This window comes from Marmota monax, unplaced genomic scaffold (assembly GCF_021218885.2).
Source record: "Marmota monax isolate L192 unplaced genomic scaffold, Marmota_monax_Labrador192_F-V1.1 WCK01_AAM20220418_F8-fsc00138, whole genome shotgun sequence".
Classification (NCBI taxonomy): Eukaryota; Metazoa; Chordata; class Mammalia; order Rodentia; family Sciuridae; genus Marmota; species Marmota monax.
The window spans coordinates 4,543,230-4,818,065 of record NW_026692763.1 but is presented as its reverse complement, the minus strand read 5'-3'; the positions used below and the strand labels follow the sequence as shown (position 1 = coordinate 4,818,065).

Sequence of the window (274,836 nt, the reverse complement as noted above, 5' to 3'; positions counted from 1 at the left end):
GACTTTCAAAGAAGAATTAACACTAATATTCCTCAAAGTATTCCATGAAATAGAAAAGGAGGGAATCCTTCCAAATTCATTCTACGAGGCTAATATCACCCTGATACCAAAACCAGACAAAGTCACACAAAGGAAAGAAAACTTCAGACCAATATCCTGATGAACATAGATGCAAATATTCTTGATAAAATTCTGGCAAATCACATACAAAAACATATTAAAAATACAGTACACTATGGTCAAGTGGGATTCATCCCAGGGATGCATGGTTGTTTCAACATATGGAAATCAATGAATGTAATTCATCATATTAATAGACTTAAAAACAAGAATCATACGATCATCTCAATAGATGCAGAAAAAGCATTTGACAAAATACAGCATCTCTTCATGTTTGAAACACTAGAAAAACTAAGGATAGTAGGAACATACTTCAACATTATAAAAGCTATATATGGTAAACTCAAGGCCAGCATCATTCTAAATGGAAAAAAATGAAAGCATTCCCACTAAAAACTGGAACAAGACAAGAATGTCCTCTTTCACCACTTCTATTCAACATCATCCTTGAGACTCTAGCCAGAGGAATTAGACAAAAGAAAAAAATTAAAGGAATACAAATTAGGTAAAGAAGAACTCAAACTATCACTCTTTGCTGATGACATGATTCTATATCTAGAAGATCAAAAAATTACACCAGAAAGCTTATAGAACTAATAAATGAATTCAGCAAAGTAGCAGGATATAAAATCAATACCCATAAAGCAAACTCATTCCTATAGATCAGCGATGGATCCATTGAAAGAGAAATTAGGAAATATACTCCATTCACAATAACCTCAAAAACAAACAAACAAACAAATAAACAAATAAAATACCTGGGAATCGATCTAACAAAAGAGGTGAAAGACCTCTACAATAAAAACTACAGAACACTAAAGAAAGAAATTGAAAAACCTCAGAAGATGGAAAGATCTCCCATGTTCCTGGATAGGCAGAATTAATATTGTAAAAATGACAATACTACTGAAAGCATTATACAGATTTAATGCAATTCCTATTTAAAATCCCAATGACATTCTTCATAGAAATAGAAAAGGCAATCATGAAATTTATTTGGAAAAATAAGACACCCAGAATAGCTAAAGCAATTCTTAGCAAGAGGCATCACAATACCAGACCTTAAACTATACTACAGAGCTATAGTAACAAAAATGGCATGGTATTGGCATCAAAGTAGACTTCTAAACCAATGGTACAGAATAGAAGGCACATAGACAAATCCACATAAATACGGTTATCTCATACTAGACCAAGGTGCCAAAAACATTCACTGGAGAAAAGATAGTCTATTCTACAAATTGTGCTGGAAAAACTGGAAATCCATATGTAGCAAAATAAAATTAAACTTCTATCTCTCACCATGCACAAAAATCAGTTCAAAGGGGATCAAGACTTAGTCACTAGAACAGAAACTAATAGAAGAAAAATCAGGCCCAAACTTTAACCATGTCAGCCTAGGATCTGACTTCCTTAACAAAACTCTTAAAGACAAGAAGTAAAATCAAGAATCAATAAATGGGATGGATTCAAATTAAAAATCTTCTTCTCAGCAAAAGAAACATTTAATAATGTGAGGAGAAAGCCTACAGATTGGAAGAAAATCTTTACCACATGTACTCCAATAAAGCATTAATCTCTAGGAAATATAAAGAACTCAAAAAACACCAAAAAAAAAAAAAAACCAAACCCAATCAATAAATGGGATAAGGAACTGAACAAACACTTCACAGAGGAAGAAATACAATTGATCAACAAATATTTGAAAAAGTATTCAACATCTCTAGCAATTAGAGAAATGCAAATCAAAACTACTCTAAGATTCTATCTCACTCCTCTCAGAATGGCAATTATCAAGAACACAGGCAACAATAAATGTTTGTGAGGATGTGGTGAAAAAGGTACGCTCATACATTGTGGTGGGACTGCAAATTGGTGCAACCACTATGGAAAGCAGTATAGAGATTCCTCAGAAAATTGGGAATGGAACCACAATTTGACCCAGCTATTCCCTCTCCTTGATTTATACCCAAAGGACTTAAAATCAGCATACTATAGTGATGCAGCCACATCAATGTTTATAGCAGCTCAATTCACAATAGCTAAACTATGGAACCAACCTAGGTGTCCCTCAATAGATGAATGGTTAAAGAAAATGTGGTATATATACTCCATTAGATTTTTAGTTGAAGGAGTTACCATATTCCTAGAGTTTGTTCTCTCTCTCTCTCTCTCTCTCTCTCTCTCTCTCTCTCGGCAGAGCATGAATTTATGCACCCAACTCCACCAAATAATAGTCATTTCAATCCTCTGGCCCTTGTACCACACTTGACTGTCCTTCCAAGAAAGAACTAGTAGAAACCACGGTGTCTTCCCCACATACTGGGATTCATTTCTTGAGTCCCCGAACTCTTCAGTATATTTTGATATATCAGACAAGAGAAAACTAATTGATAAACTTTGTGAACTTCCCCAGCTCTGCAGGGCCTTAGGAGGCTCTCCTCCAGCAACTATTTCCATTGAGACAGCCAGGGCCAGGATTGGGGACTGAAGTCCTTGTGAGTTCCATGAACAGAATTCTCTAATTAGCTCCCAAATGAGGGTTTAGGATAAAGCAGCCTAGGGGCTGAGGGAAGCCCAGGGATTTGCAGATTGTCTTCTGCTAATAAGACCAGGGGGAAGGGCCACCAAGAAAGAGTTACTTTCCTTTTGGCACTTAGTCTGAAAGGAACTGGGACCTTGGAGAGTGGAGGAGCCAATTAACAATGCGTGGTTTCAGTAGTGTCATTAGCAAGACTCATTAGCCATGTCATGAGGGGAGGGAAAAGGTGTTCATAAAGAGAAGGCCTGGGCCTGGGCCAGCCATTCCTTCCTTTTTTGCCTGGTTATTGGTATTTTCATTCTTGCTCTCTTCAGCATACCCCACTCTCCTGTTCTCCTGCTCTTCTTTCTAGCACAAGCAGTTTTTTTTGGATTCTATATTAATAAATCCATCTGCTTCATAGTTTGCAATGGCTGTCATTTTATAATCATGTCCTGATTTCTCTGATCAAATCCCCTAACTTAATTCTTTGGGTGGTTTCCAGTTTTTCACTACCAAGAGACTCACTTTGATAGGACTTTGCAAATTTTCCTGGAATTTTCAACAGTTTTATAAATTTGACAAACTTCAACTAGGCAGATTGTTTCATTTGACTTTCCTACCTATTTAGTGTAAGAAGGCCACTTCCCTAATCCTAACCAACCCTAGATATTACCATTCAAAAAATCTTTATGATGTGATACATGAATCATTATTTCCCTTGTTGTTTTAGTTTGCACTTCTTTGCAAATAAAGCTGAGATTCCCCTCTTATATTAATGCAAATATTAACATTTTGTCATAAATGCTACAAATATTTTTCCTATTACAGTTTTAGCTCTTTAATGTTAATGGTGTTTTGATAGTTATATAGTCAGATATATAAATATTTACTTCATGACTTGTGTCTTTGCTGTCATGCTTGAAGTTATTTTCCTTGTTTAAAGTTTATAAAAGTTTTATTTTCTATTATTTCTTTTATGATTTTATTTTATATATTTCATATTTTATAATTTTTTATCCAAATTCATTTTAGTACATGATATATTTTATATATATCTTTATATTTTTAGCTCTATAGCTTGTGTCCCAAAATTGTTCCCAATAATAATTTGAAGTGTCACCTTTTAAATATATATATATATATATATATATATATATATATATATACACACACACACACACACACATACATACATATATGTGTTGTGTTGGTCAGATTTTTGTTGCTGTGACAAAAATATATGAACAACTTTAAGGAAGAAAGACTTATAGATTTATTTTGGCTCACAGTTTCATAAGTTTCAGTTCATGTTCAGTTGACTCCATTGTTTTGAGCCTTATGTGAGTTAAAACACGATGGTGGAAGGATGTGACAGAGGAAAACTGCTCATCTCATGGCAGTCAGGAAGCAGGAGGTGGGACATGAACAAGATATAGTCTCCAAGGGCATCCCCCCAGTGACCTATTTCCTCCAGCTAAGGCCTACCTCTCAGCAGTACATTCAGTTATCAATGGATTAATCCACTGGTGAAGTCAGAGCCCCCATGACCCAATCCCATCTCCAAAGCCCCACCTCTGAATAAGTGTTTCATAGGTGAACCAAGCGTTGAACACAAGAGCCTTTGGGGATATTCTAGATCCAAAACACAACATATACATTAGCCTGTGTTTGAGCCTTATAGTCTTCATCATTCTGTGTTGGTCTATAGCATTGAGACAAAGACAAATGACCTCATGTTTGCATGTGTGTAAGAAGCCACAACACTGAATTTGTCACACTTTATCTCTGTCAATTAGTGTTTCAATTAGTACTGTTTTAGTCAGGATGAGGTTGGCTATGCTGAGGTAACAAGTAACTTCAAAATCTCAAGAGATGAACCCAACAAAGTTAATTTCTCAATCATACCATATTTTCATATGGAAAGAGTGCTGTGTTCCACCTATTTAATGACCATAATGACAGAAAATTGACAAAAGCTCTACCACCTTGAACTAGATCCCAACACCCCCAAGGTCACTGCAGTCAGACCATGGACCACTTGAGCTTATGACCCCAATGTAAGTGCAGGAAAGGCTGAGAAATGCAAGTGTCTCTACCAGAGTTTCTTTAATTATAAGCAACAGAAATCAACTAGCTTGCTTTACACACACAGACAAGTATTGTAAAAATGGAGGAGATCACAGCACCAAATAGAAGTCTGAAGAGCCAGCTTTGAATGGAGAGAACTTGGGAAATATCAGAGGTTCTGGAGAACAGGAAGTCCTTGAGTGTCTATCTTGAGCGCACCCCTGGAATAAATGGTCTCTAGTCTTTTGTTAGTCCTGTGTATTTCCATTCAAGAGTCAAAACCCCAAGCACTAAATGTGTACGGAAAAGATCTGATGGAAAGATCCTTCAACAATCCTTTTAATTTAATATTGCACAAAAGCTAGGCACATGGTTGTTTTTTTAAGTTGTTGATAGACCTTTATTTATTTGTATGTGGTGCTGAGAATCCCAACCCGGTTCCTCACACATGCCAGGCAAGTACGCTACCACTGAGCCCCAGCCCCAGCCCCCTAGGCACATGGTCTTATTGTCCTGAACCCAGATGGTGTGCACCAGGTAAAGGAAGTAGTTTCCACAAAGCAAATAACAGAATGATTAGAAATGGGGAATGGGTGTAGGATGGCCAAGAGGTTGATATTCTCATCTTCTTTTTGATTTTTGTGGTTCCAACTTAGCTAAGCCCAAAATATTATGGTAATTGTTGTAGGGACCTATTCCTTCCTTTGAAGTAAGAAAATTAGGGAAATAGGGAATATTTAGTTGGGATTTCAAAATGAGAAATCTCTCACAGTCAGAAAATATTTCAGAAAAATCAGATTATAATTTATCATATTACAGTCCCCTCATGCCATAAGAGCTTGGAAACAGCAAAAAGAAAGATTTAAAAATTGTTAGTTTCTATGAAAATGTTCCTCAGACAATAGTAAAGGAAAACAGGAAGTACTATTAACAACCCCAAGAATATACAGCACTCTATCTTAACTCCATTATGAGGATTTACACATGTCCAACTATTTCTCATTGCCTCCTGTTTTTGCATGCCTGTTCACACACATACAAACTCTACAACACTCTTGGCAGATATTCTTAAGTCTGTGAATGAAGTAATCTGTCACCATTCTGAGCTCTGTGCTTCATAATGTGCAGAGGGAGATCCCAGGTCAAAGGGAACAACCAGTTCAGTTGAATATTGTGGACCATCCCTTCTCCAGCTCATCCCTCTAGAGACATTCAGTCTCATGCTTTGATTGGGAATGGAGGCCTTCCCAGCAAATGTTCTTTGTCATCTCATTAGCCAGGACCAGGTCATATGCCAAGAAGAATGAGACAAATCACATGTCAAGGAATGAGGTTACCCTGAGACTGGTGTGGACAAATCAGCCCCTGTGGTGGGTAAGGGGACCCTCTCTGAGATCAAAGGATTTCCACCTGTAGTCTAATAAACTATGGTTTTATTAGTGAGAGAATAAGAGAGGTAAGGAAGGAAACAGCCACCGGGTGGGCCACCAAGAGTGGCTTGGGATAGTCTTAAGCCATCCCCCAAACTCACCCCGGTTTCCTGTCCTCCCACCTTGCTTCAGTTCCTGGCTGTCTCCTCCTCTCCACCTCCCCACAACTACTAGTCAGTTATGATGTTTTCTCCTCAGCTCCCTCACTTATCTCACCTGGTGGGCACCTAATCACCTGTAAAAGTTAAGCAGCATTTTCTTAGATGCCTCTTCTGATTCACTGGGTCTGGAACAGGCCTAAGAATTTGTATTTCTAGTAAGTTCCCAGGTGACACTGCTGCTGCTGTTCTGGGAACCACAGTCTAAGAACCGCAGCTCTAAGTACGTGTCATTCTCTAATTTGATCCTTTCTCTCCCTAGAAAATACCACACTCTTCAGGTAGGGACATGTCAGACTGAGTTGACATCACAGCACCCAGCATAGAACCTGCCACACAGAGGGATCCCAGCCAATTTTAATAATTTGTATTCCATTCTGTTTGTCTTTGGTCAAATCTCTGGCTCTTTCAAAAGCTCACTGGTTCTTTTTAAACTAGCATAATCCTCAGGAAAGAGATTCTCCTCCAGGCATTTCATCTGGTTCTTTCACAACTCAGTTGTTGAGGGAATGTGAATACCAACCTCACTGCTCCTAGAAGAGAGTCTTTAGAAAATAATGGCCTCTCAGGGCCACACCTATAGACCTGGTGCAAATCCTGGCTCTTGCATCTACAAGTTGTAAAACTTTTGGGAACTCACAACTCAGCCTCAGTTTTACCATCTATAAATGAATATAATAATGTTGTACTTCATGGAACTGTTAGGAATTTTAAATGATGATATATTTATGAGAAACAAATGTAATGCCTAATAGACATTCAATAAAGTGTAGCTGTTAGTATTATCATTGCTATTCATTTAATTAGTTTATTCTCCCTCTGCCTCACTGAGACCATAAGGAACTTTGGGCTCTGAAATTTATCTCAAGAGAATCCTTCATGCCAGGCACAGCGGTGCACATCTATAATATGAGTGGCTCAGGTGGCTGAGGCAGGAGGATTGCGAGTTCAAAGTCACCCTCAGCAAATTAGCAAGGCCCTCAGCAACTTAGTGAAAGCCTGTCTCAAAATAAAAAATAAAAAGGGGCTAGCAATATAGCTCAGTGGTTAAGCACCCCTGGGTTAAATCCCCAGCACCCCTCCCCCCCAAAAAAATCCTTCAGATTTCATACTTTTTTTCCTGGGGCTTTTGGTGAAAGCATTTATCATTGGCATTACCACTGTGAACTGCACAGTGACTGCTGGGCCATAGACCAGGGAGATGAGAGCAAAGTGAGGATCATAGGTGCTTCTCTTGGGAAAAGACAATTCAGGACAGTTGAGACAATGCAGATAGGGAGACAGTTAAAAAGCCAACCCCCAAAGAGTACACTCTTATTTCATTCAGATGGAGTTTATGAACAGGTTGGTGATAACAGACATCACATCAATGGTTGTCTCAGGGTGGGAGATGACTAGAAAATATTATGAGGAACTTTCTAGGATAATAGATATATATGCCCTATACCTTGACTTGGATGATAATACAAGTGTGTATATTTGACAAAAATTATTAAACTAAACTTATTGATCTATGCACTTTACTGTATATTTGTTATATCTAAGAAAATAAAAATAAGAAAAGTGTTAACATGATTACTCCCTCATGAGCAGATGGCCACATAGAGTTTGCAGGCTACTGTGAACAGGAGAAAGATGTCCATGTGCCTGAAGATCTGGAAGAAGTAGCCTGAGCTGGGTGTCCTGCGTTGTAGTGGGTCTGCTCTGCATCTAGATGTCCAGCAAGGCCTTGTGCATGGTGGTAAAGGATGTAAAGGATGTCTACATGGAACTGGTTTGAGAGAAAGTAGTATATCCAGGTGTAGAGACGTGTTGGCACCAATGACCAGGACAGTGAGCAAGTTCCCAGCTACATGTCCATGTCCATCCATGTGATCCTCCTGCCTCACCTGCCCAAGCTGCTGGGATTACAGGCGTGCACCACTGCATCCAGCTCATTTTTTGAGACAGGCCTGGCAAAGTTGTTGAGACTGGCTTTGAACTTACAATCTTCCTACTTCAGGCTCCCAAGTCACTGGGGTTACAGGCATGTATACCTTGCCATGGTATATATCATCTTTGGAAATTACTCCACAAATCATTTTAAACCATGCAACACTTGATATTCATTTATTTACTCATTTGTTGGGGAATTATAACTAGGCTGATATAAAGTGGAATTTATTTAAAATGGTTTACATTAAAGAAAACAAGAAAGGATCAGACCCTGGTTTAGAGTTGACTATACTGTCCAGAAAACAGGCAGGAAAAGACAGGGGATCACAGGTACACCTCATGTTGTTGTAGAGAGATGCACTTAATAATCAAAGGAAATTAAAACAAGATTTTCCATAGGCCCAAAATCAAGAAAAAATAATACTAAATAATGCAAATATTTCACAGTGTTGATATAGTCATTGTTGACAAACTAGTTACAGAAATCGTCATCTATTTAACTCTAAATTTTCTATCTGGAGTTTTAAGAAAATTTCAAAGAAAAAGGGTTCTTGGGGTGCATCCCCAGGACAGGGGGATGACTGCAGGCAGAGAGGTACCAAGGCCAGCCTCAGACATGTCTGTCACCCTCACCATCACTCCCAGGCCCCAGACCACACACCTACACACTGTAAACAGACCCACATCATTAACGTTCTTTATTTGAACTTAAGAGAAGGAGACAGGGAAGGAAGTGCTGGCATGTTCTGTCTTCAGACCGTGTCCAGGGATGCACTGGAAGGCTGGAGTCTGCCTGTGCTCCTCTGCTGTTTCAGTTTCCCCTTCTGGCACTGATCCTTCTCTGAATCACCCAGGGATGGTTAGCTGAGTGCTCTAATGAGCAGACTCCAACTTCAGCACCCGACACATCCATGTTCGCGTCTCTCTCTGGCCTCAAGGGTTGGCGGGTGAAGAGGTGGGACCTTTTGACCCATGCAGACATTCAGGGACCCTGGCTCCCTCTCTTCAGCAGCTGGGCCACTCTGGATCTCTGGAACCCCTGAGCTGTAGGGAATGATGAGAGAGGGAAGAGAGGGAACTATGGAGGACACACCTTCTTTAGTAATTTGTTCAACATTACAATAATGATTAAATAACTTGTGGGCATGTCCACCTTGTGGAATATTGTAATCATTACGTGAATGTCATCTTGTTAATTTCTTTTTTAAATTTAAGGTCTGTGGTTAATAATGAAAAGAAAAATAAATTCTCAATATTAGCTAGAGTTATTGCCCAGCATTGCAACTATTGATGCCTACATTCTCTCTTCCCAAACTGAATATTTACTATCAAGGATGCATCCCCACTTTTACATCATTGTAATGAAGGGATTATCAGATACCATTCACCCTTATTGATGTGCCAATGAGGAAATAGACCCAGAGGGGAGAAGTGACTTGCCCAGGGTCAATCTGCAATCAGGACTTGGATGTCTCACTCACGCACAGACTTCTCTGACTTTCCTGGGAGATCAACAGGGCTGGTCCTACCAAAGAAAGTGGATAAAAGTTGCCAAATGAATAGTTAAGCTGGAGAGGTTTATCCCATAAGAAGGGACCGTCAGCTCCACAAGCATTATAAGGCAGCCAGACAAATGAAGGGCATGGGACAGAGAGAGAATGAGCTTGGGAGACATTGGTCTAGCCTGGGAAATTGAGTGTACTCTCTAGATCCAGGAGGATGCTCTGCTTAGGTCAGAGAGGAAGTCGGGATAGTCAGGGGGCTTTGAAATGAGGAGCAGAAATCATCTTGCCTTGGCACAAGCTGGACAGGACTGAGATACTGGCATTTCCAATCTGGCCATGGAGTGAGGGCAGTACTACACAAGTCCAGAAAGAGCAGCTCTACCTGAGGCTCAGCTGCCCCAATCTCAATCCTGCTGTCCTGGGGTGACTACCAATACCTGTGGCTACCCATTCCCTTTCTTGACTTCTGGGGCCAAGGTGGGTGTGGGGCCCAGGGAAGGGCAGGGCTGCTAGGCCCATACTGGGAGATGGACATCCAGGTCTCAGTTCTGGTACAATGTTCTTCTCACATGGGGATTGGGAGGAGCAGCTCCTTTGTGAGCAAGGAGTCACATGGTGATGTTGCAACCTTAGGGGTGATGGTGGAAGTTCCACATGGAGAAAGCCAGGGAGAAGAGGACTGGGTCTCCTGTCCATGGGTCTTTAAGCAGCCCTCTTGGGTCTTTCCCTAAGAAGGAAGCTGATGAGTGACAGCATTACTCTCTGAGCCTGGTGGGTTAGCACAGTCAGCCACCACACTGAGGACTGTCAATCTCAGTTCCAGAATCCCAGACACCTTCATTCCTACTCTCCCACTCTGTCTCTTTAGCAGGGTAGGTGAGGGGAAGCCAGGCTGGCTGAGGGCTGAGGGGGTCCTCATGGGGCCAGGGATTGCGAAAACTGCTGTAGTTCCCCATGGAGTTTCCTGGTTAATTAATTAGTGGGTGACCCCCCTCTGTTCTGACCTGCCTGTCACCCCTCCCATCATTGACTCTGCAGCCAACTCCCCTTCTGCTGCAAGCAGACCAGCCACCCTGGGTCTGTGCTGTGGTGGCCAGAGCCTGATCATGCCCACAGGTGAGTTGATAGGCAGGAGACTTGTTGGCGGGGAGTAGAATAATCACAGGAGAAAGGCAAGGTAGGTAGGTCAAGTGCCCGAGGGAGGGAGTTAAATAAGTACCTGTGGCAGATAGCACAGGGAAGTGGCTAACCACAGGTGGGATTCAGAACCTAGAACTGGAATCCTGGCTCATCCCCTGGTTAGTGAATGGCTTCAGGCACAGTTCTCCAGGTGCTGCTTTCCCAGCTTGCGACTGGTGTTGAGAGAAATGGTATTTATGAATCATTACCAGTTGTTGCCTGATATCAAGACAGGAAGAGGAACTCCTTGACGATGTCTTGCTCATCTCTGAATGCCCCTCCCTTGCCTTCTGCTCCAGTGCCTGCCTGACACGGAGTAGACACAATAGATTGTTGAAGAGAAGTGAGTGAGATGTTGGCAGAGAGAATTAGAGGAGGGGAGGAGATGATTGAAATCGGAAAAGCTTATTTCAAGCTAACACTGTCATCAAGGAGAAAGTTATTTTGCACCCTATTGAGAGAACAATCTGGACTGTCCAGGAAGAGACTGGATTCATGGAATTGGATAGAAGCCCCCAGGACTGAGAGTGCAGGGGCCAGTGATGGTCTCCCCTGTGCACCATTGCCCACTACCTCTCTAATAAGGCAGACAGACCTGAGCAAGGGAGGGTGGGGGAAGGAGCAGCCAGCAGGCGTTTTTGTGTGAACCTGTGTTGAGTCCCACTATGTCTGGGAGGACCCCCTGAGGTCTCTATGTCTCTGTCATTTATGTGACTGTGGGGATCTGTGTGTACATCTTCATATGTAAGTGGCACATGTGCTGTGTTTCCTGTAGTGCATGGATCATGTCTGTGTCTGTGTGTTAGTGACTATGACTGTCCGTGTGTGCTTGCATGTGTGTGATCCTGTCCTAGTGAGTGTGAGCACATGTCTGGCATGCTCATATATCTGGAGGTATCAAGATATGCCTATGTCTTTGTGCAGGTGTGTGTCCTGTGTACTTCTGTGTCTTGGTGTATCTGAGTGACATTGTCTGCAGTAGGGTTTAGGGTAGCAACTTGTGTGGAAGACAAGGTACTAGTTCTACATCTATCTGATGCATCCCTGCTTCATTTTTATATTTTAAGTGAGTCCTTCTTACCTATTTCAAAGCAGCGTCTGTAATATCTGGGCCTCAGGAAAAGGGCCCTGCATCAACAGAAGCAGGTCGGTACCCAGGAATCCCAGTCCTGTGCCAGACATTTCAGGGGGAGCTGACATAAATCCAGTGAACCTATCTCTCCATCACTGAAAGTAGTTAGGAGGTGGCTGGGGTTGACATTTAATAAGCACCTACTATATGCTGAATTTTGCTTCAAACACTATACCATGAAGAGGGCATAATGATCCATTTTTAGAGAAAAAAAATGTAGTTCAAAGACATTAAGTAACTTCCCTAAATCTTCCCTTGTAATTTCTTTTGTATGTGTTATTTATTCTCTCTAAAATCATCTTCCACCCTTGTCTGTCCAGTGAACACCTTCTAGCTGGCCCTGCTCAAGTGCCACCTCTTCTCTGGAGCCTTCCCTGACTGTCGAGAGTGTTAGGGAAAACCCCTGTGCAAGACCAAGGGTCAGATGGGAAAAGATATTTGTCGTCAGAAGCCTCATCATCTAGTGGGGAAGATGAGCATCACAGCAGAAGAAGTCACTTTAGTGTCAGCAAAGGAGGGCCGAGTTCCAAATGAGAGTTACAAGAGATAGAGGAGAGAGGCAGATGTGGGGGCTGCAGGGTCTAGAAAGGGCACGGGGCTTCTGGGAGGAAGTGGAACCAGAGTTGGATATTGGAATAAGGTAGAAAAAGCATTCCAGGAAGGGTAGAGAGGGCAGGGGAGGCGTGTGAGAAAGCTGTTAGTGGCAGCCCAAAGGCCAGCCTGGCTGGGGTCAGGGGAAGCAGCAGCCTATGGAAGCAGTTGGGGGGAAGACTGGAGAGAATATCGGGAGCCATGTTGGAAAGCCTTGGACACTGGGCTGAGCAGTCTGCACTGAATCCAACAGGCAGCACGGAGACTGGCTGGGCAGTAAGCTGAGCGGGAAGAGCATCGCTCAGGAATTCCCAGGGCCCTTGCAATTATGTCTGTCTGCCTCTGTCTACATAGTACTGTTGTCCCAACCCACAGGAAACACACTGAAGTCTCTGGGAAGAGACAGATGATCACCATCTTCCTCCAAGAATGGGGACACCTCTGGCCAGGAGAGAGACCAGCCTACAGACTCTGAGGAAGGGGTTGAGGTCTGACATGCTGCTTTTCAGGTGACAGAAACCAACATTTCTCTGTTATCTTCTTACCATGTGTTCTATCTTCCTCCCACCCCATCTCCATCCACACTGCATTTAAGTATTAAGGAAGAAGAAGCCACATTTTAGCTCCAACTCTCCCAAACACAAAAAGTATCTTCCTTTGCTTTACATTCTATTACACCAACTTGCTCTGCCTTTCCCATTCCAAAAGTGATCTTGTACTCATTCTTCCAAACTTAATTCGAGCCTCAAAACTTCTTTGGAATCTTCCCCAAATCAGCCAGGCCAGGGGTGCTTACCTGCAGGCCATAGAGGACACTTGTCCATAGTGAGCTAGGGGTGCTCACCCACAAAACCTGAGCACACTGGAAACCTGCGGGTGAGGGGCACTCACCTGCAGGACCCAGACAGGAGACTGCGTCCTGGTGGGAGACAGAAAACAAGCATCACCCCACAAGACCCTGAAGACACTGGGCACTGGTGGGAGTGGGGAACTCACCCACAGGACCCAGACAAGGTGGGGGGGCTGTGGCAGCACACCCACGGGCACCATGCTGGGAAAGGGGCACTCACGCACAGGCCTCAGAGTCCTTGGAACATTGGGGAGAGGATCCCTCAGCCCCATGTCTCATTTACCTGAGTGAGGGTGGTACAGTGCTGCTGTTCCACAGGTGTCACAAACTCCTCCCTGATGGCAGGGAGCTATTTTTTGCCAGGTTTCCCACTATCCTGCCAAGGTGGGTATTGTTCCCGATCCAGAGGTATCAGAATGAGTTTTCATGGAGCCAACAGTGCACCCAGTGGCAAGTAACAGGAGATCCTGACAACAGTTGGAAACTGGCCTTTCACAAACTGATCCCAGGGACTTCTGAAATCCTGGGCATGATTCCATCATGCCCAAAAGAACAGCCTCCTCAGCAAAATGGCCAGGAAATGGTGGCTCAGGCAGAATGGATTCCCATCCTCAGAGCTTTTTGAGGTGAGGTCTCCTAACAATTTTATTGTGGTGAAAGGTTTTGTTGAGAGCCTATATGTAGAGCCTCACCAAAAACCAAGCAGGCCAATGCAAAGACGAACTGCCCAGATTGCTCCAAGTTTACCAGGTGGTATTGACAGGAACCCACGACTCAGAACAAAGAGGTTGCCTACACCTGGGAGAAAAAAACACCGATTCACACAGTCCATTCCAGGCACCAGATGGGATGAAAAATCAGAGAGGACGGGCCCTGGAGGGTGAGAGACCCACACATAAAAGACCCAGAGAAGACTGAGCACTGGCAAGAGACAAGAACATATATAGGAACGAAAAGAGACCATAAGGGCACTGCTGGGAGAGGGGCGCTCACCCACAGGACCCAGAGGGGACTGAGAGCCAGGGGCGCTCAGGATCGGGACATGGAGGACACTGGGGACGCGAGGGCGAGGGGCGCTCACCCGCGGGCCCCAGAGGTCAGCGGTCCATAGCGAGCCTGGGGGGCTCACCCCAGAGGCCCCTGCACACCGCGCTCAGGCGGGCGAGGGGCGCTCACCCGCAGCCGCCACCCCCCACCCAGGACGAGTAGCCTGCTGGGCCGCCACTCCAGAGATGGGAGCTCACACCCACAGGACCCTGAGGACACTGGGCACTGATGGGCAAGGGGTGCTCACCCAAAGGCCACAGTGCAGAAGGAAGGCTCAGGATCCAGGGACCCTCCCAAGCAGGACCCTGGGGAAAGGGAACAGGGCTGGGACCAGGCGATGGGGGTGGAGGCGGCACCCTCAGCTCCCCCCCCCCCAGCGCACTGAGAACTGCCTGGCCAGGGGCGCTCACCAGCAGGGCCCAGAGCACAGGGAGGACTGGAGGCCAACAGGCAGGGAGGGAGGGGCGCTCACCCACAGCCACCAGGACAGGCCCAGCCCTGCCTGAGGGAGGGGCGCTCACCCCCAGGAACTAGGGAAGCCTGAGGCCCCCCCCCTGAGGGTCAGGGCTGCTCCCCTCCACACTCAGGGCAGCCTGAGCACTGCTGGGTGAGGGGCGCTCACCCGCAGCACCCTGAGGAGCCCGAGCGCTGGGGGGCCGAGGTTGCTCCCCCCGCAGGGATCCTGGAGCATGAGCACAGGTGGGAGAGGGGCACTCACCCACAGGGCTCAGAGTCCCAGGCGCCTTCTGCAGAGGATCCCTCAGCCCCATGCCTCAGTTACCTGGGCCAGGGTGGAACAGTGGTGCCCTTTCACCGGTCTCAGCAGGTCCCCCATGATGGTGGGGACATGTCCTTTGCCAAATCTGCCACAGTCCTGCCTGCGGAGGTGGGCGGTGGGCTTTGCTCTGGATCCAGAGGTCCCACAGGGTTCTTCCCTGGGGCCAAGAGAGCGCCTGTTGGCCTGTCCCTGGAGATCCTGACAAGCCTTGGAAATTGGCCCTGCAGGCAAGGGTCCCGGGACCTCCACAATGCTGGGCATGTGGCAGGCATGCACAGGAGCACAGCCCCATGGGCCAAAAGGCCCGAAGATGATGTCGCAGGTGGGATGGGTCCGGGTGCGGTCCTCGGTGCCCTTGGAGTTGAGATCCCCTTATGGCGGTCTTGGGGTCGCAGGTTTTGTGGACAAGCCTGCCTGAAGGGCCTCACCAAAGGAGGAGCAAGCCAGGTGTTGGCCAAGAGGAGGGACAATCCACGTGGCTCCAAGTTCCCCAGGGAGCGTGCACAGGGACCCTTCACCCCTCCGTCCCAAGAGGGTGTCCCATGTCCCAGCCTGGCAGGGAGAGGCACCACCCACACAAGTTCACTCCCCTGGCACCAGGTGGCATTAAGGCTCAGAGGAGACTGGGCCCTGGCGGGCGAGGGGCGCTCACCCACAGGGCCCAGAGGACACTGAGCCCTGGCAGGCGAGGGGCGCTCACCCACAGGGCCCAGGGCAGACTGAGCACTGGCCAGGGAGGGGCGCCCCCCACAGGCCCCAGAGGAGACCCAGGGAGCACTGCTGGGCGAGGGGCGCTCACCCCCAGGACCCAGAGGGGACTGAGAGCCAGGGGCGCTCAGGATCGGGACATGGAGGACACTGGGGACGCGAGGGCGAGGGGCGCTCACCCGCGGGCCCCAGAGGTCAGCGGTCCATAGCGAGCCTGGGGGGCTCACCCCAGAGGCCCCTGCACACCGCGCTCAGGCGAGCGAGGGGCGCTCACCCGCAGCCGCCACCCCCCACCCAGGACAAGAAGCCTGCTGGGCCGCCCCTCCAGAGTCGGGAGCTCTCACCCACAGGACCCTGAAGACACTGGGCACTGATGGGCAAGGGGCGCTCACCCAAAGGCCACAGTGCCCAAGGAATGCTCAGGATCCAGGGACCCTCCCAAGCAGGACCCTGGGGAAAGGGAACAGGGCTGGGACCAGGCGATGGGGGTGGAGGCGGCACCCTCAGCTCCCCCCCCCCTCCCAGCGCACTGAGAACTGCCTGGCCAGGGGCGCTCACCAGCAGGGCCCAGAGCACAGGGAGGACTGGAGGCCAACAGGCAGGGAGGGAGGGGCGCTCACCCACAGCCACCAGGACAGGCCCAGCCCTGCCTGAGGGAGGGGCGCTCACCCCCAGGAACTAGGGAAACCTGAGCCCCCCCCCCCCCCGAGGGCCAGGGCTGCTCCCCTCCACACTCAGGGCAGCCTGAGCACTGCTGGGTGAGGGGCGCTCACCCGCAGCACCCTGAGGAGCCCGAGCGCTGGGGGGCCGAGGTTGCTCCCCCCGCAGGGATCCTGGAGCATGAGCACAGGTGGGAGAGGGGCACTCACCCACAGGGCTCAGAGTCCCAGGCGCCTTCTGCAGAGGATCCCTCAGCCCCATGCCTCAGTTACCTGGGCCAGGGTGGAACAGTGGTGCCCTTTCACCGGTCTCAGCAGGTCCCCCATGATGGTGGGGACATGTCCTTTGCCAAATCTGCCACAGTCCTGCCTGCGGAGGTGGGCGGTGGGCTTTGCTCTGGATCCAGAGGTCCCACAGGGTTCTTCCCTGGGGCCAAGAGAGCGCCTGTTGGCCTGTCCCTGGAGATCCTGACAAGCCTTGGAAATTGGCCCTGCAGGCAAGGGTCCCGGGACCTCCACAATGCTGGGCATGTGGCAGGCATGCACAGGAGCACAGCCCCATGGGCCAAAAGGCCCGAAGATGATGTCGCAGGTGGGATGGGTCCGCGTGCGGTCCTAGGTGCCCTTGGAGTTGAGATCCCCTTATGGCGGTCTTGGGGTCGCAGGTTTTGTGGACAAGCCTGCCTGAAGGGCCTCACCAAAGGAGGAGCAAGCCAGGTGTTGGCCAAGAGGAGGGACAATCCACGTGGCTCCAAGTTCCCCAGGGAGCGTGCACAGGGACCCTTCACCCCTCCGTCCCAAGAGGGTGTCCCATGTCCCAGCCTTTCAGGGAGAGGCACCACCCACACAAGTTCACTCCCCTGGCACCAGGTGGCATTAAGGCTCAGAGGAGACTGGGCCCTGGCGGGCGAGGGGCGCTCACCCACAGGGCCCAGAGGACACTGAGCCCTGGCAGGCGAGGGGCGCTCACCCACAGGGCCCAGGGCAGACTGAGCACTGGCCAGGGAGGGGCGCCCCCCACAGGCCCCAGAGGAGACCCAGGGAGCACTGCTGGGCGAGGGGCGCTCACCCCCAGGACCCAGAGGGGACTGAGAGCCAGGGGCGCTCAGGATCGGGACATGGAGGACACTGGGGACGCGAGGGCGAGGGGCGCTCACCCGCGGGCCCCAGAGGTCAGCGGTCCATAGCAAGCCTGGGGGGCTCACCCCAGAGGCCCCTGCACACCGCGCTCAGGCGGGCGAGGGGCGCTCACCCGCAGCCGCCACCCCCCACCCAGGACAAGAAGCCTGCTGGGCCGCCCCTCCAGAGTCGGGAGCTCTCACCCACAGGACCCTGAAGACACTGGGCACTGATGGGCAAGGGGCGCTCACCCAAAGGCCACAGTGCCCAAGGAATGCTCAGGATCCAGGGACCCTCCCAAGCAGGACCCTGGGGAAAGGGAACAGGGCTGGGACCAGGCGATGGGGGTGGAGGCGGCACCCTCAGCTCCCCCCCCCCTCCCAGCGCACTGAGAACTGCCTGGCCAGGGGCGCTCACCAGCAGGGCCCAGAGCACAGGGAGGACTGGAGGCCAACAGGCAGGGAGGGAGGGGCGCTCACCCACAGCCACCAGGACAGGCCCAGCCCTGCCTGAGGGAGGGGCGCTCACCCCCAGGAACTAGGGAAACCTGAGCCCCCCCCCCCCTGGAGGGCCAGGGCTGCTCCCCTCCACACTCAGGGCAGCCTGAGCACTGCTGGGTGAGGGGCGCTCACCCGCAGCACCCTGAGGAGCCCGAGCGCTGGGGGGCCGAGGTTGCTCCCCCCGCAGGGATCCTGGAGCATGAGCACAGGTGGGAGAGGGGCACTCACCCACAGGGCTCAGAGTCCCAGGCGCCTTCTGCAGAGGATCCCTCAGCCCCATGCCTCAGTTACCTGGGCCAGGGTGGAACAGTGGTGCCCTTTCACCGGTCTCAGCAGGTCCCCCATGATGGTGGGGACATGTCCTTTGCCAAATCTGCCACAGTCCTGCCTGCGGAGGTGGGCGGTGGGCTTTGCTCTGGATCCAGAGGTCCCACAGGGTTCTTCCCTGGGGCCAAGAGAGCGCCTGTTGGCCTGTCCCTGGAGATCCTGACAAGCCTTGGAAATTGGCCCTGCAGGCAAGGGTCCCGGGACCTCCACAATGCTGGGCATGTGGCAGGCATGCACAGGAGCACAGCCCCATGGGCCAAAAGGCCCGAAGATGATGTCGCAGGTGGGATGGGTCCAGGTGCGGTCCTCGGTGCCCTTGGAGTTGAGATCCCCTTATGGCGGTCTTGGGGTCGCAGGTTTTGTGGACAAGCCTGCCTGAAGGGCCTCACCAAAGGAGGAGCAAGCCAGGTGTTGGCCAAGAGGAGGGACAATCCACGTGGCTCCAAGTTCCCCAGGGAGCGTGCACAGGGACCCTTCACCCCTCCGTCCCAAGAGGGTGTCCCATGTCCCAGCCTTTCAGGGAGAGGCACCACCCACACAAGTTCACTCCCCTGGCACCAGGTGGCATTAAGGCTCAGAGGAGACTGGGCCCTGGCGGGCGAGGGGCGCTCACCCACAGGGCCCAGAGGACACTGAGCCCTGGCAGGCGAGGGGCGCTCACCCACAGGGCCCAGGGCAGACTGAGCACTGGCCAGGGAGGGGCGCCCCCCACAGGCCCCAGAGGAGACCCAGGGAGCACTGCTGGGCGAGGGGCGCTCACCCCCAGGACCCAGAGGGGACTGAGAGCCAGGGGCGCTCAGGATCGGGACATGGAGGACACTGGGGACGCGAGGGCGAGGGGCGCTCACCCGCGGGCCCCAGAGGTCAGCGGTCCATAGCAAGCCTGGGGGGCTCACCCCAGAGGCCCCTGCACACCGCGCTCAGGCGGGCGAGGGGCGCTCACCCGCAGCCGCCACCCCCCACCCAGGACAAGAAGCCTGCTGGGCCGCCCCTCCAGAGTCGGGAGCTCTCACCCACAGGACCCTGAAGACACTGGGCACTGATGGGCAAGGGGCGCTCACCCAAAGGCCACAGTGCCCAAGGAATGCTCAGGATCCAGGGACCCTCCCAAGCAGGACCCTGGGGAAAGGGAACAGGGCTGGGACCAGGCGATGGGGGTGGAGGCGGCACCCTCAGCTCCCCCCCCCCTCCCAGCGCACTGAGAACTGCCTGGCCAGGGGCGCTCACCAGCAGGGCCCAGAGCACAGGGAGGACTGGAGGCCAACAGGCAGGGAGGGAGGGGCGCTCACCCACAGCCACCAGGACAGGCCCAGCCCTGCCTGAGGGAGGGGCGCTCACCCCCAGGAACTAGGGAAGCCTGAGCCAACCCCCCCCCCCAGGGCCAGGGCTGCTCCCCTCCCCACTCAGGGCAGCCTGAGCACTGCTGGGTGAGGGGCGCTCACCCGCAGCACCCTGAGGAGCCCGAGCGCTGGGGGGCCGAGGTTGCTCCCCCCGCAGGGATCCTGGAGCATGAGCACAGGTGGGAGAGGGGCACTCACCCACAGGGCTCAGAGTCCCAGGCGCCTTCTGCAGAGGATCCCTCAGCCCCATGCCTCAGTTACCTGGGCCAGGGTGGAACAGTGGTGCCCTTTCACCGGTCTCAGCAGGTCCCCCATGATGGTGGGGACATGTCCTTTGCCAAATCTGCCACAGTCCTGCCTGCGGAGGTGGGCGGTGGGCTTTGCTCTGGATCCAGAGGTCCCACAGGGTTCTTCCCTGGGGCCAAGAGAGCGCCTGTTGGCCTGTCCCTGGAGATCCTGACAAGCCTTGGAAATTGGCCCTGCAGGCAAGGGTCCCGGGACCTCCACAATGCTGGGCATGTGGCAGGCATGCACAGGAGCACAGCCCCATGGGCCAAAAGGCCCGAAGATGATGTCGCAGGTGGGATGGGTCCGCATCCAGTCCTAGGTGCCCTTGGAGTTGAGATCCCCTTATGGCGGTCTTGGGGTCGCAGGTTTTGTGGACAAGCCTGCCTGAAGGGCCTCACCAAAGGAGGAGCAAGCCAGGTGTTGGCCAAGAGGAGGGACAATCCACGTGGCTCCAAGTTCCCCAGGGAGCGTGCACAGGGACCCTTCACCCCTCCGTCCCAAGAGGGTGTCCCATGTCCCAGCCTGGCAGGGAGAGGCACCACCCACACAAGTTCACTCCCCTGGCACCAGGTGGCATTAAGGCTCAGAGGAGACTGGGCCCTGGCGGGCGAGGGGCGCTCACCCACAGGGCCCAGAGGACACTGAGCCCTGGCAGGCGAGGGGCGCTCACCCACAGGGCCCAGGGCAGACTGAGCACTGGCCAGGGAGGGGCGCCCCCCACAGGCCCCAGAGGAGACCCAGGGAGCACTGCTGGGCGAGGGGCGCTCACCCCCAGGACCCAGAGGGGACTGAGAGCCAGGGGCGCTCAGGATCGGGACATGGAGGACACTGGGGACGCGAGGGCGAGGGGCGCTCACCCGCGGGCCCCAGAGGTCAGCGGTCCATAGCAAGCCTGGGGGGCTCACCCCAGAGGCCCCTGCACACCGCGCTCAGGCGGGCGAGGGGCGCTCACCCGCAGCCGCCACCCCCCACCCAGGACAAGAAGCCTGCTGGGCCGCCCCTCCAGAGTCGGGAGCTCTCACCCACAGGACCCTGAAGACACTGGGCACTGATGGGCAAGGGGCGCTCACCCAAAGGCCACAGTGCCCAAGGAATGCTCAGGATCCAGGGACCCTCCCAAGCAGGACCCTGGGGAAAGGGAACAGGGCTGGGACCAGGCGATGGGGGTGGAGGCGGCACCCTCAGCTCCCCCCCCCTCCCAGCGCACTGAGAACTGCCTGGCCAGGGGCGCTCACCAGCAGGGCCCAGAGCACAGGGAGGACTGGAGGCCAACAGGCAGGGAGGGAGGGGCGCTCACCCACAGCCACCAGGACAGGCCCAGCCCTGCCTGAGGGAGGGGCGCTCACCCCCAGGAACTAGGGAAGAATGAGCCCACCCCCCCCCCCCAGGGCCAGGGCTGCTCCCCTCCACACTCAGGGCAGCCTGAGCACTGCTGGGTGAGGGGCGCTCACCCGCAGCACCCTGAGGAGCCCGAGCGCTGGGGGGCCGAGGTTGCTCCCCCCGCAGGGATCCTGGAGCATGAGCACAGGTGGGAGAGGGGCACTCACCCACAGGGCTCAGAGTCCCAGGCGCCTTCTGCAGAGGATCCCTCAGCCCCATGCCTCAGTTACCTGGGCCAGGGTGGAACAGTGGTGCCCTTTCACCGGTCTCAGCAGGTCCCCCATGATGGTGGGGACATGTCCTTTGCCAAATCTGCCACAGTCCTGCCTGCGGAGGTGGGCGGTGGGCTTTGCTCTGGATCCAGAGGTCCCACAGGGTTCTTCCCTGGGGCCAAGAGAGCGCCTGTTGGCCTGTCCCTGGAGATCCTGACAAGCCTTGGAAATTGGCCCTGCAGGCAAGGGTCCCGGGACCTCCACAATGCTGGGCATGTGGCAGGCATGCACAGGAGCACAGCCCCATGGGCCAAAAGGCCCGAAGATGATGTCGCAGGTGGGATGGGTCCGCATCCGGTCCTAGGTGCCCTTGGAGTTGAGATCCCCTTATGGCGGTCTTGGGGTCGCAGGTTTTGTGGACAAGCCTGCCTGAAGGGCCTCACCAAAGGAGGAGCAAGCCAGGTGTTGGCCAAGAGGAGGGACAATCCACGTGGCTCCAAGTTCCCCAGGGAGCGTGCACAGGGACCCTTCACCCCTCCGTCCCAAGAGGGTGTCCCATGTCCCAGCCTTTCAGGGAGAGGCACCACCCACACAAGTTCACTCCCCTGGCACCAGGTGGCATTAAGGCTCAGAGGAGACTGGGCCCTGGCGGGCGAGGGGCGCTCACCCACAGGGCCCAGAGGACACTGAGCCCTGGCAGGCGAGGGGCGCTCACCCACAGGGCCCAGGGCAGACTGAGCACTGGCCAGGGAGGGGCGCCCCCCACAGGCCCCAGAGGAGACCCAGGGAGCACTGCTGGGCGAGGGGCGCTCACCCCCAGGACCCAGAGGGGACTGAGAGCCAGGGGCGCTCAGGATCGGGACATGGAGGACACTGGGGACGCGAGGGCGAGGGGCGCTCACCCGCGGGCCCCAGAGGTCAGCGGTCCATAGCAAGCCTGGGGGGCTCACCCCAGAGGCCCCTGCACACCGCGCTCAGGCGGGCGAGGGGCGCTCACCCGCAGCCGCCACCCCCCACCCAGGACAAGAAGCCTGCTGGGCCGCCCCTCCAGAGTCAGGAGCTCTCACCCACAGGACCCTGAAGACACTGGGCACTGATGGGCAAGGGGCGCTCACCCAAAGGCCACAGTGCCCAAGGAATGCTCAGGATCCAGGGACCCTCCCAAGCAGGACCCTGGGGAAAGGGAACAGGGCTGGGACCAGGCGATGGGGGTGGAGGCGGCACCCTCAGCTCCCCCCCCCCTCCCAGCGCACTGAGAACTGCCTGGCCAGGGGCGCTCACCAGCAGGGCCCAGAGCACAGGGAGGACTGGAGGCCAACAGGCAGGGAGGGAGGGGCGCTCACCCACAGCCACCAGGACAGGCCCAGCCCTGCCTGAGGGAGGGGCGCTCACCCCCAGGAACTAGGGAAACCTGAGCCCCCCCCCCTGGAGGGCCAGGGCTGCTCCCCTCCACACTCAGGGCAGCCTGAGCACTGCTGGGTGAGGGGCGCTCACCCGCAGCACCCTGAGGAGCCCGAGCGCTGGGGGGCCGAGGTTGCTCCCCCCGCAGGGATCCTGGAGCATGAGCACAGGTGGGAGAGGGGCACTCACCCACAGGGCTCAGAGTCCCAGGCGCCTTCTGCAGAGGATCCCTCAGCCCCATGCCTCAGTTACCTGGGCCAGGGTGGAACAGTGGTGCCCTTTCACCGGTCTCAGCAGGTCCCCCATGATGGTGGGGACATGTCCTTTGCCAAATCTGCCACAGTCCTGCCTGCGGAGGTGGGCGGTGGGCTTTGCTCTGGATCCAGAGGTCCCACAGGGTTCTTCCCTGGGGCCAAGAGAGCGCCTGTTGGCCTGTCCCTGGAGATCCTGACAAGCCTTGGAAATTGGCCCTGCAGGCAAGGGTCCCGGGACCTCCACAATGCTGGGCATGTGGCAGGCATGCACAGGAGCACAGCCCCATGGGCCAAAAGGCCCGAAGATGATGTCCCAGGTGGGATGGGTCCGCATCCGGTCCTAGGTGCCCTTGGAGTTGAGATCCCCTTATGGCGGTCTTGGGGTCGCAGGTTTTGTGGACAAGCCTGCCTGAAGGGCCTCACCAAAGGAGGAGCAAGCCAGGTGTTGGCCAAGAGGAGGGACAATCCACGTGGCTCCAAGTTCCCCAGGGAGCGTGCACAGGGACCCTTCACCCCTCCGTCCCAAGAGGGTGTCCCATGTCCCAGCCTGGCAGGGAGAGGCACCACCCACACAAGTTCACTCCCCTGGCACCAGGTGGCATTAAGGCTCAGAGGAGACTGGGCCCTGGCGGGCGAGGGGCGCTCACCCACAGGGCCCAGAGGACACTGAGCCCTGGCAGGCGAGGGGCGCTCACCCACAGGGCCCAGGGCAGACTGAGCACTGGCCAGGGAGGGGCGCCCCCCACAGGCCCCAGAGGAGACCCAGGGAGCACTGCTGGGCGAGGGGCGCTCACCCCCAGGACCCAGAGGGGACTGAGAGCCAGGGGCGCTCAGGAACGGGACATGGAGGACACTGGGGACGCGAGGGCGAGGGGCGCTCACCCGCGGGCCCCAGAGGTCAGCGGTCCATAGCAAGCCTGGGGGGCTCACCCCAGAGGCCCCTGCACACCGCGCTCAGGCGGGCGAGGGGCGCTCACCCGCAGCCGCCACCCCCCACCCAGGACAAGAAGCCTGCTGGGCCGCCCCTCCAGAGTCGGGAGCTCTCACCCACAGGACCCTGAAGACACTGGGCACTGATGGGCAAGGGGCGCTCACCCAAAGGCCACAGTGCCCAAGGAATGCTCAGGATCCAGGGACCCTCCCAAGCAGGACCCTGGGGAAAGGAACAGGGCTGGGACCAGGCGATGGGGGTGGAGGCGGCACCCTCAGCTCCCCCCCCCCTCCCAGTGCACTGAGAACTGCCTGGCCAGGGGCGCTCACCAGCAGGGCCCAGAGCACAGGGAGGACTGGAGGCCAACAGGCAGGGAGGGAGGGGCGCTCACCCACAGCCACCAGGACAGGCCCAGCCCTGCCTGAGGGAGGGGCGCTCACCCCCAGGAACTAGGGAAGCCTGAGCCCACCCCCCCCCAGGGACAGGGCTGCTCCCCTCCCCACTCAGGGCAGCCTGAGCACTGCTGGGTGAGGGGCGCTCACCCGCAGCACCCTGAGGAGCCCGAGCGCTGGGGGGCCGAGGTTGCTCCCCCCGCAGGGATCCTGGAGCATGAGCACAGGTGGGAGAGGGGCACTCACCCACAGGGCTCAGAGTCCCAGGCGCCTTCTGCAGAGGATCCCTCAGCCCCATGCCTCAGTTACCTGGGCCAGGGTGGAACAGTGGTGCCCTTTCACCTGTCTCAGCAGGTCCCCTATGATGGTGGGGACATGTCCTTTGCCAAATCTGCCACAGTCCTGCCTGCGGAGGTGGGCGGTGGGCTTTGCTCAGGATCCAGAGGTCCCACAGGGTTCTTCCCTGGGGCCAAGAGAGCGCCTGTTGGCCTGTCCCTGGAGATCCTGACAAGCCTTGGAAATTGGCCCTGCAGGCAAGGGTCCCGGGACCTCCACAATGCTGGGCATGTGGCAGGCATGCACAGGAGCACAGCCCCATGGGCCAAAAGGCCCGAAGATGATGTCGCAGGTGGGATGGGTCCGGGTGCGGTCCTCGGTGCCCTTGGAGTTGAGATCCCCTTATGGCGGTCTTGGGGTCGCAGGTTTTGTGGACAAGCCTGCCTGAAGGGCCTCACCAAAGGAGGAGCAAGCCAGGTGTTGGCCAAGAGGAGGGACAATCCACGTGGCTCCAAGTTCCCCAGGGAGCGTGCACAGGGACCCTTCACCCCTCCGTCCCAAGAGGGTGTCCCATGTCCCAGCCTGGCAGGGAGAGGCACCACCCACACAAGTTCACTCCCCTGGCACCAGGTGGCATTAAGGCTCAGAGGAGACTGGGCCCTGGCGGGCGAGGGGCGCTCACCCACAGGGCCCAGAGGACACTGAGCCCTGGCAGGCGAGGGGCGCTCACCCACAGGGCCCAGGGCAGACTGAGCACTGGCCAGGGAGGGGCGCCCCCCACAGGCCCCAGAGGAGACCCAGGGAGCACTGCTGGGCGAGGGGCGCTCACCCCCAGGACCCAGAGGGGACTGAGAGCCAGGGGCGCTCAGGATCGGGACACGGAGGACACTGGGGACGCGAGGGCGAGGGGCGCTCACCCGCGGGCCCCAGAGGTCAGCGGTCCATAGCGAGCCTGGGGGGCTCACCCCAGAGGCCCCTGCACACCGCGCTCAGGCGGGCGAGGGGCGCTCACCCGCAGCCGCCACCCCCCACCCAGGACAAGAAGCCTGCTGGGCCGCCCCTCCAGAGTCGGGAGCTCTCACCCACAGGACCCTGAAGACACTGGGCACTGATGGGCAAGGGGCGCTCACCCAAAGGCCACAGTGCCCAAGGAATGCTCAGGATCCAGGGACCCTCCCAAGCAGGACCCTGGGGAAAGGGAACAGGGCTGGGACCAGGCGATGGGGGTGGAGGCGGCACCCTCAGCTCCCCCCCTCATCCCAGTGCACTGAGAACTGCCTGGCCAGGGGCGCTCACCAGCAGGGCCCAGAGCACAGGGAGGACTGGAGGCCGCCAGGGAGGGAGGGAGGGGCGCTCACCCACAGCCACCAGGACAGGCCCAGCCCTGCCTGAGGGAGGGGCGGCACCCCCAGGAACTAGGGAAACCTGAGCCCCCCCCCCCAAGTGCCTGGGCTGCTCCCCTCCACACTCAGGGCAGCCTGAGCACTGCTGGGTGAGGGGCGCTCACCCGCAGCACCCTGAGGAGCCCCAGCGCTGGGGGGCAGAGGTTGCTCCCCCCGCAGGGATCCTGGAGCATGAGCACAGGTGGGAGAGGGGCACTCACCCACAGGGCTCAGAGTCCCAGGCGCCTTCTGCAGAGGATCCCTCAGCCCCATGCCTCAGTTACCTGGGCCAGGGTGGAACAGTGGTGCCCTTTCACTGGTCTCAGCAGGTCCCCCATGATGGTGGGGACATGTCCTTTGCCAAATCTGCCACAGTCCTGCCTGCGGAGGTGGGCGGTGGGCTTTGCTCTGGATCCAGAGGTCCCACAGGGTTCTTCCCTGGGGCCAAGAGAGCGCCTGTTGGCCTGTCCCTGGAGATCCTGACAAGCCTTGGAAATTGGCCCTGCAGGCAAGGGTCCCAGGACCTCCACAATGCTGGGCATGTGGCAGGCGTGCACAGGAGCACAGCCCCATGGGCCATAAGGCCGGAAGATAATGTCGCAGGTGGGATGGGTCCGGGTGCGGTCCTCGGTGCCCTTGGAGTTGAGATCCCCTTATGGCGTTCTTGGGGTCGCAGGTTTTGTGGACAAGCCTGCCTGAAGGGCCTCACCAAAGGAGGAGCAAGCCAGGTGTTGGCCAAGAGGAGGGACAATCCACGTGGCTCCAAGTTCCCCAGGGAGCGAGCACAGGGACCCTTCACCCCTCCGTCCCAAGAGGGTGTCCCATGTCCCAGCCTGGCAGGGAGAGGCACCACCCACACAAGTTCACTCCCCTGGCACCAGGTGGCATTCAGGCTGAGAGGAGACTGGGCCCTGGCGGGCAAGGGGCGCTCACCCACAGGGCCCAGAGGACACTGAGCCCTGGCAGGCGAGGGGCGCTCACCCACAGGGCCCAGGGCAGACTGAGCACTGGCCAGGGAGGGGCGCCCCCCACAGGCCCCAGAGGAGACCCAGGGAGCACTGCTGGGCGAGGGGCGCTCACCCCCAGGAACCAGAGGGGACTGAGAGCCAGGGGCGCTCAGCCTGGGTACATGGAGGACACTGGGGACGCGAGGGCGAGGGGCGCTCACCCGCGGGCCCCAGAGGTCAGCGGTCCATAGCAAGCCTGGGGGGCTCACCCCAGAGGCCCCTGCACACCGCGCTCAGGCGGGCGATGGGCGCTCCCCCGCAGCGGCCACCCTCCACCCAGGACAAGAAGCCTGCTGGGCCGCCCCTCCAGAGTCGGGAGCTCTCACCCACAGGACCCTGAAGACACTGGGCACTGATGGGCAAGGGGCGCTCACCCAAAGGCCACAGTGCCCAAGGAATGCTCAGGATCCAGGGACCCTCCCAAGCAGGACCCTGGGGAAAGGGAACAGGGCTGGGACCAGGCGATGGGGGTGGAGGCGGCACCCTCAGCTCCCCCCCCCTCCCAGTGCACTGAGAACTGCCTGGCCAGGGGTGCTCACCAGCAGGGCCCAGAGCACAGGGAGGACTGGAGGCTGCCAAGGAGGGAGGGAGGGGTGCTCACCCACAGCCACCAGGACAGGCCCAGCCCTGCCTGAGGGAGGGGCGCTCACGCCTAGGAACTAGGGAAGCCTGAGTCCCCTGAGGGCCAGGGCTGCTCCCCTGCACACTCAGGGCAGCCTGAGCACTGCTGGGTGAGGGGCGCTCACCCACAGGGCTCAGAGTCCCAGGCGCCTTCTGCAGAGGATCCCTCAGCCCCATGTCTCAGTTACCTGGGCCAGGGTGGAACAGTGGTGCCCTTTCACCGGTCTCAGCAGGTCCCCCATGATGGTGGGGACATGTCCTTTGCCAAATCTGCCACAGTCCTGCCTGCGGAGGTGGGCGGTGGGCTTTGCTCCGGATCCAGAGGTCCCACAGGGTTCTTCCCTGGGGCCAAGATAGCGCCTGGCGGCCTGTCCCTGGAGATCTTGACATTGCAGAAGGAATGCTCAGGATCTAGGGACCCTTCCCAGCAGGACCCTGGGCAAAGGTAACAGGGCTAGGACCAGGCGATGGGGGTGGTGGCGCACACCCTCTGCTCCCCTTTAGCACACTGAGAACTGCCTGGGGAGCGTGCACATGTTCCCTTCACTCCTCTGTGCAAAGAGGCTGCCCCATCCTGACAGGGAAAGACACCACTCCCACAAGTGTAGTCCCCAGGCATGAGGTTTTTTGGTATGAGTTGGGATTGGGCCCTGGAATGGAGTAGTGCTCTTCCATTGTACTCAGAGGTCTCTGAGCTGTGGCATACAAGGGCTCTTTGGGAGTCTGATGACTGGAGCAAGAGGGCACCACCCACAATGTCCCCAGTACCCACTAAGTTGTGCTAGCGGATCAGAGATCCCCTATAGAACACTGATCAGAGTATTGTAGTGGTGGTCATTCTCAGGACACTGAGGACACTTGGGTCTCATTTTCATGGGCCTCTTCTTGTGCAGTGCAGAGTAGACATGTGCATTAGCGCCTAAAGTGCTTACCTAGACCTCCTCATTTATCTGGGGCTGGTGGATGAGAGGTGCTCCCTCTCAGGCCTTAGAGGAGATTGATTACTGATTGGCAATAAATGACAGGTTTCACTGATTAGACCTTGAGGACACTGAGCACTTTGGGAAGGGCCCTCACCTGCTGAACCTGGGTGCACATATCTGAGAGGCTCTCAGCTTCCAGATTGAGAAGATCCTGGGTTTTCGTGGGCGATGGCCCCTCTCCGCAGGCCTCAGTGTAGACTGGTATATAGTGGGCCAGGGGCGTTTACCCATAGTACTCAGTGGAGACTGGACCTCAGACCTCAGACGCTATCCACGGATCCCTGAGAACACTGAGCACTCCTGGGCAAGTGATGCTCACCTGCAGGCCATAATTCTGATGTGAAATAATAGGCTAGGTGCCCCCCTTAAAGCATGACCTTGAGTAACCTGAGCATGGGGAGGTGGGGTGGTCGTGGGGGGTGCTCATACCTGGAGTCCACTGAGCTCAATGATCACTGCTGGGTGAGGGGCACTGCCCCACAGTGCCTAGAATACACTGGGGACTGGAGTCTCCTTGGAGCTCACCCATAGGAACCAGGGCAGACCTAGCACTGCTGAATTAGTGGCATGAGTCACAGGAACCAGGGGAGACAGAACCACCTTGTGCCAGTTCTGCTCATTCTCCACACTCGGGTCTGTCTGAGCTCTGCTGGTTAAGTTTTGCTCACCCACAGGACCCTGAGGCAATTGAACATGGGTGAGCTTGAGCATGAGGGTTTCTCACTTTCATGACCCAGACAACACTTGGGATTGATACATGAAGGGTGCTTGTTGGCATCACCTGGGGATTAAATAGTGAAAGGTGACAGAACCCACCCATCCACATGACCCTGAGGAGACTGAGCCCTGCTTGGCTTGTGGTGCTCATCCATAGCCTGCAGTGCAGAATGAACAATGGGCAAGGGGACCTCACTAACAGGACCTTGAGGAAAATGAACAGTGGTGGGCGTAAGCCATGTACCTGGAGGACCCTGAGGACACTGATCACTGCTGGGCAAGGACTGCTCACTCACAGGATCCAGAGCACACTGGGGTCCTTGCTGCTAGTAAAGCTCCCCTATAGGAACCAGGGCAGACTCACCACTGTTAAGGGCACTCACTCAAAGGAACTAGGGAAAACTGAGCCCCCATGGGCCAGGCGTGCTCACCCTCAACATTCAGTCTGTCTGAGCATTGCTCACCCATAGGATCCAGAGGACTCTGGTGATTTGAGGAGGAGAGGTGCTCATCCATAGGTATCAGGGCAGACTCAGCTCAGGTGACAGAGTGTCCCTCACTGGCAGGAACTAGGATAGACTGCACTGAGGGGCCAGCGTACTCACCTCCACACTCCGGTGTCTCTGAGCACTGCTGGGTGAGGGGCGCTCAACCATAGGATCCAGACAACACTGAGCCCTGAGGGACTAATTGTGCTCATCCAAGGGAGCCATGCAGACTGAGCTCTTGTGGGAGAGGGGCCCTCAGCCTCAGTACTCAGAGTGACTGAGTCCTGGTGCTGTAGCCACATCTCACAGAAAACTAGAGAAAAATGAGCACTTTTAGGTGTGATCTGCTCTCCCACAAGACCACGAGGAAACAGCACTGGTGATGGAGGTGCACGTCACATGTGCCCCAAGGCACTAAGGTCCCAGAGGGGACTGGGTACTCCTGGGCATGGGGCACTCATCCACAGGACCCTGAGTGGACTGAGTACCACTGGGCAAAGGTCCTGTGTCACCAATTAATGTCTTATTCCTCACTGTTCTCAGATGTCTCCTGTTCTGATGTGACATTGGCGCCGATCTGTAGGTTTCATGGGTTCTTCCTCTTGGAAACAGGGCGCCATGTCCTGTGCCTCACTGTGTCCTCTCCCCTGGTGGTCTGAGAAGTGTCTCCAGGTAGTCTGTTGGGGCTCCGCCCACCCTCTCTCCTTTGTATCCAGGATGTTATTGATGTCATAATGGGTGGGGGAGGGGCAGGCACAGCTGCTTGGAGAGGTGTCAGTGCCCTCAAGACTGACTGTCCTCCAGTCTAACCTTTCATTAGACCTAATGACCTCTGCCCCCACTGGTTCAAGTCAGAGACCTGAAGAGCCTTGGTCAAATTCAGTTTCTGATTCTTGTTCCTTGAATTGAATGATTCCATTGGGGGTGCTGTCCTGGGCATCAGGGATTTGGGGTCACAATGTGACCATGGTGTTTGAGTTTCCCATCTAGCCCCTGCTGGAGCCAAGGGCCTCTTTGTCCCCTGCTTTCTAAATAGGGACCCCACGCCTGGTCTCTAAACCTTGTTTCCTCTGTGCTCAGTCCCGGGAAGCCTAGGTCTCCCCTTTCTCTTCTCCCCTTCTCCAGACCTCCCCAGGCACGTGCAGACTGCCATGCTGCACTGGGTCTTCTGACCCTGACAGGAGTCCCATAGGCTCCTGTGTGGTGCTCATTGAAGGGTGAGAAGAAAGTCCTACCACAGGCCCGGGATCTCTCATAGTTCCCAGGGCTCCTCAGCCAGGTGCACTGTGACCAGGCAGAGCCTGCCCCTCCACCACAGGCTACCCCCAGTGTCCCCAGGGCTACAGAGCTGGGGCATGTTACCAACTTGCTATCCAAGGAGGAAGGCATGTGTCCTCACCTCCCAGGTGTGGAGAAGAAACAGCTACATCTTCCTGGGATCTCCCCAGAGTGTCCACTTGTTGACCTGGGTTTATGAGGAGGTGGGATTTCAGCCTGTCACTCCCACCAAACTCAGGAAAAAGTCCTGAGGCCAAGGAGGAACCAGGACCTGGGAGACCCCAACCACAGGGCAGCCAGGTCTCAGCACCCCAGATCCCTTTCTTCTTCCACCAGTGGATGAGGGTGTAGTTGTGAGGTGGGGTCTTTGGGGAGGATCCAAACTGCTATTAAGGGTCCTAAGGAGTAGACACCCTCTTCTCCTCTGCCATCCACCACAGTGTCAGAGGGTACCTCAGAATCAGAGTTGGACTTGCTGCATGTTGTTCTTGGACTTCAGACTATAGAACCACAAAAGTAAATCTCTGTTCTTTATAAAGCAGCCAGTCTGTGGCATTCTGTCACAGCAGCAGATCAGGGGAAGCCCAAGGTTGGGCAGGGAAGACCACCACACAGTCACCTGGGGTGGGCCCACCCTGCTAGACTGGTCTGTCAGATTTCTCCCTGGCATCCAGCAAGACTGAGAAATGAATGAGTCAATGAATGGCAAGTAGTGACTGAGGACTGACCAAACACAATGGCACGGGACAGGTCCTCATAAACTGTCTGGCTACCTCTTTAGTCCATCTAGCTTCATGCATATGGTGTCTGTTGCCCATGAGCCCTGGGCCCCAGGTGGTGCCCAGTGCAGGCCACACCTGTTCCTCTGCTGTTCCTGCCTATGTCTTCTACCTCCCTGAAGTCTCCACAGCTGCTCCCACTCTCAATGCATGGCCTCGTTCCCAAATCTGCCCCACACAGCATCTGCCATCCCTGAGTGGGCACCAGGCCTCAGTCCACCAGAGTCTGAGCTATTCAGGCAGGGTGCAGCTCAGTGCTCCTTACAGGATCTCCTCCGAATGACTGGTGGACCCCCAGGAGCTACACTCCTCACACACACACAAATACAGACACATGTTCCCGTGTGTACATCCTGCATGCACAACGGAGAACTCACTTAGAAGGGTCTCCAGGGCCCACGGGTGGCAGGCTGCCCTTTTGCTATGGCTCACACCAAGCTCACTTCAATTGATCATTTGATTCTCCAGCTTTATTTTTTATTACACATGTGTCTCTATTCCTTGCAGAAAGTCCTGTTAGTCATCTCATAAATAAACACCACACATTGGAGCTTTTGCATTACTTTCCTAACTGGATTTGGAAAGTACAGTGATTTTTTTATTAGGTTTTTAAAAATTAGAAATAGAACAAAATAAGGTAACAATGAACAGGACAGAAATATAGAACATATCATATACAGGCAGGATTTATAGGTACCAGTCATGATGCAAAATACATTCCTTCCAGTATCTTTAGTAAAGAAAAAAAATTTCAAAAATATACTTGCTAGGGCTCAGCCTACAGCAGGTTAAAGTGAAAAGAATCTGCTTTCCATTGCTACAAATTACCTGAGAAAACAGCTCACAAGGAGGAAAGGCTTCAGAGGTTTCACAGTCTGTGGTTATTTGACCCTGCTGCTCTGGCCTGTGGCAGCAGAGCACATCATAGCTGAAGTATGTGACAGAGGAGCCCTGTGTACCTCGTGGCAGCTAGAATGCAGAGACAAAGCAAGGGCCAGGTCCCCCCAAACCTGGCTTCCTCACACCAGGCCCCACCTCCTGAGGATTCCACTGCCTCCTAATAGTGCCACCAACTGGAACCAACCTTCAAGACATGGGTTTCTGGTGGACACTTATGTAGACCACAGCAGGGTGCAGGTAGCCTCCAGAAGCAGGGTGTACAACTGCAGGGGCTCAGTCGTGCTTCACTGGTGTGCTGGGCAGACACTGGTCTCTGGCCTGGATTATGGGATCAAATATCCCAAGGCCAGGGAGATTTCCTAGCACAAACCCAGCTGATGCCAGCCTGAGGTGGTGTCACCCAAACTGAACCCCTCTCCTGCCCTTTTATAGTCTGAATGTTTGCCTGCCCCCAAATTCACATTGACTCCTCAACCACAATGCAATGTTATCAGAAGGGAGGCCTTTGGGAGGTGCCTAGGTCAGGAGAATGAACCCCTTCATTATATGCCTATCCAGAGAGCTCCCTGCCCCATCCCCCTGATGAGGTATAGTGGGAAGAGCAGACTCCAAATCTGCTGTGCCTTGATCTTAGTCTGCCAGTCTCCAGAACCCTGAATATAAATTTCTGTTGTTTTTGAGCTACTGGGTTTGTTTTTGTTGCCGGAGCCTGAATGAACTAAGACAACTGATACTGGGAGTGGTCAGGCTGTAGCAAATATGTAAAATGTGGAGGTGATTTTGAAGCTGAGTGAAGGGTATGGACCCGAGGAGGTCTGAGGTACCTGCTGGAGAAAGCCCACGTTGCCACCCACAGAACTGTGCTAAGAAAAAGTCAGGTGCAACTGGTACTCTGGAGGCTGAGGCAGGAGGATCCAAGTTCAAGTCCAACCTCTGCAAATCAGCAAGGATCTCTTTCAAAATTAAAAATAAATGAGGCTGTGGATGGGGCTTATTGGTTAAGCACCCCTGGATTCAGAGTCCGGTACCAAGAGAAAGAGAGGGAAGGGAGGGAAAAGTAAAGACTCAACGATACTTATTAAAGTGTTCCAAGGCAGACTATTCAGGGCATGAAAGGTATTGGGACCACTGCCAACCCTCAATACTGCATGGACAAAGGAGACTTATAGCCAAGGGGCAGGTGGAGTCAGTGGATAGAAAATGGCCACCGTGGGTCCACTGAGGCTCACATGTGAGATGGAGCAGGGACCTTCAGAGGTGAAATTATTAGATCACAAGAGCTGTGAGCTAATCAGTGGATTAATCTATTTGATGGATTAATAATGTGAATGGTTACTAGGTGGTAACTGTAGGCAGGGATGTGACTGGAGGAAGTCGATCACTGAAACAGTGTGCCCTTGGGGACTCCATCTTGTCCCTTGGCTTGCCCTCCTCTCCTGCCTCCCTCCTTCCGGACTGCCATGATCTGCGCAGCTTTCCTCTGCCTGTGCTTCTGCTCCAGTGTTCTCACCTTGGGCCCAGAGTAATGGAGTCAGCCAACTATGGAGTGAACCTCTGAAAGGGTGAGAAAGAATAAAACTTTTCCTCTTCCAAATTGTTCTTGTCAGAAATTTTGGTCACAGCAACAAGAAGCTGAGTATCACAATGACCAGGAAACACCAGGAATGAGGGGGACTCTGGCTAAATTGATTCAACAGGAGTCTTACTGAGGGCAGGCTGGGATGAACAGATGTCACCTCAGGGTCCTAGGGAAGAAGGGACTCCACCCAACAACTAGGGTGATCAGATATTGAGGGTGGGGTTCTTCTAAACTGACTTAGCAGAGCCGTTGCTAAAACCAGACTCTAAAGGAAGCACACAGCTGGGCACAGGAGAAGTTTCTGGAGCCTGACTGAAGTGGGGTCAATCAAAACAGCTTTGTCAGCTTCAAGGGTGATTCTGGTTCACGCCCAGGAGGAAAAGACTTAGAGACAGCCTCAGCCTGCTGCAGGTTACCTATGTAGCCATGAATTAGGGTAGTGAGGCCACTCTGGTAGGTCTCAGATGGGAGTGAGGAACATGACTGGACACGGAAAGAAAGGCCACCCTTGCTATAGGACAGCCAAGAGCTTATCTAACTGCTCTGCCCAGTGTTTCCTGACAGGCAGGACCTGGGAGCAAAGAGATACTTATTGGCTGAAGACATTTCTCAGGATGGTGCTGAGGGTGGGTCTTGTTACTGTTGAATGCTTCCCATAAAATGGGAGAAGAGTGATTAAAGGTGATAGAATTTTAATCGAAACAGAGGCATAACTTAAAAATTCAAAAAATTCTCAGTGTATTCATCAAAGGGATAAGAGTGAATTCTGGAAAGGAGGAGAGTGTGCTTTACTTAAGGATATTAGCACAGATCCACCCTGAGACAATACAAGAATGGCCTCAAGAGCACTGGAGAGCTATAACACCAGCCCTTTTTGTTTTTATTTTGAGACAGGGTCTCACTAAGTTGACAACACTGGCCTTCCACTTGCGATCCTCCTGCCTCAGCCTCCCAACTCACCAAAATTGCAGGTAAATGCCACCATAAAGATTATTCTTGAGCCTTAGGCCTCAATGTACTTTTGGGCTGTGGGCTTGCTTGGGACATTACACCTTGCTTGGGACATTACACCTGTTTCTTCCTCTGGAAAGGCAATTACTGCCTATGCCTGCCCCCCCACTGGTTTTGGAAGCATATATCTTGTGGGACCTTCCAGCAGCTCAGTAAGAGCACTTTGACTCAAGACGAATTGTGCCTGAGCCTCAGCCTGCTCTGATGGATATGTTCACAGGAGACTTTAGTCTTAAACATACCAAATTGGACTTTGGGGCTACTGGAAGGGAATGAATGTATTCTACATGTTCAAGAAGAATGTGTATTTTGGGAGAAACTGTGTGGTCTTAATTCTTGGTGAAAGGATTAGGCCAGGAGGGCACAGGCCCTATGGGTGGCATTAGTGATCTCCTAAAAGAGGCCCAAGGAGCACAGGTTGTGCCATGTGAAAGCACAGTGAGACGTGATGTGTGCAAACCAGAAAGTGGCCCTTTACAGATTCCAAGTCTGCCAGTACCATGACCTTAGATTATGAACCTGCAGATCTGAGGTTCTGCATGAATGTCGGCTGCACATTAATCTTGCATCACTGCAACAAAATGCCTGAGGCAACTAACTTTCTAAAGAGAAGAGGCTGATTTAGCTCAGTTTTGGAGTTGCAAAACCATGGCACCTGTCTCAGCCCAGTTCTGGTGAGGGCCTCATGATGATGGTGACAGAGACCTCAACAGCAGGGGTGAGTTGGAGCAAACAACACATCTTGAAGTGGGGCAGGCAGGCTTTTGCCTCTATAACAACACTCCCTGAGAACCACCCCAGAGTCCCCAGAGAGCTACCTTCCTGGGGCTCAATGCACTGACCCCGGGACTGCCCTAGGATCACCTGGGAACCTGTTTAGGGCAGCTTGCTTTCAGCTTATTCTTTTATGTCTCCAGATTCCTAAGGCTCTACATGTCATCCCTCTCCAGGGCTCTAACTCTAGTCCTGTGGGCCAGCTCTGCTATTCTGTGCCTGTCACATCTGGCTCCCTGGGGATTGCTTCCTGACAAGTAGCTATGAAAGAGCCTTCTGTCACCCCAGGGATTCCTCACCCCCAATCCCTTTCTCACCTTCTTCCTCCTGGCACCCCAGGAGCACCCCTAGCACAAGACCCCACTTTGGTGTAACTGGTCTGGCACTTCTGCCAGCAGGCAGGGACTGGACACAGCCCCCGAGTGTGCATCCCAGGGGCTGCTGCTTTCAGCCCAGAACCTGAAACACAGGTTCAGGCAGCCTCTGGCCTCCAGCCCTGGGTAACCCCTTTGCATTTCCAGGTTCTGGTGAGGCTTCTGAAGCTGGGCCTGCCCAGAGGCCTGGGCTTCCTGCCTCTAGTGTCCTGGGCCCACAGGGGTCCTGCAGCCACTTGTGGGCCTCAATACCCTCTTTGTTCTGGCAGCACTGCCATTGACTCAGCTCCAGAAGATTTCCCCTTTATTTAACTTAATTTATTTAATTAATTAATTTATTAGTACTGAGGATTGAACCCAAGGGCACTGACTACTGGGTTACAGACCTATTTTTATTTTATTTTGAGACAGGGTCTTCAAGTTGCCCAGGCTACTCTTAAACCTGTGATCCTCCTGCCTCTGCCTCCCTAGGTGCAGGGATTACAGGCCTATGCCACCGGCCTGTAGATGGCTTTTAAAGAATCCTCAGCATCTTCTGATCCTAGCGCAAAGTTTTGTCAAAAACGAAAGTCTATTAAAATTCTCTTACTTTCCATTTCAAATTAAATAACCCACTACTTGCCTTGGTGTCGCAGACCCGGACCTGAGGTTTCCCTCTTGACCCAACGGCTGGACTGCGAGGTTTCCTTCTTAAACCGTTGGCGGTGCGCGAGAGGTTTCCTTCTTGAACCTTTGGGTGCGCGCGCAGGCAGCGGGATGCGCGGGCGACCCCCCCTCCCCGCTACCTCCGGGTGGCAGAGGCTGCAGTTCACCCCAATGTGCAACACATCCTCGCATGCAGCCAGAACATGCTGAAGAACAAGCAGCATCTGCCAGCAGAGACTCCGCTCGGTTTCTTCTTATTGACTTAATTCATTTACTTAATATATTTGACATTTAAAATGTTTTATTTTTATCAACATGAAGTAACTGTACATGTTATGGGACTCGTGATATTTCAACCATGTATATGCTGTGCATTCATCAAATAAGGGTGGTTGGCATGTCCATCTCATTATTTCTTCATATTTGTGGTCTCTCTTTAAGCTGTTCATGAGAAATAGAATAGTATTGTGAACTACCGTCGCCCCACAGCGCTGAGGATGCCATAACTTGCTTTCTTATTGAATTTCAAAGATTCTTTTGAAGTTTGAAGTAATTATTGTGGGAGATTATCCATCCTTCCATGGCTCATGCATCCTATATCATGATCTGCCAATCTGTAGAGTGAGAAAAATCCACTGTTCCTATGTGAGCTGCTGGGGATCATGACTAATACCATGCACAGACACTTCCACCTGGGGGCAGCACCACCAGCTGGGATGAGCACTCTTTTTGGATCCTCCCCTTTGGACTTGTTATGGCTCTTAAACCCTCCCTAACCTCACTGCTCTTCATGTGAAATTCCCCCAAGCAGGAACCTTCTGTACCTTCCCCTTCCGTCTTTCCTTTGACTGTGTGTTAACCAATGAGTGGACAGTTGGTTCCTCCCCATCCCTCAGCAGGGATGGGCTGAACCTGTATTTTGCCCTTTGGCTCCATCATTGCTAACCCCTGCCTCCATTTGCACCCTAGGAAGCAAGGATGTGGTGAGGGACCTCCAAAATTTCTGGATGAACATCTAGTCTCTAAAAAGAATAAATAAACATCAATATGAAAAAAACAACTGTATGGAGGGCCAATAGGCAAAGACTCCAGGAGCAAGCACACCTCATCTCCTATCGCCAGGACTTTGCTCCATCCTTGTGGGAAAAGTCTAGGTTCAATAATTCAATCTCTAATGTTAATACATCAAGAAGTTTAGGGACTTTTTAGTAATTAGTTTGTGATCAATTGTTTCAAGCTGTCTAACAACTGAGGTTCTCCTTTTTTTTCATTAAAGCAGAAAGAACTTTTCAATAATATTCAATTACAAAAGTCATTTAAACAATCTATTGGAAAAGTGTTTAAACATGCCAAACAATCCCTTTGAACACAAAATTATAGCATTTTATAATACAATGTCTAGAATAAATCAGTTTCACAGTAACTTCATCTATTCAAACAGCAGCAAAGGAAGAATAAGAGGCCTTACAGACAAAATTTATGTCATGAAGCTCAAGCACCAGTGAACATTCATGTCAATATTTGATGTGCTCCTTAACTCTTCACATAACTATTCTAACAAGCTTGGAAGACTGGTCTTGAGTATGCAACAGATCAGGAAGGAGCAGGGAAGGAGATACAGGGAGATATTTGGATGTCAGAAGTTACATCTGACAGCAATAAAAAGAAGAAAATCATTATTAGAAGTTTCAGGAACATAAGAAGGCATAATCCAGGATCATACAGTATAGAAACAGCTTTACGAGTCCTGACAAATTGTACAGCATATCTACAACACTGAGGTTCTGTTTTAAACCAGTTTATAATCATAGACAAAGTTCCAGTTTTCTGTCATCATGCCTGCTTTGGACACTTCTCAGTTCCTTTGAAGTTTACCAATTTTATTGGTGGTTCAGGTATACTAATTGTCACTGCTGGGAATCCCAGCCTCCTAGGGAAGACAATATATCTTGTTGGGGGCAATGATGATACAATAATTTTCCCCTCTTGATTGCTCTGGCTGTCCAATCAGCTGGCTCTGTTCTTCCTTCATCTTGGATAGAAACTTTTCTAGTAATTCTTAACACTCAGCTCATGTGTGGTGCAGGAAGACTATAACAAGCATACCTAGTCTTGAGTGATAGCAGATCTACATCAGACTTGGGTGGTGGGTGCACTGGGTTCTCTCTTGACTTAGCCCCATCCTCTTGGCCCTAGCTTCCTCTTCCTGCAGCAAGTGAAAGTGGAACTGCAGGCAGAGTGGAAGCTGGAAAGGCCTTGTTGGCTTGCTGCCTGTCTAAAGGAGCTTCCCCCTGGCCACAGCAATTTTTTACAGCCTCTGTGGGGCCATTGCTTTATTGAGAGCTAAGTCTGTCTTTTCACGGGCTACTTTAAGTTCTTAAGACCCTGTGATTTGTGTATATAAAGATACTAAAAAGTCCTCAGAATACAGAGATAGAAGAGACTGGTGTCCTGGATTTGGCAGTCAAGGTAAAGCAAGCGTAAGTTTCAACATAGAAGGAAGCAGTTTGTAGAAAAATGAATGAAGGTCTACATGACAAAGGGAATGAGTAAATCTCTCAGTTGGCATTTGAGTGTGGGGGAGGGGTTGAATTGGGGTCCTTAGGAGGAGAGCCAAGACTGCATGCGAAAACAGTGCAGACTCAGATTTCTTCTTAAGAACAGCAGGAGGTTTCTTTCATTGCCCAAAGCACAGAGCACAGGCAGGGAGTCCACCCCTCCTGCTGCCTAGAGCAATGGCTGTGAGGAGCAACAAGGCCAGCTTGCTGCTCTGACTTGGTGACAGTTCTGCTGTCCTCAAAAGAAGAGGCATAAATCTTGGAGTGATGAGTTCCAATATTATGTCACTAATCAAGATTCTCTCAATGGAAAATACTTTCTTCAATTTTCTTTAACAAAAACCATGGTTGAGGGACGTTAGTTCACATGAATCATTATAAAAAGTTTACAATTAACATATGATATTGTTGTTGATAGTAAGCAGTTGTGCCCACAGAGTGTGAACATGCATCCAGTGTATATGAAATGCCCATCAGGCCATCAAGGACTTAAAAGCACTTGAGACTCTTTTGGTGCACAGGAAGTGTACAAAACAGCACTCTTGTGCCTGGCTGGTAGAAATGTGCAGTGTTGTGACTTCTTTGGAATGACATCTATAAAAATTAAAAACTCTCTGCCCTCTCAGGAATTCTACTTCTGTGAACCTTCCCATAGAAATAGAAATGCCAATGCACAAGAATGTATATGCCAGGATGTTTTTAGAATCATTTATTCAAAGAGTAGCAGTAAGTGGGGTAATAACGGATACAATGTGGTATATCCAAATAATGTTATTTATGCAGTCATTATAAAGTATTAATGCAAACTATACCAGATACTCAGAAAGAGCACTGAGCTCACAAAGAGTGAGCACGAAATTAAGTTCAGTGGAAATGTAGCAATAAACGCCCATTTAAAAAACAAACAAACAGTGACACTATATCTATTGTATATTTATATACTTGCATGTAAATATACACCTGCTGAAGATTTGATTATGGAAGGTCACCAGGTTGCCTCCATAGTCTGTTGGGAATTTGAGGCCTTATCTAGGGAAGAGAAGAAAAAGGGGAAAAAAGCATGTCTGTGATTGCAAAAACTATTAGGGCACATTGTTGTTCCACCTGTTTTGTAAATTGTGTGTGTGTTCATGAATCAGATGCATGAAAAGATGTGAGGGGTGTTATCCTGCAACTATCACTGGTTGGCAAGATTCCAGGTATTCTCTTTCTGTGTATTTTTACGTCATGTACCATGATTTGAAAAGAACCTCCTTTATTTTTAAGTCTGAGAAAATATATTTTATGTTTTTAAAGTGTTCATCTTATAAAAATAAAATGAAAACACATAAAAAAGAAGAGGTAGTGTTATTTTAACTACTCAAGATGTAGGTTTTTGTTTTGTTTTGCTTTGTTTTGTTTTCTTCAGTGCTGGGGTCCACCCCTTGCACAGGCTAAGCATGTACTTTATCACTGAGCTACTTCTCCAGGCCAAGTTGGCTTTTTTTTTTTTTTTCAAGGCAACATGTTGTCAGGGCCAAAGTCTTCTACAACACCACAGTTTTCCACAGAAGTATGCAGATGTGATTTCAAGCATGAGACCTAGGATGATGTGGTTGTTAGATACGGAAGGTGTCATGTTATTGCCTCTCATTCTGACAGTCCCCATGATAGCCTCTGAGGGTCCCGGATCTCCAGATGATGGTGTAACTATCTTTCCTGGAGTACTGGTTGGACTGAGCAAAGGATTTCACTTCTGAGAACAGTGATTGAAAGGCTGTGTAGCATCAAAGGTCTGTCTCTGTGTGGGCACTTGTGTGCACCTCACTGTCAGCCAGGGGCAGCACTGTGGGGTGAGGTGTGAGTGCCTGGAGGATCCCCCCCCCCCCGGCTTAGTGAGAGCAGCTCCTACTGACAGCTGGGCCACAGCCCCTCACCAGAGCCACCCAGCAGAACCTCTCCCAGATTTATGGCCACAGCAGCCTTGGAGGTGGTCAAAGCCTGCTAGCAGTTTTCAGGTGTCTGTGAAGGACTGGGGGCAAGGGAATGCATTTCATGGTAAAGGGGACAAGAATTTGCAGTGTTTCAGAAGAAAGGCCACCTGCCTCGTCACACCAGTGGTAAGGGTTTGCCAAGTTGATTTTGACTACTTCTATATTTAAGATTAAAACACATGTCATTTTAAAATTGTTAAAATTCTTCTTAGAGCACTATAACTGAGATTATCTATGATGATGTCGACAATAATAAGTTGAAAGGCAATCTTCAGAGCTGAGTTGTGACTTTATAATGTCAGATTTTATTATTTTCCTTACAGACATATCATCATATCAAAGTTTACCTTGAGCCTCAGAAGTCTCACTGAAGATGATTACAAAATTATAAAGTTAAGCTCTCTAATTAAAGAAACAAAAATTAATATACTAATGAGAAATAAAGGTAAAATCTAATAACAAAAAGTAAAAATATAAGTTCTGATTTCTTAAAGAATTTCTTGAATTCACTCAGATTTCTATTTACATATGGCTGCTTATTTATTTTTTAGTTCAGAAGAAAAAAGAATACAATTGCATATGTAATTCATAACCAACTCTAAATAAAAATAACATATGGGGACACACAAGAGTTGGAGAATGGAGGGATTCTATCAGAAGGTGTCATGGATCAAGAGACCTTTGGGTTTTAGGCAGGGGGATTGAGGCAGGAGCTCGGGGAGTGACAGGTGATAGTGGACATGGATAGGACAGTTTAAATTAGAAGCACCATCGAGGTACTGGATCTAGGCTAGCACGCCAGTTCTTCCTTGGTGACCCAATACATTAAAGCTCAAGAGGAGCCGAGAGCATTTGCTCCTGTGCAGACGTCACCACCAGAATCCATGTAATTTCCCCAGAGCTGGTTGGTAGCTGTCATCAAGGTTGTGCTGAACTAAAGCCACCATATGGAACTGAGAGCAACAGACAAATGTCCACATGAATCCTGGAAAGGACTTTCCTCAGGATGTGAGTTGACTGTGGCTCCTCTGAAAGTTGAGGATAGAACATTACTAGAGCAGCACTGGAGAGGCAGGGAGCTTTGGCAGCCTCAGCACCCTCTCCAGGCACTTCCTCAGGGCCCCCACCACCTCTTTTTCCTCAGGTTGTAGATGAGGATGTTGAGCGTGGGGGTCACTATGGTGCCCAGCACAACTCCTATTTGGGCTTGCTCTGGTGTGTGGGCAGAGCTGGGCGTCATGTAGATGGAGATGGCCTGGCCAAAGTAGAGACTCACCACCATTAGGTGGGAGGAGCTGGTGGCTAGGCTTTGTTCTTGCCTTTTCAAGAGTTTATCCTGAGGACAGTAAGGAAGATGACACTGTAGGAGGCCAGGATGAGAGGAAATGTGACCAGCAGAAACACAATGGTTGACCCAAATTTCACCATCTTGTAGACTGATGTGTCCACACAAGACTTCTCAGAATGGCAAGCATCTCACAAAAGTAATGGTCGGTTTCCCTGGAGCAACATCAGGAAAGTACAAGGGGTAGATGGTATGCACAAGTGCTGCAAGAGCTCCTCCAACTGAAGACAAAACAGCCATCTGCAGACAGACCTTGGGGCCCCTGAGGACTGTGTACCTCAGGGGGTTAAAGACACCATGTAGTGGTCCTAGGCCATGAGGGTCAGCAGGATGCACTCAGCAAGGCCCAGAGTGAGGAAGGCAAATATCTGGGGAGTGTAGGCCAGGAAAGACATGCTCCTTTTCCCCATGAAGCAGCACTGACTGGAGATATAAGCCAGACCCATGATAGATAGCTGGCTGAGCAGGAAGTACATGGCGGCTGTAGGGGCGGAGGCAGGGGTCTAGCCAGATGAGGAGGAGAGGGGTGGAGTTTCCAGCAAAGGTGGTGTAGAAAGGAGAATGATGAGGACCAGGAGGTTGGAACCTGGGGAAGAGCCCCGGCAGGATGAAATCTGTTGAGGTTTCATTCTTCTCCATGTTTTCATTCAAATGTTCACATTTGGATTGAAAATCTACAGGGGCAAAATAATACCACAGAGCTTGTGGTGCTTTGTTAACATAAGTTTTGTCTCTTGGTCAGCACCTCTTCTTCATTCAGTTTTTTAAGTCAGGACTTAAAAAACTCTGCATCCCCATAAAAGAGACATTTAAAATTTTCCATTAAACAACAATTCCCTTAATTAGAAATTAGCCAAGTCATATCCTACAGATAACAATCTCCCAGCCCATCATTCTTTCCTGTATTTTGAATTCTTGATGTTTGCTAGCTCTTGGCCTTCTCTAGTGTCCTATTTACTCAACCCGACCCAGAAGGCTGCCCACACTTCCCTTGTGGCCCTATATCTCAGTTATATTCAGGAAATTTCAGTTGTCAACCAAATGAACTATGCTGTTTATTCTGCTTTACCTGAGATGATCCAAAATTTGTATTACATTCAGGTTTTCAATTTTATTCTAAGTAAGAATAATTTATCTTTGTATTAAATACAATAATCTCCTATTTAACTACCTAAGACAGTGGGCATGTCCCTGGGTCTATATTTTTTCAATTACTATTCATTGGCCATAGAATAACATAAAATTTCTCAAAATATTTTAAGATGCCATATAAAGTCCCCAAAGAATTTTTAAGATATCATATTTGCAAGGGTGCTCTCTAAAGGCCAGAAGATAATAACTAACTCTTTCCCCTTAGGACAATGAAGACTTAAACCCTCATCTCATAACCAGCCTTTTTTATTTTATTTTGAGGCAGGGTATCACTGAGTTGCTGAGGTTGATCTTGAACTTGTCATCCTCCTACCTTAGTCTCACTAAAACCTGGAATTATAGGTGTGTGCCACCATGCCTGTCTCTTTAACTTTTTATGGCTTCCTTTATTTGAGATAACCAGTGTAAACAGAGCAGAGTTCTCAATGTGGCACTTATAGGGTAGAGTCATGATAAAGCCTTTGGTAGCACTTTATACCTGGAGAATTTTGTTTCCTTGAGGTATAAGGATCCTGGATGCCTTGGGGTCCTGGGCTGCTTTTTCTGGTGGCCTCTCCCTAATAATGCTTTGTCTTCCCAAATTTTTGGTTGTAAATGCTTCCCTCAGCATAGGGCTGTTTTTACTCTTTGGGGAATGAAATGAGCCTTGAGACTAACAGTCCTTGGTACTCAACTTCACATGTAAAATGTAACATCAACTCTATGATTGATGAAATGAATGCAAGGATTATAAGCTATGGGAGACAGACTGAGAGTGGGAAGGAGACCAGCACTTTGACAGTTCAAATTAGCACCAACTAGATGCCCAAGCATCGAGGACATATTTAGAGTGTAGATTGATAACCAGTTGCTGATAGTTCCCTGCTCATGAGCAGGCCCTTGTTCAATTGTCAAATTATCATTTTAGATAGAAATTAGAAGTGAATATAATAACACGTCATGTTTTATATAACAAAAATATTGTGAGATTTTATAGGAATGTGTGTAAAAGTGCTTTTATTAAAAATGTCTTGGTTCCTCAATATCTTTTTAAGATGAAAAGTCAATGTATAGCTCAGTGATTCAGTTTTTCCTGTTCTATTTGATCTATAAGGCTGCTCTCTCCTCTTCAAAATTAAAATAAATCAGTAGTCATTGATAAAGCTCTCCCATACCTATTTTAGAACACAAAGTTAAATGCATTACTGAACTACACAGCTAGCTGGAGACACACAAGGAGAACCACTGCAAGGTTCTGTAGAACTGTGAACACTCCTGTCCTCAGCCTGGAGGATGCTGAGCAGACTGGGAGGTGGCAGTGAGCTCTGCAACTGGCCCCCGCCAGGCACTGGCTGATGCACTACTGGGATGTGGAGTCTCTCTCCATCAGGACCCTGTTCTACCCCGTCACTTATATATTCACATACTAACCCTCACCACCGGACATTGGGTTTCTGCTTTCTTGCTCTTCCACTGCTGGAGAAAATACATTTCATAAATCATGACTTAGTGAGAGAGATCCTTCCATTTCATGTGGTCCAAACACATCTGCTCTTGCTTTTCAAAATCTTTCTGCCCCAACTCTGTGGTTCCAGACAATCAGAGTTAACCTCCTGCACAGAAAGCAATTGTTCTGTTAACAAGTAAGTTATAACATGCTCCCTCGGGTTACTGCTGCCCGATGAGCTTCAGGTAACTAGTCCTATCTTGTATCTCATGGCTTTTTGACATTAACTTAGTCTTGTCTTGAGAAACTTGACATCTGATATCTCATCTCAAAGAACTAACTACATTTCTGTTGCACACCTGGCTCAGGTCTGAGAATAGCATGTGGTGGCTCAGTAGCATCTTCTGCACCCTATTCAGTCCATTCACAGCTTCTGGTTGCTGCAAAACCTGGGAACCCTCAAGGACTGTCTCATGAGAGTCTGACTCCAGTCTTGAATTAATCACAGCCCAGAAATAAGTGCTGGGCTCTTGGAAACTTCTGATTAAGAATAGTGCTGTCCAGTGTTCTGTACTAATTGTTTGCAACATAACGCAGTTGAATTTTTTTATTGCCCCTATGGAAATGGAAACATGAAAGAAATTCCAGTCAGGCATGGAGGAGCCTGCCTATAATCCCATCTGCTCAGGAGACTAAGACAGGAAGGTAGAGAGTTAAAAAGCCAGTCTCAGCAATGGCAAGGTGCTAAGCAACTCAGTGAGACCTTATCTCTAAATAAAATTAAAAATAGGGCTGGGGATGTGGCTCAGTGGTTGAGTACCAAAAATAAAGAAAAAGAAAGAAAAGAAAAAAGAAACAAAATTCCATATTGAAAATGTGATAACTAACTACTTGGGTAATTTTTAAAGAGTGGAGAGGAAAAATAATTTTTTAAAAAGTTTATCCGTACAAACACAATCCTTTCCTTGAAGCAGAATTCAGAGTGAGAAATCCTGCAAATGTCACCAGGCAATCTGCTGCAGCCATTCCAATGTCACCTGTGCTTGAGCATTAGTTCATTTCACACTCACTTCACCCCAGAGAGGGTGAGGAAAACTGAGCTGGTGGTGTCAAGTTTGACTGTTGCTCAAAAATCTTATCTAAAGAAAAGCATTCGACAAGTCAAATCATTTTATCTCCTAGAAATGATTCTCAGGCATAGAGGTCCAAACCAAAGGAATGAACAATCTATTCAATGAAATAATATCAGAAAAGTTTCCAAACATGAAGACTGAATTGGAAATCCAAATTCAAGAAGCCTACAGGATGCCAAATGTACAAAAATCACAATAGATCAACATCAAGGTACATTACAATAAAAATGCCCAATATACAGAATAAGGAGAGAATTTTAAAAGCCACAAGAGAAAGGAATCAGATTACATTTAGGGGAAAACCAATTAGGATAATGGCAGATTTTTCAACACAGACTCTGAAAGTGAGAAGATCCTGGAACAACACATATCAAGTTCTGAAAGAAAATGGGTGCCAACCAAGAATCTTATATCCAGCAAAATTAAGCTTTAGTTTTGAAGATGAAACAAAAACCTTCCACCATAAACAAAAGTTAAAAGAATTTATAGCTAGAAAACCAGCACTACAAAACATCCTTGGCACAATTATCCATGAAGAGGAATCGAAAAACAACAATGAAAATCAGCAGAGGGAGGTAGTATACCCTAAAGGAAAAATCAAAGAAGAAAATCAAGTCAAGTTAATTAACAAAAATAAACAAATACAGCTGGAAATACAAGCCATGTCTCAATAATAACCTTGAATGTTAATGGCTTAAACTCACTATTCAAAAGACATAGGCTAGCAGACTGGATTAAAAAAAAAGATCCAACAATATGCTGCCTCCAGGAGACTCATCTGATAGGAAAAGAAATACACAGACTGAAGGTGAAACGGTGGGAAAAATCATACCACTCACATGGACTGTGGAAGCAAGCAGTGGTTTCTATCCTCATATAAAGTAGACTTCAAGCCAAAATTAATCAAAAGGGATAAAGATGGACATTATACACTGCTTAAAGGAGGCATACACCATCAAGACACAACAATCATAAATATATATGCCCCAAACAATGGTGCAGCTATGTTCATTCAAACAAATTCTTCTCAAGTTCAAGAGCCAAATTGAACACAATAATCTTGGGTGACTTTAACACACCTTGCTCACCACTGGATAGATCTTCAAAACAAAAGTTGAATAAAGAAACTATAGAACTCAATAATATAATCAATAACTTAAGATTTAACTGACATATATAGAATATTTCAACCTGCATCAAGCGGATACACTTTCTTCTCAGCAGCACATGGATCCTTCTCTAAAATAGATCATATAATATGCCACAAAGCAAAAATTAGAAAATACAAAAAAGTAGAGATTCTACCATGTATTTTCTCAGATCATGATGGAATGAAATTGGAAATCAATGACAAAATAAAAAATAAAAATTTCTGCATCACCTGTAGACTAAACAACATGCTAATGAATGAACAATGGGTCACAGAAGACATCAAGGAGGACATTAAAAAATTCTTAGAGATAAATGAGAACACAGACACATCATATCGAAATCTCTGGGATACTATGAAAGCAGTACTAAGAGGAAAATTCATTGCATCGAGTTCATTCCCTAAAAGAAGAAAAAGTCAACAAATAAATGACCTCACACTACATATCAAAGCCCTACAAAAAGAAGAACACATCAGCATCAAAAGCAGTAGAAGGCAAGAAATAATTAAAATTAGAGTTGAAATCAATGAAATAGAAACAAAAGAAACAACTGAAAAAATTGACAAAACAAAAACTTGGTTCTTTGAAAAAATAAATAAAATTGACAGACTCTTAGCTACGCTAATGAAGAGAAGGATGAAAAAGGTAATATCACAACAGACACTATAGAAATACAAAGGATAGCTAGAAATTATTTTGAAAACTTATACCCCAATAAAATAGAAGACATTGAAGGCATCAACAAGTTTTTAAGCCATACAACTTGCCCAGATGAGTCAGGAAGATATACACAATTTAAACAGACCAATATCAAGCAGTTTGTTTTTATTAGTTTTTTTTTTCAAATGGGCGGTTTGGTGTTATTATTCCACTGGAGGGAGCCAATTTTTCAACTTGGTCTTTAGTCTTTCTACTGGAGTTACTAGTTGATTCTGCCTTTAACATCATTAGTGATAAGGAACACTTCACCCATGGGTGTGAGCATCAGCTCCTTCCAACAGCTTTTTTTTTCCCTAGGTTGGTGGTAGATTTCTGCAGTCTCATATAATTTGCTTTGGTTTGAAGAAATATGCTCTAGCTGTATTTTAATTTTAATTTAATTTTTGATTCTTTCAGTGTCTGGTTTTCCTTCTCACCAGATTCCGTTTCCTGAGAGATGCTCATCTTTTCTCTGGATGTCATCCTTATTATAGGATGCCCCTGTTATTCATGCCCATATCATCCATTTTCATCTCAAACTATTCCTTTCAAGCTTCATGTTTTATGTATACTTCTCTATTCTCTCCCCTCTACTGATTCCCTTTCATTTTCCTATAAGATCCTGTGTCTTTCTGGGACAGATATTTTCCCATGGTTGTGATAATGGTGATCCCCTTTGGTGAGGGGATGGGCATCTCTCTACCTCTAGCACCCTCACTGAGCCCCACCCCTCTCTCACTGGACCTGATGCTATGGTCATAGAAGATACTTATATAGAGACTTCGACCTGGGTTTCAGTGAAAGACTGCAGCAGAATCCCCCATGTGGGCTTGTTTAAAATACAGATTCTTGAGCCCCATCCAGATCAGTTGAATTGTAAACTCTAGAGCAGTCCCTGAAATCTGCATTTTTAACAAAATTTCTGGGTGATTTTTATGTACCATGAAGCTGAACTTCTAGAGAAGAAGGCTTCCCTACATGATGTTCATGCAAAGTACAGTATCAGTTCTGAGAATGACTCAGCCATGGGTCTGGTCTAAAATTAAAGACAACTTCTACAAATTTCTCCAGACCCTGACTCCCAGGAGGCATCATCTCTACCTGGAGAAATGGAGACTGAAAGTCCCCTTCTCTGATCATTGCTCTTAGGTTCTATCACTGTCTTGGATTTTCTCTCTGGAACTTAACTGTGGTTCCCATAAACAGGGCATGTCAAGGTGAACCATTAAATTATTGAGGTGAGATGTAGAACCATAACAATGACCCATCAAATTCACAATCCAAATTCAGAGAACCATCAGAGTCTCTGGAACCAGCCACAGAGCCCCAGCAGATGTGCAGAGAGGCACCACTGGATCAGGACCAGCAATGAAACCAACACTCCCCCCTCATTCCCCAGGCAACACAAAGGGAGGACTGGCTCTATGAAGAGGAGCTGCGTCTGACTTGTATGATGGTTAAGGAGTGTCCAAAGAGCTGGGAAAGCATTATTTCTGAGTGTGTCTATGAGGGTGCTCCAGGAGAGGCGGCATTTGAATCAGTAAACTGAGTAATAATCACCTTCACCAATACAAGTGGGAATCAGCAATCTGTTGAGGGTCTGAAAAGAACATAAAGTGGCTTGAGGAGGGCAGTTTGCTGTCTCTGCTCAAGCTGCAGAGACACCCATCTTCTCTTGCCCTCAAACAGCACTCCTGGTTCTCAGGGCTTCAGACTCAGCCAGGACTTATAGCATCAGCCTGCCAGTTCTGGGGTCTTGGGTTTGGACTGGAACTCCACCAAAGCCAGGCTTCCTGCTGCTCCCACCCAATGGCTGAGCGTGGCAGGGGAAGTAATTTTAGTCTCCTCCTAGAATCATTCAGGAATCCTCAGGTGAAGAACTCTGGCTAGAGGACTCCCCAGTGACCTTGCTGAATTCATCTTAGAACTCAGACACTTCAGTCCAACCTTCCATTCCTTTATTTCTCCTTCACTCAAGGTCAGACCTGCCTCCCAGGAGACAGCTTTCCACCTTCTCCAGCTCCTTCCTCACTTTCTCAAGGGTCTTGAGAAATGTGTCACTCCGGTCTTGGTGTCTGCTTCTCAGAGTACCGCAGACTACCCTGTGTCTTTCCAGGGACAGTCCCAAAACGAGAGGTCTCTTTTGCCCTCCTCCTCTCTAGTGTGGAAGTGTGGAAGAGTCAGGGGATGTTGATGGGAGGGCAGACCAACCACTTAACAAAGAAAAATTGCACCAGAGTTAAACAGGCAAGGAAGACTTTATTCCAAACCTTTGAGATAGAGGTGAGAGATTGAACCCAACCCTGAACATAACAGGGACAAGTGAGGATTTATAACCAATTTTCAGGGTGACTTTCTAAAGTATAAAATTACCAAGAGGAACTTGGTTAGGTATCAAGAGTGAAGGGTGAGTTACCTGGTTTGGATATCTAGGCTAGGGAATTCTCAAACTGGTTTAGCAGGACTCTTAGCTAAAACTGGGCTTAAGGGTAAGACTGAGCCAAAAAGAGACTCAGGAGCCTGAGTAAACTTCAGTCAACAAGGGAGTCCCAAAGCAAAAGACTGGTCCTACCAGGCCAGCCTACCCCAAAGATTGGTGGGGACAGCTCTGAATTGAATGTGATGTTTAAAACAAACAAGACTGGGCATGAATGAAATGGGATTGTTTTAATAACTGATAGTGCAACATTACAGAAATAGACTATGATGTCATTATTGGACTCAGAAGCCCAGAGGGCAGAGAAAGGCTGATCAGCTCACAGCTGGTCAGTAGCATCTTAGGACACAATAGGCACTCAAAAAATAAGACTCGGGGGAAATCTGAGCACAGCCTGACCATACTCCTCAGCAAAGCCTTCCCCTGTGCAGGAGACAGAATAATCCAACACACACCAATGACTGCTGTACGCTGTTGGACCCTGAGGTCAATGAACAGATTTTTTAGAGTCCTAAGACTGAGTCCTCAACCTGGAGGAGTGCCCACCTGGTGAGAGAACATCTAAAGACAGATACCTGGACTAACAGGTGAGCTTTCAGAGCACTAGCAGGGTCTGAAAGTTTGGAGGGACAGTCGTTGGCCCAGCTGAATGGCATCCATGCCCCTACAGCACTTTCTCACACAGACAAGAAGTGTTCAGTCTCTACAAGCCTTCAGCCATAAGTGACATCTCAGCTTCTGGAAAGAAAGGCTGAACCCAGGAAGCAGCCAAACCATGAGGTACAGACAGACCTGGGGTGTGTGTGTGAAAGATGAGGCTTCACTTGCAGCCATGGTGACATGCTGAGAAATAAGAAGCCTTACACCACAGGCTCAGAGGATGTGCTGCTTAACATGAGTGGGATGGCCCCAGCCCAGAAGGGTACAGACATGGGTCCCAGGACAGGGACTGCCAACTGGGCAGGGAAACCAGAGAAAACTGGTATGCACTCTACCTGGAGCATTTGTATGCATTCAGAACCCCCAACAGTCTAGAACTTACCTTCATGTTGACATCAGCCTACTAGATTTGGGTTCCAAACTGAATTGCTTCTGAGCCCTTACGTTAAATGGAAATAATAACACATGTTCATGGGTTGTTTGGATAAGTAAATGAGAATAGAGTCAGTTCTGTTATTACACTTGTTTTAAGAAGGGGTTTCCCTGAGTGTGATGATGCACACCTGTAATCCCAACTATTCAGGAGGCTGAGGCAGAAGGATCTCAAATTCAAGGCCAGCCTGGTCAACTTAGTATGTCCCTGACTCAAAATACAAAGGGCTGGAGACATGGTTCAGTGGTAAAGTGCCCTTGGGTTTAATCTCCAGTACCACAATAAATAAATAAATACACCAACACAATTGATATAATAGGGAATGACTTGAGTGTAATGCAAATTGTACTTTTGATTTCACAATTCATCCATGAGAAATATGTGAAAGTAGAAAACTGGACCCAGCTAAACTGAACTTTACAGGCACACACAAAACATACATGCACCTCAAATATCTATCACCTACCTCTATATACCGTGTGTGCTACAGCCACACCCATCCATATCTGGTGTTATCATCACCCATCCAATTTCAGAAAAAAATCCCCTCTACGTCTTCATAATAATTCATAAGTGACAACCCTTCTAACACCCACCTCCACAAGCAAACTTCAGGCCTTTTTCAAGCTCAAATGCCTTATGTATTATAATATTTATGTACTTCCTAACCATCAACATGTACAAAATTATTACCATTTTTATTAAGTATGGTATAAACATAACCTTTTATGTTTATGTGTCACTGATAAAGTTTTTGAGTATTATGCACCTACCCCCACTTTTCCCATTAGTCCTGTGGTTGCATGATTTCACGCAGTGTTATTTTTAGGAACTAGAATGTCATAACAAAACTGACTACATATGTAAAACAATTACCACATGGTCAGCTAGCAATAAATGTCATCTGGTACCATGGTTATCATCATTATTATTGAACTTCTGGTGATTAAATAATACTTGCCATTTTTTTCAAAGCTCTTCTCCAATTATGAACTCATTTTTATCTTTATGCTTTACACATGGGTTAGATTTCTGAATATACATAAAAGAAAATGCAAATCATGGGAAGTAATTTGCCCAGGATCACAAAATGAATTCCTGTCAGTTATTCAAAGATTTGTTCCTTGTCTTCAATCTTCTTAAGAAAAAAATTATTTACAGGTATTACTTCTATATCTAGACCCAAACAGTGTAAAGCAGAGTGTATAAAAGAGTGTGGCCAGGGCTGGGGCTGTGACTCAGTGATAGAGTGCTCGCCTGGCATGTGTGAGGCACTGGGTTTGATCCTCAGCACACATAAAAGTAAAATAAACGTACTGTGTTCACTCACAACTAAAAATATTTTTTTAAAAAGAGGGGTGTGACCATTTGAGGGTCAAAGAAGAACAGGAACAGAGGTTTTTTAGTTATGAAAGAATCCTTAAATAAGTGAATCAGTAATTTGAGAAAGTGGGGAAAAGGAAGAAAATTGCAGGATAGAGATAAATCAGTGAATATCAGGGTCTAAACTCATACCTATAGATGCAAACAAATAATGGGAAAGAGTAAAATGGTCCAGAGGTGGACAATAAAGAATGGTGAAAACTGTGGTGTAATCAGGTCCCACCCAAAAAAAGACAGATTCCAGTGAGCTCTGATGAATTCACACCTGAGAAGCAGATTCAGCATCTGATTTTTTAAGAGAAACAGAAAATTGAGATTTTTATGTGAAATTTCTAGGTATATTTTTGAAAGTTGTGATTAGTTTTGAAACATTGATGACTCATCTTTAAAAAAATTTCAATGCTTTTCAAGCCAAAGTTAACAGATCCATAGGCCAGCTAATATGCAACCTCCAGTGAACTGAAAGGTGATACCCAGGCCTGGGGCCACCCGCAAAAGAAGCTGGAACACTGATGGACACAAAATATGTTATTTATTGTCAATTTCTGCAAAGACACATTTAAGCAACAAAATATACATTTGTCAACCTTTTAGAATTTGTTTTATACATTAACAAATACAATATGCTACCATAGCAATAAATTAAATGTACACTATTTACATTACATAGGCAGTCAGGATCTACAAATCACCTCCTCACTAAGAGGAAAGAAAGAAACGTCATCGTCACAGGGGTCACTTCCAAGCTACATTTCTTAGGTTCTATCACACAGGAATCTCTTCACATGAGGACATCAGCACTCCCTGAGCTGGAGTGTCGAAGGGTAACACCCATGACAGGGGAGAGTTGGCACACATGCTAAAGAGTGGGAAGGGGGGTTTCACCCCTCCAAGCAGAAATATCACAAAATCAAAGACAATGGCAATTAAATTCCAGTCTTCCAGCCAAACATCCTCTCCCCAGGGCTGATAAGGCACAGGACAGAGCCTCTGTCCCAACAGCCTCTCAGTAGGCAGGACTCCGCTGCCTGTGGCCCTAAGTGGGGGTATCTTCTTCCTCACAAAGGGGTACATGGCCCAGCTGAAAGGAGAGGGGTGGGAATAGGGGTGGATGCGGGGCTGATGGTAAAACAGATACTGGAACTGGGTAGAGGAATGCCCCCACAGGCCCCCACCAAGCTGCAGGGGCAGCCTTGGCAAACTTCATTGTCCTACCCTTGACTTTGATAAGGAATAGCTGGAGTGGGGGAGGAGCCAGAGGGTCCTGAACATGGATGACTGGCCTGGTCCCTTCCAGCCCCTGGAGCTGTAAGATCTACTTGAATCCCCCACCATTCCCCACAACACAGCTGAATCTATAGACTAAGAAACAAATGAAAAAGGTAGTGTTTGAGTTGGCACCTTCTAGGGTCAAGGTAAGGAAAGTGAAATAGGCCATGTCCCGGCTGATCAATTGAACCTAGGTTCCTATTAATCACTTTCCTTTAAGAATCAGAGAAAAATGAGAGAGTTTTCTTTTACCACCTTCTGTCTTAATTTGCAGCAAGGAAGCTGGGGGTGGTGAACTGCATCTGTGCCCTGGCCTCCGCCACCTTATAGACTGGAGCTGAAGACCAGAGGTCACTGAGGAGCAGTTCCCTGGAATCCCTTTTCCTCTCCATTCTCTTTGCTCAAATCAAATCCCGGGGTCCTCACTGACCAATCCAAGAGAAGAGCCCTCCTGACAGAAAATAGCAGAGACCAAGGACCCACCAGGTGCTGCACCTCCCAACATGGCTTCCCCCAAACCTGGAAGGTCCAGTCACTTTCTCTATCAGTCACACAGCTGGTGCAGAGGACAGAACCCTGGGCTGTGAGTTCTAGTCTCAGCTTTGCCACTAGCTGGCTATGGGTTCACTGGGGCTAAGGTTTCACATGTGGGTCATGACATGGTTGAATGAGATGGTAAAAGAAGGCAGAAGGCTTGGGCTTCAAGACTATGCCCCCAAAAACTGAACCACATATTTTCTAAGAAACATCATTTGACATTCATTAGCATAGGCAGAAACTCCACCTAAGACCTTCTATCTCAAGTTTTTCTGCAGCTGTTTTCAAGCATCAGTGGAGCTAGAGACATCTGGGTGCCCAACAGCACCTGCAAAGGGTAGTTTCTTCTGTGAGTCAGGTGGTCCCCAGAGACAGAGATGTGACCGGAAGAACCTCTCATGAAGGTCATAGTGGAAATGCCCCAAATACCAACATAAGCACCATCTACACAAATTCAGTCATAAGGGCTTAGGGGGCTTCAGCAAGTCTCTGAGCCCCAAGACTGAGTGTAGCAATAAAAGGACAGTCATTCTGGATCAGAATGTGGGGTAAGGTGGGGGACAGCCCTCCAAGAACCTGAGCTGCTGCCCATGGTCCAGGAGAGTGAGGGGAGACTGGGCCACATTCCCATCCACTTCTTCCTTGTCTCCACTAGGACCTCAGGTAGGTAGATAATGCATACTCTGGAAGCCAATAAATGGACTTTCTAAAGATGGAGAGGCATGATCTAGAGGAAGGTGGCAGCTCAGATCCTACCCAGAGTACCCCAACAGCAAGCCGAGGGTGAAGACCACCTCCCATGTCTGTACTTCTTCAGGAGCAAACCTGTGTCTGTTTTTCTGAACACACCCAGCCATCCTGCCCACCGGCCCAGAGCCAGGGGCAAAGCCCAACAGGCACATAGTAGCTGCAGAAGGAGCAGTTAGAGCAGTAGAGACAGGGAGGTATGACATTCCCATACAGGACAGCATGGGGACAATCTGGAAACCTCAAAGGACCCCAGAATGCAATATAACATGGCACAACCAACTGTAAATACTAGCTACCCAGAGAGGCGAGCCCGAAGCCTGTAATCATTTTCAAAGAAATGCAGTTCGACCTTTCAAGCTCCTTCAGAAACCCAGCCAACAGAAAGCCGCCAGACCTGCAGGCCTCGTTCCAGCAGTGGGTGCCACTACACTGACTTTCAGCTAAAAAGATCTTTTGTTGACCTCCTAACTAGAATAAATCTTACCAGACTAGTACTTTATGTAAGCACATGTCCCACACAGGGTAAGGGGTGCAGTCACTCCCAGTCTGCAGACAGGATCCAACACGAGAGTGGGAAATGAAAGATCAAAATTTTGTGCTAATGGCAAAAGTAAGGAGGAAATATCAGTCCAAAAAAATGTGTTGCATTTCTATGCTTTGACTTGGGATTGGGTCCAGATCCTTGTATAGATAAAGCACTTGATTAGAAATCTTGTCATCTGCTCATTAAAATGGGGAGCCCAGCCAGCAACACCCCAGCAGCGCAGCACTGTACCACCTATGCCAGAGGCCCTGTGCGCTTCAAGCTGCAGCACCACCCAGGGTCTGCTGTTCAGACTGTATTTGACTTGGAGGGTGCCTCACCCTAAACCCAGCAGCAAAAACACCCTGCAGACTAAGATAGGTGAGAGGCCAGGGGGCTTTCCCTCAGGACAGCTGGCTCATCCCAGAGAAAGTGGCTCTGATTGGAAAGGGTAAGAGGCTTGGGGGATGGAGCCCCAGACATGCCCAGAGGGCACAGTAAATGGAAGCAGCTCCCAAGGCTGCACTAGACACTCCACAGATGCCAAGGACATGCAGGGTCTGAGGGACACTGCATTCCTTTCCCACACTTAAGTTCAACCCCCACACATTGGCCTGACCAGAATCTGCCACGTCATACCCCCCAGCTCACCTCTTCCCCTCTCACTCATAGGGGGATTGAAATAACTATGTCTTCCACAACCAGTGGAGACTGGGACCCAGTGGAGGCTGGCTGAGCCCTCAGGCCCTGTAGTTTTCCTCAAATGCCCAGCATTGGCCTGTTCCCTCTCTCAGAACTCCTTCTCATTCCTGGCTTCCCAGCTGTTCCTAGGGAAACAAAATGTCTGCTCAAAGGGGCAAGATTTTCTGGTGCTTCTCCCACATCAAGGATAGTCAGGAATCTGCATAAAATTAGTGGGGAAAAAGTTTCAGCTACAATCAAGGAAGTGTGCAGCCCAGGTCTCAGACATACCCAGCTCAGTCTCTGTGCTTCCACAAGCCCAAGCCCCTAGCAACACGGATGACAGCATCCCTGGACCTTTCCCTGGGACTAGATCAGAAATGTTTTGCACAAAAGCAGGTATATGTTTGGAGTTCCAGAGATCAGGGACCAATGGAGGGTTTTTTTGGTGGGATAGGTGGGGGTGGGGGTGGGGATTGAACCCAAAGTTGCTTTATCACTGAGCTACATCCCCATGCTTTTAATTTTTTAATTTGAGAAAAAGTCCCTCTAAGTGCCAAGGCTGGTCCTGAACTTGCAATCTTCCTGCCTCCAGAGTTGCTGGAATTACAGGTATGCACCCAGCTTGGAGCCTATTTTTATCAGGACAACCTCCAAGATGTTGCTAGTCTTGGCTCCTGGGAAAGCAGCCCCTCTACCTCCACTACATCACTAAATGCACTGGTGGTGGTGAAGCTCCTGTCTCCAAGTCCAGGAAGGCACTGCACGGTGACCAAGGACAGACAGGGCCCACCTTATGTTCTGCTATCACCTCTGCTCTCCACCTCATCACCTTCTGCCTCTGAAGCAAATGAGCTCCCCAGTCTCTGACTGAGCTCCCATACCTAGATCCCTTCTTGCCCAACTCTCTGTCCTTCAGACAAAGCAAGATGATGACAAATGACCCAGACAGACATCACAGCTGGAGGTCAAGAGCAGAGGAGCCTCCAGGAATGAAGCCTTGTCCAGAAATGGGAAGATTCTTGCAGGGTATGTTGATAAAGGAGCCAGCAGGGCCGTGGTCAGGTTGGGACATGGCACAGGAAGCCGGTCTGATGGGCAGGTGGCCAGTAGGGCAACAGGCCTGTGATGGTCAGAGTAGCAGATGGCACCCCCAAACTGCTGGAACAGGAGCCTTCTACAGGACAGAACTGGGCTTCCCTGCAGAAGACAAGGGGAAGTGAGAAGATGAGCGAGCATTCCATAAAAGCAGGAAAGATAAATACACCGTTACATAACCACAGCCCACCAGCTGCACTCAGGACAAGGAGGGTGTCCAACATAAGGGTCCCTGACTTCATTTACACAGCCCTGGCAGTTGGGTATGAACATTACTTTGGTAAAGAGAAGCATCTGAAGCCCATGATAGATGTTAGAGGTGAATGTTGACATTCCCATTTTCTCTTCTGTTTTCTCATAAACAGGCTTAAAGTGCCCTTTTCCATGGTCCCTAATGTGACTCATCCACCTGAGATTCCAGGTGGGGGAGGGTCAGGAGTTCAGATGGGTTCTGGTGTCTTCACTAGTAGGAGCAGAAACTTAATCATGGAGGACTCCTGCCCTGCTCTGCTGGAACCACATGAACCCCTGGGCAGAGGCTGAGAGCAGAGGTCTCCCTGGGGCTGTCCCTTATACTTTTTCCTGAGCAAGAGCATCTCTTGGCATGAAGGAAGGACACATTCTAGCCTAGAGCCTTGGCCAAAGACACAAGGAGGGAAAGGCTACCTAAGATCAGGGAAGCAACAGGTGAGCTGAGAAACTCCTCCCTCCAGGAAAGGAAATGGACTCTGGCCTTGATCCCTTCCACCTGCTGCAATCAGACTCACCAGTTTGGGGGAGATCTTTGTAGTGAACTGCACCAATCCCACTGGGTAACCCCTCCCTTCCACACCCAAGGCATCCTCCCTTTCTTCCCTTCATAGACTTAGGGAAGCCCATCATGGATGTTTGGAGATAAGGCCACTGTGTGGACCTCCCCAGCTGGTAGCAGCTCTCTGACCATTCTCAGGTCATAAGGTCACCAGCACCCTGATCTTTTTTTCTGGTGGGGGTTGTTCCTGGGGATTAAACCCAGGGGTACTCAATCATTGAGCAACTTTCCCAGCCCTTATTATTTTTCATTCTGAGACAGGGTCTTGCTGAGTTGCTGAGGGTCTCACTAAGTTGCTGAGCCTGGCCTTGAATTTGTGATCTTCCTGCCTCAGCCTCCCAGGTCGCTGACATTACAGGCGTGTGCCATTACACCTAGCTGGTACCCTGATCTGAAAGGAATACACAACTCTCCTTGTGGCCACTGCAAAACAAATACTTACCTTGGACAGGCAAAGGACTCCACTTTCCATTAGTGACCCTGTTTCAAGAAATATCCATACAAGAGTTTTAAATAACAAGATAGCAATCTGCTCCACCTGCAACCTCTGCACACTCTCCTCTCAACAATCTGGTGACCTTAGGAAGGGACAGGGGCCCCAGGGGACAGTGGTTCACATTGCAGATCTGGACACAGCTGTGTGTGTCCAATGGTGGCTCAAATGTGAAAGGTATGGCAAAAGTAGCTGATGAACACCTGGCTGATGCCTACACCATGGGGGGACAGGTGGTATCACCCCCAGATCTGACAAGAACCTCCCTTCCCCTCTCAGGGAACCACCATGTGATATCTGAGACATGCTCCCCTTCCAGCCCACAGGAAAGAAAGCTGGCTTTTGGAGGAGCCTGGGATGGGGGGTGGTCCTCACACCCAGATCCTTACCGCACTGGAGCTGGCATGGCTGAGCTTATCAAAGCGGAATTTCAGGTTTGATCTTGGGGAGTTTCTGCTTTTGCCATCTAAGAAAAGGAGAATGTCCATGAAAAGGAGATGGAACGGCAGAGGTCACGAGAACTGAATGGAGAGAGAGACTGTCTGTGGAAGCCAAGAGAAAGGGGCCTCCCTGCCTTGCCTCAAGGCATAGTAGCCCATGTGAACATGCATCAGAGCCAACTCTTAAACTTCTAGAAATGGTATGAGCTGGTTGTTAAACACAAGAAAGTTTTAAAAATTAAATGATAAAAGCTTTTGAGTAAATAAATTATATTCAAAAAGTAATAAATACTCAAAATTCATCATGTCCTCACTATTTTACTAGATTTTACTATTGTCTATACTTTTGCGTCCATTGTATCTGTGACAGAAACACCCCACAGGGGTGAACAGTACTTTTTCCCAGCCCATGTTCAAGGACATCATGGAAATAGCTTGAGATCAACCGGCAAATGCTACAAATCAGGCATGATTTATTGTTTTGTTGTCTAGACTTAAGAAACTAATGGAGAAAGTAATCATGTGGATTATATTTGAAAATGTGCTGTGCCTACAGCCATTTCATTGTGAATAGTGCCAAAAAACTGGGTAAATACTCTTCTGATATTTGAAAATTATTATCTGACTCAGTAAAAACGTTGCTCATGACCTTAACAAATGGCTGAAGTTCTCTTAATATAAAGTACTGGTTAACATAAATGATAATATCAGTCAATATTCATGTTAAAACCACATTTTTTCATCACTGGGAGGTGCAATAAGCACTAGACAAGAGTTACCAGACGTGATCCAGGTTCCCTTTTGCCCTGAGTGACCTTCAATATATCGTAGACTCTCTATAAGCTTCTCTTACTCTACATATTATTCATTTTGATATTTGTTTAGTGCCACATAGGTACTAGGTTTGGTTATAGATTCTTTCATTCATTCTATCAACATTTAACTAACTAACCCTTAAAAATCCAGGAATGTGTAAAACTATCCCATTTTACAGAGGAGGAAATGGAGGTTCAGAAAAGTAGGCCTGTCTGATTAGAACCCAGCTTCAAATGGGAGGTGAATGAGAGGAAGGCATGAACTGCTCCATTAACTGGGAAACACTAAGATAAAAGATCACTTGCTCTTGACCATGATCTTCCCTATATCTTCCCTTTGACATTTCTGACCCTTTTCACCAACACACCTCGCCATGAGAACCCCAGATGTATTTTGGCTGAAACCATTGTAACAGCCCAATGACCCTTCCTGTGTCCTTAACGTTTGGATAGAATTTCTAAAATTATTCCATTTTGAGCTAGATAATCCTTTGTTGGAGGTTGGGTACATTGTTGAGCAGTATCGCTAACTACCTGGTTATCACAGGGTCCCTCCCCCCTTCCACAATCATGAAAACCAAAAATGTTTCCAGACATTGCCAAAGATTCCCTGAGAAGCATATCTGCCCCCACCTAAAACCACTGATCATACTACTGTTCTATCCCAATCATTTAATTCACACTTGGGTTAATAGTTCTATGTCCCTTATAAGCATAAACCTAGTAACTTGCCCAATGTCACATCACTAGTGAGTGGCAGATCCAGGCTTTGCATGCAAGCTTCAGAGTCCTACGCGTGCCCCATGCTGTGCTGCCTGCCTCAAGGACTTTGATTTCTGGGCACCTACAATACCCACCTGGATAGAGAGTGCCTATCACACAGGGCCACTTAGATAGCTCTCAGGGCCTGCTCTTTCCCCTCTTCCAGAGCTGGGGCCTCTTACTCTGCCCAACTGCAGGGATCCCAAAACCTCAAAAGGCCTGTTCTCCCAGAATTCCCACTACCATTTACCTCCTTGACATCCTCTCCCATCCTCTCTGGGGCCTCATCTCCTTCCACCGCCCTACTGTGCTCCTTCTGTTCCCCCTCCCGGCTCGAGCTCCCTGTCAACCTTTCCATACTCAGCATGCAGCAGCCAAAATGCTCTTTCTCAATTCCAGATGGCACTTTTCTACTTAAGACCTTCAAGGCTTGAGACCCCTCTAGGAGTGACAGCATTACAATTCCCACCAGAATCTCCTGGCAGCCCACCTGTGACTACTGCAGCCTGTCTCTCCTCTCTCACGCCTCCCCATGAATTCCAGCTGCATTGAATCACATAAGGTTCCACAATGCCAAGTCTCTCATTTCCTCCAGCCTTCTCACATGCTGCTCCTCCCTCTTAGCCTTGTATCATCAGGATCAAAGCCATGACAGAGGGGCCCAGGATGGCTGATGGGGTAGCATCAAAGGTAGGGAGCACACTCAGCTTTCTAACCTCATGATTCTAGCTCCTCAATTATGGCATCTCCCGCAGATCACTGAACTCTTGGAGCCTCAGTTTCCATACATAAAAAGAAAATAAGAACACAGGCTACTTAAGGTTGATGGGCAGATTAAAAGAGCTGGTAGGCTGAAGGGCCGACATCTCAGAGGTGGACAGGAACTGGCCAGACCAGCGTGCCTGGGGCGCATACCACATGAACAGTGATCAAGGCACATCCTGCCCTCCCAGCCACATTACACACACAACCCCTCCAGCCACATTGCACACACAACCCCTCCAGCCACGCTGCAAACACCACCAAAAGCCACTGACCTGTTGGACTCCGGCTCATGATGATGGGGGTGGCAGCTGCCCCCAGGCTGGGGTTCTCACTGCTCGCGGACGGGCTGTAGACAAACACCTCCTGCTTGAAAGGTGAGGTTGTGGACGGCTGACTGCTCTGGGGAGAGAGAGACTGGGTGAGAGAGGTCAGTGCACCCTCGGAAGCCCCACAGGGTCCCGTGCCCAGAGAGGCCTGAGATAGGACCCCCACAAGCCCAGAGCCTCCTACCCCAGTGGACCTGCTCTTTCCTTTCTGCTGTCTCAGTCCCAGGATACCCTCCACAGGTTGGAATGGGCACACTTACCCCACTGTCACACTCCTCCATGGCTTCGCCCTCTCCTGCAGTGCTGCTGAAGCTGCTGGTGCTGGAGGAGGAGCGGGAGATGTTGGCCCGGCCGTTCTCCTTCAACTTTATGAAGGGCCTGCAGGGAACAGGAAGCGAGGCCAGCCCCAGTCACAGGAAACCAAGACCCCTTTCAGCCCTCAGGCCCTTCCCAGATGGAGAATGGAACAGGCCCAGCTGAGACCTGAACTTGCCCACAATAATTCCTGTGCCCCCCTCCCCCGCCAATCTTTGTGTTCCAGAAAGTTCCAGAGGAAACAGACTCTCAGCTTGCCTAGAGGCAGAAGCCCATGTTCCAGGACTCCAAATGAGGAAAGCCAGCCTTTCCTTCACCCTCACTTTCTTACTTCTCTTTATTGGGGCATATTTCCGGAGAGCTGGGATTGGATGAGGTCTCAGACTTTATCTCCTGAGAAGAGTGTCCGCCATCTGGGGTCTTGGGGGTGCTGGATGCACTGTCACTGAGGGAATGAGAATGAAGAGAGTGATACCATGGAGCCAGCTCCCAATATGCCAGTCCACCCCCAGGTCCAAGACAGAGTTCTGACTGTGGGGTTCAGCAGACCCCTACCTTTAAAGCATGGCTACAGGACTTCCTTTCTCACCTGAGCCCCTGAGACTACAACAGCCAACAGGGTTTTGTGTTCCCTTACAGAAAAGCCCACTCTAGGTTCGTGGGTAAGAGTTCAGGCCCATCAAACAGGAACCCTGGATCCAGCCCAAGTCTACCCCTCACCCAAGCTGGCTGTCCCACCAGGCAAAGCTATGAATTGAGAAAGGGCCCCACAGGAAACAGAGTAGAGTCTATACAGGAAACAGTCCAATATGTATGGATTCCTGGAAGGTTCCAGGGGGACCATCTGTTGTGTGACTCTGGGGGGACACCCTGTATACACACTGTAATATGAGGCCCCTGGATCTATGTGAGATAGTAGGTCTGGGTATTAGAGAGCAAAGGGCTACTCTTGACCCAAGGGTCCAGAAGTTCCCTTACCTTAAAGTTTAGTAGAGACCATTTACCCTGTGCCAGCTGTTAAGTACACAATACACAATAGCTTTGTTCTCAATGAACGTTTTTTTTTTTTTTAAGGGGAAGGGGGAAGAGGGACTGGGGATTGAACCCAGGGGGACTTTACCACTGAGCTACATCCTCATCCCTTTTTATTTTTTATTTTGAGAAAGGGTCTCATTAAGTTGCTAAAGCTGACCTCGAACTTGCAATTCTCCTGCCTCAGCCTCCTAATCACTGAGCATATAGGCATGCACCACCATGACCAGCAATGCACTTTTTTTTTAATAACAGTATCATTGAGGGCTGGGGTTGTGGCTCAGTGGCAGAGCGCCCACCTTACACATGTAAGGCACTGGGTTCGATCCTCAGAACCACATAAAAAAATAAAAATAAACAAAATAAAGATATTGTGTCCATCTATAACTAAAAAAATACATTTAAAAAAACAGCATCATTGAGACACAATACACATACCACACAACTCATTCATTTAAAGTAGACAATTAAACGGTTTTTAGTATATTCACAGAATTGTGTAATCATTACCACAGTCTAATTCTTAGACCTCCCAAAAGAAACCTTGGCTCCATTTGCAGTCACTGTCTATCCATCTCTTGCCCCCACTCTCCTCCAACCACTAACTTACTTTCTGTCTATGGATTTGCTAATCTGGACATTTCATATAAATGAAATCATATAATGTGGTATGGTCTTTATGTCTAGCTTCTTTCACTAGCATAATGTTTTCAAAAGTTCACTATGTGATAGCCTGCATCAGAATTTTAGTTGTTTTCATTGGAAAATAATATCCCCATTTTATGTATCTAGTTATCAAGTGATGGACATTTGGACTGTTTCCACCTTGGGCTATTGCGAATAAGGCTACAATGAACATTTGTGTACTGAGTGGTGCTGGTGTATTCGTTTTTTTATGGGCAATTGTTTTCAATTCTCTTGAGTAGATACCTAGGGGTGGCATTACTGGGTAACTCTAGTTCAGCCTTCCGAGGAACTGCAGGCTGTTTCCCAAAGCTGTCATCACACTGTTTCATATTCCAACAGCAATGAATAAGGGCTTGATTTCTTTACATCCTAACACTTATTATTATCTGCCTTTTCTATTTTTATTTTTTTAGTTGTAAATGGACACAATAACTGTATTTTATTTATTTATTTTTATGTGGTGCTGAGGATCAAACCCAGTGCCTCGCACATGCTAGGCGAGCCCTCTACCACCAAGCTACAACCCAGGCCCTATTATCTGTCTTTTTGATCACAGCCATGCGAGTGGTGGTAAATGCCTCAATGTACTTCTGATGGCCTCGCTGCCCCACTCAGGGGTCTGGGCCACTGTGCTAAACTTGCCTGCACATCCAACACTAATGAAATTTCCCCCCTCCTGGCTTCACTGATCCCAACCTCCACAGCCTCTCCTCTCTTTTCCTCTTGTCATGTTCACTAGCTCTCTGTCCTCCATGTGCCCTTAAACACTGGTGCTCCACATACCCTCTGGGGACACTCATATTGACTCATTAACATGTCTTTAACCAGCCTGTCTATTCCAGAGTCACCCAACTCCTTCCTCTCCAGTCAGGTGTTCTCTCCAAAACTCAAGAATTGGACATCTCTCCTGAGTGGCCCATGACACTCACATGTGCAGGTTCCAAACAGAGCCTTTTGTCCTCCTCCATAAACCTGTCCCTTGTCCAGCATGACCTAGTTTGGGGGATGGTACCATCACCCGGGGCTATAGGCCAACAACCAGAAATCTGGAAATGAATCTAAATGTCTTCCTCCCAGTACTGTGTGCTGCAGAGGGCAGACCTGGGTGTCCAGCTGCGCCTGTCTAAGCACTCAGCACCAGGCCCAGCATACGGCAGGCACTCAATAAATGCTGCTTGCTGAATTAAAGAACAAATGGGTTCATCAATTAAAGGATCAGAAAGATGATTAATAAGAACAGGTTAAATATGCTGCAATATGAGAGTTACTTTAAAAAAATAGAACATTCTATGGAGCCACCATTTGACCCAGCTATTCCCCTTCTCGGTCTATTCCCTAAAGACCTAAAAAGAGCATGCTACAGGGACACTGCTACATCGATGTTCATAGCAGCACAATTCACAATAGCAAGACTGTGGAACCAACCTAGATGCCCTTCAATAGATGAATGGATAAAAAAAAAATGTGGCATTTATACACAATGGAGTATTACTCTGCATTAAAAAATGACAAAATCATAGAATTTACAGGGAAATGGATGGCATTAGAGCAGATTATGCTAAGTGAAGCTAGCCAATCCCTAAAAAACAAATGCCAAATGTCTTCTTTGATATAAGGAGAGTAACTAAGAACAGAGTAGGGTGGAAGAGCATGAGAAGAAGATTAACATTAAACAGGGATGAGAGGTGGGAGGGAAAGGGAGGGAGAAGGGAAATTGCATGGAAATGGAAGGAGACCCTCAGAGTTATACAAAAGTACATACAAGAGGAAGTGAGGGGAAAGGGAAAAATAATACAAGGGGGACAAATGAATGCCAGTAGAGGGGGCAGAGAGAGAAGAGGGGAGGGGAGGGGAGGGGAGGGGGGATAGTAGAGGATAGGAAAGGCAGCAGAACACAACAGACACTAGTATGGCAATATGTAAATCAATGGATGTGTAACTGATGTAATTCTGCAATCTGTATATGGGGTAAAAATGGGAGCTCATAACCCACTTGAATCAAAGTGTGAAATATGATATATCAAGAACTATGTAATGTTTTGAACAGCCAACAATAAAAAATTAAAAAAAAAATAGAACATTCTAGAAGTACAAAAGAAGGTTCAATGAACTCTGCCTGGCACAATCAGGGAAAGTTTCCATAGGAGGGGACATTTGGAGCTGGGGGTGCCCTCAGTGGTAGAGTGCTTGTCTAGCATGTACAAAGCCCTGAGTTCAATCCCCAGTGACGTAAAAAGGTACAGGGGTGGGGGTGTACATTGGACCGAGCATTGTAAGACGAGAACGCAGGAAACGTTTCTAGCCTGGATCAAAATGCTACAAAAACAACTTTGGAGATCCATGGAGAGAGTGGCCAAATGGCTCAGTAGATAAAAAGCTGAGTGAGTAAATGACCAGGCAGGAGCCTGAGCAGAGCCAGGGTTAAAGAGAAGCCACCTCCCCAATCTGAGCTAAGCTCTTCCCAAGGTTGGGTATCAGACAGCTATCAAGGTGGAGAAGGCTGACAGATCCCACAGCTGGGCTGGAGCTGGGGGCCCCTGACAGTTACCATCGTGTCCGGCCATCCCCCTGGCCTTCAGAGCCTGTGTGCAGACGGGGAAAGAGCCCTGACCGCCGCTTGATGGGGCTCCTTGACTGGTTCTTCACTGTCGCAGCTGCTGCTGGAGGCTGCGGAGAAAACTGCCAGAGTGAGTGCACCCACCCCAGACTCGAGTCTCCTTCCCTTCCCTCTCTCTGGTCTACAAATTTTGCCTGGTCTGGAGGGGACCCCAGAAGATAGCGATGCAGCTAGGAAAGATGGGATCTATATAACAAGAGCTGAAACCCCACGGCTCAGGCCTCTCACAGTCTTTTTCTGTGTTCTTAAGACAAGTCACTGGCCCCAAGCAATGGCCCAAGGAAGACCAGAATTCCTGCTGGGGTCACGGCCACCACAGCAAAGCTCCACATATTGAGAAAGTCAGGATGACTCATGGGATCACAGACTGAGAACCTCAAAGCTCAAGAACCCTGGTTCAACCCTCGATTTCACCAGGGAGGAAGCCAAGGACCAGAAGGTGAAGCGATTTCATCGAGGTCAGCCAGCACATCACTAGAAGGATGAGGACAAGAACCCAAGGGCTCCTGACCCTCCATCCACTGCTCAGGAGTACACGGAGCCTGGGAGGAGTCACGATAACCAGATGGAAGGGGAGCTGTGGAGCCAGCAGAGGTTTCTGATTCAGGACAGTCGCTGAGCCTCACAGGGTGAAAATGAAATGGCAGGACATTGAGGAAGGAGAGATGGGAACCTGGAGCCAACCTTTAGAGCTTCTAAGCCAGGCCCCAACTTCTGCCAATCATGTGTGTGCAACCCTGGGCAAACTGCAAAACTCTCTGAGCCTCAGTCTCAACCACAGAATGCTCACTTCATAGACCTTCTCAAAGGAACATGACAATAGGTAGATTAAACTAACTGTGCAAAGCCATTTATAATTAGAATCATGAATATTATGGTAAGTTTGTTCTACTATCAGAAAAAGAACAAGAAAAGAAAATCCTAGAAAATACAATTCCAAAACCACTTTGCCTGACACAAATGGATTGGCAGTAGGGTTCCCTCGCCTGCCCAGCCCTGGTATAAGTCAACTGGGCCTGAGCTCACAGACCAAAGCCAAAGGGCCCTCTCTCCTTTGTCACTGTATACGCAGTGATGAAGAAGATAAACTTTGAATCAGGAAGATTTGCATTCAAATCCCAGATCCTCAGCTTAGCTGAGTGACTTGCAGCAATTGCTTAACCTCTCTGAGCCTCCATTTCCTCAAATGTGGAACAGAGATGGCTTCAGGACCTGCCTCAGGCAGCTGTAACAGGAATCAGGAAAGACCTTGTCTATGGATTACTTAGCCTGGTATCTAGCACACAGCAAGCTGGGGTGGCGACTGCTATCATTAACAATAACGAAGCAAGGACACCCCTCTCCAAGTCATGGGCCCCAAGCCCCTGGGCAGGGAAACACACCCTAGGACCATTTTGTAGGATTGGCCCAAAGGAGGAGATCCAGCTGTCAAAGAAACTCAGAGAACAAGACAAGGGAACTTCTAGTCCAGGCCAATTCCAGGTACCACCTGGGACTGAGGCTCCAAGCAACCATTATCAGAGGGCAAAGAGTGAGTCACCCCCAAGTGGACTCAGTTTCCCTCCATCATCCAGCTTGCCCTGCTCAAGTTGTCTAGCCCAAGCCTGGGCAGGGGCACCCTTCCTGCATAGGTTTAGTGAGGAGCCTCCCCTGGTCCACATGCTGGCCTAGGGCCAGCCACACTTACCGAGAAGGTAGTCTTGGTGACCTCCATGCTGTTGTGGACAATGCCCCCACTGAGACTTCCAGGAATGCCTCCACTGTGCAGCTTCCTCTGACTGCCCACCATGGTCTCCATGGAGTGGCTGCGTACACGGATGGCCCTCTGCAAGGAGAAGGATGACAGAGGTTTGCAGGTCAGCACCTGGCCCTTCTGTATGACCCTGCCCTTGGCATAGTCGCATGTGTGCCCACAGACACAGAGGCCCATGCCACAGTCACCAGAGGTGACACAGTGCTTTCCCATATTCTGTCCCATGCTCTGGCAAAGCACCAGACAGCAGGCTATGGGAGTCAGTGCCCCAGCTCCCTGCAAGGTGGGCCAAGGTTGCTATCCTCATCTTCTAGGTAAAGGAAATGAGGCTCGGGGCTCGGGAAGCCTGTGTGACACCAGACCAGTTACCAACCTCTCTAAACTACGTACAGCTTCCTCACTTGGAAAACTGGAATTACACATTCCACACAGGATCGAGGCGGGGATTAAATACATTAAATCAGATGCTGGCTGCAGGTTGATTCTTTGTTCAGAAAACTAACCTTCCATTCACATGTCTACACTGGACTTTCTGCTGTCATCCCCAAGGGTGCTTTGTGCAACTGGGACTCCACCCATCCTTGGTAGAACTGTGAGGAAGTCCTGCTCATCTGCTCAAACCTCACATCGAGCCCTCCTCCTGCCTGCGGGGCTGAAGGCACACCTGCTTTCCAAGCCCACGGTTGATGGCTGCTGGAAGAGGAGATGTGTGCTTACACCCAGCACATGATGAAGGGCAAGGAGCTACTCAGGTCACTGGAGCCTTGTGCCCACCTAGGGCCACCAAAGAGCCAGGGACACACGGGAAAACAGTGCAGTACTCAGGAAAGGATAAGCGGGATGGTCAGGTTTGTCAGAGTGTGTGTGAGGATGAGGAGAACAGCTAAATCAGCAAGATCAGAGGGGGGATGGACCTGGGGTGACAGCCACCCCTCAGGCTGCCCCACGGGGCAGTGTTGCTCTGTATGAGACCAGAGAGGAGAAATGATGGGTCATTTCCCAACAAGTGAAGTCCTGGTGGATTCTGCTACCCCATAGATGATGTTCTCATTAGTCCAGCAGCCTTCAAAGATGATATGAGAATTCTAGGAAGAGGAAGTTCTCTCCAGTGACTCCGAAGCTCTGAGTCACCTCCCTTTGATCACTCACCCAGTCGCTGAATAATACAGCCAGTCCGCAATGCAACTTAGCATGAAAAAAAGCATGAAAGCCTCAGGGTTGCACCACCAGGATTTCTACTTGGACTCTCTACTCCACCACTCATGAACTGGGTACCCTACTCAAGTAACTTGGCTTGTACGTAAGGCTTATCAGTGAAAAGGGATGGAGGCTACCTACCCCATGGAGTTACTGGGAGAAAACACATAAGGCTCCTAGAACAGCCTGGGGCATCACAATTACCTCATAAGTGTGGCTATTCTAATTGTTAAGAAGAAAAATTTGTCCCATGCTTCCTGTGTGTCCAGTACCATTCCAGGAACTAAGAGAACTGTAGTCCAGAGGCTAAAGGAGTATAAGACACGGACCCTGCCACCAAGAAGTACCTAAGACATATTCCTAAAATTGGGGCCATGTTACAAGACTCAGCGTTTATGGGGTACTACAATTAGCTGCCCAGGGACCCCAAGGACAAGGATTTCTGTGTGTGGATATTATTAATGACTCAAGTACAGTCCCCCAATTCCCCTTGCTGACAGAACCACAGCCTGGCCGATATCTCCTCCTCCTCTGTGGGGCACAGGAATAAGTCATGATCCATCTGAAGCAGTCGCTTTACCCCTTAACCCATTCCCTTGTCAGTGGAGCATGAGGGACCTTTGCTGGAAGCATTGGAGAAAGGCTTACTCAGTGATTCCCAAATGAGATGTGACATGTCTGCACCTGAGACATATGGCAGCCACCTTGGGGCCAAGCCTGAGGGACAAAGCTGATGAGCCAGACATGCAAAAGAGAAAAAGAGGAAGAACCTGGACACCTCTGACCAACTGAGGCCCGAGTCACCTGAGTCTTCTTTGTACTCTTATTGTGCGTAAATGGACTTAGCATGTGAGCCTTCCTACTTAGGTAGGAAGTTCCCAACCCCAGCTCCAGAAAACCAATGCAGAAGGGCGAAGCTCCCTTCCTCTATGGGCTTCAGACCTGTGTATGCACCTCCAGTGCCAACTTAGAGGTCTTAAGTAAAAGAACAAACCCCTTCTCTCCTTTGAGGTACCCAGGGAAGAGCTCAGTCTATGGCAAGAAGAATGCCCCCAACCCAAATAGCAGGTCTCCTGGGAACCTCTCAGTCCAGGAATTCTCCAAGCTTGGCAACTGCAAAGAACCCCAGCCTGCCTGCCTTTCTATCCTGACAAGGGAAGCAGACTCAGGAAAGCTAATGGTAAAGATGACAGCCCCCCAGATGAGCTACTGAGAACAAGGCACGGAACCCACAGTCTCATACTCCTGATGTCATATGGCTTCTCAAGTCTGAGTCAAAGATGCCCCTTAAGAGACATCATCTCTCTCCCTCTCTAGACTACAGAACAGAGTCGCCTAGCAACAGTGTCTCTGAGACACGGCTGAAACAGTCAGCGTGTTCTATTCACTCCATCACCCAAGCATTGTAAAGTCCCGTACCCCTGGGGAAACTGAGGGCAGGAAAGGTGAGGCATATCCAGGAATGAACAGTGGGTTTCCTTCAATGAGGTGACTGCTCCATAAATCTCAGCATCTTTATGTTCCTTGTGCCCTCTTGTGTTGTTACCACCACCACTACCAGCATTATTAAAGTCACTTCAAACTGATATATTCCTCACTGTCTCTTTCCCAGAAAGGATTTGATGTGTGGAATAAGCCCTGTGTGATGGGATCCGGTCTAACCAGCTTCACGTATGTGATCGTATTGAACTCTTATAGTGCTAAGGTGCAGGGAGGGCAGACATTGGCTAGAAAAGGTTTGGAAAAGTGAATATGTCCAAGGCCACAGAGTGGGTAAGAGATGGAGCCAGGAGCCAAGGCTTCCAGATTGAAAAATAATTCAACTGGCTGATGAACTAAGGATGACTAGAAATCAGGAGGTTTCAGGGTGCCACCTCCCCACCTCTGAAAAAACAAACCTCAGAAGCTGCTGTCAGGAGGATACTGTCTCCTCAAGTGTCCCTGATGCTGCTGTCAGTCAGAGAGGTAAGTCTGAGGAAAGGATTGGCTGATGGTGGTCTGCTGCTTGCAGCCATGGGAAGGGGCTAGGACCTGATCCTCCCTTTGCTCTGCATGTGTACCTCCCTGAGATGCTTTCTGAATACAACAAGGCTCCTCCTGTGACAGGAGGGCAGGAAAGGTGTGTGCCCAATCCTGGCATGAGTCCTGACACTCAGAATCAGCTTTCCTGTCCCAATCTTAGTGAGAGAGAGGTGACAGTTTACCTCAAAGCCCTAAAATAAAGCTTGCTTTGAATGAAACTTCTCGGGGACATGATCTTAAGAACTTCACATTTCAATCTAATGGACAACTGATCAACACACTGGCCTTCCAAACTGGCCAGAGAGTCTGAGAAACAGGAAAAAGAGAAAGGAGGGTGGCAGCTATGGAAAGAGGAAGGCAGGTGAGAGGAAAGGCACATGAAGCCTTTGCACATCTTTAGGAGGGCTCCAGGGACCAGGAGGACTGTCTCCCACTCAGCCCCTCATCCCACTCTGGCAAAGCTCCTGTACCCTCCACTTGCATCTTCCAGGGACAGCTGCTCACTGCCTTCAAAGCTGCCTGTATTAGTGGGGGATGGCCTGACCTTTGGAAGTGCCAAGCTGAAATCTTACATAAGTTCCTAGATGTTAGAGTCTTGGACCTGCCTATTGGTTATTTCACACGATTGCCCGTTACTGTCCTCAAACTGCTGTCCTCCCAGCTAATCATCTTCAATTTCATCAACATCCCGAGGTCACTGTGATATCCCTGCCCTCACTCACCTCCCTTCTCACCTTTGGGCAAGTTATCCTTTGGGGAGTAAGATTAGGGAGATGGCATTGCTTTCTTATCGCCCATTATATCACTTTATCTCAACCCCGAGATTGAGCGCCAATTGGCTTCAGAGGGATCAGTTTCCTTCCCTGCCAACCACACTCCTCACCTCCTTGCAAGTGGGTTTTATGAATTATTTCCATTTAACAAACTTAAGGGGCAAAAATCAAGGAAATGAACACTAAGAGGGACACACCTATCAGAACCAGACAAGTACAGAGACAGAGCCCTGGAGACAAACTTCCTGCCTGCTGAGATGGCTCAAATGGGGAGTATTCTTAGGTCTGACACAAGGTCTTCTGCAGGGCGGGAACAGGACAGAAGCTGACAGCTCTACTCACACAGACATGGTTCCAAGCCATGAGCTGAACAGGGCCATGTGCAAGGCCTGAGCTCTCTGTTACTGGACCCCCACAAAGGCAGTGGGACCATCCTGACTCCACAGCTTCCTGTCTCATGAGGGAAAGGATGGGGGTAGAGATGCCAAAGGCTGGGGATTCTGACTGGGCTCTTCTGGGCTCCATCTACTATCACTGGTACTGCCTGGACCCCATAGAGACATGGCCAGGAATATGTGTGGCCTCTCCTGCCACTAGGGGTCAGGTCAGACCCATGCATTAACAATCCCAGTCCCTCAAAGGCTGGGAGAAATTAACCTGACAACTTCCAGCTTGCCGTGGTCCCAGTTCTGTCCTCTCTTGTCCTCTGGTTCTATATGATGAGGTCAATGGAAGGCTGGGCCAGTTTGGTGTTTCTCCAAATATGGCACACACGTGATTTATGCCCATGTCACATGAATACATCAAGCATCGTCCCTTTTTCTTTTCATTTCATTACAGACCACAAAACCTTGTTGTCAACAGCTGGCATGGGCTGAGAATGGCATTTGAGAACAATACTCTGGAGATCAATATCTTTCAAAGATGAATGATGTACAGCTTCTTTATAGAGAAAAAATGTTCTTGCAAGATTCCCAGGAATCTGTCCCCAGACTACCTCGGGCTACAATGTGCCATTCTATGTTCCCTGTCTTATTCCATAGAAACATCTTTTCATTGTGAGTCATTGCTGCAAAAGTTTAGTCTTTATCACTGGAAATTTTTGTATTTTTAAGTTATCATCTAAGTTAAATAAAGAATTTAAAAGGGTTGGTAGAACTGGCAGGGTCCTGAGAAGACCTCCAAGCAGCTCAATTTGAAAGGTCCATAAACCAACAAGTCTGAGTACTGTGGAGGAAAAGCCTCAATCACAGCCAGGGGAACTGAAGCAAGACTTAAAAAAACCACTCCCCCTGCCACAAGGTGCCAGGCAGCACAACCCAGGGTCACTGTGGGTCTGCTTCTTGGAGCACAGACCAGGCCAAGGCCCTCTAAGGTGAGGAAGAGCAGCCTCGGGACAGGTGAAGAGATAAATGATCGAGGCAGCTTTCAGCCCTGAAAATTCTCAATTATGTTCCTGTTTCTCTATTAAGTTACATCAGCCAATAAGACGAAGACTTTGACAGGAAGGAGATTTAACATCCAAGTTTTCTTCTTAGAATCATTTTCAGGTACCATTTCATTCAAGAGGGATCCTATGGAGGTTGAAGGGAACTTGATGAGGAATGCCAACAATTCTAACACCATAACCCTGCCTAATGCACCCATGAAAGGAAAAAAAAGCAAAACTAGAAACAGTTTCTAGAGTCAGAGGCTGAGGACTGGATGAAATGGCCTCCTCAGGCCACTGTCCTATACACCTGTCACTTATATTTAGCTACTGGGCCATCTCATTCATTGGATGCCATGGGCAATGACCACAACCTACAAGCTTCTCCGGATTACAAAAATACTTAAATCATGAATAAACAATCGTTAACTATAATACAGAAAAAGAATCTTGCAAAAATTAAAGCAACAAATGTTTCATTGAATGTGTACAAAATACAACATTATGTTCGCAAATCAGCCTCAGCTCGACTCTGTTAGTCCTACATAAATTACATTTACTGTGTGTTTTGATCTGGAATGTCTCCCAAAAGGCTCATGTGTTGAGGGCTTGGTCCCCAAAGTGGCTATGATCCAAGGTGGGGCTTTGAGGGAAGTGACCATATCATGAGGGTTCTGCTCTCATCAATGAATTAATCCACAGATGGGTTCATACTTGAATGTATTACTGGGAGTTGGTGGAAACTGTAGGAGATGGGGCTCAGTTCAAGGAAGTAGATCACTAGGGGTGTGCATGCCCTGGAAGGGTATATCCTGTCCCCTACCTCTCTTTCCTCTCCCTCCCCCTGCCTGTCTCCTTTTTCTCCCTCTCCATCTTCACATCCTCCCACCAGGCTTCCTGGTAGCCATGAGGTGAGCAGTTTTGTTCCTCCACACCCTCTCCTCCATGCCCACCTCAACACTGGCCCTGAATCAACAGAGCCAGGTGACTGTGGGCTGAAATCTCTGAAACCAAGAACCAAAATAAATCTTTTCTCCTTTAAGTTGATTTTCTCAGGTATTTTATCACAGTGATACAAAGCTGACTAACACCCTATGTGATATAGACCATTTCGACATGCTTAATATGAAGGAGGGCAGAGCTTCCAGAAGAGTCCAGAGCCTTAAAAACATCTCTAAATGGCCCTGCTTATCTGCCTTTCCAGATCCAAGCTCGTTTTCCTATTACCTGGTCGCACATTCACCCCTCCCTCAGCTGGGCTATCCAACCCAGCTCCCTCTTTCCTCCCCTGTTCCTTTTCTCCCTCACCCTTCTTGCATCCCGATCCCCCCAATTTCTCCTACTTTGCCCTGGCTGCCACTGTCCATCAGGACTAAAACAGATGCCCCAGGAATCTCCCACCAGCCTAGGCAAGCAGCTTGGCTCCTTCCCCCACCCTTATAAGGAATCTCAGCATCTGGTTCCAGTGAGGGCCAGCAGAGCCATGCCCTGCCCTCAGCGTTCAAGCCAGGCAATGAGGGATTGACCCCAGGCCTGCCTGGGCCCAGGCAGCGTGGGTGGAATCTTAACAGTCGGAAACTAGGAGGGAGTATCTCATAGCTGTTAAGAGCACCAGACTTTGGAATCTAGGAGACCTGAATTCAACTGTCTCCAGATGACTTGGGACAAATCATTTAGCCTCTTTGAGTCTTAGTTTCCTTATATATAAAACTGTACCTGTAATTATTAAAATTGAGTCTGAATTATTATACCAAAATTATTACACCCATAATAATAGCCTTCCCTACAGGGAACAGAGGGCAGTTGGAGGTTTAAGATAGGATAATGTATATTAAGCTTTCACTTCATGTAATAATAACAGCTTACACTTGTGAACACTTACAGTGTTGTAGTCAATGTTTCTGTGAATTCTCATACAACTCAGACAGTGACCCAATTTATCATCCCTCTATCATTGACAAGAAAACTATAGCTCAGAGACTTTAAAGATCTCGCCCAGAACCACGCAGAGCTAAGATCTGAAAGCAGGCAGGTCTAACCTTAACCTAGACAAAATTCCCCCAAAATGGTAGCTTTATGAACCACTCTCTGATGGGCAATCCAGCAGGACCTGGACCTAAGAATCTGAAAACTTGGTTTGAAACAAGGCTCTACCCTATGGCCTCTCTCAGCCTGTCCCCATGTGTGTTAGTGGAAATAATGAGAAATAACCATCCAGCTGACCACACAGGATTACAGCCAGGCTCAAATCACATGTTGGTTGTGTGTGTGTGCTGTGTGGACCAAGAAGGGCTCATCCAGTACATGACGAGCCTTGTCTGCCCTGTGTGCCAGTTCTGTGGCTGCACAGGCTCCACTTGAATAAGCTCAGCGACACAGAGCTTACTGCTTCCTTTAGCAGCTTGTTCTGATTAAAGAGTTATTCCCTTTGTAGGGTCCAAAGGGACTTGCCTGTATCTCCATCCCACGAGCCCAGCTAGGTCCCCAGGGCCTTGCCAGATGGAAAGAATCACTGCAACACCCCACATCAGCTGCAGGAGACCACTAAGGTTTGTGTTTATATCCTTGCTTCTGCCATCCTGCCCTGGGCACCCTGACCCCAGAAGGAGACCGATGAAAGTGGGAATGTTCTCGATTTCTGCTGGCTTTGGATCTTCTCTGACTGCTCTCTACCTGTCCCTGCTTATCAGACTCCTGGGCCAGGAGATGATCCAAGCCAATGAAGGGTGGAGAAGATGTTGGCTACCCTGACCCCTCACACTCCTATTATCCCTTCTCTATGTAAATATCTAGGATACCCCCCTGGTCCTGTCTCTTCTAGCTGGCCCTAGGGCTTTGGGGCTAAAATCTCCATAGGTTTAGATCACTTCCTTTCTTTGCCTCACCTCTCCCTGTCATAGCAACCCCCAGATACCCCCGTTTCCATACCTTAAAAGACTCCAGGAATCCTCCATGGCCTCCATTCTCAAACTTGTCCTCCTCTGGACCCAGTCCTAGCATGGCCTGTGTGTGAGCATGGAGTTCATCATGAAGGTTGTCCAGGAGGGCGGCCCTTGTCCGGTCCTAGGAGGGAAGAAGGTGAGGGTGGAGGAGCTGGGGCTGACAACAGAGGTGTGCCCTCTCCTTGTGGGTTACAGACACCCAACCTGAGGGCTGTTACTGTGCCACTGCATCCTGGCCAGTGTGGACCTACTGCCAAGCTAGGCTCCATGCTCACAATCACTGCTGTGACAGCAAATGCTCTGGGCGCGCCCCCCTCCCATCTCATTGCTTTGCTCCCTTCTCCCAGGGTCATCCCACTGCTTCCCCGGTTCTACCCAGGTGACTCCCAGCCCAGACATCTGCCCAAGCTCCACATTCATGAACCCACCTGCCCGTGGCTCTTCTCCAGTCAGATGTTCACACCAGGACTGTGCGTGCAGCCTCCAGGGGGCGCATTAGCACAGATGGTGACAAGCTCTTTCAGCAACTCGGCCTTGACAGGCACCCCAGAGCAACAGGTCCTAACAGAACAGTCTCCCAGTCTTCCCCATGTCACCACAGAGCCCAAGCTAAAGGCCTTTGAGACCCTACCATTCCATTTCCCTCCACCTGCACTTCCGGCAAGCCTTCATGTCTTCCTGACTCTAACTCGGAACCACTTCCTCTTATGGTCTCCTTCATCTCAGACTCCTGTTAATTGCTTCTAACTGACCACCCTTCCTGTTCCTTGCCCCCTTCAGCCTGTTCTTCTCACCACTGGCAAAAAAAAAAATCACTCTAATAAGCAAATCAAATGTTCCATAAGAACTTTCTAGTACCCATTGCCTCTAGCTCTCAGCCCTTCTGAATCTGACCCAACCACATCTGCAGCCGAGCCCGCACCACTCCAACCCCCGGGGAAGCCTCTTTCAGTGCATGGCGGACCCCCCAGGGGCTGCCTCCCGGAGTCATGCTCTTTCTCTGAGTGGCCTTCACTCAGAAGTTCCCCATACCTGGAATAACAACCTTTCCTACTCTTGCCTCCTGGCAAAGGATTCATCAGATATTGAGATCCAGAGGCTTCAGAGCCACCCGCTCCAGGAAGCCTTCCCTGAACACACACTCCCAGTGCCCCCCAAGGCGGAAGTAGTTACTGTCCTCTAAGCAGTGCTGGCTCCTCATGGCCTAGGGCTGACACGTTATATTAAAACTGTCTCCCACCAACTTGTGAGCTCTGTAAGGCAAAAACTGTCTTGCTTATCCCTGTATTCCAAGGAACAGAACAAGGCCTGGCATATAGTAAGTACTCAATAAAAGACGGGTGAATGATTGACAGAGCTGGAGTATCCACCAGAAGAAAGTATTCCCATGATGAACCCAGGACCGAGGGCTTAGAAGGGCAAAGATGCTCCCCAACTTGAACAGGCCCAAGAGGAGAGCTCCAAGGGAAGCTGGTTAAGAGCAGGCCAGGAAGACGACCTTTGGAAACTGTGCTCTCACCTCCAACTTGGCAAATTTGTCCGACTTGCAGCAAGCATTCTCGGCATTCGTGAGCTTGGTGAGCAGGAACTCTCTGAACTCTGGGCCCTGGAACAGACAAGATGGTCCAGAACTCTCCTACCCTCAGCCACTGCCAGAGGGCTTCAGTTATAGTCTTAAGCAGGCAGTAAAGGGGATCTGGAAAAGTCCAAGAAGGGGCCCTTCTGACATCTGATCGTTTCTAGCCCATGCCAAGCCACCTGCTAATATGCCATTCTGGAAACCAGCTGGTCCTGAGAAAGCAGCCCTCCATGGGACACTTCCACAAGGAAAGGCAATTCTCACCCAAGGCTCCCTGGACAGAAGCATGGCATAAAAACCCCTCCCTAGACTCCTAGTAGAGTGAAGAATGGGAATCAAGGAGAGGTACTGGGTCATAATATCAACCAAAATATGTTATATGCATGTACAAATATATCACAATGAATCCCGCTTTTTTGTATAATTATAATGTACCAATCAAAAATTAAAATTAAATCCCTCCTCTGGCAGGCAACTCCAGTGTCACACACCCTGATAAATGGCCACCCTAATGTTCCCAGCCCAAATTCTGCCCATTCCAACATTGCTAGGTAGGTCTGGAAACCTGGACTCTTAAATGTGAGAGAAGTAGAAGAGCTTCCTACCTTCTGGAAAACAGGGGGGCTGGGCAAAGGTGGGCCAAAGGCAGGCACATCTTCCCGTGCAGTGACGGAGACCTGAATGAAAGAGTCACATGTGAGCCAGGAGGGAAGAGATCAGAGCTGCCTTTCAGGGAGCCACACTTTTGGGGGGGGGGGGTGGGGAGGGTTACCAAGGATTGAACCCAGGGGCACTCAACCACTGAGCCACATCCCCAGCCCTTTTTTTTTATTATTTATTTAGAGACAGGGTCTTGCCAAGTTGCCTAGGGCCTTGCTAAGTTGCTGAGGCTAGCTTTGAATTCACAATCCTACTGCCTCAGCCTCCTGAGCTGCTAGGATTAACAGGTGTGTCACCACGCCCAGCTAAGCCAATCCACTTACCCTCTCCCCTTCCCAGAATACAAATGAAGTACAGGCCGAGTCATTGCTCCTAGAAGTGGGGCTGGACAGTGAGGAGCCATCCGCATCCTCTCCCCTGCCTTCCTAGGGGGCAGATGCAAGTGTGGCAGAATGACTGGACAGGGCTGATGAGCAGCAGGGACCCCAATTACAACACAATGCGAGTGTCTGGGAGGTGTCATGACTTCATTCAGTTGTGATGTTCTTCCCGTGGAGAAGATGCAGGGAGAGTTATTACCCCCGTTTTCATGATGAGGAAACAGAAAGCCAGAGACATGAAGTGAGCCCCACAAAGTCACACAGGTGATTAGTCACAGAGAGAAACAAAGGTTCCAGATCTCTCCTGATCAGGTCTCTAGTTCTTCCCCACCATACTGTCTCCCAAACCCAGCCATACATCAGACTCACTTCCAGTGTTTACAAAGTAAATGCAGATTATATGAGAAGCTCAGGATTCCTGGGAGGCTTTGTATAGCCAATGGACCTGTGTCTGGGAGCCCTGGCCCCATACACAGGGTCAGCCATTCTGGCTGAGGCTTGTCCTAACAGATCTCCATGGCCCAGGCTGAGAATTAAAAGTGGGGGATGTCCAGGCTTGGGCCAGCCTCGGTGATATCTAACTGCAGAGCAAGAGTATTCAGGTGCTCTGCATGGAGGGTGCCCATGATCGGGGCAGGTCCCCTCCCTCACCCCCTCTGAGTGTAGGTGCCCTGGTTTCACCTGCTCTCAGCCCCAGAGGCTGCAGGGCTCTCGGGACACTGCCTGCTCCTTTGCCTCAGCAGCCACTGACGTGAGCAGACCCTGGCCTGCCGCCAGCCCCCCTGGCCTGTGAACTAGGGCAGATGCAAAGAGCCTGCCAGACCGGGCGAGCAGGCAGCCCGGAGCAGAGCCAAGGAAAGGCCCTGCCAGGGTCCAGAGGGGAGGAAGCAGAGAGGGTAGGTCAATAGTGGCTTTCTCTCCCCAAACTCAAGTCTGTCTGCACAGCCCAAATTTCTGCGTCAGGAAATGGTATGTGTTCACCGACATGATTTCTGGCTGAGCTCCAGCTACCAAATACAGTTCCCTACTACTACCCACCATGCACTGGTGGCCCAAGTCAAGAATTCTACCCACAGAGCCAGAATTTGGACTGGGCTACACACATCCGGGATACCTGGGACAAAGGAAAGAAGCAGGCCCAGTGGCCCCCACCCTACCTGGTCCCCCTTCCTTCTAGGGCCTGCATTAGAGTGGTCTGTGCTGACAGGGTGTTTTCAGATATGCCTTAAATCCAGATACCCTTAAAACTTCTCCTAACAGAGAAGCCCACTGCAACAGTGGTCAGAAACACAGGGGACAGGGGCAGGAGCCTCCCTGGTGACATCCATTCATCTTTCATTCTCAGCCTGTCCCCCTCTTGACCCCATTCCAATGAGACAGCCTGGTCTCTGTGGTTCCCTCCTCTTGGGGATGTTGCTTCTGAAAGCAGAAGTTGCCTGAACATAGCCCCTCCTCCCCTTCCTGTTTCTAAATCCAGAGGTCACAGAGGCTGCAGGTGCCCTGGGGAAGAGCATCTTCAAGGCTGGAAAGCGGAAGAAGCTCAGGCGTAGAGGTCAAGAGGATGCACCAGGGAGGTGCGGATCTGAGCACTGGAAACCTGACAAAGTCCCCATGCCCAGGTGTGGCCTGCCGCCTTAGAGGGCTGTTTAAGCAACAAGAGTTGGGATGGGAAGGGGAGGGCTTCCCCAGTGATCTGCTCCACAGAAGATTCCTGAAACCCTCGCTGGACTTCAGAAAGGGGGAGGTGACCCTAAAGAGGAGGAAGGAGTCCTACTGATGGCTGAGCTAGAGTTTCCTTCTAATCTGGTGAGATGGGAACTAAATTCCTACCTAAAAATATTCCCATGTGACTTTTGCACACCTGAATTTGTGGAATCAATTTCCCACCGGCTCTGATGGCTTCAGACAGACTGAGCAGAAATTTCAGCTCCATGGCACCCTGGCTCTGTGGCCTCAGCCTTAAATGGCCTAAGCTCTGAGCCTCAATCTTCTCTCTATAACATCAGACTAATAAGAGAAAGTGCTGGAAGGAGCTCACAGGGCACCTAGTCCAACTTCCTCATTTCACACGGATAGAAACTGAGGCCCAGAGAGGGAAGGAACTGACCCAAAGTCACACAGTAATCAGAGTCAGGGCCAGAACAAGAACCCCAGTCTACTTTGATTGGGGACCTTCCTTGCACATTTCCACTTCCATCCTTCCCACCTCTTCTTTCCTGTAGCTCAGGCCTTCTGGACTCCTTGCTCAGTCCCTAAGGAATTCCCCCCTCCTTTGCAAAGCCCCTAAGCCTTCAGGGGTCAGCTAGGGTCCCATTTCACCTGGACACCCTGAGGGGTCCAACCAGGTTTTCCTCACAGCCCACATATCACCCAGGCTGCTGCTGGGGTGCAGGTAGGCAGCATACTGGGGAGGGCCTTGGAAGGCTGGTCTCTCTCCTGCCCTCTGCCTCTCTGGCTCCATTCCCACCAGCAAATCCAGCAGGCAGATGAAATACAAGGTGAAGATTCCTTGTCCCAAGGGCTTGGCCCTGCTCCTCTGCAACTCTGCACTTTTCTGAAGACAGTGCTTTGCCCTGGATCCCAAACTGTGACTTGAAAAACTGGGTAAAGACTCCCAGCACCGAAGCTAGAGGAGAGTGGTGGCTTCTGGATCTCTGGTTTTTCTCTGTATGGATGCACCCCTACACTAAGCTCTTGGGAAAGTGAAGCAATCCAGGGACTGGGGGTGTAGCTCAGTGGCAGAGCACTTGCCTAGCATGTGTGAGGCACTGGGTTCAATCCTCAGCACTGCATAAAAATAAAAGTATTGTGTCCATCTATAACTTTTAAAAAAATTTTTTTAAGAAAGTAGAGAAGCCAGTTATCTGAGCTCCATCTTCTATAAGGAATAAAAAGCAAATATTAAACGTCCACAAGAAGCCATCAGACAAGCCACATCCAGATGACTTTCTTTCCAGACTTTCTTTCTCCACAGCTCTTCCACCTTGGTGGGCTGTTAAAAGAACCAGTTGGTTATCTGAGCTGCCCAGTGGCTGAACTACACTCACTGGCTCCTCCATCCCTTGTCTAGGGTCAGCCAGGACCTGCAGGGCAATTCTGCATGTCACTTCCTTGTTCCCCACCCCAGCATGATGCCAATGGCACATGATGGCACCCGGTGGGGCACTGAATGAGTAAATTCACTTTCCCCGACAAATTCATCAAGCAGCTGTGACAAGAATGCCCATTTCAGTCAAAGCAGGTGACCCCACAGCTTTCTAGGAAATGGCCACACCACGGCTGCTCCAACTTTGCAGCTAAGATTACTCAACGCCAGAGAAACATAAACATGCCCATGTAAGGAAATCAGCTCATCACAACAGGAGGGATTTGTTTTTTGTTAGCTTTTTCTTTTCTTTGTTTCTTTTTTTTTTTTTTAAGTCTCACATTTGGTTTTAAATTTCAGTGGGAATTTTGCACTCAATACATCTATGTTTGCACTGATGTAAGAGTAACATAACCGTACCTACCAAAATTAATATTTATAAAGATGGCCATGACATGCTATGGCAGAGAACCCAAGGAATCAGCACTGACCTAAGTTATTATCTAGGAAATATTTCCAGGCCTCATTATCTCCCGTTAGCAATGACAGGCTCATTTCTTCTCCTCTTCCAGAGAATGATGGTTCCCAACATTTTTTGGAGCAGGGAGCCCTATGAGAATTTGATCTGGGGCCTCTCTTCCCAGAAAATGCAGAAAAGTGCACCAATAGCAGTTAGTGCCAAGGCACTGAGAAGGGAAGGCGGGTGGCTGGGAGTAGGGAGGGCATGTCATGCCAAGACTACCTGATACCTTAAAAACCCTGCCTCAGCCTCTCTCCCTCAGGTCCCATACCCCTGGAACCACCATGACATGGTGAAAATGCTGTCCGGGAGGTCAGGATTGTTACTCATGGACAGGAGGAAGGCAGCCATCAGGAGTGGGTAGAGGAGGGCTGTCAGAACAATGGGTTGCTCTGTGTCTGCCCCATTCCCACTAGTGAAGACCATGAGTCCATCTTCCCTGCCACTCACTGGCCAGGACACTTAACAGGGGTCTTGCATCCCTGCCTCCCTAAAGTCTTCAAGTTGAGATCACCCATGGGTCTAGAATGGCCAGACCAGAGGGCCAGGGTCTACCACGCCCATGCCCCCTTTCTCTTTCTTCCCTCTGTTTGCTACACCTTTCCCTTTTCCTGACGTCCTCTCCACTCTCACCTTCTCCCCTCGCGTTCTGCCATATTCTAGCCCAGGACATCACTGCATTCTAAATATGACATTTCGGGCTTCTGGACCCTCAAGTTGGAAGCTGTAGAGCCTGCAGGCAGCAAAATGGGTGGAACAACCTGGAAGGTGCTTTCCACCAAGAGTCTAGCTTCAGACCCCAGCAACCTGGCAACTCACGGAACTCCAATACTGTTGACAACTTGTGACTTTTGATGTTGTGAGTCCACAAAATGCGGGGAGGCATCTGGGCAGTGACTGTCTCCAGCCAGGCCTACCCTTACCTTGTAAGATGGGGTCTCTGTGCCTGGGCTCTCGACCTGCACAACAATGTAGGCATGTAAGAAATTGGAGGCAATCATATCTGGGACGAATGGTGTATTTTCTTCTTGGAAGATGATGGCCACAATGTCGTTCCCAATGTGTCTCTTTCTCTGGAGCTAAACAAAAAGTATTCCATCATTACAAGCCAGTAAGGAACATCCTGAAAACAGAAAAATCTGTATAAGAAATTCCCCATAAGTTTTTCCTTGGTATGTAAACCCTACAGCTCTGAGACCTAGCTCTCCAGGGAGCTTCTTTCAATCCTTAAAAGCCACCAGTAAGAAAAGAACGGGAAAGATGCCCAAGTTGTTAGGTAGCAGCCAGTAAGCATGTTTCTGAGCTTGATGGTGTGCCAAGCCCTAACTCAGGACCCAGGAGAAAATATTTAAAAGGTAAGGCGGGAGCCCGGTGCAGTGGTACATGCCTACAATCCAGTTATTCAGGAGGCCAAGGCAGTAGGATCACAAATTTGAGGCCATCTTTGGAGACCTACCCCCACCCCGCAAAAAAAGGAGGGGGTCGGAGGGTGAAGGCTGGTGATGTAGCTCAGAGGTAGAGCAACCCTGGGTTCAGTACCACACACAAAAGAAGAAAAATGGTGAGGCTGGGTCTGGCCCCAGGAGAGCTGTAATTGATCTAGGCAGAACCACCTGAGAACCCTAACAAAGCTGCCAGTCAGCAAGTGCTAAGTTGGCTGCTGCACATGAAGTGCCTCACAGCTCTGGGGATAGAGAGGCAGGATAATCTAAGGGCCTGCTAGCAACCTGAGAAGGCTCCCTGGAAGAGGAGATGATGTGGGGAGTCTGGATAGAAATGTGGATGGGAGGTGGGGCCGGATGAGTGGGTGGTGCATTACACCAGAAGAGAGCTAGCCATGCTTAAAGGGGCTCTGGTCACCTGGCTGTAAGAGGGGAATAGAGGACAGAAACCCAAACCTGTCTTGGTTTCCTTAATGGTGACAGGTGCTTTTGGTCACTAAGCACCTACTGCGTGTGATTTTGGTCACTAAGCACCTACTGTGGGTCAAGAACTGTGTTGGGCTATTCACGTGCATGATTTCAAATGCTAAAGTCCTCCTGTACACCTACACATTTGTTCCTTCATTAGGCACCTACTATATGCAGGCCCTATGCTCATCCCTTTTATATGGAGTTTCTCATTTACTGAGCATCTGCCATATCCCGGGCACTGTGCTGGGCACTTTTATGCAAATTATCTCATTCCACACATACCCTCCCATTTCTTAGGGAGAGAAAAACTAATATTTATTCAGTCCCTGCCAAGAGCCAAGCTCCATGCCAAGGTACACTTCCCAATTAACATATGTCAGACTGAAGTGGCCTGCGAGAAAAAGCCCCAGGCTGGGGCAGCAGGTGAGGGGAACCAGGAGGGAGCAGAGACTGAAGGTGACACCGAGAGAAAGCCCACTCTGGATACAAAAGGAATCCTGCTCCCATTTGTTTCTGGAACATTCAGTCGTTATTTGAGAGCCAAATCATAATTTCATTTGCCAATTTCCTTTTTCTCCTAAGAAGCCAGCACTATGTTTACAATTTTACCTCTCTGCTCCCTCTCAGTTCCCTGCTCAGAAACAAATAGGTCAGAGTTTGGGCAAAGACCCATCTGCCCTTCTTGTTTTCCCAGAGACAGAAAAGGGACCAAAAAGGGCTGAAGCATTGCGACCTCCAAGATCAGCTGCTTTTCAGAGGGAAGGCTCTCCCCAGAGACGTGTGGCTGTCAAAACAGCAAACATGAATGAGCATGAGCGAATGCTAGTAACACACGTCCATGGGTACTGGCTGAATTACTGCCCACAGGCAGGTGGGCAGAGCGAGGAGGGATGTGGGGGGGTCCTCATGCAGTAAGAGCTCCAGGGCAGCAGGGAGGCAAAAAGACTAGTGGCCCGGGTAAGGAACAGCTGTTATAAGGAGAGCGGCCACATGCCAGGCATCCACTGCAGCAGCCTTATATTCAGAAACTGTTATGTGACCCCCATAACAGCTCTCTGACATAGAGCTGCTGTCCCCATTCTACAGAGAAGAAAAATTAGGCAAAGGTAACCAGTTGCCCAGAGTCACACACCTCTAAGTGGCTCAGCTGGTTTCAAGACTCCACCTGCAGATGGGGTCATGCACCCTTTATCTCCACCCTAGATGATCAGGATCACAGGCTCTGCCTCCAGCTCAGCCCCTCCCTGACTGTGAAACCTTAAGGAGGTGTTTTTTTGTTTGTTTGTTTGTTTGTTTGTTTGTGCTGGGAACGGAACCCTGGACCTCCTCATAAGTCCCCACTCTAGAACTGAGCTACACCCTCAGCCCTCAAGAAAGTCTCTTAAGGGCCTGCCCTTGGACTGCAGTTTCCCCAGCTGTCAAAGAGGGAATCCCAGGAGCACTGGCCTGCCTCCTGCACTGGATTGCTGAGGTGCCACCCTGGTGAGACAACACAAGAGAACAGGCTGTGACCCGGGATGCTGAACAGATTGTCCTCTTAGTTACACAAATGAAAGCCCCCTGACCATCCCCCAGGCAGGTCAGCCCAGGAGCTGGGCCTTCAAGGGGCATACCCAAGCGCCCAGAATCCTCCAAAACCAGGCTACCTGTTGGGCATCACCCTCGGTGAATGGCAGCTTTGTGGAGACGTGAAACATGATCTCCCGGTCCCGGAAGGTTGTGTACACTGACTCCACCCCTGTCTGTCCGTGGGTCACATCCAGGCCTCCTCGGAAACTGTCAGTAAAACAGGGCAGGAGCAGGAGAGAAAGAGTGAGGGGAAGCAGGCAAAGTGGTGCAAACTCCCCTAAGGTTATGAGGCAGCTGGAGGGTAGATGGAAGAGTTGAGGGAGGAGGTGAGGGCAAAGGAGAGAACAAGGTGGGGAGAGCAGGGAAGGGTGTTCTTCTGAGAAGACTAGCCTGGAGTTCTAACCAGACATCTGTTGTCTAAATAAAAAGGTAAAACCTCCAACCCAAGCCTTGTTGTGTCCCCCATGCACCACTGGTCATGTGGGGAAGGGAGGCCTTTTGTCCAAGATCCCAGACAAATGTCCATCCCAGCTGCCAGTGGCCCCCAAGGCTGGGCACAGCCTTTTGCTCTCTGCAAGGCTATATCCAAATCATCTTCCCAGAGCCAGGGCAACCAGCCACCCTGCTGGATGATGGTGAGCCCCACAATGGCATCTGGAGTCAGCCAGGAGAGATGACAGATGCTTGGCTTGTACCTAGCTAGTCCCTGATGTAGAGGCCCAGCTGCAGCAGCACCCAACTTAGGATATCCAGGAAGGTCCCTTCTCAAGCTGCATATTCTTAGGCAGGAAAAAAAAAAGCATGGAGGAACTAGGTGGGCTTCCAAGATCTGTCCCTTCTGCCTTTACAGAATAATAGCTGCTAGCCCTGGACCACATTCTTCAGCAAGGGGAAGAAAATGCAGATGCAAGTTCCCTAAAGAAAATGAAATAAGATGGTCCCTGGACGTCAATATCCCAGTACTTACTACCAGGCAGAAAATGTGCTCAGCCCAGTGTGGCAAAAAGGATGCTGGATGGGCTGGTGGACATTTCAGGTTCTAAATCTGCTTCTGGCGCTAAGTCAGCTTATGACCTTGGGCATATCACTTAATCTTTCCAGGTCTCAGTTTCCTTTTTCTATAACATGAAGGGATCTTTCTGGGATTAGTATAATGTATTTCATCCATTCTATGACCCATGATTTTAGCATTTTAATATCACCAAAATCAGGATACCTCTTATAGTGATGCTATCTCAAAGTCCACAAAAGTCGGCAAAATCAGAACAGTAACAATAATGATGACCAGTGTGTGGCACTAGCCTAACTGTTCCAAATGCATTCACTATTTTAATCCCCCAACATCCTTGTGGGGTCAGTATTTTATTTCCCTTCTTACAGATGAGGTAACTGGAGCTTGCCAAGGTAAAGTCACTTGCCCAAAGTCTTAGAGCTAGTGGGCGACAGAGCTGGGATTTTAACACAGGTGACTTCGAAGAAGAAAAAATATTAAGAAAAGGGAGAAAGGGAAAAGAGGAAGAAAGCAATTGTTGAACACCTACTGCATGCCAGGCAATTGGGCTAGGTGTTTTTACATATGATGTTTGTAGCGCCCGCTATTTTCACTCCTGAGGTGGGAGAGGGGTGTGAATTCTAGGACCCACAGCCACACACCAAGTTCGTGGCTGGCCAGGTCTGAAATATTCCCAAATGTTGCTTTTGCCAAGGAAAACCAAGAGCCAGAACCTTCCAAGCAATAGCACCAATATTTAATCTTTCTGTCCACTTAAAGACCCATACACTGATGCATAGACTCCTCCTGGGATGGGGAGATTATATTTACATGGATTCTTAATTACCCACTCTTTATGTATTATCTGAAAGGGGTCATTTCCTTCCAAATTGCACAGGGAACTCTTGCCTGGCGGGTGAGAGGTAGGAAAGGTGGATTCATTTCATTCACAGTCTGAGTCAAATGCAATTAGGAAGGAAAATCTCAGAGGAAGCATTCCCAGCACACATCCTAAAGCCAAATGCCAATGCCTTTCAGATAACCTGCCATGCTAATTATCCCTTGGACCACTGATTCTTTAGGAATGCAGATAAGTGAGGGTTGATCAGATGCTGAAAACAGTCTCATCTTCCTTGGGTGTGGTTTTAACTCTCACATGTGCTCCTTGAGGACTGAGCTGTCTGCCCCTGGCTCTTCTGCTAGGGCCTCACCAATGGGACTACAGCAATCCCTTGGCTAAAACTCACCCTTTAAAGTCCTGCAGCGTGATTGTGTCCCCTAGCAGATCCAAGAACTCCTTGAAAGCAGGACTCTCTTCATTGTTCCCAAATAGTTCCTCCTCCAGGGTCTTAAAGAGAAACAGGAACAGAAGTTTAAAAAACACCATCTTGGTGCCAAAAGAAGGGCTGCCACATACCTGGTCCCTTTATTTCTTCTTCCCTGACTCCCAATACATTTCACCACAGCCATCCTCAACTGAAGGATGAGCTAATGGAGAACCACTCCACAGAGCTGGATCCTAGCAGCTGGTTAATGAGACCTTTCTATTTGAGCAAAAGTTAGTACAAAAGGCAAAACTAACGCAAAGAGTTCTTAGACCTGATACCAAAAACATGATCCATTAATGAAAATTTGGTAATTGGACTCCCAACAAAGAGCTAGTATCAAAAACATAGAAAGAACAATCATAACACAACAGTACTCAAAAACCACAATGAGATACCACTTCACACCCACTACGATGGCTATGATTAAAAAGGAAAGACAACAAGTGTTGGTAAGGATGTAGAGAAATCAGAACCCACATAAATAGCCAATGGGAAGAGAAAATGGTGCATCTACTTTGGAAAACAGTCTGGCAGTTTCTCAGAAAGGCTAAACATAGAGGTACTATATGACCACAATTCCACTCCTAGGTGAGTAACCAAGAGAAATGAAAACATATGACCACACAAAAATTTGTGCGTGAATGTTAATAGTAGTGGCATGTAACATGTCCCCAAAGTGAAATAACCCAAATATCTATCAATAAACGGATTTAAAAATGTGATATATTCATACCATGGAATATCCAGCCATAAATAAGGAACTCTTGCAAAAGGTACAGACTCTTACAAAAGGTACTTTCTATTCACAGGGATAGAAAGTAGATTAGTGGCTGCCAGGAACTAAAGGTAACAAGGTGGGAGAGTCACTTTGGAAAGTGATGAAAATATCCCAGAATTAGACTGCCGTACCACTGTGTGATTACACTATAAATCACTTGATGAAAATACAACTCACACGCTTCTGTGAATTACACGGCATGAGAATTATACCTTAATAAAGCTATTATAAAGAAAACTTAAAACTCAACAGTATGAGAAAATGGTCAAAAGAACAGACATTTCACCTAAGAGGATGCACAGATGGCAAACAAGCACATGAAAAGATGTTCAACATAGTTAGCCTCTAGAGAAATGCAAATTAAAACTATAATGAGATATCATAACACACCTATCAGAATGGCTCAAATTAAAAAAAAAATAGTGACAACACCAAATCTGGCAAAGATATAGAGAAATTGGATCACTCATACATTTTTTTGGTGGGAACAGCCACTCAAGAAGAGCTTGGCAGTTTCCTACAAACTAAACATATAATTACCATATACAACCAGCAATTGTGCTCCTAGGCATTTATTCCAGAGAAATGAAAACTTGCATTCAAATGAAACTAAAAGCTGTATACAAATGTTCATAGTAGCTTTATTCCTCATAGCCAACACCTGGCAACAACCCAGATGTCCTTCAATGAATGAATGGTTAAACAAACCCTAATGCAGCCAGACATGGAAAACTACTCAGCAATAAGAAGGGACAAACTAGTGACACACTCAAGAACTTGGACAAATGCTACTGAGCAGAGAAAAGCAACCCCAAAAGGCTACGTACTGTATGACTCCATTTGTGTAATTTTTTGGAATACAGTTTTTGAAGCTGGAGAACAGATCAACGCTCTGCAAATGGCTAGGGGCTAGGGACCAGAGTGAGGGAGGAGAGGAGAGGTGAGAGGGAGGTGAGCATGGTGATAAAGGAAAATAGGAGAGAGCCCTGTGGTGACAAAATTCTTGTTTCTTGACTATGGAACCTACAGGTGGATAAAATGACACAGAACAAAACAGATCAAATACACATGCACACGTGCATGCACACACACAAATGAGTACCTGTAAACTGGGGATATCTGAATACTATCTGTGGATATCTGAATAATATCTGAGGATTGTGTCAATGGTTGTGATCTTGTGCTGTAGTTGTGTAAGACCTTGACCTTGGGGAAAACTGGGTAAAAGAGACATGAGCTCTTTCTTCCAACTACATGTGAATCCACAAATATCTAAAATTAAGAAGTGTAACAATTGCTGGATACAGTGGTGCACACCTGTAATCCCAGTGGCTCGGGAGGCTGAGACGGGAGGATCTAGAGTTCAAAGCCAGTCTCAGCAATGGCGAGGCACTAAGCAACTCAGTGAGACCCTGTCTCTAATAAAATACAAAATTGAGCTGGGGATGTGGTTCAGTGGTTGAGTGCCCCTGAGTTCAATCCCTGCTACCCCCCACCCCAAGAAAAGAAGTTTAACAATTAAAAAATACATTATAAAAAAGGCAAAGCTGAAAACAGTAGCAAGCTCTGCAAATGGTGTTAGGCTTTAACAACTGACTAACCCTATCTGATGAGCAACTTGTTACTACTGTTTTCTGCCCACAGCAGCAGGACCTGCAAACAGCTGAAGGCTCTGCAAACAGCCATGGACTGCAATGAATGGCTTCATATAAAAAAAAAAAAAAATCAGTGTGTCCAATCACTTCAAGGACAGTCTCCCATAGGCAATTCTTTAATAACTCCTTAATGTCCCCTATTTTGGGGGGCAGTGCTTGAGATTGAACCCAAGTCTTTGATCATGCTAAACACGTGCTGTACCACTGAGCTACACCCCCAGCCCCACTTAGGCCTGCTTTGTAACTAATAAAAGCAGACCTCAGATTCCAAGTCTTCAACAGGCAACAGAATCTAGTAGGTTTCAGTAACTCTACTTGTTCGTTAATAGTATTTCCTCTTAGAATTACTTTGATTTCATGGCAAGTGATACTGGTTTTCCAATTAGAGGAGTGTGATCTAGAATTTCCTTTAAAAAAAATAAATGCACTAAGGGCTGGGGTTACAGCTCAGTGGTAGAGCATTTGCCTAGTTTGAGCAATGTCCAGAGTTCAATCCTTGGTACCACCAAAAACAAATAAATAAAAACACTTTAGTTTAAAAAAAAAAACTTTATAAGAAAAAAAATTTAGTGGTTAATAGTAGGGGTGTGTTAAAAATTTTAACAGTGGCCTCTGGTGAAATAAGTGCCATAAATGTAGATCCTAAATGTGGTCTGTGAATATCAGAAGTTTTGGAAACACAGCTTTCTAGCAGGTGTCAGCAAACTATGGCCCATGGGCCAAGCCTGGCCCACTTCTTTTTTTTAATCAATAAAATTTTATTGGAACATGGCCAGGCCAACTCATTTACATATTGTCTTTGGCTGATTTTGCACAATAAAAGCAGTAGGGTGGTAGTAACAGAGACTCCAAGGCCCATAAAGTTTTAAAAATCTATTATCTGGATCTTTAATGAAAAGTTTGTTGTTCACCAGTCTTTAGCATGGCATGAAGACATTGCAACTCCAGCCAAGCATCCTGTTTGTCCTGGGTCATGGGGTCTGAGTGTGAGAGCTGCTGCTTCAGGGAAATCTACATCTCCTACCAAGAAAACAACTCATTGTAGGTTCCGGGGCATGCACCTCTTGTCCAGGATTCACACCTTGTCTGGTATTATTAGCATTGTCATTATTTTTATACTGGCCTTGAGCTTGACCATGTACTCAAGGAGGGGATCTTAGTCATCGCCATGTCTCCCACAGTGCTTAGCACAGTACATGACACACAGCAGAGTTGGGTGAAGCATATTTATATCCAAAGACCAGCACAGGGTTTTTATGCAACAAATGTTCATATTAAATGTCCCCCAGCTGTAGGTTTGCAAAACAACAATCTGACTAGATTTAAAAAAAAAAAAAAAAAAAACAGAATTTTATCTTCCTGGCTTTTTCCCCCGCAGCAGCAGCAGCAGGTACACAAACAACACAGAGGCTCCTTCTCAGAGGTGGATGGCTAATGTTCAGTAATTATAACTTTGCTGGAACATTGGGTTGTAATCACCTTAAGATCTGTTTTGGTAAATTTCACAAGCAAAGAACTTTAATTAGGGGGGTTACATTAGCCAAGTTGTAAGAAATAAAAATGTAATATGTGAAAATAATGAGAGTGGCTACCTGAATAATCTCCCTTAAATTATAAGATTCATCAGTGTTGGTCTTTCAGATCCTAACTCTTCACATAATTATAGTGTTTTGAAGCAAACACATGTCTCTTGTGGTCTAATATCTTTAGATGAGGAAATCAGCCATCATCCGGCCAAGAAAGATTGATATGCAAAAAAAAAGATAAAATTGGAGGACATTATAAAGCTGCCCTTAGCAGCACCAAAATTTTCATTTGTTCATTAATTCATATAACAACTGAGTGTATTTATATAAAGTCACCATGCCAGTCTCTTGGATGACACAAAGATAAGATGCAGAAACTTCTTCTCATAGAACCTAGGTGAGGAGACCAGCATGTCCATCTGACTGTCTTGCCAGGATGTTAGTAAATGTTCATGGTAAAAAACAGGAAATATGGGAAGTTTGTGGTCAAATAAGCATGGGAAGTAATGGGCTCAAGAAAATTAAAAAAGAATTTTTTTACCTTGGGGGTTCTGAGAGCCTTTAAAATGTTCCTACATCCAGATACCCCTTGCTCCAAGTCATTTGCTCACAGAATACTTCACCAATGTCTCATGGAATCACACTCTGAGAAACATTATTTGGGCCAATTAACTCCAAAGCTATAAGTGAGTGCTACAAAAGACAGAGGAGGGTAACAGTGGTGGGCCAGCTTTCCAAAGGAAGAAATTAAAATTCTGGGGCTTGCTAATTTCCATGGTGTAAATACTTCCATGGCTGATTTCAAGCTACCAACATGATATCACTGAACACAGAGTTGGGAAGAGATGCCCATAACTGATTCCAGCACAAAGCTGAAGTTTAGAGAGAAAAAGCTAATTCCCAGCTGGGAGAATAGTGAGCAAGAAGAGATAAGATTATGCTAATCTGTTCACTCTACCTAGTTTGGTTTTTCTGGTGACTAGCAACCCATAGATAAACACAAATTGAGATCAACACAAATTCAGCCAAGAAGAATCAGACTTCACTGTGTGAAAACCTACACCATGTTTTACAAGACTTACAGGCCTTTTTGTAAGAAGTAGCACTACTTGAAGATTCTGATACCTCCAGTCCAATTCACACTTTAAATATGATAGTTGTATTCAGAATGCTTTAAGAACTTAGTTCAGGGATCCTGCATTAAGATTAGGAGAAAAAAAGAGAAACCATAGGAGATGGTGACCAGTATGGATTCATGGTGCTTACCTGTCTGGCTTTTTGATAAATGACTCCAAATTTGAATGTATTGTTGACATCATGTTCATCATAAGACACAATCATTTGGGAGGCCTGAAAAAGGTAGGAAGGAAAAAAATCAACTTTATTCATGTGGAAGTAAGTGAAGATGCAAATGGAAGGGGAAGCACTCATTTTGGTAGAGAATATGCCCCCTGCTAAAAAAGCAGATGATAAGGATGCAACTCCAAAGGTCTCAGCTAGTTCCCAACACCTGAGTTTCCCCAGTAGTAACCAATCCTCTGTAACATCCATTCCATTCTCATCCAGGTGTGCCAGCCATGGCTTGGGCAATTAAGTAGCCAGTGGGACTCAGGATAAAATACCCCAGTATTTTATCTGTGGTGTAAAAAGTGAAGCCAGAACCCCAAAACTCTTCAGGAAGGATGGCTCTAGCTCTAATTCCACCTGCTCCTGTCCAGGCTTCAATCCTTTTCTTCATAAAATGAGCAGTATAGAGGAACATGCTCCAATAAAAAGCAAACAGAAGAGAAAAAGGAAAACCTGACCATAAGTTCTATTAGATTTTCTATTTTTCCTCCTAGAGTTGATGTCTGGGTCAGAAATACTCAACTCTAGTTCTGAATCTGCTGCTTTTATCCATGTAGCTTTGAGAGTGTCACTTCACTTCTCTGGACTTCAGTTTCTCTTCCGTTAAAGGGAGATGTGTAGTTATGAAGATTCAAAGAGACTAGGCACGTAAAGTGCTGAGCTCAGAGCAGCTACAACATCATCACCATCAACATCATCATCATCATCATCATCATCATCAGAATCACCATCATCTGTGCAACCCTCCTGAAAGAGTTGAATCAGCTTGTCAGGAAAGAGAAGTATATTTGGGCGCTACTGGGATACCTTCTGCAAAAAAAAAAGGATTCATCCATGTGTTGTGCTAACGGAAGAACAAAGCAGGTATAACTTGTTGGCTGGAACATATAGCCAGTGTCAGGTTGCCACTCACTGTATATCTCTGTGAGGTTCTCAGCTGCCTGAGGAAACAGACACTTCTCAGCTCCCCCAGTGAGAGCCCTGTTGGCCTGACCCTTGTGGGAGTCCACCATTCTCGCCTGGGATGAGTCAAAGGGGAAGAACAGCTGCCCTCTCAGGGAGAGGCACTAGGCCATGGAGACCTTCCAATAAACATTCTAAACTGCAAATTTTAAACACAAACATCTCAGCCAGACTAACATCCCAGTTGAACTTCAGCAATCCCTCCAATACAAAAAAAAAAGAAAATACAGCTGCTTTTCAATCATTACCAGGGCTGGAGGCTTTCCAAGTTATAAAGAGAACTGTGTAAATGTACATCACTGGGCTCTCACAGCGGATATGATCTGACAACAAAAATTACCCAACCAGTAGTTCAGTTAGGCCTTTATGATGGGGTTTTAATGTGTGGTTAAACCTCACTAATTCAGCTTTAATCATAAAGGGAGGTCAGTCTGAATGACAGAAAATGTTCAGTGGAGCACAGCATATTACTGGTAAGTTTCTACAGATTGTAAAAAGAGGCATCCAGAAGAAGGGCTTGGTGAGATAGAGGACTCTGCCACTAGCTCAGCCACTGCAGATGAATAAATAAATAGATGCTTCTAAGAGTGTCCAGTTGTGAACATTTAGGGCATTTATTCCAGGAGGCTGAAAAATTTAAAAATGCCTTAAATTCTCTGGTCCTACCAGGATGGGGTCCTCTCTTCTCCACACACACACTCCCCACTATCCCCAGACATTTCATTTCATGGCTCCTGGTTTTCAGAGTTGGGACTCAGGGACTAGACAGAGCCAGCCCCAGCAAGCCTCAGCTGTCACCACGTTGGCCACAGCGGAAGCTCAGATCACAGCTCCACTTCCACTCTCTCCCTCAAGGCCCTACTGGCTCATGAAGAAGGCAGTTGGTGCCCGAGGTCTTTTCCTGTGGCCAATTTTAAGCAATTCTCTGTTCGTGGCTGATTTAAGTCCTGTCATGCCATAATCGTTCTTGAGTGAGTTTGTTGTTCGTTTTGTTATTATTGCTCCTCTCTCTACTCACACCACCATATCAAAACTGGGGTCAAGATCAGGCCAATCCTAAGAAACTGATAACAGAGAACCAGCTGGCTTATTAACTAAGGCCAAGAGGGGCTTGTAAGACCTCAGAGCTCACAGAGTAATGTGGGCGATGGGGAGCCAAGGTCTGGCCTTTTATTTCTTAGTGAGATTCTGCCCTTTGTATCCCCCCACCCCTCCATGATAGCAATTTGGATCTGTACCAGCCCCGGAGTCTCACCCCAGCACTGACCTCATGAAGGTACAACTGGAGTGCCGTGGAAAACCTATAAAACTGCTACCTCTGCCACCTTCTTCGCTAGAGACCTATTCAGCTGGGCTGGAGACCCAGGCATACCTAAGGATGTGTTCCCAGGGGACCAGTGTGTGAAGGAGTAAGCAGGGAGAGAGGGAGTCGTGGAGGTTTCTCATGGAGACCCCACCATGATGCAGAGTCATAGGTGTGCAAATCCATGCCAAGCTACACAGCCCTGGATAACGAGCAAGGGGGAATAGAGAGTTCCTCACCTTGGGGTACAGGACAGGGTTGAATTTCAGTCCCACTGCATCATCACAGAAAGCCTGAGCAGGGAAAGAAACACACTGGTCAGAAACCAAGCTCACAAAGCTCACCCAGCTCCTGCGCCCACCGAGAGAAGGCAGCGTGGCAAGAAAGGACCACAGGGTTGGGAACATGTGTGCCCAGGCCAGTCCACTGACCTTTCCAGGGCTTCCTGACAAAATGATGAGAGGAACCAGGTAAAGCCTGAGACTTATCCCCACTCTGACCTAAAGATAAGACAAAAAAACCACCTGCCCCCCCAACTCCCACCAAAGGTATTTGGCCTCATTCTGCCATATTCCTGCTCCCAGATTGAGGGCCCAATACAACCCCACCCTCTCACCCCTCTTTGCTGACTCAGTTCCCAAATTCCCTGTATCCCAAAGTGACAAGGCACCTCTGCCAGCTGGCTCCTTACTCAACATGGTCCCGGGCCTGAACCACCCTTCAGCGGGCCTAGGCCTTTCCTCTGTGTGAAGGCTCCCCGACCTCCCCTCCACACCCCTCTTCTGAAGTCCCATCGCTCTTGCCATAGCCAGCCCTGCCTTCCCATATATTTTGTCTCCTGAACTGGGTATGAACTGTCTAGAGCAGAGACGAAGGATTACACTCTCCCCTGAGCAGCCTCAGCATTGATGAACGCAGCTACCATCCATGCAATCAAGGACCAGAGAAAAGAGGCCTCCCCCTTCCCAAGGGCAGACCCTCGATTCCCCAGAGGCCAGCTCTGATGGAAAGAAGTCACCTTCTCTCAAGGGTTGGTTTTTACCTTTGCAATCTGAGGAACACTGGGCAATTTGCTCAGTCCAGCCAAGGGGATCCGCTCATGCACTGTCTTCAGTTTGGACCTGCACATGAGGACAGGGTGAGGCAAGGGCACCCACAAGGAATCGAGTCAACGAGGAAGGTGGCTGAGGTCACACCAGACAGGGCACTTGTTTCAGGTCTCCCTGGGGGCAGGTGTGCCTCTTTCCCCCGACCCATGTGTGGGACAGCACACTCAAATGGTGGGAAAATGGAACCTACCAAGGTACCCCAGGGGAAGTGGACACTTCAAAGAACATGCCTGATAAAGCTGTCTGCCATGAAAATATGGGAAATAACTATATTTCTACCCTCTAGGTCATCATTATTATTTTTTGTTTGTTTCTTTCTTTGTGAGTTTTTTGTGTTCTTCCAAAGAACTGGACCCAGCTTCTGTGTATATTTGGATTTTGACATGCAAATGAACCTGTAGTTAAAGATAATTTAATTTTTGAAAATCTGGATTTACTCAAAATATAAATGGAATGGAATCTGCTTTATAAGGGATTCACCATAAGACTCTAAATTTAGCCTGTTCCCCTGATTCATTTAGCACATTATGAAAGTGTTGGGATTTTTCTGAATGCTGTTCTGCATCTGCTGAGATAATCATATGGCTTTGTATCTGTTAACCTGGTAGATTACATTTCTATGAAGCCATCTTTTCATCCCATGCGTAAAACTCCAGTTGCTTATGATGTATTATTTTTAATATCCTACTGAATTTCATTGGTTAATAGTTTATTTAGTTGTTCACATCGATGTTCAAAAGCACTGGCCTTTTATTTCTTATATTTTCCTTGCCAGGTTTTAATATCAAGGTGTTATTTCCAGCCACATAAAGTTGTGAGATAGCTTCTTGCCCTCTGAAATATCTTGAATAATATAGGGATTTTACATTCCGTAAAGCCTTGCTAAATTTCATCTGTGCCATGGCTGAGCCTGCTGTTTTTATAATCAGATACTTCATAGTTCTTTAGTGGTGAGTGTTTAGATTTTCTACTCCTTCTTGAGTCAACTTGGGTAACTTAAGTTTTTCTATAAAAGTATCCAACAAACACATTGATATACTTGTATCAGATACTGTTAGTAGCTGCTCCATTGCTGTAATATTACTTGTTTGTGTCTTTTCTCTGTTTTCTTTGATCAGTCTTAGCTAGAGGTTTACCTATTTCATTTGTCTTTTCAAAGAGACAGCTCTTGGCTTTCATGATCATCTCTGTTCTTTTTCATTTCTTTCTACTTCACCAGCTTGTTCTTTCCTTTCTTCTATTTCCTTCAGGGTTTTTCCTACTATTCTTGTTCTAACTTCCTGGCCTGCACGCTTACCCATGTAATCTTCCTTCTTGTTTATTACAAGTGCACTTAGAACTATACATCTCTCTGTAAGTACCACTTGAACTACATCCCACACATTTTGATAGGTAGTATTTTTACTGTCATTTAGTTCTAAATATTTTGTCAGTTCTTTTGTGATTTTCTCTTTAACCAAGGAGTCATTTTAAAAGGGTTTTTTTATATATTTTTTTTCCTTTTCTTTCTTATTTATTTGTTTTCAGTGATGGGGATTGAACACAGAGTCTCACACATGCTAGGTAAGTGCTCTACCACTGAGCCACATCCCCAGCTAAAAGAATTTAAAAAAAAAAAACTTTCCAAATAAGGAAGGTTTATCCTCCAGTATCTTAATTGTTGGTTAATAAATTCTCTTATTTTCAGGGAACATAATGTATATGATATTCATTATTTAAAATTTGCTGACTTAGTACATGAAATATTTTATTTCTTTTTTTACCATACTGAAAAGGATGTTATTTTTTTTCTTTTGTTGAGAAAAGGAATAGACATTACCAGATCAAGTTTGTTCATTGAATTGTTTAGATCTTCTTTATCTTCACAATTTTTTTATCTACTTGATCCATTGTCTTCTGAGAGATGTTATCAAAATTTCCCACTATGAAGATTTGTCTACCCCTCCCTATATTTCTGTCAGTTTTTACTTTTTAAATTCAAGCCTCTGTTACCAAGTACAGAGGCTTGCGAGACCTGTCCTCTCCATCCTCATGTAGATGGAGGCCTCAGAGGGGACCCTGCAGAGGCTATCTTTCCTTGCCCAGGTTCTGAACAAATTCAGAAACAAAATAATACCAAAGAGTAAGGCAGTCAAGAGTCAAATAGCTCTTTGTTACTGATAAAGACCAAGTGAGAACACAGCTTAGTATAAAGGAAGATGAAATGAGGCTTTCTAACTAAAACCCAGAATTAGCCAAACATATCCATCCAGTCACAGGTAGTGCTGGACAGAGGTTAAGACCCCCGCCCCCCCCACCCCCCGGGGGACTGCTCAGGAGAGAACTCCAAGAGGAAAGGGTAGAAAAAAAAGTTCTTGCTCCTAAATGAACCTGCCAGAGGGCAGAGAGAACCAGGGGTGTTATACAAAAGTGGTCCCTCCACAAAGTAGGAAACACGAGGAGTCGGAAAGAAGTATTCCCAGGTTACAAAGGAGTACTTCCTTTATCCTTAATGCTTTTTACCTGTAATTCTATTTTGTCTGATTTTTAAAAAATATTTTTTAGATGTTGATGGACTTTTATTTTATTCATTTATTTATATGTGGTGCTAAGAATCGAACCCAGGGCCTCACACATGCAAGACAAGCGCTTTACCACTGTGCCTCAACTCCAACCCCTTTTTGTCTGACTTTAATATTGTTATGCCAACTTTCTTGGTTAGTATTTTCCCAGTGTGTCTTTTTCCATTTCTTTCTTTTAAATCTTTCCATGTCACTCTTCCTTAAGTCTCTTATAATCATAATATACTTCCATTTTTAAATTCAATTTAATAGTCTGATATCTTAGTAGGTTAATCTAATCTATTTTTACTTACTGTAACTACTAATATATTAGAAATCATTTCTACTCTGTCATTTTATATCTACTATTCCCTGTGGGGTTTTTTCCTTTCCTGCCTTCAATTGAATAAAGTTATGAGTATTTTTTGTTTTGTTTTGCATTCTCTTTTTATATGTCTGCTAGTTTTGGAGATACAGATTGTATTTCTATGTATTCCAACATATATACTTATATTTTTTCCAACAAACCCTAAAATTGTTATGTTTTTCCTATAGAGGAAAGCAAATAAAAAAAATAAAGTATGCTTTAAACACTGAACTATTCCTCTCCCATTGTCCTTGCTACTTTTGTTTATAAATTTAGTTCAAGTCTCCTTTTAAAGATGCCAAAAAATCACTTCTTTTTCCAGTCAGTAATTAAATTTATCAATACGGTTTACCTATATCTTGTGACTTTTTAACTGCCTCTTTTCTTCTGAGTTCTCTTTCTTCTAGCTGAAGTACATCCTTTAGTAATTCTTTCAGGGAGACTCTGTGAGTGGTACACTCCCATTTGTTTATGTTTGAAAACAGTTTTATCTTGTCTTTGCTGTTTTCTGGGCATAGAACATTGGGTTAAGAGTGTTTCTTCTTTAATTTCTTTCCTTTTTTCTCACTTGCTTGCTCTCTATACTTTAAAGATACTGTCCCCATCGTCTTTTGACAACTATTATGGCTTAGGAAAAATCTATTCTCGGCCTAGTTGTCACTACCTCAAAGACGGTCTGGCTTTATCCTCAGGTAGTCTTAAAATTTCTTTAATCTTTGATTTCCGATGTTTCACATCAACATGTCTAAAAGTACTGTTTTGTTTTAAAATTGCTCTCAGCTGTAGGTTATGTACTTTCTTCAATTCTGAAATATTCTCAGATATTCCCTCTGGGTATTTGTTCACTAATCTCTCTAGTATTTCCTTCTGGAACTCCTTTGAAACAAATTCTGAGGCCTCTAAGTCTATTTTCCACATCTTATCTTCCTTTTTGTATACTTTATTTCTTTATCTGTGCTGTGTTCTGGATGAATTCCTTGGGACTCTCTTCTGATTCACAAATTCACTCTTTGAACAAACTAGATTTTATCCTATATGTTAAGCTTATTTCAACAACTATTTTTTTTATTCCTCAAAATTCTAATCATTTTCCTTACATGCCCACGTGTTCTTAATTCATTTCCTTGTTTTATAATTTATCCATTTTATAGATGCTATTCATTATTTGTCTTTTTAAGATGTTAAATATATTTATTTTAAGTCATTTTGAAAGACTACCATTATTTGCATTTCATCAGCAGTAAATCCATCTCCCATTTGTTGACATTTCGGCTGTCTTTCTTAATGTCAGTTTTCCCCAGGTGCTTGGAATTTTCCACCCACTTTTCTCTATTCTCAGTTCAGTCCCCATCCTGGCTGTTAGTCTGTACCACTCTGGGGGCACCATTCATGTTATACAATCTGGTGGCCTGGATCATCACCTAGCTCACATCACCTGGTTCACTGCAGCTGCCTCCTGATTCACCTTCCTTCTCTTGGCCTTGACATTCCTCCAAGTCATTGCCCTTACTCTAGCCAGAATGACCTTTCTACAGATCTTTTTGTAACATTCTCCCTTCTGTAGCTCTCCTCTTGCTCCTACAATAAAAATCTAAGCTCCTAAAGATGATCTGTACATGAACTAGCTCTCCCACATCTCTCCAACACAGTCTTTCAACCCCACACACACGACACACTTTCCACAATCAAACCATCCTGAACTCCTTTCAGTTCTCCGTCAACATCTATCTTTTGCACCATCCCCACTAGCCTACAACGATTCAGGTCCATAAGAAGAAGATGAGTAAAGCTAAGGGTATAGCTCAGTGATAGAGCCCTTACCTACCATGCACAAGGCCCTGGGTTCAATACTTGGCATTTTGGGAAGGAAGGAAGGAAGGAAGGAAGGAAGGAAGGAAGGAAGGAAGGGAGGGAGGGAGGGAGGGAGGAAGAAGAGCAAGGAAAAAAAGAATATATAAAATGTACTGAATGCTTTCTATGGCCAAATACACAAGTTAAGAGCTTATTCCTCATAGAATTCCCTACCACTAAACAAAGTCTGGCACATAGTAAGCCTTGGTTAAACAAACACTGAATAAATCATGTAGTCCCTCATATTAACCATCCTTGCATTGCTAAAATAATTCTTTCTTGACTATAGTAAACTTTTATTAATAGACTGCTTGAATTTGAGTTTCTCAGACTAAACATTCTTCTATTATTAATAAGGAATACTGGGACCTGTTTTTTTCTTTTTTAACTTACATTTCATTTGCCTGTCTTATTTTCCACGAGGATCCTCTAAACATTATCAAATTAATTGGGAAGCTTTCCATATTTTTCTATTCTTTTGAACAGTTTAAATAACACAAATCTGTTCCTTTAAAGTTTAAAATACTTACCCACAAAACCGTTCAGACCTAGGAGCATTTGGAGGGATAATTCTTTTGAGAATTTTTCTAATTTATTGGTGCATTTGGGTTTTTTTACCTCATCTTGAGTTACATTTGGTGATGTATACTTCCTTGAAAGGCATCTGTTTCAACTAACATTTCCAATTTAATAGTGTAAACTGCACACAGCACCCATTAATAATTATTTAACCTTCACTTCTGTGCTTATGTGTCTTTTTATGCCTAATTTTGTGTGTTTTTATTTTCTCTTTTTATCTACATTTAACTAGCTAGTTGCCTCTCTTGTTTTGTTTCCCCTAAAAGAAGCCCAGATTTATCAAGTCTTGTACTCTTTTTATTTCTAACTTTATTTATTTCTGCTTTAATCTTTTTTGTTTCTCTCACTTTCCTTAGATAATCATATCAATGATGAAAAGAATAGTAGCTACCATTATTACATTATTGAGTAGCTACAATATGATGAGCTCTGACTCACCAGGGCAGATAAACACTCAAGAATTTTAACATAGATACTATCGCTGCCATTTCACAGATGAGGAAACTGAGGCCGAAAGAGGTCACTAACAATAACAACACATGTAAACATCACTCTTTCTTATTTAATAGGAGATTGTTTAAGGCAATAAACTTTCTTCTAAGCGTAGTTCTGAAGACAACCCAATTTCTTTATGTGGAATATCGTAAATGTCATTACTCTATAAATATTCTTTAACTATATCCTTGACTTTTTCTTTGTCCTATAGGTTACTTAGGAAAGTATTGAGACTGTTTACTTCTAAGTGGCAAAAAAAAGTGGATTTTCCAAAACATTCTTTTGTTACTAATTTCTAGTTTTATTGTCAATGTAAAAGTGAATAGATCCAGAAGAGAATTTGCTTTTTGAAATGTATTTAGTTCCTAAATTCATCTGCAAGAACCATCTACAAGATTTTTAAAAAGCAGAAATTTCAGATCACAATCCAGTTTTTAAAAAGGACAAAGCTTATGAACAGACAGTTCACAGGAAATAAGCACAAGTGATGCTTAAGTGTATGAAAAGATATCTCCAAACGACAGGTAGATCCCACTTGGCTACTCTCGTGCATACACAGAGGTTGTCAGAAGGCTATTCTCAGATTTTAGGCTGGAGTGCTGGTTGTGATAAATTTGGGACATCGGTTAAATAATCTAGAACTCCATGGGGAATGAGGAAGAAGTGGGGACAGTAGTTACTGCCAGCAAGGGCATTTCATCTCTGGATAAGTACTTCTTTGTGTCTGGTAAAGCTGCTAAGCCATCGAGCCAATTTTTCAGGCCTGGTTTTCAATTTGGCCTGGCAATCACTCCAAGTACATGATGTGATTGTCCAACTTCCTAGCTGATACATGGCTTCTCTCTGTCACCCTGCCCACTGGCTTTCTTTTGGGGAGAGCCACATTTGAGCTTATCCTTGGGCTCTCCCTGGTATTGATTTCAAATACTGCTGGCCCAAAGTAACAAAAGTGGTTCTATGCAGAAAGACCCCTCACCATTCAGGGCTCCCTCTCACTCCTAAAGAGAACAGGTTTCTTCCAGAATCTTCAGTTGCATATAGTCCTACACTACATTGCTTTCTTAGGAAGGGGATCTAGGGTTCAACTCCATATCACCTACATTTGGGTCCTAACTATCCTATAAATGGCAATTTTTAAAATATCAAAGTGTGCTGTTGTGCTTGGCACCTTCTCCAACTTTCAGTCCTGATACAATGTTTCAGATAGGATGTAGCATTAAGGAAAGAGGGCTGAGATCCTACTGTCATCTGACTTAGAAGTCCCAGATAATCTTGGTCTAATTTTTATTAAGAAATAAAATACTTTTCTTCAGAGAGGTTCCTCTAGCTAGAAATCCTATTTACAGGGATCCAGGTATTACCCGCTCTGAGATTTTTCTGTCGTTATTTAATTGACTTTCCATGTTCTGCAAATACGATGTCCACTCAGGTGAACTTTTGTATATGTAACTGCTTCCTTTCTACATCAGAAGCAAATCAGGTTGGATGGGGGCTAACCATTTATTCAAACCATACGGTCTCCTACCTCTCCCAAAGCAGGGTTAAATGTCTTTCTTCCTTCCCATGTTTATCTCAAAATTTAGACAGAATAAAAAAAAACTGTTATTGCTCCCTTCCAAACACCTTTAAGAACTTATGATTAGATTCAATAAACATGATTTGAGAACTTGACATGTTCATAGAAGTCTACTAAGCTCCAGCCCCTTGGCCTTCCTGGCTTCTGTACCCCCCAGCCAGGGACAGATAAATAAGGCACACACTCCTCTGGGCTCTCATAACATTCTGTGCATATGACTAAAATAATACTTGTGACACATCTTAAAATTCTATTTTTCTCACTTGCTAGACCATAAATCCTTAGGGAACAGGGACCAAATCTCAGTTATCTTTGTACCCCCCAGAACTTCCCCTATCTCCTGGTACAAGAAAGGTTTTACAAAACACGTTATTTGAACCAAACAGAAGCCAGTTCCAGTTCCTGCCCTTCAGGAAGTCACAATCCAGGGAGAGGTGCCCTGGCTTCACCTATAAATCAGTGCTCCTGTTGTAAAGATCACTCCAGTTCCATGAACCCAGCACACACAACAGAGGCTTTGGGATCCACCTTCCCTGACTCAGTGGTCACCATAGGCAGCATTTTGGACAACCCTTTCCCAGGACATAAAGCTGTGTCTCAGCATGATAAAACACACCAAGCCACCCCTACTCTCTGTTTCCATCCTTCTCAGGGCTAGGTCCCTTATATGAAAGAGAGGCATGTTGGGGTCTGGTCTTGTTGACCTTGAGAATCAGTCAGCTGGGGCCACCTGGTTCTAATGCCTGGCAACTTCAAATACAGCCCCAAGATGCCAGCAGTTCTTTTCTTCCAGCACACCCAGACCAGACCTGGTCAGACTGGTATTTCTGCCCCACCACACACACACACACACACACACACACACACACTCGGCAGACCCACCCAGAAGAGGTGTAGCAACCAATACAACAGCCCCACCCACCTGAGAATAATCCGGAGGTACTCAATCCCTTCCACTTCCTCACACTTGATGGACAGAATCAAGTTCCCGAGGCTGCTGCCGGTACAGTAGAAGTTCAGATGATCCTAGAAACAGAAATCAGGTGTGAGTGGAGGGGAGGCAAGCCTCCAGACATGTCACCCCAAACCACCTTCTTCACCAGGAAGGAGAAGCCCCACAGAAATGAGGAAGCTAAGGATGTCACTGCTACGGGACATGCCAAGCACCGTGCTATGGGTTTAATACCTACTATCTTCTTTAATCCTGACCACAGTTTTAGGCAAGAGATCATCCCCATTCCACAGACACGGACACCAACATTCAAACTCAGATCTGTCTCAACTTGCTGAAGCTCTTCGCCACCAGATGTTCCCAGGGGAGCAGCCCTCACCACCCTAGACTCTCTGTGGGAGAAAGCTAAGAGGCACTCAACACCTCCACCCAAAGGGAGGTGAGAGGTTCTCTGAACCCGGGAGCCTGGGCTACAAACATCGCTTCCTGGAGCCCATGCCAGGTCCACCAAGTCAGGGTTGGTTGTGGAATCTACATTTTAACGTCCTGGGGTTTGGAGGTCTGGGTACAGCTTCCTCCAAGTGAGTCTCTGCAAAGCTGTCTCCGACTTGAGATATCCAGAATCTGCCCTGGGGACTTAGGGAATCTAGCAAATTTGAAGGGCAGAATATATTTAAAGATATATAACTTTGTCACTTTTAAGTAATCAGAGGGTCACAGCAAGCACACTGTGCTCAGAGGAACGGCATACAGGACGTGAGACATGTGCACTAAGAAAATGGTAATGTAGACTTACAAGATGTGAGGATGTGTTTTTTTCTGGAGAAGTCAAAACTCTGCCCACTCTCCTGCACCCCCAAAAAGTACCCATCCCATCAACTCCTGGAACCCTTGCTGGGGGTGACCCCTAAAGGACCCATCATGGGACTTCTGCATTGCTCCCCTGCCCCTGCCCCAGAATACTGCCAGTCAAACTTCTCCTATTTATACAAATGCAGACAGGCAGAAAGGGGACAGATCTGGGAAGAAGAAATGGCAGGGAGAACAGAGGGGGCACTGGAGAGGGGACCCCCTACCCACCCAGGGCACTTCATCCTCTGGCAGCTCTTTTATCCCAGGGTCCCGGACCTCACCTTCCCTAGGAAATGCCTGCGGTAGGCCCTGGCTTCGCCCTTGCACTCGAGCTTGTAGCCGAATGTGTTGGGGCTGAGGTTGTCCTCTTCCTCCTCTTCACAGATGCTGCTGCCCAGTGACGTTGGTGTGCCCACATTCTCCGGGTCCTCAATCCAATAGCCCCCAAACTGGGGCAGGATGATCAGAGGGTATGGGCCGCCCTTCTCCACAACCTGGAGGCAGAGGGAGGATCTTGTCTTGCAAGCCTACCCTGGAGACTGCAGGAGGAGGTGCCTGTGGTGTCCCCACCCACCTCTGAACTGCTCCAGGGAAGGGAGTCTGGTATTTTTAAGGCCAAAGTCAGTAACATGAATCCCTCCTCTGTGACCCACTGGCATCTCCAGCTTTACCAGCTGACCCTGTGCCTGTGGGTTGCAAGGCCTGGATGGGAACCCCCAATTAAAACATGGAAAAGCCAAAGTCACAGAGGCAAACATGGAAAGAGGCCTCAAGCCCTCAAATCCCAGGCCTGAGGTTCTTTCCCATGTGGGCCTGGGAAGGGCCATGATCTCCTCAGGGGCAGGGCCAAATCGGGCTGCAGTACAGACAGGGGGGCTCTTACCTCATCAATGCTGGGATATGGGATATAGTCATCCTGCAAGACAAACCAGAGAACAGAACTGTTAGTCCTCGCAGTGGTGATAAAGTCAGATCATTGTTTCCATGTCCCTCTCCTGGATCATGGGAGGGGATGCACTGGGAGGCTTAGCAGGTTGCACCAGGGCTTTGGGAGAAACACATGAGGTGGAAGAACAGCCTAGAGGCAGCTGCGGGATCTGATATCTTACAGAAGTTGTGCTCATCTTCAAATTGACCACACCTGAACGCAAACTCAGTTGAGCCAAAGACTCAGCATACAAAGGTGCTGACCCTGTCACCCCTAGTGAGACCAGCTTCTCAGCCTAGGGTGCCAACATAGGGCGATGGCCCCTAGTCTCACCCAGCAGCCTTCTCCAGGTAACAGGGCTGAACTCCAAGGTACCCTCAGGCATTGAAAAAAACCAAAGCTAAGAGCTGCTAGTCCTCTGAAACTGAGTCTGACAGTCCCAAACACTGTGCAGGTGCAGAGACAGGTGCCAAATAGGCGGGGGGAGCAGCCAGGCCCAGCCACCAATCCTGGGTCTCCTTCAAGGCTCCCATCCCCACCCCAGCCCGCTCTGAAGTTCCTTTAAAGGCATGGAGCCAGGTCCCCCTTTGCTGCCTACCAGGCACAAGTGTAACCAGGCTTCAGTCACTTCAGTGGCTCTCGGTGGAAACCAGAGGGAGACAGGAGGGAGACAGAAGAACCCTGTCTCCTTGCCCTCGTCCCACTCAGGACTCCTCACTGGGCCCACCCAACGAGCACCTCAGCCACCCAGCCCACCTTGTTCTTCTGGGGTCCTGGCTTCTGCTCTTCAAGCTTGATCCCCTGTGGAAAAAAGGAAAAGAGGACCCGTGGAAGCAAAGGTCACGAAAGAGTGACCAAAGAGAGGAGTCTCTGGGCAACTGGCCTTGCTGGGGGTTAATGATGGTGACAGCAGCAACAGCTGGCAGCGCTCACTGCCTTGTCACTGTCAGTCCTCACAGCAGCCCCAGACGAGACAGCTAGTAGCTCAGTTAACAGTCTAGATTGGAGCCAGATGCCCTGGGTTCAAATCCCTGCACTGCTAGTTACTAGCCTAATGACCATGACCATGTCACAGAAACTGCCCTGTGACTGAAATGCGAATGATGACAGCACCTACCATTGTGTTGAAGATCAAAGGTTAACAATGGGTGAAGTCCTTGGAATACTGACTAGTAACTAGTTAGTGCTCTGGGTTATCAGTACCATAGGCTGGCAATACCACTGTTATCATCCTAGAGCTGAAATGTATTCCCTAGGGCCACAAGGTCAGCAGGTGAGGGGCTAAAATGGGAACCCATGTCCGTTGCACCACCATCAGCAGCCTCCCCCTGATGGGAGAGCCTCCACAGGTCCTCCTTCTGCTGCAAGCCTCCTCTATGTGACCCTTAAGCTGCATCTATAAAATGAGAATGAGACACATTCCCCATCACCCCCATGCCAAAAAAAAAAAAAAAACTTCATAGATACACGGAGTATCTATTTGAGGATCAGATTTGAGGACTGGGATTAGACTGAGGGAATTAACCTGCAGGTGTCTGGAAAATTCACTTCCGAGAGCAGTGCCTTTTCCAGCAGTCCTATAATTGGGTTCTGACTTAACTGGGTTGTGTGGGAGGGAAACACATGGTGTCCCAAGACTGAATAAATCAGGTGAGGGTCTGAGCTGGTGGGACAAGCTAGGAGAAAGTTCCCCTCCGAAGACAGCCCAGAAGCAGTCCCTATCTAGCCAGAGCACTGACACACCTTCCAAGGTGAGTTTCCCCAGGCCTCCTTTGAGAAGCTCACAGCACCTTTTCACCAGCAAGGAAACAAAGACCCCACTGGGGGGCCATGTGCCTAAGGACACACAGCTAGTGACTGACAAGGCTTGGATTTGAAGCCAGGTCACCTATCCATATGACCACACCCCCCACTTCCTGGACACCAGGGCTCCTGCTAACTGAGTAGATGTAGATGCGGCTTCCCTTTCCCTGGACTTCTCTGGGCTGAGTCACCCTGCAGCATTGTTCAGGAGGGTGTGGGAGGGCCCCTCCCACAAGACAGGTGCTCCTCCTGCACACAGGCAGAAAACCACCTGGGTGGCCCTGCAGACCCTGTCGGGGTTGGCCAACTGGGTAAGTGGGGGTGAGGGAGTGATGTCAGGAGTTCACTTTGTTTGTCCTGCATTAGTCATCCCTGTCTGGGAACAGTCCCTGAGGCAGGAGAGAAAACCTCCTCCCAGCCCCTCAGCCACCCCACTCCCTGCCCCACAAAAAGAGCCACTGCCCAAGCAGGGCCGCCTCTTCCCTGAGTACAACAGGTACTATCACTAGCTGCCTCACCACCCACCCCACCCCCGCCATGAAGAAATGGAGGCTCAGAGGGAAAAGATACTCAATTAGAAGGCATGGAGGTTAAACCTGAGCCCAGGACTGAAGCTTCCAAAGCACGTGCACTAAACTCCCTTTGCTTCACGGGGGTTGTGCCCTTCTTCAAATCCCTAGACTCCTGGGCTGGAATCAGGGATCCTTGAGCCTAGTTCCAGCTCCTCATAACTAGCAGAGTGACCCCGGCACTTAATTGCTCTGAGGCTCTGTTTTCACAACTGCAAGATGAACAGGGAAGAAGCCCATGCCCAAGGACAGAATCCACCCACACTATGCACTGCCTGACCACCATCAGTTCCCCACATGCAAGTTTCCTATCAGCAGAGTAGCTGGGGACTGAACCCTCCACCGCTGGCACCCACTGACACGTGGTAGAGTCTTACACGCTGGGAAGTTTGGCTCCCGTGTCTCAACTGAGACAGAAATGGCAAACCACCATGGGTGCTGGGTGTCGGTTGTCATAGAAATATAGAGGGAGGGGAAAAACAAGCCCCTGCCCTGGAGAAGCTCCCAGTCTAGCTGAGAAGCAAACCCAACCGACAGCCTCTAAAAACAGAACAATATGAGGCCAGTTAAGTGGGGCCAAATTGTATGCCCTGTGGGGGAGGGAGGGGACTCCAGCTGGGGGGGTGAGGACAGGTGGAAGGCAGAGGCCACCAGGGAGTAGGAAGGTGGAGCCTCTGATTCCCCACCAGCTTGCCAGAATAAAGGGATCCCATCGGCTTGAAGGGAAAATCCCAGTTCTGCTCCAAGCAGTTGAGCACTTAATTATACCCTGTCCCCACAGCTCACGCAGAGCACATGCCAGCCCTGTTTCCACAACTTGATTAGAAGTTCCCTAAATGAATGTAAAATGAGTTTTCAGTCCACACACTGTCGAGTATGGAGTAGAATCTTAATAATTGACTCGTGGTGGGGACAAATACTATCTTTCCCTCCAACCCGTCCCTCTCCTCACCTCCCCTCAGGAGACTTGCATCTCAGGACTGCCCTGAGCCCCATATTGCCCCTCCTCCTGGAGCTTCCAGAACCTTATTACAGGATCTGTCTCTTCTACTTAGGGTAAAAAGTATCATGGTACAATGGCTAAGCTCTCTGGCTCTCAAGCTACTTACTTGATTGCCATGTGTCCTAGAGTACTTAATTTAATAGCTCAATGCCTCACTTTCCTCACCTGTGATATGGGGCTTTGTCAGGACAAAATAACACCTGTCAATCCCTGAGCCCAGGAGAAGTGCTTGAAACGTGTGCCATTATCAACTTCTTCCCATTCTCTTCACCCACATCAATTCCACCTGGACCTCTGCTCATATTCCCTAGGGCAACCTTCTTACCTGAGAGCCTGACCTCGGAAGCATTAGTTCCAGGACCCGTAGGGATACAAAAACCCACAAATGCTCAGATCCCTTATTTAAAATGGCATGGTGTTTGGAACCTACACAGCCTCCCATATACTTTAAATCATCTCTAGCTTACTTATATTACCTAATACAACATAAATGTCATGTAAATAGATGTTATCTACATTGTTTAGAGAAGAATGACAAGAAAAAAAGTATGTGCATGTTCAATGCAGATGTAAATTTTTCTAAAATGTTCTCCATCCACATAAAACCAAATTTTCCACGGTTGGTTTAATCCATAGATTTGGAATCTGCAGATAAGGACTGTGCTTATAAAAGTCCCTCAAATCCACATTGAACATTGACTTTCACAGAGTGCCTACCAATTATTTACATATATTCTCTTATTTCAGCTCAGTGAGCATTTTTATGATTGTTTACTTAGAGGCGTGGAAATGGTAAGGAACTCGTACAACCAAGTGTCCAATGCAAGATTTGAACTTGGATCTGCCTCCCATGCTGCAGCTCTCGCTTCCCCGACCCAAGATGACACCCCTCAGATGGGGCTTGCTTTTTCAAGCTTTCTTTCCAACCCATTCCAGGAACAATGGCCCCTTTCCAGCCCTCCCCACTTCCGTGGAATTTATGGATCCCCAGCTGGTCCTTCCCGTCCTCAGGCTGGAGTCTTCCCAAGTGCTTCGCTGCCCAATAGCAAAATGGCCTCAGGTTGTCAGGGCTGTGGGGACCTGTCCCTCCAAGGTATCTCCTGCTACTGAGACCCCCAAGGTCCCAGCAGCAACTGCACCCATGGCTTGGCTGCTTCCCCACTTTGGGGGTGCTCACCTGCATTTTCTCCAGCATCTCGAAGAACTCTGCCGACTGAAAGACACAAAGTGGGGAGGGAGAGAAAGACGGGAGTCAGAGCCTCCTCCTCACCAACTGCCTGGAAGCTAAGCCCAGGGCTTCCCCAGGGAGGACATTCATTTGAGTCAAGAGAGAAGATAATTTGATTTTGCCTTGCAGAACTGGAGGGCCAGAACACCCCATTCAACAAAAGAGAAAATTAAACAGGCCTGGGCTGGCCACTGGCCCCGGGGAGAGAGCAGACACTCCGTCTCTTGTGGGGGAAGGGGCAGTGGGACCCCTGGGAAAAGCCACATTCCCCAAACACCAATGGAGACTTGGCCTCCAGCAGGATTCATGTTTGGGATGTTTTCAACCCAACAGTGAAGCCAAAATGTCCAACACACGTAGTTTTCTGACATCTGTGGCAACAAAGACTCTCTGTCTCCTACAAAATCTCACTCAGTACCCCAACAGAGAGCCAGTATATACAGCCACTCCAGTCAGGGCAGCCAAAGAGGCTGGAGCCTCTTTGTGCCCCCTGGGCCACCCTGGCCCCTGCCACACGGCACTGTTTTGGGACCCTAGAGCTTGTGAAACGCAGCCTGAAACCCATTCATCTGAGCCTCCAGCTCATGGATGGATTATTTTAAAAATATCAAACTGCAGCTGTTCAAACCTTTAACCTCCTCCACTGACCCCTTTGTAAACTCCAGGTAAAGGCATAAAGGAGAACAAGAAGGTAGAATGCACAGCTGAGTGCTGGAAGCTTCACCTGATGAAAAACATGTTCCTGTCCCTCCGAAGTCCCCCACTTCCCACCCCAGAAAAACAACCCTAATTTCTTTCTTTTTTTTTAAGTTGTTAATGGACCTTTATTTTATTTATTTGTATGTGGTGCTGAGAATCGAACCCAGTGCCCTGCCCATGCTAGGCAAGTACGCTACCACTGAGCCACAACCCCCAACCCCCTAATTTCTTATACTAACATCATTACACAAATCTGAGCACTGGCAAGCCATGAGTTGAGGTGCCTGGACAGACAGTGCCCAAAGAATGCAGTGACAAGGAAGAAGGCACTGTCCTCAACTCTTTTTCATGCAGAATCAGTACCTCCCCAAATCTCCCTTCCTCTGTAGGCACCAAAGAGCCAGAACTGCCTGGGTATGGGTGACCCAAGCCTACTCCTATACATTCACATGTCGGGTCTACAGATCTAGATCCTGAACTGCTGTCAGTTCAGGTCAGAGGCTTTCTGCCTCTAACAGGCCAAGCTAGGCCTGACTGAGATGATTTGGATTTTATGGCAGGAATGGGCCCCTCCAGGTGACTGCTCTCAGAATTCCTCAGAAGGGAAAGACCTCCAAGCAGTCAGGATCTAGGTCTATAGACTCCACATGTGAATGTACAGGAGTAGGCTTGGTGCACCCACACCCAATATCCTTGACTAGAACAGCTGACAAACACCCAAACCTACCCTTCCCACTTCTCTAGGTATAAAAGCACCAACTAATACTGTGCATTCTTACCAACTCCATCTCCAGAAGACCAGGATTGCCAGATATAAAGAGCTCACACCAATCAATAAAGATGAGCAGAAAGAGGACAGGGGACAGAAACAACCAACATTTTAAATACACAGACACCCGACCCACCAATTGCACTTCTAGTGATCTATATTCTAACATTCACACGTACACAGAGATACATACTCTCAAAATGTTCATTGCTGCATTGTTTGTAACATTTAAATATTTTTTTTGGAACAACTTAAATGCCAATCTATTCGGAAACTGGTTAGAGTAAGCTACATTCATAGAATAAAAATAAATACTACAAACAGCTTCATGTCAACAAATTAGATAACTTGGATGAAATGGACAAATTCCTAGAAAACCACAAACTATCAAAACTGACTCAGAAAGAAATACAAAATTGAAAAAGACATATAAGAAATAAGGAGATTGAATTAATGATGCAAAAATTTACCCACAAAGAAAAGTCCAGGCCCAGATGGCTTCATTTGTAAATTCTATCTAATATTTTTTTGTGTGTGTTCATTTGTTTCTTTTTTTTTTTTTTACTGTTTTTTATTGAACTATTATAGCTATACATAATAGTTGGGTTCATTTTGACAGAATCACACATGCATGGAATTTGATTTACACCATTTCAGTCGTTGGTGTCCATCCCCTTTCCCTCCCTGTCTTCCTCTCCTTCTTCTTCCTCTGTTTTGCTTAACTTTCTTTCACTAATTTATTTATTTATTCATTTATTTATTTATTTTGGTGTACCGGGGATTAAACTCAGGGGCACTCAACCACTGAGCCACATCCCCAGCCCTATTTTGCATTTTATTTAGAGACAGGGTCTCACTGAGTTGCTTGCACTTCACGAAACTGCTGAGGCTGGCTTTGCACTCTTCATCCTCCAACCTCAGCCTCCCCAGCCACTGGGATTACAGGCATGCACCACCGCACCCAACCTGCTTATTTATTTTTTATTGGTATTTTATACATATACATAAAGGTAGAATTCACTGTGGTATATTTATACATGCATATAGCATGATTTTGTTAAATCCACACTGCATTCACCCCCCTTTCCTGTTCTTCCTCCCTTCCTCTCTCTCTCCTTCTTCAATGCCATCTGCCAAATATTTAAAGAAGAATTAACACTAAATCCTCATATTCAGTCTGGAGAAAGTAAAAAGACAACCCACAGAATAGGAGAAAATGTTTGCAAACCATATATCTGATAAGAGAATTATAGCTAGAATACATAAAAAACTCTGACAACTCAATAATAAAAACAAACTCCTTTTAAAAATGGGAAAAGGATCCAAATAGATATTTTCCCTTGAGAAGATATACAAATTGATAATAAGCACGTAAAAAGATACTCAATCGACATCATTAGCCATCAGGAAATACACATCCAAACCACAATGATATTCCACTAAGATAACTATTATCAAAAAGCAGAAAATAAGTGCAGGCAAGAATGTAAAGAAATTGGAACCTTCATATATTACTGATAGGAATGTAAAATGGCACAGTTGCTGTGAAAAATAATTTTGCACAAGAACACAAATATAAGGGTGTGTGTCACCTCAAAAAGCTAAACATAGAGTTGCCAGGTGACCCAGAAATTCCACTCCAATGTATATACCCAAAAGAACTGAAAACAGGGACTCAAACAAATACCTATAGCTAGAATACATAAAAAACTCCAACAACTCAATATTCATACAGAATATTGAGAATTCTGTTCATACAGAATGCTCCAGCAGCACTTTTCGTGTGTGCCAAAAGACGGAAACGACTCAGTTGTCCATCACGTGGTGAGTAGGTTACAAATGCGGTATACCTACACAATGGAATAGTATTCAGCCACAAAAGGAATAAAGTACTATACATGCTACAATAAGGATGAACTTCGAAAATAGTATACTAAGTGAAAGAAGGCAGACATAAAAGATTACATGTTATATGATCCACTTATATAGTAAATCCATATAGACAGAAAGTAGATTAGTGTTTGCTTAGGGCTGAGGGGTCAGGAGGTTGGATGGCGAGAGCTAAAAGATCCTGGGTTTCTTTCTGAAGTGGTGAAACTGTTCTAAAATTGATTGTGGTGAGGTGATGGTTGCAAAACTCCATGCATATGCCAAAACCACTAAATTGTACACTTTAAATGGGTGACTTTACGGTCTGTGAATTATATCAATAGAGCTGTTCAAGAAAGCTATGCAACCATTCAAAAACAAAGCAATCAATTTCTATTGCTTAAATAAGCCACTCTCCAAGGAACACTGAGGGAAAGTTGGGGAGAAGGAGAAAATCAGAGCACACCTCATTGAATATGATCCCACTTACATAAATACAACCTTAAAAACAAAATCTAAAGCATGGTGTAGGAAACTATTTGGAAAAAATATAACTCAAACTACCAAAAGTTATTTTATTATTATTTTATTTTATTATCAAAGATGAAAGCAGTAAAAGAAGTTAAGCTTTGTATTTGGCCTATCACACAAACACACGCACCCACCCATGTGACTTGCATAATTAAACTTTAAATAAATAAATAAGCTTTGTAAGGGATACAAAAATGTGCAAACGACATGAAAAAAACTGCTAAAGGAGAAATTATAAAATAACTAATAAGCACAAAGAAATATGCCCAACCTCCCTTGTTATTAAAGAAATTGATTGTAAATAATAAGATAACATGTTTTGTCTATCAGACTGGCCAATTTTGTCTCTAAATGAAATATTAAAATGGGCTGGGGAAAAAAATGGGGATGTTGCTCAGTGGTTTTTGGTACTGGGTTCATTCCCTGGTACCAAAAAAAAAAAAAAAAAAAAAAGAACAGGAACTGTAGATAAGTTTGTACCTGGTACAATCTTTCTTTCTTTTCTTGTTTTTGGGTTCTGGGGATAGACCCAGGGGTGCTTAACTACTGATTTACATCCCAGCCTTTTTTTATTTTTTTATTTTGAGACAAGGTCTCACTAAATTACTTAGGGCCTCGCTAAATTGCTTAAGTGGCTTTGAACTTGCAATCTCTCCTACCACAGCCTCCCAAGCCACTGAACTAGCACAATCTTTCTAAGGAGCAATTTGGTGCTCTGTGTTCTAAGTTTTAAAAATGTTCAAATCCTTTGGTCCAAAAAAAATTAACTTTGGGGAATTTGCCCTAGAGCAATATTTGAGCAACTGCACAAGAACTCAAATATAAGGGTGTGTGTCACCGCATTGTTTATAGGCAAAAAAGCAGAAATACAGTAGCCACCAGTGAAGAGAGAAACAAATAATGCATGAGAGTATGCCCAGACAAGAAAATACCAAGAGAGGAAACTTGTGTTAAATTATACTAGCACATAGATTCACAATGCATTTCTAAGTGACAAAAATACTGTTGACAACAAGATGATCCTATTTTTTCAATTAAACCCCAAAAGACGTTTGTGTATATACTGTACACGTCTGATTATAGGTATATATATCATCCCTGCAAAGAAAAATATCTTGCAGGACAGATGGCAATATGAGATGTTGGTTAAGGATGTTTCACTTTTCTGTGTGTGTGTGTGTGTGTGTGTATGCGCACGTGCATGTGATCCACGTTTTGAAGACTCGGACACCTAAGTGGAGACTCTTGACAGCCCTTTCATTGCTTCCCCACAACTTCATGATAGGGAGTATCCAGGGACCCAGTACTCAGCCTTCAGTGCCTGCAAAAACACCCTGAATTCAGGCCAATTCATTCTCATACTGATCCTTGGCTCTGTGTATTATAGACTAAAATGCCCAAATCACCCCCAAATCCAGCTCTCTCTGTTATTCACATAAGCTGGCAATCAAAAAGGTTTTCAGCTATGTTCTTCAACAATTGCCCTTCTATTGATCAGTCAGTTAACCCCAACTGATTAAGTACCTCCAAGGCATGGACAGGATACTGGAAGTACCTGTCCATGGCAAGGGCCCAACTTCCAAGATACTTGATCTTAAATTATGAGGCAACACTTTCCAGGGTAATGTATCTGATGAGCAGCCCCGTGGTTCATGGGCAGCACAAAGCACTTCTTATTGGGATGTCAAATGTAGTTCTCTGCTGCTTTATAACAATTACTTCAAACTTTAGTCGTTCAAAACAGTTTCTGAGGAAGGAATTCAAAAGCAGCTTAGTTGTACAGTTCCAGCTCTAGGCTTCTCATGTGGCTGCAGTCAAAACGACCGCAGGGGTTGTGGTCATCTGAAGGCCTAACTGCAGCTGGAGCCTCTTGTTCTCACATGGCACACTCGCGTGGATACTGGCAGGAGGTCTCAGTTCCCCATCACGTGAGTCTCTCTATCAGCTGCTTGAGCATCCTTGAAACATGGCAGCTAACTTCCCCCAGAATGAGTGTTCCAGCAGAGAGGGCCCAGAGAAAGTTAACCTGAAATCACACACCCTCACTTCCACTTATCCTATGCATTAAAAGCAAGTGTCCAGCCCAGACTCAGCAGGAGGAGAATTAGGTTCCACATCTTGAGAACTATCAATAAATGTGTGGACATATTTTAAACCAACACATCAAAGAAGGCTTCTTGTAAGACATGAGAGCCTAGGCCCCCTTAAAGAATAAAGAGAAATCACTTGATAGAGAGGGACAAAGAGAACATGGTACCCAAGCAGCAGGAATTATGTTGAAAAAGGTGAACAAATGAAGAATTGTGTGTATGTGATGAACAGCGAGCAGATCAGCCCAGCCGGACTGGCCTCTGGGTAAAATATCCTGAAGTTCAGATAAGAAAGGAGAGCTGGGGTCTGGACCTGAGAGTCTCTGACTGCAGAAGTCAGGTTAAATCTGCAAGGCAGAGCAGAGCTGCTTAGATTTAGGTGCAGTAGGAAGACAGGAGGGAGCTGAACCCTGCTGTCAAAGCCTGGGTCTGGGAAGTGGCCAGTCTGATGCTGCCCAGCTGTGTGGCATAATGCAGGTTAATCTCTCTCAATTCTCTTAATTTCCTTACTTGAAAACTGAACCAAATAATCCTTGACTTTTAGAGGCTCTTACATGGATGAAGTGATAATGCATATAGGAAGTGCCCAGCCAGTACCTGGTCCATAGAGAATGCTCAGTAAATAGCAGCTACTAAAAGTAACTATGAGAATGCTCACTATGGAAACAGCTTGGACCTGTTGGAAAGAGGGTCCGGCAGCTTCAGGATATTTTTCTTGACTTTGTGGATCTACCCAGAGCTGGTATGTTTGGATTCCTATTAAAAATGAGCATGCGTTTCCTGAATGAAGATACACCGTGGCTTTGGGGCTGGCGCAGATGGTGAGAAGGGCCGTGATTCATCCACAGATGTGAGAATGCTCTGGGGGATGATTCCTACATGGACAGTGCCCAGGAGCAGAAATCAGCCAGTGGAAGTTGGCCTTAGCTGAGTTGGCCTCACTTCTTGGTGACTCGTTGAACTTTCCAATGCGACAGTTCCAGTCTTGGCAAAGAGCGGGTCTCCTTTTCCACTCAGAAGCAGGGTGACTCAGGGCAGGCTGGAAGAGTAGTTGTAGCCTTTCAGATCCACCCTTATCCACACACCCTGAGAATACGTCACGCAGCCAAGCCACCCTGAAGGCACTCAATAAATACTCATGGAGCCGCTGTCCCAGTGGGATAGGCTGAAGTCCTGCCCAGGGCATCCTTAGGAAGGGGATCTCCCTCCTTCAGGAAGCCAGCCCCTGGATTTTTCATAGAGGAATGTAATTCGGCCTCTTCATCAATAGCAGCGTGAGCTCAGCTGTCTAATTTATTATTAGCAACCACCGTTGCCACCCAAATGAGAGCGGCGGCCAGCATTTCCCCTGGGCTCTGCTTTAATAGCCAGTCAAGTAGGCCGTGAAATAATCACAGAGCCAGCTCAGCCAAGGAAGTCACAGGCTGGGCCCTGGGGTTCGGTCAGATTCAGTCCCTGTCCTCTCCACCTCCCAATATAGAAACCGCCTGGTCCTCCCTCCTGAGGGCAAAGCCAGTCTTTGGGGAAGAGACTGTTGGAGGAGGAACTGCAGGGAGCCATTTAGGTTTGAAAAATCTCAAGAAATCTTCCCCAGTGTGCCCCCTTTCTGGCTCTGGTGCCAGTGCACTGCTTGGGTAATGAAGAAGATAAGCAATGGAAAGAATACGGATTTGTGTGAGACGATTTTCTTCTTTTTTAAAATATTTTTTTCTTGTAGATGGATATAATAACTTTATCTTATTTATTTATATTATTATGTGGAGCTGAGGATCAAATCCAGTGCCTCACACATGCTAGGCAAGTGCTCTAACACTGAGCTACAACCCCAGCCCAACAATTTTCCTTTGATATCTACTAGGGATTGGTTCCAGGAACCTCAACAGACATCAAAACCTCAAGTCCCTTAATATAAAATGCCATAGTGTTTGCACATAATCTACACACATCCTCCTATGTGCTTTATATCATCCAGACTAATACCTAATACAATGTAAATGCTATGTCAATAGTTGTTATACTACATTGTTTAGGGACTAGTGACAAGGGAGAAAAAAAGCCTATACATGTTCAGTGTAGACACAACTTTGTGTTCGAATATTTTCAGTCTGAGGTTAGTAGAATCTGTAGATGCAGAACCCACAGATATGGAGGTCCAACTGTTCAGGACAGCTATACCAGCCTGTCTACTCCTTGTGCTCTTCCTGCAAGCAGAAGCAGCCCCACCTACCCGCCTCTGCTTCAGTGGCAGCTCTACACATTGACGTGGCTTCTCCCTGCAACATACTCCCCTTTCACTCCTCCTCCTCCTCTGTGACCCTCCTTGTTGAAGAGACACCCACTGCCACCCACCTGCAGCTCACCGTGTCCCTGCAGTGAGTAACTAAATACTCTGCCCCAGCTCTAGGCTCTACTCCTCCACTACTGGAGGGTGTGTTTATGTGTGAGCAGCCTTGTTATGCCCCACTCTCAAGAGGTAGGACACACCCACAGATCACAGCAGGATGAGAGCTATCTGGGCACCCTGCATGTTGGAATGAGCCAGCATGTGCACAGCCTGGCACAGCACCCAACACACAACACACTCCATGCTCATCAGCAATCACCTCACTCATTATCCCTACCCATCCCAATCCAGAGCATACACTGAGGGACCAAAGGCACATTAACAGCAGAAACAAATTCATAGCTAGACAAGAACGAAGGAAAAGGTGTTTTCCACTCACATGGATCCCTGGAAAATAAGGTGAAGATGCAGAAAAAGAAGAAAACCAGGGTCATAGCAAGTCTCTGGTCCTCAAGGAGACGGAGGATGTATACACGTGTGTGTGTGTGTGTGTGTGTGTGTGAGTGTGAGAGAGAGAGAGAGAGAGAGAGAGAGAGAGAGAGAGAAATGTGTGTATATGCAAGACCCGGAGCATACACTCTATTAGGAACCAAATCAGACGTGCCCCCCAGCTACCTGACCATGGAGCACACCAAGTTGCTGGCTGCTGCCTCGGAGGTCCTGCTGCCCACCCTCCAGAGAAACACCAGAACAGAAGGTCCTTAAGGACACCAGGTTCTTGGTCTATAGTGTTCACTGCTGTCTCCCTCTGCCTAGAAGTGTCCAGCACATAGCAAAGGCTCAAGAAACATTTGCCAGTGAGTAACTCATTTGCCAGTGAGTAATTCTGCTGAGAAGGATGAGAATGAAGCAAGCAGTGGAAACTGAGTCTTAGGCTTGCAAATGACCAGAGCTGGCTCCTTGGGATGGCTAGAGGCAGGACTGGACAGGCCAATATGCCTACTAATAAGAGTTATCTAAGTTCTAGCCACGGACTGCACCCTCACCCAATCCTACCTAGCCCAATCCTATCTCTAGTGGGTGTCCTCAATGATTAGTTGTCTTATCAAGTCCTGTTCCAACCAAGTCCAGTTCCAACAAACTTTCCCTCCTCCACCACCACGAAATCACCTGCATGCTTCTATTTCCTTTCTTTGGCCTCCCTTCCCAGCTACTTGTGCTGCACAGAACTCCTCTACTGCTGGAGTATTTCACAGATGCCCCCTCACTATATCAGGAACCTGCAATGCCTCTCTATTACCTATCGCAGTGCTAATGCAATAGAATCACCTGGAAGGCTTGCGAAAACACAGCTTCCTGGGCCCAACCCTAGTGTTTTTGATTCCTAGCCAGAGAATTTGCATTTCTAACCAGTTCCCAGGTGACCACCCTTTGAGAAGCACTGACCTACGGACTTGTGTTTAATGCAGGTGGTGTATATGAAAGGGACTCTTAGAGCAGAAATGGAGTCAGGAGGGGAAGGGTGGAAAGATGACAGGTCTAATAGGACATCTTAAAAATCAGGCAGACATATTTATATCTCTAAGATAGGACTGGAGGGTGCAAATAACTAGATAGGCAGACAATGAAAGAGAAAAGGGATTTAAAAAGAGAGAGAGATTGCATCAGTAATTAAAAGCTTCCCAATCAAGGAAGATTTAGGACCAATCATATGGCTTCATAGTGAAGTCTACCAAACATTTAAAGAATTAATACAAATCCTCTGAAACTCTTCCAAAAAGTTGAAGAGTTGAGGAAACACTTCCTGACCCACCCTATGAGGTCAATATTACCAAAGTCATACAAAGGAACCCCAAGAAAACTACAGATTGATATCTCTTTAATGGACACAGAGGCAAAAATTCTCAACAAATCATAGGCATATTATACACCATGACCAAGTAGGATTTTACCCCAGGAATGCAAACTTGGTTCAAGATAAGAAAATCAATGTAACATTATCACATTGATAGAACAAGAAAAGGAAAGACATATGATAATCTCAATTGATGCAGAAGAAACACTTGACAAAAATCAATAACCCTTCTTGATAAAAAAAAAACTCTGAAAACTAGAAATAAAAGAGAACTTCCTCAACATGAAAAAAAAAACATTTTAAAAAATAAATAAAACCAGTCTGATGTGTTAAGGAAGTTGTCTATAGGTGGTAGGAATAGGGACATTCTCACATTTTCTCTAATTTGTCATTCTCTATCATAAGCAGCTATTACATTGGCAACAAAGAGTTAATTTTTAAAACAAAACAAAAAAAAACATAGCTAACAGCATATTCAATGGTGAAATTTCTTCCCTCGAAATTAGGAACAAGATAAAGATGCCTGCTTTCACCAACACTATTCAGTGTACTCTCATAGCCAAAGTAAAGAAATAAAAAGCAACCACGACAAAGAAAGGAGTATAATTTTTTCTGTTTTCAGATGACATGATCCTATATAGGCAGCCTTAAAACTTTTACCCAAAAAAAAATGACTTAAGCTAATAATCAGGAAAACCACCGAATACAAAAATCAATTATGTTTCTGAACACCAGCTACAAACACCAAAAAAGGAAAACAAGAAAACAATTCCATTTACAAATAGCATAAAAATGAAATAAATAAGAACAAATTTAACCAAAAGACTTATACACTGAAAATATAAAACATTATTGGAAGAAATTAAAGACAACCTAAATAAATGGAATGACATCCCATGTTCATGGATTGGAAGATTTAATATTATTAAGAGGCCAACACCAAACAAAGCAATCTACATATTTAATAAAATCCCTAAGAGAATCCTAGATGTCCTAGATGAGTTTTTGTTTTGTTTTTGTAGAAATTGAAAAGCTGACACTAAATTTGATATAGGAACTCAAGGAATCCAGAATAGCCAAAAAATTATCGAAAAGAAGGAACAAAGTTGAGGGACTCACATTTCCCAATTTCAAAACATACTACAAAGCTACAGTATCAAAATAGTGTGCTGGCGGCCTAAGAATAGACATATAAAACAAAGGCATAGAATTAAAAGTCCAGAGATAAACCCAAACACCTATGACTAACTGATTTTTTTTTTTATACTAGGTACTGAACCCAGGGACATTAAACCATTGAGAAACATCCCCAGACCTTTTTTATATATTTTATTTTGAGACAGGTTCTCCTTAAGTTGCTTAGGGACCTCACTAAGTTGCTAAGGGTGGCTTTGAACTCACGATCCTCCTGCCTCAACCACAAGCTGTTGGGATTACTGGGGTATGCCACCACACCCAGATGGTTATTGATTCTTGACAAGGATACCAAGACGCATCAATAGGAAAAGAAAAGATTTTTCAACAAATAATTAGAAAAAAAATATCCACATGCAAAAAAATGAAGCTGGCTATTTTCTCTGCTTAATTTTTAAAGTAGACTCTGTGTAGTTTTCATGTAGCAGCTGCACCATTCTGCTTTCCCACTAACAGAGTTACACAAAGTCCAGTTTCTCCACATCCTCACCAACACTTGTCATACTTTGGGTTTTTTTTTTTTTAATACTAACCATACTAACAGTACTACCTCATTGTAATTTTGATTTACTTTCCCTAATGATTAATAGTATTGAGCATTTTTTTCACGTTCTTATTCACCATTTGTATGTCTTCTTAGAGAAATGTCTATCCATGTCTTGAGCCCATTTTTAAATCACATTATTAGTTTTTCTGCTATTGAGTTCTGGGAGTTCCTTATATATTTTGGAAATTAGCCCCCATAGGATATATGATTTGCAAATATTTTCTCCCACTCCATTGAATACTTTTTTCACTCAGCAAATTGTTGTTTCTGCTGCACAGAAGCATAAGAATCCCATTTCTTTAGAATATCCCATTTCTCTAGAAAGACAGAAAACAAACTAATGTTTGCCAGGGGCTGGGGGTGGAGAGAGGAAAGGATGGAGAGTAACTGTTAATGGGGTTTTATTTGAGGATGATGAAAACAAAATATTTTGGAACTAGATAGAGGTGGTGGTTGCACAACATTTTGAATGTACTAAATGCCACTGAACTGTTTACTTTAAAGTGATTAATTTTATGTTACATAAATTTCACCTCAATTTAAAAAAAATAAATAAATCAAAAGAGTGGAGGAGTAAGACAACGTTAAATGCCCAAAAGGGACAGTCACTATTTATCTGTAACCAAGCTGCCAAGTTAGAAACGCAAGCTCAATGCAGCTGGAGTTTTCAAGATAAGCTAGAAATCCAAATTTTTATGTGAACTCTTATCAATTTTTATACATTGATAATCAATTCATTGTTAATCAACTCAATGTTAAAAATCTCTATGCAGATCAAACATAATAAGTCTATGAACCAAATCAGCCCATAAGACACAAGAATGAAGTTCTGCTCTGGTCAACAGGAAACCACTGGATATTCCTCAGTTGTAAAAATGATAGAAACAAAAATTTTAGGAAGTCCCAGATGTCCTCAGTTGGGAGGACTCCGTGTTGTGCCAGGAATTGGGCACTGAATCAGGCACTTTACAAATGCTACCCCATAAGCCTCACAAGCATCCAGAGAGGGTTAGAGTTAGAAGCCTGGAGGCTTAGAGTGGTCAAGCAACTTGCCCTCAGTGAACACACTCAGGAAATGCAGAACCAGGTTCAAGTCCAGCTTCACCTAGGTTTGCCAACTCCACATCTCACACACGTCTGATGGGCATCTCAAATTCAACAAGGCCAAAACAGAACTCCTATTAAATTAAAAACTTACTCTGCACCAACCAGCTTTCCACTTCAATGCATAGTATCTCCTCCCATCCTAAGCTCAGGACAAAGCCCTAAGAGTCCTCATGGATTGTTCCAATCCCACTCCCCATCCCCCTCCAAGTCGGCCATCAAGGTGGGTCCCAGGTCTGTTTGTGTCTCATGACCTCCAAACCTCTGTCATGTCACTGTCCCTCAATGGTCCATTCAACAATCTCCTATCAGACTTCCTGCCTCTCACCACCACCCCCACCAGTCCTCTATACAACAGCCACAGGGTCCTTTGGAAGATTAATATGATGCATCGGTCTCCAGCTTAAAGCCCTCCAATTAACCACAAGCCACCCCCTGCCATGACTCAGAGGGGTCAGGCCAGTACTGTTTGATAACAGGGTCATAAGCCCCACAAAACCCTTCCTGAGATTAGGGAACTCCTTGGCTCAACTCCCCAAATATAGTGTCCTGCCACTCCTCACACTGTCACTCATCCCTAGACTGTGACTCTCAGCTTCCTGAAGAAAAGGGATGGAACAGTCAAGGAGGGGGAAGAAAGGCAAGAAAACATCCAGTCCCCAGCCAGCAGCAGGAAAGCGTTCGGATAAGGGAGCCCAGCAGCCCCAGCGGGACAGCGTCATCCTGGGCCCCATGTCCACCAGGAGTACAAAGAGGCTGGCAGAGCCAAAACAGGGTCTGGAAACGTCCAGGGACCATCTGGCTGAGCAGGACTAGATGTGCTCACTCCCCACCCCAAGTCTCACACCAACCACATCCTAAGGCTCAGTGACAGAGTGTCATTGCCAGGTGACAGTAGGAGGGACTACGTCCCTCAACACCTCCAAGCAGCAGGACCTCTTGCAGCCTGGAGACACCCTCCTACGATGGCTACCCAAAGACCACAGAACAAAGAAGCGAGGGGCTAGGCTCCCAGGGCTGAGCTGGCCAGCTCCACAGCAGACGCCCTGTGGAAGAGTCCCTCTCTCCCTCTCATCCTGTAAACTCCCACCTGTGGCACGACCTGTAGCTGGCAATGGGTCCCCTTGTGCCCTGGCACTGGGCCAAGAAGATATCTCAGAGAAGCACACAAGTGAGCTCTGTCCAACCCCACACCAAGACCCCACCTCAAATAACAGGCCAGGGAGGAAAGACCTAGCCCCTGACTCTGTCCCTGTCCACTCCCCCACCCCCACCACACGTGCACGCACACACACACACACACACACACACACAGAGTCCCCATTGTCCGTGATCTCTGCTCCTCCTTCCCCTGAGTGACAGGAGGCTTCCATGCCCCATGGTGAGCAAACAGCCACTTGGGGCTTCCTGCCAGGTAACAGGAGGAGGGACTGTGCCCCTCAATCCCTCCAGGCAGAAAGACCTGGATGGGCATTCCTCTTGCAGCCCAGAGACACTCACCAAAATGTTCTTGAAGAAATCCATCATCTTCCTCCCCTGCCCGTCCCCTGTGAGTCAGGGGCCCTGTCTGCCTTAGCACCACTGCTGTGGCTGCTGCTCTGCTGCTGCTGCTACCACCACGGTGGCAGCAAGGGTGGCTGCTGACGTTGGACAACTTCCTTAAGATCAAACAAGGAACTGCAGGATTTGGGTGTCTGCCCAGAGCTGTTAGTCCACATTGACTCGCTTTGACCTTCAACCCCTCTTCTGCCTGGGCTGTTTTTCTGGGGAGTCCAGGACCGGTGGAGCGGCCACCCATCATACGTCATAAGAGCAAGGGGTCCCTCCCAAGGGAGGGGTGCCATGCTGGAAAGTTAGAAGAGGACACCCATCTGGGCCTGAGAAAGTCAAAGGTTAAGAAGCACTTGTCCCCTTCCATCCCTGCGAGAGGAGTTCCCAATGCCGCTGGCCTGCGCCAGGCCACAGGGAGGAATGGGGCACAGGAGGCCAGTGACGGTGCCAGTATGAAAGAATAGTGTTGGGTGTCTTGTGGGGCTCAGGGCGGACCCCGCTTGCCGGGCCTCAGAGTTCCTGTCTGTGAGCTGGGAAGTTCTATGCACAAGGAAAATAAAAACAAAGTAAAAGATCAGCAGCTGTGTCTCTGAGTTTGTGTTTTCGTTTTTAGAGTACTGGGGACTGAAGTGCCTGAATCTTTGAAGGCTTCTCCTGTGGACCATACAGAGCCTGGAACACTACTCATCAGAGATGTGAAGATACAGTTTGGAGAGGTTGCTTTAGGAGTTCTGGAGAGGGGGCAAGAGGGCTTCTGAGAAGGGGTGCAGAGGCATAGGGAACTGTTTTCTTTCAGGAATAGGCTGGATTTTTTTTAAAACTCTACTGCATGTACTACTCTGTTTTTAAAATATTTTTAATTGCACTTTAAAAAAGAAAGAGAGCAGTCCTCATGTCCTGTGGCTATCCCTTGAGAAAAATTAAAAATAAATAAGATGAATGGCCTGGGGAGACTCAGGCTGTATCCATGGCTTGGGGCCAGAGGTGTCCACGAGCTGTGCTTTTAGGAGCTAAGTGTGGGGAGCAGAGAGCCAGGCCCTCTTCTGGGTCTCGGAGTCTCTTTCCAACACTAATAAACACATCATACTTCATACCCATTGGGGGGCCCTCAGTCCTGTTCCAGCTTTAGGAGAAAAGCAATGTCCCCAGCTCAAAAGGAAGGGCATGAATTTTTAAATCCCTCTAAAAAGCAGTGTGGTAGAAATAGCTCTGGATTTAGTGTGCGGCACACAAGCTTTCCACTCATGATTCTGCTGATGGTACGCCGTGTGGACAGGCTACTTGGCCTCTGAGCCTTGGTTTTCCTATCTGTAAAATGAAGGTGTTTGGCCCACCAGGATGTGGAGCATGTACTGGGTCCACTGCAAGATGAGGCACGAATCACCCTCCACAAATGCAACCATGATGATCCCAGACCTTCCCTCCCAGCTCCACTTCCTGAGTATGAAAAGAAGCCCACCCAGAAGACCAGTCTTTCTCTGCTTTCCCTCACTCATGCCCAGCTGGCATCCGGACACCCAGCCCACTTCACCTCTCCAGCCCTGCACGACCTGTGCCTGCTCCAGAAACCCCGCCAGCATCCCGTGTGAGGAGAGAGGCCAGGAAATGTCCCCAGGGACTGGGGGAGGGCATAGCTCACTTGAGGCCAGGCCAGGTCTTTGCATGGGTCCATCCCTGGGGGCTTGGAACTGCACTGGAGGCCAGAGGAGGTGGGAAGGAAAGGGCAGAGTTCTAGACATAAACTGGGCACCTTATTCATTCAGAGGAACCACCTGTGAGAGGGAGTCCTGGCTGCAGAGAAAGTTGGCAATGTCCCTTCCAATTCCTCAAATGCTGATGCAAAAACCATCTTGGGAGAAGCAACGAGGTCAAATTTCATGGGCCTCCCTGTCCCTACTGAGCCCAGGAATCCACTACAGTGTTCCTGCATCCTCAACATCCACCCAGGCCTGCCTCTGGCTCATCTCCATTCCTGCTCAGTGCCAGGGAGCCCCACCCCAGCCTGCCAAGCCCATTCCCGCAGCCCTGGCCCCAGGAACGGTCATGCCCTAGGCTGGCAGGACATGCCATAGTTGGAACCCTTTCACAACCTCTTCACCACAGCACCCTTATGGTCCAAGCCCCTGCCTCTGGGCAGAAACGTATTAAGAGGCAGGGAGGGAGGTGGGAGACCTTTTCTTATTTATCTCCTCCGGGCCAAGCACTGGCTGGGGCTGGGGGACCCAGGGAAGACCAGCCTCCCTCCTACCCACTCCACTTTATTGAGTGGACTCCTCCCTTAGAACTTAGCTTGGAGATCACCTCCTCCGGGAAGACTTCCTGCTCTCCCTCCCCCAAGTGGCTCCCCTCCTACACATGCCCTATGGAATCCGTGCCTCTCTGTAATTTCTTGTTTGTTTCTCCCACTTGGTCCATAACCTTGGCACCTGGCGCACAGGCTCTGAATAAATACTTGACGGATGAATAACTGAATAAAGGGACTGGCTTCAGGTTAGTGACTAAGACAATCATAGGAGCAGATAATTACAACCCAATAAGAGAACAGCAGGACATGGCTCCACCACAGCCCGCACGGACGCTCAGGGGAGCAGGCAAGGGCTAGGCCACAAAGGAAGGGGAGCAGGGAGGAGTTTTCTGGAGAGAATTATTCTCCACATAATTTGCTGATAAGGCTATAGAGTTATCAGTCCAGGATCTAAGGATACATAGTACAGACCAGGCCCAGGATGCTTCCCTAATATTTCCCACTTGACCTCATGATGACCCAGTTGCAGGGGGAAGGGGTAACTAAAGCTCAGAGAAGTTAAATGGCCCGCTAAAAGTCACACAGCCTGTCAGCAGCAGAGCCAAGTACTCTAGGTGAAAGGGGAATGGGGCGGAGGGATAGAAGGGAAGAAGGAGGAAGGGTAAGGAGAAAAGGTAAATATGTTTGTGTTAAACTCAGACAGCAGGAAGGCCACTCCTGGCTGGCTGAGGTGGGCCTTGGTCCCTGCAGAGACTTGGGCAGAAGTGGAAGCATGGCCACATGCTGAGAGCCTCTCCAGGATGCAGGGATCAGAAGGATGGCCAAGCACAGAAGGAATGAGGGTCAGGAACACAAGTAGCCATTCTTAAGAAGCAAACCTGCCCCCTGGCTACAGAGGAGGAGAGGAGAGGAGACTAAGTTTAGTGCAGATTGTCCTTGTGTCAGATTAGCCTCCTGTGGCTCTGAATGAGACCCTCTTCCTTCTGTTGTGCCCTCCACCCTCAGTACCAGGGATCAAACCCGGGGCCTCCTGCATGCTAGGCAAGTGCTCTACCCCTGAGCCACACACCCAGCCCGACCCCGCTTCCTCCTAAACCCCACCATTCAGGACACCCAACAGTAATGACCGGATGACCAAATGCCCCAACTGGGGCAAGGCCACTGGATCAGCAGGGTTTCCTTTCTTGTCTGAGATTTCTCACCAGCAGCTGTACTCCAGGAAAAAGAGCCCCAGACTGAGACCAGCCATGTGACCTTAGGCCACGTTTTCTTTATTTGCAAAATTGGAGTAACGATTCCCCACCCCACGCCTGGGTGTTTCTGAAGATGAAACGAGATGACAGATGTGAATGTGCCTAACACCCGGAACAGAAGTCGGTTCAATAAATGTCTGTCGGCTCTAAATTTGTTGAATTCACAGAATTAATTTCACTGGTCAGGGTCTAACATTTATTGCGCTCTCACTATATGCGCCAGACCCTTGACTAAATATTTTATATGTGTTTTCTTATCAAATCTTATGACCCCCTGGGCAGCAAGCATGCTTACTGTGCCCACTCTACAGTTGAAGAAACTGAGGCAGAAAGTTAAATAACTAGGCAAACAAGCAACCACGCAAAGCCACAATCCACCACCGTGCAAATTCTGAACCATTCTGCTAATGGGGCGTGGGTGTGTGCAGTTCAGCTGGCTGATACAGAGGGAAAGCGCTCAGGGTCTGATCCCACCCAACCTCCCCTAAACCTTCAGAAAGCCCCACAGTCGCCATTCCCATAGCACTTGACTTGGTTTGGGTAAACATCATATTCTGTTTTATGTTAATGGCTGCAACCATCTCATCCTTCTTGTAAACCATTAACATCTGGTGGAAAGAAGGTGTGTCTATACACATACACCAGATTTCATCAAATCTAAGCAGCATCCATTGTAAGGTGCACATTCTAGGTACCACTAATCAAACAAAAAGACTGGCAATTACAAACTATGGCAAGCCATTGCTTGTGAGATGCTCCTGATTCCAGAGTAGTTAAATGAGGGGTAGGGGAAGGGGGGGGGGTCTCAGAAGCAATAAAATACAGTAGCAGATACTCAGTAATTATTTGTAGTCAGTAATTATTTTTTGGAGTAATGAAAAGAATACTAAACTTGAAATCACAAGACGCAGGTTTGTGTCTTACCAACTGGCTAAGGAAAGGGCTTCATTTATCTCTCTAAGCCTCCATTTCCTCATCTGAAAAGTGGGAGTATAATTCTTCTCTTGCAGCATGGCAATGAGAACCAGAAGACTTCAAAAATGTGATTTATAAACTGTAAGCACCATTCCAACCAAAAGTACAAAATACAAAGGGGATGAAGATACAGGTGAACTGCCTGTGGAGGGGAAGAGGACAGGAAATGGCAGGACTCTGCCCTCCACCTTGGACCTCCAGAAGACCGAGCCAAAATAAACCTCTTTTCTTGATAAAGTTACCTGGCTTCAGGTGTTTTGTTATAGTGATAAAAAACAGACTAATGCAGACACCCTCTGTGGTTACGAGGGAAGCCAGATGGGTGTTCACAGGGGGCACTCTAAGTCTGAGGCTGCCTTGGGGCAACCAGCCCCATTTTCCAGAAAACGACTAGGGCTCCAGTTTCCAAGCTGCTCAGCACTGGTTAAGGTACAGGCATCTGCACCCTGGAGCCTCTCCAAGCCTGGCTTTGTGGTGTCAGCTGGCAGAGCTCCTGGTCTTGATCTAGTGTGTAGCCTGAAACTTTCAGTCTTCCCCACACAAAGTGGGACTCAGCTTCAGGCCTGAGTCTCCCGGTGGGAGAATTGGAAAAACAACTCTGGAAATCTCATCAGGTTATTTGAGACAAACCTCGCTAGGCCCGTGGTAGGGCAAACAGGAAGGTTCGGCATTCCAGGCAAGGCAGCAGCCTAAGTGAGGGTCAGAGCAGAAAGGTGAAGAGGCGGCTAGTTTGGCTTTGGTATCACCATTGGCCACATCTGTGGCCCCGTCTTCTCTGTGTCTCTCCCTAAAGAGTGGCAAAGAGAGTCCCTGAGGCTGAAAGGGTGGAGGCAAAGGTGGTATTGACCTCCCAGAAAACCTCTGCTTCCCTCCAAACTTCCTTGCAACTGGAACATGCATAGGGTGGTGGACCATCTTATAATTGGCCCCGGTGGGTGAGCGTCTGGCTGTGTCGGAGGCATGGCGCCCTCCCTGCCTTCTCCAAGGTGGTCTCTGCTCCCAGGCAAGGTTCCTGCATAAACCTGGGTGCCTTCCAACGGGATCACCCTCTCACATTATTAGACTTCCTTCCCCTCTCCCTTCTTCCCTGCCTCCTGCCCACTTTCCTGCTGGCTCTCTGAAAATGGAAAAAGCAGCCGCGCCCTGCTGCACACTTGGCCTGGGTTTGGAGGGGGGACACAGAAGCCCTCTGAGTCCTGCCATTTCCTGTCCTCCTCCCCTCCACAGGCAGATCTGGAGAACCAGGCACTGTGGATCCTGGTAGCAATCATTCTCCTTCCCTAGTCCTGGCGTGGACTAGGGAATATACATATATTTAGTTGTAGATGGACACAATACCTTTCTTTTATTTATTTTTTTTATGTGGCGCTGAGGATCGAACCCTGTGCCTTACAAGTGCCAGGCAAGCGCTCTACCACGGAGCCACAACCTACTCTCCTTTCTTTATCTCAGAAGCTGTCCCCTGCCACAGCCCACTTTCTTCTCCTCTACCCCCTCTACAGCACCATCTTGGGGAACCAAGAACTCAGCTGCTACCTGGGAAGGGGTTCAGGGCCAGCCAGTACCTTGGCCGTGACCCATGACATAGTTCACTGGTCTCCAACATCAATTTCCATTCCACCACCAGATCCACACCCAGGGCTGCCTGGGGAAGACTGAGTCCAAGGATGCAGCCTCATACTGTGTCTAAACCAGGAGACGCTGTAATCCAGGCCACACAACCTTCCCGATGGGCTTTCCTTCTCTGTGCCTCGGTTTCCATACTCTTATGGAACATACAGTTGGCCACTTTCCCATTCCCTCCATTGGGCTGCAGCTGCCCCCCAGAAGGACATACCCCTATCACCAGCAGCAGGCCATGAGCTACCCCAGAGTTTTGCTGCCCAGCACCCTCCTGCCTCAGAGATGTTCCCAGCCATGCATGCTCCGCCTTGAGGCAAAGAAGAAAAACAGCACCCCATTTCCATGCCCACATGGGCACTGTTAACGAGTGTTAGTGATCTGGGCTCTTCCTGTTAACACCTTCCTGCACCCAGGACCTAGATTGCTGATGATTTCACTAAAGTTCATCTCTTACCGAGCACATGGTAGGAGCTCCTCAAATGTTCTCTGAGAACCAAATAAATCTATAAGCCACTAGATTTGGTTGAACAAAGGAGTGGTATTTGAAAAAGGTGATGGGAAACATGACTTTGAGGGATCATGCTTTCATTGTGCCTGAGAGGTGCCATCTGAGTCATCCCAACTCAGTCCTGGCTGTCCCTAAAAGACCCCAACATTCCCCTCACCCCAGAGGGATGGCAGGAGGAGCTCTAGTCTCCCCCCTGGCTGAGAGTTTCATTTGGGGGTTAACCTGCAGGAAGGAGGGATGTCTGCAAATTGCATGTTCCTTTCCTTCCCCATCTTCTAGTTAATGATTACCTAAATAAGTGCTTCAGTCCCCAAGCTCCAACAGCCTAATTATACATGTACAAGCGCATGGGGACTTTGACGCTAAACAGCTCTCTTCTCCATAAACCATATGTCAAATAACACAACTGCCCCACCCCCTTCCAGCTGGGTCTGATGAATGGGGTGCTGTGGTCCATGGAGACCCTAACAAGGTTTATGGTACGGACACCAGGCTACCCATCCCAGGCCCAGCTGTCCTGGGTAGGGGAGCCATTCGACTACAAAAATCATTCCCATCAATGTGGAGCCCCACAATATCCACCCCCAAACAGACACCCAAAGCACACGATGATACAACAAAGAGCTCCCCAAAACGTCTGCATTCATATCCACCCTCCTACACACACACACACACCCCAGACAATAAACACTCACCACACACACACAAGCCTAGTGCTAGTGAGGCTTATGGGCCCCAAAGGTGAGGCCCATTAACCAGCTGCACCCACCCTCCTGCTATAAACAGTCATCACCTGCTCCTTTCAGGGCGCCGCCCCGTGGTCCTCTACTCAAACACACACACAACAAAGGAGGGAGGCAGAGTAGAGAGGCACCGAGTTGGAGACCTCAGTCTTTTTTCTCATGATCCGCTTCCTTTTCTACCAAAAGAGCAGCCTGGCATGTTTTTGAAGTGGTGCTGGCGCCTGGCCCCCAAGGCCGGTGCCACCTTCTAGACCTGAGACTGAAGCTAAAAACTGGGCAAGACTGAAACAGCAGTGGAGCCTGCAAAGTAGAGAACATGGGACACGCCAGCAGAAGTCCTTATTCTGAGTGCAGAGGCTGCTGTGAACCCCATTCAGGCCGGGCCTAAGTCGGTCTCCGGCGGCTCCCGAGTAGTGAGGCTGACAGTGGACACTGGCGGAGCTCCAGCTCCTGGCAGCCTGATCCCCTGGGTCTACCAAATGGCATAGCAGGCAGCTGGTGGGCTTGTCTCCCTCCCCAGTCTCCCCCAGACATGAGCTACCATCTGGTATTGGCCACAAGAGGGCCTGGTGAGTCATGAGGAAGGTCCAGACCCACAGCTGGGGCAACCGCCTCCAAATTACCTCCCAACAAAGTGGTGGATGAGGATGGGACGGCTGATTGCAAAGCAGATCCATCCAGAGAGAGCTCTGGCCTCTTATGGTCCCAGACATGCTTCCCGGATCCATTTAGCTCCCCCAAAGGGCCAGCACTATGTCCTAGTCCCAAGGAACAGACCCATTTTCACTAAATGTGGGGTTCCTTTGGTCATACTGGTGTCCAGAAGGAAGGGTGAGCTGGTTCCCTGGGAATGGCCAGTCTGACAGGGCCACCAGGAATGTGAAATCATGACCCTATTCTCCCAGGCCTGAAGGGCAGGACCTATGACTGGAGAAGGGAGGCACACAGATGACTGGGGCTGCAGCTACCAGGCTCAGCTGGGCATGCGCCCTCAGGAGCACCATCTCCTGGAACTCTCAAGCACTGCCTGGGCTGTAAAAGGAGCCCACTGCCCGCATGGGCAGGGCAGTCAGAGGATCTTAGCTACTGGGAATAGCCTAGCCTTGAATGTGGGAGACCCTCCTGCTGGAGTGGATGGAGTCTCAGGCTTCCACCAGCTTGCTCAGCTCTGTGCAATTCTGCACAGCTGCAGTGACAGGGTCTCCTTACCTCTCTGATCAATCAATCTGGCCCCAGAGCTCCCTGAAACTGCACTTGTCAAGGTTGCCAGTGACCTCCCTGAGGCACTTTGGTCCTTGTCATCTCTCAGCACTACCCACACTTTGCAGCATTTTCTCCCAGAGCTTTCTCGACAGCTCAGCTTTCCTGGTTTTCCTTCAGCCCTCCTTGCAGCCTCCTTCATGCGACCTCTAAAGGGTAGAAATCCCCATGCCCAGCCTGGGCCCTCCTCTTGTCTCTCTCTGCTGACCTCCCAAGCTGCCCATCCATTCCCACGGATTTAATGCCATCTCTGTGCTAATTCCCCACATGGATAACTTCAACGGTGACCTCTTCTTGGATCTCCAAAATAGCATCTCCAAATGCCTACCTGATGCTTCCACTTGGCCGGCGCATGCGTATCTCAAACTTAGCAGGTCCTCCCTGACCTGCCCCGCCCTAGGATTCTCTCTCTCTCAGAAAAATGGGCCTGAAACCCACCCACTGTTCAAGCCCTGTTCCAGAATGACTAAACATCTGGATTCCTCCTTCTCCTAATGATGCATCAGCCCACTCTACCGTCTTGACTTCGCCAGCTTACTCTCAATCCATCCATTCCTCGCCACCTCCACACTGTCCACATCCAGGTCCCCATCCCCTCCACCTTCTGCCCAGTCTCCAGCAACAGCCTCCTACAGGGTCTCCCTCCTCCCACATCTGCTGATTTATAATCTCTTCACGTGCCCGCCAGATGCAAATCACATCGCTCTGTTGATTAAAATCTAAACTGCCCTCCCAAGCCGCACAAGGCCAGTGTGTCCGGGCCCCGCATCCTGCATTTGTCCACATCACCACAGCCACACAGCCCTCCTTTCTGCCATCAAGGTGCAGGTTCCTTTCTGCCCTGAGGCCTGTGCACTTTCCCAGGTCCAGACATACTCCCTGCTCTTCCCACAGCCCTTCCTTTCCACCCTTCAAGGACACAGTTTAGTCTCCCCTCTTCTGGGGGGGTCTTCCCTGGCCCCCCAATATTCTCAAATAGTACCCTTAAAGCCACGAGCACCGAAACGCCCTGTTTGTGTCTCTCCTTCAAAGCACCTGTCAGAAGCTGCTGTCCGATTCGATTTCGTCTGTCTCCCTCACCGGAAAGTAAGCTCCACCAAGGCAGAAACGATGTCTACCCTGTGCTCTGCTGTAGCCCCAGGCCCTCAGCAGAACCTAAAGTATGGTGGACATTTTGCAAGTCCTTCAAAGTGAGTGAAGAGGGAATCTTAGCATGCTGAGGCATGAGGGGCTGTGGGCAGGACAGCAGCCAACACAAGCTCCCACCAGAGTGTAAGGAAGGCTTCCGGGGGAGGTGGCTCCAAGCAGTGCCTTTGAGTGAGATCAGAGAGGAGGGAGGCTATGGGGTGTGGGGATGGGGTTGGGGAGAGAACCCATGCTATAGAAGAGGGGTATGCAGGGAAAACAATCAACACACATGTTATCAAATGAACCCCTCCCAAGAATGTCCTTTCCAGGACACCATCCCCTTCAAGTACTTCAGGACAACCCCCAAGCAGCCATTTGTGTCCCTCCAGTTAAGAGGAGGCTGGCCTACTTTCCCACCCCATACAGGTGAAGTGGAGCTGCCACCTCCCCTTCTTCTCCACTGGCTGCTAGGACCCCTGCTCATCCTCAAGAGGCAATGAGACTGCCTGAGAACAGCCGCGTGCCACTTGGTATCCTGCAGGCGGTCTTCAGGATTCAAGCAACTTAGCAGGTTTCCATTTCACAGGACCAAGGCCAGCCTATGAGGCACCTTTGTGTGAATGGAAACGAACACTTCTCTCATGGGTCAATTAGAAAAAGTGCCCCTTCCTCTAGACAGAGGCTGCCCTACAGGGGACACACCGTAGCTGGACTGCATCTCTCACTCTTTGTCTGTGCTAGGTGCCCCATTCATGCCCTTCTCGGGGTGGGCTCCACACAGCCATCTGCAGTCCAAGGCAGACCAGAGTTTGGTAAGCCACCCCTGGACGACCCTGTCTTAGAAGCTCCATTCAGTTTAGAGTCCAGGCCAGCCCCAGGGAATCTGCTCAGAGTGATTAGGGTGACAGTCCCCATGGGGCCGAGGCTGTGACTGGCCCACCCCCACACCGTCCCTCATAACAGCTGATGGCCAGTTCCCAGAAGAGACCATCTGGGACTTGAGGCAGAGTCCCCAAGCGCATGGAGAGAGAATTAGAGATTATCGGTGGGCTGGAAGGCCTGCCGGAGTGTTTGCTAGGCAGTGATATTGAATTTTAAACATGTGTGCCTGTTTACTCTCCCTGCCGGAGCCTCCCCGTAGCCAGGCAACGCTATCTGACCTGGGGGACAAGCAGGGGGACTTTCCATGCCAGGCAGGTCACCTGGGGAGGGTTATCTAAGTACAGCTAGTCTGAGCAGAATGAAGCGTTTCCCTCCCCTCCCAACACTCCCCACCCTCAACCTCAATGACCCTAGACCAGATTCTGGCAAGAAGCAGCAGAGGGAGGTCCTGGTCCTTGAAACAGAAGTGGTGGCATTATTAGAACATGATAGAAGCAGATCACTGGGATTAGGTGTCATCATTGACACCTAATTCACTGTTTTCCTGCCAGCCAAATGGAGAGCCAGCAGGCTGAAATTGAAGCAAGAAGGATTCAGATTAGATTGGAGGAAGACAACAATGCATGATTTGAGGCAGGCGATGGCACCTTCTTTGAAGAAAGGATTGCACAAGTTTGAATTGGGGCTGGCAAATGAAGCTCACATGTCTTTTTTTTTTTTTACCCCTTACTACTTTTTCCACCTGGATGGGGATCTGCAAGTGGCTGACTGAAGGTTACAAAAACAACCTCAGGTCTCAACTCTAAACTGTGTAGCCATGGAAAAACTAAGGGACATTTAACATGCCTCAAACCTGATGGCTGTGAGATCAGGATGTGGACACCCTGATCATATAATTAGTCACACGCTCACAAAGCAACGAAATCAGGTAGAAGGAGAAACAGTCTCAGGACCATGGAATCCCATAGAAGAAAGATCTATTATGCACTGAGCACTCTGGATAAAGATCCCCCATTTTACAGATGAGGATCCAGGCCAGAACAAGGCCCAGCCTCTCGCACTGAACCACAAAGGTGACCTGACCTTGGATTAGGCTGAATAATGATCCACCTGCCTGCCTCTCCCCCAAGATGCCCTTGTGAACAAAAGAAGTTACACAGCAACCAGGACTGAGGTTGCAGATAGAATTAAGGTTGTCAATCAGCTGGCCCTGAGATGGGAGAAGTAACGAGGTAATCCAGGTGGGCCTGGATAAGTAGGAGGAAGAGGCAGCAGAGAGAATCAGAGAATGAGGAGGATTTGGCTCCGTGTTGCTGGTTTTGAAGACAGAGGAATGGGGCAAGGAGCCAAGGAATACAGGTGGCTGTATTCTAGAAGCTGAAAAAGGCAAGGGAATCAATTCTCTGAGAGCCCCTAGCGGGAACACAGCCTTGCTGATACCTTGATTTTAGCCTAATAAGATGCACTTCAGGCTGACCTCCAGAAATGTATGGTGATAAATTTGTGTTGTCTTAAGCCCCTAAGCTTACGGTCATTTGTTACAGCAGCCATAAGAAGCTAAAAGACACCTGATAGGTACAAGTCCAATCTGGCTTTGTGGGGAGGGAGGACCTATGACACTTCAGCATTGTATCTCTTAACTGATAACCTTTCCATCCTCCTCAAACCTGAACACTCAGCCAGATGCTGTGTGAACACATGTAATCCCAGTAACTCAGGGTGAGGCAGGAGCACCACAAGTTCAAGTCCAGCCTCGGCAACTTGACAAGATCTTATCTTAAAACACAATGGAAGGGCTGGGGTGTAGCTCAGTGATACAGCACCCCCAGATTCAAGCCTCAATACTTAAAAAAAAAAAAAACTGAAATGCTCTATGACATGTCTGGGGTGAACTTTATTTTGAGAACTGACTTGGAGCGCTGAGCTGCTAACAAGGTGCTCCTCAAGAAACAACTCCTGACCTCCAATGAGCCCAGAATTCATGCACCAGGATCCCAAATAGGTGACAGAAGACCACGCCAGGCCAATAGGACTTGAAACTTGCTCACAGGAGGTAGAGCTGTCCACAGCAAGTCAGGCTGGGCTGGAAGCCTAGAGGCCTGGCTTCTGCCTCCTACTCAGCCACCAGCATTAGCCTCAGGTGCCTCTAGATGCCTGACTCAGCCTGGCTCTTTTGCAACAAGGTTCCTAATCCTGGCCCAGCCCCCAACTCTTACTGGACCCTCCCCAGGCACTGCAAACCCACTTCCTGCTCCCGAGAACTAATTCAGCTCTTGATCTATTTTCTACTCTGTTCTTCTTGTGTTTGAGGGACTTACTCTAAGTCTGGAAGTTCCCCCTGCAGACTCCAGAAACAATCCTCTCTTGGAGAAATGACAAGAAAGGCATCACCTAAGGACTTCCTGACTTGTTGAGCTCATTCAAGCCTCCCTTGCCTCAACACCCAAGAAGAGACCACTTAGTAGAGGCCACATGCCATCCTGAGTCACTTTCAGAGAGTGGTTTCTGGGTCCTTGCTGCCTCCCATCCATTATACCCTCAAAGCATCAAGATCATATCTTCAAGACCAGAAGTCATCAAGCAGGAGGCCTGGCATCCATCACCCACAGCTGCTGCCTCCTGTCTCCCAAGGCCCAGCTCTGCTGACCACCCAAGGGACATTCCAAATAGGAACTCAAGTTCAGTCCTGAGCCCCACATGAACATCCACAGTGGGATGAGGCCAGTGGTCCAGGAGAGGATCTAACCTCATTCCCAGAATCATCCTGGTCCTCGGGGTATCTCTGTGGGGAGATGACATTCTGGTCACCTGGGAGGCCAGACCACCCACCAAGACCAGCCTCTGGGAAGAAAGAGCTCCAAAAACAGCAGCTGGTCATCTAGCAAAGGGCTGGATGGAGCACATTCTCCCAAATGGTATTGAGGTGCATTTTTTTTTAAACTTCATGTTGTGAAAACAAAGCCTATTGAAGGATAAATGCAGCCCAGGTCCATCGCCTCATGACCCTTGATGACATGAACCTGGCTTCTCCACCTCTCCTCTCTCATTCCCTCCCTCTTCACCTTCTCCATCGCCCCTGGCCTCTCTGCTCCCTGCTTCTACCTTCTTTCCCTCCTTGCCTCTGCTTCCCCCTGCCCTTTTCCTTTCTCCCAAAATTCCTCCTCTACAGCAGAAGGATCCACCCCCCTTCTTCTGGCTTCCCATGTAGAGCCAGTCAGCCATCATATTAACATCTGACATTTCAGAAACTTCTCGGTCCTGCTGCCAAATTAAATCAGATCAGCCCATGTCATTTGCTCACAAACCCAATTGCCTCCCGAGATGGGCTCAGCTTGATTTCCACGTGTAACTGAGCCTGGGCTCTGGAAGGCTCCCTCCATGCACCTGGAGAGGCAAACCCCGTTTTACCCAGGCTCCTGTTCTGAGAACATCAGGCTCCCTCAAAAGGAGCACACCCTGTGAGGACCACATTCACAGACTGCCCTGTCTTCCCTCCAAAACCACCTGGTTCTCAAATTCCAAAGCAGAAAGCCAGCCACAAAATAGAGAGCTGAAATTATCTCTTAAAAAATTAATTATTTCTACCTTCAAAGGTTTGGTACTTTTTTATAATCATTTTTCCCCTGATCTTTGGAGAATCATAAAAATTACTATCTCTTATAGAGGTAACACCTCTTTAAACTTTAGCAATTCCTTCTGAGCCACTTGTTTTTCTTTTTTCTTTTTTCTTTTTTTCCATCATTGGAAAATCAAATTGAACTTTATTTACTATAAAGGAGCACAGAGTGATCTCATTTATGGATATCTGTGTATTTGATGCCAAGACTGCTGGATGTTTAACAAGTGGTAAGAAAAGATATTTCTGGATGGCAAGATTATTAGTGCATTATTAATTTTTTAATAATGCACTTCTTTGTACTTTACTTTCTACAATAAGCATTTATCTTTTTATTAAAAATTGCTTCAAGGGTGTTTTGCTGTTTACTTGTTAAAAAAAAAAAAAACATGGAGTCGTATGAAAATTCTCTAATAAAATTCTGGGGGTTTTGTCTGGTTTTTGTTAATTGCCATATTCTCAAAGTGGATCCATTAATGAGGATTCATCAATCATCTATTATATTTACTAAGCACCTACTGTTGGTTCCTTTATAACAAGTTCTGTGGTGAAAAGAAGGGAAAGGACAGGACAGGCCGATCTGTGTGAGCTACAGTTGCACAGGGCGGGTTCCTCCTGGCCCTGCAATGCCCAGTGCCATACACACGCAGTCTTGCAGTCCACACTTCATGTCCAACTATATAAGGAGGAGAGGTGCTGTCTGGGTCTCACCAAGCTCCCACCAGGAGCTCCCAGGCCCTGTAGTGGGTTAAAGATACGTTCACATTCAAAAGTCTGTAAATGCAACCTTATTTGCAAAGAAGGTCTTAGTAGATGCTATAGTTCAAATGCATATGCCCCTCCATAATTCATATGTTGAAACTTAAAACCCCAAAGTAATGGCATTGGAAAGCAGGGTCCTTCAGAGGTGATCAGTTCACGAGGGTTCCATACTTGTAAATGGGATTCAGGTCCTTATAAAAGAGCTGGAGGGCAGTGGCTCATGCCTGTAATCCCAATGACTCTAGGGGCTGAGGCAGGAGGATCACAAGTTCAAGGACAGCCTCAGCAGATACAGTTTAGTGAGGCCCTAAGCAACTTAGGGAGACCCTGTCTCAAAATAAAAAATTTTAAAAAGCAGGCTGGGGATGTGGCTTGGTGATTAAGCGCCGCTGGGTCCAATTCCTGGTATCAAAAACAAAAAGGGGAGGCGGGGCTAGAGGTGAGAACTTATTAGGCCCTTCTGTCTTTCCACCTTCCACCAGGCACCATCTTGGAAGCAGGGAGAAAGCTGTCACCAGATCTTCCAGCACCCTGATCTTGGGTTTCCCAGCTTCCAAAACTTGGAAAAATAAATTTCTGATGTTTATAAGCACTAAGAGACTGAGATAGCAGATACAATTAAGATCATCACCCTAGAATGCCCAGGTGGATCTATATCTAATGACAAGTGTCCTTATAAGAGTCACACAAAGTAGAGACACTCAGGGAGAAGAGAGACCTCATAAGATGCAGAGAATAGAGTCATGTACCCCACAACCAAAGGAATGCCCTGAGCCACTCGAAGCTGGGAAGATTCTTTCCTAGAGCCTTTGGTGGGAGCAAGACACAGCAAACACCTTGATTTCAGACTTCAGGCCTTCAGGACTGTGAGAGGATAAATGTCTGTTGCTTTAAGACACTACGCACGTCTATGATCATTCATTACAGTAGCCCTAGTAACAAATCAAACCCAAGGCCTGAACCTCCACCTCCACACTCAGCCAAGAGCCAAACGTCTGCCAGGGGCCCTTGGGGTGGGGGAAGTCAACAGGAAGGAAACACATAAGAGTTACCTACTGGGACTCAGAGTGCACAGGTGACATCCCTTCAGAACCACTGGCCTCTGGCCCCCAAAGCCCCAGATAGCAGGCTTGAACTTCCTCCTTAAATTCTCACAGCAACCCCGTGGGATGAACTCGGTTCTACAAATGTAAGAGCTGAGGTCCATGAAACATTACTGAACTACATGAGTTCACGCAGTTGATTATTAAATACCAGGACTTTGTGCAAACCCAGGACAATCCACAGGGGGAGACAGTCTCCGAAACAAGCAGGGATGTTGTAGAGGATGATGGCCTCACAGGTTCTTCCTGCCACCATGGGGACCACATGGCCTGTGGCTCCTGTTTAGGTACTGAGCCAGGATGGCTGGTCAGGCCTCCAAGGCAAAAGTGATGGAGTTGGGGCTACAGCAGCCCAAAAAGTATCAGAGATGCCCAGAATGCCACCTTCTCTGTCAGGGTCAGGTAGAGGCTTGATGGACAAGCCTGAAGACCAAGAGAGGGACTTAAGAAGGGATAGGCCTGAGGAAAGAGGGTCTGAGAATCAAATACTTTTGCTAGTCATCCCAAGACTCCAGATAACAGAATTCTCAGGTCAAGAGGGTGGCTGTACCCCAGTGGCCTCCTAGTGCTATTAGGCCCTGCACCCTGCTTTCCAATATTCCCCACAAAGTGAGCATCTGTCCCAGAAATACAAGGTTATTTTAGTATTAGCCATAGTCAAAAGGAATTAGGAAGGAAACTTCTGGTGGGGACAAACAGGTGATAAAATATGTTCCAAGGCCCACCCCAGAACTCTACCATAGCCCTGAATTATCCAAGTCTCTACACAGTCCAATCCCACCAATCTTTGGGAGGATGATGGCCTCACAGGTTCTTCCTGCCACCATGAGGACCACATGGCCTGTGGCTCCTGTTTAGGTCAGGGCAGCTGGACTCAGAAAGCGAGAGTTGGAAGTAGAACCCAGAAAGATGCTCCCCACTCCAGGTCTGTCTTAGTTTGCGGGGCGGGATCCTTGTTTCTGGTCTCATTGCCATCCACACTGGTCAAGCATGGTTTTGCATCTGATACACAGGAGCACATGGGGCCACTTACAGAAATGCAACTTCAATTCATGTTCACTGTACCCAAAGGCCCTTTAGCTGTGGGGACTTGGCAGGGAAGAAATCAAGGAGTTCTAAGAGAAACTATTAACAACAGAAAAATTGTAGTGTGCTTCCTTCCAGACTTTCTGTAAGCATTGCTATCTTAGAAACGAAGTTTCACCTTTCAGAAACAAAGATTTTTTTTTTGTTTTTTGATGAATAAGAACAACTAATATTTACATACAACAGGCATATGCTTATATTCTAAGTGATAATGGCATATTATCTCAATTAATCCTCAATACAACTACACAAGGCAGGAACTCTTCTTATCCCTGTTCCATAAATGAGGAATGTGAGGAACAGAGAAGTCACACAGCTAAGAAGTGGAGAAGGTCCTGATCTTAGGCCAGATAGCTCCAGAAATTGTGTCTTTAACCTTTAATCTGTATGGCTTCAACTCTTTAAAGAATTACCTCACAGGAATCCAGGACCAGGTTAAAGGAACTGGAGTAGTCTCCTGGCCGGGGAGATCATGTGGCCAGGGAGGTTAAGGAGATGGGCTGGAGAATCCAAACAGAGAGGAAGAAGGTTCCCAGAGAGAAGAGAAATCTGAGATCCCAGCTGACCTGTTCCTCCCATACAGAGGAGCATAAGAACAAGGTTCAGGAGACATGGGTGCCTAGGCCAAGATCTGTGGCTTGGGCGCCATTAGCAATTTCTAGGAAGCAGGGCTCCCCTCTGGGGCCTCCAGCTCAAAAGGCCAGGGGCCCAAAGATACATTGGAACAAGCAAGGCTGGCAGCTCCAAAGAAAAAGCTCTGAAGGACTGTTTCTCAAACAAGAACCTCATTCAAATCCCCATGGCACCATCACCATTGACACCGCCAATTACTGAGCATTCACCATGTTAGGCACTCCACTAGGTACTTCATGGATTACTCCACTACTCAATCCACTTCTCCAGGGGGCCACTGTCCCTGTTATACAGGTGAAGAGACTGGAAGTCAGGGAGACTAGGTGGCTTGCTCCAAAAAGTCAAACAAGCAAAGCAGTGTGGAGCAGTGGTTACAGCAACCTAGGCTTCAGAACACACAAGGCCCGGGGTCCCATTCCTGGCTCTGCCACTCACCAGCTGTGGGACCTAGAACCAATAACCCATCCTCTTGTGACAATTTCAGTCAGAGATGCCAGAAGCAATTCATCTCCAATTACAACTCCAAATAACTGTCAGGGGCTGCCAGCAGTGCTTTCTTGGATAGGATTCCAAGATCGGTCTAATATCTTGGAAAAAGAGTGTCACGATCAATTTCTAATATCTGCCATAGGGGCAGAAAGGGGAGTGACAGCACAAAAGTCATGTATTTTCATGGTTTTTTAAAAATATTTTTTTAGTTGTAGTTGGACACAATACCTTTATTTTATTTATTTATTTTTATGTGGTGATGAGGATCGAACCCAGCGCCTTGCAAATACTAGGCAAGAGCTCTACCGCTGAGCCACAACCCCAGCCCCAAAAGTCATATATTTTCTATCCCTAATCTAGTGAAATGCTGTGGCTTGTAGAGACACCATATGAGTGCACAGGTGCACTTCTAAAATCAGCAGATTTTTTTTTTTTTTTTGGTCCCAGGGTTTGAACCTGGGGTGCTTTACCACCGAGCCATATCTCCATCCCTTTTTTATATTTTGAGACAGGGTTGCACTGAGTTGTTTAGGACCTTGCTAAATTGCTAAGGCTGGCTCTGAACTCCCGATCCTCCTGCCTCAGCCTCAGGAGCTGCTGGGATTACAGGCATGTGCCATGGTGCCCAGTAGCCAGCAAAGACACCAAAGCCAATTCAATGGGGAAAGAAATGTCATACCAACAAATTATGTTGAAAAAAACGGGACTATCTATACAGGAATAAACAGACTTAACCCTTTACCTCATGCAATACATAATCAAATGAAATGGAGATGGATATCAATTGGTTCAACACCATCAGTCATCAGAAAAATTAAAATTAAAACCACAATGAGAGCAGCTAAAATTAAAAAGACAATGGCAAACTTTGGGAGGCTGTGGAGCAACCTGATTTCTAATGGTGTTGCTGGTGGCAATGTAAAGTGGTACGACTATTGGTGAATAGTTTGGCAGTTCCATAGAAAGTTACACATTCACCTATTCTTTCACCATGCAATTTTATTCCTAGGTACTTACCTCAGAGAAATGAAAACACATGACCAAATAAACAAAATTTCTGCCAGAATGTTCACAGCATTTAGCTATTCATTATAGCCCAAATTGGAAACAATTCAAATGTTCCTAAATAGGAGAACAAACTGAGGTGTCTTCATACAATGGAATATTACTCAGCAAAAAAGGAACAAATTACCAATACATTCAGCTGTGTGGGCAATCTCACAAAGATTATGCTGAGCTGGACATAAGAGTTATATGTACCAGTTCCATTTAAATTAAGTTCTAAAATGGGAAAAAATAATTTATGGTTTTAAAAGAATTAGAACACTGGTACTGAGTAGGAAGGGACTGGGAGAACTTCCTTGGTTGACAGAAATATCCTACATCTTAATCAGGGTATGGCTCACACTGGGGTATTCATTAATAAAAAAATAAACAGATAAGGTGCAGAAATTTATACTATATGAATTTTTAAATCCAGTTACATCAAAAATAATCTACAAGAATTATAAGATAGTTGGCCTTAAAACATGAACAAAATCAGGGAAAATATACGGATGCCCAGATGTGCACACAGATGGAGATGGATCATGCAGGCAGGTGCTCCTACAGACATCTCCTCGCTCTAAAGCCGCCAAGAAGCATCTCCGCCCTCAGCAGGTGACTGAATCTTTCCTCCTCTGCCTTAAATCAGACTTGCCCTGCCCTTGGGCTCCCCTGTGGGAAATCAAAGGGCTGCTGGGAAGTGGCTCCTGGGCAGGTGTTTGACTCAGCCACATCTGAAACTGGTGACCTAAATAGGGTCTGTGCAGAGACCAGAGGCAGCTCTCCCAGGGCCCACAGAGCCCCGGCAAGAGCTCCAGTTGAGCAGCCCCCTGACCTCGGTAAAGAAGGGAGTAAATGAGGCTGGGCTGTACGTAACTCAGTGGCAGAGCGCTTGCCTCGCCTGTGTGAGGCACCAGGTTAATCCTCAGCACCGCATAAAAATAAATAACTAAAATAAAGAAATGGTGTCCATCTACAACTACAAAAAAAAAAATGAAGGGAGCAAATATCTGTCCCCTCATGTCCTCCTTCAATTCAATGTTTTGTTTGTTTTGTTTTCTTTCTCTCCTTTTGGTGCTAAAGACTGAACCCAGGGCTTCATGCATGGAAGGCAAGCACTCCAAGGCTTTCTGGAGAGGGGAACCCAAGACTCTCTGCTGATGTCCCTCAGCCCTTCTTGCCCTAGCCCAAGAATCCCTCCCACAAATGCCTTCCCACAGTCTGCATTTAGGTTGCCTGGCGTGGCCAGGATACACGCAGCCCTCTGATTCCCTGCAGGCCAGTGGGCAGGGGAGCCCCAGGACAGTGCACCGGAGAGTGGGGCCAGGAACCAGAAGCAAAGAGAAGAGATGATTCCGCCCTGCGCAGTGCAACAAGGGAGGAAGGGAGGATGAATAGATTATGTGCAATTTGCGAACTGGAGCGAGGGGAAGAGGTGCCCAGGCACACAGGTCTATACAAAAGGACAAAGAAGGCAAAGAGAAGGTCCCCAGATCTCCATTTCCTTCCCAGGTATGTGAAGCATGCACCCTTACCTCCTCTACCTCTGAGGGCTTCTGGGGGCATTTGCTAGCCATGGAGGGATCATATAGATGGTCTGGGTGGAATGATTGCCTAGCATGCAGGAAGCCCTGGGTTCCATTCCCAGTAAACACACACACACACACATACACACACACACACACACACACACACCCCTACCCACAAAGAGCAATGTGGGAAGAAGACTTTTGTTCTTCCCCACAGAAGGAACCCTAAGCCTCCATTTCCCTGTTCTGGAAAGAAGGTCGGACATCGGGCTGCCCTAGAACTTTCATAAAGACAGAAGCAGAAGCTGAGAGAGCGGGTCATCTCCCAACTGACCCAGCTAGCCCAGGGCCTGGTGGGGCTCCAGAAACAAGTCTGAAAGTTCAGGTCAAGGTCAGATCAAGTCTCAGCACAGTCAACTTGAACAAAAGGCCCTGATTCAAGAGCCTCCAAAGGGGTCCACCCCAACTCCTTTTTTTGTCAGAGACCCAGAAAAAAACTGTGGCCTACAGTCACAGGGGGTTAGCCCAACCTCCATGCTCCCATTAGGGCCCCTCCTGACTTCCTCACCCCACCAAGAAGCCGGCCACCTTTCACATGTGAGCCTGGTCACATGCTGAGCCATATGGTTCCTTCTGCTCAGTGAAGGCCCCCTGTAGACAGCAGGCTCTTTGAGGGTCAAGGACTGCTGCTTCAGCATGACCCCAGGGACATGACATGATGCTGGGCACACAATCTGCCCTTCTTAATGCCTGTTGATCCATTTGGCCATGAAACCAGATTCATGAAAAATGTGGCCCTGGAAACAATCCACAGCATTCCCAGAAAGACAGCTCCCCAGCCCTCTCTGAGCCCACCCTGCCCTATCCTTGATTTGAGCTCTGACTGGGAACTGGGCTCCCGTTCAGCCCATCTGCTCAGCATCTCTTTGGTTGCTTTTTCTCAGCTTCCTATTAGGGAAAAAAAAAAAAAAACCTGAAAAACACAAACAGTGATGAGGTAGGGGAGGGCGGTGAAGGGCCACTTGCCACAGCAGGCCTGTTAGTGAGGGGCAGGGGCCGGGAGCCGTGGGGAGAGTCTGGAGCTGCAGACAGCTAGTGCTCCAGCAGTCCCCTCATCATGGAAGGAGCAATTAGAAAAGGGACTGTCCCTGGGTATTCGAGGTGGGTTGAGAACACTTCACCAAAAACGGTTTGGGTCTCAGAATTTAACTGTCTTTTGATGATGGGAGGTGCACGACCACCTTCAGTGGGACTTGATGAATCATTTCCCACTTGTGGGACTCTGGACTTTTTATCTATAAAAGAAATGGATTGCCCACCCCCAACATCCTGATTCCCAAGCTAAGCAATCAAAAGGATATCCTTGATTTCTCCACCCTGAACCCCTATTCCCAAAGGAACTGGATGAGGCCTTACTAGATGAAGCCATCTCCCACTGCCCAGGTGCTCAGGGGCTAGAGAATCAATTCATGAACCTCCCAGAGCCAGAGATGAGAGAGAGTATATCTAGCCACCATCCAAGGTGTCTCAAGCCTCAATGAACAAAAATAACCTGGGGAGATTGGGAAGTGTCAACAAAGCAGAGGCCTGATCCCACCCTTGGAGACCAGGGAACCAGGTATGCTGAGACAGAAGACTCAGGCAAAAACCAGAGCAGAACAAGTTCCTCCCACTTGGATGTCTTCTATAGTCAAGAGACATCTCCCAGGCACCTTCCACAAGCCAGGGCCTAGGGAACCCAAAAACCAGGACACAGTGACTACACTCAAGGAACTCAGTATAGGAGGAGAATCAACATTTCGGTAATGGGAAACTGTGACGTTATTTGGTGTGGTCACAAAGGGACAATCACGCTGTTGTGAGCAGGCTGGAGTGAGGTGGGGACTATGGTTTTAAATCCCTGATGAGCAGTTAACTTTACACAAAGAGGAAAAAGTCCTAGCCTCAGAAAGACTCCCAACTGTAGCCACAGGCTGGCAGAGCCACAAAATAAACCCACCTGACAGTCACAAAGAGCACATACAACTCACATCCTGACCCCAACACCAACCACAAAGGGTCCCAACCCAGACTGGAGCCTCAGGATGAGCCTCGATCTTCCTCCATTCCCAGCGCTGACTCTGATCTTGGGATCAGGACAGAAAAGTCATAAGCTGGGAAATTCCTGAACTGAGTTAAACAGGAAAAGGACAGAGCACTTGGGGCAGGAGAGGTCCTCTGACTGTGGGTCATGGAGCTTTCCCTGAAGATTACTGATCCTCTCTGGGCCCCCTCCCTGACCACCCCTGGTCCCGGATGGCCAGAGCAGAGCAGATTCCTGACCACTCCTCTGGCTCCTCATCTCCACATACCCTCTAACTCCTTCCTTTCAACACGTCCGCACACTTGGGTCCATATCCTCTCACATTTTCACCACCTCCACTCACTCCTCAGCATTATGCCATCTGCTGTCACCTCCACCCCTCTCTAGGACTGGTCTCAGTTACACCCCAGCAACCGTCAGGCCACTCTGCCCAGCGGCCACTGTGCATTCCAAGTCATACTTGGCCTTTCCACAGCAGTGGGCCCAGCTGCCCATCCCTTCCTGCGAAATGCTCCTCCCACCATGCCAGTGTCCAGCCTTGTTGGCAGAAGCCCCAGCACCAGTTTCCACCTGGGGGTGCTCCTTAAGCTGCCTCCCCAGGAACCTCTCTTCTCACTCTACCCTCTCCCTGGAAAATTCACCCACCCCAGAGCTTCAGTTCTCTCCTCCATGAGAACCACTCCCAGAGTCTGACCTCCAGGCCACACCCTTCCTCCAAGCCTGGCCCCAAATACCCAGCTGCTCACTGACATGCCCATTCCTGTCTCAGGCATGTCCAACTCAGAACTTCCAACCTGACCCTCATCCTCCCTCCTGGGTCATTCCTGTCTTAAAGAATGGCTATACCAAGTCTAGTTGCTCCAAACCTGGGGGTCATTCTTGCCTCCTATCTCTCCTCAAATCCTCTCACGTCATCCAGCTACCATGCAGGAAATCCAAGATCTGACTACTTTCAAATAAGCCTACTGGCTCCTTGGAGTCAGTACCCATCCTCTCCCTAGGACTCCTGCAGTAGCCTCTGGATCATCTCCTAATCTCTACTCTGCTCTCTCCCACACATTCCCTTCACAACATCCAGGGTGATTGTTCAAAAGTCCCATCATCTGAATCTTCTAGCCAAACTCTTCAATGTCTGCAATACGGAAAACCTCCAAATCCTCTGCCAAACTTCCAGGTATCTGTTTGACCCTGTCTTCTACCTATAGTTATCAACCTCTTTATCCCTAATTTGGGATGCTCACCATCCTGGGATGTGTGTGTGTGTGTGTTGTTTTTTGGTGGTTTTGTTTTTGTTTTTTTGAAGTAGGGGGAATTGAACCCAGAGCCTGGTGAGTGTTAGGCAAGTGCTTTACCACTAAGCCACATCCCCGGCCCTACATAACCTTTTCTCTCCTTGAAGCATTTACACAAGTCTAAGCACCGCTGCTCAAGCTGTCACGTGCATTAAAATCACCTGGAAATGTTGATAAAAGGCAAATTCTAATAAATGGCCTTGGATGGGGCCTGAGAGATTCTGCCTTTTTTTTTAAAGTATCAGGATGAACTCGGGGTCTCACATGCTAAGCAAACACTCTACCACTGAGCTGCACCCCCCAGCCCTAAGTTCTGCTCTTCTAAGGATCTCCCAAACAATTCAGGTGTTGCTGGTCCTCTGGCCTCATAATAGCAAGGATCTAGAACACTATGCTCCACTCTGACTCCACCTTTGCCTAAGTCCTGTTAAACTCTCAGAGTTCAGTTTAAATACCATTCCCTCCAGGAAGCTCTACCTGTCATCAAAGCCCCTCAGGCACCAGCCTCATATTTTCCCTGAGCCAACTGCACCTCTCCTTGGAACACCTATCATACCTAACCATCCCTCTCTCATTCTTCACTTTATAGCTTTTGGCTCCCTAGAGAGACTACAAACTCTAAGACAACAGGTACCACAATATCTAGTTCACTTCTAGGTCCTCAGCACCCAGCACTGGGCTGGCACATCATCAGCACCTGATAGGAAGCTGTTGGTCTAGCCTGCCCTGCCTTCATCTCTCCCTCTTCTCACACTAGCATTTCAATTTCCTTTGAGGAGCCACCCCTCCTCCATTTCAAGTTATTACAGTTTAAGTCATGAGACCATGCCTAGCCAATCAGAGCCTTCCATCTCTCTGGCCACAATGATTGGTTCAGGTATAGTCATGTGATCTCAGTCAGGCCAATGAGCTTCCTCCCTGGCACTTTTGTTGGAACTAATGGGGAAAAGATACTCTTTCTTTTCCATGGGGGTTACTTAACCAAGATATTGTCATTATCTCACCACCACAGAGACAAAGCTTGACAAAGGATGAAACTAACACACAATGCAGAGGGAAAGAGACAGAGACCATGGATATATACTTGCCTGGCATCTATACTTGTTGTGACAAAGGCAAGAAAAGTTCTCTTTTATGCCTTAGCTGAAGTGAGTTGTTTCTGTCACTTGCAACCAAGAGTCCTGACTAATACAACATTCAAATAAATATTGGGTGTTGAGTGAATTAAACGAGCGTGTGAGTAAAGGCTGCCAAGAGTACTCAGGGACTCCTCCCAGGTTTTCCAAGCTCTCCTTATAAACTAACCATCCATAAGCAGAGACAAGCTTCCCACGCCCAGCTCTGCAGACCAAGGGGCTGAAACTCAGAAGAATGACATGTTCCTTGGCTTTACCTGGTGCAAGCAAACCACCCCAGCATCTGGGTCAGATACCAGCCCTAGAACTAGGCTGGTGGAGACGACCTGGCTTTTGGTAGGTCCTGGTATTCCACCAGGAGGGGAGTAGAGCTGTCTTCTGTCAGCCTTCTGTCCTGTTCCATCCCCTTCCCACCCCCTTCCCACCCCCTACTGAACACCTAACCCAACCAGGGCAGGCTTTACTGCCATTGCATATATTCCCCCTTAGTGTATACCAAGTGGCTCTGTACAAGGCGGGTATCTGATATGTGATGATAACAGGAAGATGGACAGTTTTTATCTGCTTCCTTTGGGAGTATCACACTACAAAAGATTAAGTCAAGGGAGAGGGGGAGCAAGACAGATCAGTAGGGAAAAGATGCCTAGTTATTTCCCTGTGAGTCACCTCAGAGCAGAGGCCTGGGACAGGGATACAGGCTGGCCTAGGTGTCCCTTCAGATGACTCAGGAGGAAGGTGACTTCTTCAGAGCCAGTCCTCACCCAAAAAAAGTGTGAAGGCAGGAGGGAGGGGAGAGGATGTACAGCAGCCCAGGCAGGCGCAGTGGCTGAGCAGCAAGCCCCCCTGAAGGCCAGTGCAGGCCCAAGGAGCCATCCTGCAGGAGGTGGGAGCAGGAGTAGTGAAAGGTGAAAGGGGAAGAAGATTGTGGGAGTGGGGGGTGGCAGGGAAGTTAGGCTCCTCTTTCCAGGAAGAGGATAGCCCTAGGCCTGGGGTCCTGGGATGTAATCTCCCTGGAAAGAGGCTTCTGAACAAAGTGCTGATACACCACTGCCCCCCTCCCAGCCTTCAGGGCAACTCCCACATAGGAATTGGGGTAATAGGGCCATCCCAAGGAGACCAGAGAGAGGCAGGTAGGCCAGCATGCAGACACCACCCAAGTCCCAGGAACATCCACTCCCAGCCCCTAACAGTCCCCGGCAGCTGCCCCTTAAGACACCCAACTACATTCTGTCTCTTCTACCTCCTCCAGCCTGGGCCCCTTGTTCCCAAACCCCACCCCTCCACAAGGCCTCTCGCTAATAACCAAGTGTCCTGCCAAACCCATGTCAGTCCCAGTCTATTACCTCGCTGCCCCTTGACACAAACACCCCTGAGTCTCCATCACACTTTCCTCCTGCTCTGGAAAGCTTAATTGGATGCTGGTTCCAGAGGCAACAGGCACTCCATGGCCCCCAGTGGGACAAGGGCAGCTGGCCTGGAGCCAAAGCCACAGTCTGGCCTCAAGACTCTCCCCCACACTCCCTCCCTCACTGCTTCCCAGCCAGGAGCTTCTTACCTTCATGGTGGGGGGCGCAGTGAGAGGAGGGGACAGTGGCCGGTCTGGGAGGGTCACATCTGAGCTGTTGGCCAGCTCCTGCTTCCTGTGAAGAGACCAAAAAAAAAAAACCAGAAGTGGTGAGCAAGGCCCTGCCCATGCCTTCCCTTTCTGCTCTAAGAGTGGCTGGGCTTGGGAGGCAGCCTGATAGACAATGCAGAAAACCAGAGTTGACTGTCTTCCTTTATTGTGATGTACTAACATCTAAAGACGTGGTTCCTGGGGGATCCCTGGACCACCAGCAGCCCCTGGGAGCTTCTTAGAAAGGTGAGTCCTCAGGTGCAGGCCAGAACCTCCAGGAATGGGGCCCAAGAATCTGTGTTTTAATAAGTTCTCCAGGTGATTCTGATATACCCACCAGTCTAAGAGACACAGACTAGGCTGGGGAAGGGGTGGGATTCATTCTCCTTTGGGCCCCTCTATACACACACTCACACACACACACACACACACACACACACAGGCCCAGGCAGAAGAGCTGACCTTGGGAAGCCAGGGAGCTGCAGGTTAAACTTATTTTAGTCCATGTGGGCTAGGACCAGAGAGAGGCAGCTAAACAGAGTTGTGTCACCATGGCAACATGATTGCGACAAGTTCGCGGCTCTCACACACTCCCCACTTCCCATCTGGCCCTTGCCAGTGACCAGGGAGAGCTTGTTTGCTGTCCCATCACCAGGCAGACTGGGGTGGGAAAAGGCTTCGGAGAGAATTACGAAACAGGGCCAGCTGGGCAGAACCTGGGGCGTCCCAGAGAGAGAGAGACTCTAGTGTCCAGGACATGCCCTGGCTAAAGCCCAGGAAGGGAACGGAAGGAAAGCATAACAGTATTGAGAGCCTAAGACCACAGAGCCATCAAAACGCCCAGCTTTACCAGAAGCAGCCAAGAGAATCAGCCCAACACACATGTCTCACTAAAATGATCAATGGGCCTCCAACAGCCACCTGGGGAGAATGCTTCTGCACCTCTTTCCAGCCAGCAGGGATGACAGCTCCAACCCAAGCCTTCATGAGAGAAACACACATTCCCTATTCCTGAGCATTCTAGGGGAAAGCACTGCCTGGCTCTGGGGCCCAGTCACCAACACCTCTTAGCCCATGTGACAGGTCCAATCTAACACCTCCTGAGACATCAGGCTGGGCTACAGGACCATGCTACCCTGGCACAACAACCCTTGCCCGCCCAGAAGCCAGCCACCCTTCTCTGTCCTCTGGCCAGAGGACACTGGTGAACATCTGGCTTGGCACAGGATTCACATGACTCCATTAACCTCAACCTTGGCCATGCCCCCTTTCTGCTCCTCCACCTGCCTTCATCTGAATTTCTTCCTGGACCTTGGTGATGTGACCTATGAGAGTTGGAGAGGGGGTTCTCCCCCCTCCTAATCCAAACTTTAACTGGCTCAAGAAACCAGCAGGGCCAAGACTCAGGACATGAACACACACACGCACACCCATTCACACTCACATAAAGAAATGCACTAGCTCCTTCTACCTTGCAGCTAGAGCCACCAGCCTCCACTTCCATATTTGACCTCAGACATAACTTCCACGGGTCCTACCTGAGGACTCAACAGAGCTGGTCCAGCACATGCTCCACTCTCCTCAGCCCACTCCCAAGCAGCCACTGCTCCTCCTCCATGGGTCTGGCCCCTGAGAAGCAGGAGCTGGGAGGGGAAGGGAGGAAGGACGATCGAGGATAGGGAACACCATCCTCAAGTCCCTTAAAGTGATGACAGGGTAGCTCCCCTTGGGGCTGGAAGGCTGGCAGGGAAAACCAAGCAAGAGCGGAGGGCAGGCAAGACCCCCACTGAACACTGCGGGGTTGTGGCTCAGTGGTAGAGTGCTTGCCTAGCACATGTGAGGCACTGGGTTCAATCCTCAGCCCCACAAAAAAAATAAATAAATAACATAATTAGTTGTAGTTGTGTCCATCTACAACTAAAAAAAAAAAAAAAAAAAAACTTTTTTTAATACTTAAAAAAAAAAAAAAAAAGATCCCCACCCAGCAGCCACCAGGATGCTCTGAGCTTAGAAGGATCACTGGCCCACCCCCCTGGAAATGGTTTGTAAACACCTTGATCAACAGCAGCCCAGGCTCTCCAGGAACACAAACCCTAGAGAAAGGCAATGCTGGCAGGTTGTTAACATCACTGGCCAAGGGTTCTATGTCCACATCCATAGATCCAGAACCGATATGATTATTGTCCAGGGTCTCTGAGTCCCAAGCACACGGCCCCCAACACCAACCCTCCCTGGGCTGAGCACTCTCTCCTGAGTCAGCCTGTTTCCCCTGAATGCTGGAAAAACTCCTGGAAGCAATCTCCCAGTGAGTGATAAAGAATATCAAGTGGGAACAGAGAGCAGTTTCTGCCAGAAGGGTTTTCCAAGTGACACCTGGGAGCAGGAATGAACACCTGAGGCTAACAACTTCCAGGGCTATGTCCAGGACCCCAGAAGGGAGACCAGGGTGGGCAGAAGGCATGGCTGCTGTCTTCAAAAAGATCAGAACTCAGAGTATGCACAGGCTTTTGGCTACAAATTAAAGTCCACCTTGCCTTGATATCTGAATGGCTTTGGGGGGGGGGGGCACCTGTGGGCTGGTGTGGGCCATACTGCACCATTCCCATTCTTGGCTACAGCCCTCCCCACTACTTTAGAGTTAATTGCCTGTTAAGGGTTGAAATTGTTCCCCAAAAAGATATGGTGACATCCTCATCCGCAGTACCCATGACTAGGGACTTATTTGGAAATAAGATCTTTGCATATATAATCAAGATGAGTTCACAGGGGAAGCCTTCAACTCAGTATGACCAATGTCCCTATAAGAAGGGAAGGCAACCAGTAAAGGCAAGGACATGTGGAGAGCGCCATGTGATAGTGGAGGCAGAAACTGGAGTGAAGCAACCACAAGCTGAGAATGCCAAGGATTGGCAGTCACCACCAGAAGCTAGAAGAAGCAGCGGGGAGCCAGGCACAATGGCATCCCACTGTAATCCCAGTGGCGCAGGAGGATCATAAGTTCAAAGCTAGCCTCAGCAATTTAGCAAGGCCCTATGCAACTTAGTAAGACCCTTTCTCTAAATAAAATGTTTCAAAAGGGCTGGAGATGTGGCTCAATGGCTAAGTGCCCCTGGGTTCAATCCCTAGTACCATAAAAAAAAAAAAAAAAAAAAAAAAAGAGGAAGAAGCAGCAAGGGAGGACACTGCCCTAGAGTCGTCAGAGGGAGCACAGCAGTGCATGGTAATGACAGCCTTAACGGGAACAATACACAGCCCATGTCCCCAGTTAGTTCTAGCCTTGGTCTCGTGACTGGTACAAAAACAAGAAGGTGAAATCCATTGTTATTATGGTTTAGATATGAGGTGCCTCCCAAAAGCTCATGCATAAGACAATGTAAGAACATTCAGAGGTGAAAGGATCAGGCTATGATAACTTTAATCCAATCACTGAATTAATCCCCGACTGGATTAACTGACTGGCAACTGAAGGTGGGCAGGGTGTGGCTGGAGGAGGTGGGCACTGGGGGGTGCACCTTTGGGATATATATTTTGTATCTCTCTGCTTACTGACCGTCAGGTGAGCTGCTTCCCTCCACCACACTCTTCAGCCCTGATGTCCTGCCTCAACTCGAGCCCCGAGGAATGGAACCATCTATGGACTAAGACCTCTGAAACCGTGAGCCCTGAAATAAACTTTTCCTCCCCTAAAATTGTTCTTGTCAGGTCTTCCTTCTTCACGGAGGCAAAAAAGCTGACTAAAACAACCATGCTTCTGCCCCACCTCTCTGCTCTGATCTGCTGTGCTCGACCTTGTCCTGCCCCAGTCCTCATGACAATGACATTTGCATGTGAGCCACCCTGCTCCCAGGACAGCCAGGCCAGACCTAGCCACCAGCTGGTACAAAGATAAGATAGAGTAAGAGCTGCATGCTCAGTGAAGGGGCAGCCCTTTCTCTCCCACTCAGGCAAACATATCACACACAAGAAAGGGAAATGGTGTGATTATTATCAAGGTATAACCTTGAATCTGCTCTCCTTTATGATGAGTAAAAGGTAAATGATTAGCAGAGGGGACAACTTTCTTGTAAGCCACAGTGATCCTGCCATGTGTCATGACCCTGAGATTGAAAACTGCCCGTGATCAACCCAGACAGAACTCACACGTGCTCTAAGGACATAGGGTCCCAGATCCAACTAGGGAACCAGAGTGACCCAAAAAGGAGAGGAAGCCAGAGGAAGAGGAAATTTGTACACTCAGCTGAAAGAGAGGGCTATGCAGGTGGCTGACAGGCAGGTCAGGGGTCCTGGAGACCCTGAGCTCCTCACTCAGCATGTCTGCCACCCCAGGGCCAGGTGGCGCTGAAGCTTCCCATTCTGGGATTCTTTCCCTAAAGTATGAGAGATCCTGAGCACATGGGAGGGCTCAGAGAGGTCAGCAGCGGCCCTGGCCTTTAGCCAAATACCCTCACGAGAAAAGAACCAAAGGGACCTGGAGAAGAAGCTGTAAGAGTCCCTGTGACAACACCCAGGCTTCCAGGGTCCTCACCTCACCCTTAAGTGGCTCTGCCCCAGACACTTGAGGTCATTACAACAGTTCACCATCTCTTACGAGATGCTACACTAGGAATCCAGAGACTCCTGCATTCAAGTCTGGCTTTCCCTGAGAGTCTACTGTGTGACCTTGGTTAAGTTACCTCATCTCTCTGTGTCTAAGTCCCTTCGCCTGCAAAGATGCAGGTAATAACGTTCTGAGGAATTAAAAGTAATGGCTATAAGATAAAACACAAAGTCCTACATACAAATATAGAAAATGATAATGATGATGATAATGATGATTATGTATTTCATAAAATGGGGATCTGGTCTCCAAGTGAAAACAGAGAACCAAGGGTTCAGGGCTGTTTAAATGTCTCACAAAAACATTCCTGGCATCTCAATAAGCTCCAATTCTAGCCCTAGGGATCTACTCCCAGGATTACAATTATTGGTTAATAATCAACAGCAGGAAAAATCCCCTCCTAACAGCTCTGGGTCCAGGTGTGAGGCCTCCCTGCAGCAGGGGGTTCCTGCAAACCTCCAAATTTCCCTCTTCTACATCTTTCACCAACACAGCTCCCCAGCCACCCCACCACACATAGCTACTCTATCCCTGGCCTCCCAGATAGCCAATAGAGGAATACAGGCAACCAGACACTGAGAAGAGCTTCTCGGGAAAACCAAGTGAAAAGGAGAAATAGGATTCACAGAAGCAACCCGAATGTCCATCAACCAATGAATAAATAAGCAAAATACGTCGATCCCCACAATGAAATATTATCCAGTCATTAAAGGGAATGAAGTAAATCAAGTGCAGCGGCGCATACCTATAATCCCAGCGGCTCGGGAGGCTAAAGCAGGAAGATAGCAAGTTTGAGGCCAGCCTCAGTCATTTAGCAAGGCCCTAAGCAACTGAGCAAGACCCTGTCTCTAAAAAAAAACATAAAAAGGGCTGGGGATGTGGTTCAGTGGTTAAGCACTCTTGGATTCAATCTCCGATACCAAAAATTAAAAAAAAAAAAAAGGAATGAAGGGCTTACATATGCTATACTATGGCTGAACCTTGAAAATATATGGTTAGTGAAAGAAGCCGGTCCCAAAGGGCCACACCACTGTATGGTCTCATTTGTATGAAAAGTCTGGATTGGGCAAATCCAGAAACAAAATAGACCTGTGGTTGCCAGAGGCTTGGGGGAGGAGGGCCTAGGGAGCAACTCCTAGTGGAGACAGAGTTTCTCGGAGGTGATAAAAATGTTCTGGAACCAGACTGTGGTGATGGTTGCACAACTCTGTGAATAACTTGAAACCTACTGAATTATGTACACTTTAAATGGATGAATTTTATATATATGAATTATATCTCAATTTTGGAAAAAGGAATAAGAAATGGCTGAATGAGCTCCATCTCTGTCATTCCTGCTGCTGCTTAATTTCCTCTCCAGCTGCCTTTTGGTGCCCCCAGGGCCTTGAATGATGTGGACGGTCCTGCTTTGTGGTCACAGTAGTGTGGGGGCGGGGAAACAGAACTCAGGAGAGAAGGGCTCTGGCAGGTGGAGGGGGTGGGTCCCAATGCCCTGTTTGATGAGCTTCTTGGGAAAAAGCAGGTGTTGCTCACCTGTTGGCACCTGGCAGGACTGACCTGGGTGTTCCCTCCCACCTCAGTGCAGACTCTAAAAGCTCCCCAGAGATTCAAAGCATAATGCGAGACCTTTGGTGATTCAAAACTTCCCAAATGACAACCCCCACCCCCAATTCAATCCCAGGACACAGAGATCAGCAGACCCTGGGAGAAACCCTGAGATGCTGTCCAATAGCCTAATTACACAGACAGGCCTGGAGAGCCATGGGAGTTGCCCAAAACTGTGCCTCCCTCCTCCTCTCCAAGGAGGCACAGTTTACAAACCAGTTTACACACTCAGGCCAAGTGTGCTGGAAGTGAGAGATCACAGCTCCAGAAGAACTTGTCAGGAAGCACGACTCCTTTATGGACATTTACAGCACTTACTGAGTGTTGGGGCCCTTGTGTGAAGGAAGAGGAGAGAGGGAGCTAAAGGGGTCTATGGATCTCCATAAGGAGTGGACAGATAGCAGAAGCCTAGGCTGAGGAGCCAGGAGGTGTGCCAGGCGGATCAGGTGTGGACTCTGCTGCTGGCCTCGCCCTGAGCAGCAAGATACAGCTGCATGTGGGGACCTAGTAGAGGCCTGGGTGAGGTTTGGTGGCTGTAGCATCAAAGAACACGCTGGCTTTGAGCACACTGGGTACAGAGATACTGCCCTTCCCTGGATGACCATGAAGCCCTTAACTGGGCTAGAGGTAGGAGGAGAAAGGGCAGTAGCCAAGAGAAGCAGATAAAACAGACCCAACCAGCCTCAGAGAACCAGCCATGACCCTCAGAGGCCCCTGGAAGAGGATGGCTAGGCCTCGTTCTACATTATGTCTTGAGCAGTAGACCAACCTACCCATGTGGACAAGCCATCTCTCCTTAGGGAAAAAAAAAAAAAAGTCTTTGCTGAACAAGCAACTACTAGAGCTGACTAATGCTTTAGTGTTCACACATGAGCAGGTGGTGACTCCAGGGGTTCAGTGTGGGCCCAAGGTCACAGACAGAAAATCCAAGAGGCAGACCTTACCCTCCAGATTTCTGACCCCGATTCCATTGCTCTTTCCATCACCATTAGAAAGCCAGCTCTGTGCAGCCTGAATGCCACTGCAGGGTGTGAGAGGACTCAGGTCAGCAACCCTCTTGGGTCCTCTAAGCTCAAGTTCTTGGGAGACCCAAGGTGGGCTGTGTCTCATCGTGGGTGGTGATGTCTGTATTACTGACAAGCATCTGGGAATATGATCCAGGCAGGAACAGTGAAATGCAGAAACCATCCTGAAAGCACCGCATACCCACATGAAGGGCCCACTGACCAGACGTTATTGTGTTAAAAGACATAGAATAAAGTGCCACGGGACAGAGGGAAGAGAGGCCCAGACCTCCTGGGGGGGATCAGCTAAGGCACCCAGAGGAGGTGACAGCTGCTCCAGGCCCAGAGGGAAAGGCATTTACTGGGAGAAAAATAGCAAAGGGAGAGGTACAGGGCACAGGTGTACAGGGGAAAGCCAATGGCACTGTGGACAGCAGCATCACTTACACAGAGGAAGCACGTGCCTAGCACATGGCAGTCTTCAAGGACTTCTCATTTCCTAAGTACTATTCAAAGAGATCCACATATACATCTCAGTTCCTACGCACCACGTTCCTTTAGAGGAAATATTATTGATCGCGATTACAAATGAGGAAATTGAGGCTCATCGGTTGCTGAAGCAAGAGGTTAAGTAACTTGCACAAGAACATGTCTCTGGAAAGTAGCAGAGAAGACTTGCATCCAGGCAGTCTGACTCCAGAGTACATGACCTTAACCACCATGCTGCAATGCCTCTGAGAAAGAGAAAGGTATCAGCTCGAGAGGGGCTTCCACATCACACCACTTTACTGAGCAGGACACCTGGAGGCCAGGAGAGGAGAGGAGGCCCCTAGAAAAACTTGTAGGGCTAAAAAAGCCAAAAGATAAAGGACAGAAGGGCCAGTGCCCAGGAGGGGTGGTGGGCAAGTCCCCTGCTGTACAAAAAGGCTTCATTACTAAGTGCTAAAGAATCCCCTAAGCTGCCGTGTCTGTGTCCTCCAGCCTTCACGGCGCACTGCATCATCTGGAAACTGCCAACTGAGCAGCTTTGCTCACGTGCTCAGCGATTCTGCTTGGCGCTACCTGGCCTCGGTTGAGGGAGCTACATCATGGTCACAGCAAAGGCAGCCAGCTCCCAAGGTCACAGACAGCATCAGAATCCAACACAAAAGCCCAGAGTCACAAAGATACAGCATATATTGGCACTTCCCCAGGCTGTGAGCCTTTCTTAACCTGGATGTGGAGGGCGTGCGTGCTCATTTTATGATTCACTCAGTTTGGGCGTATGACATTTATCACAATAAAACATCAATTTGTAAGTAGTGATAAGTATGTTCTTTCAAATTGTTTTAGGAAATAAAGATAGTTGGGTTGGGGAAAGCTGCACAGTGGCACAGTGCTTGCCTAGCATGTGTAAGGCCCTAGGCTGATCCCATATGAGAAAAGAAAAGAAAAAGGAAATAGAGATATTCTTAAGGTTGTCGAGATTTCCCACAACGAACGTCAGACTGACCACATGAATTTATTTCACTTCTTCTGATATAAAAAAAATATATATTTCCCTTAAAATAATAGTAGCGGGAAAAGTGTGAACGGGACAAACATAATAGAAGAGAAAAACAGTCCACAGGAAATTATAGGTACTTGGAGGATGGACAATGGATAGCACATGATAACTGCCCTGGCAGAGTGGTGTCCACACAGGAGAATGTAGTTGAAAAGAGGAGGCTTCACCCTGGAGAACCCCAGGAAGCCTCAAGGTCCTACATCTGACATGCAGCACCAAAAGCTTGGTGGAGAGGAATTGATAGACACTTTTAAGATACTAAGCCTTTGGACTCCCATATTACTTCCCTAGCAGTCAAATGATGCTCCCCGCCACCATGAAAAATAGAACAAGCTAGCTTCCTCCAATGGAAAGAGAGGCTTCTATCAACCATTGACCACTGCCCCATAACCCCTGCATGGAAGCCCACAGGCAGCAAGTCAGCCCACCCACACAGAGCTTGCAATCCACTTCCTAGAGTCTCGTTCTTGGGTACAGAGAGGAAAAACCAAGGTGCAGACATTTGACAACCAAGGCTCCGACGTGAAGAAGAGACACCAAGATAAACAAGAGGACCCTGAAGGAAACAGCCAATGCACGGAATCCATGGAAACTTCAAAACACAGCATAAACTAATATCATCAGAGAGATGAAACAAGATTTTACATCCATGACACAAGGAAAGAATGTTATAAAAACAGAATGGTGGGCTGAGGTTGTGGCTCAGTGGTAGACGGTTTGCCTAGCACGTGTGAAGCACTGGATTCGATTCTCAGCACTGCATATAAATAAATTTTTTTAAAAAACAGAATGATCAGGATACGAGAAAGAGATGTTAGGAATTTAAAATATGACTGGAAGACTCAGTTGAGGAAGTCTACCAATAAAAGACAGAAATTGGGGGCTGAGGATATAGCTCAGTGGCAGAGGCTGGATTCAATCTCCAAGACTGCACAAAATAAATAAAAGAAATTTGGAAAATAAAAATATCAGAGGAGCCAATATCTGACCAATGAAAGTTCCAGAAAGAGGTAATAGAGAAAAGGGAGGGAAGCTGTAGTAGCTAGTATCCAAAGTTGGCCTTCTGATGAGCCATGTGTCTTGATATTGATGTCCTGTGTGGTCCCCTTCCCCTGAATCTGGGCTAGCCCTGCGACTTCAATTTTGATCAACAGAAGGGGATGGAAATAGCATTACTTAACTTCCATGGCTGAGTCATAAGAACTTTTGCAACTTCCACTTGATCTCTAGGAACATTTGCTCTAGGGGAAACAAGCCAGCATATTAAAAAAAAATCTGAGATTACCGTGTCACATGGAGAAGCTGCATAGAGAGAGATGCTCAGCCAACTCCCAGATGTTCCAGACATCCCAGTTCCTGCACATGAGGAAAGCATCTTGGCCATTTCAGGCCCAACAGATGCCACAAAGAGAACCTGGGAATCAAGCCAGAGCCCAGGCCACCGACATATGGCCCCAGTAGAGCATCTCAGCCATCTCTAACCATCTGAGCCACACGAGATGAGGTCCCAGACATTGTGAAAGCATCCATCTTCAGTGTACCCTTGCTGAATTCCTAACCCAAGGAATTTTGGCATAAAATTTCACTATAACAGAAGCAAATTATCAGAGAAACAGTACAAGAACATTTTCCAAAACTGAAGGTCTTGAGTCTCTCAAATCACCAAGTACTCAGCACAATAAATGACATAAGATCCACCCAAAACATTGTCATGGAATTTCAGAACATGTGGGTAAATGAAAACTCTTCAGCAACTCCAAAGAACAAGTACAAATTACACACCATATACATAGGAATGGAAAGGTACACATCACTAGACTTTCCAACAGCAACTCTAGGATCTAGTATGCAATAATGTAATAACCTTCAAAATTATTTAAACCTAAAATTCTATACCCAGGAAAACTATCAACCAAGTGTGAGAGTAGAATAAAGATATTCTGAAATATTCAAGAACTCAAACACTTTACCCTCTTGTACCCTTTAGTGGGAGGCAACTATTAAAAAGCAACCACTACAGAAAGTTCTGGTAGTGAGGTCTCCTGGTGGAAAGAATGGAATGGACAAGATTTCTATCAGGTGCAAGCTTTGCTTTTTGTTTGGCTTTGTTTTGTTACTATGGATTGAATCCAGGGGCCCTCTATCACTAAGCTACATTCCCAGACCCACCTCTGTTTTTGAGACAGTCTTGCTAAGTTGCCCATGCTGGCCTGGAACTTTTGATCCTCCTGCCTCAACCTCCCAAATTGCTGGGATTACAGACATGTGCCACCGTGGCGAGCAGATGCCAGCTTTGGGGTCAGGGAAAACTATTAAAGGAATTATGGAAGGATACATTTAAATAATAAAAAAAGAAAAAAGACATGTACATAGAAAACTATGTTATTTTGGAAACACCAGTTAATCATTAACTCAAAAAAAAAAAAAGAAAAGTAAACATAATTATAGCATGCTCCATGACTCTACAATAAAAAATATTTACACAGTCACAATAAGAAACACTGACTACTGAATTGAACCAAAAAATGGTGCCACTAGGAGGATATAGTGCATACTAAGGGGTCCATGTCTTGGCTGAATTCCTGGTTAAACCTAAGGAGAAAGGAGCCACCCTGCAAAGAGCCCAGCACAGCGGTATGTTCAACCATCCATGCTTAGAAATCACTCATCAGTCCATAAGCACTGGGAGTCACTCTATCACAGGACTGACTGGCCCTCCTAGCTAAGCCATCACTCCACTCCACTCTCTGTCTCTCAACCCTTGACTCTTCTGAATAAGTTAGAACTCAGTGACATACCAGAGGAGGGGGCTTTGTTATTGGTTCAAACTAAATAACATCCTCAGTAGAAGAAACCAAAGCATTTCAAGGTGAATGTGTCTGGTCTAGTCCATTAATCATGTTATTCCCTATCTATGAAAGACAAACACTGGACGTGTAGCTCAGGAGTAGAGTGCTTGCCTAACGTGAGCAAAGCCCTGGGTTTAATCTTCAGTACTGCAGAAGAAAAAAAAAGAAGACAAACACTTGGAACTGTTTTTCCAGTACTGAGACAGGGCATGTGTCCCGTCCTCATTCTTGCCCTTTCTTGCCTGGGACCATGCTTTATATTGGAAGGTAAATGTTAAGGACAAGGGGTTCCAACTGTGGCCAAGCAACAAAGCACAGCTGACTGGGTCCACAGGTACCAGGCCTGCCATCCCATCTCAATGACACTCTAATCTGACATACAAAATGAGTCAAATCTAGTGATGTCAAAACTCTGTTTCCTCCCAATGTTGGCCTCTTTCTTGAGGACTTCAAGAAAGGAAGGATACAATAACTGTGAGAGCCTGCAGGACCACACTGGAAGCTGGGTCTGACACTGTGCTACTACATGGCTGCAGGGTTCAGAAGAGGGGCTTGGCAGGCTGAAGGATCACTGGCTAAGCAAGATCTCCAGCTGATGAGCAGAAACCTAATGGCCCAGCCAGGCTGACCTCTGACCCAGTGAGAGCAGAGGCTCCTGCCTCACTCTTTGGCAGGTCTCTCATGTGCACCCTGACCACTGGCTGGCCCAGCACAGTGCCTAGCACTGAATGAACTGGAAAATGAAAAATCAAATGGAAATTTACAGATTATAAGAGATAGAGGGCTAAACTGAGATACTACCTCCACTGCAATTGGTCTGTTTACTGTTGCTTCTTTGGCTGACCTCAACTTTCTGATCAAGAGTGAGGCAAAACTGACCCATGTCCCCACCAGTTTGATGTAACTGAAGTCACATGATTTCTCACCTTAGATTTCTCCTCTGGATAATAGATGGTAGAGGTAATATACTTCTTCATCATCATCATCATCATCTAGTTAATATTTATTTAGTACTACACTAAACTCAAATTTATTTCACTTAATCTTCTCAGCAACCCTATGCAGTACATACAGAATTATTCTCCCATTTTCTCCCATTACAGGCTCAGTGGCTCATGCCTGTAATCCCAGCAACTCTGGAGATTGAAGTAAGAGGATCATAAGTTTGAGGCAAACCTGGACAACTTAGCAAAAGCCTGTCTCAAAATAAAAAATAAAACAGACTGGGATGTATTTCAGTGGTAAAATTCCTCTGGGTCCAATCCCCAGTGCAAAAAAAAAAAAAAAAAGAAAGAATTATTCTCCGATTTTATAGATGAAGAAACTGAAGTACAGAGATTCAGACTTGTGAATGTTTCCACAGCAAGTAAGCGATAGAGCTGGCATTCTAAGGGGCCCTGGAGAGTGAGTTCTGCAGAGCTCTCCTCTGATGTGGTCTGCTGAGGCACTGGGGTCATTCACTAACCTCTATGTGGCAAAAAAGGTAGTTCAAGGACCTCAGGAGCATCTTCCTGGACAAACCTGAGGTCCAAAAGCAACACGGCTTGGGAAAGCACCTGAGGTGGACACTGTTTTGTTTTGTTGTTGTTTTTTAAGAAAAAAAAATATTTTTTCATTTGCTAAATGCCTACCAAAAGGGAGAGAAGATGGGAGGGGAGGGGAAGGGAGAGGAGGAAAGGGGAGGGGAGGGGGGATAGTAGAGGATAGGAAAGGCAGCAGAATACAACATACACTAGTATGGCAGTAGGTAAAAAAGTGGATGTGTAACCGATGTGAATCTGCAATATGTATATAGGGTAAAAATGGGAGTTCATAATCCGCTTGAATCAAATGTATGAAATATGATATGTCAAGAGCTTTGTAATGTTTTGAATAACTAATAATAAAAAAAAATTTCAGATGCAAAAAAATAAAAATAAAAATGTATTAAAATAAAAAAAATACAAATAACCCATTCTTAAAATGTTTCAAAAGATACCATCAAGTAAGAGGCTACCATTCTTTTTCTGATTTTTAAATCTTCCTTGTAAATATTAATATATACTCATTGGGGAAAAAATCGTCAGAGAATCCAGAGGCATCAAATGAAGTGCTCTGGGTGTGAGGAGGGGCCCTGCCACAGCTGCCTTCAGCTCTTCTAGGGTGGCACATTAAACCACAGCACTAGACCCCGGGGAGAAGCCCCTGCACCTGCCACAGGGAGTCAGGGATGGGAAGAGGCTGGTGTTTGGGGCTTCGCGCTCGATCGTTTCCAGCTGCCCTGGCTATTTAAGTAACGAGATGATGCATCAACGTCAATAACTCTGGATGGGTCTGTCCACGCACACAGCATTGTTCTCCCTAGGGGCCCCAAAGTCAACCTCAGCAGGCAGCTGGAGCCACTAAGAATTAAGAGCCTCTTCCCAGGCCGCTACCTTCCCCTCCCAGATCCATTCCCTGCCCCAGTTTGCAAGACTCAATGTTGACAAAAAGAGGCCACTCCTAGGACAGCCAAAAAAATCATCCAAGGCCACTTAAGCCCATGGACGTGAAAATTAGTGCATGCAATGGATCAGAAGCAGCCAAAGGGGGAGAACACAGAGCCTCTTCCTGCTGAAGGAACCTCACTACAGCCTCAAAACTCAGTGGGGCACCTGGCTTCACCTTTGTTGACCTCTATCCAACATGCTCCAAGCACACCGGTCCAGCCCCCTGCACATCACCTGGCTCCTGTGGACTTTTGGTGACTATTTGCTTAAAAAAAAAAAAAAAACTTAAAAGAGCTTGGGTCAGTGTCCTATGAGAAAGCATAATGAGAACCTTTTAGCCAGATCCTTCCAGAAATGTGTTTACTTGCACTACTTAGAGGGCATGGACTGTCTTACCCTTCTCTATACAGCACATATCATTCAAGGCAGCACCCTACCCTGTGGGCCCTCAAAATGTTCATACACAGACTATATTTGTGCAATTGTCCCTTGTCCCTGAGTATCTGTAGGGACTTGGCACCAGGGCTCCTCCCGCTCCTCTCACCAAAATCTACAGATACTCAAGTCCCTTATCTAAAATGGCAAATCAAGGCAGGGATGTAGCTCAAAGGTACAGTGCTTGTTTAGCATGCACAAGATCCTGGGTTCAATCCCCAGGACCAAAAAGAAAAACACAGAATTTTGGGTGGGGGTGAAGCTTAATGGTAGAGTGTGTGCTCAGCATGTTTGAGGCCCAGAGTTCAATCCTCAACATAAAAAAGCATATTATTTGCCTATTAACCTATATACATCCTCCCAAATACTTTAAACCATCCCTAGTTTACTTATACAGTATACATATACAATGTAAATGCTACGTAAATAGTTGTTGTTAAATTGTTTAAGGACTAATGAGAAGGAAAAAACCTGTACATGACCAGAACAATTTTGTCCTGAATATTTTTGATCCGTGGTTGGCCAAATCCAGGCATGCAGTACCCACAGATTTGGAGGGCCAAGGTACAATTTGCATGCAGTGACGACAGGACTGACAGTTTCTTCTCCTATAAACATGAGTCAGCTGAGGCTCAACAAAGGTCCAATGATTGGCTAAAGGAAGCACGGTTAGTCCACAGAGGAACTAGTCTTCAAATTCAAGAACTCTGACTCCAAAAACTGTGGCTGAGCCATCCTGCTTACAGAGGGAGAGAGGGAGGGAGGGAGGGAGGGAGGGAGGGAGGGAGGGAAGGAAGGAAGGAAGGAAGGAAGGAAGGAAGGAAGGAAGGAAGGAAGGACTACTGGCCCCCTCTGGCCCCCTCCTCTGCATTCTCTCAGCCCTACAGCAAGCCCTGGAATTCATTACACTTAGTCTTCTCTGTCCCATTGAGTCATGCCAAGTGAGGGTGGTTCTCAGTTGCAATGGTTCAAACCAGACACCTCGGGGGGACCTCACCCTGTGCTTCTCCTAACCCTACCCCCCACACACACCTCTAACAACTGAATAATCAATTCCTGACTGGCCAAGCAAAGGACACATCCACTCTTGCTGGAGGGAGGAGAGTAGCAGAGATTGAGTCCAACAGGAGCCCACAGTCCACCTAGGCCAGGGGGTGACCACAGTGGCCCTTCCAGTTCTTACTGTTGCCCAGAGGTTGATTGAAGTCTCCCAGCCCCCTGTTGGTCTTTTCTGCGTCTCTCTGGACAAGAGGGTGAGCAGAAACCAGACAGAAAGGGCCACCCACCCACCTTTCTGGGTCAGAAACTCAGAGGCCACGTTGGTGAGGCCCCAGGCCACACGGCAGCCACACTGGGATTCTATGCCAAAATTCCTGCAGCTGCCAGCATCAGGGCTGACTAATGCCCAAAGCTCAAAAGCCAGCTCCAAAAAGAAGCAACATTTTTATCCTGCTCTGAGCTGCAGATGGGCTATATACATGGGATTTTTAAAAATATTTTTGTTTTGCAGATTTACAGAACAGAGGGGGCGGGGGACAAAGAAAACCAGAGCAGAGGGCAGAAAGGGAGAGAGGAGAAAGAGAGAATCTGGATGGAGTGGGAAACGGAGGAAAAGACAGATTTTGGAAGCTTTTAGATGGAAGACACTTCGCTCCCCATCAGGGCCAAAACACATCAATTAAAAGGCTGCCCAGCTGGAGAAGGCCCAGCAGGCAGGCGGCACACGGGCAACAGAGGCCCGAGGGAGGAACGCAATAAGAACCACACAAGGGGCTGAGCCAGGTCTCTGGCTCCTTCCAGAACCCTGATGAAAATGTCAAGAACAGAGGAAAGCCCTGAATGTTCCCTGGGTGTCCCCTTGAGGGGCTGTGCACAGGGTCCATACAGGAAGTGCTTTCATGCCACTGTTAGGAGACTCAGAAAGGGCCCGACTACTCCCTCACAGCTGGCAGGTCAGCCCTTGAGTGCCCCTCCCCAAATAAGGCCATCAGAGCCCCACCCCAAAAGCCATTCCCTCAAGCTCTGAGCCCCTCCCACATGGCCTCCCCAGACCACAGATCTTGAAATAAAGAGAGAACAGGCCAGGGCCACACCTGTAACTCCAGTGACTCAGGGGGCTGAGGCCGGAGGATCACAAGTTCTAGGCCAGCCTCAGCAACTTAGTGAGACACTGTCTCAAAATAAAAGGAAGTTAAGGATGTGGCTAGGTGGTAGAGCACTTGGCTAGCATGTGTGACACCGTGCCTAGCATGTGTGAAGCCCTGGGCTCAATCCCAAGTACTACAAAAATAAATAAGCTAAATTAAAGGGCTGGGGGCTGTAATTCTCTGGTAGAGTGTCTGCCCAGAATGCATTAGGCCCTGGGTTCCATCCCAGCATCACAAAAGAAAAAAGAGGATAGAGGTGATCCTTCTAGGCTGCTTCATTCAAGCTTGTTTCTTGTCCATTTTTACCTCCTGATCCATATGAACTCAATAGAGGAAGAGGGTTCAAGCCATTTTAACATACACAGACCAAGGTGGCCCTGCAGTCAACCCCATAAGACAAGCTGTCCGAGGCCTCCCTTTACCCACCTCTCAAAGCACTACTAGGGACAGTCGTGGTAGGGACCTTCATTTAGAGGCCAAAGAGCAATGAAGTCCCGAATTTCTTCCCCTTGAGTGTCCGGCATTCACTCAGTGAATATTTATGAAACGCCCACTCACAGTGCTAACCTCTGGGGACATGACCTGATAAGTCATGTTAGAGCACCCACTTCCTTCATCCAAGGCCTCCAAGTCATCATTAAGTCCTCATCACCTCCCTAGTCTCCTCCCACTGCTGCACCCCTGATGCCACTCATCACACACTTGGACAATGGAATCTGCATCCTAACCCATCTCCATCCCTTGCACACCCCTCAATCTATTCTCCAAGGAAGGAGACATGGTGACCATTCTAAAATGAAAAGCTGATCACACCCACTGGGATGACCATAATTGAAAACAAAAACAGAAAATAACAAGTGTTGGCAAGGATATGGAGAAACTGGAACACTCACACATGGTTGTGGGAATGTAAAATGGTGCCATCTCTCTGGAAAACAGTTTGGCAGCTCCTCAAAAAGTTGAACCTAGTTACCACGTGAGCCAGCAACTCCACTCCAAAAGAATTGAAAACAGGTGTTCAAACAAACATGTGTACATGAACGTTCACAGCAACACTATTCACAGTAGCCAAAAGTTGGAAACAACCCAAATGTCCACTGATGGGTGAATGAACAAACAAAATGTGGTGTAGCCACACAATGGAATAGTATTCAGCCTTAAAAAGACACGAAGTGCTGATACACACTACAACATGAATGAACCTTGAAAATATCACACTAAGGGAACAAAGTCAGACACAAAAGATCATATGTTGTGTGATTCCATTAGTATGAAATACCCAGAAAAGGCATATCCAGAGAGACAGAAAATAGAGGGGTGATTGCCTGGGGGTAGGGAGAAGGCCTGCTAATGGGTAATTTGGATAATGAAAAAGTTCTGAGATGGGTGGGTGGTGGGTAGGTCATATGACATCATGATTGTATTTATTGCCACTGAATTGTACATTTTAAAATGGGAAGTTTTATGTTATGTTTTACCAAAATTTCAAAAAGAGAGAGACAGAAGGTGCAAAATAATTGTAAAGTGGATCATGCCATTATCCTTTCAATGGCTCCTACCACCCTTATGATCGGACTCATCTCTTTGACATGTCCTCAAGGCTCCTGTGTCCCAGTGGCCCCATCCAGCCTCCTCTCCCACCCCTCCTGCTTCCTCTCCTCTCCTGCCACAACCAGTCTGCATGGAGTATCCATTCCTCCCATAAGCCGCTCTCGCATTCACATCAGGGCCTCATCTCATGCCTCTCCTTGTCCACACAGCCACCACACGCCAGACTTTGTTCACTTGTGTCCTACTCACCCCCAGTCTGTCTAAACATCCTTGCTCTAAACATCCTTGCTCAAAATGTCGTGTGCTGAGTCCATTCTGGACTAGGAGCCTGGTGCTGTCTGCCACCATGGCACCCTGTTACAGACTCTCCATGGGAACGACTATATTATATTGCACGCCTGTCTTCCCCGCAATACTGTGAGCTCCAGAAAGGCAAACAGCAGGACTGCCTGGATCCTCAGCACTGACCCAGCCTCAAGGACCTCAAAGTCTCAGGAGGGATGTGGACAAACATGATGACACTGTCCGCAGGCTTACCATCAGGCTCAGGAGAGGAGAAAATGAATGAGCAAGAAATAAGTTTGAATGAATAGGCGCTGGTGGGGGACTGAGCTCAATAGAGGAAGAGAATTCGAGCCAAGGAGGGGGATCAAGGAGCAAGTAGGGACCGTCAATATAAGAAGGGTTTGGAGGTGGGGCCAAGCCGGATACATAGAACAGACAGGGAAGGGAAGGAGTAAGCAAGCCAGTGCCCATGTGACTGTGCCACACTCTGCAAAGAGGATGATAATCCATCCACTGGCTGAGCACCAACCAGCACCAGCCCTTGTGCTCAAGGTGTTAGACACACCATCTTCATGACCCTCACAATCACTGCATGAAGAGGGCACTACCATTACTCCACCAAACACATGGGAAGATAGAAGCCCAGAGAAATGAAGTTCCTTGCCCCAGGTTACACAACTACCAGGTGGCTAAGTGGGATCTGCACCCAGGTTTGCCTGAATCCCCAGTGGGGCTCCTGGGTGGCAGGAACACCCAAATCCTCCAGCACAGGTCTGCAAAGACAGTTGTGCCAACACATAAGAGTGCTCCACCTCCTCCTAAGGAACCCAGAGTTGTCCACCTCCCCTCAAGGAACTGCTGCAGGGAAAGACTCCTGCTCATTTGCTTAGTTAAGCTGTCAAAGTGGCAGGAGCAAGCCTAGTGCTCAATGAGCCAGTGGAGCGTCCTAACCAAGCCTTAGCAATGGATGGTTCATGCTAGTGACAGGACTTATAGAGAGAAAGGGGTAAAAGGGAGTACCCCCTCCACTCCCCCTCCCATCCTAGAACAACTCCCCCTTTTCACCTCCAGTCCAGGCCTCTCCACTGAGTTTTGGATGGAATGTCACTGCCACCTGGACACCTTCCCCTTGGAGTATCACAAACACTGCTAATGGGAACAAAGCATTTCTGAAAAGTGTGCAGAAATGACCTCATCATTTCCGCCAACCTGCTCTTCCTCCCAGGTTACCTCTCCCAATTAAAGGCAGGAAGCATCTAACCTCTTCCTACACAAAGTACATCTCTGGACCAGTGGAGGATATAGGAGCTTTACCCTCCTACGTCCAGCTATCCCAACATAGTTATGAATTTTTTCTAAAATTCCAACCATTCCCTGCTTTAAGTCATGAATGGTTTTGGTCTTCAAGAGTGTCTCGTTTAAGTGCAAATGTCCAATTAGCCAGAGGAGAGGGAGCCTGGCCAGAGTGGCCATTATCACCATTGCACTCATAACCATTTTCCAACTCCAGGGAGGACCGGCCTTCCCCCAGGAACTCGGCTCTTGTTCTGAACCCCACTGGTATTCATTCAGGCTTGTTTCTTGTCCATTTTTACCTCCTGATCCTTATGATAAGCCCTGGGGACAGGGCTTTCCCTCTCATTTCATCCTCAGAATCCATATTCTTTTATGATCTGCACTGGGCAAACAAGTATACTGATTCTCTGAAAAATGAGCTAACTTATCCATAAGGTAGAAAACCAGAATTTGAACCCAGACCACCTGATTCCAAGGGCTCACACACCCACTGTTTTTTCAACTTCTTTTTTTTTTTCTGGTCTGTGGGCTTTTTTTAAATTTTTTATTTTTAGATATTCATGACAGTAGAGTGTGTTTTGACATATTATACATACATGGAGTATAACTTAATTCTAATTTGGATCCCATACTTTTTTCAGTTGTAGAAGGACACAATCTCTTTATTTATTTTTTAATGTGGTGCCGAGACTCGAACCCACTGCTTCACACATGCTAGGCAAGCGCTCTACCACTGAGCCACAATCTCAGCCCCAAGATTCCATTCCTACAGTTGTATATAATGTGGAGTTTTACTGATTGTGTATTCATATATGAACACAGGAAGGTCATATCCAATGCATTCTACTGTCTTTCCTATTCCCATTCTCCTTTCCCTTCCTTCATACCCCCTTTGTCTAATTCAATGAAATTCTATTCTTCCCTCCCCCATCCTTATTATGTGTTGGTCTGTAGGGTGTTTTTCACTTTTTAAAAAAAATATGAGGAAACACACATAACAAAATTTGCCATCTTTTTTAAAATATCTTTTTAGTTGTTTATAGACCTTTATTTATTTATATGTGATGCTGAGAATCAAACTCAGTGCCTCACTCAAGCCAGGCAAGTGTGCTACCACTGAGCCTCAACCCCAGCCCCAAAATTTGCCATCTTAACCATTTTAAAGTGTACAATTCAGTGACATTAAGTATAGTCACAATGTTGGGCAATTATCCCCACTATCTGATTCCATCTCACTATCCAGTTCCCACTTGGCCCATGATCTATAGTCAAAAACAAATGTTGACATGATATAAAATACACAGGTGTGCACAAATATACATCAAAACTTATAGGAAACAAAGATTTTAGAGATTTTCCTGGAATAATGGACCTCTGGGGGAAAAAAAAGCAGGAAAAAAAAATAGAGGAGTAAAAAAATTCCAGTTACACAAAACAAGACTAATCAGAACAAAATATATCCATTTAGTTGCACAGGATCAAAAGTGAATTCACTAGGCAAACCATGAACTCAAAAGAAAAAAGAAAAAAAGAAGTTCTGGAAAAAAAAAAACCGAAAATGACACAGCTGTAATTCCTCTAGTGAAGGAGAACACGGAACATCTATATCAGACCAGAGTGCATTTTTGAATCAGATTAGTCAGTCCAGATATTTAAAGAATGTGGGAGCTCATGAGGTCCTCAGCAAGAAGTTCTCAATGTAAAGAAGACATGTACATATTGGATCTTTCCATTTTCACTTCCCTGTGCCCACTGGAGAAAAGAGGAAACCCCACAGGAAGTAGAGCACCCCCTGACATTCCCAGGCCTGTCCTATCCTGAAGCTGTGTCTCTGTGATTTGGGGTAATGCCTGCCTGCATTATTCCCAAAACAGAATGTAAACTTCTTAAGTGTCCTCAAAAGGTCCAGGATCTGGCCTAGTCAGGCTTCCCAGATCCCTTTTGTCTGTCTCTCCTATTCTCTAGCATTTAGGGAGGAACTTACTGAGAGGGCAGAATCCGAGAGTCCAAGAACAGATAAAACAGCCGTTTATGTCACACAGCGGCTTGGATTTAAAAGTAGCATTTCTCCTCTGATGTTAAACCAGTTTTGGACAATTGCCTTGCATCTTACATTCCAGATGCAAGCCTCAAGAGAATCTGGCAGAAAGTTAAGAAGGAAGGAAAGCTGGCATTTTGAGCATGAGAGGCAAAGGGCGTTAAATATGGCATCCTGGCCCAAAGAGATGGAAGGTACGCCTTTACCTTAGGCATGAATTAGGAGCCTCAAGTGAGGTCCCAAGATATTCTGTTGGTCCTTAAGGGCTGCGACATCCAAGTTCCAATCAAGAAAACTTTATACTAGAGTGTGCCCTAGCCAAAAGAGATCAATTATCTCAAGAGTTTTCCTCTAGTCACCAGAAACAGGTGGAGAATAGAGATTCAGAAAAAAGGCTGAACAAATAAAGCAACCAGGAAAGAACTGAGATAACAAAATATAACTAATAACCGATGATAATTGCACTGAAACGCTAAATGTATGGCACTGGGGCCTTCCAGGAAACTAAGGCAGTGCAACTCCCACCTTCGAAATCCCAATTCTTGTGAGCAAGTCAAAAAGATTTCAGACATGTTACTCAGAGTACCAAGCATGAGTTTATTAAAGGAAAAAGGGACACTTTCAAGGCAGAGGGTAGGTCCTCTCAAAGAGGAGAAGGACAGCATACCTCTCCTGAACTTCAGTTTTATTGGGGATCCCAGAGAAGTTTCCAGAGTCTTTCCCAGATCTACCTCTTGATTTTTTACTGACAGTAAGATGACATATGACTTTCAAGTGCCCAGTGCCAAGACAACTCTAGGTCACTTTGGCCCACACTAATCAGTTCCAAATGTATTTTAATCACAAATTCTTAGGTTAGAAGGAATTATTCTTATCTCTCTGAGTTTTGGTATCTGGTCTATGAAAAGGGTCACAAAACTCTCCCACCTTCAGGATAACTTGGGGTCCTCTTATCAACATTATTTTGGGCCCACATTTCTCCTGCAGATAACAGGTAGTTTGCTGAAGAATGTGGCATGTCCTGTCCAGGTAGGGCTGCGGGTAAATTGATTCTTGATAAAGAAAGCATGTGGCCCTGGGGGTCAGCACAGTGGGCCCATTTTATAGAATCATTCCCTTAACCTCATGTTCCCACCATTCTTGTCTATCTGTTCCCTATTATTAGGCAAGGAAGAACGGTGGCTTCCCTGGGGTCCCCAAGGCACTCTGACTCCTGGCACAGTGTTCCTAAGACCAGGCTAAGCCACTCCCTCATGCCCACATCATCCTCAATCACAAAGGCACGCTCTCTTTCTGTTCTGAATAAAGTTGTTTGGGTTTTTAGGTTTTGGTTTTACTGTTTTAACCATTTTTAAGTGTGCAATTCAGTGGCAGTCATGGTTCTTCCAGAACTCTTCCATCATCCAAAACAGAAATTCTCTACACATTAAGCAATCATTCTCCCTCCCACCAGATGCAGAAGCCCAAGCCTGAAATCCCAGCTACTCAAGAGGCTGAGACAGGAGGATCGCAAGTTCAAGTCCATCCTGGGAAACTTAGCAAGATCCTCTCTCAAAACAAAAAATAAAAAGAGTTGGGGATATATGTAACTAAGTAGTAATGCATCCCTGGGTTCAATCCCCCGTACTGGAATAATAATAATTGCGATTATTATTCTCCTTCCCTCTAGCCCTGGTACCCTCCATTCTACTTTGACTCTATGAATTTGCCTGTTGTAGGTACCTCATATAAGTGTGTTATAGACTGAATGGTTATATTCCTTGCCCAAATTCATACATTGAAATCCTGTCCCTGATGTGACAGTTAGTAGGAGAAGGGGTCCCTGGGAGGTGGTTAGGGATCAATTCCCTCATAAAAGAGGCTTCACAGAGTCACCTCACCACTTCTGCAATGTGAGGACACAGGAAGAATAACCAAGAAGCAGGCCACCACCAGACACCACATCTGCCAAACCCTTGATCCTGGACTTTCCAGCCTCCAAATGGTAAGAAATAAATGTCTGTGGGCTGGGGATATAGCTCAATTGGTAGAGTGATGGCCTTGCATGCATGAGGTCCTGGGTTCAATCCCCATCACCACAAAATAATAAACCAATAAATACCTGTTGCTTTAGTCACCCAGTCCATGGCACTTTTTTAGAGCAGAGTAAGACAAGGTGGAACTAAGTTCTTTGGGCTTATTTCACTTAGCATAAAGCCCCAGAGTTTCATACGTGTTGTCACAGAATTTTATTCTAATTTATGGCTGAAAAATTTTCCACTTTATGGATCAACCACATTTTTCTTATTCATTCTTTGCTGAAGAACACTCGGGTTGCTTCCACTTTAGGCTATGATCATTGGTGTATGTGTATTCTTTGAGTTCCTGTTTTTGATTCTTTAGGGTACATACCTAGGAGTAGAATTGCTGAATAAGCTTTTATTTACATGAATAATTCCAGAAAGAATAAGTGAAAAGCATTCATTCATCCTAACCCCATATCACAGAAAGGGAAACTGAAGACCACAGATGAGCACCATATACATCCTGGATTATTTTGTGTTTTTCCTTGAGACTTCAGGCTGCTCCTCTGTCCTTCTGCAGTTTTATTTTTGCTATTTAGGAGTCCCTATCTCTCAGACCTCTGAGGCTTCTGCTGGGCCCGGCCCTCCGGGAGGGGGATGGATCACACGAGAGCCACCCTTATCCAGCCAGGATCTTGGGATCAAGACGCCCATTGACCAGGTGGCTGGAGGGAATGGCAACCTGTATTCAAAGGATCTAGACTTTCTGGGTTGAAGGACAACTGGATGTCCACAATGCATCAGCAAAAGAGGGTGGGGAAGCATTAATCAACCCCAGAACTGAAGCCAACCTCGACCAAGGCCAGACTGTCCTCTGAGATGAGGTTCAGCACTGTCACATGTCTGACAACCTTAACATTCAAGGACTCAGGGGAAAAGCAGACCAACGAGTGTGCTTACTGCTGAAGGCTTCAGCCTACTGCATCAACGAAGAAGGAACACCTCACCCAGCAGAGGCAGAGAAGGCATCTGGAGAAGACCAGCAGCTCAGCCACCAGCCAAATAGCAATACTGAGTTTAAGTCCAGGACCAGCTAAATTGCCAGGGCCAGTACAGTGAGGCACTGTTGGTGTTTTTTCTGCCCAGCTTCTATCTCTGGCCCTTCTGAAAGCAACACACCAAATTTCCTTAGGTGACCTGGAACTCCTATGCCCTCAGCCAAGCAACTCTATCCCTTGAATCAGGAATGAGCACAAAACCCAGATGTGGTTAATGGGTATAACCCATCTCTCTGGCAAAAATTCAGGGATGGGTATATGCCCACTAAGTTCAACATGAGCCATTCCTGGGACTTCTGCTGAACTTACTGAGAAACACCTATGCTCTTCCTGTTGGTGTCTCTAAATGTAGAATGTAAGTCTGGAACAGCCATTGTCCATCTTTGTGGATAACCTATCTGAGGAGTAAGCCAATCCAAATGAAAGTACAGCCTAGAGAGGAGAAGAGAGAATCCAGTGTCAAAAGACACCATTCAAAAGCTAGATTCAGGCAGGCCTGAATCTGTCCCCCTTGAACTTTGCAGTTACTTTAAAAAAAAAAAAAAAAAAAAACTGGACATGGTGGCACATGCCTATAATCCTAGCAGCTCTGAAGGCTGAGACAGGAGGATTGTGAGTTCAAAGCTGCCTCAACAATTTAGTGAGGTCTCAAGCAACTCAACAAGACCCTGTCTTTAAATAAAATATGAAAAAGGGCTTGGGATGTGATTTAGTAGCTAAGCACCACCCCCCCCGGGTTCAATCCCTAGTTTAAAAAAAAAAAAAAAACAACTTTTTTTCTTTACATTAATTTGAACTGGAATCTGTCACTTATAACCAAAAGCTTCCCAACTAATTCAGCTAAATTACCAATCAGAAACAGAACTGATTTGAGGGTCAAAAAGACCATCTGACCTCATACTTCTGTTTGATATAACTGCAATAAAACAAACCTGATAAAATTCTCTTTCAAGTGTAAACACTGGTTTTGCTTTGGCATGCTAACTGGTGTACCAAACTGCCCTGTACATTTCGGGGAGTCAGAGAAGCTTCCTGTCCTTTTTCTGGAATTCAACACCAACAACAAAATAGCCCGGAGCCACCCTGACAGCCTGGTCTCCTACTATTCCCCAGTGTGAAATCCACACCACAGTCAAACTGGGATCTGAAGGTGTCCCCTGCATTCCCCACCTCCATTCCTCTGCTTATGCTGTCTCATTTAACTAGAGTGTACTTCCCGGCTCCATCTCTCCCTTCGGAAATCCTGTCCAGTCCCCATGGCCCACCTCAAATGCCACCAACTTCAAACAGCCTTCCCTGGGTGTTCCCTTTCTTTTGACCTCCTGAGTACCCTGCACCCCTTTTGCAGCATCCAGCTGCTTCAGTCTTGGGTTCACAGGACACAGCTGTTCTCTTCCTCTGGAGGGAAGCTGCTTGGGGCAGGGAGAGGGATCTTGTTTTCCCCTGAGGCCCACTGCCCTATAGTGCCTGGTACACACCTGCACTCCACCAGGAACAGGACCCAAATGGACGTTTGGAATGCACCCCATTTATATGCGAGAACACTGCCTGCATTTGCATTTATGAAGGGGAAAGAGAGGATCAGTGCTGCAGAGGGGGCTGGCAGCACTTTCCAGAAAAGTAGGGGGAGGGACTAAGATGTGAAAGCCAGGTGTCTCTGTTCCCATCACTTACACCACAGCCCAATGTCCTGCCTATGGCCATGTCCTTGGGAGACCTTCTCAGCTATCAGTAATTGGCCTTTGTTGATGTCACACTCAAAGCCCTTCCCGGCACATTTGTGGATCTAGTTTTCAAACAGCCTGTTTCAGTTACCTCTTGATTTATACAGTGTTTCTGCCTTTGCATCTTGAATTAAATATCTTATTAAAATAAATGTTCTGTTAAAATTCAGTTGGGCACAAGTAACCTGGACCTTCCTGATCACACAGAGAAGCTAGAATTTCTGTTCTAATTAGTGAGGACAGCAGCCTGAGAAGCCACCTTGCAGAATACCCGAAGCCTGATGGACACACCCTTCCCCAACTCAAGGATCCACCAACCCCCTTCCCTGACCAAGATTTCAAAGAAAGGTCAGATGCCTAGAAGCCTGTCTCATCTCTTCCTTAAAAAAGAACTAGGTGCCCCAGCTCTTAAAGTTTTGAAGTTCCTCCAGACTGCATTACAATACCCTTCACAGTAAAAGTCAAGTGCAATGAGGTAACCACCTTGGCCAGAATCACCATGCACCAGGTAGGGGGAGAAAAGACAAAGAATTTGGCATCTGAGGGAGCTGGGTTGTAATCTGTGCTGCTGTACCAACTAAGTGACATTGGATATACTGCACTTTTGAACCTCAGCTTTCTTCTCTGCAGAGAATGGAAATGATAATAATAAGTTCTGTGCAGAGAATGAAATGAACCATATGAGGTTTAGGTACCAGCCCAGGGAATGCCCAGAGGGGGCTCTATGTGTCTTCCTACTTCTCTTCCTTCTCTCATTATTCCTAGGGTTTTGTACTATAATATATGGCCTTTCATAATTTTTATCATTTTATTTGAAGATAATTCAGAAAGGTAAAGGAAGAAGAACATCCAAAGACAAGCTCACAGAAACTATTCTGCAGCCCAGTTCCTGCAGGGAGCCCATGATGCTGACAGGACCCTGCAGGCCAAACAATGGACTGTCCCACACCAAAGGAGCCCAAGGAGCATGCAGGGCCAGGCCACAACCCCCAGCCTCTGTGTTCAGTTACCCCAAGAGCTTCCCACCCCTGCGCCTCCTGCCTCCCACTACTTTCATCCATCAGGGCTAAGGCAGGTGGGACAGGTGTGGCACAGGTGCAGCCAGGTATAGCCAGGTGTGGAGGGTTGCAGTGAGCAGGCAGCTGGCACTTCAAGTGCAATGGGGGTAGACAGGCCCAGCCAACACTGCCAGAGTTGCTGATTTCTCAAGACCGAAAAACAGGTTTGTAATGGGGAATGTTCCAATTCTTAAAATATCAGCTTCAAAAGGAAAAGCCCCCTGAGAATGGAAGTCCCAACGGGGCAGGGCTTTGTCACTGCTGAATCCCCAGCACCTGCAACCATGTCTGGCCCAGAGCAGAGGCTTCCTAAAAATGTGAGGAATGTGCAGGGACCAGTTGCTAACCTCTGCCTCAGACTGCAAACACCTACATGGGAGAGGTGCTCCCATCCCCGCTCTCGGCTCTGGGAGACAGGACATTGTGGGGCTGTAGGACAGGACAGTGAAAAACAAAGGATCTTGCCTCCTATCCTGAGACTCTGTCACCCAGGCTGCAAACCACGGAGAAGAGATGTGCCTCCCTCATGAGGCTGTCTCAAGTTGCTCTGCACCCAGGAGTAAGCTTCATGACCATAGCTGCCCCTACAGTGGCCTGATTCCACCGTGCAGCCTTCTACATGATTGGTAAAGACCTTTACGGCAAAGAAACGGGAAAAGAGGAAGGGGAAAGGACAAGGGAGGGACGGGAGGGTCTGACCCATGGGCCTGCTTCCTCCTGCCTTCAGAAACACAGGTCAACAGAGGCCTGGCAGGGCCAGCTGTCTCAGGACACACATGGAACCACATGTTTCCAGGGATGTCCTCAGCTCCTGGAGGACTCCAGGAAGGACTTGACTAGTGCTCCAACTTCCATGAAACAAAGGGTTCACAACTGGTAAGCTTAAAAGCAAGTGACAATTTTTCAATCTATTCTTGCTCCAAGGGCAATGAATAATCACAGCGTGTTCTGGTGTTGTGGCTCAGCGGTAGAGCGCTCGCCTTGCACGTGTGAGACCCTGGGTTCGATCCTCAGCACCACATAAAAATGAATAAACAAAAGAAAGATATTGTGCCCATGTATAACCAAAAAAAAAAAAAAAATTAAAAACATTACAGCAGGTTGCCCTAAGGATGCCTGGAAGTAGAAGAGAAAGTCAAACCCAGTTCACTCACCGCAGTGAGTTTGATTCTTGACACCATGCTCTTCAGGGCTGAAACAGGCCTCCCCACTGAAAAATCCCAACTTGGGGGCTGGGGTGTAGCTCAGTGGTAGAGCACTTGCCTGGCATGTATGAGGCACTGGGTTTGATTCTCAGCACCACATATAAATAAATAAAATAAAGGTCTATAACAACTAAAAAAAATTTAATTAAAAAAATAAATTAAATAAAGGTATTGTTTTATTTTACAAATAAAAATCAAAAAAGAATAAAGAAATACCAACTTGAGAAATAGGCCTGCTCAGCCATTAGTATGGGTTTGAGAGCTGCTCAGACATCACCCAGGTCACCTAGAGGAAAGCCCAAGGTAATGGCCTGGACTTGACTTTGTAAAGGTGTAAGGAAGTCTGCTGGAGTCTGGAAAATTCTATATTTGATTTAGCTATACATGTGAATAGCTATGGGCAAATTCACGGAGCTGCATCCTTAAAATATAAACACGTCAGGCTGGGGCTGTAGCTCCGTGGTAAAGCGCTTGCCTCACATGTGTGAGGCACTAGGTTCGATCCTCAGCACCACATAAAAATAAATAAAGATATTGGGTGTCCATCTACAACTAAAAAAAATTTAAAAAGATAAGCACACTTCATACACACACACACACACACACACACACACACACATACACATACATTGCACTTGGATGCATTAATAATAGCAGCAGCAGCTGGCCCTAAACACTTCCAGCTAGGTACTGCACAGGTGCTTATCTTGTGAATCAGGTAACAGTTCCAAGCACAGCCTCTAGAGCCAGGTTAAAACCCAGCTCCTAAACCTCCGATTGTGTCCCAGCACCCTCCTCCACCTCTGCACCTCTGTTTCCTCAGCTGGGAAACAAAGATAGTAACTGGAAGAACTAAGGGGCTGAGAGTGTGGCTCAGTGGTAGAGAGCTTGCCTAGTGTGAGGCCCTGGGTTGGATCCCCATGACCACAAACATAATTAATTAATTAATTAATTAACTGGTAGAATTAAGACAGATATACATGTAAGCCCTTAGCAGAGGGCCTAGCAAATAGTAATTATCAAAACGTGCAGGCTTGTTGCAACCACCATTCAACCCTCAATGACCCCAGGGCATTGGTGCTGTGGGGCCCATTTTAACATACAGGAAATGGGTCCCTCGTTCCAACAAACCTCAGGCATCTTCACATCATCGTCCCAATTTTCCTCAAATGACAGTGCCACCTGACTATTATGTCTCTTAGCACTTTTCTTTAAATTGACTCGCAATTTTTGATTTAAACAAATTTGCTTTTTTAAAATGTTATGTAACTGTCACTCGTGGAAAACCAGCATCACTTGCCAGGATTCATTTTGTAATAAAGCTATTAAAATAAAAAGCATTTGTCCACCTGAAATCATCTTGCCTACCTCTTTTACTTTTTATGGATGCAGCAGGAAAGGAACTCAGTTGGTGGCGGGTGGAGGGTGTGGGGGACGGAAAGGGGGCCTCATCTGCTTAAAATGACTGAGAAACTTCCTGGGCCCTTCAGCAGCCCCCATTTGCACAGATTTTCGCTGGTTTAACCGAACAGGCCTGGCAAGGCCTCTATTTGGCAACATCCTGGTAGCAGCCGTCTGTGCACCACACCAGCTCCAAAGAGATAAAATTGCATTTAGAAGGAAAAAAAAATTATATATATATATAGGCTAATGGCAACTGTTAACTAATTCAGATGCTCACTGGCTCCTCTCTGGCATAAATGAAGGGAACCTGCCTCTGCCTATCAGGCAGCAGCCTCAGGATCCAAGATCTAGGAACCCAAAGCTGCTCCAGCTTCAGGACAGCCAGCCCTGTCATTATTCCTGTCATTTCAAGAATAATGGGAAACTTATGGAGAGCTCTCCCCAGGAAAGAGGACTCCCAAAGCTATGCAGAGGAAGGGAATGGGTCAGAGGAATAACAACAGAACTGTACACATTCAAATGATCATTTGCATTTCTCTCTCAAATCTCAAGGAAGGAATGGGAAGGGGAGAGATACCCTGATTTCAGATAAGGAAAAGGTACCTTGAAACTTGCATCAGAGAGCACTACACCATTAAAAGGACGGCCTTGGGGGCACAAGCAAAGGGGACATTTTACTTGGGAGAGCCACTAAGTCTCTTTGAGCATCCCTGCTTTCATTCAACAGGTATTTACTGAAAACATCCTGTTCTGGGCAATGAGGACCCAGAGGTGACAAAAAGCAAAGCCCCAGTTCACTTTTCTAGGGGAGGTAACAGCCAAAAAGCTGTGTATTACATACACTAGATCATACCAATTAACAATAAGTGCCATGAAGAAAATAAATCAGGATAAAGCAATAACAACCAGAATGAGCTACGTAGATTAGATGGTCACGGGAGTCCTTTTGGAAGATGACATTTGAGTTAGGAGTCCAATAATGAGGAAGCACCAACCAATTAAGCCACTGTTGACAGCAGGTACAAAAGGCCTGGGGAAGGAACACACTTGGCATATTCGAAGAACAGAAGGAAACCCTCTGCAGCAGAAGAAGCACAAGGATCCTGAGGAATGAAGTGGCAGGAGGTAGGATCACTGGATTTCATTTCAAGAATAATGGGAAACTTATGGAGAGCTCTCCCCAGGAAAGAGGCTTATCCCCACCCCTCTACCCTGTACTGAGATTCACAGGCTAGGCAAGCACTCTACCACTGAGATACATCCCCAGCCCTTTTTATTTTTTATTGTGAGACAAGGTCTCATTAAGTTGCCCAGTTTGGCTTCAAACTTGTGATCCCCCTCAAGAGCCTTGACTTTAATTGAATTTTTAAAATTCCACTCTGTCCTCCATACGGAGAATAGATAAAGAGGATACCAGACAGATTAAAATAGTGGCATGGCTCAGGAAGAATCAACTAAAATCATTTATACCTCAAATTCTATCCCCTAAACTCCAAGGGTCTGATGCCTCAGAATCTCAGGGAGGTTAGGAATGGGAAGCTAGTAAAAGGGAGATGCTTGTTCTTTAAAGCAAGGACAGCCAACCGCGTGGCATTCAAACATCAGACAAGAGAGAGCCGGAGACAGGCCCTTCAGAAAGGGCAGGACCCAGCAACCTCCTAAGAAGAGAACAAGCCGCCATCTGTTCTGGGGACAGGGAGTGGATCGGTTCCCACCCAGTGCCTCTTCCAGGTCTTTGACTCTGGCCAGGACTCCTGACAACCCACAGGCTCAGACCCCACATCCAGCCAGCTCACAGGGCTGTCTCACACGGCAGAACACAAGTTGTCTCCCTGACACCAGATTCAAACCCCAGGACCCAATCAACCCATGACCGCCAACGTCACAAAACCAGACCGCCAGGCAACCAATGGATGGCCTTGCAAGAAAGAAAGAAAAGAGAGAGAGAGAGAGAGAGAGAGAAAGAGAGAAAGAAAGAAAGAGAAAGAAAAGACATCAAACCCAAAGCTGATGGTGCTTCTAGAACCAACTGTCAACTTACAGGTAATACAGGGGACAGTAGAACAAGAGAAACACCTCCAGGGGACACTATACACAAAATCCTTAGTGGAAAACTCCTTAAGATAATCCAGAGACTGGGGATGTAGCTCAGCCGTAGAGTACTTGCCTCGCATGTGTGAGGCCCTAAGTCTGATTCCTAGAATCACAAAAAGTTAAGAAATTTAAAAAAAAAAAAAATCTGTTTCTTCAATAAGTAAGTTGTAAGGGAAAAAAAAGAGCTGGAGAAGAAAAGTTTACAAATTAAGATATATACACCAACCACACTTGCTTGTTTCCACCCTGACTTAGAAAAACTTTGAAAAACTTGTATGAGACCACAAAAGAAATTTGAACACTGACTGGATATGATATTAAGAAATTATTAGCCTTGCACGGAGGTGCACGCCTGTAATCCCAGTGACTCAGGAGACTGAGTCAGGAGGATCACAACTTTCAGATCAGCCAGGGCAAATCTGAAGCCGGCCTCAATCATTTAGCAAGACACTGTCTCAAAATTTAAAAAAAAAAAAGGAGGCGGGGGGGGGGGACTGTGGATGTAGCTAGGTGGTAAAACACTCCAGGTCCAATCTCTAGTACCCACTCCCCCCTAAAAAAATTGTTAATTTTGTTTTGTTTTTTCAGTACTAGGGATTAAACTCAGGAGTGCTCTTCCATGAGCCACATCCCTAGTTTTTTATATTTTATTTTGAGACAGTCTCACTAAGTTTCTGAAGTAGGCCTCAAATTTGCCAAACTCCTGTCTCAGCCTCCAGAGTCACTGGGATTATAGGAATGTGCCACCACACCCGGCTTCCTTTTTGAGACAAAGTCTCAGTAAGTTGCTGAAGCTAGCCTCAAACTTGCAATTTGTAAAATAAATAAATAAATAAAGGGCTGAGGATGTAGCTTATAGGTAGAGCTCCTCTGGGTTCAATCTCCAGTATGAAAGAAAAAAATGGCCCTAGGGACAGGTGTTCTGTAAGAACCCACACAGGAACAGCCCACTAGCTAATACACTGTACAACAGAGGGATCACAGGATCACACTCAGAAGATCCACCATCCTTCGCTGCATCACCTGCAGAGCCTCCAGCGAGTATTCGCTGAACAATGGAAGAATCCATATTTTTCTTTCTATTATCCCTCCAACCGGAGTTGCCCCAAACTCACGACATCCTGTAAGAAGTAGATTTCTTTTTCCTTTATGCTAACTGACCTCAGGTTCAAAATGTCACACTGAAGGCCACACTGACTTTATCCACATCTTTCAGAACACACATATTCTGATTATGTTCCTGTCCTTCCTGCCCAAGTGCCCACTTCCTCAATGGGGACGGAGCTCTCCACCACCCACTTTTATTCCTACGAAAGAGGCACGTGGACCTCACCCTCATTCACAATGTCTAGAAGAAAGTAGCCTCTTCTCAATCAAAGTGTGTTAAAGGAACTTTCCACTACAGTGGTTTCCAAACTGCAGTCTCTGGGAAGACTTCATTTTGGTACCTCCTGGGAACCATGCTCAAAAGCCTCTCAAACACAACATTACTCTTGCAGGATCCCATGTAACAGCAACCCTGGAGGTGGTCGGAAAGGAGCAGAACCTCCAAACTGTCCCACATCTCTGGCAAAGAACTATCAAACCAAGGCCGATAAGCACCACACCCATTTCTCCAACAGCTAAACAGAGGCCAGAGCTTTGGGCGCAATCTCAGGACCCACCAAGAGTGCCTGGGAGTCTCTGAGCTCTAGGCCTGTATGGGATACCTGTCTCATTACCATCTTCCCTAGATAAAGGACCTGCCTCCTAATAGGTAATATTTTCAAGTGGCTTCAAGAGAGAAGAAAGATGACAAGGACCACCAGGATATTATTGCCAGCCACGTGTGACCATTTCAACTCTGAAGGCAAGGAGCCAAAAGTGCTATCTGTACAAGCCTGTCAATTAGAGGTGCTGGGAAGATCGATGGATGGATCAAGCCTCCTGGAAGAATGAGGAGGGGCTCAGGTCTGAACTGACCCTGTGACAAGAGGGGAAGAAGAACTCAGCAAATTTAACACCCAGCATGGAGTTTGGGGAAGGCTTAAGAGAGGCTGGCAGCTGCAGCCCGCTCCAGGCCCCCCGTGGCCAGCTGGCGCCCGCAGAGCAAGGGTCAATAGCATGCATTGCACTGACTTGAGATGCTTAAAGACAAAGAAACTCCAGATTACAGCAAGGAAGGCAAAGGTCATTTAGCACCAAGATGAAAACAATCCCTCTCTCCTAGGGTAGGTTAAGCCCATGAGCAGAGTCACCAGGATGGCTGGAGCAACAGAAGAGTGGGATGAAGGCAGGTGCTAAGAGGGCCCTAGTGTCTGTCTGCATTGCAGGGAAGATCACAGTACATCCAGAAGAGAGACAGGATACCATGGTCCTGGGGCATCCAGGCCCCAGCCAAACCCTCCCTGTGCCCTGTTCAGATCTTCCCTATGCCTCACTGTATCCCCCCAGACTATCTCTGCCCAGGCCCAGGCCCATCTAGCTGCCTCCTAGGTCTGTGCATGGCTTGTTTTGACCACTCCTGGTGGGATTATCACCATTAGACAGCTTTCACTGGTCACCAGAGGCATGGGGCCAGCGAGAGAAAAATGAGAACAGTTATGATTATACCCCTTTCATCTTTGTACAACACTTGAGAGTTTTCACTGGCATCTTCACCCACATTAGTGCATTTAAGCCTCAAAACCCCTTTGTGTGCAGGCAGAAATGGAGGGCCAGAGCATTTAAGTCTATATTATAAAATCATAGTCAATGGAGGAATCAAGCCTGGGAGTTTTAGCTCACTGTGCAGGGGCTTATACACACACACACACACACACTCATTCACTCTATCCTCAGAGTCAGGAACTGGTCTGATGGATGTGCCTTTCTATCAAGTACATTTTCCATTTCATTTCCCAAAGCAGCCCCAGGTTGTCTCAGACCAGTCATCCCCAACATCATTCTGACTCTACAAGGTTGGCCTGTTCACTCCTATTCTATAGATTAGAAGTTGAAGGGCAGCGAGTGGCCAGGGACAAATAGGGCCTAGACCTGGAACACTGGTCTCCAGAGTCCTAATGAGGGCCTTTTCTGCCAGGCATATATGACCCCAACATCAGCCACCCCTAGATCATCTGCAGGATTTCTGCCATATTCAATACCGCTTGTACTTTTTTTTAAGTTATTGATGGACCTTTGTTTTATTTATTTATTTGTTTGTTTGTTTATTTAAATGCAGTGCTGAGAATCAAACCCAGTGCCTCACACATGCTAGGCAAGCGCTCTACCACTGAGCCACAACCCCAGCCCCCAATTGCACTTTTATTACTACTATTTCTATTAAATAGAATCATTCTTATGACTGCATATATTTAAAGTGATACTTTATCAGGCAGAGTGGGGCACACCTGCAGTCTCAGCTACTTGAGTGGATGAGGCAGAAAGATTGCTTGAGCTCATGAGCTCAAAACCAGCCTAGGCAAAAATGAGAGACCCCCCCCCATGTCAAAATACATATATAAACAAAGTAAGGCTTTATATTACTACCACAAATGGAAAAATCAGTACCATCGGCAATAACTAATGGGGATTCCTAAAAATAAATAGTACTAACACAAGATGATCTCCATTCTAGTCAGGCACCCTTTGCTACTTAAAGAGTCTGGGCCAATGGCGGCTCTCTCCGCATTACAAAAGACACACTAGCAAGTGTTTAAAAGGTGTTAAAGCCAGACTAGCACCAACCTTAAACTTTTCCCTTGAAGAAATCACGAGGATTGGTAGAGAACTGAAAAGAGAAGAACTTTCTCACTAGGTGACTCGATGTTATTTCATGCATTAACCACCTTAAGTCATTTCAATGCAGTTTCATCCTATGCAGTGGGAAACATCTCTTTAGACTATATTTTGGGAAAGGAGACAAGACGACTAACAGACAACCCACCACAAGGGTAACCAATGCCATAGTCTCAAAGTCCCTCCCATTTATTGCCCAGAGCCAGCCAGCTTCTGGGCAAGCCCAGGGGCTGCCAGTCACCCTGTTTCTGGCTCCAATGCCCTTGTCTTAGCTCGTGTCTTATGCAGAGTGCAGTTCTGACCACTCCAAAACTCCTCTGGGAATTAGGATCCAGCAGGCCACTGGAAGTTGCAGCAGTGGCTCCCATACCCCTCAGTAGCCAGGAAGCCTTGCCATGCACCTTAGCAAAAAAAAAGGGAGACTTGAGCCAACAACATAGGCACTTCCCCAGGTCTAGTACACGTCAAGTCTGCAGCTGGGGGCTGGAACCCGGGAAACTGCCCCAGAACCTCCTTCCTCACCTCAAATCCTACACCTCTCAACCACGGGTCGTCCAAAGTATCTCTGAAAATAGCCTAAGAAAACGATTTTCAAGCAAACCCAAGAACCAAGAGTCAAAGAGGGAAAAAAAAAATAGAGATACAACGCGGGGCGGGGGTAAAAAGACCTCCAAACTTGGTCCTTGACTGCCGGCACCGAGAGCAGAACAAGAAAAGCTTGGCCAGGTGGGCACCTCGCGTGCTCAGCCAAGTTGCAAAGCAGCAAATGGCAACATCGGCGCATCAAGCTACTCTGGCTGAGCCAGAGATGGTCGGCAGGGATGGATCAATGCTACCCGTGCTGCGGGCTTCGGGATAGACTCTGCGATCACGAAATACGAGGTCTGGGGACGAAGGACTTGATATCCCCTGGCGGTGAATGAACCCAGATGGGCCCTCCCAGCCGCCCTCCGACTCAGCCAATGTCCTGCCTGGGACCAGTGTCTGGGGTGAAGCACCGAACTCGCTCCCTGAGACTACGCCTGGAGAGGAGTGTTTTGTTTTGTTTTTTTTTTTTTTTAATCTAACACCGAGCCGAACACCCGTTGGAAAAGTCCACCCCGAAGAAAACTGGGATTTAGCACAAAAGCGGAGGGCAGGGGAGGAGGCCCTGCCAGCTTTACCTTTTCTCTTTATTCTGTTTTCGGGATTTGTGCAGGAGTCCGATGAGCACCACGGCGGCACGGATCCCCGCCTTTCGGCAATGCATCCTCCCTGCCGGCTGGGACATGGCGAGGCCGCCGGCGGTGCCCGGCCGCGCCCTCGCCCGCCCGTCGCGCGTCCCCGCCGCCCCGGCTCCGCGCGCTCCAAGCTGCCCGCGCCGGCCCCAGCGCCCGCGCCCCGGCCCCCGGCCTCCAGTCTCGCATGGGCCCCGCCCCGCCTAGGTGCGCCCCAGGGGTCAGGTGACTGGGCGCTCACTTCCTGGCGACCTTCAGCGTCTCCTCGGGACCCGCGGGGCGGCCGGCGTCCGCTCTCCGCGCGCGGGCATTTCCGAGGCTCGCTCCGAGCGCGGTACGGGCCGGCGGCTCCCGGGTTCTCGCTCAGACGCGCCGCCTGCTCCCGGCTCCGCCCCGCACCCCGGCTGCAGCCAGCTCCGGCTGCCGGGTCGCCGGCGAAGAGAGGCAGCCCGCTCACGCCCGGCGGTCCCGGGGCTCAAGCGCCCGTGTCCGCTCCGAGCCCAGCGCCCGCACTCTCCCCTGAGCCCGGCCACTCGGCCCCTGCTTTCTCTCGCCCCCGCCCCGCGCGTCCCAGCCTGCTGGCCCTGGGCTCCCTCCCCAGGCAGAGCCGGCTGACGCGCTCTCGCAGCCCGGCCCGCCGGGATACTTCTCTGATGCTGTCACTGTCTTTTAAAACAGGGAGAAAAAAACATGCACCGAGAGGAAACGCGTGTCCTCCGTCCAAGCGAAACTGCCTTCACTTGCGGCCATCCGAAGGCCTCCCCTGCCCCCGGGGCCAGGCTTCGGGCAATTAGAGGGGGGGGGTCCTCGGCCAGGTCGCGAGTTGGGGGGTGGGGGCGTTTCGATTAAACAGACGGCTACCTCCCCTCGCAGAGCGCAAAAGGATTGTCTTGAGGGGTTGGAGGGACCGGCTCGGGTCAGCTCCCCTTAACATTTGCTTTCCCGGCCGGCCGTGGGAGTTTGACACAACACAGTGTGGTCAACTTCACATTGAGGACCAGGTTGCCGGGAAGATGCAGGTCAGGCGTCCCCACCCCACCCTCCTGGCCCCTCCAGCCACGCCGCGTCCGACCCTCCCCACACCGAGGGCAAACTCCATCTTCACTTTGGAACGGAAGCACGCAAGGTCACGTAAGCTCCTGTGAAAGAGATCACCGCCAGTCCCTGCTATAAGCTCCAGGCCTCCCTGATAAGTCTTCCTCGACCACTTCCATTTGCTGTGGGGCCTCACAGACCCCTCCCATCCTTGAAGCAGAACTAACCGCTTTGCCCCCTAGAGGAAAGGAATTGGGCAGGGAGGTGGAGGGAATTAAAACAAGCCAATTAGTCCATCTTTGGAAACAGTCCTGTTGGGGCCAAGGAGTTCCCTGAGGCAATTTTCCTTGTTTTTTATACAGTCTGGTGTGCAAACAGAAAATCCATCAAGGAAGGGGGCCATCCTGAAGAGGGGAAGGGGCTGCAAATGAATTCCAGAGCCTGAGGCTCAGCCCTGCCTTTTCCAATGGCCACAGCTTCTTGCTGGCACTGGGGTGGAGGGGACAGAATCCCAGAGTGTTTCCAAAAGGCACCCAGTTTATTTATGAAGCATCCATTAGCAATGGCCTTGAGCCCTCCTGAGCCACCTGTGTGGTGGGGGAATCACAGATACAGCCATGGATATCTATTTATAACCAGATTAAAGTGACCCCAGGCCCATCCCTGGGATTAGCAGCTAGGCAAGCTGCAAGGACTACACCAGCAGTGACTTCAAAATCACTGAGAGAAGAATAGAGTGTCCTAGGTGGGGAAGAGGGAAGAGTCCCAACACAGGTCTTCTCCAGCCCCAGTATCACATAATACCTACAGGTTAACTGATGGGCAGCTTCAGCTGGATGGCAGCGAGGGCAATGAGGGACATAGGTTTAGTCCAGCACAGGGTGTATTTTATCCATTTCAGGGCAAGACTGCATTCCTGTGGAAAGCTGGTCTTCCTCCCCCACAGGTGAGAGTGAGGATGGCTCCCACCCATTCCCAGCTTCCTGGGAACCTGTCCAGGCCAAGTGCACAGCAGAGAGCAGGGCACTGAGATGAAGATGCAAAATGTTTCCACCAAGCAGGATCCATTATTCATTCTTGTTCTGGTATTCCAGGTCCTTTCAGCTCCTCCACCACCCCAACATGGGTAAAAACAAAAAGCTATCTCCAAAGACTATCATTTCTCAGACCCTGATGCCTGAGGTTCTAAGAGGTATGCATTTTCTGGGTGTGTGAGAGCTCTTCCTCCCAGCCCACAAGCCTTCCATCTTTGGGACATAGACAGGATTCCCTTGCCAAACTCCTGTTCCAGCCCCCAAGCCCCCCCACACACACACACACACACCACAGAGGAAACACCAAAACACAAGGAAATCCATCAATGGCAGATAATACAATGTTCATCTATGCTAGGCTTGTTTATTCTACCAACATTTATTAACACAAGCCATCCCGCTTCGTGCAAGATTATGGCAAGAAAAAATAGAAGACCATTCTCACCCAGAATAAGCATGGCTAACACACACCCCATTGCAAAGCAATACCATAGTGTATGCAGTGCACCCCAGCCAATGGTTCCCCAAATCAGGCCACCCGCAAGCAGTGCTCACCATTTTTGACCTTGATGTCATACTGCTTGATTATTTACATTTCCTAAATCAGCTCGCTTTTTTATTTAATGTTCAATGAAAATATTGTTACCACTCTAAATGAAAATCCATGATCACTATCAAGACCATGAAAGCAAATACAGAAAAACACTTAAAAGAAAGAAAAGAAATACAGTTTTGTTAAATTCTACCTCAATGCTGTTTCCTGATGAAGGCTCTGAGCATAAAGCACCTTCTTTAAAGAAAGAAAAATAGGCCAGTGAGAGGTGTAAGCGAGATACTTGCACCAAACTAAGACACTGTCCTTGAAGAAATCACAGTTCAGAAGATATCTGAAAGGGAACAATTTTCACATTAGTGACTCAAAGAGGTTCTAAGGCCACATCCCTGGGCACTTTGGGATGGACCACAAAAATTGCACATCTTCAGGTCACAGAAAATCAAGGTCAGTGAGGACTACAGCAGTCAGAGAAGGGATCTCCTTCCAGGTCCGACGCTACCCCAGAGTTTATCCCCACAGTATCCCCACTCACAACCCCAAGATCCCACAATCCCCAAGAACAAAGTGCCAGCCAGCTGCCAGCCTGGGTCTCTGCCCCAATGCAGGGGAAACTCAAAGGATTGTGGAGGCCTGGGTGGGAGTCAGGGGTGGGAGCAGGAACAGGAAAGTTAATCATGAACAGAGGGCAGACAGCTGCACAGCCCGTGCCTAAGGGGCCAGTGGGTTGAGACAGACAGACACGCATGCTTGGTCCTGAAGAAAAGGGCCTTCTGTGCCTGAGAATCAGCTCCAAGAGACACATCCATGTGAAACTGGGAATCAGCCCTGCTGCCAGTGCCCCTGGTCTCAGACAGAGCCTGCAGCAAACGCTCCCTCCCTGTCCCACCCGACCTTGGACTCCTTGGATTCCTCCACTGCTCTGCACCAAAATGACTTGCAACCTTTCTTGGCTGGGACTGGGATAGATGTGAGCAAGAGGGGCTTTGGAGCAGAGAGGGTAGGCCCTTTGATAAAAAACAGATGTCTTCAGATGCCTTGCCCCTCCCCTTCTGTAGGGTCTCCAGCCAGTCTCTGGAGCACACAAGCTTTGGAGCAATGCAAAAGTTATAAACTCGGGTCAGGAAAGCACACCCACTCTCTTCTACTTTGGGGGACAAAAATATATTAACACACACATGCTGGGGGAAATCACTCAGAAGCCCCCCTCTCAATTCAGACCTCACACTTACTTGTCAGAAAACTGACATTCACACCTGTACTTGTCAGGAAACTGACATTCACTCTTAGCAGGTACACTAACACCCCCTGCTGGGACACAGCACAGTTGCATCTCCTGGAGATTAAGGTATGGAGAGCGGGAAAGGATAGAGGGAAAAAGAGGGCAGAGAGGGAGATGGAAAAGGTGGGGAAGAAAGAAAAATTGAGAAGCTCATTGGAAGTGTGGGAGAAGTCTCTGTTTTGAAAAGAGAGAGACACAGGAAGAGTCTTTGCCAACACAACGACTCTCCTCCCAGCTCCTAACATTCCCTACCAGAGCTCATAACCAGTACCCAAGGGGCCCTATACACAGGAGGCCTCCGCATTGCCAGGCAGGTCTGGAAGGCTGTAGGGACCATAGTTCAGTCCTACTGTCCTAGAGCCAGACATCTATTAAGCAGAGGATAATAAATTGACTTGGGTTTTAAAAACAGATCTTGATGACTTGTGTGGCATTTCCAAGCCCAGGAAAGAAATCCCACTGAGGAAACCCATAGATCCCACTCAACAATGAACGTCCAGCCCTGGGGCTGCCAGTCAGGTGGTACCTGCAGTCACCAAGAGAAGCCGTTAATATGTGCTATTGATCAGGACTTTGTTGATTTTCTATTGAGGAGTTACAAAAAGCTGGTAGAGAAAGAAAAAAGGAGTTGTTTTTGTTTTGGGTTTGGGGTTTTTTTTTTTGTTTGTTTGTTTGTTTTGGTTTGGTTTGTTTTGTTTTTCATATATTGCTTTGGTTACCGAAGGTATTTAAAATTTCTCTCTCTCTTCTCTCTCTCTTTCTTCCCCCCACCCAGGGCCTTGTAAATGCTAAGCAGGTGCTCTACTACCACTGAGCTACACCTTTTTTATTTTTATTTTATTTTGAGACAGGTTCTCACTAAGTTGTCCAGGCTGGCCTCAAACTGTCCAGGCTGGAATCCTCCTGCTCAGCCCCCTTAGTAGCTGGAATTACATGTGTACACCTGGCATCTCTCTCTCTCTCTCTCTCTCTCTCTCTCTCTCTCTCTCTCTCTCTCTCTCTCTCCCTATGAATTTTTAAATTTCTATTAAGCTATATGACTATAATTTTTCCCACAGTGGAAACATTGAAAGGATTTGAAAGGATTCTTCTGAGTGTGACATTTCTGAAGAACATGAAGAAATGTTCTACCCAGGGGCCACTCCAGAAAATCAGGAACTCGGGCTGTCTGCAGCACAGTCTCTCTCACAACCAGTGTCCCCTGGCCTCCGTCTCACTGATTAACCAAAACTCCAAGCTGCTGCTACCCGCAAAGCCACTTCCAGCGCTAGGGTCTCTGGGCCTGAGTGGGAAGCCAGAAGGGATGCTGTCTTTCCATAATATTAGCAACATTGCTTAGCAACAGCATCCTTCAAAGCAAGAACCAGCAGACTCTCCAAAAGTCTATTCTGTTTGGCTCTACAAAGAACAGAGTGGTTTCTTTATGCATGTATTATTTATATACTGTTTTATATGCCCAGTAACGCAGTCTGTGCCTGGCTTCTTTGGGAGATGACGAATTACGTTTAAATGAAATTTCCAGTCAACTAGAGCTCTGAGGAGCAAAACTTTGTGTTTGCTTGCTTGCTTGCTAGTTTGCTGTTATTGTAATGACCTTGCCTAGAAATTTCTCTAAAATGTCTTATGTACTGTTGTCCTTTTCAAAGACAGGTTTAGGGTAAGCTTTTCAAGGTGACTCAGAATCACTATCAATATCAACTACTCTAGTGAACTGAAACGCAGTTATGAACTGACAGGTCATTGAAGTGAGAGACCCATTTGGCCCTGCTCTTAGTGTCCCCAAACAGCTGTGGAGCAAAGACACCACAGTGAGGAAATAAAACCACAGACCTTGCCAATAAAGAAGCCTGAGTTGGAATCCCACCTTCAGTTTTTACTATCTCCATGGCCTCTGGCTAACTATTAACCTCTCTGTGCCTCAGTCTCTTCATCTGTAAAATGGGGGTACCCACAGTGCCCTCCTCCTAGGGTTATCTCAAGGACTCCAGTGAATATATAAGGTCCACACAAAGATTTGTATGAAAATGTACACAGCAGTTTTTATTCAAAAAAATCGAAGTCTGAAAATACCCCAGGTATCTGAACAAATTGTGGTCCATCCACTCAGTAGAAGACCATTCAACAATAAAATGATACACACAATCCCATGTATGAATTTCAGAAACCTCATGCTGAGTGAAAGAAACCAGACATAAAGTGCACTTCCTATAGGATTCCATTTATAAGAAATTTTAAAACAGACTATCTAAAGTGCAAAAAAAAAAATTAGAATGGTGGCTGCCTCATATTGTGTGAGATTTTTCTGGATAAATGGAAGTCTTCTGAATCGGAATGGCACGGAGGGTCCATTTGCCCAAAATATAGGATTATGTTTTGTGCATTTCAATGCATGTAAATTTTACTTCAAAAAAAAATAGTCAAAACCGATACTAACAGTAATAACGAGAATAGAGTGGGGATGTAGACCGAGGAGAGGAAACAAGATGAAACAAAAATGGCAGAGGAGACTGGGGATGTAGGCCTGTGGTAGGACACATGCTTAGCATGTGCAAGGTACTGAGTTTGATTCCCAGCACTCCCCCAAAAAAGGCAGATTGTTGGTGATTGTTGAAATTGATGGGGGTGGGGCAAGGGAGCTCGTGATACTTTACTGTTGCTATTTTCTATTTACTTCTTTAATATTTTTACTATTTTCTGTTTACTTTGTAAGCCACACAATTTCCATCTTAAAAGATAATGCTCATAGTGGGGGGAAACAGACAATAATGATCAGCTTAAAATATTATTTTTTTTCTGTTCATGTTTTTTTTTTTTTTGGTACTGGGGATTGAACCCAGGGGTGCTTAACCACTAATCCATATCCCCAGCCTTTTTTTATATATATTTTATTTAGAGATAGGGTCTCGCTGAGTTGCTAAGTGTCTCACTAAGTTGCTGAGACTGGCTTTGAACTCACGATTTCCCTGTCTCATCCTCCCTAGATGCTGGGATTACAGGCATGCACCACTGCGCCCCGGATATTCATGAATTTTGTGTAAGGTCTATTATTAATTTTGCAAATAAAATGAAAAGATAGGGGCCGGGTGTTTAACTCAGTGGCAGAGCACTTGCCTAGCATGTGTGAGGCCCTGGGTTCAATCCCCAGCACTGGAAAAAAAAATTCATCATAATAATAAAATAATAAACTTATCAAAAATGCTAAATGAGAGTACTTATGAAAGCACCCTCCAGTGCTCTGTAAATGGCCCAGCTCCCTGTGCTGCGCTGCATCCTTGTGCTCCCAGGGACTGCTGTGTCTGTCCCTGCCATTCACTGGGAATCCAAATAACAAAGCTTGATAGAAATGAGAAGCAAGCACCAAAGGGGTTTCTGACCCCAAATGCAGAACCCCTCTTGGCTTTCCCTCTCCCCTCCTGACTTGGATATATTTGCAATGTACAAGAGTTTTAGGAAACACTGGGGCGCTGCTACGTGTGAGAGTGTGTTTCCCACGGTTCAAGCGAGAGGCCACTGAAGTGAGCCAGGTGCTCAGGGATGGGGGTGCCAGGCAGTGCACAAGCCGCGACCAGAAGAATAGGGCCTCTGGTCACCTTTGATTCAACCACATGGGGATCACCACATGGACCGCAGACACTACTCACACATCTGGTCAACCAAAAAAGGCACAGGTTGGGGGGTTGGAGATGTGGCTCAGTGGCAGAGCACTTACCTAGCAAGCAGGAGGCCCTGGCTTCAATCCCAAGCAACACTCACACACATACACACACACACACACACACACACACACACACACACCATAGATTAGGGGCCCATCTACTCAAATCCTGGTAAATTCTCATTTGTTTCCCTGTCACCTAAACTAATCTCTTTCTTCCATCGGTCCCTGAATAACTGTGGGTTGAATAGTTTTTCCAGTGTGAGGGGGAGGGGGAAGGAGACTGCCACTACTGAGAGGTGTAATCAAACCCTCTCTGCTTAGCCCACAACGATTTCCTCCACAACAGACTCTGGACTCTAACTCATTGATGTGTTAATGGATCTTTCGCACTCTGACATTAAGTCCTTTTAGCCTAAAAGACAAACACAAAGCTCATCTTCTCTGTTGACACAGACTCCCAGAGCTTTGGCCTGCTGGGAGTTGAGCTCTGAGCCTCCCACTGAGCAGCTGCAGGTCTGCCAATTGCAAGTTTTCTCCCAAGCCTTCTTTCCTAAGCCCTTCCACCAAAAGAAAGTTCTTCCAGCTATCTAGCCTGCATATCACTCCTGCTGTAGTCTAAACTGGCTCGTGCGCGAGCCGCCCCCCGCCCCTGTCTTTCTGTAAGTAACTCCCTCTGCAATCTTTGTGGGGGATGTGGGGCTGTGTTTTTAGTTCCTACTATTCCAACCCACCCAAGTCCCAAAGCAACTTCAGAAACTACACTGGCTGGATTCCTTTCACCCCACAACTCCAAACTCTCTGCTTCCATCCACTGTCACCCCTGCCCAGGGCCCCTCACTCACTGAGTGTCACAAGACAGGATCAGGGACCCAACAGAAGAATAAAACATCCACCCCAAATAGATTCTTTGGGCGTATTTCAAATTGGCTTTTCAGAGACATTGCAGACCTCTGGAGACACTGGAGTAGACAGAAAGTTGTCCTTTTATAAAAATGAAGTTTATTGGGCTGGGGTTGTGGCTCAGCGGTAGAGTGCTCACCTAGCACATGCGAGCACATGCGAGGCCCTGGGTTCAATCCTCAGCACCACATAAAAATAAATAAATAAAGATATTGTGTCCAACCAAAAAAATAAAAATAAAAATGAAGTTTATTACTAATTTTCACATCAGTAAACAGCAATGCATACAGGCTCCTCCATCTGATATCCCCCTCTTCTAACTGAGAAAGATTTCCATAGGAAGAAGAAATTGGGGGTCAGACACCTGGCCCAGAGATGACCACAGGTGGCTATTACCTAGAAGACATCATCCTCATCACAAGACAGCCCTCAGAAGCCCAAGGCCGCATTCCTGGGTTAAATTCTATGTGAGCTTCAGCCCTCTTGCCCTCTTTGAGTCTCAAACTGAATGTGCAGCTCCCGTATTTAGTTAGACATCTAATAAAATTTGTATGATTTTAGCTGGGCTCGGTGATGCATATATTTAATCCCAGCCAGCCACTCGGGAGGCTGAGGAAGGAGGATCATGAGTTCAACGCAGCCTCAACAGTGGCAAGGCACTAAGCAACTCAGTGAGACTCTGTCTCTAAAATAAAATGCAAAATAGGGCTGAGCATGTGGGTCAGTGGTTGTATGCCCCTGAGTTCAATCCCTGGTACTAAAAAAAAAAAAAAAAAAAAAAAGTATGTTCTTTTTCCTGTTATCTTGTCTCTCATCAGTTTATTTGATAGACTATTATCAAGTTTTCAGAGGCCTTCTCTTTAGCTACATGGGTCACAAATGATGGGTCACAGCTAATAACTAAAAAAGAAAGTTTGCACAAACTTTCCTTCTATTGAATATATTCGATCAGTTTCAAGGTCACAGGGAGCTGATGGGGAGTAATCTGTCCTGTGCACCCCATCCATCATACATTTTGTGGCAGAGGGACATGTGGGGAAGGGTGTTCCAATACAGTGTCCAGGCAAGGCAAGCAGTGACCTTCATGTGTCCCCTAGTCAGCGATGAAACTGTTCTCTTCGTGATGTCGAGAGCCTGGGCATTGTAGCTCAGTGGTAGAGTATGTGCCTAGTATGCACAAGGCCCTGGTTCCATCCCCAGCACCATGAGTAAAGGAAAGAGAAAAAAAAATTATGTTGTGAAAGCAAAGCTCTTAACTCTCTTAATGCACCTGGAGCCTGAGCAATCTCAACCTACCCTTCTGTCCCAAAGGCAGTGAAATGCCAGAGAGTAAGTGCCCGCAGGGAACCCCATCGTCAATGTAATATAGTCAAACCATCCAGTGGGGAAAGTTCTTGATTTCCTTTTTGTTTTTAGAGATGGGCTCTCACTGAAGAAGAATAGAAGGAAAAAAGATAGAAAAAGGAAAAAATAAATAAAGCCAGGCGTGGTGGTGCACACTTGTAATCCCAGCCACTCGAGAGGCTGAGGCAGGAGGATCACATGTTGGAGGGCAGCCTGGGCCCAACTTAGCAAGGCCCTGTCTCAAAATAAAAAATAAAAATAAAAAAGTCTGGGAATCTAGCTCAGTGGTGGAGCACCCCTGGGTTGTGCTGAAGTTCCTCAGACCTCTTCTCCCCATGCCAGTTTTTCTTCCATGCTTATCCTTCTCAAACTCTTGAAAAATCTGTAAATCTTAAAGCTACTGGAAATCCACTTAAAAGTTACTGTAAATTCACTTGCTTACGAGAACTGCGCTGTGCACTGCTAATTAGCCTCGGCAATACATGAACACATATATTTTTTAGAATAGAGTGAACAAAGGGAGAGACGACATTGAGGAAACCTATAACATAGAGAGCATTCCAAACATTAGCTTTGGGCCAGCTAAAGGAGACGACGTCAACTCAAAGATGCTAGAATGACCAGACCACCAAAAAACATCTAGTCATCACCATCCCCACATGCCTTCCCAAACATCTGCCCCTCACAACATTTCCTTTATAAGAAGAACCTAAATCTCCTTCTCACTCCTGGAAGCCCCCATTCTGCTCTGAGAGCACTTATCTTCACCTTTCAGTCTCCAATAAAGCTTTTCCTCTTTGCTAAAATCTGATGCATCCTTAAATTCTGTGTCCAGCACTTAGAAGATTGGAGGAGAGGTCTCCTCTGCCTGTGGAAAGATCTCCTCAAAACCCCTTCCTGTGACATCACTGTGTTGCCCGGGCTGGCCTTGAACTCCTGGGCTCAAAGAACCTCAGCCTTCCAAGTGGTTGAGACTCTAGACACACAACCCTGTGGCCAGTTTCCAGTGGGGAAATTAACTGACCTGCTCTCTTGGCTAAAAAAGAATATCCCCCCCCAAAATGTCACCTTCCCAGAGAGATGTTCCTTGACCATTCACCTAATACACACCACCTTGATTATTCTGCACCTGGCCCCTGACTTCTTTCCTTCATGACAATAACTCCAGCTTGAGCTTTTGGGAGATTTGTTGTTTGGTTGGTTTGATTTGGTTTGGTTTTGGTTTTTTGTCTGTTTGCCCCAGTGGAAACCATGGAATAAATACCATTTATGTTTTGTTTTGTTTTAATTAATTAATTGGTTTTTTTGCATAAATGAAGCACAAGTTTTCATTTCTCTGTTTGCACATAATGTAGAATCACACTATTCATGGCAATCATACCCATACATAGGGGTGATAATATCCGTCTCATTTCACCATCTTACATACACACACCCTCTCCTCCCCTCCCTCCCCTCGGCTCAATCCTAAATTCCTCCATTCTTCCCTTGCCAATTATGGATAAGCATCCACTTATCAGAGAAAATATTCGGCCTTTGGTTTATTGGGATTGGCTTACTTCACTGAGCATGATACTTTCCAACTCCGTTCATTTACCCATAAATGCCATGACTTCATTCTTGGTTAAGGCTGAGTAATATTCCACTGTGCATATACACCACAGTTTTTTTTATCCATTCATCTATTGAAGGGCACCTAGGCTGTTTCCACAGTATAGCTATTGTGAATTGAGCTGCCACAAACATTGAGGTTGCTGCATCACTCTAGTGAGCCGAATAAATGGGCTAAGGAAATGAGCAAACACTTCACAAAAGATATACAATCGATCAACAATTTCATAAAAAAAAAAGGTTCAACATCTCTAGCAATTAGAGAAATACAAATCAAAACCACTCTAAGATTTCATCTCACTCCAGTCAGAATGGCAATCATCAAGAATTCAAACAAACAGTGAGTGCTAGTGAGGATGTGGGGGGAAAGGCACACCCATATATTGCTGGTGGGACTTAAAATTGGTGTAATCCATCTGGAGAGGAGTATGGAGATTCCTTAGAAAACTTGACCCAGCTCTCCCACTCCTTGGTCTGTACCCAAAGGACTTAAAGCCAGCACACTATAGTGATGCAGCCACCTCAATGTTTGCAGCAGCTCAATTCACAATATCCATGTATGTCTTAGCGATCACCATCATCTGCCCCAATCCACCCCTAGTTTAGAATGGTGCCGGACACTCTCTAATGCTCAATAAATGTTGAGAGAAAGAAGGAAGCAATGGAAAGAAGAGAGATGGCCTCTCTCCCCTGCAGGAGGAGTCTGAGCTTCCTTTGCCCCAGAAAAAACTGTCCTAGGCTTTTGACTTGATGGAATTGAACTGGCCAAAGGGGAGTGGAGGACAGAACTAGTCTCAGAGATGGAGACCCCCCTCTACCCTCTCACAGGGTGGGAAGACTCCAATGGGGGTGTCTAAAAGGATGCATATGTTAAAACCCCGGACCCCATCGGCTCCACCCCATGAGCCTGCCAAGGAGAAACCTCCAAGCGGTGGCTTAGGACATCCCTTATTCCACTCCCTGGCTATTAAATAACCCTGGGAGGGGGAGGATTCTAAAACCAGTGCCTTCCATGCCAGCCCTAGAGAGTGGGGCCAAGCCTTACTTTCAAAACAATGTTTAGGAAAATAGAAAGCTGGGGGTGTGACTCAAGGTTAGAGTGCTGGCCTGGCATGCACAGTGCTCCGGGTTTCCCTTTGCACCATAAGAGGAGAAAAGACTGAATCTTGATTCACATCCAAGGCTGGGAGGCCCGATCCCTGCCTTTTAGGGAACTTAGAACTTTTTAAGGTGGGACCTGATCAACTGGTGACCTGGTCAGTTCTCTTGCCCCCACCTGTGGAAATGAAAAAGTTGCTGACGCTGCCCCAGGTCCTGAGGTAAACCAGACAACATGCCTGGAGGGGCCACACACAGCACTGGCCTTCCCAACCTCTGCAGAGAGGTTCCAGGCTCAGACCTCCACAGAGGCTCCCCTCCCAGGTCTCCTGCCCCACCTCCTAGAAACTGTTGGACAGGCTGTGGGGCTGGAGGCCCAGGAGAGGAGGGAGAGGGGAAAGGTCATGACCTCAGGAAGTCATCACACCTACCCCCAGAATACTGACAGCTCTTCTGGGATGTGTTTGGGACTTCTCAGTGGCTACATCTGTCACTCCTGTTCTGTCTTAGGAGGTTTGAGGACCAGGGCAGGATGTGAACTTGAGGCCCAGGTGTCTTCTCAGCCCATATTCTCAATATCCTCCCACCTCCAGAATTCCTAGTATTCCTGGATGGCTTTCCTGATTTTTAAAAAAACGTTCACACACCTTTTGTAAGTTTTATCCACTTAATGATTTTCTGAAGTGAACTTTTAAGGTTTGTTTTACTTCTTTATTTATGGTGCTTGGGATTGAACCCAAGCCTTCCTTGTTCATGCTAAGCACACGCTCCACCAATGGACACCCCTGGCCCCAAATTAATTTAATACCTAAATTAAATACATGTGTTTTTATATAACACCATAAGTGGATAGCACCATTTCCCATAACTAGAAGGTCACTATAAAAGTAAATACAGTGGCCTGCTCCTTAGGTATGGGGCTGTGCCTGGTGACTCCCTTCCAGAGACTATGAAGAGGGCAAAATAAAAAATAACTTGAAGCCAGGTGGAGTGGCACACACCTGTAATCCCAGAGACTCAGGAGGCTGAGATAGGAGGATTGCAAGTTCAAGGCCAGCCTAGGTAACTTAATGAACCCTGTCTCAAAAAAAAAGAAAAGAAAAATAAATAAATAACTTGACTGTAGAGAAACCTGACAAAACGCACCTTGGCCAGGTAATCAAGGTGAATGTCCGAAGGGATCAGTCATGTTGACAGGATGCACCCTCCATAGGACAAGAGGAAAACAGCATTTAAACCCTGGGGTCTCCTACCCCAAAGCCACAAACACAGTCTCATTATGAGAAAGACATCAGACAGTTCCTCTGAGGGACATTCTCCAATATACCTGACCAGAAGTGACTGAAACTGTCACGGTCATCAAAAACAAGCAAGTCGGAGAAACTGCCACAGCGGAGAGGACCCCGAGGACACATGACAATTACATGGGAGGTGGAACCCTGGATGAGATCCTCAAACATAAAAAGGACAGTACGGAAAAACTAAGAAAATATGATGAAGCTATTATTATGATTATTCACCAATAATAATAATATCTGAATTGGTTCATTAATTGAAGCAAGCGTAGCACACTAACAGGAACAATCTCTAAGATCTGGATTTTTTCCTGTGTATCCAAATCTGTCCTAAAACAAAATAAGTCTACTAAAAAAAAAAAGATAAATAAAATGAAAGTTAAATGACATATTACACTCTAGCTAATGGAACACCGTTGCCAGCCCAAGACCTGACTGGGCCCAGCTCTCTCTATTCTTAATATTCTTCTCTATTCTTTATTCTTCTTAGGGAGATGAGCAAGTGGTAGGTGTGAAAGATCTATTAACACCTAACAGATGTTCTCCTTGAGGCTGAGAAAAGCACGGCAAGGGGCTGGGGATGTGGCTCAAGCGGTAGCGCGCTCGCCTGGCATGCGTGCGGCCCGGGTTCGATCCTCAGCACCACATACAAACAAAGATGTTGTGTCCGCCGAAAACTAAAAAATAAATATTAAAAAAAAAAAAAAAAAAAAAAAAAGAAAAGCACGGCAAGAAAACTGAAAAGGAAGTAAATAGCTTTCTCTGACCGTCAGTGTCAGGCAATGCTGCATCCTTGTGTCATCTAATGTCACCTCTCCCAGTTTCAATTTGGGAATTGTGGTGCCAGCCCAACTACCTGCACTTACTTCCCTTCCTCCCTTCTTCATCCAGAGTTTAGACAATGAAGGGCTCAGATAGTCCCTTTGTCAGCTATGGCCATGGGTGGAGAAAGGGCCCCACATATCCCAAGGGGTCTGTATGGTCCACAGGTCTCCATCCCAGCTGCCCCAGGAGCAAGGGCAGGCCCTGCTCACTTTGAAGCAAGAGAAGCACCCTGCAGGGCACCATCACCACCCATTCAGAATTTTCCACTGAGCAAGCACTTTCCTTCTGCAACGCCACTGCATACACACAGCTCTGTAAGGAAGGAATTTAAATCTCATCCCCTTGGAGCTGGGGCTGTGGCTTAGTGGTAGAGCGCTCACCTAGGATGCATGAGGCACTGGGTTCGATCCTCAGCACCACATAAATGTAAAGTAAAGATATAAAAAACAAATAAATCTCATCCCCATTTGCTAGATGACCAAATGGAGACCTTCTGTCCAGGATCTCATAGCCTCTATGAAGCAGAGTTGAGACCCAGACACAAATGGTCCCCATAGGCTGATGCCCACAAAATTCAAAATGAAGCGGACTGGGGACCCTAAGGGAAGAGAAGTAGACTCAACTGGTCGTGCCTATTTCCAGATGTAGTGAACTCTGCTTTTCTGCCCCTCCTCTGGTTCACAGTGCCTTGACTTTCCCTTGGGGAGCACCATGACATCACTGTTGTTTTTTGTGGTTGAGGCAGGATTGCCCCTCTCTCAACCCACCCACCCTGAGCTCTGCAATGGCTTATATAGTTCAGGCCTGGCCAATCATATAGAGTATTCACCAGGCAACTGTGTTTGCTTTAGAGATAAGCACATAGACCTAGCTGGTCCAAATATAGCAAACACCTCATTTTTACTGACACCATAGAAAGAACTTCAAATAAAAACCACTGAGGTTTCCAAAGTGGCAGTCTGGAGCTGTGGGTGGCTGCCTTGAAACATGAGAGGAGAGGTGCCTGTGAATGAATTGAATGCAGAGGAAAGTGGAGCCAAGAGATCAGGACAGATTGTTTGATGATACTGTCTGACCCACCTGGATCCAGCCAATCCTGAATGTCATTTTTTTCAACTTTTCACCTACAAGAGTTACCAGTTTCCTTGGATGTCATTTTTCATTTTGTTATCGTTTTTTTTTTTTAAGTTGGTATGATGTATACTTCTGTCCTTAGTAACCTAGTTAATTAATACAGCACACTTCTACCCCATGGACAAAGAAGCACATGGAAGAGCAAAATAATAGCTTTAGGTAAGTAAGAAGGCCACGCCCACGTTCACCTGAGGTGTGCATCCCCCAAAGAGGGCCATGGAGAAGCCTTCCCAGGAAGAAACCCTGGAGCAGCTTCCCCACCCCAAACACAGCCAGATGCACCCATGCACCCCACAAGTGACAGATACAGGGACAGTCTTTGCAGAGTCCTCTCAGCCCGACAGAGGTGGCATAAAACAGAAACTTCTCCCTTTCTCCTCCCTATCAGCAAGCAGGCCACTCATTTCATCTTTTTTCTGTAAAATCAAGGACAATTCAAGGAAGACGTTTGGAAAAAAAAAAGGGAACATTCAGACAAATCCAAAATGTGGTGCATTCTACAAACACTGCTGCCAGGTCAATGTTGCTGTTCTATTTAAAGAAATGAAAGAGATGTGACAACCAAGTGCAATGAGGGGCCATTAGCAAAAAGATAACAGTGCGCCTAATATACAGTCCATTGTCAAACTTGGGGACATCTGGAGGCATCTGGATATAAACTATATATTAGGTTATATTATTAAATTAGTATGAATTTTTTTTTGGCAAAACTGAGAATCAAACCCAAGGTCGCACAGGCTAGGCAAGCACTTCACTGCTGAGATCTACACCAAGCCCATTAATTTTTAAAAATGTGATAACAGTAATGCAATTATGTCTGACAAGGACACTATTTTGAGGACACCCACTGAAATATATAAGTGTGACACGTCATGGTGACCATATCTTACTTTATCTAACTACCATTCTACAGAGAAAGTAAGAATGGACCAAGCACAGTGGCACCGGTCTGTAATCCCAGCAATTTGGGAGGCTAAGGGAGGAGGATCTCAAGTTCAAAGCCAGTCTCAGTGGCTTATCAAGACCCTGTCTCAAATTTAAAACGACCAGGAATGAGTGGACACTTGTGACAAAATGGGAAACCTGGTGATTCTAGGTAAACCCAGGTGACCCTAGGTGAACACTATTCTTCTAAGATTTGTGCAGATGGGTAATTTTCAAAACAAACAAACAAAAAAAATAATTTAAAGCCCATTATCCTTACCTATACCTGCTTCCAACTCTGCACACGCATGCACCCGTGCAGGACCACACAGGTACACACGTGCAGACACGCATTCTGCAAAATAGCAGATGTCTAGTCAAAGAACACTGGGCCAGGAGTCAGCAGAATCAGCTCCTTCCTAGCCCAGACATGTCCTCTTCATCATCAGTATGTCCCTTTCCTAGTCTGTCTTCTTAGTTGGAGAATGTGGGCTGCTATTCCAGCTCCTATAAGCACGTACCAGATGTGATGTGTAGGTTTGGATAGATGCGGAAGGATTTAGTGGAACAGGAAGGGGTTAAAAATAGAAGGTAGAAGCCTAAACCAGATGGTCCTCTCTATCTTAAGGTTCCTTCTCGGGGGAGGGGAGGTGGTGTAAGTAACAGAAACTCTCTCTAAGGTCAACCCCCCTCCCACCCAACTGCCTGATTTTAGGCCTCTCAGGAACCCAGTCCCTACAACTTGACCCTGAGCTTGAGATTGACAGGCAACACCCCTGGACTAGCCAAGTGAGAACTGGCTGGCTCCTTTCCATCAGCAAAGGAAATGCATTTGGGCTGCAAACCGTGGCTTCCCCAAGGGACCCTGAGAACAGAACTTGTGTTAAGTGTGTTATTTGCATGTACCAATATGCCACAGTGAAACCCATTGTTCTGTATTATTAAAAATGCATTAATAAAAAATGAAAATGAAATGAAATAGGGGTCATTAAAAAAAAAAAGATAAATAACCATGATTGGATAAAATGCCACCCATCCAAATTTGTCTAGGGAAGTCAGTGTCATCAGCCCAGTGTCCTCTCCAGCCACCTCTCTGGTTGGGAGAGCTCTCTGGTTGGGAGAGCTCTCTGGGGTCCCAGGGCTTCTGAAAAGGAGAAAGTTTGAGGATATTCTCAGCCAGAGACCATCCTGCAAAAACCCCGGGCAGGCAGCACAGGGTCTTCAGAGGCCACAGTCCATCTCACTCACAGAGGACTGTGCATTGTTGAGCAGGGCAGGCTGCGAAGTCAGGGAAGCAAAATTCCAGAGGAGGGAAATGTACACTCTCACCAGTGGGCACAGAACTCGGAGGGCGACTCAACAGGATTGTTAAAGCAAATAGTCACTACCCTCTGACCCCACGATCTCCTCTCCAAGATTTAAACAGGCCCAGAGAAACACATGTGTGTAGAGACTCTGCCGCACTTGTGTGATTTAACTTTACATTTAACTAGAAACATCATTTAGAGGAGAAAAAGACAATGAGGTGTGATCTGTTCCCAGGATGGACTCAAGACGGCAGTAGAAGGAATGAGATGAGTCTCTGTATATGGCCATTCATACATAGAGATGCACATAAAACTATTTTTTTAAAAGGCTAGAAAAATATGTACCGAACTTTGAACACGGCTACTCTGGGGAGGAGAGAGAGGGACTGGCACTACTGAGCACAGGTGACTTTATCTTTATGGGCCTGATTCTTTTAAGGGAAAATGTATTTTTATTTTATTTACTTATTTTGGTGGTACTTGGGATCAAACCCTGGAGTACTCCATCACTGAGCCACATCCAAGCCCTTTTTATTTTATCTTGAGATAGGGTTTCACTAAGTTGCCCAGAAAGGCCTCAACCTTGCAGTCTTCCTGCCTCTGCCTCCCGAGTAGCTGGGATTTACAGGGATACATGTGGCTTATTTTGTTTACTTTTTTGAGACAGGGTTGCTATATATCCCAAGATAGTTTCAAGTTCCTAGGCTCAAGGAAACCTCCTGTCTTAACCTCCCAAGTAGCTGGGACTGCAGGTACACAATACTGCACCTGGCCAGGAAAATGTATTTTATATGACCTGTGAAATGTAAAGTTAAATTTCTTTTTTTCCTTTTCTTTTTTGAGTACCTGGAATTGAACTCAGGGGAATTCAACCACTGAGCCACATCCCCAGCCGTATTTCTATTTTATTTAGAGACAGGGTCTCACTGAGTTGCTTAATGCCTTGCTGTTGCTGAGGCTGGCTTTGAACTAGCAATCCTCCTGTCTCAGCCTCCAGAGCCAGTCTAAATTTCTCAAAAGAAATCAATCTCTAAAGATAAATCCACTCAGTGTTACACTACATATTTGTTTTGTTTTATTGCAGGACTAGGGATTGAACCCAGAGCCACTCCATCACTAAACTACAGCCACAGGACTTCTTATTTTTTAAGAAAGGGTCTCAATAAACTGGCCTCAAACCTGCAATCCTCCTGCCTCAGCATCCTGAGCTGCTGGGATTATAGGTGTGCACCACCACACCCAGCCTACACAGTTATTTTTAAAAGAAGGTGGTGGTATTGGTGGCAGCAGCTCTCTAAGGACAAACATGAAAAGATCTGCAAGATATATTTATGTTCTCTGGTGAAAAAAAGCAAGATATAAAACAGTGTTGTGTAGGATATTACCTTATATGTAAGAAAAAGAGATAAGAATATATGTCATATTTTTTACAAATAAAGAAGCACTGGAAAGAACTTCATAAGATTTAAGAAGGTAGGGACAGGGTGCATTGGAGTAGAAGCAAATCTTTCTATATCTATTCTCCATATCTATTTTTATGTCATTTTGGTTTTTGAGCCATGTAAATATATTGACTATTCAATTTAAACTGTAAATAAATCAATACCACCATTTAGGAGAATGACCACGGAGAGCACTGTGGAAATATTTAGCAATAGTTCTAAAAGAAGTCCATGTCCTTTGGGCCGGTTATCATGATCTCCACATATATCCTCAAGGAAATAAATTCATGCAAGAAGCTATATGCACCACAGAGTCCTCCCAATCCCACTTCAGTCTGGGGCAAAGGCCAAAAATCTGAGTTTTAATAAATCCCTCACAAGGCCCACTTCAAAACCCAGTAGCTTATATCAATGCAAAGGTGCAAGTAGCTTCTGTAGTAGGGAGAGAAGATCAATTATAAGAGCTTATAATTCTCTTTTCTTTTTTGTGGTACTGGGAATTAAACTCAGGGGTGCTCTACCACTAAGCTACATCCCCAGCCCTTTTTTTTTAACTCTGTCTTGAGACAGGGTTTTGCTAAGTTTCCCAGACTGACCTAGAACTTGCAATCCTCCTGCCTTAACTTCCCGAGTAGCTGGGAGTAAAGAAATGCTCCACCACACCCAGGAATAGTTCATATTTCTCATGAAAAACATAACAATTGTGTTAAGTTATCTTTGTAGTGAGCAGAGCCCTAGTTCTGGCCAATTCAGTCTCCACTAACAATTCAGAGTGCAAGTGTAGTACAACCCATGCACACAGACCTGAGTTCAAACCCACACACATACACACACACACACACACACACACACACACAGAAACATATATACATGTATGCATATGGCCATCCGGGGTTGAGATGCACATAAAATTATGTATATATGTTTGTGTGTGTGTGTGTGTGTGTATTCAAAGTTCATGGGGTATAGGGCAAAAATTTTTATTTTTGTCAACTAAAACATATTATTGTCCACAGTGAGCTCTTTTTGCTGTTTTATGCCATGTTTTTTGCTGTCTAGTTCTCCCTTCTCTATTTAAGCCATCGTTGCCACCAATATGGACAACCAGCAGCTAGGGCTGCTTACTGGAGGGGCTGACGGTGAGCTGGCCATGACACTGGGAAGTGGGCAGGGTCTTGCAGTGAGGGTCCCAGGAACATTGTCTGCTGGCATAGCCCCAGGCTTTCGCTGGAGAACTGAAGCCACAGGAAGGCACGCACTGAGATGACTCTGATCCCTTCCTCACTTGCCTAGTGTGTGTGAGGTCCCGGGTTCAATCCCCAGCACCACACAAAAAAACAAACAACAATGATAAAACCAGTCCCTTCCTCACCTGCCTAGCATGCATGAAGTCCTGGATTCAATTTCAGCACTGGAAAAAAGAAAAAAAGGAACGAAGGAAGGAAGGAAGGGAGGGAGGGAGGGAAGGAAAGAAACTGAAAGCAAGACCCAGTGGGGAAAGTTGAACAGTCAGTACACCATGACGTGCTCTTCTGCCCCTGCCAGGGCTTTCATACTTGTCATTCCCCAAAATGTGGAGCAGGCTAGGATGAACCCAGGCCATTACAAACAGCTCTCCTGGCCAGGCCCAAGAGCAAGTAGTCCTGGGACAACATTGCCACCTGCTGGCACCGGGGAGAACTGTCGGTGTTCCCAGCTACCCTCCACCAGGGCAGCCTTCTGCCTCACTTTCCTTCATACCTGCCAAGCCTGTTTCCACCCCAGGGCCTTTTACATGCTGTTCCCACTGCCTGAAATGCTCTTCCCCCAGACATCCTCCCAGCTGGCTCCTTCTCTTCCCTCTAGTCCCCTCCAAAGTCACTTCTGTGATATCCTTGACCACCCCTCCTCTTAAATTCACTGCTCTTTTCCCTTCCCAGGGCTGGACTTGATCTGAAACCATCTAGACTCTGTATTCTGTTCCTGTACACTTTGCACCCCTAGAAAGTACCACGAAGCCCAGTACTAGAAAGCCCAGAAGGGTCTGAGTCATCCACTTCCAGACCACGTGCTCTGGCAACGAGTCTTGTTGAATGAATGGTTCCATCATAGCCATCCAGCTGAGCTCTCCTGAGATCAAGGACCCAACTACAGACTCCACAGGGACAACCCACAGCTCCTCAAACGCACACATTCAAGGCCAAGGACACTACCTTCCCCTGCAAACTGGGAAGGTTTCCCTTTGTATGACTCCTGAGCCTAAAACCCCAGTCTCCATGGGATTCCTCCTTCCACACTCCATGTGGACCACACAGCTCTGAGGATCCCACCTTCATGTAGCCCTAGCCCGTCTGCAGCCCAGTCTACCAGCATTGCAATGGCATCCTCATCTCCTTGATCCATCCCCAGGGCTCCCGAAGCTGCTTTTCCAAATCACCAAGGAGACAGGTGGCTCTCCATCCCACTCTTCCCCAGCACCACACTCAGACACACACATACCCCGCCCCACCCCGCCCTGCAGCCTCTGTGCTGTTTTCTGCCACATCCTTCCATCCGTTTCCAGAGCCTGGCTTGCTATTTCTCAAACAGCTCCATACACTTCCCCACCCAAGCCTTTGCCCTTGTTGTGCCCTCAGTCTGGAATGGCCCCCTGAAACCCTGTCCTCCTAGGGGATTCCTTTTTAACTTTCCATGCCACCTTCTCCAGGAAGCCCCCCTGATTCCACCAGAAAGAATTCCCTGCTCCTCCCATGTCTCTACGGGCATCACTCCATAATTGTGATTAATTGCTAAATGTCTGTCTCCTCCATGGATTTCTTGAATGCAAGGACCAGACCCCAGTCACACCTGACCACTCTCTGCCTTCAATAGCAGCAACAATCATAGCACTAAATCTGTGCCAAGGACTGTGCCAAGCGCATTTCGTGTGTGAGCTCATTTAATTCTCAAATATCTCTATGCAGTAGGGACTCACAATCTTCAATTTTCAGATGGAGAAACAGGCTCAGAAAGATTCAGGGCTTTGCCCCAGGTAACCTCCATAGTGAGTGACAGATCCAGGGTTCAACAAAGGGATCCCGGCACTTCAAAGAGCACTGGCTTCAAGTAGGTGCTCAATGAATATTCATTAGATAAATACACAGTTTCATTTCTCCTGCCTCCAACCTCAGTGATGACAGCTCAAAGACCTGAGCACCAGTGTCCTTGTTTTCTCTGTTCCAGTTCTGACCCACTTAAAGCCAAGTTTCTTCTCCCTTCTTCTCCCTCCTCCTGTTCCAACTGTGAGCCAAGATGACCCTGCTCTGACAGTTGGGGGGAAAAATGCTATCAATAAGCCCATGGGTTTTTTTTTAATATTTATTTTTTAGTTCTCAGCGGACACAACATCTTTGTTTGTATGTGGTGCTGAGGATCGAACCCGGGCTGCACGCATGCCAGGCCAGCGCGCTACCACTTGAGCCACATCCCCAGCCCCAAGCCCATGTTTAAGAAGAAAGGCGGCATGAGAAATTTTTAGGTGAGACTGGACGCTCTACGAGGCATCCCTCAAAGACCCCAAGTGTTCCCTGCTGAATCACCACAAGCATCTCCACCTTCCTCCTCCTGCTCCTCTTCTTCCTCTCTGGCCAAGTCTGCTTATTTCTGCTCAGCCAAGAAAATTCACATATGAAACACTACTTCCCATTCAATTTTGTTGTTTGCCCATTCTGTTTAGTCAGTAATTTCTCCACAATTGGTTTTGGCTCTCTTTCCAACTGCCTTATTGGTTACAGGACCACTTAGGCATAGGTCCACCTCTTTTGATTCAATGAGTACGTGAGCCTGTGAGTCCTGAACAGCTAGCCCAGAGAGAAAGGTGCAGGGCAGAGCCCCCTGGGAAGGAGCAGATGGCCCACAATATTCGGTATGCCCCAGGGCCCCCTCTACCACAGAGACAATAGCATAGACTCAATACTTGCTGTGTACTAAGAATGGATTGTGAGACGCCAACCAAACTATAAAAGCAAAATGATTCTCAAATGAATTAGAGTCCTTCTCAGACACTTACAAATTTCCTTCTCAGACACTTACAAATTTCCTCAGCCTACACCGTGCAGGCCGAGTACTAATATTGCTGGGGCTCCCCTGACAAGGCCGAGACCCAGTTCACTCCAAGCAAATAGGCCCCAGGACAGGAGACCAAAACCACATAAGACACAGCTCTCTGAACACAGTCCTCCCAGTCTCTGTACTGCAAGCTAACCTGGTCCAAGAGAAAGTGGTAGAACCTCCAACTCACGGGCTGATAGGGCTTCAAGAATAGCACTTAGAAGTCCTGGGTTCTGAGCGGTTCACACTCTATCAGTAGATTTTTTTTCCACACATCTGTGCCTCACACCCCTGGGGAGTAGCAACCATGACTCTCTTGGTTTTACTCCCTCTGTGTGCCCCTCTCCCAGCATCATCCGGCCTCAGAGGGACCAGCAGCCTCAACATGTCTGGGAAATGTGGAGCAGCAGTCAGGCCTTCACACCTGAAATGGTGTGTCTGAGCAAGGTGACGTGGCTCCACTGTATGGAGTGCAAGGAAGAAGCCTGGGAGGCGGACAGCCTGGGGAACTCCGACACCATCTCCTACCAGCATGGAACCAAACCTTGGTTTCTTCCATCTTAAAATGGGAGGAGTAAGAGGAGGCACAGCAAGTACTGGGGAACTTCAGCTTTCTGTTGCTTTTATGATGGATGTGGCATGTCTGTGCCTTTTGGGGACCGTGTTTATGAGAGAAGATGTCAGAGTGTGTGTGTGTGTGTGTGTGTGTGTGTGTGTGTACTTGCATTCAGATGTGACCTCGTGTGGTCACATCTGAATGCAAGTACCTGAGTGCCTGTCTGAGTCAGAAGGTGTCTGCAGGAGATGTCAGGGCCCACAACACGTTACACTTGAAATGGATGTCACGCTGAAGGTGATAGTTTTCCCTGTCCCTGGCCTCAGGCCTGAGGAGGCAGGGAGCTGTGAGTTCCCAGCTGCCAGATGCCAGCTTGAAGTCACTTCCTTGGCGCCACCTAGTGGTACGGAACCTGCGCAGCTCAGACACTTTGCCTTGGGGGTCTAGAAGTACTTCTGCAGCAGGTGATGGGTCACAGACTGGGTAGGACATCTGGGCTTGTCCAGCCCTTGAAAGTCCTCCAGGAGAGTCTGGTTTTCAGTCTCAACCAGCACTATCCTATGGAACTTTCTGTGATGACAGAAATATTCTGGAATATTCTGTACCTGTGCTGTCCAATAGAGTAGCCATTAATCACATGTGACTACTGAACACTTGAAATGTGACCAGTGCAACTGAGAAACTGAATTTCTAATTATACTTAAGTAATTTAAATTAAAATTGCTATACAAATCCAATGGCTGATGCTGCATTGGACAGCACTAGTTGCGGGGGGGTGTTTTGTTTTGTTGAACCCAAGAATACTCTATCACTAATCTACATTCCCAGTTCTTAGCCTCCCACCCCCACCCCAAAACAGGGTCTCACTAAGTTACTGAAGCTGGCCTTGAACTTGCAATCCTCCTTCCTCTGCCTCCTAAAATGCTGGGATTATAGTGTGCACCACCACACCCAAATTGTCTAGAGCACTGTTTGAGTCCTGGGCCCCAGTTATGCCTCAAACCAGATGGACCAACCCTTAGACCTCCCAGCCACAGAAACCAAAATACCCTCATTTTATTCAGACTGGTTTGAACTGGGTTCTGGACACCTCCACAGTCTAGATCAATTAGATGATAATTCAGATCCTCTTCTAGGGCATATGAATACAAAATGCAATAAAAGAAGGCAGTAAGCAGCAATGGACACCTGCTACTAAGAGATAAAAGGGACCAGGCCACTGGAGTTGCCACCACATCCCAGGCACTGAGCTGATTTCCCGGATGCTGTATACCCCAACCCTGGAAGAGTAGGGATGCAGCATGACTGAAGGTTATCAAGGACATCTCTGTGCCTCCTTCCTATAGCACAAGCCCAGATATAGAGACAGAAAAACTGCTCACTTCCCAGATTACCAGTTGTGTGACATTAAGCAAGTGACAACCTCTGTAAGCCATATTTTCCTCATCTGTAAAATAGGAGTTGGGGCAAATACCTCATAAGGATACAGTGAGGATCAAGAGGGAGCAGATGAAAGCATTTCACACCCCTCAGTTGCACAGAGTAAGCACTGTGTGTTGGCTGAAATTATTATTAGACCAAGATTTTACAATCTGAAAAAAAAATCCTGATTAAAGGAATAATTATCTGGGTCACCCAGATGCCAGGCTGGAGAATACTTGCTTCCTCCCTTGTCTCCAAGTCTAGGCAGGCTCCACATTTTGCAAGTTCTTCCTGTAGCATCTTGTAGCCATCTGCTTTTCTACCCTACGCCGGAAACCACCTTCATCTCTCTCCTGGGCAGCTGCTGGCCCACATCCCCCTGTGTCTAATAGAGATCCACTGGGTTCCCCCTGCAGCCCCAGGGACCTTCCTGGGAAGTTCGGCTGGAGTCCCTCCACACCTTTACTCAAAACCTCCAAATATCTCCCCATAGCTCAACAAATAAAACAGCACTCTGAGCCAAAGCCTCAAGGCCCACCACCAGAGGGGACCTGATTCCTCCCTCTTCCCAGATCTTACTCTGTTTCCTGAGCACACCTTGTTCTTTTCACCTCTCTGATCTTGTAAAAATTCAACAATTGACCAATGGAATCAAACAGAAACCCAAAAATACACCTTAGAATATATAAATATGCAGCAGGGAAAATGGAAAAATTTGTTGAAGTCTATTACTGGAACAAATGGATGATTATTTGGAAAAAAACAAAATTATAATTTGATCTCTCGTTTTAACTCAAAGTAAATTCCAGGTGGATTAAACAAGGAAACATAAAAAAATCAAATTGTTAAGGGAAAGTAAAACACATAGGCAATCATTAACTTTCTGGATAGGGAACTCTTTCAAGCATAAAAGTAATAAAAAAATGTAATACATGAAAAGACCAATAGATTTTACTATCTATAATTTTAAAACTTTAACACTAAAAAAAAACAGTCAATCTTGTGGGCAAAGAGCAAACTGAGAAAATTATTGGGACAAAATATGAACAATAAAAGGCTAACAGAAATTGGGTGTGATGGCGCAGGCCTGTACTAACAGCAACTCAGGAGGCTGAGGCAAGAGGATCACAAGTTTAAGGCCAGCCACAGCAACTTAGTGAGACTGTATTGCAAAACAACAAATAAAAAGAGCTGAGACCATAGTTCAGTGGTAGAGTGCCCCTGGGTTGAATTCCCAGAACATCCACCCCAAAACAAAATAAAAAACAACAAAACAAAATAACCTGTAATATTTTAAGACAAGAACTCTAAGGAATCAATAAGAAAAAGATGAACACCCCCAACAGAAAAATGAGTAAGAGTAAATAAGACATATTTTCTTAAAAAAAAAACAAACAGAAAGAAAGAAGACATTTTCTTTAAACAAGTGACAACTCTGTAAGCTGTATTGAGCTAAGAGTATAGCTCAATGGTAGAGCACTTGCCTACCATGTGCAAGGTCCTGAGTTGGATCACTAGCACTGGAAAAAAGGAAAGGAAGGAAGGAAAGAAGAAAAGAAAAGAAACAGAAAAAAAAGAGGAAAGAAAGAAAATTAAAATATTTACCTTAAATGGTAGCTAGCCAAAAGAAATAATCAAAGACACTTAGAAAGGTATATATTCAAGGGTTTTTGCAGCATTAATTGTTAATAGTTAGAAATTGAAAACAACCTTAATATCTAAAAATAAAGCAATGGATAAATAAATTATGGAGCATCATAAGGATAGGTTGGTATGTGACATTTTAAATCATGTTTTTAAAGAATACTTAACATTGAAAAGTGTCATTATGTAATAAATTTTTAAAGGAAATTAAAAACATAAAAGACTGTAAAGAAACATATTAAAATGAAAACATTGAGGTGGTGGGTCATAAGTTATTTTTATTTTTTTATCCTAATATTTGTACATATTTTCTAAGTCTTCTACAATGAGCATGTACTATTTTTATAAACAGGAAAAGTGCTATTTTTAAAAAGGGAAAAAAAGACTGTACCAGTATGGGGAAATCTTGTGATCCAGCTCGGGGGGGAAAAAAAGGAGAATATAAGAACATCCCCCTGCCCCAGGCCCTGGGAAGAGGAACTAAAAGGAGGCACAGACTGTGATCTGATAGTTGGGCCAGGGCCATTTTAATTCATTTATTCAAAATTATATTAATGTTTGTAGAACAAATAAAATAAGAAGTGCTCTTGTCAGTCCAAATGATGTGAACATTAAATATTGGTGAGGGGCAGGAGATGAAGCTCAGTGATGGATGGAGGGCTTGTGTAGCACAAGGGAGGCCCAGGGTTCAATCCCCAGCACCACAGAGGAAAGGAAAGAACAGGAAGGGAAGGAAATCTCAGTGAGGATGTAGGGAATAAGACTCTCAGGGAGCCCTCGTGGACCCTTAGGAGGAGTGAGAGTGGTAAAATCCCTCCTGGGGACAATCTGCCAACATCTCATAAACCTGCAACCCAGCTGCCTCATTCCTGGGTTCTTCCCTAGGAGATCTCTCACCAATGCACAGAGTTCAAGTGGGGACAGTCACCTTGGCACTGTTTGCCACATCAGGAAACGACACAACCTAAGATCCAGCAATACAAGTACAATAAGGAATACCAAAAAGGGATGTTTGTAAAAAAATAAGCACTACATGGAAATTCTAAAAAAAAGGAATCCAGCCAAATGCGGTGGTGCAAGCCTGTAATCTCAGTGGCTCTAGAGGCTGAGATAGGAGGATTGCGAGTTCAAAGCTAGCCTCAGCAAAAGCGAGGTGCTAAGCAATTCACTGAGACCCTGTTTTAAATAAAATACAAAATAGGTCTGGGGATGTGAGTCAGTGGTTGAGTGCCCCTGAGTTTCATCCCCGGTACCAAAAATAAAAAGAAGGAATCTAGACAGAGTCCAAAAAGCAAGTAGACAGGCACAAATGCAGAACTCTAATGGAAACGGCAGCTATCACGTCTGGTGCACATTGCATCCCTCCACTGGTCTAAGCACTGGGCATATGTAAGTGCACTTAATCCCCCAAATAACCCGAGGAGCTCGTTTTGCATTTTATTACTAGTTCCATTTCTAACAAAAGAAACTGAGACATAGAGAGATTGAGTAACCTGGCCAAAGTCATAAAGCCAGTAAGTGGCAGAACCAAGGTCTGAATCCAGGCAGTCTTGTGTCAGAACATCATATCAAACATATTCAAAAGATGTCATGCATGTAAAAATTCTTAATATAGTCAAGCCTTGGTCTCTATCAGAGATCGGTTCCAGGACCCCACACAAATATCAAAGTCCACAGACACTCAAGCCTGTGCTCAGATAAAAGGGCGTAGTATTTGCATACAACCCATGCACATTCTCCCATATAGTGCAAATCACCTCTAGATGACTGGCAATGCCTCATACAATGTAAATAGTTATTATACTGTATCATTTAGGGAATAATCACAAAGGGATTATTCTCTACATATTCAGTACAGAAACAATTTAAAAAACATTTTCAATCTCAATTTGGTTGAATACATAGATTTGGAACCCAAGGATGAGTGGGTCAACTGCACACACAAAAAACTAACTACACAGTGTTTTCTAGATACTGTGGATATGAACATCAGAAAAACACCAACCGAGAGAAAACACAGCAAATTATTTGTTTTTCCTCATAGTATTCACCTCTGTGGGTGGAAGAGACAGAATTGGGCCAAAAAGAAGAGAGACTACAGGCACTTAACTTTATCTCTGATGGTGTTTTCCTTTAATTTAGCAAAAGTTATACACAGTATTACCACATGTGTCATCCTTAGAGAAAAGGGTGACAGCAAAACACCAAGTCCCTGAAGTGCCCCCTGCACTCCCAAGAACCTAGCCAAGTTAAGGGAACAACAAAAGCTAGTCTGGGCCAAGAACGTCCAGATAAATATCTCAAAGGACACTGACCTTCCCTAGCATATGCTGGGAATTAAGGCAAGTCAGTGTTATCTATAGGAAGCTACTTTCTTGAATGCATGACAAGTTCTTTGGGATGCTGGTCAAACAATGGAATGAAACAAGCTAAGCTGCTGATGTCCCTGCTGCTGAACCTAACTTATGAAAGTCCCCTCCCTATGATGACCAGTGCAGACCAGATCACCGTGGAGAGGGTAAGTGCTCATCCAATCAGCCACCACCAGACAAAGCATCATGAGGGAAAGAGGCACTACTTTCTGATGAAGCATAAGATGTACTGTGAGAAACAGAGGTGCTACTGGTCCAATGTGGAGCGTTCCCATATTTCCCAATAAATCTTATGTCTCATATCCCATCTCCAGGCATCTTCTTTGGTCTCTCTGCAACCTATCCCACTGCCCTATCACAACTGGGCTATGGACAGTACACCATACAATCCAGTAATTCCACTCCTATCAAAAGCAGGGAGCCAAACAGATATTTGCATGCTAGTATTCATAGCAGCATTATTCACAAAAGCCAAAAAGTAGAAACAACCCAGGTGTCCATTGACAGGTGATTGGATAAACAAAATGTGGTACAGATATAAAACTGAATATTATTCAGCCTTGAAAAGGAAGGAAATTGTGACACATACTACAAAATAAATGAATCTGAAAACATTTTACTAAGTGAAATAAGCCAGACACCAAAATTTAAAAAAAAAATTGCACGATTTCACTTATATGAGGTTTGCAGAGTAGTCACATTCACAGAGGCAGACAGCAGAATGGTGGTTGCAGGACAGGAAGGAAGAGAAATGGAGAGTCAGTGTTTGATGGGCACAGTTTCTATTTGGGGTGATGAAAGGTTCTAGATATGAACAGTAGTGATGGCTGAACAACAATGAGACTGTACGTAATGCCAACGACCATTAAAAATGGTTAAGGTGGTGAATTTTCTATTATGTATATTTTACCGTAATAAAAACAATTAGTAGAAAATGAGAAAAACTACTGACAACTGTCAGTGGTTCAGCAATCAAGCACTGGTCTGGCATGAGGGAAGGCCTCAGAGTTCTATTTCTTGAACCTCAGGAAAAAAAAAATAATAATCCCGGTGAAGTGGCCCACACCTGTAATCCCAGTGACTTGGTAGGCTAAGGCAGAGGATCAGAAGTTCAACGTCAGCCTCAGCAACTTAGCAAGACCCTGTCTCAAAGTAAAACTAAAAATGGCTGGGGATGTATCACAGTAATAGAGCATTCCTGGGTTTGATCCCGAGGGAAAAAAAAAAAGAAAATGTTAACAACTATAAATTCTGGATCTGAGGTTTGTCATGTCATTATCTTTTAAAAAGGGGGAAAGAAAGAAAGAGGCTTTGTGTGATGAGGATGTGGGAACGAGTTCCCCAGCAGGCAGGATAGGATGCCCCTGGAAGCTAGCTCTGGTTTCTCCATCTCTTCCCTCCTCCTCCTGTTTTTACTGTAGGGTGGTTGCTATAGAAACAAGGGGGCACCTTGGGCTCCCAGAGCTCCGCCCAGGTGCTGCTAACTCCAGAATAATATCAGCACGTGAATAAAAGAAAAGTCCCATTGGTACGGGCCCGGCGTACACACAGGTCTGCCCCCGTGACCCCATCTATCCAGTGACTATGTATGTCCCCTATGCACGCCTCCATCCTCAGCAGGTAGGTTCAGATCTAGGTGCACATCGGTTCAGTTTACCCATGTGGGTATAGGTGGGTGCGCCTGCAGGCATGTGGGCACATCACATGGTTATGTGTGTTCGGTGATCGCACAGCCCAAATCCATTATTAATAATATCAGAACTATTAAGGCAAAGAGCATTTGTCAAGCATGTACTAAGTAAGCCCTGTGCTCCATGTTCCACAGCAACAGTGTCCATATACAGGCACTAAGATTATCCCTAGGTAAAGAAAATAGGCACGAAAATAGGCTTGCAGAAGGTCACCCAGGGGCCAGGAGCCTAACTGCTGAATCTGCATGGTGGGGAAGAGTGCTTTAAATGGATGGTTTTCCCCACAAAGCTGCAACCAGACTGCAACGTCAGCTCCACCTCTGGCCCTGACAACTCAGGTTTCCTGGACCCCACCCAGGCCTAATGAAAAAGAATGTCCTAGGTGGGGCCCGCAGAAGCTGCATTTTAACTTTTTCCCCTGGAGAGTTCTGCTGTGCCACCAGGGTAGGCAGCCACTGATCCATGCTGGGCCCCCCTGGCTAATGAGATTGAGCAGGATGGGGACCAGGCTGTACCTCCAAAATCCTAAGCCCAGAAATGAGCCCAAGAAAGTCCACAGCACAGAGCTCCTCGATTCCACATAGCATCTTCTAGCAGCAAACCACCCAAGAAAGGGCCAGTGGCTGTCATCACACACCTCCCTCTTAGGGCAGGGCCCCCAAAGTCAGTTATGTGGCTTTGTGGCCTGCCAGGCACGGATTTCCGCCCACTCCACCCTCTCAGAATGAGCTGGGCTGGGGTGGAGGGTTCACACTGTGGTAACCTGCTGGTTCACAGCTCGGCTGGAGGAGAGAGCCACCTCACCTGAGCAGTAAACAATGTGGGAACCTGGAAGAAATAAACAGTGTGGGAGGTCAGGCTGAGCACCCAACCAGGCTCCCACAGGCCCAGGCCACCAGGGGAGAGGGACGCAGACAGAAACCACCTGACCGCCACTCCCAGGAAGAGCTAACTGCAAGCCCTGACTTTCTGCTCCAGGAAGGGGGCACTGGGTGTGTGTGGAGGAGGCACATCTAGGCTGGCCCTGGACAAACAGGCACCATCTCAATAAGGCCTGTGGGAGAAAGAAGTAAAGGTGTTTTGTGCTGACCAGCAAGGAGGACAGTGACCTATCACTATAGCCAAAGGTCAAGAGGAGAAACAGCTGCAAGAAAACAAAACTAGAAATAACCGAGACACAAAGAGGTTAAATAACTTGACTAAGATCACCCAGCTGGTGGAGTCACGATTCCAACAGAGGCTGCCTGACTCCAAAGCCCACAAACTATCCACTAAAATGGGGCTCGGTGGTTGATATTCTTTTCTTCTGCACATATTTGAGAATGCTATAAAGGACTGGATACCATTGCCCCCAGAAGTTCAGCAACATCTGGAGACATTTTTCATTGTCCCAACTAGGAGGTGAGTTGCTGGCATCTAGTGGGTAGAGGCCAAAGATGCTGCTAAACATCTTGCAGTGCCCAGGAGAGCCCCCAACCACAAGGAATCATCCAGCTCAAAACGATGCTATAAACCCTGGCTGGGGTGACTCACCCTCCTGGAGTCCATTTGATCCTCCAGTCTGATGTGACCCATCACATTTGTTTACCCCTTGGGACAGCAGTTCCCAAACTTCACTGCATATTGAAATCACCTGGGGAATCTTTAAAAACTACAGATGCTGAGTTCTACCCAGACATTCTGATTTCACTGGAATTAGGTACAACCTGGGCATCATAATTTTTTTTTAAAAAAAACACCTCCTCCCCACAGGTGACACAAAATGCAGAAATATGTGGAGACCACTGTGTCAAGGAAATGAGCAGGGATCAAATGTGCTATGGATTCAAAGACAGGGGATGCTCATGTCATAAAGAGAAGTCTCTGGGGGATACACACAACCACAACTGCCCAGCCCCCTACAGCAGGAGTGGGGACCATTCCTGTACCAGCTTCCTGGAGACCACAAGGTCTGCCATAGATCAGGCTCCGCAAGCACAGGCCAGAGCTACAGCTGGCTTTGGGGATGATGAATTAGTCAGAGCTGGCAGAGACCGGAGAAGGAGGTTAATTAGAGACAGCCTTTGTCACTGTCTGGGCAGGAGATAATGGGCCTGAACTGGGAGGCAGGAGGACCAACCCCCCATGACTCAGAGGCTTCTCAACCCAGTGACAGAAGAAGAACTGGATCTGAAAGAGAGAAAAGGTTAATTGAGAGGGAGCACAGTCTGGGAATGCAGCCAGAAATGACCAGGCAGTGGCAAAGGGGAGTGAGAATAGAGAGGGAAAGGCAACCTGGGAAAAGGGTTTTGGGAATCAGTCACAGAGAAATGGGAAATGAGACCTAGGGGCACAGGTGGCATGCAGGCTACCTGACAGGCTGAACTGGCCTGCAAGAAAGGGCACAAATAACTATTTCTTTTTCTTTTTTTTTTTTTTTTTTTGGTGCTAGAGATCAAACCAAGGGCCTCATGCATGCTAAGCAAGCATGCTACCATTCCATTGAGACACGCCCCAAGCCCCACATATCTGCTTTTTAAATTCTCAAGGTGGTTGTCAAAATTTTGCCTAAAACTCCAGATTCCTGGAAACTCCTGTAAAGTGGATGATCTGCTGAGGTAGACCAGCATTCCAGATGCATGCACGGGCCAGGCCCTACAGGGGCTGCCAGGTTCCTCTAGACAAGGCATCTGCTCACCAGGGCCCCTAGGCCCCTCCCCATGGTTGAATTCCTGCCAGCATCTGGGTTTCTCTTCAGAAAGAGATGAAGTCCTGAATCAAAAAGCTGCAAAATGGAGCTGGGCACAGTGGCCCACACCTATAATCCCAGTGGCTCTGGAGGCTGAGGCAGGAAGATTGTGAGTTCAAAGTCAGCCTCAGCAAAGGCAAGGCACTAAGCAATTCAGTGAGACCCTGTCTCTAAATAAGATACAAAATAGGGCAGGGGATGTGGCTCAGTGGTCGAGTGCTCCTGAATTCAATCCCCAGTACCATAAAAAAAAGCTGCAAAATAGAGCTGATGGAAACAAGCTAGAGCCAATGTGTCAAGACAGAAAGCTGGACTCTCATGTTCTGATGCCACATTCACCACCTTCCTGCCTATTAATCAGCTAGGAATATCCCCACTCGGGGTATCAGGTTGCTGACCTCTAATGAAGGAGGTTAAAACCCATGACCTCTAGCTGTCCATCCTCGTGTCCATGCGGCTCCTGCAGGCTGCTTGGAAAACCTAAACTCCTGTCAGCCCAGACACTGAGGGATTATGAAAACAGCCAAAGAGTCTAGAGATGATCACCTAAGGGAAGAGAAAAGAAGACTCAGGGCACAAGAGCCACCTTCCAAAATCTGAAGGGCTCTCAGGTGAAAGAAGGGTTAGCTGCCTTAGGAACCAGGTTTGGGAAACCAAGGGATAAAACTGAATTAAGAAATGGTGGTTAGATTCAGATGAAAATAATGGTCAGCTTTGAACAAGCAGAGCAGCATTACAATAGAATAGGCATCCTTACAAGGTAATGTGCTCCCCATCCCTAGAGGTTACAAAGTTCAAGCTGAGTAAATAGTTTCAGAGGCAAAGGAAATTCACATAGTGGCTAATTTGAATTTTTTAATTTCAAATCCTAAGACTTCAGAGATCTGAGGGTTTCTCCTGAAGGCTCCCCTCCCCCTCTCTCAATGCTCCCAAGCATTAAGCTCTAGACTCTGCCTCCCAGGAAGGCTTAAATGGTCCAGACAAAGCACAGAACATGTCCTTGCTCCTCTTGGCTTCACTAGGACCACAGTCCCATAGCCAGACCCAACAATTCCCGCTGCATGACCAGCTGCCCCAGCAGAGCCTCACAGAGTCCCATAGAGGACCCCTGGGGGAGGGGCCTCCCAGCACAATCTGGGGGCCATCTATGTACCCTCCTGATACTCCCAGGGAGCCAGTGGAAGAAGGCAGGCACCACCTGTTCCCAGACACCAAATACACCCAGGGTCCACACAGTATGGACAAAAAGTACAAAGGATACATAGTTTGGGAAGTCAAAGGCCTTTCTCTAAACCCCAGTGGGAGCAATTCTTCCCCAGCCCTAGCCAAATCCAGGCTCTGGTAAGCCCAACAGAGTTCTCCAGACTATGCGTCTCCCATCCCAGGACTGTGCAGGGCTCTGGGCTGGGATACCTGTGAGAAAGGCCAACTGGACAGCCAGAAACAGGAACCATGCAAGGATTCAGGGAGCTGAATGGAGTGGGCCTGGGCTGGTAGGACATAGGCTGCCCCATGGGCATTCTCTCCCACCTCCCTGTCCTTGCCCCCCACACTAACACAGTTAACCATGTCCCATTCCTTTTTTTTTGTTTTTTTTTAGGTTCTGGAGCTTGAATTCAGGGGCTTTAACCACTGAGCCACATCCCCAGCCCTTTCTACATTTTTCTTTTCTTTTTTTTTTTTTTTTTTTTTTTTTTTTGAGACAGGGTCTTGCTACATTGCTTAAGGCCTTGATAAGTTACTGAGGCTGGCTTAAAACTTGTGATCCTCCTGCCTCAGCCTCCTGAGCCACTGGAATTACAGGCATGCGCCCATGTGCCCAGCAGCCATGTCCCATTCTGCTCCACCAACCACATGGAGAATACCCTCACAGGGCTCCAGGTAGAATCAGAGCCCTTCCTGCCTACCAACCCACACCCATCTCATAAAAGCACCAATCCTCAGGACCTACTGGCCAGGACTACCAGTCGCTCCCTGCCTGCCCATTAGCAGACACCCACCAGACCTGGTCAAGTTCTGGGAAGCTGTCTGTCCACCCAGAAACCAGAACAGGGACTCACCAAGGCTTTCTGGGCATGATGGGGACCGACCAGGATAAGCACCAGGAGCACACAGGTCCCTGGAGTTTGCAGACCTTGCCACCTGGCAATTGGCACCTCCAGGTGTGTCCCCAGTGCCTAGCAATGAAATCAGACCACAGCCCAATTGCCAGCTAAGCACCTGCCCGCCTTGCTTCTCTCTGTAGCCAGCCACTCACGCCCCAGACTCTAAATCCCAAAACAGACATGTTACTGGTTACCATAGGAACTTGCTAAAGACAAAAAAGGCACCACGCAGCACCCACATGGGCCCTCAAAGCTCATGTCCACTTTCACGGGCAAGTGCACATACAGGCTCACACACTGCTCTCAGGTTTAGGGCCCATCCTGAAGAAAATGATGACCGAGGGTCTGATGCTGCACACAGAAACAGACATGCTTCCCTCAGCACCACCCAGAACACTTGGAATAGGCCGAGCTGTCAGTCACAGGACAGCAGGGCTCACCTGGAGCTCACCTGGAGCTCACCTGCCTAAGGTACTCCAGAAGCTGAGCAGGGTGAAGACCAGACCAGGCCCACCAGCTGCAGGACCAGGGAAAGGGCACTACCCACCACCACAGGCCACACACAGGCTCTCCCAACCCCCGACAGGCAACTCCTCTCCTCTGTCCCCCTAAGGGTCAGGATCCACGACAGGTACATGGGAGGGAGAGTGGAGATGGGAGTTTTTATATTCATAGCCTTACTTCCACCCCTCCCACTCCCCCAAACTGCCCCAACTCCATAGTTTCCTGTCTTCAAAATGGTACCTGCATCCACCTAGGGCTCACCTGGAAATCTGAGAGTCGTCACCTTGATCACCTCCAACGCCCTCAGTCTCCACTTCCAAACCAGCTCCCGCTGGAAAGTCCACCTCCTCCACAGCTCTCTCCAGCCCCACTGCCCCCACCCCAGCCTCAGCACCTCCACTCTAACCCCTGCAGTGACTTCTCCCCTGGCTGAAAACCCACCTAGTAACCCAGCCCTCTGCACAGACCAATGACAACCCTAGAACCGGTCCAGCCTGCCCCCCACTCCACCCCTGTTTTCTGTCTCTTAAGAATAACAGCTCCCAGGTCCTCCCACCGGAGATGCTTCACCCACTCCCTGCACGCTGCAGTTCCCTGGAGCCCCTCCCTTCTCCCACTGACCTTACACACCCTTGGAGACAGCTCAGGCATCCCCAGGTCTCCAGGAGGAGAGGGCATCATAGCACTTACTATGGCAACTGTCTGTGTCTGTACCCGCGTGGGGTTGAAAGTTGTTGTGGGCAGAGACTGTGTCCTCACCCCTCCCCCAGCCCCTGGCACTGGGCTTGGAATGTATGTGCCCAGTAAATGTTAGTTGAACTGACTCAGCTTTCTCCCCCCAAAAACATCGAGCTCCCCATGTCCTTGACAATCCCAGCAAACTCTCTCTTAGCAGATGCCCTAGGTATGTAGGAGAGGAGTTAAGATGAGTCAGTCCCAGGAGATTCTAGAACATCTTGGCCATGCCTGAGGATTCTTATAAACTGCAGTGAACAAAGAGTCCTGATGGCCAAAGGTAAAAGAACTGAATTGGTGATCATGGCCCAATGCATAAAAAGAGCCATCATTTTGAAATCAAGGGGAGACCTACAGAAGAAAGGGATTTCTTAAGCTGGAGACAGTCAGTGCCCAGACGCCTGAGTTTTGACTCTGCTTTCACCCCTCATGTGAGAATGTGGCTGGCTAACACCAAGAGAGCCAGGAGAAGGGATGTCACAAAGAATAATTTCGATTTTGCTTGTGATTCTCACAGACTGGTGACAGAAGCCCTGAGTTTAGAAGGCTGAAGCAGAGCAAGACACTGAGCTCCCTAAATGTGGCAACCCCTGTGCTGCATGGACAGTGTCTCCAGCAGCTGCCCTTGGGGACTCTAGAGGCCAAGGGAAGCTACACTGAAACACACTGCCTGCTCCTGCCCTGTGCGGCCACCTCGGCTTAAACAGGATTTTGAATTCATAGCTGGTTTGATCAGATAATTTAGGAGTGGCTATGTGCTATCTTCTGGCCAAAGCATGATACAGCTGAATGGCAGCTCCCAGCCAGGCTATTGTCTCCTTCAGGCTTCCTCCTCCCTCCCCTAAGGACGACACAGTCACACCTGGGTCCCACTGCATGCCTTCTCCCTACAAGGGATGCCATTTCCAGGGAAGAGCCAGGGCCATCAATCAAAAAGTTGGATTCTTTTTCCTACTAGGCAATGAATTATAAGTCCCTCCCCACTTCCTGGTGTGTGCATGATACTGTGTCCCTGGGAGTAGAGACAGGCTGCCCTGAACCATCCCCATGCTCATTCAGTCCCTGTGGCTGGCCCCAGCACACAACAGTCATCTCTGGTGGCAGGAGCCACGCATCAGTCAGACAGACATTAACATGCGTGTGCCTACGCATGCGTGCACGCACATTCACGCACCTCCTTCTTTAACAAAGAAGCAGGGGTCTCTGAGGAGGGAGGGCAGGGGGTGGAGGAAAGTATCTGAAGCTCCCAGCTTGGCTTCTCACCCTCTGGGTGTTGCTTTAGAGCTATCCCCAAGAAAACCCCAGACACCTGGCCCTGCCAGCCTGGGCTCTTCTCTGGGCAAAACTAATCTATGACTCAATTACTGCAGACAGGGACCTTGTCCCAAGCAGAACCCCAGAGCAGGACAGAGAAAGGGAGAGAGCCCCAGATGCTGATCCTGCCTCTTTCTCTCCACCTGCCACTGCCTTTCTCTCTCCATTCTTCTACCAGCACATGGTGGGCTAAGCATGGTGGCTCAGGCTTCACTCAGCAAATATAGACTGAGAACCTGCTTCATGTCAGCACTGTGTTAGGCCTTAGGGAGCCAGAGATGAAAGGTGCAGAGTCCTGGCTCTCAGAGACTTTCATGGCCTGCTTTCACTTATCCTGCAGTGAGGACCTACCATCTCAGCCAAGGTTCTGGAAGAAATACAACAGCTATGCACGTAAGCCAGTATGTTAAAGCTAGAGAGCAGGTTGTTCACTAGCCCAATCCTCTCATTTTACAGATGAGGAAACTGAGACCCAGAGAAGTTAATGATTCACCCATTTGTTAACCTGGAGCTATAACCTGGGCCTGCCAACCCACAATCCTTTCTCCTGCATGGCACGGCCACCACCCCCCTTTCCATGTTCCTGTGTGGCTCTGTGCCACCAATGCAGTTAAGTAAGTCCTTGCCCTCTAGGAGTCTTCCTCATTCAGGCATTACAGGCCCCTCTAAATCTGGGCCTGGAGCAGGGAGACTGGACCAAAACATTCCACTCCTAGGCACATAAGGAAGAGAGCACGAAAGCAGGGTGGGGAATTAGGTGCTGAGAACCACTCAGCTCCACCCAAGACAGAGCAAAGTACAGACCTGGTTCAAATCCTAATTCCCTAACTTAACTTGCTGAGGAGCTTGAACAAGTTTCCTAACCTCTCCAAGTCTCTATTTTCTCATTTCTAAAATGCAGAAAGCAAGGGTGCCTGCTCTGTGAAGTGGTTGCAAAGCCTTCAGAAAGCAGTGCAATGAAATCTAAGCACATAGTCAGTGCCTAATTATGGTGGAGTCAGACTCCCATCTTCAGAGCCACATGCCTTAGGGACAGGTCCAAGAGTTACATGGCTGACTTGAAGTCACGGACACTGGGTCCCTAGATAGGGAGCCAAAGCTCATGGAGCAAGGGCCACAGCCCAGGAATATCCGCTGCTCAGCAGTGAACACAAAAGACTGCATCTACAGGAGCTACTGGCAATGCCCAGAAAGAAGGAGGTGGGAGCTGATCTTTTTCACCCCCAGGGAAGTGAAGATTCCTGGACACCACCTCCTACCGCATCTGCACAGCCCACAGCCCATCCTTCTACTCTAAGAACTAACCCCTCCCACCAAGAGTGGCTGCCATAGCAGCCATGTTTGAGTCCCCTTCTCTCCAGCTAAACTGACTGGATCACAACTATACAACTGACAAGGCCTGAGCCAATCAGACTCTTTTTAAAAGCTTTACTGAGATGTAATTTACATAACGCTTTTAAGTGTATGCACTTTCTTAAAGGTTCTTAATACATTCACAAGATTGTGCAACCATAACCACTATTTGTCATTATCATCCAAGGGCCTAAGCTCTCAGACAGTTCCCCAGGTGCCTAGAGACCTGACGGGGCCCCAAACCTAACATTGGTACTCCTGAACTTTCTAGTTCCAAAATATTTTCATCATCCCAAAAAGAAGCCTGTATCATTTAGGTTTCACTCCCCTTTTCCCTTCCCAACAAACCCCCAAGCCCTACGCAAACACTTATCTACTTTGTCTCTTGGGATCTGCCTATTCTAGACATTTCGTGTAAATGGAATCATTCAATATGTAGTTTTTGGCATCTGGCTTCTTCCATGTAGAGTTTTCAAAGTTCATCCATGCTACACTATGTATGCATCAGGACTTCATTTCTTCTTTTGGTCAAGTATTATTCCACATTTCGTTTATCTATTCATCTGTTGATAGACTTTTGGGTCATTTCTACTTTTGCTTATTATTAATAACTATGAATATTTGTTTACAAATTTTTTGGTGGACCTAAGAATGGCATTGCTGGCCATATGGTAACTCCACGTCTTAACATTTTGAGGAACTGCCAGATTGTTTTCCAAAGGAATTCCATCACTTTATATTCTCACTATCAATGTGTATGAAGGTTCCAATTTCCCCATATCCTCAACAACACTGATGACTCTTTTTTATTACAGCCATCCTGTTGTTTGTGAAGTGATATCTCATTGTGTCTTTCATTTGCATTTCCCTGGTGGCTAATAATGTGTTTGAGCATCTATTCATGTGATTGTTGCCCACTTACATATTTTCTTTGGAGAAATGTCTATAAAAATCTTTGCTTTTGTTTTCATGGTGCCAGGGATCAAACCCAAGGCCTCACACATGCCCTCAGTGCTCTGCCACTGAGAGTTACATCCCTAGCCCTCTATGCCCACTTTTTCTGGTTTCTTGTTTGTTTGTTTATTTATACCAGGGATTGAACCCAGGAGCACCTAACCACTGAGCCACATCCCCAGCTATTTTTTTTTTTTAATTTTGAGACAGGAAATTGTTAAGTTGCCTAAGAACTTGCTGAGTTGATGAGGCTGACTTTGAACTTGCAATCCTCTTGCCTCAGCCTCCCAAGCTGCTGGGATTACAGGTGTGCACCACTACACCCAGCTGCCCGCTTTTTCATCATGTTATTTGTCTTTTGATTGCTGAGTTGCAAGTGTTCTTTATACATTATAGGTATGAGTTCATTACCAGATAGGTGAATTGAAAATATTTTTCCCCTTCTGTGAGTGGTCTTTTCACTTTCCTGGTAGTGTCTTTTGCAGCACAAAAGTGGTTTTTTTTTTTAATTTTGGTGATGTTTAATTTATTTTTATAGTTGTTGCTTAAGTTATTGGGATCCTTTCTGAGAAACTATTGTGTTACCCAAGGTCACAAAGATTTACACCTATGTTTTCTTCCAAAAGTTTTATAATTTTAGCTCTTAGACTTGGTTTTTTTGTCCATTTGACTGCATACGGTGTTTGCAAGAGAGGGCTCCAGTTCCATGGTTTTAAATATAGATGTCCAGTTGTCCTTGCACCATTGTTGAAAAGACTATTTTCTCCATTAATTGCCTTTGCACTCTTGTTAAAAATCATTTGACCATATATATGAGGATTTCTGAACTCCAAATTTTATTCCATTAATCTGTATGTCTACCATGTTGCCAAGACCGCACCATCCACAGCTTTGCAATAAGTTTTGAAATCAGGAGTACAGTCCTCCAACCTTGTTCTTCTTTTTCAAGATTGTCCTTGAGTTTCCATATGAATTTCAGGATTGGTTTACCAATTTCTGCAAAGAAACTAACTTGGATTCTGATAGAATAGGGAACTAGATAGTTCCTGGTTGAATCCCTCCTGGGCAGTAGCTCCACTTTCTCTCCTGGGGTTCCCTAAGGCACCCTGGCAGCTTAAATCCATCTTTAGCTTAATCAGAATACACCAGGTTTTTGTTTCTTGCAATCAAAAGAATCTTACAACTAGAAATTCAGTCCTACATCTTGTCCCAAACCATCATCTCAATATCACTTCCCAAGGGCCTAAGCTTTCAGACAGTTCCCCATATGCCCAGGGACCTGACGGGGTCCCAAACCTAACACTGGCCCATGCCCCCAGCCCTTCACTCTACCTTATACCTAGTTTCCCTCCATGTTATAAATATTTTATTTACCAGTTAAAACACACAGACCTTCAATAAATGCTTATGCATTTGCACTGGATTTCCCAAGACCACCCCCCAAAGAAACACTTCTACTCCACCCCAAAGCAACTCTACTTCATGCCTCACATCTCATTCAATATGCAGATATGCCCCGGGAAGCTCTTGGAAGGCAAGACATGGCTGTGTCTGTGGGACAAAAGATATGGAAACTGAAGCCCAGAGAAGTTCAGCGTCCTGGCCTGAGATGATGCATCCTGAACCCTGGACTGCACAAATATACACACCCTGCCAACCCAGGCACAGGGGGCCCCACTGTCATGCTGCAGCTTTAGAAGCCACCTCCTCCCAGCAGTCTTCCAGGACTGCTCCACAGCACCCCTAGTATAATACCTACAAAGAGACTGAAAGCCCTCAAAGGGCAGGAACATTCTATGTTCCATCCAAGCCCTGCTAACTGCCCACCCTCACTTTTCTGAGTAAAACAGACCACAGTAAGAAACCCCTTGTTTTGATCCCCTTATACGTCAACCCTCAAGACTGGCTATACCTTGCCCAGGGACCTCTATCCAAGGAGACACAATCAGTGCTGGCAACTGAATGGGAAACTTTTCTGTAGAGATGAGCAGTGACAACCCAGAATAGCTACCTCTGACAAGGCAACTCACTGGAGGAATTTTCTTTTAGGATTAATTCACATGTGGCAGGGGAATATTTTGAGTTAGTGACCAATACTTTTTCCCTCCTAGAATTTTCCTCTTTTTCAATTCACTCAATTTGAGCAGGTGGTTATTATGTCTTCATTGACCCCACGAGAAGGATGCAGAAGTTTCTTAAACTTGAGTTAAGTCTCAAAAAAAAAAAAAAAATAGGGGCTGGGGATGTGGCTCAAGCGGTAGCGCGCTCGCCTGGCATGCGTGCGGCCCGGGTTCAATCCTCAGCACCACATACAAACAAAGATGTTGTGTCCACCGAAAACTAAAAAATAAATAAAATATGTAAAAAAAAATATAGAGGATCAAGATGCAGACAAGATGGTTTGCAGAAACACAGAGAGAAAAGAACAAGGTGATAAGGAAGGGAAGAGACGACAGAGTATCTAAGAGAGAGAGGTACTAAATAGGGCTTCCCCAGACAGACAAGCAGACACATGGTAACACAAGGCAGATAATTCCCAAGCCCAAGCAGGACTTCTGCCATGGAAGCCTCAGAGGTGCCTAGGTAATAGGTGAATCAATGACCAGCTAATCCCACACACACACACCAAGTGTGTTTTATGAGGCTCTGGAACTGTGTGGCACAATTATTCAAGGAGACGAGAAATGTCTGAAAGACATCCTGATGGAACTGGGTCTTCACATAAAAATTAAAGTGATAGAAAAGGACAATTATCTTTCTTACTACTAAGTGTGTGGCTTCAAAGTCACACCCTCTGTACACATTCCCACCTCGCTGGTCCCTCCTGCTTCCAACCCCAACTCTTCCTTCCCTGGACATCCAGAAATCAAGAGCCTACTCCAGCCTCCTCCAACAGGGAAGCCACCTCCACTGAGACTGGGATCGGACCACGCAACAGCCCCACTGTGTTTCACACAACATGGGAGGGAACCGCGGCCCTGGGAGAGCATGGTTGGCTGCCATCTCTGACTCTATAGAATAAGAAGTGGCTACTTACTTGACCTTCAGATTCGCCAGCATGGTCTTGTCGATCCTGCCAAGAGAAAAAAACAGAGCGTCAATCTGTGCAGGGTTGAAGTCTCCCACCCGGTATCTGCAGCGGAAGGGTCCCAGGGTGGGCCTAGCTCACTAGACTGCAGGGCCCTGTAGCAGACAGCTCCAGAGCCAATTCTCCTCCAGCCCAGGGACAGAGGACTGTGTACTTTGGAAGGCCTGGGGCTACACATAGCCCTATAAGATGGGTACTTTTATTCTTCCCGTTTTAATAATGAAGAAACAGGCTCAGAAAGGTGAAGTCCCTGACCCAGTCTGACTCTAGATATCTGCATTAAGGGGGTCTTAAGCCCTTTTTTATGTAGCCTCTCCCTTTATTATTCCTATCCCCACAAGGGACCTGTGCAACCCAGCTGGATCCCTCATTGGTATGAGGACAACCAACACATCCACATCTCCTGGCCTTCAGCTTTGGGAAGATATGAGCACTTTCTAGTAACTGGGACCCTCCTGCTCTAGGAGCTGCCTGTCCATCTGGGCAAGCAGACTCCCCCCCTGGGACAAAACCCAATGGCAGGCTCCAGGAAGAACCATCAAGGGTGTTCCATCAAGCACTGGAGCTGGGAGCAGGGAAGATCACGTTTGCTGCAGACTGTCCTGGCAGCCGCTCCTCCACCCCAGCCTGCGCCCGCCCTCGCTGGCAGAGGAGGCAGTGCTGGGAGCTTCTATTTTTACCCCCTGCATATGCCAGCCCTTATGGCTGGCAAAGGGAGTTTCCTTCCCCCTCTCCAGAGACAGAGAGGTGGGCAATATTCCCACTGTCTGAGTCTCCTGCGGCTTACAGATCACGATCACCAGGGTCACCACCTGTGTCACCATCACTATCAGTATCGCCAACACTGTCGGTGTTACATCACTATTAGTGCAACCCCAAGTGTGCCCATCATTATCGGAGTCACCAAAATCACCATCACTTCCAAAATGCAGGAAACCCTGGAAAGTTCTTTTGGGTACCACTATCTAGCCAGCTTAGCTCTGCCTCAAGCTTCCCATACACATGACTGCTGAGGCCAGTGGGGGACAGAGGAAGAGAGAAGGCCACACGATGAGGACACAGTTCCCCACACACACCTCAGGTTAGCAGAAACTTTGAGCTGAGAGTAGGATCCTCTCTCTCTGAATAAGCTCCCGGCACCCTGTTCTCGGTGCCCAACAGCAAAACAATCTGCACCCTGAGTGTCCTTGGCCCATGTCCTTCCCAGTTTCTTCCCCTCACTCTGTCCTGGGGCCCCATCCTCTTGGATGAAGACCTCTTCCTCTCCCATTTAATCTTCCAGATCCCAGATCTGCCCAGGAGTCAGAACCCCACACCTACTGGAATATTCCTCCCATAATTACCCAATCACCACCCTAATAATAAGCTCTCACATCTTATGTTTTGTCTTTTATATATATATATATATATATATATATATATATATATATAAAATCTGTGCAGGGTTGAAGTTATTTTATACATATAATTTTTTGGTTATATATAGACATAATATCTTTATTTCATTTATATATTTTTACGTGGTGCTGAGGATCGAACCAGTGCCTCACACATGTAAGGCAAGCGCTCTACCACTGAGCCACCACCCCAGCCCCTCTCGTTTAATTTTTACAACAGCCCTGTGCTGTGGGGAAGGAAGAAATCTTCACTGACACATGGGGAAACTGAGACCCAAAGAGAGGAAGTGTCCCACTGAAGTTCCTCAATAGTCAAAGTGGAGCCAGTACAAGATCTTGGACTCCTTGTGTGTGCCCTCCTGGCTTCTGTCTGGTCAGCCTGACCTCTGCTGCCCACCAGCTCTCAGGGCCACAGCAGGCCCTATCCCTGAGCCCACAACCTAGTCTATCTGGCAACAGTCTGTCCACCAGGGTTCCCACGCTGATGTGTGGCCCCAGAACAGCAGGGCGTGTGGTTTGGGCAGGGCTAGGAGAGGAGATGGGGCACCGGCTTTGGGGAAGGAAGCCAAGTCCCTAACCCTCCTCCCTCCACTGACTCACTCTCACAATTAATTCTGCCTGAGGCCAATGGCTATGGACTGGTGATGGATGGAACTTTTAAAACATGCCCCCAAGATTCTCTTCACTGTCTAGAGGGACCAGAACTCCAAGAATCTGTAATTAGCTCCCCAAAAGCTGTGACATCCCCTCTTAGGTGACCATCATCCTTAGGCGATGCCCACACTGCTGCCCTACCCTTCCACCTCATCAGGAGGCCCCACCATCCCCTCAGACTTAGTGGGCCCCAACCCACCACCTAAAGCATGCAAAAACATCTCACCTAGTCAGCTCACAAGCACTTACTGAGCAGATGTGCCGTGCCAAGTGTCCAAGAGACCATGAATAAGATGGAATTGGGTCCACCCTCATGGAACCCAGCCTAGTAGTCACTGTAATCAGCACGTGGGGTCTCCTGGACATGCTAGGTCTCTTCCCCAACCTTCCTCTTTGCCTTCAAGGCAGCCCTGGGTGGCCATATTCATATCTCCCCCTCACCTAGCCAAGTTCATACCACAGGCTGAGATTTGCCTCAGGACTCTAGAACGCTGGGTCTCAATGCCCAGCACTGCAACATAGGAATGTGGGATTCACTTGGGACAAAACCAGACTGAGACCTGAATCTTGCAAAGGGAGCTTTCCAATGACAGTCCCACTGTGTGTGTCACACCTTGCAAAGAATGTTGGGCCTGGGAAGACATGATTCCATTGCCCAGGCAGGAATCCCAGCCCAGCCTCCCACATCCATCCCAGAGCAGGAAGCAGACTGTGTGATTCAAACCCAGACCCCACCATCAGGACCACAGCCTTTGGTCGAGGTATCAAGGAGAACCCATGAGCAGGCAAGCCACACTGCACCACCCATCTCATCCTCCTGTCCCATCTGCCAAACATGGATGCCCATAACCCCTGCCTGCAGGAGGATGGATGGTGAAAGGGAAATAAAAAGCCACACATATATGGAAGCATGTAATTAATTAGGGGGATAGAGTCCAACCCTTCTCAGCCCTCCTGTGCCTCCCCACCATCTTCTCCACCAGGACACCCCAGTCACCCTGCCCTAGCACCCTCCCCCAGGACCAGAAGCTGAAAGGAAACTGATAACAAAAACCACTAGGCTCTTTTCCCCAGCTGAGGAGAAGCTGTCAGCAGCTGGTAACCAGAGACAAGCCTTTGACCTCAGTCTCCCCATTTTCTGGCCCTCTGGAAAGGAAAGTGAAGCTCTCATGTTCCAGACAAAAGTTTAAAGGCAAAAGGTGTTCAGGCAGGAGACTGGACACAGACTGGCTTCTTAGGTTAGATGGAGTGAGAGTCAGGGGAGCGAGGCCTGTCCCCTCCTCTCACAGCTGACCCCCAGAGAGGAAGAAGCCCAGAGGAGGCCCTATTGTGGGGTTACAACACAGCACAGCAGGAGCACACACACACACACACACACACACACACACGAGACCAGAGATGCAGGCAGGCACCTGCTCCAAAACACACAGTACCCACGTGGTCACAGAGGGACATCCATCTAGCCAGGCACAAACCTCACTCACAACCACACGGAGTAGCAGCCAGGGTCACACATGCACAACTGCAAACACACACACATTCAGAAATAATCACAGACACGCACCTACATGGATGAGAACATACTGACAGAGACATGCATGTTCAACTAGTCACACACCCAAGCTGATGGCCAGCTCTGACCTGGATCCCCGGCAGAGTGTGCCCCTGGGACAGGGAGGAAAAGCTTACAGTCTCTGATGCCTCCAAGATCATCCATGCCTATTCCACCCAGACTTCTGAAAGTGCCCCCTGCAGATGCAGGTCTCAGGCACAACCTGATCCCCTGTTCCTCATAGGCAGCCAAGGCGCTCAATAGCACTCCACCTTCAAGTTCACTCCCAACCTTTCAACTGCCCTTTCCTCTGTCACCCACCATCCGAAGCCCCCAAAGGAGACGCTGCGTTTCCTGCCAAACATGGTGGTGGCTTCAGGGCTCCAGGTTCCCAGCGATGTCCCCCGGGCTGTAAGAAAGAGGGCCACAGCCGTGGTGCTGCTACAGGGTCAGAGGCCACAGCACAGGGCGGGGCACCGGGCATGGCACCTCCCTCCTCGCCTGCCCCCAACCAGAGTTTCCTGTGGGTGAGGCTGCAGGGCCGGGAGGTGTGTCCTGCCCTCCTGGAGGCACCAAAGCTGTCAAGGGAGGTCACAAAGGGCAGCTTCCCCACGCCCAGAGGAACCCACAGCTCCGGAAGGGGCTCAGCTGGCAGATTGCACCACTGCCACATTCGGCAGTGGGGCCCACACAGCCCCGGTTTCCCGGAACCCAAAGGAGGCCCAAGTGTTCCCACAACCACGCCTGGGAGGGACGGAGGGACCCAGCTGGAAGCCAGGAGCCCTGATGACTGGGGCCCCTCACACTCCCTGGGCCTTCCTGAGACAGGGACCTTCACCTGCTGCTCCACTGTGGCTCAGCACATCTCACTGCACCATCCACACACACGGACATAAGTACACACATGGGCACATCAGCATATGGGCACGCACACATGTGCATATATGTGCACAGGATGAAAAGGTACATATGGGCACACTCACATACATGTCATCAGACACCTGCACACTCGAGTTCAATCACGGCACACTCACATGTGCACAAATGCACGCTCACATGTAGGCCCACACAGACTTCAATGGAGTCAGCTACATGCTCCTCCCATTATTTACAAATGCCCACATAGACTTATGCACACACAAACACAGACAGAGGTGCTCATACATACACATCAACATACACATGCACACACTCGAGTGCACATGTGCCTGTGAACTGCCTTCGCATGCACACACAAACACACACACACACAGACACATATGTGTTCTCAGGCTCCTTTAAGCATGTAGTCAGAGGCCAGAGCATTGCCCAGCTTCTTACCAATTTGGGAACCAGAGGGCTAGTCCTCATTGCTGCATGCACCAGTGCTACCCATGTCAGTGACACAGTAGGTGCTCACAGATGACAGGCCCTCAGGGGGTATGGCACAGATACTACAGCAGAGAACAGGAAAGGTGGTCACTGATGGGGTGCCAGGACCCAGCCTGTTTTGCAGCAGTGGGGAGAAGGATATGAAGCCGCTGGAGCTGCTGCCACAGGCCTCTCCCTTTGGCCACCCTGCCTGCAGTGTCCTGTTGGGGGCCAACTGCCACTCTGGGAATCAAAGCCTCCGTGCTAAGGTACCAGGGGTCATCCCCAGGTCATGGACAAAGGGCTCAAGGATTTCAATTTTCTTGACTCCCCCACAACAGGGGACACCACAGTGGCCTCAAGCTGCACTCCAGATAGGCTGAGGGAACAGTTTCAGGGGCCCAGCCCAGGGCAGAGCTGGGGACTGGCTTCCTTCTCCAAGGCACCTGGTTCCCAGCAGAAGCCCAGAGGTCGTGGGTTCAGGCGTTTCCCACACCCACCTATGCCCCAGAAAAGGAAGGCTCACAGTTTGGATGGCTTCAGACCCCTGAGCTCCTAGTGAATGTCTACTCCCACGTCACCAGTGCATCTCACCCCTGCTGTGCTCATTGATGCTCAGGAAATGTTCAGCAAATCCCACAGATACTTCAGGTCCTGCCTGTCCTGCCTCCCTTTGGCCTCCCTCAGAGAAACACCTCTGTGCTCAATTCATCCCCAGGTCAGGAGGGATTCCTGGAGTCAACCAGTGCATCCACTCTCCTGGTCCCAGTGACAGGTTCAGAAGACCTAAGCAGACCACTAATACTCCCATGAGGCTCCTCCCAGCTTTCCCCATGGTTGCTAAACCACAGGACAGAAGCCTGGAGCTGTGAGGAATGCAGGAAAATTAAGCCAACCCCTAGGAGGGCATGGGAGAAAACAGGCAGACAGGGAAACACAAGAAAAATCCAGTCTTAAAGCATCATCTGAGCTCCTGGATTTAGTGGTGCTGGAAGCCAGATGACCCCTGAGTTCACAAGAACCAACAATCCATCCCCAGCCAGATGAGCTAGATTCCCCTCTCCCTCTACTGATGAAGTTCTAACAAAGAAAAAGGAGCTCACCAGGAGCAGTGGCCAATAATCCCAGCAACTCAGAAGGCTAAGGCAGGAAGATCATGATCATAAGTTCAAGGCCAACCTGGGCAACCTCATGCAACCCTGTCCTTAAAATAAAATTAAACAGGGTGTGTTGGCACACACCTATAATAGTGGCTCGGGAGATTGAGGCAGGAGGATCATGAGTTCAAAGCCAGCCTCAGCAACTTAGCAAGGCTCTAAGCAACTCAGTGAGACCTTGTCTCTAAATAAAATACCCCCCCAAAAAAAGGCTAAAGATGTGGCTCAATGGTTAAAAACCCCTGGGTTCAATCCCTGGTACCAAAAATAATTAATTAATTAATTAATTTAATCCCCAATACCAAAACATAAAGAAGGAAGGAAGGACATATAGACAGACAGATAAGAAGAAGAAAAAGCTTTACAAGTGAGAGTGGAGGTGAGAATGAACAGCTACCTGGTTACTCTGCCTGCTCCCTCTGCCAACTCCAATACCTCCTCCAGATCATACAGGGCACTAGGTGAAGAAGCACCAGGGTGAGCCAGACACAGCTCATGGCTGTGGCCAGGGGTTATTGCAGTGGGCGTGACATGGGTTACTGAGCACAGAATCCCTTCTGCAATTCCTTACTCTTTACTAATTAGAGGGACTTGGTGATGAGCCCATCTTTGGAGTGTCTGTTGATGAGCTTTCTTGTGTGAGGGAAAGAGATAGGATTATACTTGCCCCAGGCTGAGGCACAGCCCCCACCACACAGACCATGTGTGAACAATGTCCATCACACCTATTCCGGGGAAGAGGTGGCTGATAGATGCCCTCACAAAGGACCTCACAGTCTATGGAGACACTCAGGTATAAGGAGACCCAGACCAGGAAGGATCCAGACCCAAACATCTGGAAGGCAGCAGGGCAGCCTTGGGAGTAGGCAGGGAGCTTATTTCAAGGCCTCAGAAGCTGCCATCCTGAACTAATTTCTGCCACCTGGGATTCTGGTCCATGGCAGTCACAAAGGATACTTGGGGAGGGAATAGAACTCTCTGCATCCTGAACTTCCCCAATGCCACTGGGATCAGGAATAGGAAAGGCCAGATGGACCCAGAGTCCCTTCATCCCTAGGGTGAAGGTCTGAAGAGGGAGAAAGGAGGTTCCCACAAGGCTTTTCATTCTACTCCATGAGCTCCGGAAGTGGATGAGAGTCTGCTAGAGATTCTGCCTTGCTCAGCTCTGTCTCTCAAGCTCTGAGGCTGTGTGACCTCCAGCAAGTTATTGAACCTCTGTAGGTCTTGGGTATGGGTGGTTGCCGCCAATTTCACAGGGTTATCAATGAACGTAAGCACTTGGCACAGGGCTGCGGAAGCTGTTACAGTTACTCTGTATTATGATTCCGCCTCCGGCCTCAGTCCTGCTCAGCTTCCTGTCTGTCACCCCTTACTCTGCCTCTTCCGCGTGCAGGTGGGTGAGGAGGGGGCTGTAGTTCTCTGGGATGGACTGTGAGCCAAGAGAAAAGGGAAGCACTCTGTGAGCCAGCGCAGCTTCCTCCCAGATCTCAGCTGACTCAACAGCAAGCCCATTGGAGTGGAGGTGAGGATGAACTAAGGTGACAGGGGACCCAGGGGCAGCACCCATATCTGTGAGCTCAGAGCAGGTCAGCAGTGCCCTAACCTGTTAGCTCATTTCAGCCACCCATCTGCCACATTGAGATGTTGTCTCCTGTTATCCCCATGTTACAGATAGGGACAGGGAGGCTCACGGAGGTCTGGGTATCCTTTTACCTGAGTGTCTCCCTGCCAGTCCACACAATCAGCCCACCCCATGGTGACAGGGCTGACCTCAGCCACTGCTGCAGGATAATCTATACAGATAGGTATCAGCCACATTATCAAGCCCAGTCCACTGATTCTGAAACCTACACAAATGCATAATTTATGCAATGCCCACTTCACAGGTGGGAAAGCTAAGGCTCTGAAAGCAAAGCTCAAGAGAGAGGACAGAACAATTACAAAGTGAGCCACAGGAAGTGCCAAATCCCCCTAACATCTACCCAGTGGGTTCCTTCTCCCCCAAAGTTGCTCTTTAACCCAGCCCAGAGCCTGCTCTGGGTCACCAGTCACAAGGCCCAGCTCTCCTGGTGGAACCCGCAGGTGTTCCTGGAGGACTAGCCTAGGGCACAAGTTCCAGCCAAGGCCCCTGCCCCAGCCCCAGTCCCAGGGCAGGGCTAAATGGCAACCATTCTGCTTTAAAAAAGAGAAAAAAGGAAAGAAAGAAACTTTTAAAATAGTCTTTTACTAAAATATAAAATATTTGAAATGATTTTTTAAAATTTCAGTTACAGTGTCTATGGGCTTTTGAGACAGATGGAGCTAGGAAAGCTGGCTGCCATCAGAGGATAGGTGGCCTCGGTGCCCAGTCCCCTAGGACAGGAGGGAAGGAAGGGACAGTGTGGTTTCCTCTGCTTGGGCAGCTCAGACCTCACAGCCACCAGTAAGAGTCAAAAGATGAGACAAGCTCCTTTTCCAGACATGGGGATGAGACATTTACAGGAAGTTCAGGAAACAGATGCCCCTAGAAAAGTGGGCACTGGATCATTCAGTCTAGATGTTCCTCAATCCACACAGCATGATGGTACCAGAGCTGACCCCATGGAGCTCAGCACTCATCCCTGCTCTACTTTGAGCATGTCACCTACTCTTTTGAAGTTTCAGTCTACCATTCATCAAAGGGGAGACTTAGATTGGCCTCTACTCCCTTTATAAGCCAGGTGAGGATAAGGACAACAGCAGAAAAAGCCACTGTGATCTCCAGGGAAACAAGAGCACAGTGGGCATGCAAAGCAGCAACCCCAACTCTGTTAGGAATCCACACCTCGGAGTCAAGACAAAATAGCACCACGCATCGGCACAGTGCTTTCCAGTCCATGGGTCACTTCTGTGTACCCTTCTTGGAGGCCAGAATGAATGGTCCAGTACATAAGTTCTGGAAAGCAAGATGATGACAAAAAATAAATAAATAAATAAATAACTGCAAAAAAACTGCTTGTGAAAACTGGGTTCTAAGAGCAGAACCCAGACATTCCAGGATTGCACACTTCCTTCTTATCTATTCAGTATAGCCAGTCTACCAAGTCACTAGCAATGCATGGCTGTGGGCTAAAGAGGTGACAATTGTTACCACAATTTATTTTTTTATTTTTTTTAATATTTATTTTTTAGTTTTCGGCGAACACAACATCTTTGTTTGTATGTGGTGCTGAGGATTGAACCTGGGCCGCACACATGCCAGGCGAGCACGCTACTGCTTGAGCCACATCTCCAGCCCTGTTACCACAATTTAAAATTTTTAAATAACAATAATAAGGTATTATCATTTTTACCCACCAGATAATAAAGGTTAAAGAAAACCAACCTTGAGGATATAAGGAAACAGGCAAATCATTAGAGTATAGGATGGGTAAATTTATGTGTCAACTTGACTGGACTAAGAGATGTCCAGAGAGCTGGTAACGCAGTATGTCAGGGTGTGCCCATGAGGATATTTCTAGGTAAGGTTAGCATTTGAATTGGTAGACTAAGATCACCTTCAGCAATGTGGGTGGGCATCATCCAATCCATTGAGGGCCTGAATAGAATTAAAAGGTGGAGGAAGAGAACATTCATTGTCTGCTTGAGCTGAGACATTGATCTTCTTTGACATCAGCACTCCTAGGCTGGGCCTCAGGACTTAGACTGGAATGATATCATTGGCTTTCCTGGGTCTCTGACTTGCAGAGGACAGATCCTGGGACTTCTCAACCTCCATAATCACATGAGCCAATCCCTCACAAATCTCTTTCTATAAACATGTATGAATGCATGTATGTGTATATATGGATAGATAGATACAGATAGATACAGATATAGATATATAGGTATAGATAGCCTATTTATTCTGTTTCTCTGGAGAACTCTGACTCAGAATCTATTAGAATGTTATGTCCCCACACCTTTGTGTCCACAATTTTGTTTTTAGAAATTTATCACACAGGTTAACTGATAGAAGCTAACAAGATGTATGCATACATATTTTAATCATTTAATCATAATATTTTAATTATAGCATTGTTTGTAATAGCAATACCAAAAATAAGCTAAATAGCCATTTTCTGGGCACTAATTACATTGTGAAATAAACATACAATGGAATACCAGTAACCATGGAAAATAATACATAGAACTTATATATGTTAATATAGAAAGATATCCTAAAAATTCAAATTTTAAAAAAGACCCAGAATAGCCCTATAGTTTAAATAAATCCCATTAGTTTAAATAAATACGTAACTTCTTATAGATGACTAGGAAATTTATGGAAAGAAACATAAGTAATGGTCCAAGCTTGGTTACCTCTAAAGAGCAGGACTGGAACTGCAAATCCAGAGAGAATGAACTTTTCACAGTATGTCCTTTTATGCTGCCTTTTTAAAACCATGGGTATTTATAGTTTGGAAAAAATATTAAATAAATGGATGGATCTATCTTTAAAAAAGAAAAAAAGAAGCTAGAAAGGTTCATTTCTTTCAACCCTTCTTAAAACCACTGATCCCAATCCTGATTCCACCTCTGTACCCTAGGTGGAGTCTGTATTTACCCCGAAAGGAAGGACAAACCTCTCTCACTGATTCCAGATGGTTCTGCCATCTACTCTACTTTCAAATAAAGAGTTTGTTTCAACCCTAAATAAGAAAACTAGAAGGGGACCAGAATACTACTTTGTTAGATAGAATAGAAGATATGAATCAGAATCCTTAAAAAGGTATATGTCAAGCCAGGTGCAGTGGCATGTGCCTAAACTCCCAGCTACTTGAAAGGCTGAGGTAGGAGGATCACTTGAGCACAGGAGTTCAAGGCCAATCTGGATATCATAATAAGACCCCACCTTGGGGGAAAAAATGTGCATGCTAACAGGGCTTTTAGAATATAAGTCATGGCCTGTTTTTTAGTTTGGATGTTACTTTTATATAAATGTGTCAAGTTTGTGGAAATCCATCAACCTGTACACTTAAAATGTGTATACTTCTCTATAGGTATATTATGCTTCAATAAAAAGTTTTTAAAAATATGCATGCCTTTTGACCTAGCAATTCCATTTCCAATTCTACTTCATCCTAAGGGGGAAAAACTCAAAGAAAAATGCAAAGTCATACTTTCCAGTTCTCCATCACATTGTTGTCAAAACTGTGAAGGAATGGAAACAAGACTTAAAGGGCAGGCTAAAGAATTACAACACCGTACATGTCAGTCAATATAAAGTAGGTGCAGAAGTACTATATATGCAATGACTTGGGAAAATAGTAAAGGTCAATTTCAGGGTGGAATAAAATAAGCTAAATCACATGGTCTGGACCATAGTATTAAGCAGGTGGGATTATGGATCATGACTTTTTTTTCTTCTGTTTTGTTTTCCCCATAAGCTTTCTGAAATGAGCAAGCCTTACTTTTAATTACTTTTGTAATTAGAAAAATAATAATAAGGTTGTAGCTCAGTAGTACAGCGTTTGCCTAGCATGCGTGAGGCACTGGGTTAGATTCTCAGTACCCCATATATATAAATAAATAAATGGTAAAAAGAAAGAAAGAAAAAATAATAATAATAATAATAAATACTCTTTAATGGCAAATAAAAGAAAGCATAAGATAAAAAAAGGGGACAGGCCCAGAGTTATAAAATAGGTTCTCAAATATCCTGGGGGATTGGGAATGTAGCTCTGTGATACAGCATATGCTTAGCATGTAGTAAGCTGTAGGTTCAATCTCCAGCATCCATCAATGTTTCAAAAGCACTGGAAGAATTCTTTGGGGCTTGAAGAGCATGGGTTCACACACCGGCCCTGCAGCTTGCCAGTGGTGTGATCTTGGGCAAGGTCCTTAACCTATCTGTACCTTAAACATCCATCCCATCTATAAAGTGGGGATAATTAATGATAGTACCTCCTTCATAGAGTAATTAGTAGGAAAATCAGTTAAAACATGCTAAGCCTTCAAAGTCGTGCCTGGCACAAACCTGTAAACGTGTCAGCGAATGTGACTGCTAAAATTCTGATTCCATTATTCTGAGATGGCACCAGGGACTCATCCTGATGATTCTGATCTAGTAAGAAACACTAGAATGAAATACACTATGATATTCCCGTTATCATTTCCTGTAGTTATCCAAAGGAAGGCTTGGACACTTGGGACTGCTTGAAAGAATTCTCACTAAAGGGGATCACAGGACCAGCTCTTTGCCCTCCCTCTATTTGCCCACCCCCATCCAGCTGGGTCAGTCCCAACCTTCCTCTAACCTAGCAGAGCATCCGGGTACTTCCCTCATAGGATGGGACAGAAGGTGTGCATTAGCTCCCTCTACAGGCAAGTTTGGGTAGTGCAAGAAGAAAAAATTTCCATTTCTATTTCTAGGATGGCAGCCATATTGCCCTCTGGAAAAAGGAACTGAGATATGAGAGAAATTCTCCCTGTTGCAAAAAATAAGCAACAACCACCTGGTGTTGGAACCAGCCTTAGTTCTGACACTAAATGTCACTGTGAGGAAACCACTGAAACTCTCTCAACCTCCAATTTTTCATCTGTGCAGAATAACTTAATTTTTGGAGAGCCTCCCATGAATCAGAGAGGTCATACTTTCTACTTCATTTGACCCTTCCCACAACCATATTCACTTTCCTGTTGAGGAACTGGAGCTTCAGAGGTCACAGGACTTGTGGGTGTCAGTAGCAGAATTCAAACCTAGAGCACCTTCTTTGAACCCTTTTGCCATTCTTGTAGGGAAGACTCCTAGCAGAGAAGGGATTGGAGGTGAGACACTAATAGGCTGGACTCCATCATACCCCAAGATTCTCCCTGGGGCCCCATCAATGCCCAGATGAACAGTGGCCCCAATCTGGGCTAGGATAAGCAAACCCTGAGATTCCTCTCCAAAGTCTGGCAAACTGGCTGAAGGCTCATGCATCTGACAGATGAAAGGGACTCAGGTGGAGGCAGGCAGTGGGAACAGAAGGAGAGGCAAGGAGCTCCCCAGACATTTGGGGAAAAAAAAAAGGCTCGCAACTCAAAAACAGAATGTTCATGATTCATTCATCTGATCTGATTTCCCTGGATAAAGATGAGGGAGCTAGTAGGGCTTACCCCAGCCCCAGACCAGAATAGTTCTGCTAGAGCCCCAGCCTCGAGACATCTGTATCAACACCTGACCCTTGTCCATCAGAAGCAAGCAGGGCTAACTTGGAAGAGACAATAAATTGAGACAGAAAAGGCCTTTTCCATGCAGGTTCTCCCTTCCCTCCCCATTACAGGTATCATACTTGGGAGGGTTCTGTATAGTAAAGTGCTTCCCATATTATACAACAATAAGAGAGGAATTGGGGCAGACCTTATAGTTTGATGAAAACCTGGACCAAGGGAAAAGTTTCATTTCCCATTATTCAAATGCAAAAACTAAACTTGAAATGTGTGAAAGAAAAAAAAAACAGAAGAAAAGAAAACCTGGCCAAAGGCTCCCCCATGGCCAGGGGTATCTGTGGATAAAAAGTACTACTGATAAAGAAAGAACTTTATGGGGTAAAAATCACATACTGATAGTGTCTCCATTTCCCAGATGACTTAGTAATATCCTAAAGATCACAATCCAAGTAAATGACTTGAACTGTATTTTCCGAAGATTGTATTTGTCATGCCATCCATACTTTATCTCTCATCCCATGTGCTCTTCTTATCATGTGATGTTGACACCCCTCCATTGAGAGATGGAGTCTGTTTGTTCCCCCTTGGATCTATGAGGGTCTGTGAGTATGACAGAAGTGAGGCTGCACCATTTCCAAGGCTAAGTAAGAACATAAAATAACCAGGCACACCTGTAATCCCAACAACTCAGGAGGTTGAGGCGTGAGGATCACAAGTTCAAGGCCAGCCTCGGCCACTTAGTGAAGCCCTATGCAACTTAACGAGATCCTGTCTCAAAGGGTCTGGGATTTAACAGCTCAGTGGTAAAGCAGCCATGGGTTCAATCTTCAGTATTGCAAAAAAAAAAAGAAAGAAAGAAAGAAGAAAAGAAAGCATGAAATAGTTTCTGCCTGTCTCTCTCTCTCTCTCTCTCTCTGTCTCTCGGAATATTTATCCCTTTTCTCAGTCACCATGATGAGAGGAAGCCCATACTAACATACAAGTGGAACACATAAAGGGGCCCACATGGAGAGGAACCAAGACCCTAAGCCAAGAGCCAGCTTCAAATGCCAGACCTGAATAACAACAGCCTTTGGCTGATTCTACTTGAACAACCCAGGATTACACTGAATGGAGAAGATATTAGTTATACCCACCAAGCCCTGTTCAGACTGCAAATTCATGGGCAAAATAAAGGTTCCTATAGTTATAAGCCATAAGTTTCTGGATGGTTTATTATGCAGCATTAGCTACCTGGAACAGTGACAGAGCCAGGACTTGAACCAAGCAAGAACCTGTGCCTCTGGCCCTTCTGCAGTGATTCCTGCTATGAGAGACAGTACAAAAGAAGGGTCTAGAGCTTGGGCCTGGAGTCCAATCTATCTTCATCTATTAATTCATCAAATCTTTATTACATCTCTACTATGTTCTAGGCTCCCTGTTCATTCTGAGGATATTTAAATGAACAGACAGGCAGACTCTGGCTGAGGGATGAGGAGGCAAGAGATAAAAGAGGGATAACATTAGGCATATATTCACAATAAGGAGATATGACCCAAAGGGGACCAGATTGAGAAGGCCTGTTTAGAGGGGACAGTCTATCTGAGGAGGAGATGGCAAGGACAAGATAGATGCAAATAGGGAAGAAGGGAGGGAATAACAGCAAGTATCAGAAACAAATCTGGGTTAATTTTCTGGCTCTATCACTTATTAGCTTTGTGGCCTTGTGGAAGTAACCTCCACTCACTCGTAATATAGGGATTTCCCCCCCCCCTTTTTTTTTACTGGGGATTTAATCCAGGGATGCTCAACTACTGAGCCACATCCCACCCCTTTTTTATTTTGAGACAGGACCTCTCTAAGTTGCTTAGAACCTCTCTGATTGCTGAGGCTGGCCTTGAACTTGAAATCTTCCTGCCTCAGCCTCCAAAGCTTCTGGGATTACAGGCATGCACCACTACACCCAGCTGTGGACGCTTTTTCATATATATATTTAGTGGGGATTAAACCCAGGGGCACTCTACCATCCCAGCCATTTTCATTCTTTGTGACAAGGTCTAGCTAAGTTGCTGAAGCTGGCCTCGAACTTGCAATCCTCCTGCCCCAGCACCCCTGAATCATTGGAATTCCATGCATGCATCACCACACCTGGCAAAAATAGGGATGGTTTTAGAACCCACCTCATAGCATTGTTATTCTCATAAGCGAGGGGTGTTCTGCAGAGTAAGTGAGCTAATACATGTATAGTATGTGGTCCAGAGCCTGGCATAGGGATTGCTGCATAAATATCAATGATATGCATAGCCGAGTTCAAGGAGTCTTCCTCCAGCAGCATTGGTGCCCAGGCCACTAAGGGTGGGTCAAGTGGATGGGTGGCAGGAGCAACAGTTCTCTGAAGCATGTTTCTGCCCAGCCCCTGTAGCCACCCCTGACTTATCCCCTTAACACGGGGCTCACATCCATCCCCCTCAAAGCTCAGGAGCATGGGACTGAAGGTTGGATGGGTAGTCCTTCCTCAGTCCCTACCCCAAAAGCAATGGACACCCACACATTCAAGGGAGAGAAGTGGCTTCCTCAAGGCAAAGGAAGGGACAGGGTTAAAAAGCCTGGAGAGAGAGCAGAACTGGGCAGGGCAGAAGACTCAGAGAGCCTCAGGGAGCCAGGAACCCTGCTAGGATAAAGTAGCACCTGCCACGCACACAGGCATACCCTCCAGGACCCTGGAGAGCGCCAAGCTGGTGATAAACACTTGCATCCAGAAAAAAAGGTACCTACGAACATGCCAGAGAGCACAACAGTCACAAACAGAAACGTGTTCCGTGGGACCACACAGAGATGTACAGAGAGCAATCGAGCAGCATGACCTCCAGGAACGCACATGTGTGTCAAGCACAGATGTGCTCACACCCACAAGCACATCTTGGTCGGCCTGACTTGCTGCCACTCCCCTCCTGCTCTTACTCTGGGTCACCTGACCATCAGGGCCCTGGCTGTACCAAGGTCCTCCAGGTGCTGACACCTGCTGTCATCTGCTGACCCAGACCAAGCAGGGCAACAGCCAGCCAGCCAGCATGATCCAGGAAGGAGACTGGCAATCCTGGATCTGAACTAAGGAAGGAGATGAGATGTAATCTGGCCTGAAGAGCAACATCCAAGGCAGAACCCAAGCCTAGGCAGGACTGGGGGGCTCTTCACAGACTCCACTTCAGGCTGGGTCTCTCAAAAGCACAATCCTTGCCTTGGCATCCCACCTGTCTTGGGAGGATGCTATGGCTGCTTTGCATGGTGAGCAGATGGGCAGAAATCTTTTTATCCCCATCTGGAAGCCCTGAAGAGTGGTAGCAAACAGAGAAAGACAAAAACTCAAAACACATACACACATATACACACACGTGCACACAAAGTGCAGATGGCAGGATGAGATCAGGTATGAGGTAGGATTTCCCACCGGAGACACACCAAAGCTCTGAAAGAGGTGTGGGCAAGAAGAGCGTGTCATCCACTAGATGCTACTTTAAAACGGGAATAGACTGAAAGGGTGGTATTATTATTTTTTTAACTAAACTTGTTGTTGTTGTTGTTGTTGTTATTTGGTAATGGGGATTGAACCTAGGGGCACTCAACCACTGAGCCACATCCCCAGCCCTTTTTATATTTTATTTAGAGACAGGATCTCTCTAAGTTGCTTAGAGCCTCACTAAGTTGCTGAGGCTGACTCTGAACTCACGATCCTCCTGCCTCAGCCTCTGGGAAGGGGGGAGGGAATGACAGCAAGTATCAGAAACAGATCTGGGTTAATTTTCTGGCTCTATCTCTTATTAGCTTTGTGGCCTTGTGGAAGTAACCTGCCACTGGGATTGCAGGCATGAGCCACCATGCCCGGCACTAAACTTACTAAGAAAAAAAAGCACCCCAAGTTGCAGAGGCCAAAATACTCTTTATATGACTGTAAATGAAGACCACACCTCACCAGCCTCAGTGAGATATGACCTTGTCTACAGGTCTACAGTGACCTTTGTATTGCCAGCCCAAACCACCTGTGCATGAGCAAGAAAAAGCTGGATACCTTCCCTACTGTGTGATCTCTCCTAAGGGGGTGGCATGTTGCTCAGAGATAGGAAAGGGTAGGGAAACAAGGGCCACCTGGTACCATGGCAACAGGCCTTGGCCGAGGCGACTTCTCCAGACGCTGCTCATAACAGGACCTAAGTGTTTGCAGACAGATTGCATCTCCCCTGTCAAAGAAGGTGGTAGCCCAGGAGGAGCAGGTGAACACACTGGAAAAACAAATGAGGAAGTTTGTGGGTGCTGGATCTTGAATATGAAGTCTGCTCTGGCTTATATCCTAGGACCCCTCAACTAACCCTCAACCACTGCTTCCCTTCCCTTCCCTTCCCTCCTGCACTCCATCACTCTCCCTCAGACCCAGACACCTCTAACCCCAGGCACCAAGGCGGCCACCTCACCCCTGAGCCCCGCTTCCTCCATCATTCTTGAGCATCTTCTGCCGACCGGCTCTCCTCTCCCTTCCTGCTAGGTATTTTCTCCATCCCTCCCCCACCTCCCTGCCCTGTCCTTCCCACTGACTGTAGCCCAGACCAGTGCCCACGACCATCTGCCAGCTCCAAACGCCAGCATCCACCCTCCCTCTGCTCCTCCTTCAAGCACCTGCTTCTGAGCTGCCTTCTCCCTTCATCCTCCTCTGCCAACTGCTGGGCTCCTGTGTCCTCCAGGAACTGACCAGGTTATGAGTCTGGCCCTTGAGCTCCCAATTCTACAAACAGGAGGACTCTTTAGAGGTTATCTTATCCTATATTCTCCTCCACTTGAGTGAATGAATAACTGCTCCACTAGAACCTGTCATCTTCCCAGCTACACAGAACTGCTTCATTAGGGAGCCCTTCACTAAACACCCACCCATTACCACCATGTTCAAAAAGTCTTAGTTCACACTCACAACACCCACATAAGGAAACAGAGGATCAGGAGAAGTTAGGTAACTTGCCCAAGGTTACTCAGTGTTTTGGACACTTCAGTGTGCCACTTCCAACCTTCTCAGTCCCTCTAGCCACTTCTGCAATGACCAGTCCCCCGCAGGCTCTGAATGGCATCTTACAAGTAAAATGCAACATAGCTTCATGTATCCTGAACCAGGCCTTCTTTGAAGTTTGCAGATAGCACAGAAAGCCACTTCAGTCACACACCTGTGCAATCTGGAGGCACATCCATGGAACCACTTCTGTCCAGCAGGGAACACTATTAACAGATAAATGCTTCCCTGCTTCTCTCCCTGACAGAGCTCCTCAGGAGCCCACCAGGATCAAATGTGGTGATAATTAAAATTGTACCTCCTTGTTTCACTCTTCTTTCTCTCCTTGCCCCTGCCCCTTGCTTCCTGAGATGACTTCTCAAATAAACGCACACAAGCCTTTCTCCAAGAGAATGCAAGTGGACACAGTGAGGAAGTAGTGCAGCTGGGATTCAAACCCAAGTCTGAGTGACAACACACTGTCACCAGGAGAGTGGTTAAGCTTTCATGCTTACCATCGTGCCATGCTGCCACCACCACCATCCATGTCAGGGCTCCTTTCCCTCAAGGTTTAAATCATTCTGGGCCACTGTGGCTTTGCCACACTGACCAGAGTGGGTCACGGGGAAAAAGGGAAAGAAGACTGTGAGTGTGCCTCCCTCAAGAGGATCCTCTTCTCTGGAATTGAAGCCCAGTCCTGACAAATTATCTCAATATCCTGGGCTGAGCAGATGTCCCATTGGACATGCCCTGGCCCTACCCAATCTTAGCATCTGCCTCCACCCAGAAGCAACAACCACAGAAGGTCTTCAGCTCCAGTCCCCCATCCCCCCCCAATCAGGCCCTTCAAGGCCCATCCCTCCCCCAGTTCTCAACATCTGGCACAGAAGGGACTTCCAGCAGTTTCCCAAAGCCCATGCAGCCAGATTTAGCAGATACCCTTTGCCACCCTTGGACTGAGGAAACCTAGTACCCTTGCTAGGAGGCAAGGGCAGAGCCTTCCCCAACTCCTGCCCAAGTCACAAAGATGTGCTAGGACTTTCCTGAGGAAAATCACAACCCAGGACCTCACAGGCCCTGAGTCACTCCCTGTCTCCCAGCCCCAGACAGCTGTGTGAGCTTTCTGTTTACTCCTCTCCTGCCTGCACCGCCCCCCCCCCCGCCGCACTCCCCCCTCATGCACAGCAGAAAGAACAGGAGGGCGAGAGAGCAGAGCCTCCTCTCTCTCCATGGGAAACTGAGGCCTGTGGGGTTCAAGGAAGAGCTTTAGGGTTACAAGGCATGAAAAGAAACCAAGAACTCTGATGCTTGACCCAGGACAACCCTAATATTCTCCATGGAGGCTGCTCCAGTGGGGCTCACTATCAGAAGCAGATCCCCGAATTCAGAGCCCAAATCCCACTTGCATGTAAATGTCCTTCAGGTTTGTTAAGAAGGGTGAAAGGGGAGCTATAGAGGAAAGAAAGGTATCCCTCAATCAGCTCCTAGATCCAGACACATAGCATCCAGTGGTGGTAAAGTCAAAGTGGAGTCTACACAGACTCCCAAAGTCCCCTAAACACCTGCCCTGGACCCCCATCCAGGATGGCACCCACCACACCCACCCATACAAGACCTCTGAATATGAGCATCAGGCTGGAGACTGGCCTTGCCCCAAAGGTCCATGAAGGCCTCTCAGCCAGCAACCCCCATCCTAGTTGCCTTCCCTGCAACAGGCACAGGTTGGAGTGAGGATGGGCTGTGGCTGGTACCCTTTCCAGTCTTCCTGGGGTTCCTGGCTTTTTTCCTTCTACCGCCACCTGTAAACACCCACGTCTGACCTCCATCTCGGTCAGCTTCTCTAGCCAGACTCTGACGCGGGCTAACCAACATCTCACTCACGCACACACACCCCTCTGCATTGATGTATGTGGGGTGCCCCACCCGGCAGGGATTTCTGAGGACAGTCACCCCACCTCCCAAACATAACCCCATACACTGAATTGCTCTTTGGGATCACAACACAGAGCTCACACCGGCCATACGTGCTGGATATTGCTTTGCAATACACGCATCCACACTCACAGCGTACACTCCTATTCCACGCTTGATCACACCCAGGACTCTCGTCCAGATCCAGGCTGACTATGGAATTACACCCCAGCCCGGAAGCCACTGACCTCGCTCCCCGACGTGGACGGAATGTCAACAGTCAGTCCTGGCTGCTCACCCAGCCAGCGCGCAGAGAACGGCGCGTCTAGCCCTCTCCATCCGGACCCAAGCCCCCTCCTTCTCGGCGCCGGGGTTCCCTCGCAGCCCGCCCAGTCGCGTGCACCGTCACCGCGGCGCGCACACGCGCACACCCGGCCGGCGGCTGGAAACGCACAAAGCTGCGCCCTCCTCCCGCCTGCAGCCGCTCGCACACCTGGCGGGCGCGTCCCCAGCTTCCGGAGTCGCGCACTCGCATCCACAGTCTGCTCTGGTGGGACCCCAGGGTCCTCCCGCTGCCGCCGCTGCCCGTGCCTATTTCGGGCTCCAGGTCCTCGAGGCAACACCGCCCGGATCCGCGCCCTGGTCCGGGTGGTGCCCACTCCAGCTTTCCCAGCGTGGCTGCCGGGCTGCTACTGGAGAGGGGCAGGGAGGCGGGCGCCGGAGGCGGCGAGGGCATAGGGTCGGGGTGCAGTGGGTCCTGAGCCCCGCGCGCGCCATGGGGACGCTGCTGTCTCCGCCACCAGGGGACTACCCGAGGCAGCTCCTCAGGAACAAAGGCGTGGGGCGGGGCAGGCGCGCCCAGGGGGCCTAGGGAAGAGAAGGAAAAAGAAGCCCACCTGCCCACAGAGGTTGCTGGAGGATGGGGCGCTGGACGGTGGGAATCAGAGGTGCAGAGTTCCGGGTCTATTGAGGAAGACACTCTGGGGCTCTCCTGGGAACCCCTTCTGGGGATATAGAGCTATAGGAACTTGGAAGTGGGGAAGGGGGGCTCAAGAACTGCCAGAACCCCTGAAGTTTACCCCTGCTGTGGACCTGGCAGCCTGAAGCTCTCATTCATTCACTCCACAGACACCTGCCCAGCTTCTGCCAAACCAAAGATGCTCCTGAACTTGAAGGGGTTGAAGAGAGGAAGGGTCCTCTAGCCAACCTTGGGATGCTTAGGTCTCTTCCATAGTAACTCCCCGCGGTGGGCATCCTCCATGACTTGCACACCTCTAGTGATTGAGCACCTCACTCCTTCAGGGGACAGCACACGGTCCTTATGCAGCTGTAAACATTGGAAAGCCCTTCCTTTGATTGAAGGGAAATCTTCCTTACTTCAGTCTGCTGGTCATGACCTCACTTTATGCTGACCACAGTGACTTTCTGCCTCTAGAATATACCTAGGGTCTTGCGCTTGCTATCCCCACTGCTGGGATACCTTTCCACCCCACATCCTGTGCTCCTCCAGCCCTATTTGCACTTCTCACCAGCACCTTCTCCATATGGCTGCCCTCTAGGACTCAGCTCACATGTCACTTTCGGAGAGAAGCCTTCCTCCTCTTCCAAAGTCCCCACACACCCACTGGTCACTCCTTATCTTGATGCTCTGTTTTAGTTTTTTTTTTTTGTTTTGTTTTGTTTTTGTTTTTGTTTTTGTTTTTTTTGAGCAATCTGATCCTCTTGGGAATGATGATCCTCTGGTCATCTCTCTTGTTTTCATGTTTACGTGTTGGTGATCTGTCTCCCACTGGAATATGTCCCATACAGGCAGTACCCTTGTCTGTTTTGAGGATCGTATAACCTCAAGGCCCGACCCAGATCAGGATTACAATGGACAGTTGCAGAAGGAAGTGAGGCAGAGAAGAATGTGGGGTGGGGGCGGGAAAGAAAGGAGGGAGGGAGGAATGGTCAGCCCACAAGCTGAGTTCTTTCAGCAACCATTCTTGAAATGCAAAGTGCCCAGCCATTCTAAGCTCCAGGCACTGGGTCTAACAGAGGAAAGGTGCTCAATCACTGCTCACCAAAAATAATAATAATAATAATACAATAGGGATAAGGAGTTCTTAGTCTTCTGAGCCTCAGAAGAGCAGGACCTTTCCTTCCTCACTCTGGACTCTGCCCTGAGCACTTCAACCCCAAGATTCCAGTGTTTTCTTTGGTAAGCCCCTACAACATAGGGCCATACCCAAGCTTCTACTCAATCAGAACTCCTCAGACAACTCTGATTCTCTAGCACTTCTGCCTAGATGCAGACTAGATTAGAGGCCAACTTTGATTTCTTTTTATCTCTGTTAAGGTGTATCTACAGTAGTCCCCTTTATCCTTGGTGGTATGTTTCAAGGCCCCCACGCCCAGTGGATTCCTAAAACCAGGTATGTTAGCAAACCCTATAGATGCTATGGTTTGTCCTGTAAAGACAGTACCTGAATTAATGATGGATCCACTTACAAGTTGTCAATATTAGGTTAGGAGAACATGAAAATGATAAACATTCAGTAGACACTAAACTGATTTCTGAATTTTGATTTTTTTCCCCAAATTGGCAATATTCCATAAGATACACTCTTGAGAATCTGGACAGTAGCAGTGAAACATAACTCCCAGGGGGCTACACAATCACAAGGATAAACAAATGATACATACAGTGTACAGTGTTGCTAGCATTTTAAAATATATTTTAGTGGTCAATAGACATTTTTTTTATTTATATGTGATGCTGAGAATCAAACTCAGTGCCTCACACATGCTAGGCAAGCTCTCTACCACTGAACCACAACCCAATCCCTGCTAGCATTTTTTAATATAGGCATTCATAAATTACATAAGATAGTCAACATTTTATAGGCTTTGTATCAGAGGACTTTGTCCAACTGTAGGAAAATATAAGTTGTTTTGTTTTGTTTTGTTTTGTTACTAGAGATTGAACCAAGAGGCACTTTACTACTGAGCCTCATCCCCAGCCCTTTCTTTTTTTGAGACAGTGACTCACTCAGTTGCTTTGGGCCCTGCTAAATTGCTGAAGCTGGCCTCAAACTTGGGATCCTCCTGCCTCAGCCTCCAGAGTCACTGGGATTACAGGTGTGTGCCACCAACCCCAGCAGATATAAGTATTTTGAGATAAGTAAGCTATGATATTTAGTAGGTTAGGTGCATTAAATGCATTTTCAACTAATGATGAGTTTATTTGGATTAACCCCATCATGGGTTGAGGAGCATCTGTATATACATAACAACGATGACGTTGGTAACTTTTATCTTTTCACTTAAAGGAAGCACATTAAGGCTTCACTTTGTCATATCCAAATTGCCAACATCACTACTTTGGCACTTTCAAGCTATTATTAAGTAAAATAAGGATTACCTAAACACAAGCACTGAAATAGTGAGACAGTTGATCAGATAACCAAAATAGTTACAAATAGGCAGGTAGTGTGTACATTGTGGATACACTAGACAAGAGATGATTCACATCCCAAGTGGGGCAGAGTAGAATGAGGTGACAATTCATCAGGCTACTCAGAATAGCACACAATTTAAAATTTATGAATTGATTGCTTCTGGAATTTTCCATTTAATATTTTCAGACTGTTTAGCTGTGAGTAACTAAAACTGTGGAAAGTGACACCACAAATAAGGGGAACCTACAGTACTAGACTTGAACCCCAAATCCAGCTTCTAGGGTATCTGGGGTCCCAATCCTGCCATCTTGCCTTGGTATGCTGCTCAGTTTCCAGCCATCAACAATATCACTAGCAGGCCGTACACAGCCTTCCTCAAGCACTGATAAACACACTGAGCAGGATTTAGCTGCCCACTCATCAACCTCCTCAGCCGTGCCATCCCCCAGCCCACATTCCTCTGTGTCACCTGCAGTGCTTTGACAGGAATAAAAGAACAAATTTTTTTGCAGAAACTCATAACCACTATCTCCTGCTGCACCACACCCAATCCAATTTCAAGTCTAGAAAATTAATCAGAAAAGCACATAAGCTTCCCCAGCAGGGCAGATTCTCAGGGAATTCACATGATGCTAATGATCATCCACCTCTTCCCTAAGTATTCCCAAACCATCTCTTTATTTTATTTTATTTTATGTTTTGGTACCAGGGGTTGAACCCAGGGACACTTAACCACTGGGCCACATCCCCAGACCTTTCTTATATTTTATTTTGAGACAGGGTCTCACTAAGTTGCTTAAGGCCTCACTAAGTTACTGAGGCTGGCTTTGAACTGGTGATCCTCCTGCCTCAGCCTCCTGAACCACTAGGATTACTGGTGTGCACAACTGTGCCTGGCTCAAACCATCTCTTAATAATAGGCTCTGAAACTTGATCAGAAATGATACTCAGCCCTCTTATTCATGGTTTTTGGATGGCACCTTCTCCTTCGTGGAGACAGAAATTATCTTCTCCATCTCCTACCTTCAGGCACACAGTTTATGCTCCAAGCCAGCATGTGTAGGGGTTGCAAGCACTGCTGCTTACTAGCTGTCACTTAACCTGTTTCTCACTTTCATCATCAGAAAAATAGGGAGAACAATAGTACCCAGATGGTAGTATTGCTATAAAGATTAAAACAACTTATTCCTGCAAAGAATTTACAACATGACACATAATAAGCATTTTAAAAAATCACAAAATTTTATCAAAAAATAAGTACTGTCACTGAGCGGACACCTCATCCTGTCCCCAGGGATGCAGCCTTCCCAAGAATGCAATTTGAAATTATTTCAAATGATTCCAGCCTGTTTTCTGACTGTTCTCTGGCTCATAAAACACAGCAGCTCAGTTAGCCTCAGACTGCCTTCATGGGCAGCCAGTCCCACCCTCCTCCTTGTCCCTTACTATCACCTTGGGCAGTTTTAAAGAGCCCACCTTACCTCCTACCAGCCTTCCTTCAAGTTCAAAGCCAACATTCTGTCTGTGTGTAGTTCATTCAGTAACTACTTAATGAGCTCCTTCCTTGGGCCACACACTGTGCTAGAGCACAAGGAAGAACAAGATAGAAAAGTCCCTGCCCCAGAGAGCTTATGGACAAATAAGATAGTTGCACAGTCACTAGAGCTTTGAAGGGAAGTCAGATGGCAATCGGCATGCCTCAAGTCAGATGGCAATCAGCATGCAGAAAGGCTTTGCAGGTTGCCTGAAACTAAATCAAATTGCACTCCAATCATGTCCACATCTCTCCAGAGTGCTCCCAGGCAGCTACACTAGCCTCTTTCTCCTTCCCTGCAAGCAGTCACAACTGTACACTTGGAATTTTATTTTTGTATATTTCCCAATACTCTTGCCTCAAGCTTTTGGGTTTTTTCCTGTCTTTACAGTATTTGAAATCTGCTCTCTGGAGTCCAGGGGACTTCTATAAATAACAAAAATTCTGAGGTGGCCTGAGTCACCTCTTCCAGAGTTCCTGTCACTTCTGCATCTTCATTTGACTAATTCTTCCTCACTGGTCAGAACCAGGTCCAGGGTGGCCACCTACCTTACTGCTTCCAGAATCTTCTGAAACTGTCAATGAGACAAGAGAGAGTAGATGCACTGTGCTTTGTTATAAAAGACTCCTGACAGATGGTAGGAGAGATGACATCTCTCACCACTGCTAAACCTTATTCCTGGGTTCAGTTTGGGAAGCTGCCATAAGAGCATGTGGCCTCTAAGTCACATCCCTTCCTTTCATTTTTTTGTTCAACCATTCCTGGAAGAGAAACTTCTGTCAAGACTGCTAACACTGGTCACACCTGTCCACAGTGGTAGAAGAAAAGTGAGCGGGGGCCTGGAAGCTAGAATCTGAGTAGGGAAAGGCCCTCACCTCCCAGCCCTCCACCAAGACTCAAGATCCCAGCTGGATTCTCTGGCAAAAAGGAGAAGGCATGCAAGAAAAGCAGGACTGGATTTACCAAGGTCAAATTGAGGGCTACCCAGCAAATTTGCCAACTACCCTTTCTCTTAAAGAGGGTCCAGCCAGGCGCGATAGTGCATGCCTGTAATCCCAGTGGCTTGGGAAGCTGAAGCAGGAGGATCACGAGTTCAAAGCCAGCCTCAGCAAAAGCAAGGCACTAAGCAACTCAGTGAGACTATGTCTCTAAATTTAAAAAAAAAAAAAATTTAAAAAGGCTGGAAATGTGGCTCAGTGGTCAAGTGCCCCTGAGTTCAATCCCTGATACCCCCTACCAAAAAAAAAAAGGGGTCCAACTGATCCACAGGCATGAGAAATCTCTGGAGGCACCATTCACTGGAGACTCATGATCTCCCACTTTACAGAATAGAAATCAGAGGCAGTAAGTTGCCTCTAATCACTTAGTAGTTAGACCAGCACCCTGGACCTTTGGAAGCCTCTCCATCACTAAGGGCAAAGTTTACCACTGTAGATTTAAGGACCAGTGTTAGCTGGCTGCATAAACACCAGCTGGGGTAGAATGGGGGCTAGACCTAGGTCATTGAATGAAGAGAAGGGCAGAAGTTCCTTTACCTGGAGGGAGACTCAAGGTCGGCACGGCTGAGGATGCGGTGCTGCTGTGGGCTATAGAGCCACTGGAAGGCTGTCAGTGTCCTTTCCTCAATTCGAAACCGCCCTTCCTGCACATACCTGTAAACAAGACACAAAAGAGTGAGGAGGTGGGCAGGATTCTGCAGAGTTCTTTGGGGAGTCAGCCCTGCTTGCTGGAGAAGGAAAGCCAACAGGTACCTGTCTCCAAATACTCCTCCCCACTGCTGATCTGAAAAGCTATCCAAAAGCTGTTGCTGAAGTTGGGTCACTTGGAGGGGTAAGTTCCCTGTCACTAGAGGTATGTAAACAAGAGAGCAGGCAGGAGATTCCAGCATCAGATGAGGGTTCAGATTCCAAGACCAAGACCCTAGACTTCATCCCACAAAGGGAGAAGGGTAGCCCTGAAGTGGGGCTCAGGAATCAGCAATGGTCAGGTCTTCCAGATCTCAAGACTCTCTCACAAGGTCCTGGCTGCTCTCCAGAAGGATCAGGGAAGCTGGACTGAGCAAAGTAAACACAAAGGGAAGGTGGCCTCTCTTTTCTTTTATTCCCTGACTCCTGGCCAACCTCTCTGATAGAATCATGAATCCATTCATTAATTTAGCATTTATTGAGCACCCACTCTGATAAGCAAAACAGACCCAGACCTTGCCCTCCTGGGGCTTATAGTCCTCTGTGCAGAGAAACCATCCAATAATCACAGAAATAGATATATCATTATGACAGGCACTCTCCTACATTCCCAGTAGGAGTGTCAATTCGCACAACTTCTCTGGAGGACCTAACATCTGTCTGCATTATCAATGCATTATTTCCCTTTTAATCCAGTGAAGCTCCCTTTGGAGAATCCATCTTCCGATTCTGGCATGTGGACCAGGTTATCTGTGGGATTGTTTTTAACAGAAAAAGACTAGGGTTGACCCAAGCACCCATCAGTTGGGGACCGGTTAAATAAATCATGGTTAATCTATGCAGTAAAACTATGTGCAGCTATAAGAAATGTTTTAAATGAGGGTGTTCCTGTGCACTATCATACCAGGACCTCCAAACTACATCATTAGGAGAAAAAAATCAATGGCAGAGCAGTATGTATAACTGATGTTAAAAGGAAGAGGGGAGGGAATAAAGTAGGAAATCATGCTTGCTTATCTTTACATATATAAACTCTGGAGACATAAAAGGTAATAAAAGTCATTTCCTGGGTGGGAGGATGAGAAAACAGGGTAGCTGCAGGCATGGGAAAGTGATCTTTTAACAATGTAACTTCTCATACAGGAGAGCTATTGCCTGTCCCAAAAGAGGTGTGTGTGTATAATTACAAACTGGGTAAAGTGCTATGAAAAAAAAAATGGTGCAGCTGCTGTATTGCCCAGTGGGACACAGACTATATGCTGAGGGAGGGAATTTCCCAGCAGTCCTCGCTGGGGAATCAGGCAGAACTGAGTTCTAAAGGAAAAGGCCTGTCTTGGTCAGTTCACCCTGCTAAAACAGAATACTGAGGACTGGGTAGCCTAAAAAACAGAAATTTATTTCTCAAAGTTCTGGAGGTGAGAAGTGCAAGATCAAGGTGTCAGTGTCTGGAGACAGCCCTCTTCCTAGTTTGCAGAAGGCCATTTTCTCATTGTATCCTCATGGCGAGAGAACTCCTGTCTCTCCTGTCACTTCTTATAAAGGCATAAATCCCATTCACCAGAGACCACTCTCAGGATCTAATCACTTCCTAAAGGCCCCCGCCTCCCAACACCATCACGTTGAGGGTTGGGATCTCAACTGATGAATTTGGCGGGGTCGGTGGGCGGGGGGCACAGAGTCAATCTTTAACAAGGATTTCCTAGGAGAAAGAGTCAGGGGAGAAGTGCTCCAGCAGAGGAGCCCACCTAAGCAAAACCCCAGAGTCAGGAGGCAGCATGTGCCTTTGAGGATCTGAAAAAAGGCAGGGGTATTGGAGAGCAGGGGTTCAGTTGCCCCAGTGTTCTCCCAGACCAGAGTGCCTGGCCCCAGCCTGTCTCTTTTCACTGTTCTCCATATCACCTTATGGGCATTTCAGGAAGGTCATCCAGCCTTGATGGGAATGGCAAGCAGCCAGTTAGATGTTCTCAACAGAGTCCATGTGGAATGGCTCAGAAAGGACAATGCTGGAGATGGAGAGAAATGGGAGGACTTGTGAGTGAGCTAAGGAGGAAACGTGGCAGGACCTGGTACTAGGGTGGATATGAATGGAGGGAAGATAAGGCAGTAAGGTTGTTCTTCAGGTCCTAGTTGGTGCAGATGGCTGGATGCAATGCCATTCATGCCAGACAGTGACAGCTTTGGGAAGGAAGCTTGTGACCTCTGTTTGGGACATGACCTTTCTCTATGACTTGCTCTCACCCCTAAGACAGCTGTCCACCTGTAAAACCTTGTTTGAAGACTTCCTTCCTCCAGGAAGCCTACTCTGATCAATCCCATTCTGTCCCCCATAATGTTTCCCTATCTTCCCCGACCTTGGCCTCTGCAGATTCAGCCCTGAGTGACATGCTCTTGCCATTTCTGTGGGGAAATAGATTGTGCTAACCAACTGGTGTTCTAGGTTGCATCCATGGAGGGGAGTGAGTGGCTGGGGAGCACTGTACCTGATTTGGTCCCTTTTGAATATGAACCAGGTGATTATAGTATGCTTTTTGTAAAAAAAGTGGAAAAAAATTTAAGACCTCTACTGATCACAAAGTCATAGATTGTTAGAGCAGAAAAATGCCAGGAGGTCATCCATCTGATCCAACAACTTTATTATTTTTTTTAAGAGAGAGAAAGAGAGAGAGAGAGAGAGAGAATTTTTTAATTTTTATTTTTTTAGTTTTCGGTGGACACAACATCTTTATTTTATTTTTATTTTTATTTATATGGTGCTGAGGATCGAACCCAGAGTCCTGCGCATGCCAGGTGAGCATGCTATTGCTTGAGCCACATCCCCAGCCCCCCAACAACTTTATTTTATAGATGAGGATGGGAGTCCCAGAGTGGGCAAAGAGCCACTTCTGGGCAGACAGACCATGTACAAGGCTGCGCTTGACCCAACCAGGCATACATAGTCCCTCAGGCTGAAGGAACAGGGGGTCCCTACTCCAACCTTCTCCTCACCCAACACTCAGTCCTGGTCCAGAACACAACCTCAGCCACAGTGCCACCCCCATCTACCTCCTTGCTCCGCCCCAAACTCAGCCACCTTTCCTTCCCTTCTCCCTGCACCCCATCTTTCAGATGTTGGTGGAAGAGACTGTCCTCACTTAACAAAGTGGCTACCTGGTTTTGCAGATACCCCAACCTGGATTCCAGCTGTGAGTGAGGGCTTTTCCCCATCTGTAAGAGTAATAATAACACTTGAAGGGTTGTCACCAGGATGGAATAATGCATAGGAATAATCGAGATAATGCATAGGAATCCCTTGCCACATGTTCATTGTTGTCATCTTCCCATCCTTTCATCCTTGGTCTCTTCCAGGCATATGCCTTCCATGCTTCACCCATGACAAAGCCACCCCCTACACTATCTCCTGTAAGCCTCACATCAAACCCTGTGGAACTGACCAACCCCATTTTAGAGATGAGGAAGGAAAGGCTCAGGGGAAGAAGTGCATTTGTCCGAAGTCGCACTTGAGGAAACAGGAGAGGCCAGGCCTTCCTTGCACCTTGAACTCCTATGGCATCCAGTTTCCTTCTAATCAATCCCTCCAGCTCTACCATCCTCTCCCTCCTCTGTGCCAGCCTCCACTTTCCAACACAAATCTTATCAGCTCCTCCCCTGGCCCAAAAGTTCAGTGGCTTCCCAATTTATACAAAATGGCATCCATGCTGCTCACCTTAGGTGGCCAGTTCTTTCTCTCTTGGTTCCATTCCAGCCTTTCTTTCCACTACATGCTGCCTCCTCCTCATTCACACACAGACCCCTGCATTCCTGCTCCATTTATCTCTCTCAAACATACCCTGGCCTCTCTTACCTCAGAACTTTGGCTCAGGCTGTGTCCCCAGATGAACCCACCCTGCTGAACCCAGACCTGCCCATTCTGCTCCACTTTCCCAAACCACACTGCCTCAAAATCTGTCCTGTCTCCCAGCCAGAATCTAAGTCAGCGCTAAGGTTCCTGGGATGCTTTGCTCAGCCTTGATCACAGCATTGCAATCCCTCTGCTGGCTGTTCATGAGTTATTTATGTGCTCGTCTGTCTCCTCGCTAGAGTGCAAAAACCAGGTCTGATCCAGCTCTGAAATCCCTGCAACGTCCTCACACAGCCCTTCGAGCCAGCCTGCTGTAAAAATCACAACAGCAACAGAGATCAACTCATTACATCCTTGGGAATGCTCTGCCACCGATGATCTCCATTCATGAATCCAACTTACTAACTTAGTAAATGTGCTTGTTGAATTGGAATGCACTGAATATAAGGGAAAACAGACCACTCATCCCCAAATATCTTTCCTATTAAGCTGCTGGGTATCTGAAATTCCACTGAACAGTACACTGAGGGAAACTAAATGCTGCATAGGGCCAAACTTTTAAGCTTTTTCAGCATTAAAACTTTAGCAAGAACTGATTTCTCAGATTATCCCCCAAAAGAATGAAAATCAAGAGAACCAGGGATATAGTCTCAATATTTGTGCATCCCTCCACCTCCCCTTCATATCTTGAAATACTAACCCCAAGATGGTATTAGGAGGTGAACCTTATGGGAGGTGGAAATCACAGGGAATGGGATCATAGAGGGTTAGCTAGCACCTTCCACCAAAGAAGGACCCAGAAAGAAAGCACCATTTATGAACCAGGACATGGACCTCTACAAGACAATGAATCTGCAACCATCTTGATCTTGGACTTCCCAGCCTCTCAAACTGTAAGAAATACATATCTATTCTTTTTTTAATATTTTTTTAGTTATAGGTGGACACAATGTCTTTATTTTATATTTATGTGGTGCTGAGGATCGAACCCAGTGCCTCACGCATGCTAGGCGAGCACTCTACCTCTGAGCCACAATCCCAGCCCCATATCTATTCTTTATAAGCCACCCAGTCTATGGTATTTTGTTCGAGCAGCCTAAACAGACTACCATACCTGGCATAGTCAGAGAGATCTGACAGGAATGAGAAGGGAAAGAGAAGGGTAGGAGCTGCTCAAATACACAGGCCCCAGATTGTAGGGTGAGGTGGCACCTCCTGGAGAATGCAGCCCTTCACCAAAAGAGAACAGGGTCGGGCACTTTACAGGCCATACCTGTTTATTTGGGTGAACACTGTGGGAAATCAGAAAGACATAATGCTCCCTTCAACAGATGAGGAAACTGAGACTTCCCCAAGTGGGGAAGTAATTTGACCCAGATTGTAAACCCTTAAGTGACAGAGTCAGGATTCTTACTCTCAGGTTAGTGCTCTTTTCAGAGTGCAATTTCCAAACACCAAAAAAGACTTATCCAAAAGGTACACAATAAAAGCAGCAGATAGCCAAGGTTCCCACAGTCCCACTGAGCTATACCTTGAAAATTCTGAACAGTGTCCTGAAGAACTTCCCCAATGTTCTTTCAAGGAGTTATTTAGGAGATGGTGCCAAGCCAAAAGATGTAGAGCCTGGAAGACAGTTTCTGGATTGGGCCATGCCTGAAATCATTACTCTTAGGGCCGTTCAGTAAAAGGAACCAATACGTATTGATTTGGGGTTTTGATTTGTTTGTTTGTTGCTTTAGCCAGTTTGAATGCATGTTTCTTTCACTTATAAACAAAGTAATTCAAATTTATACAGTGAACTTGAAGTCAATACTTTTCTTGCCTGTTTTTTTTCTTTTCTTTTGGCACTGGGGATTGGGGATTGAACTCAGGTGCTCTACCACTAAACAACATCTCCAGCCCCTTTTTACTTTTATTTTGAGACACTAAATTTCTCAAACTAGCAATCCTACCACCTCAACCTCTCAAATCACTAGGATTGCAGGCACTAGCACTCCCAGATTGAAGTCAATAGTCTATCAAATAGGAGAGTCAGGTACCTAGTAAAAGTGAGAAAGCTCCTTGTTACCCACAACCACATTGATGAGGTTTTGTCAAGAACATTCATGGTTAGGGTAGCAGCTGAGTGGTAGAGCACTTGCCTAGCATGTTAAAGGCCTTGGGTTCAATCCCAGCACCATGAAGAAAAAAAAAAATTCAATGCTAAAGAACATTCAGTGACTCATATTGCTCAAATTAAATCTAAACTCTTTGGTTGGTATTCAAACACTATGCCACCTAACTCTGCTCTCTCCAGTTCTATTTCATACCCATCTCTTCCATAGGTCTAAATCTCCCATCCAATCCCATGAGCTCTCATTGTTCCAAACACATCCTTCACTTTTCAGCAAGGATGTTTCTTCTCTGCCTTGGAATGTCCCCTTCCACCCCATCTCTGCAGAAGTATTATCTTTCCAGATTTTAAATACAGTATAAATAACACACAGACCCGTGCACAGTGTATGCATGTGTGTGTTGACAAATTTGGAGAAGATACTTGCAACATAAAAACCAAAGGACTAGGGCTTGGGGTTGTGGCTCAGCGGTAGAGTGCTCGCCTCACACATGCAAGACCCTGGGTTCTATCCTCAGCATCACATAAAAAAAATAAACAAGTGAAATAAAGGTGTTGGTTCCAACTACAACTAAAACATAAATATAAAAAAACCCAAAGGACTGATCATAAATAGCATTCAAATCTTAGTTTCTCATATCATTCGCCAATGTAAAAAGGCTCTTTGAAGAAATGGTTGGTTCTGGAATTGGGGCAGGAAATACACAAGAGGAGCCCGGAGCATATGATAGTGTCAAAAAGTCAGGAAATGCCTTTCAAGTCTCCTCTTGCCTTGTGGGAGCTCTCTTTTTCTCTTATTTAAATAAATCCTACTATTTTATCATTTAAAAAAAAGTAAGGAAATGCCCAAAACAAAAAGACAAGAATGATAGGTGTATATTAAAAGGAAACAGTAACCAACCGAAAGTATTCCCAATAGGTAAAGCTGGAACAACATAACAAAGTGTTTTGGGATTATAATGCAAACTTTAAGATAAATATCTATGAGCAAGGAGAACAAAGTTGGAGAATTCACCCATCCCAATTTCAAGTCAGTATACCTTTTTTAAAAAAATATTTATTTTTTAGTTGTAGCTGGACATAATACCTTTATTTCACTTATTTATTTTTATGTGGTGGTGAGAATCAAACCCAGGGTCTTGCACTTGTCAGGTGAGCGCTGAACCACTGAGCCACAACCCCAGCCCCAAGTTTGAATACCTTAATCAATAAAATGAGGTACAGGAGTAAGGATAGATGTCTACATCAATGGAATTGAATTTGAGAGTATTTAAATAAACTTACAGTCAATTGATTTCCAACAAGAGTACCAAGATAATTCAGAAGGGGGAAAAAATAGACTTTTCAATAAATGATTCTGGGCCATTGGGATACCCACATACAAAAGCTGAACTTGGGCCCCTCTCACACATCCTACACAAAATTTAATTCAAACAGATCAAAGTCTTAAATGTAAGAGTTGATACTATAAAACTCTTAGAAGAAAACAGCGGTAAATCTTCATGACCTTGGATTAGGCAATAATTTTTTAGATGTGATACAAAAGCAAAAGAAAAAATCAATAAACCGGGCATCATCAAAATTTAAAAGTTGTGTGCTTCCAAGGACACCACCAAGAAAAGATGAAGCCTGGAGTGGGACACACACCTGTAGTCCTAGCTACTCAGAAGAATGAGGCAGGAGGATCACTGAGTCCAGGAGTTTGAGGCCAACATGGGCAACAGAGTGAGACTCCATCTCAAAATAAATAAATATATAAATAAAAAAAGAAAGAAAGAAAAGGAAATTATGTATTTTTAAAAATGTTCACTGTACTTACACAAACCCAGAGGGTAGAGACTACTACATACTATGTACGTAGGCTACGGGATATATACATACACATGCATGTGTGTGGTACAGCCTGTGGCTCCTAGGGTCATGATGAATAAAACAACACAATATTAAACCAAGCATAAAAGAAGATGATGCCATCAAAAGAAGAGGTAGATGGGGGCAGTGGCACATAACCTATAATGCCAACAGCTCATGAGGCTGAGGCAGGAAGATCACAAGTTCGCGGCCAGTCTGAGCAACTTAGAGGGACTCTGCCTCAAAATAAAAAATAAAAAGGACTGGGAATGTAGTTCAGTGATAAAGCACCCTGGGTTCCATCCCTAGTTAAAAAAAAAAAAAAAAAAAACATGGGGTTTAGGATGTAGCTCAGTGTTGGAGTACATGACACTTGTCTAGTATGCACAAGGCCATGGGTTTAATCTCCAGTACTGAAAAAAAAAAAAAATATATATATATATATATATATATATATATTTTTTTTTTTTTTTACTGTATAATGCTAGCAGCAGCAGCCTCATACATCAAGTGTTTACCTTGCCTCTCCTTTCCTCTCTCTTTCTTTTTTGGGGGGCAGGGGGTACATTACTGGGGATTTAACCCAGGAGTGCTGTCCCACTGAGCTACGTCCCCAGCCTTTCTTTCTTTCTTTTTTTAATACATGGAGGGCCTAGCTAAATTACCCAGGATGGCCTCAAACTTGGGATCCTCCTGCTTTGGCCTCCCAAGATGCTAGGATTATAGGTGTGTACTACCACACTCAGCTACATTGAACCCAGGGGCGCTTAATCACTGAGCCACATCCCTAGCCCTTTCTATTTTTTGTCTGGAGACAGGGTCTCACTAAGTTACTTAGGGACTAAGTCGCTGAGGCTGGCCTTAAACTTGTGATTCTCCTTCCTCAGCCTCCAGAGTTGCTGGGATTATAGGCATATGTCACACTGCATTGAGTTATACCTTGTCTCTTATGCTTGATTTAATCTTGTGTTGTTGTTGTTGATTTTTGTCATGGCCATAGGAGCAATAAGCTATACCACACACACATACATATTATACCATATAGCCTAGGTATGTAGTAGACTATACCCTCTGGATTTATGTAAGTACATTCTAAAAGGTGCAGATGATGACAAATTATCTAACCATGTATTTCCCTGTTAGTAAGCAGCACATGGCTATATTTGAAATACTCTAAAAGTCCTGGAAAGTGCCAGGTGTGATGGCACACGCCTATAATTCCAGTGGCTTGGGAGGCTGAGACAGGAGAATCACGAGTTCAAAGCCAGCCTCAGCAACTGCAAGGTGCTAAGCAACTCAGTGAGGCCCTGTCTCTAAATAAAACACAAAATAGGGCTGGGGATGTGGCTCAGTGGCTGAATACCCCTGAGTTTAATCCCTGGTGCCAAAAAAAAAAAAAAGAAGTCCAGGAAAGTGGTGAACACCTGTAATCCCAACTATTTGGGAGTCTGAGGCAGGAGGATCACAAGCTGGAGAACATCCCGGGCAACTGAGCAAGAACCCACCTCAAAATTTTAAAAATTAAAAAAAATTAAATTTAAAATTTATAAAGGGCTGGGCAAGTAGTTCTATGGTAGAATACCCCTGGGTTCAATCCCCAATTTAAAAAAAAAAAAAGTATGTGACCCAGGTCAGTCCAATGAGATGCCATCCTGTGGTTAGTCTTTGAGAAATGAAAGCTCTCTTTAGAAGGCCGCATATGGCTGCTGACGGCCACCCTGTTTCCACAAGAAATAAAACAGAGAACAGGAGAAAGCAGAGTGATAAAGAGAGCAGAGCACTATTTGGGCACCTGAATCCTGTTGTCCCTGAAAAATTCCTGGAATTTTCCTTTGTGAGCCAATAAGTTCCCTTTTTTTTTTTTTTTCAAAATGGTTTGAGCTGATTTTCTACAATTGTAAGTGAAAGAATCCTGACTCATCTAAGGGGAAAGAAAACTGACTCCATGTGAAGTCCAGGAACCAGGGACGCTGGCATAGGTTTATATGGGTATTTTGCCCTCAAAAGTATTCCCTGCCAAGCCTCCCGGGCGCTCAGATCACATTCACAGGACCTTCTCAGAAGATGGGCTTTTACCTGAGTGTCAGGATGACAAACCCAGTTTGGGCACTAAGAAAGATTCTTGGGTCTTCAGGTCCAACCCAAGATCCCACCCAACCAGACTGCCAGAAGCAAGGGGTAGGACTGAGATGAGGTGAGTCAGAGCAGGTAACCATGCACTAGACCTTTAACAATGAAGAGAGAGAACTGATCTGGAAAATCTTGGGATCCTGGGTGGTGCCTCCTTTTGAGGAAGGGGGCACTAAGTAACTGTTTGGTCTCCATTCTTCAAACAGATTAATTCTACTTTTATATGATTTATACACTAGAGTTTCATTTGAAGACTGATTCTGCTGCTAAATAATAAACTTGAGAACACATTTATCCCTCCTGCTCTGACATGCTGGGATCCTCCAACAATGTGAACTTGAGTGTGTGGCCAGGGACAATCCAGGAAACAAGAAGCAAAATAGGAAGAGTTAAGCTCCAGAAACAATACCCAGGTTCAAACCCTGATTCTGTGAAAGTGTTTGCTGTGTGACCTTGAAAAATCATTTTCCCTCTTTGACTCTCAATTTCATCATCTGAAAAGTGGGGGGTGTTAATATCTTCCTCTGGGTATTACTGTGAAGAATAATCCTGAATTACTCTGAATCCTGATGACTGCAGAGCCACAGAGGTTCTCAGGAAGCCCATGTTGCTATTATTGAAGATATTAGTATTGTTATTTGTAATTCAGCTAGAGGCAAAATGTGTTCAGAAATGCTACTTCAAGGAGGTCCCCTGTCTCTGGTGTGGGCCGGATGATTTGGGATGGGGTAGGGTCCCAGACAGACATTCTCTTTTAGATCTTGGAGTCTTCCCAGGGCCACGGTGGGCTCCACATGCTGCCCTGCAATCTAGGAGCCCTGAATATTCGGACACTTGCACAAGAAGGACATACGTTCTAGGGACCCAGCGCAGGTGACTTGGCTGTAAGCATCTGAAAATCCTCTCAAGCCCGCAATCCCGTAACCTGACACCGACAAGCTCTGATTTCCGAGCCTGGGCAGGACTGCGGTGGGGGGAAGGGGCAACTACCCACCTACTCAAGGATGCCTTCCCCTTCTCCTACTTCCTAGGTTCCCTTCTCTGAAGCCCACACCCTCAAAGTGCGCACCCCCAGAGGTTCCTGTGGAGGTGAGCTGGGTATCTCTTCGAGCACAATGGGTGGGGGCTCTAGGGTTGTGCCCTGTTAGGGGCCCAGGTTCATGACCCTACTCTGAGTAGCAGACGGAAAGGAGATAGACGGGGACCCTCCTCCATTGCACAAATGGAAAAGCTAAAGTGGGGTGACAGGAGAGGAGGGAGCCCGCCCTCTGTGGAAGAAGAAACCAGGTCCTCCGAAGCCTGACGTCATGAATAGGGTCCTGGGTCCCAGCGCTTATGTCTCTGGACAACCTTAAAGACCCAGTGTGGGGACCCCGGTGTTTGATCAGGTAGCCCAACCCTCTCGGTCAACCCCGCCCGGCATCTTCTCACTCGGGAAGAAACTTTGGGCCAGCGCCCTGGCTCCTTCCCCGGCAGGCCGGGCTCGGGCTTAGGGCGCACGAGTTAGCGTCCGCACCAGGCCCCACGGCCTTCCGCTGCCCACTCACCAGCGCACCAGCTGCCAGCGCTTCTCCCCCGGAGCCCGGCGGCCCGCCATGCCTCGCCCAACTGGCCGCTCCCTGCCCGCCGTGGGCCTCACGGCGGAGGTGGCTCCGGCTGCCGCAGGGCCAGTGCTGAGGGCGCGCTCGCTGAGGCTGGGTGCGGCGCGGGGCCGAGCGGGGCGGGCGCGAGGCTACTGGGGCCGGAGAGCGGGCTGTGCGGAGCGTGCG

The 274,836-nt window shown here is 47.3% G+C and overlaps 1 protein-coding gene across 10 annotated transcripts; it reads right to left on the bottom strand.

The window, feature by feature from the left end:
* Positions 1-54,504: 54,504 nt before the first annotated feature.
* Rap1gap2 (RAP1 GTPase activating protein 2) lies at positions 54,505-263,088 on the bottom strand. Of its 10 annotated transcripts, none has more exons than XM_058580094.1 (25): positions 262,986-263,088; positions 236,244-236,279; positions 154,916-155,000; positions 113,427-113,462; positions 109,631-109,675; positions 108,830-108,862; positions 108,228-108,440; positions 107,065-107,168; positions 98,668-98,746; positions 97,865-97,918; positions 95,279-95,362; positions 89,973-90,073; positions 87,812-87,941; positions 85,176-85,331; positions 80,213-80,284; positions 79,548-79,634; positions 78,015-78,149; positions 69,600-69,737; positions 67,844-67,962; positions 63,908-64,021; positions 63,522-63,639; positions 63,208-63,334; positions 60,543-60,619; positions 60,103-60,140; positions 54,505-58,951 (listed from the first exon to the last, which is right to left on the bottom strand). In XM_058580094.1, exons 2-24 carry the CDS (start codon positions 236,264-236,266, stop codon positions 60,132-60,134), a joined length of 2,139 nt encoding a protein of 712 aa, XP_058436077.1. In that variant the 5' UTR covers positions 236,267-236,279; positions 262,986-263,088; the 3' UTR covers positions 54,505-58,951; positions 60,103-60,131. The 10 variants fall into 10 exon arrangements, with proteins under 10 accessions (XP_058436077.1, XP_058436076.1, XP_046302926.1 ...); XM_058580093.1 differs by lacking the exon at positions 262,986-263,088 and adding an exon at positions 256,724-256,862; XM_046446970.2 differs by lacking the exon at positions 262,986-263,088 and adding an exon at positions 240,219-240,339.
* Between the last annotated feature and the right edge of the window lie 11,748 nt (positions 263,089-274,836).

What these genes read in the sequence shown, in the direction of transcription:
- Rap1gap2 (XM_046446969.2), bottom strand. Translation starts at nt 192,371, where the DNA reads ATGTCCCAGCCGGCAGGGAGGATGCATTGCCGAAAGGCGGGGATCCGT. An exon ending in AGATGCTGGAGAAAATGCAG is followed by an intron (nt 109,676 to 113,426) that starts GTGAGCACCCCC and finishes TTTTTTCCACAG; the next exon opens with GGGATCAAGCTTGAAGAGCA. An exon ending in GGGGATGGCCGGACACGATG is followed by an intron (nt 64,022 to 67,843) that starts GTAACTGTCAGG and finishes TCATTCCCTCAG; the next exon opens with TGACAGTGCATCCAGCACCC.